This window comes from Salvelinus fontinalis, chromosome 30, assembly GCF_029448725.1.
Source record: "Salvelinus fontinalis isolate EN_2023a chromosome 30, ASM2944872v1, whole genome shotgun sequence".
NCBI classification, from domain to species: Eukaryota; Metazoa; Chordata; class Actinopteri; order Salmoniformes; family Salmonidae; genus Salvelinus; species Salvelinus fontinalis.
In genome coordinates this window covers 34,773,438-35,061,795 of record NC_074694.1, presented here as the reverse complement: position 1 = coordinate 35,061,795, position 288,358 = coordinate 34,773,438, and the positions used below count along the sequence as shown (strand labels likewise).

The window sequence follows — 288,358 nt, the reverse complement described above, 5'->3', positions numbered from 1 at the left end:
CATTGCTCTTTTTATGCAGAGTAAAGGAAAACTCATGTCTGAACTATCAGATCCAAAGTGGATGTGTGACTTTGCTGTGTTGTGTGACATAACCGACCATCTCGCCCAGCTGAATCAGAAGCTGCAGGGACGCAAACAAGTCATCACGCAGATGTCCGACACGATCACGGCTTTCCAGCGTAAATTGGACTTATGGATGTGGCAAGTGAAACAGGACAATCTTGTTCACTTTCCTGTTTGTCAGAGCATGTCAGCCTCATTTCCCGAGACTTTTTCATGTGCTCAGTTGGCTACCAAACTGAGCTGGTTAAAGACTGAGTTTGATCGGCGCTTCTCTGACTTCAGAGCACAACAGTCTGGCTTTGACATCTTTGCCAATCCTTTCACCACCGATGTCTGCACTGCACCCCAACACCTTCAGATGGAGCTAATTGAGCTTCAAAGCGACAGTGGCCTGAGAGCAAAGTTTCAGGATGCTACAATCCAGGACTTTTACCGTCTGCTGCCTCCTGGTTTGATGCCACAGCTTCGACTTCATGCTGCCCGTGTTCTGTCCATGTTTGGGAGCACCTATCTGTGCGAACAGTTTTTTTCCATAATGAATCTGAACAAAAACAAGCACAGATCACGCCTCACGGATGACAACCTCCATGCTGTTCTACGCATTGCCTCAGCACAGGACCTAAAACCAGACATTGACACACTGGTAACGGGAAAACGGTGTCAGACATCTGGTCAGAAAACACACAGGCAAGCATTTTTTTTTTAAACTTAATTAAAATATAATAAAATGTAATTCAACCAAGAAGAAGAACAGTTAAACTGTGTGCAATTTAATGATTGTGCTTGCATTTTGTTTTGTGTTTATCATTTTCAGAACATGATCAATCGATAGTAGAGAGAGAATCCACTTGGTGTGTTCAAGGACAGGCAGCATCTCCTCATCAAAGACTAACCGAAAAACTTGACCAATATAGTTGTGAACTGAGTCAACCTTTATTTTGGTATTTTTAGTTGATTACATATTATTTATGTGTAGCTGCTGTAGTAATTATTTAATGTTTGCAGGTTTATGTGTGTATGCAGACAAATTGTTGTCATCAAACCATCAGTTGGGTGCACGGCTGTGTGCAGCCTTTTTTTGTAAAATGCTACATGTGTCATACATGTTCTTTGCAGCTAAGTTTTATGTTATTTTTCTTTATTCACTTGGACAGTTTGATCCTTCATTAATGGAGTTATGTGGGTTTTCATAAGCTGACAAAATTTAAAAGGATTTATGTTAGAGCTACAAGCAAACATATATTTTCTATGCAACTGTAATTGTCACTTGAATAAGTTATAATAAATAATGAGTTATTTAACATTAAGGAGGAGTTACATTTATTTTACATTACATTCGATTACATTTATAAGTTTCATCTGGCCCTTTGAGGACAGCCATTATGCTGATGTGGCCCTCGGTGAAAATGAGTTTGACACCCCTGCTCTAGACCATCTTTACTCCACACTCAAAGAGCTCTCCTTCGCCCTCCATTTGGCAAATCTGACCATAATTCTCTCCTCCTGATTCCTGCTTACAAGCAAAAACTAAAGCAGGAAGTACCAGTGACTCGTTCAATACTGAAGTGGTGAGATGACGGAGCTACAGGACTGTTTTGCGAGCACAGACTGGAATATGTTCCAGGATTCATCCAATGGCATTGAGGAGTATACCCCATCAGTCACTGGCTTCATCAATAAGTGCATCGATGATGTCATCCCCACAGTAACCGTACGTACATATCCCAACTGGAAGCCTTGGATTACAGGCAACATCCACAGTGAGCTAAAGGGTAGAGCTGCCGCTGTCAAGGAGCGTGACTCTAATCCGGACGCTTATAAGAAATCCTGCTATGCCCTCTGACGAAACCATCAAACATGCAAAGCGTAAATACAGGACTAAGATTGAATCCCACTACACCGGCTTTGACGCTCGTCGGATGTGGCACAACTTGTTTCAAGCAGACCACCATAGTCTATGTGCCCAAGAACACCAAGGTAAACTGCCAAAATGATTACCGACACGTAGCATTCACGCCTGTAGCCATGAAGGGCTTTGAAAGGCTGTTCATGGCTGACATCATCACCATCACCCTAGAAACCCTAGGTCCACAGATGATGCAATCTCTATTGCAGTCCACACTGCCCTTTCCCACCTGGACAAAAGGAACACCTACGTGAGAATGCCTTTAATTGACTACAGCTCAGCGTTCAACACCATAGTGCCCTCAAAACTCATCCCTAAGCTGGGACTAAACACCTCCCTCTGCAACTGGATTCTGGACTTCCTGACGGGCTGCCCCCAGGTGGTAAGGGTAGGTAACAACACACCTGCCACGCTCCTGATCCTCAACAAGTGGGTCCATCAGGGGTGCATGCTTAGTCCCCTCCTGTACTCCCTGTTCACCCACGACTGGAAAAGGAGGGCCGAGCACGCCCCCATCAACGGGGCTGTAGAGGAGCAGGTTGAGAGTTACAAGTTCCTTGGTGTCCACATCACCAACAAACTATCATGATCCAAACACACCAAGACAGTTGTGAAGAGGGCACAACAATGCCTATTCCTTAGGAGACAGAAAAGATTTGACATGGGTCCTCAGATCCTCAAAAAGTTCTACAGCTGCAACAAAGAGAGCATCCTGACTGGTTTTATCACCGCTTGGTATGGCAACTGCTCGGCCTCCGACCACAAGGTGCTACAGAGGGGAGCCCAATACATCACTGGGGCCAAGCTCCTGCCATCTAGGACCTCTATACCAGGCGGTGTCAGAGGAAGGTCCCAAAAATTGCCAGACTCCAGCTACCGTAGTCATAGACTGTTCTCTCTGCTACCACATGGCAAGCAGTACCGGAGCACTAAGTCTAGGTCCAAGAGGCTTGATTACAGCTTCTACCCCCAAGCCATAAGACTGCTTAACAGCTAATAAAATGGCTACCCGGACTATTTGCATTGACCCCCCCCCCCCCCTTTTTTTTACTCTGCTGCTATTTGCTGCATATTCACTTTACCCCCGCACATTGACTCGGAACCGGTACCCCCTGTATATGGCCTTATTATTGTTATTGCTATTAACCTTTCTGAATCTGAAAGGTTCTTTGTACTCTAGATCCTTTTCAAGAACCATACAGGTGTCATGAGTCTCTCTCCTTTGTGAGGATCAAAAGGACCCATCAGCTAGGCAAATGTTTGAGGATAGACAGACGGAATATTCTTTGTTACACAGAGAGACGTTGCTGCCAAACCTCCAACATCCAAAAGTGGAAAATGAAACAATATTTCTAACATAAAGAATGTGGGAAATGGCCGGTGGGGATTTAAAGAACAAGCCTGTCAAAGTGTTTATTGTTTTGTGATTTCATTAAGGATGGTATACTTAAATAACTGTATCTCTGAGGGTGTACACATTCTAGTTGTCAAGTTTGCATCTTAATGTTGTATAAAATATATGATTATGTATGACAATGTTTTTGAAAAGATAGAAATGTGATTTCAGCATTATAAATGAGATAGGCTTTTCATATAAACCTGGGCCCAGTCAGTAACCACACCCACGTGAGCACAGACATTGTGTTGGTGTTTTGAAATTCCCCTAAGACAAGAGTGCTTAAAAGGACTTGCTAACGAAATTTACATTAGACCAAAATATGCAGCGTTGCTGCCGGCGTGTAAAGTGATCCTAGCTGTACCCTGAATAATGAACCATTGAGACCAGAGAACGTGAGGCTGTGGTCCACACATTGAAATGTTGAGAAACGTTGTATTCTAACGAACAATCCAGAACAAAAGAAGCCTACAACTAAGAAGGACATTGTGACCTCTGGTGGACAACCAAAGTCTTACATTGAAGCACTTCACATAGACGGATCGAGTGGTTTCAACAGATGGCCAACAGACAACAGAGAAAGCATCTTTGTGTAAATATATATTGCATTTCTAATCCGAATGAGTGGTTGTTAAGGTGCTAAGTATTCTGGTTACAGTGAACGTAGTTTCCAAATGAATGTACGATACATTGACTCTCTTTGTCTCTCCCTCTACTTACATACCCCTCACCTTCCATTGCGTAACCAAACGGTAATCAAATCAAATCAACTTCATTTATAAAGCCCTTCTTACATCAGCTGATATCTCAAAGTGCTGTACAGAAACTCAGCCTAAAACCCCAAACAGCAAGCAATGGAGGTGTAGAAGCACGGTGGCTAGGATAACTCCCTAGAAAGGCCAAAACCTAGGAAGAAGCCTAGAGAGGAACCAGGCTATGAGGGGTGGCCAGTCCTCTTCTGGCTGTGACGGGTGGAGATTATGACAGAACATGGCCAAGATGTTCAAATGTTCATAGATGACCAGCAGGGTCAAATAATAATAATCACAGTGGTTGTCGAGGGTGCAACAGGTCAGCACCTCAGGAGTAAATGGCAGTTGGCTTTTCATAGCCGATCATTCAGAGTATCTCTACTGCTCCTGCTGTCTCTAGAGAGTTGAAAACAGCAGGTCTGGGACAGGTAGCACGTCTGGTGAACAGGTCAGGGTTCCATAGCTGCAGGCAGAACAGTTGAAACTGGAATAGCACCACGGCCAGGTGGACTGGGGACAGCAAGGAGTCATCAGGCCAGGTAGTCCTGAGGCATGGTCCTAGGGCGCAGATCCTCCGAGAAAGAAAGAATTAGAGAGAGCATACTTAAATTCATACAGGATACCGGATAAGACAGGAGAAATACTCCAGATATAACAAACTGACCCTAGCCCCCCGACACATAAACTACTGCAGCATAAATACTGGAGGCTGAGACAGGAGGGGTCGGGAAACACTGTGGCCCCGTCTGCCGATACTCCCGGACAGGGCCAAACAGGCAGGATATAACCCCACCCACTTTGCCAAAGCACAGCCCCCACACCACAAGAGGGATATCTTCAACCACCAATTTACCATCCTGAGACAAGGCCGAGTATAGCCCACAAAGATCTCCGCCATGGCACAACCCAAGGGGGCCACCAACCCAGACAGGAAGATCATGTCAGTGACTCAACCCACTCAAGTGACGCACCCCTCCTAGGGACGGCATGGAAGAGCACCAGTAAGCCAGTGACTCAGCTCATGTAATAGGGTTAGAAGCAAAGACTCCCAGTGGAGAGAGGGGGAGAAGCAAAGACTCCAGTGCCTTTCCGTTCACCTTCACACTCCTGGGCCAGACTACACTCAATCGTAGGACCTACTGAAGAGATGAGTATTCAATAAAGACTGAAAGGTTGAGACCGAGTCTGCGTCTCTCACATGGGTAGGCAGACCGTTCCATAAAAATGGAGCTCTATAGGAGAAAGCCCTGCCTCCAGCTGTTTGCTTAGAAATTCTGGGGACAATTAGGAGGCCTGCGTCTTGTGACCGTAGCGTACGTGTAGGTATGTATGGCAGGACCAAATCAGAAAGATAGGTAGGAGCAAGCCCATGTAATGCTTTGTAGGGTAGCAGACGAGGAGGAGAACGAACGTTACACACTCTGTCAATTGGGTTAGCATTGGGAAGTAACTACAATGTTGTTGATCCATCCTCAGTTTTCCCCTATCACAACCATGACACTCCTCTCCAGCAACTGAGTTAGGAAGGATGCCTGTATCTTTGTAGTGACTGGGTGTATTGATTCAGCATCTAAAGTGTAATTAATACACTTAATATACTTCACCGTGCTCAAAGGGATATTGAATGTCTGCTTTTTATTCTTTACCCATCTAGCAATAGTTGCCCTTCATTGCGAGGCATTGGAAAACCTCCCTGTTCTTTGTCATTTAATCTGTTTGAAATTCACTGCTCGATTTAAGGCACTTTCAGATAATTGTATGTGTGGGGTACAGAGATGACATAGTCATTCAATAAACACTATTACTGCACACAGAGTGAGTCCAAGCAACTTATTATGTGACTTGTTAAGCAAATGTTTACTACAAAAAATTATTTAGGCTTGCCATAACAACAAAGTTGAATACTTATTGACTCAAGACATTTCAGCTTTTCCTTTGTAATTAATTTGTCAAAATTTTACTGAACATAATTCCACTTTGACATTTTTGGGTATTGTGTGCAGGCCAGTGACAAAAAAAATCTAAATTGAATAAATTTTAAATTTAGGCTTTACACAACAAAATGTGGAAAAAGTCAAGTAGTGTGAATACTTTCTGAAGGCATTGTAGAACCTTTAATGGTTCTTTGTAGAACCTTAGGAAAGGGTTCTTTATAGCACCATACAGGTTACATTTAGAACCTTATGAACATGGTTCTTTATAGAACCTTAAAAAAGGGTTCTACTGTATATAGTTCCAAAAAGGGATCTGCCAGGGTTACAAGCCAAAGAACCCTTATTTGGCACTATATATACACTACCGTTCAAAAGTTGTGTCACTTAGAAATGTCCTTGTTTTTGAAAGAAAAACATTTTTGTCCATTAAAATAATATCACATTTTTCAGAAATACAGTGTAGACATTGTTAATGTTGTAAATGACTGTTGTAGCTGGAAACGGCAGATATTTTATGGAATATCTACATAGGCGTACAGAGGCCCATTATCAGCAACCATCACTCCTGTGTTCCAATGGCACGCTGTGCTAACATAATTGCAAAAGGGTTTTCTAATGATCAATTAGCCTTTTAAAATGATAAACTTGGATTAGCTAACACAATGTGCCATTGGAACACAGGAATGATTGTTGCTGACAATGGGCCTCTGTACGCATATGTAGATATTCCATAAGAAATCTGCCATTTCCAGCTACAATAGTCATTCACAACATTAACAATGCCTACACTGTATTTCTGAACAATTTGATGTTATTTTAATGGACAATTTTTATTTATTTTTTCAAAAACAAGGACATTTCTAAGTGATCCCAAACTTTTGAACGGTTGTGTATATTGAACAATTGTGTGTATAAGCAGACTTCTTCTAGGGTTTTCTTCAAAGCACCTGTTCTTTGGCATACAAATGCACCTCCGCTTGTGAGTGCTTACAGTGCTTTGATATACCGTGAACTGTACTGCCTGAAACACAACATGACTTTTCCTTGACTTTGAAGATCAATCATGTGTAATTACTGTACTTTTGTCTGCCAAACAAAAGTACTATAAGTTAAATTCAGAATGTAATCATAACATAATTTTCACAGACAATTCAACCAATTTCTTTTTTCCTCTCTATTAAAGTCATCATACATCTTCTAAACTCAGCAAAAAAAGAAACGTCCTCACTGTCAACTGCATTTATTTTCAGCAAACTTAACATGTGTAAATATTTGTATGAACATAACAAGGTTCAACAACAGAGACATAAACTGAACAAGTTCCACAGACATGTGACTAACAGAAATTGAATAATGTGTCCCTGAACAAAGGGGGAGGTCAAAATCAAAAGTAACAGTCAGAATCTGTTGTGCCCACCAGCTGCATTAAGTACTGCAGTGCATCTCCTCCTCATGGACTGCACCAGATTTGCCAGTTCTTGCTGTGAGATGTTACCCCACTCTTCCACCAAGGCACCTGCAAGTTCCCGGACATTTCTGGGAGGAATGGCCCTAGCCCTCACCCTCCGATCCAACAGGTCCCAGATGTGCTCAATGGGTTTGAGATCAGGGCTCGTCGCTGGACATGGCAGAACACTGACAGTCTTGTATTGCAGTAAATCACGCACAGAGCGAGCAGTATGGGTGGTGGCATTGTCATGCCGGGATGACCTGCAGGAAGGGTACCACATGAGGGAGGAGGATGTCTTCCCTGTAAAGCACAGCATTGAGATTGCCTGTAATGACAACAAGCTCAGTCCAATGATGCTGTGACACACCGCCCCGAACCATGACGGACCCTCCACCTCCAAATCGATCCCGCTCCAGAGTACAGGCCTCGGTGTAATGCGCATTCCTTCGACGATAAACGCAAATCCGACCATCACCCCTGGTGAGACAAAGCAGCAACTCGTCAGTGAAGAGCACTTTTTGACAGTCCTGTCTGGACAACGACGGTGGGTTTGTGCCCATAGGCGACACTGTTGCCAGTTATGTCTGGTGAGGACCTGCCTTACAATAGGCCTACAAGCCCTCAGTTCAGCCTCTCTCAGCCTATTGCGGACAGTCTGAGCACTGATGCAGGGATTGTGCATTCCTGGTGTAACTCAGGCAGTTGTTGTTGCCATCGGGTGCCTGTCCCGCAGGTGTGATGTTCAGGTGTGATGTTCAGATGTACCGATCCTGTGCAGGTGTTGTTACACGTGGCCTGCACTGCGAGGACGATCAGCTGTCCGTCCTCTCAGATTACCCTGCACACACATACAGTATACTGTAATTATCTAAACAATACTGGATATAAGTGTGCCTGTAAGTCCGTCATCACATTACTACTGGATGTGTTGGTTTCGGTGTCATTTTCAGTGTAATGATGCCAAGGTAGGTATCTGCTCTGTCCAACTTCTCCAGAACCAGGAGCCTGGCAGAGCTGTGGGTGGAAGTGGACCCAGACTGGCATGGGCACTGGGAACTGGCAGGGTGTCTTCTGAATCTTCCTCCACCTAAGTCCCTACACCTGCCCACCTCGGCTGGCTCTGTGGGGGCTCCTCTCCCTCCATTTCACTTTCTATTTAACTGCTTCTGGAGCATGTCCTGCTCACGTGACAAGCTCTGTATCCCATCATGGGAAATCCAATACTGTCTGGTTCCTTCCCTGGTTTGACATTGGAATCACCGTAATAGGATTTTGAGTATACTGAATAAAACATTCAATGTGAATGTAATTGTATTTCGGTTACATGGGAAGGATATGGGGTATTTATTCTGGAATAGAATACACACTTAGTATTATTTTGTAATTGTAATATGTAAATGATAAATGTGTTTGCCAGTTACAATGTAATTAATGTGTCTTTTTGTAAATTATTGAAATGAATAAGTCAATATTTGAATTGAGAACATTGTCAGATTTATGTCTATTGTAAAGGGAAGGATTTGAAATGTATTGACTCTGTTCTAGCTTACTGTCACGTTCTGACCTTAGTTCCTTTTTTATGTCTTTATTTTGGTTTGGTCAGGGCGTGAGTTGGGGTGGGCATTCTATGTTGTTTTTCTATGTTTGTATTTCTGTGTTTGGCCTGGTATGGTTCTCAGAGGCAGCTGTCGATCGTTGTCTCTGATTGAGAATCATAATTAGGTAGCCTGTTTTCCCACTATGGGTTGTGGGTAGTTGTTTTCTGTGTCTGTGTTTTTCCATACAGAACTGTTTCAGTCTCGGTCATTCTCTTTTTGTTTTGTCATTCAGTGTTCAGTTGGTTTTCATTAAAATGGACACTTACCACGCTGCACATTGGCCGATCTTTCATATTCGTCATTAGACGAGGACGAGTACCGTTACACTTACATGGTACAGTAGCAATGTCCACCTCACAATAACTTAAGCATCAGAGCTGTACTGTGTTGAAGTAGAAAAATACCAACATGGCAAAACCCACCGTCTCTGCAGATGTAGGATCTTCATTTGATCACCCTGTCTCAGGAGAATTTTCCAGCAATGCATGGCATGTAACACTTGAAGTGTATTTGAGGTTTAAAAAGGCTTGTGAAGTTTCTAATTTCCACTTAGAAATTTCAGATCAGATTTTCCCTTATGAAAAATGTATCTACCCCTACAAGAATGTCCATTAATTATAATCCACATATAATTCACATTTCCTGTTATTTTCCTGCTGTAACAAACTGGTTAAAATGAATATCCTACATCTGTATCTGAGCCCATGGGCCATTTTAATTAGCTCAACAATGATTTTACAGATGTACCTGTAATACCAAAACAATCTGCATGGAATCGCTATACAATTATAAAAGTCTTAATTGGAATGCATTTAAATTACTATTTTGAATATGAATCAGTGAGCTTTTAACCCCACGTTGAACCCTGAATCGTAACTAAGAATGTGATTAATGGGACTGATTACTGGTTTATGTGCATCCCCATATGTCAGCCCTTGCCTTGGGAAATGTACTGTAAGTGTGATGAGCGGTGTAGTGAAAGATGGAGAATCCATTAAATAGAGCCTGCTGTCGAGATAACCAGCACTATACAGTGCATTCAGAAAGTATTCAGACCCCTTGACTTTTTCCACATTTGGTTAGGTTACAGCCTTATTCTAAAATGGATTTTAAAATTCCTCATCATTCTACACACAATACCCCCCTAAACTATTTTTTAGAAATTTTTGCAAATGTATTACAAATAAAAAAACTAAATACCACATTTACATAAGAATTCAGACCCTTTACTCAGTACTTTGTTTAATCACCTTCGGCAGTGATTACAGCCTTGAGTCTTCTTGGGTATGACGCTACAAACTTGGCACACCTGTATTTGGGGAGTTTCTCCCATTCTTCTCTGCAGATCCTATCAAGCTCTGTCGGGTTGGATGGGGAGCGTTGCTGTACAGCTATTTTCAGGTCTCTCCAGAGATGTTCGATTGGGTTCAAGTCAGGCTCTGCTTGGACCACTCAAGGACATTCAGAGACTTGTCCCGAAGCCACTCGTGTTGTGTTGGCTGTGTGCATAGGGTCATTGTCCTGTTGGAAGATAAACCTACACCCCAGTCTGAGGTCCTGAGCGCTCTGCAGCAGGTTTTCATCAAGGATCTCTCTATCTATACGTTGTTCCGTACACCTTTCCTTTGATCCTGACTACTCTCCATGTCCCTGCCGCTGAAAAACATCCCCACAGCAAGATGTTGCCACCGCCATCCTTCACTGTAGGGTTGGTGCCAGGTTTCCTCCAGACGTGACGCTTGGGATCAAGGCCAAAGAGTTCGATCTTGGTTTCATCAGACCAGAGAATCTTGTTTCCCATGGTCTGAGAGTCCTTTAGGTGCCTTTTGGCAAACTCCAAGCTGGCTGTCATGTGCCTTTTACTGAGGAGTGGCTTCCGTCTGGCCACTCTACCATAGAGGCCTGATTGGTGGAATGCTGCAGAGATGGTTATCCTTCTGGAAGGTTATCCGATCTCCACAGAGGAACTCTGAAGCTCTGTCAGAGTTACCATCGGGTTCTTGGTCCCCTCCCTAAAAAGGCCCTTCTCCCCCGATAGCTCAGTTTGGCCAATCAATTTAATTTACCACAGGTGGACTCCAAATCAAGTTGTAGAAACATCAAGGATGATCAATGGAAACAGGTTGCACCTGAGCTCAATTTCGAGTCTCATAGCAAAAGGTCTGAATACTTATGTAAATAAGGTATCTTTTTTTTCTTTTTTTATACATTTCTAAAAACCCGTTTTTGCTTTGACATTATGGGGTATTGTGTGTAGATTGATGAGGGGGAAAAATACTTTCCTCTATTTTAGAATAAGCCTGTAACGTAGCTAAATTTGGAAAAAGTCAAGGGGTCTGAATACTTTCCGAATTCTCCATTGTGAGTGAGTAGTTGAGAGGGATCTGAGGGCTTACAGGCTGGGAGGAGATACAGAGATTAGCAGAGCATCAGGACAGTATAATGGTAGATAAGGCCTCAGTATGGTGGAGAGGAGAGGGCATTGTTGCTGGTCCTGGATAAAACTGATGGAACTACACAGAGGAAGGAGTCTGACGGGGCAGAACTGAGAGAGTGGCACAGCAAGACCTGCACGACAAAGCAGTTTATCCCTTTTACAGTTTGCAATGCTGTTTGAGGGAAAGTTGAAACTATAAACTAAAATATAAACTGTCCAGATTCATGATCAAGCAGTCGAACACGAGCGAACCTCTCATAAGTCAAACTATTCAATATGTATCAAATTAATTCTCCATCATTTAGCCATAATAAAGATGGATGCTTCTTTATAGCAACTGACATACATTTCACATGACAGACGGTCTTCTTTTCCACTTAATCTTAGTTAAAAGCCTTAACACTTTACATTTTCTGTCTCAATAATACCCCCGCTTGATTTGGTGTTTATTGCTAATAATAGCTGGGTTGTATTATTGCCAGTACTCACAGCAAATGTAGAAATCACACTGGTGTCTCAAATGCTTCCTTCCACATGCTTCACCGGGTTCTGTAAAGAACAAAAAGCACATGGGGTGTTACTAAACGAATCAATAAATCATCCTATTTTATGGCACTGTTAGCATACTACCTCCATATGGCATCATCAATATTGTACACAGTGTTTGGATGGGTAAAGCAGGGAGAATGCACAGAGAAAACCCGTTGGGGCTGACTAGGGGGAATCGCCAGGGATGGGGTGGATTTGACTACACTGGCCAAGGTACACAGGTAAGAACTCCCAAATGTTTTGCTTTGTGCACAGAAGGTAACCAACGGGAACACATGCCACTGGGCACAGACGTCAGTTCAACATCTATTCCACTTTGGTTCAACGTCATTTCATTGGAATGACATGAAAAGAACATTGATTCAACCAGTGTGTGCCCAGTGGGATGCCTGTGTCACAATCCATTTGATTTTCTTGCAAGGATACGTAACAATCCTTTGTTTTAATTCTTCCTACGTCGAGACCGAAGAATGACCTGCTCCTTGGCAAGCCGGATTTCATCTTCATTGTTCAGTCAAGGGGGAAAAAAAGTTCTTAGCCTATGATATTTTTCATGAGATATTCCTCCAGGACAGAATCCACCCAGACAAGTGCCTTCTTTGATCAAGCCTGAAACCACCAGCCTCCCCTGAATAGACAGCCAGGGATAGTTTACTGAATCTCGCCTTGGATATCTTGAATGGGAGCAACAGGTCTCGTAGCCCAGAGTGCAGCAGACGAGTGCTTGTTAGCATATGGTGGCTTGGATGGTCCAACAGTTTGAGTAGGCTCCAGCTAGTCAGCGCAGCGAAACTCAAGGCCATCTGACACAGTGGCCTCAGTGCAACAGATCTCTGCCTGCTAGACGTGATGCTGTCTGACAGCTGAGTCAGGGAGCAGAGCTGGAACACATGGAAACCACAGCTGAGATGACAATAACACACACAGTACTTACTGGTTATAGATTGCGTGTATACAGAGATCAGTATATATTTCCCGTCTTAAGTCCTATCATGTACATGTACTGTATGAGTAGCGTACTATATTCCTTGAACATGATGAAACGTAGCTTAATAATAAGATAGAATAAACACAAAACATCTGAGGTGAACACATGACCAGCCTGATAATCCTCATTTCCTGATACAGTACACTCACATGACCAATCATTCAATACTAATCCTGGTTATGTCTCCGCTCTCATGGCAGCTGGTTTTCCAAAAGCCAGCATATTCGACGGACGAGGAAAGGGAAATGGCATCCTTAATTAAATACATCTGCGATGGCATATATGCAGGCTATTTCAAAAGGTGGATAAATAATTGGGAGCACTGGAATTCAAACACATTAGTCACCCCCAGTACCATTCACCCGTCTCCCTCTTGGCTCGGAGTGAGAGACCAGCTCTAATTCAGGGTTGGGGCTATAATCAGAATCAAACGTATTGTTTCCAAACGGTATTTTCCAGCATTAGCTGCATAACACATCATTTAAAAAAATCGACGTAATTGAATCCGCTCCCCCTGTTTGTTATTGTCGCCGTTGTTGCTTTGATTCCTTTTTTAATCCAAAACATGAATGAGAATCAACCAAAACATTCAACATCTGCGCTGCCGGGGATGCTTTAAATTAAACACCAAAGTGTGGATGAGGACAAATTATGAAATTGCAAGACATCTTAAGTATATGAGACTTCTCCCTTCTTTTAAGTCTAACAAAATGAGGATGCATGTGCTGACTGCCAGCCTTCTGACATTGCTCAATTCAATTCATTAGCATTTCATATGTCCAATATTAACCATATTACATTATACCTTCATTCAAACTAGGGCATTGATGCTAAATCAGATAATAGATACGGTTCAGTCCAGGCAGGGGAGTTGTGCACCCGCAAAATATGAGGGGGCACAAAGTTTGTGAGGATTGTTGGGGGGTGGTCTGGAGGGGGGGGGGGGGCTAGAAAATTGGACAATTTTGCAACTGAAAAAGCCTTTTCCTGCACTCAAAAGCCATAATCATTATGCTTAATTCTATGTAAAAAAACAATATGTCTACTTTCAAGCTGTGTCCTGCTGATAGGGGGTTATAGAAACTACATTTTCTCCAGGCATCTCTGCTAAAATCTGGGTGAAGTATTGAAAGGAATCATATGAAATTGTATTGGTCACATACACATATAGCAAATGTTATTGCGGGTGTAGCGACATGCTTGTGTTCCTAACTCCAACAGTGCAGTAGTATCTAACAATTCACAGCAATACACATTAATCCAAAAAGCGCTCCATTATTAAAGTGGCCCATGTTTGTGTTTATAGGGTAGCAGACTCTAAATTGCAGGGTTGCGTAACCGGGTAGAAAACGGCTAGTGGTGGCTATTTAACAGTCTAATGGCCTTGAGATAGAAGCTGTTTTTCAGTCTCTCGGTCCCAGCTTTGATGCACCTGTACTGACCTCGCCTTCTGGATAATTGTCACGTTCCTGACCTGTTTTCTGTTGTTTTGTATGTGTTTAATAGTGGGTTGAACAGGCTGTGGCTCGTGCGGTTGATTTCCTTGAATGTCTTTTTGGCCAGGGTTTTAGGGGTGACAAGCCAAATTCCTCCTGAGGTTGAAGAGGTGCTGTAGCACCTTATTCACCACATTGTCTGTGTGTGTGGACCATTTCAGATCATTACTGATGTGTACGCCGAGGAACTTGAAGTTTTCTACCTTCTCCACTGCGGTCCCGTCAATGTGGATAGGGGCATGTTCCCTCTGCTGTTTCCTGAAGTCCACGATCAGCTTCTTTGTTTTGTTGACGTTGAATGAGAGGTTATTTTCCTGGCACCACTCTCCCAGGGCCCTCACCTCCTCCCTGTAGGCTGTCTCGTCATTGTTGGTAATCAGGCCTACTACTGTTGTGTCGTCTGCAAACTCGATGATTGAGTTGGAGGCGTGCGAGGACACACAGTCATGGGTGAACAGGGAATACAGGAGGGGGCTGAGTACGCACCCTTGTGCGGCCACTGCGTTGAGGAAGTGAAGTGGAGGTGTTGTTTCCTACCTTCACCACTTGGGGGCGGCTCGTCAGGAAGTCCAGGACCCAGTTGCAGAGGGCGGGGTTCAGACCCAGGGCCCCCGAGCGTAATGATGAGCTTGAAGGGTACTATGGTTTTGAATGCTGAGCTATAGTAAATGAACAGCATTCTTACATAGCTATTTCTCTTGTCCAGATGGGATAGGGCAGTGTGCAATGCGATGGCGATTGCATCGTCTGTGGACCTATTGGGGCGGTAAGCAAATTGAAGTGGGTCTAGGGTGTCAGGTAAGGTGGAGGTGATATAATCCTTAACCAGCCTCTCAAAGCATTTCATGATGACAGAAGTGAGAGCTACGGGGCGATAGTCATTTAGTTCAGTTACCTTTGCTTTCTTGGATACAGGAACAATAGTGGACATCTTGAAGCAAGTGGGGACAGCAGACTGGAATAGGGAGAGATTGAATATGTCCAGAAACACTCCGGCCAGCTGGTCTGCACATGCTCTGAGGACAAGGCTAGGGATGCCATCTGGGCCTGGCAGCTTTGCGAGGTTTGATACGCTTAATGTCTTACTCATGTCGGCCACGGAGAAGGAGAGCCCACAGTCCTTGGTAGCGGGACGCGTCATTGGCACTGTGTTATCCTTAAAGTGGGCGAATAAGGTGTTTAATCAAGGTGTCCGCAATGTGGTTTGTTTCCTTTTGTAGTCTGTGACTGTCTGTAGGCCCTGCCACATACAGTGGGGCAAAAAAGTATTTATTCAGCCACCAATTGTGCAAGTTCTCCCACTTAAAAAGATGAGAGAGGCCTGTAATTTTCATCATAGGTACACTTCAACTATGACAGACAAAATGAGAAAAAAAATCCAGAAAATCACATTGTAGGATTTTTAATGAATTTATTTGCAAATTATGGTGGAAAATAAGTATTTGTTCACCTACAAACAAGCAAGATTTCTGGCTCTCACAGACCTGTAACTTCTTCTTTAAGAGGCTCCTCTGTCCTCCACTCGTTACCTGTATTAATGGCACCTGTTTGAACTTGTTATCAGTATAAAAGGCACCTGTCCACAACCTCAAACAGTCACACTCCAAACTCCACTATGGCCAAGACCAAAGAGCAGTCAAACGAGTGCTCATGAGTTACCGCCGCTCTGATATCGAAAAGTTATTTCCGGCTGTATGTAATATACACACAAAATACTGCAAAGTTGCTTAGGAGCTAGAAGCAGAGGTTCCATATCTTTCAGCGCCATCTTACTTTGTGAGTCTTATTCAGTATATTTAGTTATTGATTGCTTTTCTAAATTCCACCAACCTTGCCAGCAGGCATGCCATCTAAGATAGAGTAGCTAGCATGTCAAACTAACTAGCTACCAAAAAACTTGAAATGGCTTCTTGGTAGCAAGTTATGAGGTTGGGAGATTGGGAACCGATCATAAAACTGCTAGGTGGTTAATAGTATTACAGAAAGAAAAATCAAACAAATAAATATACAGTATATCCAATACCAGTCAGTGGTGTAAAGTACTACTTAAGTAGATTTTTGGGGTATCTGTTCTTTACTTTGTTTATATTTTTTTTACTTTTTCTTCACTACTTTCCTAAAGAAAATCATGCACTTTTTACTCAATACATTTTCCCTGACACCCAAAAGTACTTGTTACATTTTAAAATGTGTAGCGGGACAGGAAAACTTATCAAGAGAACATCCCTGGTTATCCCTACTGCCTCTGATCTGGCGGACTCACCAAACACAAATGCTTCGATTGTAAATTATGTCTGAGTGTTAGAGTGTGCCCCTGGCTAGCCGTCAATAAAAACAGAGAAAATGTTGCCGTCTGGTTTCCTTAATATAAGGAATTTGAAATTATTTTTATTTTTACTTTTGATACTTTTAGCAGTTCCATTTACTTTTGATACCTAAGTACATTTAAAACCAAATACTTTTAGACTTCTATTAAAGTAGCATTTTACTGGGTGACACATTTACTTGAGTCATTTTCTATGAAGGTATCTTTACTTTACTCAAATAAGACAATTGAGTATTTTATCCACCACTGAAAATATGTTATTTGAAAACCAATACACAAAAACTACCTTTCTGTCAAAAAAAACAACTCTATAGCCAGTCAGTCTTTTTATTTTTTTTATTTTTTTTATTTAACCTTTATTTAACCAGGTAGGCAAATTGAGAACACGTTCTCATTTACAATTGCGACCTGGCCAAGATAAAGCAAAGCAGTTCGACACATACAACAACACATAGTTACACATGGAGTAAAAACAAACATATAGTCAATAATACAGTGAAAAAAAATAAGTCTATATACAATGTGAGCAAGTGAGGTGAGATAAGGGAGGTGAAGGCAAACAGATATATGTATAAATAAATAAAATATAAAAAGGCCATGGAGGCGAAGTGAGTACAACACAGCAAGTAAAATAAAAACTAAAAAACACTGGAATGGTTGGTTTGCATTGGAAGAAAGTGCAAAGTAGAGACAGAAATAATGGGGTGCAAAGGAGCAAAATAAATTAATAAATAAATACAGTAGGTAAAGAGGTAGTTGTTTGGGCTAAATTGTAGATGGGTTATGTACAGGTGCAGTAATCTATGAGCTGCTCTGACAGCTGGTGCTTAAAGCTAGTGAGGGAGATAGGTGTTTCCAGTTTCAGAGATTTTTGTAGTTCGTTCCAGTCATTGGCAGCAGAGAACTGGAAGGAGAGGCGTCCAAAGGAAGAATTGGTTTTGGGGGTGACTAGAGAGATATACCTGCTGGAGCGCGTGCTACAGGTAGGTGCTGCTATGGTGACCAGCGAGCTGAGATAAGGGGGGACTTTACCTAGCAGGGTCTTGTAGATGACCTGGAACCAGTGGGTTTGGCGACGAGTATGAAGCGAGGGCCAGCCAACGAGAGTGTACAGGTCGCAGTGGTGGGTAGTATATGGGGCTTTGGTGACAAAACGGATGGCACTGTGATAGACTGCATCCAATTTATTGAGTAGGGTTTTGGAGGCTATTTTGTAAATGACATCACCGAAGTCGAGGATTGGTAGGATGGTCAGTTTTACAAGGGTATGTTTGGCAGCATGAGTAAAGGATGCTTTGTTGCGGAATAGGAAGCCAATTCTAGATTTGACTTTGGATTGGAGATGTTTGATGTGGGTCTGGAAGGAGAGTTTACAGTCTAACCAGACACCTAGGTATTTGTAGTTGTCCACATATTCTAAGTCAGAGCCGTCCAAAGTAGTGATGTTGGACAGGCGGGCAGGAGCAGGCAGCGATCGGTTGAAGAGCATGCATTTGGTTTTACTTGTATTTAAGAGCAGTTGGAGGCCACGGAAGGAGAGTTGTATGGCATTGAAGCTCGCCTGGAGGGTTGTTAACACAGTGTCAAAAGAAGGGCCAGAAGTATACAGAATAGTGTCGTCTGCGTAGAGGTGGATCAGAGAATCACCAGCAGCAAGAGCGACATCATTGATGTAAACAGAGAAGAGGGTCGGTCCAAGAATTGAACCCTGTGGCACCCCCATAGAGACTGCCAGAGGCCCGGACAACAGACCCTCCGATTTGACACACTGAACTCTATCAGAGAAGTAGTTGGTGAACCAGGCGAGGCAATCATTAGAGAAACCAAGGCTGTCGAGTCTGCCAATGAGGATGTGGTGATTGACAGAGTCAAAAGCCTTGGCCAGGTCAATGAATACGGCTGCACAGTATTGTTTCCTATCGATGGCGGTTACGATATCGTTTATGACCTTGAGCGTGGCTGAGGTGCACCCATGACCAGCTCTGAAACCAGATTGCATAGCGGAGAAGGTGTGGTGTGATTCGAAATGGTCGGTAATCTGTTTGTTGACTTGGCTTTCGAAGACCTTAGAAAGGCAGGGTAGGATAGATATAGGTCTGTAGCAGTTAGGGTCAAGGGTGTCCCCCCCTTTGAAGAGGGGGATAACCGCAGCTGCTTTCCAATCTTTGGGGATCTCAGACGACACGAAAGAGAGGTTGAAGAGGCTGGTAATAGGGGTGGCAACAATTTCAGCAGATAGTTTTAGAAAGAAAGGGTCCAGATTATCTAGCCCGGCTGATTTGTAAGGGTCCAGATTTTGCAGCTCATTAAGAACATCAGCTGACTGTATTTGGGAGAAAGAGAAATGGGGAAGGCTTGGGCGAGTAGCAGAGGGGAGGGCAGTGCTGTTGTCCGGGGTAGGGGTAGCCAGGTGGAAAGCATGGCCAGCCGTAGAAAAATGCTTATTGAAATTCTCAATTATAGTGGATTTGTCGGTGGTGACAGTGTTTCCTATCTTCAGAGCGGTTGGAAGCTGGGAGGAGGTGTTCTTATTCTCCATGGACTTTACGGTGTCCCAGAACTTTTTTGAATTTGTGTTGCAGGAAGCAAATTTCTGCTTGAAAAAGCTAGCCTTGGCTGTTCTAACTGCCTGTGTATATTGGTTTCTGGCTTCCCTGAAAAGTTGCATATCACGGGGGCTGTTCGATGCTAATGCAGAACGCCATAGGATGTTTTTCTGATGGTTAAGGGCAGTCAGGTCAGGAGAGAACCAAGGGCTATATCTGTTCCTGGTTCTAAATTTCTTGAATGGGGCATGCTTATTCAAGATGGTGAGGAAGGCATTTTTAAAAAATGACCAGGCATCCTCTACTGACGGGATGAGATCAATATCCTTCCAGGATATCCCGGCCAGGTCGATTAGGAAGGCCTGCTCGCTGAAGTGTTTCAGGGAGCGTTTGACAGTGATGAGTGGAGGTCGTTTGACCGCTGACCCATTACGGATGCAGGCAATGAGGCAGTGATCGCTGAGATCTTGGTTGAAAACAGCAGAGGTGTATTTGGAGGGCAAGTTTGTTAGGATGATATCTATTAGGGTACCCGTGTTTACGGAATTGGGGTGGTACCTGGTAGGTTCATTGATAATTTGTGTGAGATTGAGGGCATCAAGCTTAGATTGTAGGGTGGCTGGGGTGTTGAGCATGTTCAAATTTAGGTCGCCTAGCAGCACGAGCTCTGAAGATAGATGGGGGGCAATCAGTTCACATATAGTGTCCAGAGCACAGCTGGGGGCAGAGGGTGGTCTATAGCAGGCGGCAACGGTGAGAGACTTGTTTTTAGAGAGGTGGATTTTTAAAAGTAGAAGTTCAAATTGTTTGGGAACAGACCTGGATAGTATAACAGAACTCTGCAGGCAGTCTTTGCAGTAGATTGCAACACCGCCCCCTTTGGCCGTTCTATCTTGTCTGAAAATATTGTAATTGGGGATAAAAATGTCTGAATTTTTGGTGGTCTTTCTAAGCCAGGATTCAGACACGGCTAAAACATCCGGGTTGGTAGAGTGTGCTAAAGCAGTGAACAAAACAAACTTAGGGAGGAGGCTTCTAATGTTAACATGCATGAAGCCAAGGCTATTACGGTTACAGAAGTCATCAAAAGAGAGCGCCTGGGGAATAGGAGTGGAGCCAGGTACTGCAGGGCCTGGATTCACCTCTACATCACCAGAGGAACAGAGGAGAAGTAGGATAATGGTACGGCTAAAAGCTATGAGAATTGGTCGCCTAGAGCTACTAGAGCAGAGAGTAAAAGGAAGTTTCTGGGGGCGATAAAATAGTTTAAAGGAATAATGTACAGACAAAGGTATGGTAGGATGTGAATACAGTGGAGGTAAACCTAGGTATTGAGTGATGATGAGAGAGATCTTGTCTCTAGAAACATCATTGAAACCAGGTGATGTCATCGCATATGTGGGTGGTGGAACTGATAGGTTGGATATGGTATAGAGAGCAGGGCTAGAATCTCTACAGTGAAATAAGCCAATAAACACTAACCAGAACAGCAATGGACAAGGCATATTTACATTAAGGAGAGGCATGCTTAATCGAGTGATCAGTAAGGGTCCAGTGAGTAGAGGTTGGCTGGGGTCGTGGCGATCCAGACAGCTGGCCGGGTATATGGCTATCGGTAGCAGCATAGGATGGAGGTCTGTTTGTAGATACCTCGTGCGTTTCCGTCGGTAGGTTCCGTGTAGTGGGGTTTTGTTCAGATAGCAGCCGATAGGACAGCTAACGATTAGCGGGCCTCAGGTGAGCGTTCAGGTAACGTCGGGACGGATTTGCCGGTTGGATAAATCCTTCGGGCAGATAACGTCGGCAGTCAGTCGTGAAGGCCCGGTGGGGTTCCGTATCTGCAGCAGCAACAAAAGAAACGGGTCCGGATGGTGATGGAACTCCTCAGCTGGCTAGCTCCAGCATGATTTGAGTTTGCTCCGGGGTCGACGTAAGCCAATAGTCACACGGTATGCAGCTAGCTAGCTGCGAAATCAAGGTGCAAGTGTCCAGAGCCTGCGGTTGGAATCCGGGGAAACTGGGAGAAAAAAAGTCCCGGAATGCTCCGGTCCGAGTCGCGTTGCACAAAAGTGCCGGTAGATTATCGAGCTAAAGGAATAGCTGATGACCGCAAAACGTGGGCAGCTGAAACACCAACGCTAGCTAGCAAACCGGCTAATTTCGGGGCAGCTACAGATTAGCTTCTGGCTAGCTATAGTTTTCACTATGCCTGGTACTGGCCAAACTTCCCCTACTTCTGGCCTGCTATACACCAGACACCACTATATAAGCTGGGATAGATTTCACTGGGCTTTGAAAGCTACTCAAGATGAAGCCAGTAGGGTAAAAAAAATTATAATAATAATAATCTGATCAGCAAAGGCATGGCTGAGTTCCAGCAGGGAACTGTGTGCCTGTTTCAATAGACACACAACACACAGTCAGGGAGGACCTGGCTCCGCAACACACAACACCACAATCTTCCTGCCTCACAGACATAAGGTAGTTATCAGACCATATTAATTTAATGAATATAAAAAAAGCCAATATATTCCACAAGTTTGTTGAAATATAATTTCAATATTGACACAAATTACATTATAATCTGACAGGAAAGGTAGAAAAAAAGACTTAATTCCCTGGGAGAAATATTGAGCATGTCGATTCAGACAGGAGGTGTGTTGCTCAGAGAGGATGACATTCTGTACCTCTTGTAAACATCACCTTCTATAAGTGAGCACCATGTTCTGTAAAAATTCAAGCCTATGAAAAGAGAAACTATCCTGAACAAAAATATAAACCCAAAGTGTTGATCCCCATGTTTCATGAGCAGAAATAAAAGATCCCAGAAATGATTAATATGCACAAAAGGTTTCTCTCAAAATGTGTACAAATTTGTTTGCATGCCTGTTAGTGAGCATTTCTCCTTTGCCAAAATAATCCATCCACCTGACAGGTGTGACATATCAAGAAGCAATTAAACAGCACGATCATTACAGAGGTGCACCTTGTGCTGGGTACAATAAAATGCCAATCTAAAATGTGCAGTTGTGTCACACAAACAATGCCACAGATGTTTTTCAGGGAATGTTCAATTAGCATGCTGTCTGCAGGAATGTCCACCAGAGCTGTTGACATAATTTCTCTACCATAAGTCGAGGTGACTTTCAATGTCTTTTTAGAGAATTACGCTGTACATCCAACCGGCCTCACAACCACGTGTAACCACGCCAGCCAAGAACCTCCACATCTGGCTTCTTCACCTGCGGGATCGTCTGAGACCAGCCTCCTGGACAGCTAATGAAACTGTATGTTTGCATAACCGAAGAATTTCTGCACAAACTGTCAGAAAGCGTCTCGGATAAGCTCATGTGTGCTCGTTGTCCTCACCAGGGTCTTGACCTGACTGCAGTTTGGCGTCGTAACCGACTTCAGTGGGCAAATACTCACTGGCATGCTGGAGAAGTGTGCTCTTCACAGATTAATTCTGGTCTCAACTGCACTGGTTTGCTGATGTCAACATTGTGAACAGAGTGCCCATGGTGGCGGTGGGGTTATGGTATGGGCAAGCATAAGCTACAGACAATGAACACGATTGCATTTTATCGATGGAAATTTGAATGCAAAGCGATACCGTGACAAGATCCTGAGGCCCATCTCCAAAAAGAAATTCTGGTTGGTTTTTCTTTGGATTTTCTCCTCCATTATTTTAACATTTCTCCAAACGTCAAAGTGTTTTCTTTCCAATGGTACCAATTATATGCATATCCTGGCTTCAGGGCCTGAGCAACAGGTAGTTTACTTTGGGCATTGATTTTCATTGCGGAAATTGATTATCAGGCGGAAATTGAGAAAAAAGGGGCCTAGCTCTAAGTTAAAAGTGAATCATGTAGGCTAATCGTATAAAACAATTATAAAATTACAAAATCAAAGGCACCTAGGACATTGGAGCTCTGAGTGACAGTTAAGGGTGCTCAGGCTGGCTATAGGTATTGGGTGGCTGCCTAGGGGGTTGTGGGCTCACTTCTCCTTTGCCCAGGCTTTGACCAGAGGTCCATTCTGGTAGTCAACCAGGAAGCATGCAACCGAGTACATCTGTTTGATACTAGCTATGATTGAGAGCAGGATGACGGTGTCGAAGAGTTCTTCTCCTTCACCCTCCTGATACCTCTCTCTCTCAATCGGGCGATTGACTGGGTCTGACGCACATCTAAGGCTGGCATCTGGGTCCTCCTTGAGAGGAAAGCTGGTCATGTACTTCACACTGCCTCCACTTCTTCCTCTGACATCCAGCGACACTTGACACCAAGCAAAGCGTAGAGGAAGTTGGCCCATGTGAGGATGATCCGACTCACAGTGGACTGGTTAATGTTAAATCTGTGATCCAAATCCCTCTGCTTCAAGCCCAAAGAGAGGTGTGTCATGAAGAGGAAGGATTCATCTATGTGCTGCAGGACTGTCTGTTGAAGAGAGTAAAAAAAGACATAAGCATAATGTACATGAACATCCAATAACAAAAAAAGTTTAGCCCTTAGAGAAGTGGTATTCAAAGTCTGGGTCGGAACAAAAAATGAAGATGACAGATTATTGTATGTGACAAAACACAATCGTTTTAGGGAAAGATAAATTGATAAGACAGATGAAAATGTGACGAATTGAAGGTTTTTTGTTGATGTAAAAATTGAAATTTATCGATTTTAAGATTTGGAGAGGGGAAATTCTGGCCCAAAAAAATGGGTTCCCCAGAAATTCTGGCAAAACAAATGGCGTCCCCGCTGTAAAGGTTTGAATACCACTGCCTCAGAGGGAAGAGAAATCATGCCTCAATAACAATTCCAGGAACCATTCACAGTATTATCTCTCCTTAACCCAGGAGTTAATACTGTATGATTAGTCCAGTTGGCTTTGAATGAAAGATGGAACCAGGCTACTGACATTGATATTGCTCAGTAGGGAACTGTAACATTTGCACTACAATGTATAGACTGATGCTGCGGTGTGCCTTTTAAAAAGATAGCCACTTTGACAAAAACAGTTTAAATACGATTGTATTTACCTTTGCATTGCTTGTGAATGTGACCTTTGCCGCTGCTCTTGCTACACTAATAATCTTGTGTGTGTCAGGTTCGATGAGCATTCAGAAGGCCATTAGGTGGGCATGAGTTGCAAACCTATGTGAAAGTTGCAACATAATGTGTTCAGAAATGAATTAGAAATAACATAATATTGCATGATATAACCCTTATTGTGTGCATATCGTACAGAGTTATGGATGGAGAAAGCGAGACAGAGATTCTGTTGATTTATGTTCCCTTTTGTGCTTAAGCTATTTGCAGATTGTTACAACACTGTACATATCCATAATATAATGTGAAAGGTCTCACTTCTTTTGAAACTTGTGTTACTTTCTACTTTTGTTTATTATCTATTTCACTTGCTTTGGCAATGTAAACACGTTTCCCATGCCAATTAAGCCCTTGAAATGCAGAGAGAGAGAGTGAGAGCGAGAGAGCGAGAGAGCGAGGCCAATGATGGAAAAAATACAGAATTGTCATACTTGAGAAAAAGTAAAGACACCTTTACAAGTAAAAGTCCAAATTTAAAGCATAAATCATTTGAAATTCCTTTATATTAAGCAAATCAGACAGTACCATTTTCTATTTATTTTTTTTGCGGATATCCAAGGGCACACTCCAACACCATTTACAAGCGAAGCATTTGTGTTCAGTGAGTCCGCCAGATCAGAGGCATTGGGGATGATGAGGGATGTTCTCTTGTGCTTGAATTGGACCATTTTCATTTCCTGCTAAGCAATCAAAATGTAACTAGTACTTTCGGGTGTCAGGGAAAATGTACGGAGTAAAAATAACATTATTTTCTTTAGAAAAATGGTGTAGTAAAAGTTGTCAAAAATATAAGTAGTAAAGTAAAGTACAGATACCCCAAAAAAACTCCTTAAGTAGTCCTTACAATATCTTTACTTAAGTACTTACACCACTGAGAAAAACAAGCCGACAGCAGGGCCTGAGTGTGTTCCCTTCTGGTCTTTTCCCCAGAGTAGTCCACAGAGACAACAGTTTTAATATTAGTGTAATACACATACATACACACACAAAACCCAAGGAACCTGCATCAGGTCGCTAACGAAACTACAGCTGCCATGCTCATTGCAAAATTGTATGAAGTATTATATTAACTTACCTTGTGTAGAACCGAAAGTGTCGTTGTCGGAGGCTGCAAATCTCTCCAAACAGAAATGCTTGCGGACAGACAACTCTTCCACCTGTGTCCCCGGTCGCTGTATCTCCTCGCGGAGATCTTCGTTTTGCCCAAGGGCCGACGCGTCGGAGGCTGAACAGTAGTCATGATCATCACCATCTGCAACGTCCTCTGTCTCGGATGGTCGCTCTCTCCTCTGCCATACTGCAGGACGTGGTGCTTTGATGGAGTAGCCGTTCCACTGGAGGTCCTGGATGTCAGGAAACTCGGCCTCAGTGATTTACTGGGCCATATGCACTACCCTCTGTAGCGCCTCACGGTCGGATGCCGAGCCACACTAGGTGGTGGTGCAACCGGTCAGGACAATCATATCAGATCCGACAAGACCTGTGAAATGATTTAGAATTCTGGATCCGGACCCGGTCAGTTCCCAGATCGGGTCTTGGGTATTCGGGTACAGGTGAATCAGTGAAGGCTTCCACTCCCTATCCTACTGTAAGTTGGTGTAACGAACGTCGTCGGGAGAGGGAGAAGAGGACCAAGATGCAGCGTGGTAAGTGTTCATATTATTTAATTAAAATGTGAAACACTTGACAAAACAACAAACACGACAAACAAACAGTCCTGAAAGGTGAAACAAACACTAAACAGGAAACAACCACCCACAAACACAGGTGGGAACAGGCTACCTAAGTATGATTCTCAATCAGAGACAACGATAGACAGCTGCCTCTGATTGAGAACCATACCAGGCCAAACACACAGAAATACAAAACAAGGACAACATAGAACACCAGACATAGAATGGCCACCCAAACTCACGCCCTGACCAACCAAAATAGAGACCTCTATAAAAAGGATCTCTACGGTCAGGGCGTGACAGTTGGTGTGGGTTTTTCCTTTATTTTGTCTTTTCTGATGCAAATCTAGTGGGCATCCATGGTGGGTGTCTTTTGGACTCGTTTCTAGTTTCATTGACAACTTTCAGCGGGCACCCCCATTGGGTGTCTTTCAGAACCTGTTTGAAACCCTTTTTGTTTTGTTTTGGTTGTCGAAGTGACTCCGTTATTAGTTCCCTTTTCTGTTGAGCGACAACATCTTGGTTTGTCTTACGGCAACGTAACAAAAATAATGAGTGAGAAAGTTAGGCATCAATATCATACCCCGTACCCAATGCTAACCTCCCCGGTTATTAGATAATGGTGAGATAATGGTGAGAGAACACCCTGTCGTTCTCAACTAACATCAAGGCGGTGGCCCGTTCCTGTAGGTTCAGGCTCTACAACATTCGCAGAGTACGACCCTGCCTCACACAGGAAGCGGCGCAGGTCCTAATCCAGGCACTTGTCATCTCCCGTCTGGATTACTGCAACTCGCTGTTGGCTGGGCTCCCTGCCTGTGCCATTAAACCCCTACAACTCCGCAGCCCGTCTGGTGTTCAACCTTCCCAAGTTCTCTCACGTCACCCCGCTCCTCCGCTCTCTCCACTGGCTTCCAGTTGAAGCTCGCATCCACTACAAGACCATGGTGCTTGCCTACGGAGCTGTGAGGGGAACGGCACCTCCGTACCTTCAGGCTCTGATCAGGCCCTACACCCAAACAAGGGCACTCCACCTCTGGCCTGCTCGCCTCCCTACCTCTGAGGAAGTACAGTTCCCGCTCAGCCCAGTCAAAACTGTTCGCTGCTCTGGCACTCCAATGGTGGAACAAACTCCCTCACGACGCCAGGTCAGCGGAGTCAATCACCACCTTCCGGAGACACCTGAAACCCCACCTCTTTAAGGAATAACTAGGATAGGATAAAGTAATCCTTCTAACCCCCCCCCCCCCCCCTTAAAAGATTTAGATGCACTATTGTAAAGTGGCTGTTCCACTGGATATAAGGTGAATGCACCAATTTATAAGTCGCTCTGGATAAGAGCGTCTGCTAAATGACTTAAATGTAAATGTAGGTTAGCATGTCTTGGGGGTATGACCTCTGTGCCTGTGTAACTTTTTGTCAATCATAATTATTCACGAGTCATTCAGTATTATCCGTAATCATGGTAGCATCCACATTAATGTAGTGTTCATAAGCATATTCTATCCTTATTTACAATAAAAGTGACTCCAAAAGCACACAATACATTATGTACCATTCATTTCTATTGGGCACAACATAATCTGAAACACAACCATAACAAACTGCAAATGCTTCCAACACGTCTGTAGTCACAAGCTTGATGGGGTCATTGCATGCAAGGAGTATGGCATACAATGATTACTTTAATACATATATAAGTGAATTTATCCAAATACTTATGCCACCTTCAATTGGGGGGACTACAGTCGTGGCCAAAAGTTTTGAGAATGACACAAATATTAATTTTCACAAAGTTTGCTGCTTCAGTATCTTTAGATATTTTTATCAGATGTTACTATGCATACTGAAGTATAATTACAAGCATTTCATAAGTGTCAAAGGCTTTTATTGACAATTACATGGTTGATGCAAAGAGTAAATATTTGCAGTGTTGACCTTAATTTTTCAAGACCTCTGCAATCCACCCTGGCATGCTGTCAATAAACCTCTGGGCCACATCCTGACTGATGGCAGCCCATTCTTGCATAATCAATGCTTGGAGTTTGTCAGAATTTGTGTTTTTTTTGTTTGTCCACCCGCCTCTTGAGGATTGACCACAAGTTCTCAATGGGATTTAGGTCTGGGGAGTTTCCTGGCCATGGAACCAAAATATCAATGTTTTGTTCCCCGAGCTACTTAGTTATCACTTTTGCCTTATGGCAAGGTGCTCCATCAGGCTGGAAAAGGCATTGTTCGTCACCAAACTGTTCCTGGATGGTTGGGAGAAGTTGCTCTCGGAGGATGTGTTGGTAACATTCTTTATTCATGGCTGTGTTCTTAGGCAAAATTGTGAGTGAGCCCACTCCCTTGGCTGAGAAGCAACCCCACACATGAATGGCCTCAGGATACTTTACTGTTGGCATGACACAGGACTGATGGTAGAGCTCACCTTTTCTTCTCCGGACAAGCTTTTTTCCTGATGCCCCAAACAATCGGAAAGGGGATTCATCAGAGAAAATGACTTTACCCCTGTCCTCAGCAGTCCAATCGCTGTACCTTTTGCAGAATATCAGTCTGTCCCTGATGTTTTTCCTGGAGAGAAGTGGCTTCTTTGCTGCCCTTCTTGACACCAGCTCATCCTCCAAAAGTCTTCGCCTCACTGTGCATGCAGATGCACTCACACCTGCCTGCTGCCATTCCTGAGTAAGCTCTGTACTGGTGGTGCCCCAATCCCGCAGCTCAATCAACTTTAGGAGATGGTCCTGGCGCTTGCTGGACTTTCTTGGGTGCCCTGAAGCCTTCTTCAAAACAATTGAACCGCTCTCCTTGAAGTTCTTGATGATCCGATAAATGGTTGATTTAGGCGCAATCTTACTGGCAGCAAACCAAAGCTTGCACAAAAAGGGCTTCACAGGCCCTTTTTGTGCAAGGCAATGATGATGGCACATGTTTCCTTGCAGGTAACCATGGTTGGCAGAGGAAGAACAATGATTCGAAGCACCACCCTCCTTTTGAAGCTTCCAGTCTGTTATTTGAACTCAATCAGCATGACAGAGTGATCCCAGCCTTGTCCTCGTCAACACTCACGCCTGTGTTAACGAGATAATCACTGACATGATGTCAGCTGGTCCTTTTGTGGCAGGGCTGAAATGCGGGGGGATTCAGTTCATTTGCATGGCAAAGAGAGACTTTGCAATTATTTGTAATTCATCTGATCACTCTTCATAACATTCTGGAGTATATGTAAATTGCCATCATACAAACTGAGGCAGCAGACTTTGTGAAAATTAATATTTGTGTCACTCTCAAAACGTTTGGCCACGACTGTAGATACATAAAGTGCTTTCATTGCTAAACGGTAATACTAATATGTCAAATAAAAGGTGACATTCTGTACTTTCGCTTCATATAAAACATTTGATCTCAAATTCAAAGTGCTGGAGTATAGAGCCAAATTCAAAGTTTTAGCTTCACTATCCAAATAAAGTAACAATGTCAATACTGGCCAACATACCTGGTTATTTACATAGATTTTCCTATATTTCTTTCTATAATGGGTATCAAACTTGAATGCTTGCTTCCAAGTGTCTAGCAAGTCGATGCGGTTGTTCTGTGCTCAACTTTCATGCCACAAAGAGAGAATAACGGAACCTTAGATCTGCCATGGAACCCGTCCCTCCTCTGGGACACAATCTTGTGACTGTCCGATCTCATTCTTGTCAGCACAGCTCTAAGAGTACCAGAATGTGACCTGGCCCTGTGCTTTTTGGGGAATAACAAGCATCAGCTTTACAGTGCAGAGCCCCATGTTACATCTTCAAACGACAGAAAGGGGTGAACTAACTTATAGTATGACTTTTGGTTCTCTAAAAAAGTATGACAAGGGAATTAGAGACCCAATTTGAAGAGCACAACTACTGTATGTTCAAATGAGAGAATTAACAACACTGAACAAACATATATTTTTATTTTATTTGATTTCAGCTTTATTTAACCAAGTAGACCAGTTGAGAACAAGTTCTCATTTACAACTGGCCAAGATAAAGCAAAGCAGTGCGACAAATACAACACAGAGTTACACATGGGATAAACAAACGTACAGTCAATAACACAATAGAAAAATCTGTATACAGTGTGTGCAAATGAAGTAAGGAGGTAAGGCAATAAATAGGCCATAGTGGCGAAGTAATTACAATTTAGCAATTAACACTGGAGTGATAGATGTGTAGATGAGGATGTGAAAGTAGAAATAATGGTGTGCAAAAGAGCAGAAAAACAAAAACAAATATGGGGATGAGGTAGTTGGTTGGATGGGCTATTTGCAGCGATCGGTAAGCTGCTCTGACAGCTGATGCTTATAGATATAGCAACATGCAACAATGTCTAAGATTTTACTGAGTTACAGTTAATATAAGGAAATCAGTCAATTTAAATAAATTCACTAGGTCCTAATCTGTGGATTTCACATTGTTGTGGCACTGTTGGGGTTGTTCTGTTGTCACTTCTCAAGGGTTATGCTATTGTTCTGTGTTGGCCTGTGATGTTATGCATTTCGTAGACTCTGCACCCTAACACAAGGTCATTGTGTTCTGGAACTGTTGCTTGTATAAAATAACTGTTGTGTAAACAATATGATTGTATTATCGCCTCCCACTATATAAGGGACATGGAACCATTTACTCTTGGAACTAATTTTCCACAACATTTGGTGCCGTGACCCGGATGAGAGCGACTTGACTTTTTGACCCGTTTCGCTAGTCTTGAACCCAGACATCCCTCTAGCCACAAAGGTAAGAGACCTTTTTTTTTTAATCTCTGTGAGGGACTGTCTGTTTTCCAGCTGAGTCTTAATGGTTAATGGTGCAAGATCTCTTGTCCTCCTCATCCACAACATTTTGGGGTTCAATTTGTCAGAACTATTTTCCTATAATACTGAATCTGTCTGGTGTCTCCAATAGTGGGAATCGGTTTGCCCACATGTTAGGATCGGTTTACCTACAATCAAGTGATAGCAGGAATCAGATAGCCTGCCAGTAGGAATCGGATAGCCTACATCTGGGAAAAGTACTTTATAGCAGGAATCAGAATAATGAAGTTATTAGTAATGAAGTTGATAAAAGTAACTGTAATTTTTTTGGGTATCCTCCACTGAAAATAGGAGCCATAACAGCAGCAGTGTTACACCGCTACCCTACTCGAGTTGACTGGACCAAAACTACATCCTGTGTTTTGACTGAGGGGTACGATGCCCACGGTTTTTGAGCAGAATGAGAGACATGTTTTTCAAACACTCTGGAATGACGTCTGATGTGGAGGGGGTTAACGGCCCCCTGGTATCAGCGTACGTGTGTGGGTTACCTAAGACGGTCTCTGGTACTTCAGGTTGGCAGGCAAAAACCCTACTGGAAATTACACTCCTAGCTCAGCATTGCATAGAAACTATTAAACATAATTCTACCAAAACTGACAGTCACTTACAGGCAGCTCAGCTACAGTTTTACATGGCAGGAGCTGGGGGCCGCGGTCGCAGCAGAGGATGGGGTCGCAGCCGTGGGGGTGGTAACAACGGAGCAGCTAGGGAGATAGAGAGAGGGATAGGAATAGATATAAAGGCAGCTTCTATTGTCACGACCCCAACCACTGAAGAAGTGAATACCCCAAAATACTAGAAAGCAAAAATAGTACATTTTGAAGAAAAAAAACATGCCCTGTTGTATAGGACCAGTAAACGTTGAAGATGATTATATATGTGTTCATCCACTCAACCATTTACTGGGAAGAGACTTGCTGACAACACTAAATGCTAAAATGTATTGTACCCCCTTTTTCGCTGATATTCCTAACAATTAAATTATAAACCAATTTGTGAGTTGGCAAATTTAACCACTTTCCGAGACGGAGGGGGACACTGGCTCTGTTTCTCAGTCGATTCTGTCTCAAGTTCCAGACTCATAATGGACAGAGCACTCCAATGACAGTGGACTGGTAGGCAGTGCCAGCCCAGTTATAATAAATGTTGATCCTAGAAAGACACTCTAGTCTCGAGAGCTACCTTAACCTTTTCACATGTGAGTTCCAAATATCAAATTCAAATTCAAGCTGCTTTATTGGCATGAAAAACATTGTGTCAATATTGCCAAAGCAACAATGTATATAATATACATTGAAATAAAATTATAAACAATGACAAATAATAATATAGAATGGCAGTAAATAATATATAATAATATCTCTAACGGTCGCCCCAGCGTGAGTTGTTTGATGCACGTGATGTCAAAATGCACTCACTGTTCGAAAATGTGATTATTACGCAATAGGACAGTTAACACGCGCTGCCTGCTAATTATCTATAGGGTTTGTTTCAACTTGTCTATTTCAAATGATGTTGTAACAACAGTTTGAATTGAGGTGTGTTCCGACTCCTCATTAATTCACATAGAAGTAGCCCATTTCAGTGTTGCGGACAATTTATGTTTGAGGCATTAATGAGCCGGACAAACTTCCCTCTTCGAGGAGAGCCCTTCCCGATTTTTTCCGCAGATCAAGTATGCAGATATTTGCGTAGTCTTGCACGAACTGGTAAATTTTCTGGCTGCCGCTCGCATTGTTGCATTGTTGTTTTCCTTACAAATAATAACTTTGGACATGTATAAGTTCCTATCAAAGTAAGTGCCTTGTTTTCTCTATACCATGTTGTTGTTTCTACTGTAGAATACAGTATGTATGTATGTATGGAGCATAATGCATTTACAGTTTTATTCACGTTTCCAGGTACTGGTGACAAATAATGAATTCCGATTATTGCATATATTGTAATGGACATCTATGATGTGTGTAAAATACTTTTTTGAAGGTTGTACTGATTGTAATGAGCTAATGCAAAGCTATTTGCCAGCTGTGTGTGGCACCATATTTGTTGACATTATACAATGCATTCTGGGTGTCTCATGAACCTCTGTCAAACCAAAGCTGTTATAATGAGGTGAAGGAATGGTTCACTCATCTTTCGAATAAACTTCCGGAAGTGAATGATCATAGACGACACACCCTCTTCGACAAACATACTGCAAACAGACCAAACTCATCTTGTCTCCTCTAATTATCTTTGGTTGACACGAAAAAAACAAACGTGGCGGCGTGCACAAACTACCCATCGTCGGATTACTTTTGATTTCTAGAAAATGTTTTACACAATCATGTCAATCAATGTTGAGCTCATCCGTGATGTGATGAATTATAAATAGTTATTGCTATTAGCAAATTCATATTGTGGTTTCTGTCAGCTGAGAGTTCTCTAAATATGACAGCTTGTGTTATGTCAATCTTTCCTCAGTCAGCACTAGGACTAATGTAGCCTTCATTTTACGGTTTGGATGATTGTGTTATTCTGTCGATACTTCTGTGAATGTCTGAACATTGCATCCAAAAATAAACTGGTCACATTCAGGACATAACTTTGTAAGGACTGTGTTTGTGCTAAATGTTTCTGTGAAACAGAAATTGAGCGTACGCTGCAGAGACCACTATAGAATGATCACACCTGTTTGTTGGTATGTGTGAAAAGGTTCAAAAGTAGAATGAGTAGAAAGCAAAAAGTGAATTTTCTATGGAAATTGGTAATAACTATAAACAGTAACATTGTTAGGGTAGACTATAATACAAACAATGCTTTCCAATAAGGAGAAAGTAAAAGGAGAAAATGGCATCCCGGTGAAGAGAAATTATCATGTTTGTTTTGTTTGTTTTTAAACCTTACAACAAGGTTAAAAGCTGAATATATTTGGAGAGTGATGTGCGTATTAGCAGTAGTGATTGAGAGGGCTTTCCTATTGGGAAGACTAGAAGGGTCTTAGTTGAAGGAAACATATATGGAGACAAGTGAAAGTAACAAAGAAAGTGATTTTAAAAAATCAAGTGGACAGATTCATAGTACTCATGGTCTATCAGTTGATTGGTATATAACATTTAATGAATGTTGACAGTATGGTGAATGGTAATGTTGTATGTTATTAGTAGCTTTCAGATAGCACTCTACTAATGCAATATCTTAGTAGGTTGACAGCATTTGGTTGCCAATGTTTGGTTTTATTATGTGCCTAAGCGAACAGAGCGATTGATCCTTGGGACTGATATTAAATCAGAGGCCGCCATCTGGTGTTTGGGTTAAAGATAAGCTTCCTGTGAACCCATGGATAAGCCGCCATTAAAAGTGAGTGAACACAAACAGGCTGTATGGAACACAGTGGGAAAATGTGGAACAGAGGTATGAATAATTGAATAGGATACGGTTTTGTTAATCTGATATGACAATTTACAAGTATTATTTCTCAATTCGAATGAGGTTGAATAACACCAGTGATTTAAGTAAGAAGGTAATGTCATCCAAAACAATCATTTGTTTCCATTACGTGGAACACTGTCCAAAAAAGTAGATCCAAATAAATGTTTTTAGTACCAGGACTGTGAGAAAAAAAGAAGCTGATAAGCCAGCTCCAACTTTTTGAAGGCCCTAGCAGATGTGTTTAACAACAGGTTTCATATTTTGACTAGTTGATGTCCTGGGGACAGAAAGTACAGAACACAAGCCATACATCAATGCAACAGGTCTAGATGATAAGATAACAAGAAAGAGACTCTGGGATTGTTCATTTTAGATGGTGCCTAAATTAAGTAATGCCTGGCCATTTGTTTGTTTTTGCCCTACGTTTTATCACACACACACCTGCGAAGAAAGCACAAAGGGAGGGGGTGGGTGCGCTACTCACAGGGAAACCTGTCTCTAGTCTATTTGACTATTCCTTCAATTCCCTTATGGAGTTGTGAGGGTTGTAAGTCAAAATGTCTTTGTTATTCTGCTTCGTTCATTTTTATTTAACCGGCTGTGTTGTTTTTTGGGGGGATGCAAGAATCACGGTGTAAGTCATGTCAAAAGGGAGAATAGTAAGTGCGGTAAGTGCTTGTAGGACAGAATGGTACGCACCAAAATGTGTTACGATTGCCGCACAAATCTGTGCCCAATGTCTAATTTGCAAAGAACACAACGCAGGAAAGAAAGTACTGACCTCTTTGTCAACCAGTCCTCTGGGGCCCTTCGGTAAATATGCAAATTGAGTTTGCTCACATGCCTTCCTGTAAAATAAATAATATATGTTGGTAATAGTTGACAGCTACTCTAAATGGATTGAATTCTTCCTCACATCTAATGAGGAAGCAAACAAAGACTGTGGCTAAATGCCTTTTTATATGATATTATTACACAATTATTGTACCGCAAAAGTCTAGATAGCGATAGGGGGACACATTTCAACTCAAAGACAATGAAAGAGCTGTGTGATATGATGCAAGTTAAAAGAACGCTACATTGGCATTCTGAAAAAGAAACTGGCAAAAAAGATGTGCTCAAACAGGACTTACCTGGGTGCATGCGCTACCCATCGCCTTCTTTTCAATGCGTTCCACCCCAGTCCGGAAAACTGGCCTCAGTCCACATGAGGTACTGATGGCCCGTCCCATGAGGACCCCCGTGTCACCACCAGCTGCAGTCCCAGATCTGCAGCTGTTGGATGACACTATGATGAAGTACTGTATAGCTCTAGTAACTGTATTCAAGCTGTTCACTCACAGGTCTCTGCTGCCAAAACTCCCCCAGACAAGTGTCCCCATCACGATCTCCAGCCCTGAGATTGGGTCAATGGTCAGGAGGCACGACAAAGGTAAAAAACCTTTGAAACCCAGGTGGAAAGGACCACATCAGACAGCCCTCAAGCAAAGTGCTTAGGGACTCCTGCATCCACACATCCCAGTGTAAGAAAGTAGCAGAGACAGAAGATGTTACTCCTGTTACAATCCAGTAGGGGCACTCTTCTGGGTGGCTTTGGGCATCTTCTGGGTGGTAGCAGACTTCGAGCCAGAGTAGGGTGAACGTGCTAGTAACCTCTCCCCGATCTCTGCGCTCCAACGAGGCCCGGCTTCCACAGGGGGAAGCCCAGAAGTATATGACCCTGCCGACCTGAACCTGGACGCTGATGACCCAGCGGACCTGAAGAGAAGAAAAAGAGTACATGAACATCATAGGGTTTTCCCCAGGTCAAACACTTTCTTACAATTAGCTAGTAATGTTTCTGTACTACAGAATGTATCCGATTGTTGGGTTTGTGGACTGTTCGCAGACAGTGCTGAGACAATAACATCGTTAGCTATACCCCTTAAAGCTGATGAAATATAGATCTGGACCAAAGCAGGTAACCTTACAGACCGAGAGCTTAAATAGGTGGAGGATGAGGTGTTTTATTTGAGAAGGTTTGATTTGAATAATCCCACCTCTCTGCACAAGCAATCCATCACCCTGGCTGACTCTCTCCCTCAGGGTATTTGTGTTATATAGAAAATGGAACCGGTCACCAGTTGGGGTAAAGTCACTGTAAATATAACCTTTCTGTCTACAATAACTTTACCCTACACTTCCTGTTGAGAAATGGAACATGCCACCCTAACATGTCCTTGGGAATACATTATAGACTAAAGAATACCACTGTGTGTATGCAAAACCGACTTCCTCAGTAAGTGGAACTACATGTACAGTACCAGTCAAAAGTTTAGACACACCTACTCATTCAAGGGTTTTTCTTTATTTTTTTTACTATTTTCTACATTGTAGAATACGAGCGAAGACAGGTAGTCACCTGGAATGCATTTCAATTAACAGGTGTGCCTTGTTAAAAGTTCATTTGTGGAACATCTTTCCTTCTTAATGCGTTTGAGCCAATCAGTTGTGTTGTGACAAGGTAGGGGTGGTATACAGAAGATAGCCCTATTTGGTAAAAGACCAAGTCCATATTATGGCAAGAACAGCTCAAATAAGCGAAGGGAAACGACAGTCCATCATTAATTTAAGACACGAAGGTCAGTCAATTTGGAAAATTTCAAAAACTTTGCAAGTTCCTTCAAGTGCAGTCGTAAAAACCATCAAGTGCTGTGATGAAACTGGCTCTCATGAGGACTGCCACAGGAATAGAAGACCCAGAGGTACCTCTGCTGCAGAGGATAAGTTCATTAGAGTTACCAGCCTCAGAAATTGACCACTGATAATACTTATTTTCCACCATAATTTGCAAATAAATTCATTACAAATCCTACAATGTGATTTTCTGGAATTTATTTTCTCATTTTGTCTGTCATAGTTGAAGTGTACCTATGATGAAAATTACAGGCCTCTCTGATCTTTTTAAGTGGGAGAACTTGCACAATTGGTGGCTGACTAAATACTTTTTTGCCCCACTGTACATCTCCTCTGGTGCCATTTGTGACTCATTTCAGGAAACTAGGCGTATGTCACATGTCACTACTGTACTTCACAGGAGAGGCATTTGAACACTAGCTAGGTATGACATTGAACCTAGTTGGTTAGCTTTAGCTACCTGCAGATTCATGCATGTTGGCTAGCTATGACAATCAGTTTGTATTGCTAGTAGTATGGGTTGGAATTTTTACCACGTTCAAAAGAACTGGGAACTCACAAATCTTCTGACATCAGTGCGTTCAAGAAAACTGGGAACTTAGGGGGAAAAAAATAGCTTCAACTGGAATAAAGCGTTTTCAACGGTCATCCAACTCGGGAACTCTGGCCTCTTTCTAGAGCCCCAACTTTCCGAATTGAAGATCACTGACTTCATGATTTGACCTCGTAAGTTCCAAGTTGTCTTGAAAGCACAATTGTTTACATGTCTTAACAAAAGACTCCACTTCGCCATCAAGTTAGCCAGGTGTGTCTGGGGGTGATCTACAGTCATCTATTGTATTTAATGAACATGTGGACATGTCTAGACAATAATGACCCATCCACTTAGTTTGATATGGCTGGAAAGTGGTTTTAGAGTTTATTTCACAGTGGCTTCTTCCTTGCTGAGCGGCCTTTCAGGTTATGTCGATATAGGACTCGTTTTACTGTGGATATAGATACTTTTGTACCTGTTACCTCCAGCATCTTCACAAGGTCCTTTGCTGTTGTTCTGGGATTGATTTGCACTTTTCGCACCACAGTACGTTCATCTCTAGGAGACAGAACGAGTCTCCTTCCTGAGCGGTATGACGGCTGCGTGGTCCCATGGTGTTTATACTTGCGTACTATTGTTTTTACAGATGAACATGGTACCTTCATGCGTTTGGAAATTGCTCCCAAGGATGAACCAGACTGTAAACAATTGTTGGAAAAATGTATTGTGTCATGCACAAAGTAGATGTCCTAACCGACTTGCCAAAACTATAGTTTGTTAACAAGAAATGTGTGGAGTGGTTGAAAAATGAGTTTTAATGACTCCAACCTAGGTGTATGTAAACTTTTGACTTCAACTGTATACAGTACCAGTCAAAAGTTTGGACACACCTACTCATTCAATGGTTTATATTTATTTTTACTCTTTTCTATATTGTAAAATAATATTGAAGACATAAAAACTATGAAACAACACATATGGAACCATGTAGTAGCCAAAAAAGAAGTTGTTGAAGTGTACCTATGATGAAAATTACAGGCCTCTCATCTTTTTAAGTGGGAGAACTTGCACAATTGGTGGCTGACTAAATACTTTTTTACTTTTTTTAAAAATGCCCCACTGTATGCCATTTTACAGTCCTCCGACCAATTGTGGCATTGTGTGTTTTTTCAAGTTATTTATTTTGTTCATAATGTTTCTCCCACCGTCTCTTATGAATGTAAAAAAAAAAGTCTTCTAGACATCAGGACAGCGATTACTCACCCTATACTGGGAGAAAAAAAATCTTTAATGAGTCAGACGCAAAGGATTTACTCCAGACACCTGACAAGGCCCTCATCCCCGTCATTCGCAGGAGAAAGAGAGAGATATTGGGGATGTAGGTCTGGGTGCCTTGTTAGGATCCAATGGCGAGTGGGTAATCTGCCTTTGCCATCCATCCTATTAGCCAACGTACAATCACTGGATAATAAAATAGATGAACTGCCGGCACGTATATCCTACCAACGGGACATTAAAACATGTCATATCTTAACGAACGAGCCAGGACACCGAGTCGTGACTGAACGACGACATGAATAACATACAGCTGGCGGGTTTTACACTTTTTTGGCAGGATAGAACAGAACTATGGTAAGACAAGGGGTGGCGGTCTATGTATATTTGTAAACAACATCTGGTGCACGAAATCTAAGGGTGTCTCGAGGTTTTGCTCACCTTAGGTAGAGTAACTCATGATAACCTGTAGACCACACTATTTACCAAAAGAGTTTTCATCTAGATTCCTTGTAGCTGTCTATTTACCACCACAAACTGATGCTGGCACTAAGACCACACTCAATGAGCTGTATACGGTATTAAGCAAACAGGAAGACGCTCATTGAGAGGCAGTGCTCCTAGTGGCCGGGGACTTTAATGCAGGGGAAATTAAATAAAATAACTTCTACTAGCATGTTAAATGTCCAACCAGAGGGAAAACACTTTAGACCACCTTTACTCCACACACAGAGACGCGTACAAAGCTCTCCCTCGCCCTCCGTTTGGCAAATCTGACCATAATTCTATCTTCCTGATTCCTACGTACATACAAAAATTAAAGCAGGAAGCACCAGTGACTTGGTCAATAAAGAAGTGGTTAGATGCTAAGCTACAGGACTGTTTTGCTAGCACAGACTGGAATATGTTCCAGGATTATTCCGATGGCATTGAGGAGTACACATCAGTTACTGGCTTCATCAATAAGTGCATCGATAACATCGTACTCACAGTGACTGTACGTACATACCCCAACCAGAAGCCATGGATTACAGACAACATCCGTACTGAACTAAAGGGTAAAGCTGCCTCTTTCAAGGAGCGGGACTCAAACCCGGAAGCTTATAAGAAATCCCACTATGCCCTCCAAAGAGTCAATACAGGACTAAGATTGAATCATACTACCCTGGCTCCGACGCTCGTCGAATGTGGCAGGGCTTGCAAACTATTACAGAGTACAAAGGGAAGCACAGCCGCTAGCTGCCCAGGGACACGAGCCTACCAGACGAGCTAAATTACTTTTATGCTCGCTTCGAGGCAAGTAACAATGAAACATGCATGTGATCATCAGCTGTTCCGAACAACTGTGTGATCACACTCTCCATAGCCGACGTGAGTAAGACCTTTAAACAGGTCAACATTTACAAGGCCGCAGGGCCAGACGGATTACCAGGACGTGTACTCCGAGCATGTGCTGACCAGCTGGCAAGTGTCTTCACTGACATTTTAAACCTGGCCCTGACCGAGTCTGTAACACCAACATGTTTCAAGCAGACCACCATAGTCCCTGTGCCCAAGAACACTAAGGTAACCTGCCTAAATGACTACCAACCCGTAGTGCTCATGTCTGTAGCCATGAAGTGCTTTGAAAGGCTGATCATGGCTCACATCAACACCATTATCCCAGAAAACCTAGACCCACTCCAATTTGCATACCGCCCCAACAGATCCACAGATGATGCAATCTCTATTGCATTCCACACTGCCCTTTCCCACCTGAACAAAATGAACACATATGTGAGAGTGCCCTCAAAGCTCAACACTAAGGTAAGGACCCTGGGATTAAACAGCTCCCCCTGCAACTAGATCCTGGTCTTCCTGATGGGCCGCCCCCAGGTGACAAGGGTAGGTAACAACACATGCGCCACACTGATCCTCAAGATGGGGGTCCCTCAAGGGTGCGTGCTCAGTCCCTCCCTGTACTCCCTGTTCACTCATGACTGCATGGCCATGTACAACTCCAACACCATTGTTAAGTTTTTCAATGGCACAACAGTGGTAGGCCAGATCACCGAGACCACTTATAGGGGGGAGGGAGGTCAGAGACCTGGCCGTTTAGTGCCAGGACATCAAACTCTCCCTCAATGTGATCAAGACAAAGGAGATGATTGTGAACTACAGGAAAAGGAGGACCGAGTACGCCATTCTCATCGACGGCGCTGTAGTGGAGCAGGTTGAGAGCTTCAAGTTCCTTGGTGTCCACATCACCAACTAACTATCATGGTCCAAACACACCAAGACAGTCGTGAAGAGGGCACGACAAAGCCTATTCCCCCTCAGGAGACTGAAAAGATTTGACATGGGTCCTCAGATCCTCAAAAAGTTCTACAGCTGCACCAAAGAGCATCCTGATTGTTTGACTCACTGCCTGGTACGGCAACTGCTCGGCCTCCGACCGCAAGGCACTACAGAGGGTAGTGCATACGGCCCAGTACATCACTGGGGCCAAGCTTCCTGCCATCCAGGACCTCTATACCAGGCGGTGTCAGAGGAAGTTCCTAAAAAATTGTCAAAGACTCCAGCCGCCCCTACTGTTTTCTCTGTTACCGCACGGCAGATGGTACCGGAGCGCCAAGTCTAGGTCCAAAAGACTTCTTAACAACTTGTACCCCCAAGCCATAAGAATCCCGAACTGCTAATTAAATGGCTACCCAGACTATTTGCAATCCCCCCTTATTTTATGCTGCTGCTACTCTCTGTATATTATCTATGCATAGTCACTTTAATTCTACCTACATGTACATATTAACTCAATTGACTCTGTACCATTACCCCCCTGTATATAGCCTCGCTATTGTTATTTTACTGCTGCTTTTGAATTATTTGTTACTGTTATTTAAAAATGTTTACTTATCTATTTTTTACTTAACACTTATTTCTTGTTAAAACTGCATTGTTGGTTAAGGGCTTGTAAGTAAGCATTTCACTGTACGTTGTGTTGTGTTCCGCGCCTGTGACAAATAAGATTTGATTTGATATGCTAACTGGTAAAGCGCCTAGGCTATGCAAAAGCCATCATACGAAGCATCAGGAAGTGCTTACGTTCCGGTTGGGGGTGACGTAAGGTCCAGGGCCCGACACCGATGGAACAGGGGGTGCCTAAGCCAGCTCATCGAGCTGTCACGCCCTAGCTGGCTCGAGAAGTTTCTTGCCCCAGGTTGGCTCGGAAGGTGCCCATCCCACGTCAGGCCTCAGCCGGATCGTCAGGTTTTTATGCCCAGCCGGCTCATCAGGCTGATACGCCTCCGCCAGATCGTCGGGCTCCCACGCCTCAGCGGGATCGACAGATCTTAATGCCTCAGCCGGATCGTCAGGCTCTCACACCTCTGCCAGTTTGTCTGGGGTTCACACCCAGCCGGGCTTGTCCAGCGCCCGTGCCTCGGCCAGCCCGTCAGGCTCGCCCAGGTGGGACGTCGGGTGGCGCCGCTAGAGGGGGGGGGACTGTCGCGCTGGCTCCCGCTTTTCCCCCCGGCGCTCAAGGGTGCCAGGCTCCCCAGCATTACACACTCCTGCCATCATCATTATGCACATCTGCCTTCCCCCCGTCACACGCATCAGCGATTATTGGACTCACCTGGACTCAATCACCTCTGTCATTACCTTCCCTATATCTGTCTGTTTCCCCGCTCTGTTCCCAGCTTCTGCATTAATGTTCATATGTCCTGACGCTATTTCTGTCCTATTAGATGTTTGACTCCCCGTACCTACTTTTCATCCCCGGCGTCGGTCCTTACACATGTAGATTTACAAGATTGGCTGTATGAGTGTTTACATCATATTTACAGTTTTTATTGTTTCTAGCCTTCTTCTGCATCTGTCTGTACCTTTCAATGGAAAAGACATTTTGTGCCTTCTTCTCTAGATTTCTTATATAAAGTGCAGCCAGGGACCGAATACCAGCCTGGTTTTGATTCCATCTCTTCGTATTTCCACTTTTCAGTGTAGGGAATCACTTGGGAAATTGTGGATTTTAGTTATTTTTTTTAAATGACATTATTTTGACAGAAATTATAAAATAGTTTGACAACAATGTTTGTAAGCTTTTAAATTCTATCAATCTCAACCGTTTATCTTTTCCAGTGATGAAGTCCAAAAAGTCCCTTTCTGAGCACTTCTACAATGGGCAAATATGTATGGAAGGTTTCATTCCAATCAAAATGGCTGCTGTCAAAAAGTGATTGAACTCAAACGGACAGCAGTGGCCGCAGGCAGAGGATACGCTACCGGTTCCCACCAACTTCTCTGCCCGATCGCAATGGGAGAAGTATGGCTTCAGCATGTTTACATGACACAGCCTGTTTTTCTTTGGGTGTTTTTTGCTCTGGTGTGGCGATGAGGTAATCTGGACTACTAACGTTTTATGGTGTAAGGGTCTGAAAAGGGATCTTGCAACGGTGATCCCAGAACGGTCAACAAAACCAGGACTTGATCACTCACATCGAAAGTGTGACTACTGGCCTTTCGATTTGTACCAGACTTTCCTTTCTGTTTGAACCTTCTCCATGTTGTCACTGGCAAACTCACAGGCACTGTGCAATCTGTATCGAAAAGCGCTTACGCGCTTCAAGAGATTTGTCTTTAGATTTTGAGGTGTTGTCCTGCAACAACCTCTCTCTTAGCAAGCTCAATGGACCTCTGACATAATATCCAAACACAAGCTCATTTGGACTGAAACCGAGAGACTCCTGAACAACCTGTGCTGCAAACAGCACTAGAGGCACCCCTTCATCCCAATCTCTCTCAAACTCAAAGCAAAAAGCTTTCAACGTAGACTTCAAAGTCTGATGAAATCTCGAGCGCCTTGAGACTGGGTGATATGCACTAAAGGGGCAATGGGTGACACACAACTGCTGTAGCATTTACTTGAAGATCTTTGAAATTAAATGTTAATCTTGGTTAAAATCTGTGGAAGCCCAAACGTTGAAAATAATTTCACAGGGGCCTTAACAATACTGGGAGCAATGAGGTTCCTCAATGGAATGAACTCAAGGAAACGTGTGGCAGCACACATTGTCGGGTTCACCTAGGGGTCATGAAAAGGGTTGTACCAAAATGTTTGATGTATTAGAATAATTGATTATGCTTATGTTTTATTAATAGAAGGGGAGGGGTTAGAAGACCCCTCGCTCCTTACATTTATAGGGTCCTAGATATACAGATGAACAATATACAGTATATATTCATTAAATAGTTTTAGAATTGTTCCACAGTTGTGTGCTCTTTCTCTCTCTCTCTTATAAAGAAGACCCCTCTTAGAGGTGTGACTAAGACAGAACTCTGCAGGGGAGTGTGGGAGATAAGAGACTACTCAGACATTCCACAATAAATCAATTTTGGGGAGGGGACATTTATTGCCTAGCTTTTATAACACTGAAACTCTATGTTTGTACAGCTGTGGATGCAGGGTTTTGGTCTCAGGAGGAAAAAGGTAATGACGCAGTCAGTGACATCACTAAGGCGGGACTTCAGTTTAATAAAACAACTGAAGACCTTTTGTTTGATGCAGAACTTACTCGGAAACATGCGTGCTATGATCCTGTTTGTCAACTTCTGTCTGCAATTGCATTAATAAAGGTTTTTGAATGATTGAATGAAAGATATTGTAAAAATGCTAATATCACCAATTAACCAATTATTGACAAGGAAGGACATAAGGAACGAACCCTAACAACATGATGGTTACTACTCTTTCCTTTGAGCAAAGGACCAACACAGTTCACCTGAACCCTGCTGAAAGATTAGCCAAAAGCAGGTACTGGCTGCAAAGGTGCAACCAGGCACAGATTGGTTCGGTTTACCCATCAGCTGGCAAATGTGACAGGTTTAACAGAAAGCCATAACATTCTGTTTCAGACAAGGACAGAAGTTACGGAAGATACTGTCACACGTCTTGTTGACCCCAAGATTGGCCAGCCATGCTTCCATTATGAGCCAACCTCAGTATCTCTTGTCAGAGTGTAACTGGAACAACAATTGTAGGTACACTGGGCCTACCATCTTTCCCAGAATTGGCGTGGGAACACAATTTCCTCATCAGAACATCATCTCTGTCAAAGTAACCCACACAAACTTAATCAAACTCCTACTCTTGATGTATCTCAGGGAGAGGGAAGCATATTTTCTCTGTTCAGCAATCAGCTGTTTCCTAGACATCGAAGTGTTCACTGTAGGGACCCTTTCCTCTTTCAGAGGTCGTAGAGTACCAACTCGCTCACCGAATTCAGGACCACATAGAAATGTCTCAGACAGATCAAACTTGGTGGGATAACTGACATCCTCCTCAAAATTAGACTTGCTCTCGGCAATCTTCTTAGACACAGCATGTGTAACAGCACACGCTGGGAAAACGCTAGAGTATTTCTCCGAAAACCAATCAGGTTCCTCTACTCGAGGCACCTTACAAATTACAGGATTTGGCACAACCTTCCCACCAGCCAAACCGTTGCCCAAAATGAATGAGACTCACTTCACAGGTAGGCTAGGCCTCACTCCCACAACCAGACTTGAGTTCAACATTATAAAAAAGGAACTTCCATGCAGCCCATCTCCAATCCTGTCATCTATAGTGTCAAACAAAGGCAAACCACCCTCCAAAATGAAGGACTGGGCTGCCTTGTGTCCCGCAGTATCTTCACAGGCCTCCTAACAGCATCACAACTCTGCAGAGACACGAACCCATCTTACTTTTCTTTCATACAAACTGATACAAAATCTCATTTAGGAGATAAACCAGTCCCAACCAGAGATTTAATGGTCTGGAGAGCTCCCACAAGAAAAAAACGTCTATTTCTCTCTCAGATTTTTCTGTTTCAATTTAGGACATGAGAGACAATATGCCCATTCTCATGGCAGTAACGACAAACTGGCAGATAGAAATAACCAGTTTTCTGCCCATCCCTGTCTTTGGGCACTGGGGGAAAAGACTGAAACCTTGTAGTGGAAGGTGACTCTGGATTGTTTTTTTTTGTGTAGGGATTATGTGGATTGTTTGTTGGTGCCTTGCATGTGACAGTAGTTTTGTGTGTCAAACACACTCATCTGCAAGGACTGCAGCTTTCTCAAGAGTGAGATCCTTGTGCTCATTAATATAGGTAGCAAACCTTTCGTGAAGGCAATTCTTTAACCCTTTGAGTAATGTGAGTCTTTAAATCCTCAATGAACTTGACCTCTTGAGAAGCACACCAGAGATCAAAAAGACATGCTTGTTCCCTTGCGAATTCAGCATGACTTTATGACTCTGTCTTTCGCAATTTACGTTACTGTTGTCTGTATGCCTCTGGGACCAACTCGTAAGCCTGAAGAATAGCAGCTTTAACAGTGTCATAATCTGAACTCTGGTCAAGAGATAAAGCGGCGTACACTTTGAGCTTTTTCACAAGAATACTTTGTAAGAGCAGGGACCAGATATTGCAGCAATCAGCTCCAACAGAGTAAAAAATACAAGCCGGATGATGGTCTGACTGGATACAGAGTGTTTCCAGATCTAACCCTTTTAATCGAATGGCATGCTCCAACTCCAGTTCCCTTTTGTTGTACTCAAACTCTGATGCTCCAATTTTGCATGTAGTTCTACTGTTATGGCTGTCCCCGCTGACAGAAGGTGGGGACCAAAACGCAGTGGTTAGTGTTCATTCTTTTAATGAAAATCAACAAAACACTTCAAAATACAAAAAACGTGACAAAACCAAAACCGTCCTGTGTGGCAACAAAACCTCCACAGGAACAAACACCCACAAAAACACCAGTGAAACCCTGGCTGCCTTAGTATGACTCTCAATCAAGGACAACGATTCACAGCTGTCTCTGATTGAGAATCATACCAGGCCGAACACAAAATGCCAACATAGAAAATCAAACCTAGACCAACCCACCCAACTCACGCCCTGACCAACTAAAACAAATACATAACAAAGGAAAACAGGTCAGGAACGTGACATCTACCTCCCACAGTTGCACGTCTATGGGGTTTACTCTACTACCCGTAACACCGTTTTCATCATCCTCTCTCTCCGGGAGGATTTCCTTCTCCACCATAACAGTATCGCGGAACTCTGACTACTGCTTTTGAATGGGCAGATGTCATACTGATGTCATAATGCTTTACAACAGGGGTGTCAAACTCATTCCACAGAGGGCCTAGTGTCTGCAGGTTTTTGGTTTTTCCTTTCAATAAAGCCCTAGACAACCAGGTGTGGGGAGTTCCTAACTAATTAGTGATGTTAATTCATCAATCAAGTACAAGGGAGGAGCGAAAACCCGCAGACACTCGGCCCCCCGTGGAATGAGTTTGACACCTGTGCTTTACAATGACAATCAGATTTGCCTTTGTACATTTATCTAGTATCTCCTTCGTATATTAATCTAGTTTTACGCAAGTGCTTCCAAATTAAAGTCCATGTTTTTTTCTTTTTTTTTCTTATGCAACTTTCAAACATATTTCACCCAATTGTATAACCCCCCACGTTGGTTGTCAGTGACAGAAACTCTACAACAAAAGTGTTGTTTGAAAAATCAAGTACCTGGCTAACAAAAGAGTCACATTGACAAGCAAACCCGAAACAGAAGGGGTTTCTGAAAGACACTAATGGGGGTGCCCACTGAAAGTTGACAAAGCAACAAGAAAAGGGTCCCAAAGGACACCCACCATGGATGCTCACTATATTTTCTTCAGAAAAGACCAACTAAAGGAAAAACCCACACCAACCTAGGATAGGGTGTAACAAATATGGACCAAATTAAACAAGGAAAAATGCCAGATTCAGGCTTTGTTTGGCTACCTAAAGTGGAAGCGCTAATGTGCGGTGGAAGCGCTAATGTGCGATGGAAGCGCTAACGTGCGGTGGAAGCGCTAACGTGCGGTGGAAGCGCTAACGTGCGGTGGAAGCGCTAACGTGCGGTGGAAGCGCTAACGTGCGGTGGAAGCGCTAACGTGCGGTGGAAGCGCTAACGTGCGGTGGAAGCGCTAACGTGCGGTGGAAGCGCTAACGTCTCTTCTCCAACTGATGCACTGGGCCAGCAGGTCTTAAATACCAGCTAGGCCAGCACAGGTGAAACACATCCTGACTAACAAGGTGGCTCCAATCAGTGTGCGCCACCGCTAATCAGGACCTATGTGTCCAAAACCAACCTCGAAATGCAGAGAAAAACCAACATATTATTTTCTTATTTACAATAAAAGTGACTCAAAAATGACCCAAACCACTGGGCACACCACATAATTGATTCCAACCTATTTTCACACACTCAAAAAGACACCCAAAAGTTTGTTGAATTCCCAATGTGTTATCACTATGCTTTCAACCATCTAAAAGCACAACCAAATTCCAGTGGAAAATCAATGTCTTATTTTTGTTTGTCACCTAAATGTGTTATCACTGCACTTTCAACCATTAAAAAGTTCAAATGGGAATACAAAGTCAGATATTTTCTTCATTTATTTATTCAAGAACTTAATGTGTTATACCTGTGCTTTATCTAATAGCACAACTAAATTACCTGGATCGCAATTGAGATTTTTAAAGTACATGAACCAATTGATCAATACCATTTGAGATTTTGTGCAGATTATTTTACACGCTTTCTATGATTACAAAAGAATACATTTATTGTTACAGTAACCTCAAAATGTGGTCATGGATGTGTTACTCATTTTAAGATATAATAAATACTGGTACATTAGTTTGTAAGCCTTAACATTAGGATATTTACTGTCTTACAGAAGTAAAATTTTATCATGTTTAGATGACAATGCAACCAAATATAAACTTTTAAAGGAGACGTATCTACTGCTTGGATAGTTCCATCTGAGCCACTGACAATCCTATTCTTAAACTTTTATTTTTGATTGAGATAGAGATGTGAATCCAACATATAATTTCTTAACTTGTTGACAAGTTAATAGGCTATTTACCGTATTGCAAAAGTGATATTGAATTATTTTTAGCTGTAAAAGCAACCAAATGTCAACTATCTTCTGCTTGGATAGCTCCATCTGTGCCATTGAGTCTGGCTTTAATTCCAGTTTGTCTACAAATGAATAATTTATATGTTGGATTCACAAAAATGTAAGTTTAAGAAAAGGACTAAATCAATTCAAACTTAATGAAATGCACTTTAAATACATTTTGCTTTGATTTCATCCGATTCTTTCACTTTGATTTTTGGTTGTGATGTAGAGGTGAATCCAACATATTTATTATTAACTTGTAGATCCCATTTGAAATCAATCAAAGCTTGAAACCTTAGGCCCCATACGTATTGCTTATGTTAAGTTGAATCCTGGGCTGAATTTAAACTATTTAAATCCTTCAGAATGTATTCACACACCTTGCCTTTTTCCACATTTTGTTGTGTTACAGCCTGAATTTAAAATGGATTAAATGTAGATATTTTTGTCACTGGCCTACACACAATACCTCATAATGTCAAAGTGGAATTATGTTTTTCAACATTTTTACAAATTAATAAAAAATGAAATGCTGAAATATCTTGAGTCAATATGTATTAAACCCATTAAACCCAAGCCTAAATAAATTCTGGAGTAAAAATGTGCTAAACATGTCACATAATTAGTTGCATGGACTCACTCTGTGTGCAATAATAGTGTTTAACTAGATTTTTTAATACAACTTAATCTATGTACGCCACACATACAATTATCTGTAAGGTCCCTCAGTGAAGCAGTACATTTCAAAGACAGTTTTTACTTAAATCTGTTAGAAAATCTATTGCAAGGGCTGAAAATGATTGTCTAGCAATGATCAACAACCAATTTGACAGAACTTGAAGAATTTTGAAAATAATGGGAAAATGTTGCACAATCCTGGTGTGGAAAGCTCTTACATGGTGACAACATCACTCACGCTAAGTGTGTGAGCATTGCAAAATAAATGTACTCATACAGTACCAGTCAAGTTTCGACGACCAACTCATTCAAGAGTGTTTCTTTATTTGAACTATTTTCTACAATGTAGAATAGTAGTGAAGACATCAAAACTATTCAATAACACATATGGAATCATGTAGTAACCAAAAAAGTAGCCACCCTTTGCCTCTGACAGCTTTTGGCATTCTCTCAACCAGCTTCACCTGGAATGCTGTTCCAACAGTCTGGAAGGAGTTCCAATATATGCTGAGCACTTGTTGGCTGATTTTCCTTCACTCTGCAGTCCAACTCATCCTGAACCATCTCAATTGGGTGGAGGTTGGGTGATTGTGGAGGTCAGGTCATCTGAAAAAAGCCCTCCATCACTATCGTTCTTGGTCTAATAGCCCTTTTACAGCCTGAAGGTGTGTTGGGTCATTTTCCTGTTGACAAACAAATGATAGTCACACTAAGTGCAAACCAGATGGGATGCCGTATCGCTGCAGAACGCTGTGGTAGCCATGCTGTCACACCTGCTACCGTTCTCCGTCTCTGGCGCCCGAGGACCCCAGGCTGCCTTTCATTACGCACACCTGTCACCATCATTACGCGCATCAGTGTTCATTGGACTCACCTGGACTCCTTCAAGTTTTGATTGCCTTCCCTGTTTCAGTCTGTTTCATACCCGTGTCAGCATTATTGTTGTTTACGTTTCCCCTGTCCAGTCACTGTCAATATTCTGTTCCTGTCCATTGGTTATTAAATGTTCACTATAGAATGCTGACACCACTATACAAAGCATCAGGGAGGTTTTTGTTTTGTTAGTGACATTGGGTCCGGTTGCCGCCGCCGATGGAACCGGGGATGCCTCAGCTGGCTCGTCGGGCTTCCACGCCTTAGCTGGCTCGAGAGGTTTCCTTGCCCCAGTTGGGTCGGCAGGCTCCAATCCCATGTCATACCTCAGCCGGCTCGTCGGCCTCCCACTCCTCAACGGGATCGTCAGGCTCCCACGCCTCAGCCGGCTCACTATGCTCCCACGCCTCTGCCGGCTCGTCGGGCTTCTACGTCCCAGCCGGCTTGTCCAGCGCACATGCCTCAGCCGAACCGCCAGGCTCGCCCAGGTGGGACGCCATGTGGCACCCCTAGAGAGGGGAGGGGGGGGGGGGGGGGGGGTACTGTCACATCAGGCTGCCTTTCATTACACACACCTGTCACCCTCATTATGCACATCAGCGCTCATTGGACTCACCTGGACTCCTTCACATTTTGCTTGATTTCCCTATATCTGTCTGTTTCCTGTTTCATCCCTGTGTCAGCATTATTGTCGTTTACATTGCCCCTGTACAGATGCTGTCCGTATTCTGTTCCTGTCAGTTGGTTATTAATTGTTCACTCCCAGTACCTGCTTCTCGTCTCCAGCGTCTGTCCTTAAACATGCTGGTTAAGTGTGACTTGAATTCTAAATAAATCACAGATAGTGTCACCAGCAAAGCACCCCCACACCATCACACCTCCTCATCCATGCTTCACGGTGGGAACCACACATGTGGAGATCATCCGTTCACCTGCTCTGCGTCTCACAAAGACACGGCAGTTGGAACCAAAAATAATAATAACTGGGACTCATCAGACCAAAGAACAGATTACCACCAGTCTAATGTCCATTGCTCGTGTTTCTTGGCCCAAGCAAGTCTCTTCTTATTGGTGTCCTTTAGCAGTGGTTTCCTTGCAGCAATTCAACCATGAAGGCCTGATTCACACAGTCTCCTCTGAACAGTTGATGTTGAGATGTGTCTGTTAAGAATTTATTTGGGCTGCAATTTCTGAGGCTGGTAACTAATGAATGTATCCTGTGTAGCAGTGTTAACTCTGGGTCTTCCTTTCCTGTGGCTGTCCTCATGAGAGACATAATATGGACTTGGTATTTTACCAAATAGGGCTATTTTCTTTATTTCACCCAATTTTTTATCTAAATCCAATGACGTGAATAGTTTTTTTGATTTCACGTTGAATTCACGTTTTTTTTATAAATCAATCAAATGTAAATCGAAACTAGACGTTGAACTGACGTCTGTGCCCAGTGGGCTGTGAGTCAAGACATGCCTTCTGAAAGGGGATCAACAACTATTTTTTTTAAATAATCTACAGATACTGATGAAATAAATGGTGCAGCTCTCACAGCTATCATCTCTGAAAAGTGTGACAATGTTCCAGCAGTAACCAAAGAGAAGAAATCACAGAGAGAAATACAAACGTGGTCTGTTTGACTCTGCCAAGAAAGACTACTTGACAATAACCGCAAGATGAGCTTTAAAGGTATTTCAGAGGCCAAGGGAACACGAAGCTTGTCTACTGAAGTAGCCCTCTCATCTTCTCCTGTCTCTCAGGGGGCTTGGCCGTAGAACCAGCCCAGCTGTAGTGCCTCTATGACTTGCAACCTCTGATGATCAATCACCTGTCTCTGGAGTCTGTTCACTTCCATAACTGCAGGATGTCACATTGTCCAAGGGCAATCATGAAGTGACACATTTCGCCGTGCCTATATGCACATTTGAATGATGATGGGGCAGTGATGAGTTCATCATTGAACTCACACCTGTCATTGTGTGTAACTTATGCGATTTCATAGCCTATACTTGTCATTCTACAGAAGTGGTGTAAATTGGGGATTAGGACTTTTAAAAAATTGTATCCTAATATTCCTCAACTTTAAGCACACGTCTTCCAACATACAGTATGATAGAGGTAACTGCCAAAATAAAGGAAATAATTGAGTAAATGTTAAAAAGTTTGATTTGATGTGTGTGTGTGTGGTGTGTGTGTGTGTGTGTTCAACCCAATTGAACACTTGTGGGAGTTCCTGGAATTAAAATGGATTTTTTGGGGTTTTGTATCATTTGATTTACACAACATGCCTACCACTTTGAAGATGCAAAATATTTTTTTGTTGTGAAACAAACAAGAAATAATACAAAAAAACTGAATTCTGATAGGCTAATGGACATCATTTGAGGTGTACCTGTGGATGTATTTCTAGGCCTACCTTCAAACTCAGTGCCTCTTTGCTTGACATCATGGGAAAATCCAAAGGAATCAGGCAAGACCTCAGAAAAATAATTGTAGACCTCCACAAGTCTGGTTCATCCTTGGGAGCAATTTCCAAATGCTTGAAGGTACCACGTTTATCTGCACAAACAATAGTACACAAGTATAAACACCATGGGACCACGCACCGGTCATACCGCTCAGGAAGGAGACGCGTTCTGTCTCCTAGAGATTAATGTATTTTGGTGCAAAAAGTGCAAATCAATTCCAGAACAACAGCAAAGGACCTTGTGAAGATCCTGGAGGAAACAGGTAGAAAAGTATCTATATTCAGAGTAAAACGAGTCCTATATCGACATAACCTGAAAAGCTGCTCAGCAAGGAAGAAGCCACTGCTCCAAAACCACCATAAAAATGCCAGACTACGGTTTGCACATGGGGACAAAGATCGTACTTTTTGGAGAAATGTCCTCTGGTCTGAAAACAAAAATAGAACTGTTTGGCCATAATGACCATCATTATGTTTGGAGGAAAAAAGGGGGAGGCTTGCAAGCCGACAAACACCATCCCAACTGTGAATCATGGGGGTGGCAGCATCATGTTGTGGGGGTGCTTTGCTGCAGGAGGGACTGGTGCACTTCACAAAATAGATGGCATCATGAGGTGGGAAATGTATGTGGATATATTGAAGCAACATCTCAAGACATCAGTCAGGAAGTTAAAGCTTGGTCGCAAATTGGTCTTCCAAATGGACAATGACCCCAATCATACTTCCAAAGTTGTGGCAAAATGGCTTAAGGACAACAAAGTCAAGGTATTGGAGTGGCCATCACAAAGCCCTGACCTCAATCCCATTAAAAAAATGTGGGCAGAACTGAAAAAGCGTGTGCGAGCAAGGAGGCCTACAAATCTGACTCAGTTACACCAGCTCTGTCAGGAGGAATGGGCCAAAATTCACCAAACTTATTGTGGGAAGCATGTGGAAGGCTACCCGAAACGTTTGACCCAAGTTCAACAATTTAAAAGCAATGCTACCAAATACTAATTGAGTGTATGTAAACTTCTGACCCACTGGGAATGTGATGAAAGAAATAAAAGCTGAAATAAATCACTCTCTATTATTCTGACATTTCACATTCTTAAAATAAAGTGGTGATCCTAACTGACCTAAGACAGGGACATTTTACTGGGATTAAATGTCAGGAATTGTGAAAAACTGAGTTTAAATGTATTTGGCTAAGGTGTATGTAAACTTCAGACTTCAACTGTAGCTCCGTGGTCCTGGAATTCTCTCCTGAACATTTGATGATCTAGTTTTGTTGGTGGAGTTTAAACACTTGATCGATGTAGATATCATAGAAATGTCATATAATTGTCTTTAGGACAGCTGTTTTTAGTCAAGACTTTTGTGTTTCTAACGTAATGTGTAATTGTTGTACTGTAAGTGTGTTTATAGTTTTGTTTAATTTTGTGTTCGTAAGTTGTTTTGTCTGAAACATTGTTCCCCCTTCTGCTATTGGACCAGGTCTCTCTTGGAAAATAGATGCTATATCAATGAGAACAAACTATATAAATAAAGGTAAAATAAAAAAAATAAAAAATAAAGTGGTCCTATGGACAGATACTCCATTCTCCGCTGTGGAGTTTTGCAGCTCCTTCAGGGTTATCTTTGGTCTCTTTGTTGCCTTTCTGATTAATGCCCTCCTTGCCTGGTCCGTGAGTTTTGGTGGGCGACCCTCTCTTGAAGAAAAAGAAACGCACACCTATTTAGGCGAGGTGCTGGCTAACGGAGTAGGAAACTTGAAAATAAAGGAGAGCCGCACACTCTAGGAGCTCAGATGCAAAAATGTAATATCCAACGTTTCGACAGCCAAACTGTCTTCATCAGGGTATAATCACAAACACTGCGGGATGACTCGTTTATATAGTGTCAAAAGACACACAGGTGTCTGTAATCATTTGTCCCTGACCTGTTTGGAGAGCTACTTGGTCTTCATGGTGCCACTTGCTTGGTGCTGTTGCAGACTCTGGGGCCTTTCAGAACAGGTGTATATATCCTGAGATCATGTGACAGATCATGTGACACTTAGATTGCACACAGGTGGAATTTATTTAACTAATTATGTGACTTCTGAAGGTAATTGGTTTCACCAGATCTTATTTAGGGGCTTCATAGCAAAGGGGGTGAATACATGTGTACAAACCATTTTTCTGTTTTTGAATTTTTTGAAACAAGTTATTTTTTAATTTCACATCACCATTTTGGGCTATTTTGTCCATTACATGAATAGACAAAATTACTATAGTATTACTATAGTATGTCCATTACATGAAATTGAAATAAAAATCTATTTAAATTACAGGTTGTAATGCAACAAAAATAGAAACAAACTTTCACAAGGCACTGTAGGTGCTAATTTAGCCATGTTCAACAATAAACTGCACTCTGGCTATCTGACCATAGTCTTTTTTTTTAACAAGAACTGATTTCGATATCTCTTCTGTGCTTTGCTCATTGAGTGTCAGAGGTTAGCAATGGGCCAAAACATGGAAGTGCTGTTTAAGAGGGCAGAGAGGGGGTAGATCTGTTTTGACAGAGAGACAGATCCCCTCCAGGACTGACTCACAGACACCTGGCATGAGTCAGTGGAACTATGCCTAACGTGAGTCTTTGACAACACACCGTCTCCTCAGTATGTCACTCCCATGCTGTACCTCAGGAAGAAACACAATATGAGCAAGATCAAAACAGTCCTGCAACAGAAATGTACATTCTGAGATCACATCTCAACCAGGAAGAAAAACTATGGAAAAGTCTTGTATGTTTGTTTGTATTGTCTTTCATACATCTTATTCAGTCAATGTCCATTTTTGTCCCTGTCTTCATAAAATGACATATCCACAATGTGAAATCAAAGTGAAAAGCAAGATTACTGTAGCAGTAAAGAATTGCAGTGGTGGCGGTTGTGTAGGAAGGCCTAATGTTTTGGGGGAACATAAGTGATATAAATGACTTTTCACATCCCACGGCAAGGCAATCCATTCTAGGGGAACAGGTATCGGGGCTGTGGATTATTAATCATTGCTCTACATCAGCTGGCACATCAGTTCATTCCAGTTTGACTCAAGCCTCTTTTTCAGGCACCGAGTGCTTTCAACTCGTCCGAATCCACTAGGCTTCTTCTCTCAAAGCGCCTCCTTTCATATGTTGACAGATCCTTGTCATGTCAACCCATCTCTGCACAAATACTGTAGATGAGATGCGGTGGTTTTCTAACACCTGACTGACACGCAACTGCTTTCCAACATTTTCCACAGGATCAGTGAAAGCGAACAGAAAAAGAAAACATATCAAAGAGCAAAAAATAATTATTCTAAAAAGGCTGTTTGAGGATAGAAAGACGAGTATATGGCCTCCCGCAAACATCAGTTCTAAAAGTCCTAATTAAGGGTGAATTCTACCATCTTGGTAGTTTGGGGATGTTTTTTTCCCATCTTTGTATTCCTGGGGACCAGAGTGTTCAAGGCTGTCTTTTAGCACCCTGCTGAACCTTAAAGAGCACCAACGCTTCAACAGTCTGACTTGATCTGACTTGAAAGATGCTCAATATGTCCCATACCCCCAGGGGTGGATATTTCACCACCGTATCATGAGCAAAGCAGAAGTGGCGGACTTCATTTGGTCAAAAGGCTTAATCAATAAGACACATTCCATCATTATGCTACCCCTTCTACATCATTAATTAAACTGAAAAAACCTAACACTAGATTGGATTAGACTTCAATTAAACAGCCCCATTAAGGAAATACACTTAATACATGGCTAGTTCCTATGAAACCCTCTTTATGCCTGCAGATTTAACTATCTCCTCTCAAGGTACTAGTTAAGGTATCGGTATAATCGGTAGTCTATTTTAAGAAGGTCAGTATCATACAGCTATGCACATTATGAATTGAACCACATGTAGAAAATGCAATGTATTGAGCAGCTATATAAACGTTACATTAATACATGCATGTAGAAAATGTCGCTGAAGAGAATGAACACCATAACAGATTAATATTACCTGTAATCAAGGTCTCAGTTTTAAGGCTATGCTAATAAATAATCTCTGAAATTAGATAGATAAAAGATCATATCGCTTTGTAACAACTTGAATACCCAAATGACTGAATTTGCAATGGTTTATTTGTGTGAGTAATGTAAGTGAAAGGAAGTGAAGTTGGCGGTTTGTGGGCTGTGTGTCACTGGTATTTCATAATTGTCGCTGTTTCCTCACCCCATCAGTTGGCTCCTGTTGATGCACCTCATAAGATGCCTGCAAAAATTCTCAGAGGAGTGGAGTCAGTCCAGAGAACACAACTGATATAATACATTATTTTGGCCCGTTTGACTCCATTTCATGTGTGTCTGGAGAATGAAAATGAGATAAGAAAATATGTTAAAGGATTGTCTTATTTGTTCCACGAGGGAGAGATCTCTATCACAAAAAGTACAATACTGTACTGTGAAAACATTGGGCCTATAGTGGGTATTTACAACAGTGACATTTACAAAAATTCCACCTGTTATTTTCCAGAGGGTATAAAACATGAAAGGGAGAATAAAATGTAAAATAAATATTTGGGCATGAGGGATGAGATCTTAAGATAAATTGTAATAGGTTCTTGCCCTTAGCATCTCACATAACACGTGGGCATACCATTTTGATACTTCCCTGGCGTTCGAGGGTGCCAGGCTACCCGTCTTTACATGCACCTGTCACCACCATTACACGCAGCAGCGCTCATTGGACTCATCTGGACTCCTTCACGTGGTTGATTGCCCCTCTATATCTGTCTGTTCCTCGGTGGTGTTCCCTGTGTCCGCATGAATTGTTGTTATGTGTCCCTGTTCTGTTTCATGTCAGTTATTAAACCTTCACTCCCTGTACCTGCTTCTCATCTCCTGCGTTGATCCTTTCAGAATGAGGACACCATTGCAAGAAGCATCAGGGAGTTTTGGGGGGTTTTGTTTTGTTGGTGACGTCGGACCCGGGGGCCGCCGCCGATGGTACCGGGGGTGCCTTAGCTGGTTCGTAGGGCTGTCATGCCCTAGCTGGCTCGAGAGGTTTCCTTGCCCCGGTTGGCTTGGCAGGTTCCCATCCCACGTCATGCAGCGCTCATTGGACTCACCTGGACTCCTTCTCGTGGTTGATTGCCCCTGTATATCTGTCTGTTCCTCGGTGGTTTTCCCTGTGTCCCTGTGTTAATTGTTCTGTTTCATGACCGTCAGTTATTAAACCTTCCTTCCCTGTAACTGCTTCTCATCTCCTGCGTCGATCCTTTCAACATCAAAAATCCGTTCAGCCCTAAAACAGGAAAAAAATAAGTGAAACGGGAGTAAATGGAAAGTGCACACACCTGTCGCTGTGCTGGGCTAATTGGCATTATTTTCTTTGGCATTAAGGAAAACATGTGGAAGCAAAATGGCTCAGGGGCCCTTTAGACCTCAGAAAGTTTTTTTTCTTTACTTAAGACTTGTAAAAAGCTACATCAGGCGGTTTCCTCCAAAACAGACTCGAGGTTAATGTAATCCAGTGTTCTCAGACGAATTAAGAGATGCCAGAAGTAATAAAAGTTTTTAGCACTAACGAACCTCTGCTGGAGGAATTTTCCAGTGATATCTTAACAGAGAGTACAGTCGAGAAATTATAGTTTGTTCAAGAAAGTGAATTGCAAGCTGCATAGTATCAAGAGACTCCTACTTTGTTGAATTGTATATACAATATTCATGGAACACTGAGGCCAGAAGTTGAATCAATATTCAACTATGATGGAAAACATGAACATCTAGTGGATGAGATATTTATCATAATGCCGTATCTCATCAAATAAAAGATGCTAAGATGAGCCAAGCAGTCCTTGTGTCCAATTTATAGTAGTAACCACTACATATTCTGTTCTCTGAAGGCACTGCTAGCCCAGCCATTTTGAGTGAGAGTGGTGCAATAACAAAAAGAGGTAAGAGAAATGATCGCAATGTACAACTTTGTTTGACAGCATAGAAGACGGAAAATGAATACTAGAGGCAGAAATTCAATTAAAGTCCACAGGCAGTGGTCGTAGGCCACCATATGTACTACATTTCATCTGATCTGGGAAAGGTTTAGCTGTGTGCTACGTGACAATAGAAGCATAAGGATAGGTATTTCCACACTATTGTTGTTAGAAAATATGATAGAGTCTACTTTGTTAAACCACCAAATAAAATGTTGTTTCATGTATGTGTTATGACGAAATTAATTTCACAAGTTAGATTGTGCGTCTTATTTTTGCATTCCTCTGTAGATTCTGTTCCACTCTAAAATCCCCCTTCATTGGTGTTTCAAGAGGTGTGTGGTTTATTCTGTCTGTATTGTTGATATGCTATCGTTTCTGCACCATTATGGGATGATAGTCATGAAATTAGCTTTCATACTGGTTTCTCAGCTGATCTGAGTTGATCTGTGGTTCACCCCTACACTTAAGTCATTTAGCAGATGCTCTCATCCAGAGCGATATACAGTAGTGAATACATACATATTCATACTTCTTTTTTCTCGCATACTGGTCCCCCGCGGGAAACAAACCCACAACCCTGGCGTTGCAAGTGCCAACCTCCACCAACTGAGCCACACGGGACCTACTATGTATGCTTTACTGAAAAGTAAACAAAGAGCAAAAAATGTGGTCCCCGTAGCAAAAAATATTTTATGGATTAGATTAGCATAAAATGCTACAGCAATCCCTCCAGAATGCAACACTCAACGCCAAAATGTGGCAATGCCCCACTACCTGACATATGAGCTTCTGCACTGAATGTACGCTCGGATTTGAATATCAACCCTATCCAAACACAGTGTAAAATGGGCAGGTAGTTCTGCTAGGTGTTTGAGGGGCAGCAAATATCAAATATCAAACCCAAAGGCAAAAGGATGGACACAGGGGTAAAATGTATTGTTTATTTGGAACTGATAAAATGACTTATATCCTCAGTAATCTGATAAAGAAAATACGAAGGTAACCCTCAGCTGAGTGAGAAAGGTCAGAGCGTGTCTGTCTGCACAGGCCACTGTCTGTCTGCACAGGCCACTGTCTGTCTGCACAGGCCACTGTCTGTCTGCACAGTATTCTGATTCTGCCAGGCCAAATGGGCCTGGAATATGCTAGGTAAATGGCACTGGCAAAATTTGAGAATCAAAGTGATTGACACAGGAATTGCGTAATACAGCTAAAGTGCCCCCTGAGATGGACAATTTGCAAAAGTAGTACTGAGCAAAGAGAGAGGCATGTGGTACATGAAGGAAGGGGTCTGTGGGATATGGGGTCTCCTCCCCTTCTGCTCAGCACATCCCATGCAGCTCTCAAATATACAGGGTCAGGGTGATATTTTCACTGTGCAGACACACAACAGGTGTCCCAAAAATACCAAGTACATCATTGCTCTGGTCTTTGGGGTGGCCGGGGGGGAGAAATGAAGCTCCCAGTCTGATAACGTTAACCATTTATGGGCCGTTTGAACATTACCCAGAGATATCCCCCTTCTCAGCGTGATATCAAAATTGTATACGGGGTTACTTATTAAATGGTTGTAAGAGACTGGTGCAATTACAGCTTCAGAGGAGCCCGCTGTGCCAGACGATGTTTCTCTGGAAATACAGTCCCTGCTCAGTGCTAACCAACAAAGGCAACAGGACTAATTTCATATCGGTTAATGGAACTCAATTTGAATTGCTTAATGCTAAACCTACAATTTTTAAATGTAAAATGACACTTGAAAGGAACTTGCAGTTAAGGAAAAGGGAAGAAGTTGAAGTGTTTGAAAAGACAGGGGATTGTATAAATGTGAAAATACACTCTTCTCCATCACACACTATTTAGTGAGCGCAACTCTAAAAATATTCTGATCAGACCTAAACAGCAATAGGGGCACTTTAACAAAATGCCAATGTTTGACTCTACCAAGGGCTGGTTTTACTTGAAGTCTTCAAAGCTCAACAGTGTATATGAATCTGTTCTTGGGTTGTCCTTCTTTCTGGTCCAAAAATAAAATGACTCAAGAACCACCAGCCACCTGCAGTGGTGCGGATCATTTCTCCACTGTTGGGATTGTGAACATCAGTAATCCCCAGGCGAAGCATCAAGTTAAGATTTTGATTGGATAATACTGACTGGTTTCCTGGATGTTTTTAGAATGTGAATAATATCTGGAACTGACGGGATTGTTGTGCAATATTGAACCTGGGATCTCATGCAAAGTATCCACTCACCTTGCCTCAAGAGCAGCATCAACATCAGAACATTTAGCAAATCTACATGGCGTAGAACTGACCACATTCCAGAAAAAAATGTGTTTATTCTTCAACCACGACCAAATGCTTCCTCTTGGGAACATTAATTGGTGTGAGGCCAGGCCATGTACTGAGCATTCAATGTATCCCCTTTAAGGCAAGGCACCACAGGCTGAAATTACATTTTTCCTTCTACCTGTCAATTTAGAGATTTGTTGGTATTTTTGTCCATTAATATTAGTATTTTTTTTAAGTAAACATAAAAATGTCAAAAACTTGATGAAATGTATATTTTTCATCAACATTTTAATGAATAATAAAATGGATATACATAATAATTGCGAAGCTCACTACATTAAATGATGGATAATTTAAAAGCCCATTTCATAGAGAATGTTACAAACTGCACAATTTTTTTGTAACTTACTTTGAAGAGATAGATGGTGATTGGGTCTAAATACTGTAGGCATTTGGCGTTTGGTAGTCTAAATTCAGTGTACATTAATTTCCATTTCCGAAAGTCAGACTCTTCTCACACGTCAACTCATTTTTCTCAGCTTCAGAAGCATCTCCATTCGCCAAATTAGGTGTGGTTATCCTTAGAAATATTCTCCAGACTTACCCAGAGGGAATTGTTTATATACTGTGAGGGAAAATGTATGTTTATGTATCGATGTATCAATGCTACTTTCTAATAACTAATTAGAAAGGTTCATGCAGGTGACTGACTGATCGTGTATAGAGGTATCCTCACTATCACTGTTCCTCAACTTGGCAGTACGCCCAGAATATCAATTTCAAGGTCTCAACTTGGAGAGAGAGAGAGAGCCTCGTGAGCTATTAGTCAGTCACATGTGCGAGCCACCGGTAGTGATTAATTAATTATGCTAAATCATGCAAATATAACTTGTCTGTGTATAGCCATTGTGGCAGTCAGCAGGGAGAGGTGAGGGGAATGGTAATTGAGGAGAGATATGTTGCAGGTTGCTGGCTCCACTCCCAAGCCTTATATGGACTTCCTGCCCCAACAAGGCAAGACTGATTCGTTAAGCCAGGGAGTGCTTGGGGATAAAGGAGAAAGCAGCCTGCACAAAGGGGCAGAGGAGGAGCGAAATCGAGAGAGTGGTGAAGAGCGAGAGAAGCGAGAGAAGCGAGAGAAGCGAGAGAAGCGAGAGAAGCGAGAGAAGCGAGAGAAGCGAGAGAAGCGAGAGAAGCGAGAGAAGCGAGAGAAGCGAGAGAAGCGAGAGAAGCGAGAGAAGCGAGAGAAGCGAGAGAAGCGAGAGAAGCGAGAGAAGCGAGAGAAGCGAGAGAAGCGAGAGAAGCGAGAGCAATATCTGTGTGGTGACCTGGACTGTCCGATTACCCCCCTTGTGTACCGGATTGGCTGAGGACCCAAGTGTGAGGAGTACCCCTGGAAAAGGGAACGGACAATGAGAACAGCTTGTGGACTGTGAGGTGATTGGTGCGATCCCCCCTCTTACCCAGTATACCAAAAAAAACGAATAAACCCATTTGCATTCTATTTGTGCTACTGGTGCCTGTTTGTTATTGAACTTGGTGACGTGGAAACTCCACACCCTTGATCTTGCTACACCGTATATAAGACAACTGCTGGAACTGCCCCAACAGGTCTTCTGATAGACCTGTACGGTGTGCAGTTTGTTGTAACCTCTCCATCTTGCTGATAATAAAGAGTGATTCATTTTAAGATTGGCTTCAGGTGTCCCTGGTGTTGAATTTCCACCACAATCTGGCGTCACGGACTGGATCAGTGACTCCACCTGTGGAGCATCCCAATGAAGATCTGCGAGGGAGACACCGGTGCCGCAATCCATAGGGGGAAAGGAAATTCCAGTCTGATCAAAGTTGACGTAGACCCACCCAGATCAGACTTTTACTGAGAGCTGCCCGGTGGAAGATACCTGATCTGCGAACCTCTGAGAGACATGTCTACTGAATTTCAGTAAGTCCATTTAAATGAATCAGTATAAAATAAAAATGATAAAACCAATAAAACAGAACATAAAGATGTAGAAGAAGGGTACCACTAGTCTTAGGAGAGGAGAGAGGCCCCACTGACAATTTTTGTAGGCATTTATATGAGAAGTCTCTATGTGGCTAGAGTGAGGGCAGGAGAGGCCCCACTGACAATTGTCTGAAGGCATTTATAAGAGAAGTGTCTACGTGGTCGGGGAACCACTGAGAGGGAACCACATAAGGTGCCATTCTATAATGTATGGGAAGCGGCAAGACTATAGAGTCTATAGAGACCATAACATTTATGACTACATAAACTATTGATACTATGGATAATGAGGGACTGTAGGTGCTGAGGGACTATAGATGCTGTCGGGACCTTAGGGACTATGGATTCTATTGTCATTCCTCTTGAATTTGCAGACGTGTTCCTGTGCGTTTTGTTGCTGTGCGTTTTGTTGCCAGCCTTACTTTGCTAGCTGACAACTTTACGGTATTTTCTTTTTACTTTTTAATTACCGTTTATAGTTTTAGTTTTTCCATCACAACTTTTTTCCCTCATTTAACTTTTTCACTCCGGACGCTTTATCTGGACATGGTTCGTCAGCACTTTCAACAGCCGAAGCTAAGTAGTAACAATAACATGATGTCTTTTAATTGCAGTCGCTGTACTCATAATATACAGGAGAACGATTGCCTTACGGCGAGGATAGCTGTGCTACAAGCCCAGCTTCAGACGCAATCGTTAGGCAAGGGTAATTTCAGTGTAGGAAAGGAAGAAACAGCGTCTGTGCCACCAGTAAGTACAGATACTAACGTTAGTATAAATCTCCCCGCACAGTCCCCGCAGCCGGACAACTTTCTCATGGCTTCTGGAGGGAAATGCTGTAGGAATGCTCAACTGGTGTCGCTCATTCAGCCGAAAGAAACTTTCAAACGGTTTTCCCCGTTAAGTAGCGAGTCGGAGTCTGAGGCCGAGTTTTCTCTTGTCTCTACTCCTCCCGTTACATTTACGGGGTCTGGGGTCTGAGACGCCGAAGGCTCCCACCATTAGCTCTGACAAATTGAAAACCCTAGTCATTGGCGACTCCATTACCCACAGTATTAGACTTAAAACGAATCACCCAGCGATCATACACTGTTTACCAGGGGGCAGGGCTACCGACGTTAAGGCTAATCTGAAGATGGTGCTGGCTAAAGCTAAAACTGGCGAGTGTAGAGAGTATAGAGATATTGTTATCCACGTCGGCACCAACGATGTTAGGATGAAACAGTCAGAGGTCACCAAGCGCAACATAGCTTCAGCATGTAAATCAGCTAGAAAGATGTGTCGGCATCGAGTAATTGTCTCTGGTCCCCTCCCAGTTAGGGGGAGTGACGAGCTCTACAGCAGAGTCTCACAACTCAATCGCTGGTTGAAAACTGTTTTCTGCCCCTCCCAAAAGATATAATTTGTAGATAATTGGCCCTCTTTCTGGGACTCATCCACAAACAGGACCAAGCCTGACCTGCTGAGGAGTGACGGACTCCATCCTAGCTGGAGGGGTGCTCTCATCTTATCTACCAACATAGACAGGGCTCTAACTCCACAATGAAATAGGGTGCAGGCCAGGCAGCAGGCTGTTAGCCAACCTGCCAGCTTAGTGGAGTCTGCCACGAGCATAGTCAGTGTAGTCAGCTCAGCCATCCCCATTGAGACTGTGTCTGTGCCTCGACCTAGGTTGGGCAAAACTAAACATGGCGGTGTTCGCCTTAGCAATCTCATTAGGATAAAGACCTTCTCCATTCCTGCCATTATTGAAAGAGATCGTGATACCTCACATCTCAAAATAGGGTTACTTAATGTTAGATCCCTCACTTCAAAGGCAGTTATAGTCAATGAACTAATCACTGATCACAATCTTGATGTGATTGGCCTGACTGAAACATGGCTCAAGCCTGATGAATTTACTGTGTTAAATGAGGCCTCACCTCCTGGTTACACTAGTAACCATATCCCCCATGCATCCCGCAAAGGCGGAGGTGTTGCTAACATTTACGATAGCAAATTTCAATTTACAAAAAAGAAAATGACGTTTTCGTCTTTTGAGCTTCTAGTCATGAAATCTATGCAGCCTACTCAATCACTTTTTATAGCTACTGTTTACAGGCCTCCTGGGCCATATACAGCGTTCCTCACTGAGTTCCCTGAATTCCTATCGGACCTTGAAGTCATAGCAGATAATATTCTAATTTTTGGTGATTTTAATATTCATATGGAAAAGTCCACAGACCCACTCCAAAAGGCTTTCGGAGCCATCATCGACTCAGTGGGTTTTGTCCAACATGTCTCTGGACCTACTCACTGCCACAGTCATACTCTGGACCTAGTTTTGTCCCATGGAATAAATGTTGTGGATCTTAATGTTTTTCCTCATAATCCTGGACTATCGGACCACCATTTTATTACGTTTGAAATCGCAACAAATAATCTGCTCAGACTCCAACAAAGGAGCATCAAAAGTCATGCTATAAATTCTCAGACAACACAAAAATTCCTTGATGCCCTTCCAGACTCCTTCTGCCTACCCAAGGACGTCACAGGACAAAAATCAGTTAACCACCTAACTGAGGAACTCAATTTAACCTTGCGCAATACCCTAGATGCAGTTGCACACCGAAAAACGAAAAACATTTGTCATAAGAAATTAGCTCCCTGGTATACAGAAAATACCCGAGCTCTGAAGCAAGCTTCCAGAAAATTGGAACGGAAATGGCGCCACACCAAACTGGAAGTCTTCCGACTAGCTTGGAAAGACAGTACCGTGCAGTATCGAAGAGCCCTCCCTGCTGCTCGATCATCCTACTTTTCCAACTTAATTGAGGAAAATAAGAACAATCCAACATTTCTTTTTGATACTGTTGCAAAGCTAACTAAAAAGCAGCATTCCCCAAGAGAGGATGGCTTTCACTTCAGCAGTAATAAATTCATGAACTTCTTTGAGGAAAAGATCATGATCATTAGAAAGCAAATTACGGACTCCTCTTTAAATCTGCGTATTCCTCCAGGGCTTAGCTGTCCTGGATCTGCTCAGCTCTGCCAGGGCCTGGGATCGGGAGAGACACTTAAGTGTTTTAGTACTATATCTCTTGACACAATGATGAAAATAATCATGGCCTCTAAACCTTCAAGCTGCATACTGGATCCTATTCCTACTAAACTACTGAAAGAGCTGCTTCCTGTGCTTGGCCCTCCTATGTTGAACATAATAAACGGCTCTCTATCCACCGGATGTGTACCAAACTCACAAAAAGTGGCAGTAATAAAGCCTCTTGAAAAAGCCAAACCTTGACCCGGAAAATATAAAAAACTATCGGCCTATATCGAATCTTCCATTCCTCTCAAAAATTGTAGAAAAAGCTGTTGCGCAGCAACTGACTGCCTTCCTGAAGACAAACAATGTATACGAAATGCTTCAGTCTGATTTTAGACCCCATCATAGCACTGAGACTGCACTTGTGGTGGTAAATGACCTTTTAATGGCGTCAGACCGAGGCTCTGCATCTGTCCTCGTGCTACTAGACCTTAGTGCTGCCTTTGACACCATCGATCACCACATTCTTTTGGAGAGACTGGAAACCCAAATTGGTCTACACGGACAAGTTCTGGCCTGGTTTAGATCTTATCTGTCGGAAAGATATCAGTTTGTCTCTGTGAATGGTTTGTCCTCTGACACATCAACTGTACATTTCGGTGTTCCTCAAGGTTCCGTTTTAGGACCACTATTGTTTTCACTATATATTTTACCTCTTGGGGATGTTATTCGAAAACATAATGTTAACTTTCACTGCTATGCGGATGACACACAGCTGTACATTTCAATGAAACATGGTGAATCCCCAAAATTGCCCTCGCTAGAAGCCTGTGTTTCAGACATAAGGAAGTGGATGGCTGAAAACTTTCTACTTTTAAACTCGTACAAAACAGAGATGCTTGTTCTAGGTCCCAAGAAACAAAGAGATCTTCTGTTAAATCTGACAATTAATCTTGATGGTTGTAAAGTCGTCTCAAATAAAACTGTGAAGGACCTCGGCTTTACTCTTGACCCCGATCTCTCTTTTGACGAACATATCAAGACTGTTTCAAGGACAGCTTTTTCCATCTACGTAACATTGCAAAAATCAGAAATTTTCTGTCCAAAAATGATGCAGAAAAATGTATCCATGCATTTGTTACTTCTAGGTTAGACTACTGCAATGCTCTACTTTCCGGCTACCCGAATAAAGCACTAAATAAACTTCAGTTAGTGCTAAATACGGCTGCTAAAATCCTGACTAGAACCAAGAAATTTGATCATATTACTCCAGTGCTAGCTTCCCTACACTGGTTTCCTGTTAAGGCAAGGGCTGATTTCAAGGTTTTACTGTTAACCTATAAAGCGTTACATGGGCTTGCTCCTACCTATCTTTCCGAGTTGGTCCTGCCGTACATACCTACACGTACGCTACGGTCACAAGACGCAGGCCTCCTAATTGTCCCTAGAATTTCTAAGCAAACAGCTGGAGGCAGGGCTTTCTCCTATAGAGCTCCATTTTTATGGAATGGTCTGCCTACCCATGTGAGAGATGCAGACTCGATCTCAACCTTTAAGTCTTTATTGAAGACTCATCTCTTCAGTAGGACATATGATTGAGTGTAGTCTGGCCCAGGAGTGTGAAGGTGAACGGAAAGGCTCTGGAGCAACGAACCGCCCTTGCTGTCTCTGCCTGGCCGGTTCCCCTCCACTGGGATTCTCTACCTCTAACCCTATTACAGGGGCTGAGTCACTGGCTTACTGGTGCTCTTTCATGCCATCCCTAGGAGGGGTGCGTCACTTGAGTGGGTTGAGTTACTGACGTGATCTTCTTGTCTGGGTTGGCGCCCCCCCTTGGTTTGTGCTGTGGTGGAGATCTTTGTGGGCTATACTCGGCTTTGTCTCAGTATTGTAAGTTGGTGGTTCAAGATATCCCTCTAGTGGTGCGGGGGCTGTGCTTTGGCAAAGTGGGTGGGGTTATATCCTTCCTGTTTGGCCCTGTCTGGGGGTATCATCGGATGGGGCCACAGTGTATCCTGACCGCTCCTGTCTCAGCCTCCAGTATTTATGCTGCAGTAGTTTGTGTCGGGGGGCTAGGGCCAGTTGGTTATATCTGGAGTACTTCTCCTGTCTTATCCAGTGTCCTGTGTGAATTTAAGAATGCTCTCTCTAATTCTCTCCTTCTCTCTTTCTTTCTCTCTCGGAGGACCTGAGCCCTAGGACCATACGTCAGGACTACTGGGCATGATGACTCCTTGCTGTCCCCAGTCCACCTGGCCTTGCTGCTGTTCCAGTTTCAACTGTTCTGTCTGCAGTTATGGAACCCCTACCTGTCCCAGACCTGCTGTTTTCAACTCTTAATGATCGGCTATGAAAAGCCAACTGACATTTATTCCTGATTATTATTTGACCATGCTTGTCATTTATGAACATTTTGAACATCTTGGCCATGTTCTGTTATAATCTCCACCCGGCACAGCCAGAAGAAGACTGGCCACCCCTCATAGCCTGGTTCCTCTCTAGGTTTCTTCCTAGGTTTTGGCCTTTCTAGGGAGTTTTTCCTAGCCACCGTGCTTCTACACCTGCATTGCTTGCTGTTTGGGGTTTTAGGCTGGGTTTCTGTACAGCACTTCGAGATATTAGTTGATGTACGAAGGGCTATATAAATAAACTGATTGATTGATATTGTGACTATAGATGATCAGGGACTATTGAAACTGTAGAGACTATGGTAACTATGGAGGAACTGCAAAAGACACATATGTATGCAAAGGAGGTAACGACGAGTGATATGGGAGATTACTGAGTGTGTGAATGTGGATGAGAGTATCGTGTGCTTGACTAATTAACTGAACAAGGGTTAAGACCCGGTGTGAGTGTGGGATGACGTGTTGAGCTGGATGTTTTTTCTAAAGATTTCAACAAAGGATTTGAGTATGGGACAGGGGAATAGTAAGAGTAGGATGGAGCATCCATGCTGAGAACCAAAAGGGCCGTCTAGTGTAATGGTAAAAAAAAAATGATAGGGGGGTACTGAACCAAACACTGGACAAAATGGACAGATGGACATTTCCCTGTTGATGGGACACTGAGCACAGAAAGACTGGAGTCTTTGAGAGGCCAACTTGAAAGTAAAGAAAGAAAACACAAGAAGGTTAAAGTGAAGTGGGACGATTTCAGAAAGTGGGAGCGAGAAGCAGAAAATGCAAAGGATAACGCTGTAAGAGGACTGATGGTAAAGCAAATGGAACTGGAGAAGAAAGAGGACGATGAAAAAAAGAAAAAGAAGAAGCCTGGCTGGCCTTTCTCTGAGGGGAACCCTTGCCTGGGGCCCCCCCTTGTATCCGCCACTGCCAAATCCTCCACCAGCACATGGAGATGGTGGCCTCCCACCCCCTCTTAACCCAGGACGGGTTGTGCCTGTGCCAGGTGAAGGAGTCGTGGGATTAGGAGCTGTTGAAGGCGCTGCAGGTGCTGGAGCTATAGACAGAAAGCTAACAGCAAAAACAAGGACCAAAGCGAACGAGCAGAGAGGAACAGAGGGGAGGGAGAGTGAAGAAGAGGAGCTAGAAGAGCTCACAACAGAACTGGAGAAACGTAAGAGAAAAAAGGAAAGTAGAGAAACAGAAAGCAAATTAAGCAGTAGCAAGCAGTAGAGAAACAAGAAGAAAATGAAGGAGTGCAAGCAGGAGGAATATAGAAGAAAGTAGCCAAGACAAAGATAAAAGGAGCAGAAGCAAGGACAGCAATGGAGGACCAGCAGAAGGATAGAAAGAAAACCTCCAAAAAGAAGCTTGAGGGAACGTTGCCAAAAACTCGCTACCCCAACCCCAAAACAAATGGAGAAACTGTAGAATGTTGACGAAATAAAAGCAATAGTGGACAATGTTACTGACCCAGCAAAGGATGCTGGGAGGTTTGAGGAAGAGGTAAAAGCAATCATCTCCAAGTACAACCCCACCACCAGAGAAATTGAAGAAATACTACAGTACTGCTTGAAATTTTAATGGAAGGACTATAAACACATGTGGGACCGCAATGTACCAGTTGATGATCGTGGGCACCAGCTGGATGCAGTTTTTACCACAATAAAGGCTGCTTTCCTCAAACGCACAGACTGGCAGAAAATCCATTCCACCAAACAGGGAACTGATGAGAAATTGAGTGACTACATGGAAAGAATGGAGACAGTCTTCCTCCAACACTCAGGTCTGACGCCTGACAAAGACTCATATAGTAGCCTATTGTGCAATGCTGTGGTGGCAGGCCTGAGACAAGATCTGAAGACAGCTTTAACTACAACTTGTATTGCATGGGAAACTAAACTGTCTGACGTAAAGCCATGCATGTACAGTATATCACCCATGCAGAAAGACAGTTGAAGGAAAATGAAATGAAGGGCAGAAAGACACTGAAGAAGGCACAGCTGATGTACTACTCTGGAGGAGGAAGAGGACATTGGGAAAATGGTAGCAACCAAGGAAACCAAGGAGGTAGAGGGAGAGGTAGAGGCCGAGGGGCCCCAAGACTGGAGCTGCTGCAACTGTGGGAAGGTAGGGCATCTTTCAACACACGGCCCAGTAGGAGAAGCCCAGGGAGAGTGGCTGTCCCCACCTGCAGGTGAACAACCCATTTGGAAGAGGTGGTGGAAGAGAGGGCTACCAACCATAGGATGAGGCGGAAACAGAAGAAAAACAAATGAAGAAAACAATGATGAGGAACCAGAAGAATCCTGTCAAATGCTAAAATTGACCACCTTGTCAACCCAAAACCAACCTTACTGATATTTTAGTTAATAAACAAAAAATTAACTTTTTGGTGGACACAGGCTCAGTATTGAAAATGTCTGCCCTGTCTGTCTCCCCCTCAAAGAAAACAATGCACACAGGGGGAGATTTGACGAGTAAAATGAATTTCTGTTGCCTGTACTGAAGAAGGATTATTATTGGAATCGAGAGAAAATTGAATCTTCCCATGCCTGATGAACTGTTACTATGCTTGGCACCTGAATGATCACCATGTTGAGGGACAGCTGAGAGAGCAATCCCTCTTTTCCCCGTTGCATGGTAACTGGAAAGTGTCTGAATACTCACATTGTACTGCTGCTGTTCCCTCATGTGAAGAGGACCCTCAATACCAACAGAGATGGTCAAAAAGAGAAAGAGAGAACCATGAATGGGATATTCAGAGGAGAAGACTTCGTATCAGCTGGAGTGTTGTTGACCGATACTCAGATGAGTTTGTATGAAGTCCCTGACTCTGTTCCCCATTGTAGCTTGTCAAAAGCTCCAGGAAAACAATGGAAATATGTGGGTATTTGGATGAAGAAAGTGATGGAAGCAACTGATTGGGTGGCCTGGGAAGGGGAAGGACAGTGGTCAGCCTCTACAGCAACTTTATATTCCCCATACTGGGCTACTCCAAGAAAATAACCAATTCCCGTTGAAACCATGTCTGTGGTTTTACACGATAATTCACACATTGATTGGCTAAAAGATATCACTGAAGAACTGTGGGCTAAATCAAAGACCGACATTGGACGCATGAAAGGAGCTGCACCTGTTGTGGTAATTCCAAAAAGCACCGACAGACCTTCCAAAGCTCAGTACCCTCTTAGCAAGGAAGCTGGAAAGGGTATCATTCCCATTCATAGTGCTTTAGTTGAAAGAGGCGCTCTGGTTCCCTCCTCGAATTCACCTTGTAACACACCAATTTCACCTGTCAGGAAACCATCTGGTGATTATCGTTTTGTGCAAGACCTTAAGACTAGTAAACGATGCTGTACATGCCCTGGTGCCTAACACTGTTACCATTTTATTCAAGGTGCCTCCAGGTAGTTGTTGTTTTTCAGTAATTGATTTAGCTAATGCTTTCTTTAGGATACCTGTGGCTGAAGAGTCACAGGATTGGTTCTCATTTACGTTTTGTTGCTCTGGGAGGGAGTACTTTGGTTCAGTATGTTGACGATTTGTTGGTTTGCTCAAAATCAGAGAAGATGTCATTGTTGATTTTTTTGGGCAGAAAATGGTCAAAGTTTCTGAGTAAAATGCAATTATGCCGGAGCTCTGTTAAATATTTGGGTCATGACATTACTTCTGGGGGTCACGCCCTCTCCAAAGACAGATTGGTGGCAATTAAAGCTTTGCCTAAAACTGTTACCAAGCAGCACATGATGTCTCTGTTAACATTTCCACTGATAGCAGGTATGCGTTCGTTGTTGTGCATGATTTTGGAACATTGTGGAAGAATATTTTTTTTATTTTGTTTTACCTCGTCTGGAAAACAGATTGCGCACAGTAACCTTGTTTTGTCTCTCTTACAGTCTGTCCCTCCTCTGTTTCTATAGTCAAATACTTTCTTCCTCTAATGTCAACATTCCTCTGGGGAACGCTAAAGCTAACCGTGCAGCTAAATTAGCTGCTTCCTCTTCTGTTTCCCCCCTCTTACAAATGGCAGCAATTCCAGCTCCCACCAACCCTTTCTCTGTTGATGACACGGTTGCTTTACAGGCAACGGTTGATAAGTCAGAGAGACGCAAGTGGGCTGGGTGTTGTCGTAAAGATGCATCGTGTGTATGGTTGGATGAGAGGAGCAGACCAGCCATGCCCCGTTGTACATTCCATTTCCTTGCTAAATTGTCACATGGTCAGAATCATGAGTGCAAAGCAGGGAGGGTGGATCTTGTGAATAAATATCGGTGTAGAGTAGGTTTTACTGTGTTTTCAGAAAATGTCTGATTGGCATGACAAATAATATTGGACGCGGCATTTCAGTATGCACAGCGTCCCATCCAAGGCCTGAAGGACCATTTGAGGACCAATTATGGAGGACCAATGATGGACTTCATTGAGTTGACCCCTTGAGAGGGGAACAAGTATTGTTTGGTGATTGTTGATATGTTTTCTAAATGGATTGATGCTTTCCCTTGCAGGAGAGCCACAGTGGTTGCTGTGGTGAAAGAACTCGGGAGAGAAATCATACCCAGGTGGAGTCTGTCATCAAAAATCTCTTCTGACAATTGTTGGCATTTTGTGAATGAGATTGTCCCTGTCAGAGGCTTTGCAGATTGATTTGAGAACACATTGTGCCTATCATTTTCATCTGGGCGGACGATAGAGAGGGCGAACCAATGTCTGAAAATTAAATGAGTTAAATTGATTGGCGCAACAAGCCTGACGTGTGAAAGTGCTTCCATTGGCACTGATGAGTATGAAAGGCAGAGCCCATACAGTCACTAGTCTAGCCATACTAGCCATACAATGCAAATGACAAATGCACCTTTCGCTCAGAACAGGTTGTACCCGCAAGGACTGGAGGAAGACATGGTTGAGTATTGTGTCACCCTTAACAGTGTTCTCAAGAATCTCTTTCCTCAGGTGAAAGCGTCTTTGTCCGAACTTGGCAGGTGGAGCTGAGCACTGTTTGAGCCCAGCTGTTTTCGTGGAAGTCAAAGACTTCAGGAGAAAGAGTTGGAAGGACCCCCGTTGGAGAGGCTCGACACCAAGTTCTTCTGACTACCCCCACCCCAGTAAAGGTGGCTGAGAGAGATACCTGGATCCACGTGTCGCACTGCAGACGAGTTCCTGATCCAGGAGAAGATGGGGCTTGGCCAATTCCGGCGGTGTAGTGTGGGGCCCTCCTCTGCATTAGCACAGGAGTTCTAATTAGAACAGCAGGTCGTCCTCTTGTTGGAAACCTGACAGAGGGTGAGATAAGTCCCGAGCCAAAGAGGCCAACGCCGGTCCAGAGTAGTGGCCCAGAAGTAGATGATCATCGGAGAAGGAGAGCCCTGTCGTGCCCTCATAACCATGAGGGAAATCTGATCTTCTCTAGAGCAGAAATGGTTGCTAATCTTGCATCTGGACAAAAAGAGTGTTGGGTGTGTGGGTTGGGGCCAGTTAAGGTAGAAGCAGGTTTACTACTTGTGGGAGTTCTCTTAGTTAATCTGACTATACAAATGGACTTAACATTCCTGGAAGAAATGCCACGTGACCCTGACCCCATCACGTTTTCTGCATTATATAACCACATAGGCCCACCGTTGTTTGCTAGGCCAGATAATACTTTGCTCCCACCCATCTCAGTAGGAGGAGTGATGACAGCACCTTGGTGTATTAGAGGAGAAGGAAGTAATCATTTGGGTGAACTACAATGTAATTGTACAATGTATTACAACGGGTCCAATACATGTAAGTTAACTGTTAACAATGCCGACAATTAGGAACCTGCTAATGTTACTTATGGTATTTCAGTCTATAATGTTCTTATCCCTTTAAGAGGAGGCCCAAATGGCACCTATTGGTTGTGTGGAAAAATGGCTTACTATAGCCTGCCCCTGAACTGGGGAGGTAGTTGTACTGTTGGGTTTGTAGTGACAGCTATGACAACCGTTCCAAACAATGATAAGAGTCTGAAGGCTCTGTTTAGAGACTACAAACCTTCTGGAATGAGGAGAGATAAGAAGTCTCTGGCTGACATCACTCACACCAGGTTCTTTGGTGTGTTTTTTCCCAGGGTTTGGAGTTGCATGTGCCCTAGATCAAATGTGTGACATCTCTAAACACATGGAGGAAATTGGCAATGCTACTCGAAATGCCCTGGAACAATTGAATGATGCGTAAATTGGCTCTGCAAAACAGAGAGGCTCTTGACTATATTTTGGCAGGTCAAGGGGGCACTTGTACAATAATTAGAGATGAATGTTGCACTTTTGTCTCAGATCGGTACTCTGTCACCAATCTCGCCGAATACATTGCCACTGTGGCTAAAAACAATTCCCCACAGCCCGAGTGGATGCTTGCAACTTGGTTGAAATCTGTGTTTGGGAGTTGGGGATCCCAGATTGCACAATGGGCTGGGGCATGTGTTTTTTGCTTAGTCTGTCTAATTGTATTACTAACATGTTGTAAGGTTATTTGTGCCTCCCTAGCTGAGAAGGTTTCGCACACCATTATGTTTAATGCTCCCCAAGAGGATGGGGAGACTGATGAGCTGCCGACAACGGCTGAGCTTCCGTTTCCCCCTGTAGATAAGGACGAGGTGTGAGAATTGGGGGTTGTTTATGTTTGCCACGTTTAGAAGGCCCAAGCGGATTTTTTTAGAATGTTTTGACTAGTCTCAGGAACAGTTGGTGCAGAACAGATGTCGCTGCAACCCGATGGCGGTAGGAACTACCTAATCAATGCTTAAACATTGAGATATTTAATCAACCCTGAGTTTACAGATCCCTTGTATAAGTGCATTTTAGATTGTAAAACCCAGAGTAAAGGGCTTGTAAGGATGGAGTGTCTGGTGCAACGTGTTGATTTATTTATTTCACTTGATCGCAAGTGCGAGGCACCGGTAGTGATGAATTAATTGTGCTAAATCATGCAAATATAACTTGTCTGTGCATAGCAGTATATATGACAACTGCTGGGACTGCCCCAACAGAGCTTCTGATAGACCTGTACAGTGTGCGGAGTTTGTTGTAACCTCTCCATCTTGCAGATAATAGTGATTCATTTTAAGATTGGCTTCAGGTGTCCCTGGTGTTGTATTTCCACCACAATGTTTTAAATGTTTTATTCTAGATAACATTTTCTTCTGAAAAATGCACACAATTTTTTTTACGTACATGTCTTTAGTATTTTACAGATGGATACGTAGATGTTTTATCTTTCTATAATCTGCTCTGGACAAATCCAGTCCAGGAGCCACTGGGCACAGACATCAGCTACATTTTGGTTGAGTTCAACTAATGTGAATTCAACAAAACATTTCACCATGTCATTGGATTTAGCTTAAAAAAGTGGGGTGAAAAAAGACAAAATGCCCTCATGTTGATGACTTATTGCAAATCCAATCAGTTTTCCACATTGATTCAATGTCATCACATACATTGTTTGATATGCAAAATCACACATATTTAATGAGACAAATCCTCTTTTGCATATTTCAATCAAATATTTCTGAAAAAGTGTCATGCAAAAAAGTCTTGTGGTATGATTAATACAGCTTCCTAATAAAAAGCCTGTTCTGATGGCTGAAAAATTATTTGAAGAAATAAGGCATCTGCGTGGTATAGATCTGTTCACAGCAGACAGAGCACGATAAAACCCTTATTTTACCCACCAGAGATGTGAGAGGCATTTAAACATGTCTCTGTTGACCGGCACTGCTGCGTCCTCCTCCCTCCATCCCTCACCAACTCTTCTTATTAGGAAGCTGTCTTTTGTGTTATAGTAGTTACCATACTAAATGACCCATAGCACTAGGGAGGTCAGAACCAGTGAATGCATGTGTCTCACAGTATTGTACAGGGCAATAATGAGGTAGTTATTTCTTTACTGGTACAGTACTCTCATTCAAATGTTCAGAATGTCAATTCTATTAATGGTATAACTAGGCCTATACCAATATATCTTGGAAGATTCTTCCTCATATGGCTCAAGTCCAACCCATAATAAAATCGCATCGCAAACATGCTGAATGGGTGACGTGTCCCGTGAGTATGCAGGCCATGGAAGACCTGGGACATGTTCAGCATCCAGGAATTGTGCACAGATCCTCGCGACACGGGGCCATGCTGAAACATGAGGTGTTGGCGGTGGATGAATGGCACAACAATGGGCCTCAGGATCTCACCTCGGTATCTCTGTGTTTTAAAATTCCCATCGATAAAGTGCAATTGTGTTTGATGTCTGTAGCTTATGCCTGTCCATATCATGACCCCACCGCCACCAACGTTGACATCAGCCACGCCATACACGTGCTCTGTGCTTGTGATGCCGGTTCGACGTACTGCCAAATGATCTAAAAGGACGTTGGAGGTGGCTTATGTTAGATCAATTAACGTCAATTCTCTGGCAACAGCTCTGATGGACATTCCTGCAGTCAGCATGCCAATTGCACGCTCCCTCAACTTGAGACATCTGTGGCATTGTGTTGTGTAACAAAACTACACATTTTAGTGGCTTTTTACTGTTCCCAACACAAGGTGCACCTGTGTAATGATAATACAGTTTAATCAGCTTCTTGATATGCCACACCTGTCAGGTGGATGGATTATCATGGCAAAGGAGACATGTTCACTAACAGGGATGTAAACACATGTGTGCACAACATTTTTGAGAAATAAGCATTTTTCCAGAGAATGACACCAAGTTCTTATGAGGACGAGACATGTAACGAGTGCGCTGAGAGTCGGGAAGCAAGTTCAGGGAGTGAGTGTTTTAATAAATAAATGAAACAATAAACACGGAACACAAACAACGCAACGACATGAAAACAGAGTCAATAACACCTGAGGAAAGAACCAAGGGGAGTGACAGTTCTAGGGAAGACAATCAAGGAGGTCATGGAGACCAGGTGAGTGTCATGAGGCGCATGTGCGCGAGACAATGGTAACAGGTGTGCGGGATAATCAGCAGCCTGATGACTTAGAGGCCGGAGAGGGAGTATACGTGACAGTATCCCCTCTCCGATGCGTGGCAACAGCAGCAGGACGCTGTCAAAGGGGACGAACCCGGGGATCAGGCGCGGACCGGTAACCCCTGCTGATGCGCGAGAACCTTTCACGCCAGCTGTGGCACAGGAACCTGTGGAGTCAGCTGGAGCACGGGAACCTGACAGATAGTTTGAGGCAGGGGAGCTTGACGAGCCGGCTGAGGCAGGGGAGTTGGTTGAGGCATGAGAGCCTGTAGCAGTTCCCGGACCCAACGTCCTTATTTTGATACAAAAATCTAATTTAAAAATCACTCCACGACACTTCCCTTAGGTGAGGTGTTATTCTGTAACGAGTGCGCTGAGAGTCGGGAAGCAAGTTCAGGGAGTGAGTGTTTTAATAAATAAATGAAACAATAAACACGGAACACAAAGAACGCACCAACATGAAAACAGAGTCACCAACATGAAAACAGAGTCAATGAGGAAAGAACCAAGGGGAGTGACAGTTCTAGGGAAGACAATCAAGGAGGTGATGGAGACCAGGTGAGTGTCATTAGGCGCAGGTGCGTGAGACGATGGTGACAGGTGTGCGGTATAACCAGCAGCCTGATGACCTAGAGGCCGGAGAGGGAGTATACGTGACAAGCCAACGTTTCCTGACTAAACTCAGCAAAAAAAGAAACGACCTCTCACTGTGTCTATTTTCAGCAAACTTAACATGTGTAAATATTTGTATGAACATAACAAGATTCAACAACTGAGACATAAACTGAACAAGTTCCACAGACATGTGACTAACAGAAATTGAATAATGTGTCCCTGAACAAAGGGGAGGTCAAAATCATAAGTAACAGTCAGTATCTGGTGTGGCCACCAGCTGCATTAAGTACTGCAGTGTATCGCCTCCTCATGGACTGTACCAGATTTGCCAGTTCTTGCTGTGAGATGTTACCCCACTCCACCAAGGCACTTGCAAGTTCCCTGACATTTCTGGGGGGAATGGCCCTAGCCCTCACCCTCCGATCCAACAGGTCCCAGACGTGCTCAATGGGATTGAGATCCGGGCTCTTCGCTGGCCATGGCAGAACACTGATATTCCTGTCTCGCACAGAACGAGCAGTATGGCTGGTGGCATTGTCATGCTGGAGGGTCATGTCAGTAATGAGCCTGCAGGAAGGGTACCACATGAGGGAGGAGGATGTCTTCCCTGTAACGCACAGTGTTGAGATTGCTTGCAATGACAACAAGCTCAGTCCGATTGATGCAGTGACACACCGCCCCAGACCATGACAGACCCTCCACCTCCAAATCGATCCCACTCCAGAGTGCAGGCCTCGGTGTACCGCTCATTCCTTCAACGATAAACGCGAATCCGACCATCACCCCTGGTGAGACAAAACCGTGACTCGTCAGTGAAGAGCACTTTTTGCCAGTCCTGTCTGGTCCAGCAACGGTGGGTTTGAGCCCATAGGCTTGTTGCCGGTGATGTCTGGTGAGGACCTGCCTCACAACAGGCCTACAAGCCCTCAGTCCAGCCTCTCTCAGCCTATTACGGACAGTCTGAGCACTGATGGAGGGATTGTGCGTTCTCGGTGTTGTTGTTGCCATCCTGTACCTGTCCCGCAGAAGTGATGTTCGGATGTACCGATCCTGTGCAGGTTTTGTTACATGTGGTCTGCCACTGCGAGGATGATCAGCTGTCCGTCCTGTCTCCCTGTATCGCCGTCTTAGGCGTTTCACAGTACGGACATTGCAATTTATTGCCGTGGCCACGTCTACTGTCCTCATGCCTCCTTGCAGCATGCCTAAGGCACGTTCACGCAGATGAGCAGGGACCCTGGGCCTCTTTCTTTTGGTGTTTTTCAGAGTCAGTAGAAAGGCCTCTTTAGTGTCCTAAGTTTTCATAACTGTGACCTTAATTGCCTACCGTCTGTAATCTGTTAGTGTCTTAACGACCGTTCCACAGGTACATGTTCATGGTTCATTGAACAAGCATGGGAAACAGTGTTTAAACCCTTTACAATGAAGATCTATGAAGTTATTTGGATTTTTACGAATTATCTTTGAAAGACAGGATCCTGAAAAAGGGACGTTTCTTTTTTTTCTACGTTTTCGTAGTTTTCTAATAACAAAACAAAACACTTTTTTACATTCTTTTTTTATTGTTGATGCATTTTCAGTCTAAATTGCAATCAATCAACTGAAAGTAACTCAGTGGTGAAGAACAGACAATTGACAGTTGTTTCATGGTCATTTATATAAACAATATAGCCATTGATTCTAGAATATAATAATAATAAGTCCATCAATTTAACAACTAATCTATCTATCAATAATGATAAATATTGTTATCAACTTGTCACGATCGTCTTGCTGTGAGAGATTGGACCAAGGCGCAGCGTGTGCAAAATACATCCTCTTTTATTAAAGAAGAGAGAAAACAAACAAGAAACGAACAACTATACACGAACTAACAAAAATAACAAACTGACGACCGTGAAGCTATAAAGACATATAGTGCTGACACAAACACTACACATAGACAATTACCCACAAACAGCTAAAGCCTATGGCTGCCTTAAATATGGCTCCCAATCAGAGACAACAATAACCAGCTGTCTCTGATTGAGAACCAATTCAGGCAACCATAGACTTTCCTAGACACCTATACTAAACACTAACCCATCTACTCTACTTAACCCCCTAAACCATACAACACCCTAGACAATACAAAAACACACAAAGACAACCCACCTCAACTCACGCCCTGACCAACTAAATAAATAAAAGAAAAAGGAACAATAGGTCAGGAACGTGACACAACTCTTACTGAGATCGACTCAAGTCCCTGTGAGTGCGACTCAACTCCTGCGGACTAAACTCGTACTGTGACAGACTCAACTCCTTGTGAGATCGACTCAGCTCTTACTGAGATTGACTAGACTCCTACTGAAATCAGCCTGACACAATTCCTGCTGACTCAACTCCCACTGTGAGCGTCCTAATATGGACACCGTACCACTTTTTAAAAAGAGCATTTGTGATGTGAATTAGATGCTAGCTCATTCACAGTCTAAAGATGTAGCCACAAGACATTTTGCCATTTGGATTGATTCTATGATAGAATGTTGGGACTGGTTGCTAATGAGGTTGGACTGGTGCCTGATGCTTCAAAGCCACTGATGAAGTTATTAGGTCATGTCGGAAGACATAATGCAGAATGACATGTAGGGTGCAGGAGGGCCGTCTGCCAGTTAAGGTGATGGACCTCTCTTCTCTGAGACACTGTGGGGCTCTCAGCTTGCTGTCACATGGTACAGTAGCTGCCACATGATTATTGGTTTGATCGTAAACTATCTCAAATCAGGATCACGTTGAAATACATAGATTTTGCGGGTTGGGAGATTACACTCCTTTTGGAAGTTGCATTGCTGGTTCCAGACTTGGTTGCACTGGTGCCAGATGTATGGCTAGTTGGCTTCAAAGTCACTGATGAAGTTATTAGGTCATGTAAGAAGACATGTCAGGTGCAGGATAATGGAGGTTGACATGTCGTTGACATGTCAGGTGCAGGATAATGGAGGTTGACATGTCGTTGACATGTCAGGTGCAGGATTTCCATCTGCCAGTCAAGGAGCTCTCCACAGACAACTGAGACACTGTAGACCACTCAAAGTTTGCTGTCTTATTCTACAGTAGCTGACATGACTACTGGTGTGATCCTCCTACCTCAACTATCTCAACCAGCCACAATGGTTTAGCCCACATATCAAGTGTTGAGAACGCCAGATTTTTCAGTTTTAACTCAAGTTGTCAAAGTTTGCCACTGCTGTTCTTATAACAACTAAATAACAACAAAAAGAGGAGTGCTGGTAAAAAGAAAATACTGCTGTGCCTTGATCCTGACCTGTCACCCGCTGATGTTTCCCAGGGCAAGCATTTCAATATTCTATCAATACCACCTTGTAATTATTCATTGTGTATAGGTGTTTAGTTTGCATTATCACAAAAGGTGTTACATTGATGATTAAATACTGGAGCCTGATCAATCACAGAAACGTAAGATCCCTCTCAGGGGGGAGGCTGGCTAACTCAAAAGCAAGTGAGATGTTGCAAAGTTCAACAGACTATAGGGCTTTAAAAATGAGTAAGCTTAACAAATTTCCCCAACATCTACCCCCAATGAATCATTCCTCAGATATGTGCTACCTTTGAACCAACACCAGCCCCGTGTCTCGTATTCTCTCATCTCTTCTGTACTGCAGTAATGCTGTAGGTACTGTGTTTCACAGCAGAGCTACAGACCTCTTCATTGCAGGGTTGTTAACCTCCGATTGTTTCTTGTTTCACCCACACTGTTATTTTCTACCTACTGCAGATTGTTTACTATTGACGACAAATTGCTATTGAATTCGGCAAACAAAGCTACAGTAAAGTGTGTGCTTCAGCATTAAAGGTCAAATAAAATTGTTTTGGATAAAATATCTGTTGGGCTCCGCTGTTCAGCATGCTATTCATTGATCACACCGCTGCTTTCCTTCGAAAGACATGCTCGGGGAAAACATCATTGTGCCTAAAGTTTTCATGCTGAGACGTGGGAGGCCATGTTAATGATATGAGAGTGTCAGTAGTTAAAGTATCACCCAAGAAGCAACCATACCATGAGTGAATTGATTCATCCTCTCTGAAGCATCATGGTGCTCTCAAAAACAAGACGGCAGACAGACAAACTCACATTTGCAAGCATGCACACACATCTGTGGGCCATGCCATTATGTTGTCCTGCAGGTGGGATTTCAGATACAGAGCTGTTCTGCCCTTAACGATTTACTGTCAAAGTTGGATAAAACCAAAGTTGTGTTTGTTATTGATGTCTGTCAAGAATGCCACATTAATTTACTCTGGGTTTCCAAATGCTGAGCAGAATGCCTGTTGTCATTATTGACAGGTGAGCAAACCCTGAAAAGCACCTGTATATCAAGACTTCATTTTTAATGACTATCAAATGTGCATAATATTGCTAAAAAAGTCATTTGGAATGGAAGTTCCACTGTAAGTAGCTTATTATTATCATCATCATCACATACAATATAAGTGTTATACTATTTCCGCAAATGCATTAGAGTAAAGACATCTTACTATTAGCTTTTATGAGAACAGATAATAAAATTAACATTCAAATATACAGTTGAAGTCAGAAGTTTACATACACCTTAGCCAAATACATTAAAACTTAATTTTTCACAATTTCTGACATTTACTCCTAGTAAAAATTCCCTGTCTTAGGTCAGTTAGGATCACAACTTTATTTGAAGAATGTGAAATGTCAGAATAGTAGTAGAGAGAATGATTTATTTAAGCTTTTATTTCTTTCATCACATTCCAAGTGGGTCAGAAGTTTACATACACTCAATTAGTATTTGGTAGAATTGCCTTTAAATTGTTTAACTTGGGTCAAACACTTCAAGTAGCTTTCCACAAGCTTCCCACAATAAGTTGGGTGAATTTTGGCCCATTCCTACTGACAGAGCTGGTGTAACGGAGTCAGGTTTGTATGCCTCCTTGCTCGCACACGCTTTTTCAGTTCTGCCCACAAATTTTCGATAGGAGTGAGGTCAGGGCTTTGTGATGGTCACTCTAATACCTTGACTTTGTTGTCCTTAAGCCATTTTGCCACAACTTTGGAAGTATGCTTGGGGTCATTGTCCATTTGGAAACCCATTTGCGAATAAGCTTTAACTTCCTGACTGATATCTTGAGATTTTGCTTCAATATATCCACATAATTTTATTTCCTCATGATGCCATCTATTTTGTGAAGTGCACCAGTCCCTCCTGCAGCAAAGCACCACCACAACATGATGCTGCCACCCCGTGCTTCATGGTTGGGATGCTGTTCTTTGGATTGAAAGCCTCCCCCTTTTTCCTCCAAACATAACAATGGTCATTATGGCCAAACAGTTATATTTTTGTTTCAAAAAGTACGGTCTTTGTCCCCATGTGAGGTTGCAAACCGTAGTCCGGCATTTTTATGGCGGTTTTGGAGCAGTGGCTTCTTCCTTGCTGAGCAGCCTTTCAGGTTATGTCGATATAGGACTTGTTTTACTGTGGATATATACTTTTGTACCCGTTTTCTCCAACATCTTCACAAGGTCCTTTGCTGTTGTTCAGGGATTGATTTGCACTTTTCGCACCAAAGTACATTCATCTCTAGGAGACAGAACAAGTCTCCTTCCTGAGCGGTATGACGGCTGCGTGGTCCCATGGTGTTTATACTTGCGTACTATTGTTTGTACAGATGAACGTGGTACCTTCAGGCGTTTGGAAATTGCTCCCAATGATGAACCAGAATTGTGGAGGTCTACAATTATTTTTCTGAGGTCTTGGCTGATTTATTTTGATTTTCCCATGATGTCAAGCAAAGAGGCACTGAGTTTGAAGGTAGGCCTTGAAATACATCCACAGGTACACCTCAAATGATGTCAATTAGCCTATCAGAAGCTTCTAAAGCCATGACATTCTTTTCGGGAATTTTCCAAGCTGTTTAGAGGCACAGTCAACTTAGTATATGTACACTTCTGACCCACTGGAATTGTGATACATTGAGTTATAAGTGAAATAATCTGTCTGTAAACAATTGTTTGAAAAATTATGTCCTAACCGACTTGCCAAAACGATATTTTGTTAACAAATACATTTGGGGAGTGGTTGAAAAACTAGTTTTAATGACTCCAACCTAATTGTATGTAAACTTCCAACTTCAACTGTACATTACCCATGGCTAACAGAGAGGTATTCATATTCCATCCAAATGGGTATTATTTACACTGGCAATCGATTGTCGGCAATCGTGTAACATTTACACAAATTACATCCATAATCATTGTAATCATAATCTCATCCCCGCACCCAAACTGGAAACCGCATGTCCTGAGGCCGCATTCATTGTAGCTGATGACTTTAATAAAGGGAATATGGGGCCTCCCGAGTGACACAGTGGTCTGTGATTGAGGCGTCACTACAAACCCAGTTTCGATTCCAGGCTGTGTCACACCCGGCTGTGACCAGGAGACGCATGAGACGGTACACAATTGGCCCAGCATTGTCCGGGTTAGGGGGTTTGGTCGGCAGGGATTTCCTTGTCCCAGCCTGCTCTAGCAACTCCTTGTGGCGGGCCAGGCACATGCAAGCTGACTGCAATCGCCAGCCTGTTGGTGTTTCCTCCGACACATTGGTGTGGCTGGCTTCTGGGTTAACTTCTACTTGGTCACAATCCCGGATCCGGGAGCACCCTCATCAGTAAAAAAGCTGACTAGCATAGCCTAGCATAGCGCCACAAGTAAATACTAGCATCTAAAAATCATGAAATCACAAGTCCAAGACACCAGATGAAAGATACACATCTTGTGAATCCAGCCATCATTTCCGATTTTTAAAATGTTTTACAGGGAAAACACAATATGTATTTCTATTAGCTAACCACGATAGCAAAAGACCCAACCGTATATTTTCACAATTTTTTTACTGCATAGGTAGCTATCACAAATTCGACCAAATAAAGATATAAATAGTCACTAACCAAGAAACAACTTCATCAGATGACAGTCTGATAACATATTTATTGTATAGCATATGTTTTGTTCGAAAAATGTGCATATTTCAGGTATAAATCATAGTTTTACATTGCAGTAGTCTCACCAAAGCAGCTAGAATAACTACAGAAACCAACGTGAAATACCTAAATACTCATCATAAAACATTTATGAAAAATACACGGTGTACAGCAAATGAAAGACAAACATCTTGTGAATCCAGTCAATATTTCAGATTTTTTAAGTGTTTTACAGCGAAAACACAATATAGCATTATATTAGCTTACTACAATAGCCTACCACACAGCCGCATTCATTCAAGGCACGTTAGCGATAGCGAATAAACCAGCAAAAGATATTAATTTTTTCACTAACCTTCTCAAACTTCATCAGATGACAGTACTATAACATCATATTACACAATACATATATGGCTTGTTCGAAAATGTGCATATTTAGCGGTACAATTCGTGGTTGAACAATGTGAATACTAGCCAAACAGCACAAAATAATCCGGATATATTTCTGACACTCACGTCATCTAATCAAATAACTAATCATATACTTTACTAAAAAATACAGGTTGGACAGCAAATGAAAGATACACTGGTTCTTAATGCAACCACTGTGTTAGATTTTTTTTAAATAACCTTATTACGACATACAGCTTACGTTATAGCGAGACAGCGCCCGAAATCTGGGCGGAATATAGTCTAAACATTTTCGACAGAAATACGAAATAATATCATAAATAGTTCCTACTATTTGATGAGCTTCCATCAGAATCTTGTACAAGGTGTCCTTTTTCCAGAATAATCGTTGTTTGGTTGTAGAATGTCGTCTTCATCTGTCGATTTAGCTAACAAAGATGGCCATGCGGCATGGAAGTGCCCAACTCCCAATAACGCATTACAAAGGAAATACCGAAAATCGCAATATACTGATATAAACTGATATAACTCGGTTTAAAATAACTACATTATGATGTTTTTAACACATATATCAAATAAAATCAGAGCCGGATATATCTAACTTCTAAAACTAAAGCTTTTCTGAACCCAATGCTAAAGTCCCTCCTGCGTCAGGCCAAACGGTGGAAAGACCAGACCTTCCGTTCCAAGACGTCTTGTTCGGCCTCAGATCTAGCTAGACACCCCATTCCAACTCTCACTGCCTACTGACATCTAGGGGAAGGCGTATGCAGTGCATGTAGACCCATAGATTCCATGCAAATTAATAAACTGACCCTGGAACAGAGCCCTCGATTTCAGATTTCTCACTTCCTGACAGGAAGTTTGCTGCAAAAGGAGTTCTGTTTTACTCACAGATATAATTCAAACGGTTTTAGAAACTAGAGAGTGTTTTCTATCCAATAGTAATAATAATATGCATATTGTACGAGCAAGAATTGAGTATGAGGCAGTTTAATTTGGGAACGATTTTTTACAAAGTGAAAACAGCCCCCCCCCCCTCCTATTTAAGCAAGCAGTGTGTCACGAAGCAGTGCGGCTTGGCAGGGTCGTGTTTTGGAGGACGCATGTTTTTTTGAGAACACATGGCTCTTGACCTTCGCCTCTCCCGAGTCCGTAGGGGAGTTGCAGTGATGAGACAAGACTGTAACTACCAATTTGTATATCACAAAATTGGGGATAAATCAATCACAGAAAAAGGGGTTAAAGTACAAAAAATATACAATAAAGGAAATATTAAGAAAACACTTGACCATTGTTACTCTCCCTTCCGGGACGGCTATAAGGCTCTCCCCCGCTCTCCCATAGGCAAATCAGACCACGCCTCCATCCTGCACCTACCCGCCCATAGGCAGAAACTTAAGCAGGAAGCACCCATGGTAAGAACTGCTGAACATTGGTCTGACCAATCGGAATCTATGCTTTAAGACTGTTTTGATCACGTGGACTGGGAAATGTCCCTTGTCGCCTCTGAGAATAGTATTGACGTATACACTAACTTGGTGAAAGGGTTCATCAAGAAGTGCATAGAGGATGTTGCTCCTACTGTGACGATTAGAACCAAAAACTGTGGATAGATGGTGGCCTTTGCACATAACTGCTTAACTGAAAGCTCAAACCGCAGCATTTAACCACAGCAAGGTGACTGGAAACATGGACGTGTACAAACAGACCAGCTATGACCTCCGTAAGGCAATCAAAGAGGCAAAACGACAGTACAGGGACAAAGTGGAGTCACAATTCAACTGCTCATTAGGGACTCCAGACAATCACGGATTATAAAGGGAAAGCTGGAGTGTTTACGGACATGTTCAATCTCTCCCCATCCCAGTCTGTTGTGTCCACTTGCTTCAAGATGTCCACCAATATTTCTGTACCCAAGAAAGTGACGGCAAGTAAACTAAATTTCTCATCATGAAGTGCTTTGAGAGGCTAGTTAAGAATCATATCACTTCCACTTTACCCGACACACTAGACCCACTACAATTTGCATACCGCCCCAACAGATCCATGAACGACGCAATCGCCATTGCACTGCGCGCTGCCCAATACCACCTGCACAAGAGGAATACCCATGTAAGAATTCTGTTCATCGACTACAACTCAGCCTTCCAAGTTCAACACTAAGCTCAGGGCCTTGGGACTGAACCGTTCCCTGTGAAACTGGGTCCTAGACTTCCTGATGGGCCAACCTCAGGTGGTGACGATAGGTAACAACACCTACGCCATGCTGATGCTCAACACGCGGGCCCCAGAAGGGCACTGTTCACCCATGACAGCGTGGCCACGCACGTCTCCGACTCAATCATCCAGTTTGCTGACGACACAACAGAGGCAAGCCTGATTATCAACAACGATGAGACAACCTACAGGGAGGAGGTGAGAGCCCTAGTAGAGTGGTGCCTGGAAAATAACCTCTGCCTCAACAAAACGAAGGAGCTGATCGTGGACTACAGGAGACAGCAGAGAGAGAGCACACCCCCATACACAGACGGGGCAGCAATGGAGAGGGTCAAAGCTTCAGGTTCCTTGGCTTGCACATCACTGAGGACCTGACATTGTCCCTTCACACCGACCTCAGGAGACTAAAGAAATGTGGCTTGGCCCCAAAGATCCTCACGCACTTCTACAGATGTACCATCGAGAGCATTCTCAGCCTGTTCACCCCGCTACCATCTAGAAGGCGGAGACAGTACAGGTGCATAGAAGCTGGGACAGAGAGACTGATAAACAGCTTCTATCTCCAGGCTTCTATCTTTGCACTCAGAACAGCCTCAATTTGTCAGGGCATAGACTCAAGGTGTTGAAAGCATTCCACAAGAATACTGGCCCATGTTGACTACCATACCAGGTTTAATGGCACTTAAATTTTTTGTCCTGCCCATTCATCCTTTTAATGTCACACATACAGTGCATTCAGAAAGTATGCAGACCCCTTGACTTTTTCCACATTTTGGATTAAATCGTTTTTTTCTTTCATCAATCTACACACAATTCCCCATAATGACAAAGGAAAAACTGTTTTTTAGAAATGTTGCAAATAAAAAATTGAATAATCACATTTACATAAGTATTCAGACCCTTTACTCAGTACTTTGTTGAAACACCTTTGGCAGCGATTACAGCCTTGAGTCTTCTTGGGTATGACTCTACAAAGCTTGGCACACCTGTATTTGGGGAGTTTCTCCAATTCTTCTCTGCAGATCCTCTCAAGCTCTGTCAGGTTGGATGTGGAGCATCGCTGCCTTGTCTTGGGGGTGTGCTTAGGGTCGTTGTCCTGTTGGAAGGTGAACCTTTTCCCCAGTCTGAGATCCTGAGCCCTCTGGAGTAGGTTTTCATTAAGGATCTCTCTGTACTTTGCTCCATTCATCTTTCCCTTGATCCTGACTAGTCACCCAGTCCCTGCTGCTGAAAAACATCCCCAACATCATGATGCTGCCACCACCATCCTTCACCGTAGGGTTGGTGCCAGGTTTCCTTCAGACCTGACGCTCGGCATTCAGGCCAAAGAGTTCAATCTTGGTTTCATCAGACTAGAAAATCTTGTTTCTCATGGTCTGAGAGTCCTTTAGGTGCCTTTTGGCAAACTCCAAGCGGGCTGTCATGTGGCTTTTACTGAGAAGTGGCTTCCGTCTGGCCACTCTACCATAAAGGCCTGATTGGTGGAGTCCTACAGAGATGGATATCCTTCTGGAAGGTTCTCCCATCTCCACAAAGAAACTCTGGAGTTATGTCAAATTGACCATCGGGTTCTTGGTCACCAAGGCCCTTATCCCCCGATTGCTCAGTTTGGCCGGGCTGCCAGCTCTAGTAAGAGTCTTGGTGATTCAAAACTTCTTCCATTTAAGAATGGAGGCCACTGTGTCTTTGGGGACCTTCAATGCTGTAGAAATGTTTTGGTACCCTTCCCCAGATCAGTGCCTCGACACAATCCTGTCTCGGAGCTCTACGGACAATACCTTTAACCTCATGGTTTGGTTTTTGCTCTGACATGCACTGTCAACCGTGGGACCTTATATAGACAGGTGTGTGTGTGCCTTTCCAAATCATGTCCAATCAATTTAATTTACCGCAGGTGGACTCCAATCAAGTTGTAGAAACATCTCAAGGATGATCCATGGAAACAGGATGCACCTGAGCTCAATTTCGAGTCTCATAGCAAAGGGTCTGAATACTTATGTAAATAAGTTATCTGTTTTTTATGTTTAATAAATTTGCAAACATTTCTAAAAAACAGTTTTCGCTTCGTCTGTATGGGGTATTGTGTGTAGATTGAGGAGGATTTTTTTTTAAATTTAATCGATTTTAGAATAAGGCTGAAAAAGTCTAGGGGTCTGAATACTTTTCGAATGCACTGTACACAATCCAATACCTTTTAATATATTTTTTCATCTCCTTCATCTACACTGACTGAAGTGGATTAACAAGTGACATCAATAGGGATCATAGCTTTCACCTGGATTGACCTGGTCAGTCTAATGTTTTGTAACACTCAATGTATATACTGTATTATAAACCGGTTAGTTTGGATACTGGATGCTGATTGGCTAAAACCGCATTTAGCCGTGTGTATGTGAGACTGTATACCATGACTATGACGTTTAGCCTTTTCACCTTGATATCATTGCGCCTTTTCACCTTGATATCATTGCGCCTTTTCACCTTGATTAAATTGCTACAGTAACAATAGTTTGCCAATGTAGAAAATCAGCATTTAGATGAACTTGAGAGAAACCGAAACGAAAAGAACATTGTGAAACAAACAAAGTGGGCTCTTACCTACTTTACTGACTGGTGTGCAGAAAAAGGGATACATTGTGCGTTTGGGAATACAACAAAAATGGAGCTAAACGTCATTCAACGGTGACTTTTATGGTTCAGTGAGAAGCATGAATGGCGAAGAATATGGGATTAGCAGCTACGCTGGATTCAGTATATAGCTTCGTTATTGTTATGTAAATGTATTTATTTTACTTTTTGATTGATAATTTTTTTTTTTACTTTAGTTCATTTAGTGAAATATTTTATTAACTCAATTTCTTGAACTGCATTGTTGGTTAAGGGCTTGTAAGTAAACTATCTATACCTGTTGTATTCGGCGCATGTGCCAAATAAATTTTTATTTATTTATCCATGAACTCTAAGTTATTTATCCAGGAACTCTGTGTTATTTATCCAGGAACTCTGCGTTATTTATCCAGGAACTCTGCGTTATTTATCCAGGAACTCTGCGTTATTTATCCAGGAACTCTAAGTTATTTATCCAGGAACTCTGCGCATGAAGGTCCGTAAGAACAACCCTTAGCCATGGTAAATTGGCCATATACCACAACCCATTGGGCCTTGTTGCTTAATTCTAGTCATGGCTAATTCTATATAGCTACTTTCGTACACACCTTTTCTATTCATATACTGTCTATACACACCATTCACATAAATTAATACTGTATATTTATTTATATTCCGGACTCTGGCATTGCTCGTTCTGATATTGCTCTTCCTGATATGTTTTCATTTGACATTTTTTCTCTTTTTGGGGGATTGTGTGTGTATTGTACTGCTATATATTACTGCATTGTTGGAGCTAGAACCATAAGCATTCACTGCAACTGCGATAACATATGCAAAACTGTTTACGTGATCAATAAAAATTGATTTGATTTGAATTCCCATTCACTTAGTTTAAACACACCTACTGATTTTTTCTTTCATTTTCCTATGTTCTACATTGTAGAATAATAGTGAAGACATCAAAACTATGAAATAATATATATGGAATCATGTAGTAACCAAAACAAGTGTTAAACAAATCAACATATATTTTAAATTCTTCAAAGTAGCCACCCTTTGCCTTGATGACAGCTTTGCACACTCTTGGCATTCTCTCAACCACCTTCACCTGGAATGCTTTTCCTTCACTCTGCCGTCCAACTCAATTGGGGTGAGGCCGGGTGATTGTGGATGCCTGGTCATCTGATGCAGCACTCCAGTCCTCTCCTTCTTGGTCAAATAGCCCTTACACAGCTTGGAGGTGTGTTGGGTAATTTTCCTGTTGAAAAACAAATAATAGTCCCACTAAGCGCAAACCAGATGGGATGGCGTATCGCTGCAGAATGCTGTGGTAGCCATTCTGGTTAAGTGTGCCTTGAATTCTAAATAAATCACTGACAGTGTCACCAGCAAAGCACCCCCACACCATCACACCTCATCCTCCATGCTTCACGGTGGGAACTACACATGCAGGGATCATCCGTTCAACTATTCTGCGTTTCACAAAGACACGGCGTTTGGACTCATCAGACCAAAGGACAGATTTCACCAGTCTAATGTTCATTGCTCGTGTTTCTTGGCCCGAGCAAATCTCTTCTCCTTATTGGTGTCCTTTAGTAGTGGTTTCTTTGTAGCAATTCGACCACAGAGGCCTGATTCGCGCAGTCTCCTCTGAACAGCTGATGTTGAGATGTGTCTGTTGATGTGTCTGTTGAGATGTGTCTGAACTCTGTGAAGCATTTATTTGGGCTGCAATCTCTGAGGCTGGTAACTGTAATTAACTTATCCTCTGCAGCACCGGTAACTCTGGATCTTCCCTTCCTGTGGTGATCCTCATGAGAACCAGTTTCAACAGAGCGCTTGATGGTTTTAGCGTCTGCACTTGAATAAACTTTAAAGGTTCTTGAAATTTTCCGGAATGACTGACCTTCGTGATATAAAATTAATTATGGACTGTCAGTTCTCTTTGCTTATTTGAGTTGTTCTTGTCATAATATGGACTTGGTCTTTAACCAAAAAGGGCAATATTCTGTATACCACCCTTACTTACCTTGTCACAACACAACTGATTGGCTCAAACGCATTAAGAAGGAAAGAAATTCCACAAATGAACTTTTAACAAGGCACACCTGTTAATTGAAATGCATTCCAAGTGACTACCTCATGAAGCAGGTTGAGAGAATGCCAAGAGTGTGTAAAGCTGTCGTCAAGGCAAAGGGTGGCTACTTTGAATAATCTCAAATACATGTTCAAATCAAATCAAATTTATTTTATATAGCCCTTCGTACATCAGCTAATATCTCGAAGTGCTGTACAGAAACCCAGCCTAAAACCCCAAACAGCAAGCAATGCAGGTGTAGAAGCACGGCGGCTAGGAAAAACTCCCTAGAAAGGCCAAAACCTAGGAAGAAACCTAGAGCGGAACCAGGCTGTGAGGGGTGGCCAGTCCTCTTCTAGCTGTGCCGGGTGGAGATTATAACAGAACATGGCCAAGATGTTAAAACGTTCATAAATGACCAGCATGGTCAAATAATAATCAGGAGTAAATGTCAGTTGGCTTTTCATAGCCGATCATTAAGAGTATCTCTACCGCTCCTGCGGTCTCTAGAGAGTTGAAAACAGCAGGTCTGGGACAGGTAGCACGTCCGGTGGACAGGTCAGGGTTCCATAGCCGCAGGCAGAACAGTTGAAACTGAAACAGCAGCAAGGCCAGATGGACTGGGGACAGCAAGGAGTCATCATGCCTGGTAGTCCTGACGCATGGTCCTAGGGCTCAGGTCCTCCGAGAGAGAGAAAGAAAGAGAGAAGGAGAGAATTAGAGAGAGCATACTTAAATTCACACAGGACACCGGATAAGTCAGGAGAAGTACTCCAGATATAACCAACTGACCCTAGCCCCCCGACACATAAACTACTGCAGCATAAATACTGGAGGCTGAGACAGGAGGGGTCAGGAGACACTGTGGCCCCATCCGATGATACCCCCGGACAGGGCCAAACAGGAAGGATATAGGACATGTTGATTTGCTTAACACTTTTTTCGTGTTATTTCATAGTTGTGATGTCTTCACTATTATTCTACATTGTATAAAATAATGAAAATAAAGAAAAACCCTGGAATGAGTAGGTGTGTCCAAACTTTTGACTGGTACTGTATATCAATAATAGTATTTTTGAAACCATCAAGTACCCATTTGTTATTTAAAATAAGACAGACTGTTACTACAAACGATACGGAGCCAAAATGTGACAACATTTCCAAAACAAAAGAGATAACAGATATGATTAGAAGTGACAACACTAAGTTAAAGGGTATCTCTGCTATTTATTCACATCACTGACAGTGTGACTGTGACTGCAATATTTACTAACAGCCTTTGCTGACAACAAAACCAAAAAGTATTTGACCACTCACTGTTTGTTTCATAAGCTACAAATAAATCATATGTGGTATGATTGTGTGCACCCCTTATCATTTCCATCTATATTGATTCATTCATTCCTGGTTTTACATCTGATCCCATAGATTTTCTTCAAATAGCTCTTCCTTCTGGGGCGACAGACAGAAACTGTTGCTTCTTTAATGTAGACCTGTAGAGCAGCCAATTAGCTAAGTAGTCCTTAGTTAAGTTAAGTTTGATGACAGCCTTGCCCTGAAGCCTTGCCCCGAAGCCCTCCTCATGCTCATCCTGAACAGATGGTCAGAATTACTCAAAATACTCAAATGATCGCCGACTCTGATATCTTAACACTTCCATGCACGCTGTGGGGCTCTTGGCTCCAGATGTTGCTTACAGGAATTCATCATGGACGCTCTCTGAGCCTTGACACGCCATCATGTCTGTAATGAAGACGAGAGATCAAACTTCTGATGGGATTTTCTCTCATCAGACAGCATGGTTTCCATCTTCATCTATGTTTTTGCTTCGGTTTCATCTGACTTCATCTAAGTCTGAGACGGAGCGGATGGGCAAAATGGTGCTGTAGAGCAGTATTCCACATTTCAGTATCTGAGCACTGGCTCAGTCGGTTTGCACCCTGGGAACTCTGAAAGAGAAATCTGCACACAGAGTGTGAATGAAAGTGTTAGATGTCTGTTGGAAATTATATGATATAAAAGGTAAGTGTCACCGTCTCAAGGACGGAAAATTAACGATCATCCGTTTTCCATTTGTCACACCTCATAACAAAACGAATTAAATGACAGAGAGAAACCTGAAGGTAAAAAATATTTAGCTTTTCCTGCCTGAAGACACAGATGAAAAGCTATTGAGTCTTGGGGATATGCAGTGAGGTGATTCAACTAATAACGCGTACATTTCTTCTTTGTTGGACAGCAGCAAGAGACTGGGAATATGAATCTGAACAATATGTGAGGCATATTCATTTGGCCGGGGTCAAATGAGGAGGTGGTTGAATTTAGAAAATCTGTCTTGGGGGTCATCATTGCAATCTGAAACCTTTCTTTGGCACCTGTTGGTTTGATGTATTAACTCGTTTAATTCGAGCATCTGAGAGACCACCCACATAATCTGTTCATCTGATATAGCTGATATTTATGCACATGATATTAGGCGTACAACAGAGTCTGTGATACTCATCTTCATACCAATCCCATCACCAGATGCCTACAATGCCTATTTGCCATTAGCAAATCAAATAATGCCTTCTCCTTGTACAGACAAGGCAAGGACCAGCAGCTGAAACAACAGGGGAAACATCATTAGGAAAAAGACTCCATGACCCAATCAGGAATAAACTATAATGTTGTGTTTAGGAAGACAGCAATATTCTTTGGGGCTCTACATGATGTGTTATCCTCAAATAGTGTGACATATTGCCGGTGGCCTGATTGTTAGCTGGAATGCACTACTCTTCATCAAGCCAATCCATTGTGTCTGTGACAGCCGTGGACCGGGGCCCATGTTGCACAAACAACGCAGATGATTGCATTTTCCTTTTAGGGCTGCATGCGTCTATTAATGTGAACATGCTCACATGTTCACCGTGTAGCCTATCAGCGGCCTAATCATCTCGTATTTCGCATTTTCACTTTACAATTCTTTCACTAAATCATACAACTTAAGTTATTGGATTTACTTCATTAGTTCTGTTCCATTACATCATAATTTGAGCATTGGTTCACAAACTAATAGCAAAGTCTAAATCAACAAGTTCATAATTAAAACCTTAGTACATTAAAGGGTGGTGATGAAAAATGGTTTTATCTAGTCTCTTTTTAGAATAACTGCTGAGAAGTTAGCAGTTAGAATATGGGGGGATTTAGGGACAGATTCGATATCAATCGGCAGGGAAATGCAGCATTAATTTACATACTATTGCCTGTGTTTACATGCATAAATGTGTGACAGCTGTAAACATGCATACCTGTGAGCAATATTCCCTCGAGACTGCCGAGCAGCTCCCACGGGCAGTGTTGCCAACTCCTCAGTAAGGAAAGTAGCTATTGGCTGTCCTAAAAGTCGCTAGAAGTCGCTAAATGACGTCATCACCAAATTTCACATAATTGGCCATGCGCATGTAATTGTGATGGACGCTGTAGGAGAGAGGAATAACGTCGTGGGAAAGACAAAAAAGAGAGTAAAAAACACCCTAAATATGTTTAGAAATACAGATGAACTTTCTTCTGTTGATTCTTGTTTTTTTAATGTCACAAATCCAACCCTCCTCCTTTATCCGGGCTTGGGACGGCAAAAGTGACCCAAAAGAGACACTCTGGCGGAGTTACTTATTTTTTTATTACATTTTTTTGTTTTTTAGTTTAGTTTTCTTAATTTGGTTTGTTTTTTAACCTTATGGTCCACTTAGGAGCCTACACAGTAAAACATGACATTTTTTAACCATAACATTTGAAAAAAATTGTTGTATACAATCTACATTAACAATCTAAATGGACCAAAAAGAGACAATAGAAAAAACTGTCAATGGCAATGTGAGAAAATTATGGTAACTAGTCTGGCCCTAATTCAGGTTAATTGATTTTTTTCTAGACCCCCCCTCCACACACACACAGGCTGTGCTGGCTCACAGAAAGAGTGGGTCATCATCATTTTGGTCAAGGCTCTCTATGGCAGGTTCAGCAACTGAGGGAGCCGACTTAAATGAGTAAGCAGCTGATGTGCCAAAAAGCTACAAAACATTATCAGGCAGCTGGTGCTCATCGCAACCCTCACCAGACAGCTTCAGTCCATATCGAATGTACAGGATGGAGTTGAGGGTCTGCAAGGACATCCGATTTCTAAGTTTGCTTTTTACAACACTCATCTGGCTGAATACTCTCTCAACTTCAGCATTCGAGTGTGGCGAAGACAACACAGACACAGCAGCCATGGCAAGTTCTTGAAACGGGTTGATATCAGCTGCATCCCTGAACTTCCAAATCTCACTCCAAAAGCTCAGTGTGTTTTTGTCTCATTCCATTTACTAAGATGGATGGCACGCCATTGCTGGACAATCTTGTCTATCTCTGCAGGGGAGTAAACAAAGAGCTTGGCTATTTTTTCTATTTCTCCAGGGCTCTTATTGTGCTTTAGAGTTTCCTCCACATTGAAAACTGACATGTACTGCAATGCTTCGATGTTGTCCGGCAGTCTCACCCTCAACTCATTAGTGAGGGAGATGGTGAAGGCTACACACCGCTTTCGCACATTGTTTTCATCCTCAGGCGCAAGGTGGAGCTCAGCTGCCTTTGACTCAAAAAGGTAACCAAGGTACGGTTTGGGACTGATGTATCCATCTATTGGCCCTTTGAGTACTGTTAGTAAAACGTTTACTGTTGACAGGAGAACAAGAGGAGACAATAGGACGAGGTGGATATTTTATAATAAGGCCGTTTAATTACATGTAAAGATATCTTAGTAAAATCTTGCAGCAAGGCTCTTTCAGTCTGACTCCTAGTGAATCGTCCGGAAAAGAGGGAGTTTCCAGAATTGTTCAGTACTATATAGACAACAAGCAAAGTAGGTAGATCTGCGAGTCCGGCCTTCCGATTGGTCGATCTGGGTCTTGGGTAGTCCTGATCAGGCCTGGTGTCCACGTTCCATTGGTTCCTGAGAGTTCTTTGTCCTGAGGTCCAACCATGGGTTGGGTGTGTCTGTGTGATTGTCACGGGGGAGGGGAATTGTGGGTGCCGTGTATATGTCCTATGTGTCCAGCATATGTCCAAGAGAAAGAGGGGGTGTGTATGTTGTGTCAACTTATAGGTAATGTTGAGAAGTTGTTAAAACAAGTTACCAATATCTAATACAATTTCTTACAGTACATGAACATTTGCCAGTGGATTCAGCACCCTGCTGCTCACAACCTTGATCAGGCTAACCAAGCTGTCAAGTAGCTTAAGAGGATCTACTTGCTCTCCCTCAAAAGCCTTGATGGCCAACTGTACCTCACCCAGCACTGACTTCACAAAAGTCAGATACAATATGATTTGAGGAACACTGTACATGGAGTATAAAACCTCAGCCATGTAGCAGTGCTCACTGGACTTGGTGACTGAAATGCAGCCTAAGCTCCTCCCACTGGTCCAAAATGCGTGAAACCGCGGGTTCAATGGAGAGCCAACGTGTGGCACACACCTTGGTTATCTGTAAAGGTTTCTCCCCACAGTTGATGGTCTCATATATGGCCTTGTAGGCCTCCCTGCGCTTTGGAGACACTGAAAACCAGTTATAAGTCTCTCGTACCAAATACTCCCCACTACGGGGGAGGGTGTCATTGCAAGCATGACTTACAGCAAGCTGCAGAGAGTGGCACACACAGCGAATAAGAACCAGATATTTGAGGCCATACTCCTCCTTCAGCACTTTATGGACCCCATTGTTAATCCCGTCATAACAGAGACATTGTCAGTCCCTATCCCCAGGAGTTTCTCTTTTTTAAGACAACACTTCTCGAGGAAAGCCACAACAGCACGGGCTATAGATTTGGCTATAGATCTCCCTCCAACTCAACAAGCCCCAGAAATGTTGATACAATTGTCTGCTTGGTGTCACTAAAGTACCTTATTACAACCCCCAGGTACTTAGAAACACTTACATCCGTGGACTCATCGAGGAGGAGGCTGAAACGCTGGTCACCCACATCTGCGACCAACTTTTTCAGAAAGTATGGTGGTAGATCACCATTAATAATTTCTGTGCACTTTGTCCTGTGCATTTTGAAGTGGGTAGCAGCAGTGAAGTTTGAGAAAGTAGCTCTACATGCTTCTCCAATGTGATCACATACCAGAATGGAACAGTGTTCAGCGATAGCTAATTCCATGGTGGCCTCAGCCTTTTTTGCAGAGTCAATTTTTTTAACGATAAATGGCAGCTTGTTTTGGGTGGAACTGTTATAAGGCTTTGCCTTTTGAGTATGTTTTTGAGTTGTCATGTGTTTTTTTACATCACTAAGTTTGGCGTAGAAATTAGCCTTACAATACAGACAGTATGCCCGTGTATCATCTCCAATAAACGGCTTCAACCAGTCTTTGAATTCAGGGTTTGATTCCCACTCCTTTCTGTATTTTTGAGTGTACAGTTTAGACTGAGACTTGTTAAGCTAGCCAGCTAGATGTTTAGCTTATGTCACAGAGAGGCACACACACAGTGGACTTGGTGAGTAAGTGACTGAGGCTGTGTGAGTCAAATGCAGTGATTTATTTTTGTGCAGTGATTTATTTTTGACAAAGAACATTTTACATTTACATCCCGCACAGAATGCAAGCCAGGGAGGGATCAGCCAGCGGCGGCTTCCCACATGAGCGATTAATTTGCAGTCTGGACAAGGAGGATTGAACATCTCCTGCTCTGACTGCAGCTGGGAGGGACTGCTGCGTGAGGACTGGGCCGCCTGCGAGTGCTTTGGGACGGGGGTGGGGCCCACGGAGTCTCAGAGTCTCCAAAGGTCTCCAATAACACCAGAAAAAGTCGCTAGATTTGTCGCTAGTCGCTTTTTTTGAAAATGTGTCGCTAGAGGGGTCTGAATACTCGCTAAATATAGCGGCTAAGTTGGCAACACAGACCACGGGACTGTCGCACAGAATAAATACTGAATCATCCCACGGAGAGATGCACGAGATTGAACTTCACTCAACTTTCTAGAGATGTCCCTGTTAGTTAACGCTATCAATGTTTCCCTTTACTGTGGCAATTATGATCGAAACAACGCAATATTAGCCACTTTCAATGCAACATATCAAACGAAAACGAACTATGCAAGAGATGTTGTTCTAGGCAGAACGCATCCGAGTTGGATTCTATTGCATTGACAGCCCCTACTCCACACAGACCGGTGCGGCATAACCAATCAGAGCTGCAATTGGCCAATATGCAAATAGATCATTGCCATATGTATCTATGCCATTTACTATGATCTGGACTGTTTACAGCTGTGGTCGTGAGTAGATGTGCTTGTTTTGAGATCAAAGCGAGAGCTTCAGGTAGCCACGTGTGCACATTTTGTTCATATCTGTCACGACGTCCGCCGAAGTTGGTCCCTCTCCTTGTTCGGGCGGCGGTCGAGGTCACCGGCTGTCTAGTCGCCACCGATCCATGTTTCATTTTCGTTTGGTTTTGTCTTCATTATACACACCTGATTTCTATTCCATGAATTATGTTCCTTATTTAACCCTCTGACTTCCCTCTCTGTTTTGTGCGTTATTGTTTGTCATGTGGGTTTGTGTTCTTGTGTTTTGGATTTTTGTGTTTTCCGTGTTGGAATATTCTTCTTCATTTTTGAGTAAACTGTCGGACTATACTCATCACTGTGTCCTGCCTGTTTCCACCTTTCTCCATTCACCAACACCCTCACTCACGTTCCTGACCTGTTTTCTGTTGTTTGGTATGTGTTTAATTGGTCAGGGCGTGAGTTTTGGGTGGGTAGTCTATGTTATGTGTTTTCTAGGTTGGGTTAATGGGTTGCCTGGTATGGCTCTCAATTAGAGGCAGGTGTTTGGCGTTTCCTCTAATTGAGAGTCATATTAAGGTAGGTTGTTTCACATTGTTTGTTGTGGGTGGTTGTCTTCCGTGTCAGTACATGTTACCACACGGGACTGTTTCGGTTTGTCTGTTCCTGTTCGTGTGTTCTTAGTTGCATGTAAGTTCGTAAGTTTAGGTCTGTTTAGTTCGTTTTGTTATTTTGTTTTTCTAAAGTGTTATTTTGTGTTTCGTCGTTTGTCTAATAAATCATTATGTCCACATACCTCGCTGCGTGTTGGTCTGATCCATGCTCCTCCTCATCCGAGGAGGAGGAATATGACGACGATCGTTACACTCACAATATCCTTTGCTAGTTAGTGAGTTATTAGCCCAGTTGTAGATAATTTTTTGTCAGCAGTAGGGGAGTGATTGCTTCCTACAAGAGCAAGTCAGGTAAAGAGCTTTGTTTAGACAGGCTGGAATAAGGTAAGTAGCCAATAGGCAGAGGGTAGCATAATTTGTCGGATTTTCTGTAATAATGCTATAGGAATAATAATTTATTCCTATTCCTTGCATCAAACACCACAACACCATTTTTAGTCACATCCATGTCTGAAGGACAAGTGGATAAACAAGTTCATGTCAAGCCCTACATGTTTTTTTTCAAAAGTCTCATGGAATGTAGGCCTACATTGAACACCACATATTGGCTGTGACTGTAGGCTGGATGATAGAACAGCTATTTCTATGTTAAAATGTTGTGGGATGCATTTTCTCCATTGTTTTTGATGGTAAGACACTGGTAGGCCTACATTATGATCAAATAGCCACAGTAGTCTACTTGGCCACTGTTAAAACTGTAACTTAAAGCGGGTACAGTTCACAGTAAACGCGCACTGGACCTTGCACAGAATTTTCACAACGTTCAAGTTTGCGCTCAGCAGACCTAAAATGTGCTTAGTTCCGAGAAAAATTAGAGGGAACATTGTCTGTGAGGGGAGTTTACCAGTTAGGTTATTCTTCCTAATCATATTTTGAGTCATAGCAATAGTTCAATATTTCTGGCTCTTTCTCCAGGGGGCCTTTTTGAACAGATACATCATTCTCTCAGAGAGGCTGGGTCTACAGCCGTGACAAGACCTCCGGATGACAACCAGCAGAGCGTAACAGACTAAAGCACCAAATCTATCATCCTAATCAGCTTGTAAAGAAACCCAAGATTAGACCATGAAAATGCAACACCCCACACAACACAACCCCCACAGCCCCTCAGTGTCCTAAAATGATTTATAACCTGACAATACTGTATTTCAGATATCTCATATGTAGATTTAGACCTGCCAGTTTGGGGGCATTGTTACAGTAAGGTTAGTTTGGATGGGGGTGTACAATGCGTCAGAGGTGATATGCCTCTGGTGGTTGGTGGAAAGGAGTTTACTGTACCTGCCACGGTTGTGACAGTCAGGATGCTACCCTTAGCTCCGTTGTCCTCACCTGACTGAGTGGCCCCCACAGAGGGTATTGATGGAGCCCTCTGTGCAGCCAAGGAGATGCAGCACAGAGAGAGAGTCATCGGAACAAAACAGTCTGTCCAAAGAGAGAAGACGGTCTTTGGCCACCAATAAAACGGTCTCTCTCGCACGCTTTCTTTCTCTCTGTATTTCAGTTTCTCCTTCCCTGTCTCTCTCATGATCGGTGCCTTTCAAAAATCTATTTACAGTGTCTCGCTCTTCACTTTGGTAAACACTGGATCACCCTCTTGACGATTGTAACTTATTTTATTATGGGTCGTAAAAGTGTGAAAAGTCAGCCAAAGGAGAGCGTTCCTGTTCATGTAAACAGCCTTGCAACTTAAGGCCATTAGTGTCTTGGTATTACAGCTTCTGTTTTAATTGCTGAAGGTATGGTTGCACTAATCATTACCCTTGTAGATGAGGGGCAATTCTCTTTTTCAAACTCTTCTGAGGCAGAGACTAATTAGTGCTTCTGTGTGGGAAAGGAGCAGAGCAGAGCTTGGGAGCTGTTTTCGAATTCTCCTGCCTGCCTCTCTCTCTCTCTAGTGGGTAAACATCTAGACTCCAGATATTTTGTGCTGTAAATCTTCATTTATTATTAAGCGTCACAGAGTTGAAACTTCAGCACCTATTGAGTTTAGTTAATTGAGAAGGAGGTGATTTTATTCAGACAAAGCTATGGTTTTGCATAACTATACATTCGTCTGCTATGTTTGAGGTTACAAATATACACTAGATATCCAAAAGTATGTTGACTCCCCTTCAAATTAGTGGATTCAGCTATTTCAGCCACAGGTGTAAAAATCAAGCACACAGCCATGCAATCTCCATCGACAAACATTGGCAGTAGAATGGCCTCACTGAAGAACTCAGTGACTTTCAACGTGACTCTGTCATAGGATACCACCTTTAAACAAGTCAGTTCATTAAATGTAGAGCTGCTCCGGTAAGTAAGTGCTGTTATTGTGAAGTGAAACCTTGAGGAGCAACAACGGCTCTGTCACGTTCCTGACCTATTTCTGTTAGTTTGTTGTATGTGTTAGTTGGTCAGGACGTGAGTTTGGGTGGGCATTCTATGTTGTCTGTTTCTATGTTGGTTTAGGGTTGCCTGATATGGCTCTTAATTAGAGGCAGGTGTTTGGCGTTCCTCTAATTGAGAGTCATATTTAGGTAGGTTGTTTCACAGTGTTCGTTGTGGGTGGTTGTCTCCTGTGTCAGTGTTTGTCGCACCATACGGGACTGTTCGGTATGTTTGTACATCGTCATTTTTGTGTAGTCTATTTTTCCCTGTTTGTGCGTTCTTCGTGTTTTATTGTAAGTTCGTATGTCTAGGTTTGTCTACACATTCGTTTTGTTATTTTGTTAGTTAATTCAAGTCTAGTTCGTTTTCTGTCTTAGTTGTTTTGTCGTGTCTTAATTAAATCATGTCATTTCACAACGCTGCGCCTTGGTTCAATCACTACTCCTCCTTTTCGGTTGAAGAGGAGGAGGACCACCCTTACAGGCTCAGCCTCAAAGTGGGAGGCTACACAAGCTCACAGAATGGGACCACCGAGTGCTGAAGCGTGTAGTGTGTAAAGATCGTCTGTCCTCGGTTGCAACACTCCAAACTTCCTCTGGTGGCTTCCTCTGGTGGCAACCGTCAGCACAAGAACTGTTCATCGGAAGCTTCATGAAATGGGTTTCCATGGCTGAGCAGCCACACACAAGCCTAAGATTACCACGCGTAATGCCAAGCTTCGGCTGGAGTGGTGTAAAGCTCGCTGTCATTGGACTCTGGAGCAGTTGAAACGGGTTCTCTGGAGTGATGATTCACACTTCACCCTCTGGCAGTCTGACGGACGAGTCTGGGTTTGGCGGATGTCAGCAGATTGCTACCTGCTCCAATACATAATGCCTACTGTAAAGTTTGGTGGAGGAGGAATAATAGTCTGGGGCTGTTTTTCATGGTTCAGGCCCCTTAGTTCCAGTGAAGGGAAATCTTAAAGCTACAGCAAACAATGACATTCTAGATGATTCTGTGCTTCCAACTTTGTGGCAACAGTTTGGGGAAAGCCCTTTCCTGTTTCAGCATGACAATGCCCCCGTGCACAAAGCGAGGTCCATAAAGAAATTGTGTGTTGAGATCAGTGTGGAAGAACTTGACTGGCCTGCAAAGAGCCCTGACCTCAACCCCATCAAACACCTTTGGTCTAATTGCCCAACATCAGCGCCCGACCTCACTAATTCTCTTGTGGCTGAATGGAAGCAAGTCCCCGCAGCAATGTTCCAGCATCTAGTGGAATGCCTTCCCAGAAGAGTGGAGGCTGTTATATCAGCAAAGGGGGGGACCAACTCCATATTAATGCCCAGGATTTTGAAATGAGATGTTCGACGAGCATGTGTCCACATACCTTTGTCATGTACTGTATGTGTGTTTGAGACTACCACCTCTTCCTTCATTTGGCCATACAGTTGCCATTGTGTCCATAGTGACCGTAGATGTTTCCAGAGTGGTGGGTTTCCTGATTTCCACAGTTGTCTTTGGCCCTGGTAATGACCTTTGTTCTCTGAGGCGAAATTTGAACCTCATCTGTCACTCCCTGCAGGACGTGCCTACTAGAAAATGAATTGAAAATGCCACATGTAAGAATGGTTTATTGATGTTTTATCATCTTTACAATGACATTCAGCTCCATAAGTATCTGGGGAAATTCCAAGTGCCATTTATTTTTAAAATGTCATGATCAGTAATTTTTTCCATCAGGGAATAGAATGTTATTACACTGAACAAAAATATAAATGCAACATGTAAAGTGTTGGTCCAGTGTTTCATGAGCTGAAATGAAGGGTCCCAGAAATGTTCCATAAGCACAAAACATTTATTTCTCTTAAATGTTGGGTACACATTTGTTTACATCCCTGTTAGTGAACATTTCTCCATTGACAAGATAATCCATCCACCTGACGTGTGGCATATCAAGAAGCAGATGAAACAGCATGATAAGTACACAGGTGCAGCTTGTGCTGGGGGCAATAAAAGGCCACTCTAAAACGTACCGTTTTGTCACACAACACAATGCCAAAGATGTTTCAAGTTTTGAGGGAGCGTGCAATTGCCATGCTGACTGCAGGAATGTCCAACAGAGCTGTTGCCAAAGAATTGAATGTTCATGTCTCTACCATAAGCTGCCTCCAACGTCGCTTTAGAGAATTTGTCAGTACGTCCAACCGGCCTCACAACCGCATACCACGTGTATGGCGTTGTGTTGGCGAGTGGTTTGCTGATGTCAACGTTGTGAACAGAGTGCCCCATGGTGGCGGTGGAGTTATGGTATGGGCAGGCAATAGCTACAGACAACGAACACAATCGCATTTTATCGATGGCAATTTGAATGCAAAGAAATACCGTGATGAGATCCTGAGGACATTGTCATTCAATTCATCCGTCGCCATCCCCTCATGTTTCAACATGATAATGCACGGCCTCATGTCACAAGGATCTGTACACCTACACAAATTATTAATGATACAAAAGAAATTAGCAAGACCTCCTCTAATTACCTGGCTCCATCTGCACCTTTGTTTAAGAAACTCAATATCATGTCTATTTACGACATTAATGTAAGCCAATTTTGCACTTTCATCTACAAATACTCGTACCTCCTAGAAAGTTTACCTAAACACTTCAATTGATTCTCCCAGGTTAATTCTGAAATCCATCTATATAACACAAGACACTGAGATAACCTTCTCCTTCCCCACAGCCGCACCTCACATAGTCAATTTTCTGTCAGATACAGAGGTACAATACTCTGGAATTCTTATCTTCACATTGCCAAAACATCATCAATAACTTCAAGCAAAGACTGGGAGTCAGCCTGATGAACCAAACTATTCCGTAATCTCCTTCTCATAGCCTGACTCTCACACACTCACATGCACACAGACATTAAACTTATTTTTATTTTGCGATCACTGATCAATTCATTTATACAGTTATACATTTAATGAACCTTTTTTATTTTTGTACTTATGTATTGTATATTTTTTTTGTGGTGTGGTTTTCATATAAGCACTTGGGCTTCCAACCACACCTGCACACCATATTTAAAAAAAACATTATCTGTATTTTTGTCTATGACTTTCTATGATGCAAATATATAAAACGTTCAAAGAAACATTTCCTGAAGCTGAAAATGTCCCAGTTCCTCCATTGCCTGCATACTCACCAGACATGTCACCCGTTGAGCATGTTTGGGATGCTCTGGATTGACATGTATGGCAGCGGGTTCCAGTTCCCGCCAATATCCAGCAACTTTGTACATCCATTGAAGGGGAGTGGGACAACATTCCACAGGCCACAATCAACAGCCTGATCAACTCTATGCGAAGGAGATGTGTCACGCGATATGACTGGTTTTCTGGTCCATGCCCCTATTTTTTTTAAAAGGTATGTGTGACCCACAGATCCATATCTGTACAGCACTCTGTGACATCAGCTGATGTAAGAAGGGCTTTATAAATACATTTGATTTGATTTGTATTCCCAGTCATGTCAAATCCATAGATTAGGGCATAATTATTTTTTTTAAATTGACTGATTTCCTTATATATGAACTGTTGACTTAGTAAAATCGTAGAAATTGTTGCATGTTGCATTTATGTTTTTGTTCAGTATAATTTTGAGAGGCATAAAGTAGCTGACTGCTCAGAGGCCCTTCTTCTGAATTATGTTATTAACCTCTGTCATTATAGGACCCCCGTTTCACTGGGATCTCTGGATGAGGAGGGAGGTGGCACTGGACACACACTCCCCTAAGCATTTACCAAAAGGTGTCTTATTTTGGTACTGTCTGGAACATAAGCAGTGGTGGAAAAAGTACAAAATTGTCATACTTGAGTAAAAGTAAAGATACCTTCATAGAAAATTACTCAAGTAAAAGTGAAAGACACCCAGTAAAATACTACTTGAGTAAAAGTCTACAAGTATTTGGTTTTAAATATACTTGTATTAAAAGTACATGTAATTGCTAAAATATACTTAAGTATTGAGAGTAAAAGTATAAATCATTTCAAATTCCCTATATTAAGCAAACCTGAAGGCATAATTTTCTTGTTTTTTTATTTACGGATAGCCAGGGGCACACTCCAAAACTCAGACATACTTTACAAATGAAGCGTTTGTGTTTAGTGAGTCCACCAGATAAGAGGCAATAGGGATGACCAGGGATGTTCTCTTGATAAGTGCATGAATTTGACCATTTTCCTGTCCTTCTGTAACGATCGTTGTTGGAAGGATGGTCGGACTAAGATGCAGAGTGGGGTAGGTTAATCATTTTTATTTCTGATAACCGGCACAAAACAAGAAAAAAGATACAAACGAACCGTACAGTAGATTTTCTGAACCAATCATAGACGTCCATGTTCGGTTCAAATTTGGTCCAGTCCGGACCGGCCTATATATGGCCCAAACATAGACATTTGGGACAAATAGACGTCCACACAGCACAATACAGTACAGTAGAGCACAGCAGAGTACAATGCATTACAGTACAGAAAAGCAGAATATGGTACAGTAGAGTACAGTAGAGCACAGTAAATACAATACAGTAAAGAAAAGTATTGTATCCTACTAAACTGTACCGTACTCTACGTAATGCAACTCTACTGTACTGTACTGAATTAAACTATACTGCACTGTACTCTACTGTACTGAATTAAACTATACTGCACTTTACTCTACTATACTCTACTGAATTAAACTATAATGTACTGTGTGTACTCTACTCTACTTAATTACACTATACTGCACTGTACTCTACTGTACTGAATTAAACCACACTGCACTCTACTGTACTCTACTCTACTGAATTAAACCATACTGCACTACTCTACTGTACTCTACTCTAATGAATTAAACTATACTGCACTGTACTCTACTCTACTGAATTAAACTATAGTGCACGGTACTCTACTGTACTCTACTCTACTGAATTAAACTCTAATATACTGTATGTACTCTACTGAATTAAACTCTAATGTACTGTATGTACTCTACTGAATTAAACTCTAATTTACTGTATGCACTCTACTCTACTGAATTAAACTCTAATAGAGCACGGCAGAGTATGTACTCTACTTAATTAAATTATAATATACTGTATGTACTCTACTCTACTGAATTAAAATCTAATGTGCTGTATGTACTCTACTCTACTGAATTAAACTCTAATGTACTGCATGTACTCTACTCTACTTAATGAAACTCTAATGTACTGGATGTACTCTACTGAATAAAACTCTACTGTCCTGTACCGTATCATACCGTACCATACTCTACTGCTTTGCACGTGTTTGTTATACAGTCAGTGTATTCATCTAAGGTAGATAAACAACATATCATAGTCATAGCAAGAGTAAAAATATCTGTAACCGTTACTGAGAATGTTATTGTAGTTAAAGTGTTCTGTTAGTTTATGCTGTAGGTTTGAAACATGATGTAGGTTTGAAACATGCTGTATGTTTTAAAGCTTTTGTAAAAGGTAACGTAAGTGCATGCGGAGGGAGCAGGCCACAGGGGAGTACCATCACCGACCTCTGGGTCCTGGGCTTCCAAGTGTCTGCTCGTTCTGCAGATCCAACACCAGTTCCAGCACCAGACCCAGTCACAGCACCAGAACACTGGAAGAGGCGTGGCGGAGGGAACAAACAACAGAACTTCCCCCAGCACGAGCAGACCATAGGGGAGTTCCACCACGGAGCCCCAGGTCAAGGACTCCCTTCTGTGCCTGCTTGCTCCTCAGGTTGTCCTTCTTCCCCTCTGCAGATCCAGCAACAGACCCAGCACTAGCATCTACCCAGTGACTGGTTTCCAGCACAAGCCCCAGCACCAGACCACAAGATGAGGCGCGGAGGAGGGATCACAGATAAGGCCTTCACCCGGAGCGAGCAGGCCACAGGGAAGTACCACCATTGATCTCTGGGTCTAAGGCTCCATTGTGTATCTGCTTGCTCCTCAGGTTGTCCTTCCTCCCTTCTCAGACCCAGATCCCAATGAGCACCTGCAGCAGCCCTAGTTACCAGCACCAACCCCTGGTTTCAAGCCCTGGTCTCTGCTGGACACAGCACCGACCAACCACAACTGCCACTTCCATCGAGCAACTGCCAGCCCAGACCCCTTCCCCTCCTATAACACAAAGACAGACACATTGTGGACTGACTGACGGACTGATTGACTGACGGACTGATTGACTGACGGACTGAATGACAGATTCAATGGATTGCTTATTGTCGGAATTATTTATTATTTGGAATTTTTAAATGAATGATGTGTTGAATTTAAACGTATTTAATATTTTACCTATAATTTAAAAAACAATGAAAGTGCATGTGAAAGATGGCGTAATAATAAATATTCTGTTGCAATCTTTAGTTGGCTCCTCTTACCTATATTAAGAGCCTTGGAAATGATTGTGATATAATGCTTACTTCATTGAGAATGTACAGGTAACTGCCAAAATAAAGGAAACGACAACATAAGGTGTCTTAATAGGGCATTGGACCACCACGAGCAAGAACAGCTTCAATGTACCTTGGCATAAATTCTACTTGTATTTATTTATTTTATTTATTTAACTAGGCAAGTCAGTTAAGAACAAATTCTTATTTACAACGACAGCCTGCCAAAAGGCAAAGGCCTCCTGCGGAGACGGGGGCTAATAAAAATTAATTAAATTAAAATATAGGACAAAAAACACATCACGACAAGAGAGTCAACACAACACTACATAAACAGAGACCTAAGACAACAACCTACCATGGCAGCAACACATGATAACACAGCATAGTAGCAACACAACATGACAACAACATGGTATCAACACAGCATGGCAGCAGCAGCACAACATGGTGGCAGCACCAAACGGGGTATAAACATTATTGGACACAGACAACAGCACAAAGGGCAAGAAGGTAGAGACAACAATACATCACGCAAAGCAGACGTCAACTGTCAGTAAGAGTGTCCATGATTGAGTCTTTGAATGAAGAGATTGAGATAAAACTGTCCAGTTTGAGTGTTTGTTGCAGCTCGTTTCAGTCGCTCGCTGCAGCGAACTGAGAAGACGAGCGACCCAGGGATGTGTGTGCTTTGGGGACTTTTAACAGAATGTGACTGGCAGAACGGGTGTTGTATGTGGAGGATGAAGGCTGCAGTAGATACCTCAGATCGGGGGGAGTGAGGCCTAACAGGGTTTTATAAATAAGCATCAACCAGTGGGTCTTGCGACAGGTATACAGAGATGACCAGTTTACAGAGGAGTATAGAGTGCAGTGATGTGTCCTATAAGGAGCATTGGTGGCAAATCTGATGGCCGAATGGTAAAGAACATCTAGGCACTCGAGAGCACCCTTACCTTAGGCTTTATTTTCCAGGTCTTTAACCTTTTTCCAGATCTTCTTGGGGTTAGACCCACAGAGAGAGAACTGCTCCTTAAAGTAACTAACTTTGGCCTTCCAGGTAGCCTGAGTGCATTTGCCTGAACGAGAGCCAGTCTTGAAGTGGAGTAACTCTGCAAGATCACAGTCGAACCAGGGGCTGACCCTGTTTTAATTCTCATTTTCTTTATGGGGGCGTGTTTGCTAACAATATCAATTAAAATATAAAAAAAGAAGGTCCGTATTCGACAGAGGGGATCAAGCTGATTCTATACCAATTTACAGAGGCCAGGTCATGAAGGAAGGCTTGCTCATAAAATAAAATGTGCAAGCATCTATAACAAATCAGGACAGGTCGTTTCACTGAGCAGCCATTACGAACACAGGCTGTAAAACAGTGATCACTAAGGTCATTACGGAAAACACCAGACTGATACCTATTATTTGTGAGGATAACATTGAGGAGAGTAGCCTTTTTGGGGTGTTTGGAGTCATACCTTGTGGGATTGGTAATAATCTGAGAAAGATTGAGGGCATCCCATTGCTTTAGGACTTGGTCAGGTGGTTTAAGCACGTGCCAGTTTAGGTCACCGAGCAGGACACATTCAGACTTAGTGTAAGGGGCCAGGAGAGAGTTTAGGGCAGGTAAGGTAAAGGCCGGTGCTGATGGAGGACAATAGCACCCAGCAACAGTCAACAAAGAGCTATTTGAAAGTTTAACGCTTAAAACCAGCAAATCAAATTGTTTGGGGATGGACTTGGTGGAGACAACCGAGCACTGAAGGTGTTCCTTGATAAAGATTGCCACTCCACCACCTTTGGAAGATCTGTCTTACCGAAAAATGTTATAACCAGAAAGGTTAACATCAGTATTCAAAACACTCTTCCTTAACCACGTCTCAGTAATGACCAACACATCTGGATTGGAGCTGTGAACCCACACTTTCATTTGATCCATTTTATTTATTAATAAGCTTCTAGTGTTAACGTGCAGAAAACCCAGGCTTTTACACTAGTAGAAATCAGTGAAACAGATATCAGAGCACAAGTCAGAATTGGGGCTAGCAACTGTAGATGGGTCAGGGTGTACATGCACATTTACAGATATCATCAACTGTAATACAATCAAGGCACGACAGAGTACAGGGAGAGCTCTGCAGTGTTGATTTATGACATTTGAATGTGCAATAGATGGCAACAAGATCATATTACACAGCAATTTCATCAGATAACATGAATACAAAGCCGACGAGAGGTGGTTAGAATAGGATGGGAGGCCAAAAGTCTGTGTAACCAATAGAGAGTCAGAGTCCCGAGTGTGGGAACAAACATAGTCTGTCCCACTGTTGGGTAAACAAGAAAGTTCAGTTAACAAAGCATGCAGGAGTCATGAGGCAAATAGCAAAATGCACAAGAAAAAAAATAGAACGACTTGGGGCTGTGTGCTGTGTGCTGGAGGCGAACAAAATCTCAGGGAGTGGGGTGGGGGTACCTGTACCAGACAGGGGGAGACAACCAGGGCAGACTGTGAACAGAGAGGGGGGAGTGTGGTGAGAGTACTTGTACCAGACAGGGGGAGACAACCAGGGCAGACAGTGAACAGAGAGGGGGGAGTGTGGTGAGAGTACTTGTACCAGACAGGGAGAGACAACCAGGGCAGACAGTGAACAGAGAGGGGGGAGTGTGGTGAGAGTACTTGTACCAGACAAGGGGAGACGGACCACGGCAGACAGTGAACAGAGAGGGGGGAGTGTGGTGAGAGTACTTGTACCAGACAGGGGGAGACAACCAGGGCAGACAGTGAACAGAGAGGGGGGAGTGTGGTGGGGGTACCTGTACCAGACAGGGAGAGACAACCAGGGCAGACTGTGAACAGAGAGGGGGGAGTGTGGTGAGAGTACTTGTACTAGACAGGGAGAGACAACCAGGGCAGACTGTGAACAGAGAGGGGGGAGTGTGGTGAGAGTACTTGTACCAGACAAGGGGAGACGGACCAGGGCAGACAGTGAACAGAGAGGGGGGAGTGTGGTGAGAGTACTTGTACCAGACAGGGAGAGACAACCAGAGCAGACTGTGAACAGAGAGGGGGGAGTGTGGTGAGAGTACTTGTACCAGACAGGGAGAGACAACCAGAGCAGACTGTGAACAGAGAGGGGGGAGTGTGGTGAGAGTACTTGTACCAGACAGGGAGAGACAACCAGGGCAGACAGTGAACAGAGAGGGGAGAGTGTGGTGAGAGTACTTGTACCAGACAGGGAGAGACAACCAGAGCAGACTGTGAACAGAGAGGGGAGAGTGTGGTGAGAGTACTTGTACCAGACAGGGAGAGACAACCAGGGCAGACAGTGAACAGAGAGGGGGGAGTGTGGTGAGAGTACTTGTACCAGACAGGGAGAGACAACCAGAGCAGACTGTGAACAGAGAGGGGGGAGTGTGGTGAGAGTACTTGTACCAGACAGGGGGAGACAACCAAGGCAGACTGTGAACAGAGAGGGGGGAGTGTGGTGGGAGGACTTGTACCAGACAGGGGGAGACAGACCAGGGCAGACAGTGAACAGAGAGGGGGGAGTGTGGTGGGTGTAACTGTACCAGACAGGGGGAGACAACCAGGGCAGACTGTGAACAGAGAGGGGGGAGTGTGGTGGGGGTAACTGTACCAGACAGGGGGAGACAACCAGGGCAGACAGTGAACAGATCGCCAGGTGGAATCCAAGCAGCAGTGCAGCAGGTAACGGGAGTAGGGATACGACACCATTCTTCCACAATACATTTTATAATTTGGTGTTTTGTTGATGGCTGGTGGAAAACGCTGTCTCAGGCGCTGCTCCAGAATCTCCCATAAGTGTTCAATTGAGTAGAGATCTGGTAACTGAAACGGCCATGGCATATGGTTTACATTGTTTTCACGCTCGTCAAATCTTTCAGTGGCCACTAGTGCCTGTGCATGGTAGCCAACATAATGCCCAAAATAATGGCCTGCCCAGCATTTTTATACATGACCCTAAGCATGATGGGATGTTAATTACTTAATTACATCAGGACCCACACCTTTGTGGAAGCCAGCTTCCTCGTTTACTCAATTGTTTAAATTATTTTGTCAGTTACCTGTACAAGCAGTCGAAATTTGGCCATAGAATTAATGACCGAAAAATACGTATTTTTTACGCCCGGAATATAGATATTTTTTAAGTTCGGGAAAATATGTCTCTCGGCGTCCAGAAAATATGTATTTTCGAAGTCTGGAAAACACGTATTTTCACCTTTCATTCAGCACCTAAAAATGCACCTGACGTCAACATCTGGAGAATACGTTGAAAATACATATTTTTTGCTTACTGGGACTGGCTCACTGTTTTCCATCTGTGGCTGAACACTACTGGGTGTTCACGTTCTAATCATCTTCAAAAATATTTCAATTTCATTCATCGCCTCTCGCTTCCGATTCAGTGTCTTGAAAATGTGATCGCACACATTTATTTGAGAACAATGTTGACTGATCCTATGCCAACAATCATTCCCCTTTTGTCTGGCAACCGATTCATCACCCAATGAATGTACTGTAACAAAACAAACGACACAACACATTGAAATGCCCAATTACACACACAACAAACAAACACATATGGATGCACACACACACACACAGCAGCAGCATCTCGGAAGCAAAGTCCACAGCCTATCTTTGGGGGAAAACTAGTAAACGTCTACTCCATTCTTCCTGTCACATTTTCCCTGGCGCTGTGGTTTCCCCGCAAGGCCTCGCTCTCTTTCTGACAGTTCACTTGATTTTGGAAGTTCAACATGAACATCTCTGACAGAATTAGAACGTTATCCTTATTTCTCGTGACAAATCACCTCATCAGTGAGGTAAATGCCGTACCTTGCTTTTCATCCCGTCTCAACAGAACAGACTGAAGGAAGCAGCCACCGCCTCGTGCTCTCTCTGTCTCCAAACAAGGAGATTTGGGGGGGAACACGAGTTCAGTGGGGCAATCATTTACAAGAGCTTGAATGTAATATTTTGAAATGCAGAATGTAACAAATAACTTCATTTCACATCATAATTCATATCTGCTAGTACAGTTGGGTAGAGGTACATGAAAGGGGTCAGGTTATGATATATATTCAATATACTTTGTTCTGGAGTCAGACAACAACATGTAGGCCTGCTGTCATTTCATGGGAACTAAAGTAGGGTTATTTCCTGGCCTAGGATGATATGCATATTTTCAGTTTAGCGGTGAAGCACAAAACCCATGAAACAATATGACAAAATGGAATTTCCTTTTCACATATCTTTGATATAGCATCATGCATACTGTATATACATGCATACCGTATATAGTCAAGCATGCTGTGCTTGACTATAAACCAGAGGGTCATAAAATGTGATAAACGTTCTGATAGCCATGATATGCTTTACATGTCAGATACAGTGTTTGAATTGGCTTCTAAAAGCGATATGGTGAGAGGTCAATCAGACTAAACACAAACAGAAACACAAATCAGACGACACGTAGGAGATGAAGAGGTTGTAGAATTCAGCGATATCAGTCCAAGACAAATAGCAGCCTGACAGTTTGGCATTGCTGATTTGCTAAGTCCAGACATTAATGAATCACTTTGTCCTCATAGCTGGGTGATTAAAGTGATGAAAGGAGAACAAAGGCAAAGCACTGTTACGTCCGCCTCACCTCTCAATACGGACTGATTGACGACCACCGCTTTGATGGATTGGAGAGGTCAGAGAAAAGCGGCAGGATCGATAAATATTAAAGTTGATGGCTTGTTTTTCCTCAGGCCAAGTCCTGTACAATAGGAAAGTCTAGGTATGATTCCATCTCACAGTGTTAGATTGGTTCTCTGTCGAGAGGACCAAACCTGAGTCTCCATCAAATGAATACCAGTAGTTGTTATTGAGTGATAGCGAAAGACTATATCTCCCTAGATCTCAATATCACTTCATATTTTATCCCAATCAAATCATTTGAATGTCCAAATATCTGCTCAAGGAGCCATTTGAATACTTTGGGGCTATATCTGTGTTGTTTGTGTCGGGGGAACACGAGGATTGCCTTTGACCTTATTGTGGATTCTGACTGTTTGACATTTGAGAGGGGAACTCAAGGGGTGTGCCAGGGTCCACAGAACTTTTTTTTCACTCAGCGACACACTGAATTAGAGCTGTGTTACCGGCTGACATGCATTTTCCATGGCTCCTGTGATTGTGACGGTACAGTGGAGCAGAAACAAAAGCCCTCACGGGATGACGGATGGACAGTTCTGGAGCACGTTACTGGCAGAGGGCCAAGCACGCCTGACCCATAGCATCATGTCATATCACACATGTTCAGGCACATTTACATATCACGTAAACAAATGACTGTCTACAACATAGCCTTTATAAGCTACACAATCAGGAAGTTGCATAGATACGTCTCTAAGGGTGCCTGAGGGCCTGATCACCTGTCCTTTTGCTTTTCTATAGAAAAGTGTCCTTTCAGATTGGTAGCATTTTTGTAATTAATACATTTTTATTTTACTTCTAGTCTCTTTTCTCTCCTGTTCTGTAAATAATTGCCAATCAGACTAGCTAATTTCTCATTTTAGAATCTTGGGAAATTCCTCCTTCCCCGGTTCCTCTTCCCGCACGCGAGCGCCAACTGCTCTCGTTCTCCTGCTGTTGCACATGCAGAAACTATTGGTGGCTAGCGGTGGTATGAGTAGTAGCACTGGCACACTGGATACAGTCAATATGGGGAAGGAAAAACCCTGAGTATTCCCGTACCAGGATCAGGGAACACCACACAGGAAGGTATGACCACTCTGACATGTTTGCCAAGGTAGCCCCATTACCACCAGACAAAATGGCAATAGGCACAGTATCTGTATCAGCTGGGAATGACAAACAACTCTTACGCAAAAGAAAAGGGCATTGTCATCATTTTCACAATTTCACAGTATTATTCCAACCTCATAGTGTGGAAATATATATACAATGCATGACTGTTCTATTCTACACTGTAGTTCCTGGTCTGATCCTCTTGGCAATGAGCGACCGTTCTCCTGTTTGCATGATTAACATGCCAGGGTCGCTTAGCCAGTGGCGGTGCCAGTCCCTGGCTCACTGCTGTCTCATCACATTGTTCCTTCCTGGTGGAGGGAGGCTGAGGATGAAGCTAAGGCTGTTGACAACTAAACTGTTAAGATAGAAAGACTCAGAACACCATCATTGTGTAGTAAAACCATGAAAAGTAGTGCACCTAAGCTGAGATCTAGTGTTTGGAGGTTGTTTGAATGTAAACCCTATGTAAGTGTCATGATATACTCAATGTATTTCAAAGCAGAATGGAAGTATTCTAAAACAACCGAAGGGGTTCGTCAATCTGAATACGTGTGTTTATGAAAGAGTGTTGTGAAAGGTGTTGGTGTTTCAGTGCATGTCGAGTAAAAGTCTCATATAATCAAATGTTTTTTAACTGCATATGATTTATAGCATACATTTTGATTGAGAAGGTGGATGTGAACCTGGATCTCCTGCTTATCAAAACACTGCCATAGTCCACTCAACCAGTCTTCAGGACTAAACTGTTGTGCTGAACCACCCTTGTTACACTCAGCACATGGGGCTCCATTCAGATTTGAGATAAGCAGACTTAATATGGACTATATAAAAAATGTACTATAGTAAAAAAAATATATATATGTCCATGTTAAATCAACTTATCTCATGTCTAAATAAGGCCGAGGGAGAATGTTATTTTGTGAAAATGAACATTTGTTTTTTTCATACCTTCACATCAGAAGACAAATGTTTAGATTAAAGGCTAAATGTGAACATCAAACATTGTTCTGCTGTACTGTTCAGAAATCCCACAATCTGAAGCATGGAGGTGGAGAGAGGGCATTCGTGGCAGGTGTGCCCTCTAACAAACTCTATGGTCAAGTGTAAAAACAGGCAATTTTGCTGTTGAAGCCTTTATATTCGTGTCCTTCACGACAGATGAAACGCTCCAAAACAATCCAAAAAAGTACGTGTCAATGAAAATGTGAGTCCAAAATGTTATCACATTGAAGAAGGAAATAGAAAAGGAATTCTCTCAATTTGAACATTTGTTTTGTGTAGCATTTTCGGCCGCTAATGCTAATATTCCAAGTAAAACAGCCATTTTGATTAATTGATCAGTTATTTTGATGCTGTATTTGCATAGCTTAATCACATACATGCGTTCTGCATATTGGTATTGATTTGTTTAGTACTTGTATTCATATTGCAATTTATTAATATTATAGCATTTAAAATGTAGTTATACATTCATGTACTATCATTATTGTTAATTATTTGCTATTTCTGTCTCCCTGCAGAAAAACATGCGGACATACTACGTTACTCACCGGCTGGCCAATCCTAACCAAAGCCAATCAAGACCAGGATCACTAGACTAATGTCAACTGAACTGTCAACTGTTAGGCATATCATCTAACTCAACTGTGCTGTGATTCAATTCAATTCATCTGAACAACCTTCCATGACATGTACCATCACCATCTGAATGTAAAGACTCAGGTCAGGACATTAGTATAACGGATGATTGGTGGACCGCATTGAGCCATTGGGCTGTTTTGTATGTGTGCTAGCAGTCGTTGCCTTTTTTTCTTCTCATGAAAGTGAAATATGGCACATTTCTGTTGATTTTGAAGAATAACATGATAAATACCTTACAGATCTTTGAACGGTTTGTTTCAATATAAAATATGAAAGACCTCATTTGCGAAGAAAAGATAAAGCATTTCAAGCTTCAATTATGTCTTGAAACATTTTTTTTTTACCCATGAATCATCATTTTGGAAACTTATAAGAGTGTTTGGAAACTTGAGAAGAAGGGATCTAATTCTGCATTAGACAGGACTTGAAACACACTAATAGTCTTTTCAGACTTTAATTACTGCTCCCAGGCTCTGGCAAGGTGGTGCACAACTCTTGATTAAGTGGCGTTACAACTATTGGAGGCTGTTGAGGGAGGACGGCTCATAACAATGGTTGGAATGGTATCAAACACATGAATGTGAAATATATTTTTAATAACCAAAAATATTGTATTTTCACCGTTTCAAGCCAGTGTACAAAACTGAAAGTAAAAGAAAAATGAAACTAAAGAACATGAAGAATATACATTTTGCACATAGAACAGATCTACCGCTTTTTAGACTTGCTTGAAAATGAGTATGACAGATCTATAACTCCTATTTCTATATGAATTTGGTCAGGTCACCAAAAAAGTCACATATTGCAGCTTTAACTAAATGTAATCCTAACAATGGTCCTTTGGAGGAAGTATTGTTGACATATATTTGACATTTGTAACTAAAAGTATAATTGAGAAATAATTATGCAAAGTCAGCATATTTTGAATTATTTTCACATTTTCTCTGATAATGCTTACAAATTGGATCATAACTTTAAAACTAGCAGAGATCCCACTCGGGAACTTCGATATGCCCATAGAGTATATTATGTTCAATATATAGAAAAATGTGCCAAATCAAACATTTTAGATTTTGAATATTCATGTGTATGTATTTCAATATTCATAAATTAATGTCAATATTTTGAGGGGGGGATATCAAAATACTAATATTACAGAGAAAGCGTACAGCTTCATATGAAAACATTTGTAGCAGATGGAACATGGACTCTTAAAGGAGGTCTGGGTAAAGCCAAAATGTCATAAATATGCCAACTTTGATTCATTATTTCTCAATTCTGCTTTTAGAGACAAATGTCGAATATATAAAATGTCAAATGTAATTTTCCACACTGAGGTCGAAATAACACTGACATTGTGAACATTTTGATAATGCCCTTTTAGTGTAAGAGCTTTAGGGAAAAAAACTGAACCAATTAAACATACAGCGATGATAAAATATAGATATACTGCATTGGGGCTTTAACAATTCTTCCTCCAAAGGACCATTCCATGGATAGTGAAAATCATGATATTCTTTGGTCATGGTTTCGTATGGGAATCACATTTATAAGAAAGTGTCTGGTGTTGACCGATCTGGACACCCCTACCAGAAGTCCATAATGACTTTAGGCACGTTCCTCTGGCCAGAAGTTGCTGACACATGCCAGATCTTACAACTCCTGGATAGATATTTTAAGTATCAGTTTAACCACATCACATGTTATAGCAATCTGTCAGTCGATGACGTGGCACGCAACCATTGGTTGATGCATGCAACGTATGAGCAGGGAAACATTACCCTTATCTGGAAGGGAGGACTGCTCAAGGCTGACCTCTGACCTCTATTGCCTCTGACACCAGCCAATAGAAGGCATCATTCTTCTATCCCAGCATCATGCTCTCTCCAGGTCTTCAACACATGAATAACACCACAACCTTCTGGGACATTTTATGGCACACAGTAGATCATTTGTCATATCATGTCTTTTATTGGGATAATGGATAACAGAAACAGGGGAGTCATTTGAGTTGAAGTACTCCAGGGGTCTACATGATTATTCAATAAGATATAGCTCGGTTTGTACAAATGTATGCGTCAAAAGTCTCCTACGTGTGTGTCAAAAGTGCATCTGCTGGGAAAGGATTTGACTGTAAAACTGAAGTGCATGTGCGTAAATACATTTCTCTCTAACCTGCTGTTCAACTGAAGGCTAACAACCTAGCTAGCCGATTGTAACGGGCTAATGTGATGCTACATTAGCCGTTACATGTTAGCTTATACAAGACTCCGCCATAGATTTTCAACTAACCTGCCCTTGGCAATACTGTGTCCAGTTGCAGGTGGTTCTACAAAAGACAGAGAAAACTCAAAGATATGAAATCCATGTTCAGTATCAAGTGAGAAATGTCTCTTGCCTCTTGCCTTGTGTAGATCTTAGATTTGGTCGCACTGTGTGACACGCTGTCCTCTACTTCTACACGTGGCCGCACATCGAAATTACAAGTTCCTGCAAAGATGCTGGGAAATTCTAGATGTGCGGCAGCTAACGTGTCAAGGAACCTCCTCGCATGGTAAAAAACATGTTTCATTTATTTTCTGGTTTGTCTAGTACAGTATGTGCCGGTAATGCACCATCCATAACTTTGGATGGCTACCGCTGATAAACCTGACAGAAGAAGAAGAGGTGGTGGTGACAGTAGCTAACAAGCTAGGACACCAGTAGTCAGTGTCCTTTGCCAGCATGCAGGAACCAATGAAATGCTTGAGGGGGAATGCCCACATGCAGGAACGTCACGAATTGCGAACAGTAATCACACATTCTTGAAATGTATCAGTAATACAAAAAAATATGTTTCTAGCGAAGCGAGATGTTTTACTCTGCCCAATATCTGTCCATAAAAATAAGCCAAGAAGGAAGGACTTTTTGTATGGAGGTCAATAAGAGTGTGTCGCATTTGGTCAACAAAAAATTGTAATTGCTCATTTCTTACGTGAGGCTTATTTGATTGAGAAGATGTTTCGTAATGATTAGGTTGTTACGAATGCACTGATCTAAGTGGAGGCACGTGGCATTTTGGCAACTTAGAAAAAAACGACTTTACATCTGAGTTGTGTCTGTTGTCATAGAGATAGATAGAGGACTCATCATGGATATAACCTGTTTTAGCATGGACAATGCCACTGAGGGCTTCCACCATTTTAAAGTAGTCAACTGGGTGGGGATGTACTATTTTAAAATGGAGATAGCGTGGGCAGTGTCATTGAGGCAATCACAGAGCTACAATGGCACAGGAGTCCTCTATCTACCTTTATGACCTGTTGTTCACGTATCTGCCCTCTCATTGACTAGAATGGTCCCACCTGATATTGCCTCCTCCCGCCTGCCTTCCATCTTTGAGGACATGTATTTTAATTGTTAGTGGTCACCCAAATATCTTGTCCATATAATAGACCATCTTTGATGAAAGTTCATCTACCTGCCATTGTGTTGAAAGGCAACTTCTGGATTTTCAATTGGTGGCCATGTTGGTTTTCGACAGTTAACGTTGGAGAAACCCATAAGTTGCCTTTCAAAACAATGGCGTGTAGATTGGGGGAGAGAAAATCTGTCCAAAACATTGACTGTATGGTATGACTTTAATTGGACCTTTTATGCCATTACTTGATGCTGAACTACCAAGAATCATAATTGAAAGTGTGCCTAGTTAGCTTTTTTTTGAGTAGGCTAATACAACAATACTCCAGCAGTTCAGTTCACATAGTGAAATCACCCCCACTACCTTTCCAGACACAGACAAACACAGAGCCAGTAATTGGACTGTTGCATTTGTTTCCCCATGAAGATTCAAGGTCTCGCCACAAAACTAAAAAAACACAACATAAAACACATTTAAGAAATTAAATTCCTGAGCATGTTTGTCAACACATTTTGAAGGCAAGGCGAGGGAGTTGGGATATTGTACAAAGTCACTGGCGGTACAATGTTCCCCTGGAGACCCGCGCCTGAGAGGAAAGCAGGCAGCGGACGGCCTCCATAATTCTGAAACTTTCAATTAAATCAGACAGAATCATTACATGAGAGCTGTCAGGAGGTGATACGTATTTGTCAAATGTCATTCTTGGGGGCTCAGAGGGCACACTGAGTGAATTAAAACGCTTTGGCTTTAAAGAGCAGGGGAATAATAAAATATTACCCCCACAGCGAATTTCTAAACTATATCATATGCATTCCTTGTTGTCCATTTAGCCAGGCTTGCAGTAGATGGAATCATTCCCCAACAGTACAGATATTTCCCCGTCTTACTTACAGAGACAGCATTAGGATTTTAATAATGTGCATTCTTAAGGCCTGTTTGTGCTCACAGTTAGGTTGTGAATAGGCCAATAAGACTACACATCACCATCCATCTGCATTTAAAAACCTCTTAAGTGTATTACATGTTCCACTGGCACTGACTAAACTAATCAACTATCTTGGGTCTGATTGATACTGTATGTTTACTCTGGTTTCAGTGTTCTGGCGCCACCAAGTGGATACACCCTACAGAGCACTTTCAAAACACAGAAATCATCCCCACATGATGTATTATAAAATCAAGTCAAATCCAATTGTATTGGTCACATGTTATTGCGGGTGTAGCGAAATGCTTGTGTTCCTAGCTCCAACAGTGCAGTAGTATCTAACAATTCACAAGTCTGAAAGTAAAAGAATGGAATTAATAAAATATATCAATATTAGGACGAGCAACGTTAGATTGACTAAAATACAGTAGAATACATTCTATACATATGAAATTAGTAAAACAGTCTGTAAACATTATCAAAGTGACAAGTGTTCCATTATTAAAGTGGCCAGTGATTCCAAGTGTATGTATATAGGGCAGCAGACCCTAAGGTGCAGGGTTGAGTAACCGGGTGGAAGCCGGCTAGTGATGGCTATTTAACAGTCTGATGGCCTTGAGATAGAAGCTGTTTTTCAGTCTCTCGGTCCCAGCTTTGATGAACCTGTACTGACCTTGCCTTCTGAATGATTGAGGGGTGAACAGGCCGTGGCTCAGGTGGTTGATGTCCTTGATGATCTTTTTGGCCTTCCTGTGACATCGGGTGCTGTAGCTGTCCTGGAGGGCAGGCAGTGTGACCCTGGTGATGCGTTGGGCAGACCGCACCACCCTCTGGAGAGCCCTGCGGTTTGGGCGGTGTAGTTGCCGTGCCAGGCGGTGATACAGCCCACAGGATGCTCTCAATTGTGCATCTGTAAAAGTTTGAGGGTCTTAGGGGCCAAGCAAATGTCTTTGTCAGTGATGTGTAGGCCGAAGATCTTGAAGCTTTTCACCTTCTCCACTGCGGTCCCGTCGATGTGGATAGGGGAGTGCTCCCTCTGCTGTCTCCTGAAGTCCATGATCATCTCCTTTGTTTAGTTGACGTTGAGGGGGAGGTTATTTTCTTGGCACCACTCCACCAATCGTCTCGTTATTGTTGGTAATCAGACCTACTACTGTTGTGTCGTCTGCAAACTCGATGATTGAGTTGGAGGCGTGCGTGGCCACGCAGTCATGGGTGAACAGGGAGTACAGGACGGGGCTGAGCACGCACCCTTGTGGGGCCCATGTGTTGAGGATCAGCGTAGTAGAGGTGTTGTTTCCTACCTCCACCACCTGGGGGCGGCCCGTAAGGAGGTCCAGGACCCAGTTGTACAGGGCTGGGTTCAGAGCCATGAATATTTGTGCAAAATATAATTTCCAGACAGAATATTAAAGTTATGTCTGTATCCGGTGGATAGTTATCAGAACTGTTTTACAGAAGAAGAAAAAAATGTCCAATCTGGTCTCTGAATACAGACATAATTTAGAATTACTGAAAGATAAGTATTCTAATGGCACTATTTATGTGCTTCAGTGACTTTGTATACCCAAATTTGTGTATCAGGAATGCACTAGGCTATAATTAACATTGCAATAGCGCTTCAGAAAGCATCTCGTCTGAATGGTGGAAGCCATTAACTGTCAGTTAAACTGTGGTTTGTCTCCCTAAAAGCGTCTCATTTCTTCTGACTGAATGGGAGTACTTCGCTGTAATCGTCCTAGTCTGGGGCGGGAAAGAAAACCCCAACAACTTGAAGACGAGTCCTGTGACGCAATGTCATTCAAGGCAGCCTACAGCAACGTTAAACATCTTGAAGGGGAATTTCAGAACAGCTGACTTCATGCTAAAAACGGATATTACAGCGCTGAAAAAAGCTAGTACTAACAATACATTTAATTAACAGATTCAAAAATATGACATGGCGATTGTATATTAAGCTTACTCGTGTGTTGCATCAAGGTCCAAATGAAACTGGTACGATGAAATATTCACCTTAATCTCCGCTCCTCATAAATAGCTAAACCCCAACCAGCAGGCAGGTAGCACCTGCAGACGGTGACTATATAAGGCCAGACAGTTCGCCAGCCACAAGTTGGGTTCACAAGTCTGGCTAACCATTAACCTCCACAGCTCTCTGGTACTGTATCTGGTGACGCATTTCACAGACTGACCCACTTGTGAGAATCATGTCTTCATATGACTTTGAGCCTATGCATGCATTGAAAAAAGATCACCCAGTCATGTCTGTGCTGTCTGTGTTCTGTCACAATCCGGATTCCATGGCTTCCAAGCAAAATGCGTCTTGGACTTAAAACATCTCTGCCCAGTGAATGGAGAGAGAGAGTGATCGTATCATTGCTCTGGGGTTGCGTGCCGTGGCATGGCTGTGGTGACATAAAGCAGGGTGCGTGTCACTGTCACTTCTCTCCTCCCAGCGACATGTCAGGGCCAAGACCCGGATTCTGTTGCTCCTCACCCCCTCAGTGGTAAGACCCTGGCTGTCTGGAGGAAACATGGTCACCTCTGACCCTTAACATGCTGCGAGAAGACTATTCAACCTTCAGGAGCACCAACTCCTCCAGCGGTAACCTACTTCTGTCACATTCACACTTCTCTGTTGTATACTGTTCATTCGTGTAATTTCATTTAATGTCTTTTTTTGATGGTGCTGAAACCAGAGAATTGCTATATTGTATTATATGGTAGCTATAGAGACAAGGTAATAGCAGTAAATAAAATAAAAAATGGCATTGAGCTAGAGACAGAAGCCAAACCCGAGGCTCTAGTCAACAATTCCCTCCTTTTCGGCACCTTCGTTATACTGTAAGCTACAGTTTATTCTTTATTCAGTCTGCACATGAAGGAAAATGGAAGTGGGGAGAACATACATGGATTCAAAGACCACAACAAAAGGATAAAAGAACCCGAATTTCATTGGGAATTTTATTAGTAATAATAATAATAATCTGCCAAATATACAGCCATTGTTGAATCTCTCTACTTATTATACATTCTCATATAAGTCATTTACAAAAAGTAGTAATTAGTCATCAATTTCGATCCGATCAGATATGAGAGAGAAACAGCAGATACACGTCATCATTTCCCCTGCATATCATGTTACTGTATACGTCAGAACTGAAGAACAGATCAGCCTTCCCCCGGGATGGACAGACAGCAGAACCAACGGGAGGAGGAGATACAACATTCGGACACCACTGATGGTATACTCTACTATACTGGTGCTCCTGAAGGAAGAAGCATGAGACCAGCCAAGGCTCAATGAAACCCAGGACCCGTATTTACAAAGTGTCTCAGAGTAGGAGTGTTGATCTAGGTTCAGGTCCCACATAATCTTATTAATTATGCCAAATGTAGGCAGAACTGATCCTATGTCAGGGCTGCGTTTAGTAGGTTTTGGAACGTTCAATTGAACGGAAACGGTGCTGTACTGAACGACCAGTTAAAACGGAGAGGGGTTGGGTTGTGGAATGCTGTCAACATGGCCACTGCTCTTTAAATACGTCACTCATTGCTACAAGCCACACCTCACCACACCCACCAAACGGGAGCAAGCGTACCGGTCTTTTTAAAAGCGTAAAAGAATGTTTTGGAGAAATGTGTCGTTTAGTACAAACCGTTCCGCAAACGTTCAAGCGAACTGAATACGCCTCTGCACTCATACTCTGAGAATATGGCTGCGTTTAAACAGGCAGCCCAATTCAGATGTTTTTCCACCAACTGGTCTTTTGACTAATCACGTCAGATATTTTTCAGGACTGATCTGATTGGTTAAAAGACCAATTTGTAAATACAATTCTGAGTTGTGCTAACTGTCTATACGCAGCCTTTGTAAATAAGGGTTCAGAACAATAATTACAACAAGCTGGAAAATAAGTTGTTGATTCACTAACCAAATCAATCTGATTACTTAGCTACAGTTTGTTGAAAAAAAATCTGAGAGAAATTGAGTTTGTCCTGTATATAGAATAATGATAACTCACTTCTGATTAGCTCAAGTCGAAAGACAAAATCCAGTCTTGCCAAATGCCACATGAGTGTTTCAATATACCAACTTAAACATTTCAGTCAGGTATTATATAAAACAACTGTGGATAAACGAAACAACATTCCCACAATGGGAAAGTCATTGGTTAGTTCACAGCAAAGGAACAGATTTTATACATTAGCTATATTCATTTGTTTTTCAGTGCATTATTTGTTGTTTTTTTTAAGAATAGCAGACTTCAGCAAACACAAAACAATTTTTGTTAACTTCTTGCCCACTAACTATATGAAGACACCGTTTACCCAGAAAATAGAACCGAGAGATTTCAATTCATTGTAGAACAAGTCGTAATTTGACTTCACCCAGACGAAACGTAAAGTCCTTGTATAGAGTCCTATCGACCCGTTGTGGCTCTAATGTATTACAACTTCCAGAAGAGCGGCAGAGGGTGTCAATAGTAAACAACCATCTTAGAGGTACCTTATTCAGTAACGATTGACATTACTGTACCTCCAGAAACAGACCACTTATAGCACATCTATAAAACACAACGTTATGAAATGTTTAAAAAGCCGAAAGTGCTTATAGATGGGTTATGAGTTACTTAAATTAAGATAGTGTCACTGTAATGGAAATCATTACCACCCGTTGTTTACCTACAATTTGGAACATTTTACCTAAAATAAACAATGCCCTGTTGCAAAATGCTGAAGCTGGTCGCTCAACTGCTGGAACAATAAAATGAAGACATTTTGAGTAAATGTAAAGCTGCCAGAATGATGAACGTTTTGAAATGAATATATGGAATAGAAAGAAATAAGGCAGTAAAAATAACAGTCAACATATCTTCAAAAGACTGTAAACATCTCTCATAAAAGGTTGTTCCTCCTTACCATTTAAAATATGTACTAAATCGTCAAGTTCTTTTGACTGATAAGACTATCATCCAAAAATCATTTGTCTTTTGGTATTAGTTTAAAAATCAACCATAAAAATGTAGCACGGTCAGCGCATCTGTGAAAATATCTGCATATCTTCTGTTAAAAGAATACATCAAACATTCTATAGCTATCAGGGTTAAGAAGAAGGAAATGACAACATCTCTCCACTTGAACGATTGACAATATCTTGATACAGATCACACTGCGGAAGCATTGTCGGGGTAGAGACAACACCACGAGGATCTAATCTACCTCCAGGTCTTCAAGTTTAGAACTCTATCCAGACCTTGCTCCCTCTCCAAAAAAAATCTAATTAAGACCAGTACTTTGGCATTCTATTCCTCTGAACATGAATCGCTAGATAAAACAAAACTCAAAATCTCTCTCTGGTCTGTTTGTTAATTCATTGTCATCACAGCAGCGTATTGCATTTCTTCACAATTGAACAGACCATGACACACAGCGTAGTGGGCAGAGGGAGGACAACCTACGTTATACAGATCGTCTTCAGCTCTCGTCGGGAAAGACGCACGTAACAGAAACGGTAGTAGCATCTGTCGACAGACTTGTGTGGGATGTGATGACTTACGAGGAACTCTTTTTGTGCTATGCTGATTTTTGTGTCACTAATCGTTTGGACAAATCATGATTTCACAGGTGCTCGGATCTTTCGATTTTCGGGAAGGGGACATTTGGCCCATAGGCTTGCCTGAAACTTGCAGAGTGCTTCTGTTTGGGAGGGTGGGGGGGGGGGGGGGGGGTGGGGGGGGGGGGGGACTTCACAAGTCGCGTTAGTATCTCTTAACATCTCCCCCGAGAACTTAACAGAGCATCTGACATAATTAAACAAGACTTTAGTTCTTGTTTTCCGAGATTAATATAATCTTAAAAGTCAATCATGAAAAAGTACCACTGCAAGGATACAGGTTAAGAAGAACAGGTAAGGCAATTTGGAAGCAAAACATATAGCCAGATAGAGAACAGCAATGCTAAAAGTACTTACCCTTTACTGAGTATAACTTAAAAATTGATAAATACAAATCATTCTGGGACAATTTAAAAGACAAAAGGATCTGAAATTAAACAAAAAGACACTTTAGGCACATTATATAAAACCTACAACATATCATATGCAAGCCAACAAAACGAGGGATAATCATTTGAGTATTGATTACAGTAGTTTACCTGAGTTAGATACCTGTTAACAGTGGTTAGAAATCAAGAAGCACATACGTCGGACAAAGAGTTATGGAGAAAGGACTTCATTGATATAGTGCATATAGTGCAGTGAATCACGGGGCAAGGGGGCGATGGACTGGGACTGTAAAACACAGATTAGGTACACTTGACCAATGAGAGACAAACCACTGGCGAGAGAAGGTTATTGGTGGAGGATCTGCTGCAGCACCTCCAGCAAGTGTTTCAGTCCGTAGACGTAGCCTTGGTCCTGGCTCTCGCTGGGGAAGACGTGAGCAAAGTCAATCATCCTCACCTCCACTTCGCTGGCCCTCTGCTCTGGCTGCGGCTCACCCCGACCTCCCTCCCCTTCCAGTTGGGCTTTGACACCGTTGCCGTTGGGCTGCTCCGACGACACCGGACCTGGGCACTTCCACGTGCTGTTGTGCGCCTGGGGGTTGGGGTCTGGCGTGGCGTTGCCATGGTGACCCCGGGTGCAGCCCTTCTTGTGCATGGCGTACATGGTGGACAGGCTGTAGTCGAGCGGCACGGCCGCGCAGACGTTGTTGTTGTGTTCCAGTACGTCCTCGTTGGGCTCGCAGCAGGCGGCAGACGTGGGCTTCTCTGGGAGGCCCCTGGGGATGTGGCCCTCCGGGTTGGGAGGAGGCAGGCCCTCGTATACAAACAACAAGGAGCTAGCATAGAAGGTTAACTGGATCTGGCCCTCGAACCATCTCAGGATGTTCTGGACCTTGAGGATACTGGCAGTGATGGCGTCTTTTCTCAGACTCGTCCCATTATAGAAGAATTTTGATAAACCTGGGAGAGGAGAGGAACGGGAGAGGTAATTATTGTTGTTGTTGAGGAATACAATGTTTTCTGATAAGAAATGACGGTGATGATTTAATCTGTTTAGGAAACCGCGTCGGGCATCGTCTAATTGAGAGAAACCCTGTGGAAATAGACAGAAGGGTAGACATGTTGTTTATTTTGTGCCGGGGTTATTATTGTTTCAGGAGCTCACCGTCTTTGACGGTGTCCTTGAGGAGGCCTCGTCCGTAATGTTGGTCATATGAGTCATAGCCGTCAGAGTTCACCTTGTACACCTGGAGGGTTCGAAAGACAGAAAGGAAGAATGACATTTATTTAATCTAGGCAAGTCAGTTAAGAACAAATTCAAATTTTACAATAACGGCCTACCCCGGCCAAACCCTCCCCTAAACCGGACAATGCTGGGCCAAATTGTGCCCAGCGTATGGGACGCCCAATCACGGCCGGTTGTGATACAGCCCGGGATCGAACCAGGGTCTGCAGTGACTCCTCTAGCACTGGGATGCAGTGCCTTAGACCGATGCGCCACTCGGGCGGCCAAGAAACAGTTAGACGCAGCACATAGGCCTATTGTTTGTTCTCATATGGAAGCAGTAACAAGCAATGCTTAACTTCAAAAAGGAGATGACCCGTCTCCATATAACAAACTCAAAGTGATTACAATCATGGGTGGAATACTCCCTCTGGTGGTGAAATTATTTTTACACACAATTTGCTCAAAACATTTCGAATATGATGCACATATGTGACATAATATGATACAGATTTTTCCCGGTGATATTAATAGCAATGCGAGTAGAAATCAGAAGTCTGTGAGGACTCCGAGATAATTCCATTCCCACGCTGAGAGGGGCAAAACTGTTATCTACACCAGAGGGATTCCTCCCTCCATCACTGCAATCCAGAACATCATTATCAGTAATTAGTCTTATCGCTCTGGGGTGATCAGCAGATTTTTCCATGCTCCGTGCCAGAAAGCCTTTGACCCTGGGGCAAACACAGGGCATGTCAGTGGACGACCCTCGCGCTGAAAGGTCTGTGTTCTTACAAAGCCTACACTATGACGAATCTCATTCACGTACTAGTCTACCTGATTACCTGAGCTGTAAGATGGATGAGAAGACAACCTGGTATGGCAGAGCTGGCCAGTGCAGGTCCCTAGGTCATGTGGAGGGAAATATTCCAGAAGTGAAAAATACACCGGTGGTCCTCAACATCCATTTCCCAAAGCAGAGTGCGACAGGCACAAATACGCATTCATTTGCTGATTGACATTTGAGTTAAAGAGTTTGTATTTGAAAAGAGACTAAATTGTAGCACGTTCCCTGTTTACTCCACAGCGTGGGACTAAAGGAGATGAACAGTTATGTTATCATGACCCTCGAGACCTGTGAGGAACACCCAAAGGAGGGGAGGGCATAATGGTGATTGGGGTAAAGGAAAGGTCCTAGTCAACAGATCTGAGATCAGACAGATAGAAGCTCCATCCTGTTTTACTGATAACTAGAGGCTTCCTATTACTGACCTCCCAAGAGGCTGCTGTTCGGTAACCAAAAGACAAACTCAAAATGTTGTCGCGCACAGAAAAAGGGAACAAATGAGTCACTGACAAACACAAAACAGGTGGGGTTTTGAAGGGGTTCTAAAAGGCATCAATGTGGGTGACTACTGGGTGCTGGCCAAGCAACTCCAGTAGGGTCTTAAAAAACACCCACCATGGACGCCCACTGGATTTGCCTGAGAAAAGACAAACAAAAAAAAATAAAAAATGAGGATAGGAAGTACCAATGGAAAACTGCCAGGTAAAGGCTTTGTTCGGCTCTCTAAGGTGGAAGAGCTAACGTGAGGTGTAGTTCTCCCAACATCTCCTCTCCAACTGATGCACTGGGCCAGCTGGTCTTAAATACCAGCTGCGCAGGTGAAACACATCCTGGCTAACGAGGTGCTAGGTTACACACGTGAAAACGGAGAGAAAAACCCTCGCCTGTAACACTACAAATACTGAACACGGCTTAAATTTTTACAACAACTAGTACTACAGAATTAGTTACACAGGCAAGATAATAGACCAGCAAAGTGGGGCGTTTAACTGATTAGACTATTTGCCATGCATTCAAATACCTTTTGTCTGTGTGTACTTTTCAGGTATGTACAGTGCATTCGGAAAGTATTCAGACCACTTTCCTTTTTCCACATTTTGTTACGTTACTGCCTTATTCTAAAATGGATTAAATCAATATGCACACACAGTAACCAGTGATTAAAGCAAAACGTTTTTCATTTTTATTAAGTGAAATATCATATTTACATAAGTACTCAGTACTTTGTTGAAGCACCTTTGGCAGCGATTACAGCCTCAAGTTTTCTTGGGTATGATGCTACAAGCTTGGCATTTAGGGAGTTTCTCCCATTCTTCTCCGCAGATCCTCTCAAACTCTGTCAGATTGGATGGGGAATGTCACCGCACAGCTATGTTCAGGTCTCTCCAGAGATGTACGATCGTGTTCAAGTCCGGGCTCTGGCTAGGCCACTCAAGGACATTCAGAAACTTGTCCCGAAGCAGGAGCAGGCTTTCATCAAGGATCTCTCAGTATATTGCTCCGTTCATCTTTCCCTCCATCCTGACTAGTCTCCCAGTCCCTGCCGCTGAAAAACATCCCACAGCATGATGCTGCCATCCCCATGCTTCACCGTAGGGATGGTGCCAGGTTTCCTCCAGACATGACGCTTGGCATTCAAAGTAATCAATATTGGTTTCATCAGACTAGAGGATCTTGTTTCTCATGGTATGACAGTCCTTTAGGTGCCTTTTGTCAAACTCCAAGCGGGCTGTCATGTGCCTTTTACTGAGGAGTGGCTTCCATCTGGACACTCTACCATAAAGGCCTGATTGGTGGAGTGCTGCAGAGATGGTTGTCCATCTGGAAGGTTCTCCCATCTCCACAGAGGAAATCTGGAGCTCTGTCAGAGTGACCATCGGGTTCTTGGTCACCTCCCTGACCAAGGCCTTTCTCTCCTGATTGCTCAGTTTAGCCTGGCAGCCAGCTCTAGGAAGAGTCTTGGTGGTACCACAATTCTTCCATTTAAGAATGATGGAGGCCACTGTGTTCTTGGTGACCTTCAATGCTGCAGACATGTTTTGGTACCCTTCCCCAGATCTGTGCCTTGACTCAATCCTGTCTCGGAGATCTAAGGACAATTCCTTCGACATCCTGGCTTGGTTTTTGCTCTGACACGCAGTCAACTGTGGGACCTTATATAGACAGGTGTGTACCTTTCCAAATCATGTCCAATCAATTAAATTTACCCCAGACTGACCAGTGAAGTTGTAGAAACATCTCAAGGATGATCAATGGAAACAGGATGAACCTGAGCTCAGTTTTGAGTCTCATAGCAAAGGGTCTGAATAGTTATGCAAATAAGGTATTTCAGTTCATTTACTTTTAATACATTTGCTAAAATTTCTAAAAACCTTTTTTCATATTGTCATTACAGGATATTGTGTCTAGATTGAGAATATTTGTATCTATTTAATCAATTTTAGAATAAGGCTGTAACGTAACAAAATGTGGAAAAAGGAAAGTGGTCTGAATCCTTCCGTATGCAGTGTAAATATGGTGACGTGTAAGGCCATGTTCAGTTCAGTGAATTGGTCAATAAAACTATATAGCACGTGGTAGTATTTTGCAGTCCAGCTGTATTGAAATCTTGCGAATGGCATGACTGTTTAACAAAGTTTGAGGAAAGACACGCGTTGAGTTTTCCATATACCAAGGCAACACTGAAAGCTGCTCTATACTTAATCCATGATGTTAATGTAAAATCATAACAATCCTGTTGTTGAGGGGGCCAATCAACTATATTACTATAGGCTGGATTTGGTCATTGGGGTAGAGATGAGGACTCTCCTGTAAGTCGTTATGGAATGGAAGAATAGTGGTATGTTGGTTTTAGCCCTGTGTGATTGATTGGTCAGTGACGACCAACCCTGTGTTCAAACAGAGAGACCTCAGAATGGACCCGGATGAGAAATGTAACTCTTCACATAAACATTAACCTAAACATGTGTGAGGTGTGAAGCCAGTCAGACAGTAACTGGGAAGTAGGGCATTGGAACAGGTGATGTTGGACTAATGAGATTAATCTACAGTGTATTCGGAAGGTATTCAGACCGCTTCACGTTTTCCACATTTTGTTACATTACAGCCTTATTCTAAAATGTATTAAATGAAACATTTTCCTCATCAATCTACACACAATACCCCATAATGACAAAGCGAAAAAAACAGGTGTAGAAATTTTTGCAAATGTATTAAAAATAAATTAACAGAAATATCTTATTTACATAAGTATTCAGACCCTTTACTGTGAGACTCGAAATTCAGCTCAGCTGTATCCTGTTTCCAATGATGATCCTTGAGATTTCTACAACTTGGAGTCCACATGTGGTAAATTAAATTGATTGGACATGTTTTGGAAAAGCACCCACCTGTCTATATAAGGTCCAACAGTTGACAGTGCATGTCAGAGCAAAAACCAAGCCATGAGGTCAAAGGAATTTCCATGCTGTGAGGATGTTTTTCAGCGGGAGGGACAGGGAGACTAGTCAGGATGGAGGGAAAGATGAACGGAGCAAAGTACAGAGAGATCCTTGATGAAAACCTGCTCCAGAGCGCTCAGGACCTGTGTGCTTAGGGACAACGAACCTAAGCACACAGACAAGAAAACGCAGGAGTGACTTCGGGATAAGTCTCTGAATGTCCTAGTGGACCAGCCAGAGCCCGGGCTTGAATACGATCGAACATTTCTGGAGAGACCCGAAAGAAAGCTGTGCGGAGATGCTCACCATCCAACCTGACAGAGCTGGAGAGGATCTGCAGAGAAGAATGGGAGAAACTCCCCAAATACAGGTGTGCCAAGCTATTAGCGTCATACCCAAGAAGACTCGAGGCGGTAATCGCTGCCAAAGGTACATCAAAGTACTGACTAAAGGGTCTGAATACTTATGTAAATGTGGTATGTTTTTTTTTTGTGTGCAAACATTTCTAAAACCCTGTTTTTGCGTAGATTGATGACGGAAATTAAGGCTCTAACGTAACAAAATGTGGAAAAAGTCAAGGGACCTGAATACTTTCCGAAGTTATCCTACATTTAACATTTACATTTAAGTCATTTAGCAGACGCTCTTATCCAGAGCCTATTAGTCTCTTTTTTTATTTACTTTTTAAAAAATATATATTTGTTACGTTTACAATTTCAGATTACTTCATACAGTTAGTTACCTCAAATTATTGGCAACCTTGATATAGATGAGCAAAAAATACAAAAATAAATACAAATATTGAGCTATATTGTATGCTAAAACAATGGGGAAATTATACACTGCTCACAAACTGTCCACTAAGTAAGCAACACTGATTGACAATAAATTTCACATGCTGTTGTACAAATGGAATAGACAAAAGGTGGAAATTATACGCAATTAACAAGACACCCCCAAAAAAGGAGTGATTCTGCAGGTGGTGACCACAGACCACTTCTCAGTTCCTATGCTTTCTGGCTGATGTTTTGGTCACTTTTGAATGCTGGCGGTGCTCTCACTCTAGTGGTAGCATGACACCCTCATGGAGTCTGTTTCTGACCGTTTGAGCAGACACATGCACATTTGTGGCCTGCTGGAGGTCATTTTGCAGGGCTCTGGCAGTGCACCTCCTTGCACAAAGGCAGAGGTAGCGGTCCTGCTGCTGGGTTGTTGCCCTCCTACGGCCTCCTCCACGTCTCCTGATGTACTGGCCTGTCTCCTGGTAGCGCCTCCATGCTCTGGACACTACGCTGACAGACACAGCAAACCTTTTTGCCACAGCTCGCATTGATGTGCCATCCTGGATGAACTGCACTACCTGAGCCACTTGTGTGGGTTGTAGACTCCGTCTCATGCTACCACTAGAGTGAGAGCACCGCCAGCATTCAAAAGTGACCAAAACATCAGCCAGAAAGCATAGGAACTGAGAAGTGGTCTGTGGTCACCACCTGCAGAATCACTCCTTTTTTGGGGGTGTCTTGCTAATTGCCTATAATTTCCACCTTTTGTCTATTCCATTTGCACAACAGCATGTGAAATTTATTGTCAATCAGTGTTGCTTCCTAAGTGGACAGTTTGATTTCATAGAAGTGTGATTGACTTGGAGTTACATTGTGTTGTTTAAGTGTTCCCTTTATTTTTTTGAGCAGTGTATTATTTTAGACTATGCCTTGCAGGGGCATAAATATCATACCCTCCCTCCAAAAAAAAGCTAGCCTGCCATTATTGTTAATGGTTAGCATGTCTTAGGGTATGATGTTTGTGCCTCTCCATTTCTCACTAATCATTATTCACGATTCATTGAAGATTATCAGCAATCATGGTAGCATCCACCTCAATCCAGCAGCATACCACCCTGCATACCACTGCTGGCTTGCTTCTGAAGCTAAGCAGGGTTGGTCCTGGTCAGTCCCTGGATGGGAGACCAGATGCTGCTGGAAGTGGTGTTGGAGGGCCAGTAGGAGGCACTCTTTCCTCTGGTCTAAAAAATATCCCAATGCCCCAGGGCAGTGATTGGGGACACTGCCCTGTGTAGGGTGCCGTCTTTCGGATGGGACGTTAAACGGGTGTCCTGACTCTCTGAGGTCATTAAAGATCCCATGGCACTTATCGTAAGAGTAGGGGTGTTAACCCCGGTGTCCTGGCTAAATTCCCAATCTGGCCCTCAAACCATCATGGTCACCTAATAATCCCCAGTTTACAATTGGCTCATTCATCCCCCTCCTCTCCCCTGTAACTATTCCCCAGGTCGTTGCTGCAAATGAGAACGTGTTCTCAGTCAACTTACCTGGTAAAATAACGGTAAAATAAAAATAAAAATAAAAAATGTATAAGTGTTCAGAAACATATCATATTCGTATTTAGAATAAAAGTTACTCCAAAATGACAAGTAAAATATTACTTGTTAAACAATGTTACGGATACAAGTGTTCTGTGTGTATCCTGTGTGTATTTATTTTCTCTCCTTCTCCCCTACTCACAGGTGACAATAATCATTCCCCAATCAGTCATCAATCAGTCGCTAATCGGAAGACACCTGCTCCTTTTCCCTTACCCAATCACAGTCCCTTTCCCTTGGTTTAAAACCCCTGTCAGTTGTTGTCTCCCCAGCTCAATCTCTTTGTAACATGCCTTCTGTCTGTAGATCGCTTGTGTGTTTTGCAGCTACATGTCACTTTGTCCCCGCCTGTGAGTATTGTGTTTGTTATGGTGTTTGTTTGATAGTGGGAAAAGGGGGTAACCAGACAAGTCGCCCTTGGGCTACACTACCCGTAGTTAAACATTGGTAAAAACACTAGTTAGAACTGGGCGGACCACCCCCTGTATTTTTGGTTAGTTAGTTAGCTGTTGGTGAAGTAGGCTAGTCTAGCTTAGGGGTGTTTTTGAATTATTTCATTCCTTGGGTCCCGCTCAGCCCCTTTTCCTGCCCCCCCATTTACCGTGTGTTTATAAATAAACATTTAGTGTTTGACGGTAATTAAGTTGTCTGTTATTTGTTCTCACTGTTATGTTTTCACTATAATTTGCATGAGTTGTGTTACGGGTCCCATTACCATCCCCCCTAGACGGTCGGGCCAAAGGGATTTATGCCAGCAGCATACCACCCTGCATACCACTACTGGCTTGCTTCTGAAGCTAAGCAGGGTTGGTCCTGGTCAGGCCCTGGATGGGAGACCAGATGCTGCTGGAAGTGGTGTTGGAGGGCCAGTAGGAGGCACTCTTTCCTCTGGTCTAAAACTAGTTCCCAATGCCCCAGGGCAGTGATTGGGGACACTGCCCTGTGTAGGGTGCCGTCTTTCGGATGGGACGTTAAACGGGTGTCCTGACTCTCTGAGGTCATTAAAGATCCCATGGCACTTATCGTAAGAGTAGGGGTGTTAACCCCGGTGTCCTGGCTAAATTCCCAATCTGGCCCTCAAACCATCATGGTCACCTAATAATCCCCAGTTTACAATTGGCTCATTCATCCCCCTCCTCTCCCCTGTAACTATTCCCCAGGTCGTTGCTGCAAATGAGAACGTGTTCTCAGTCAACTTACCTGGTAAAATAACGGTTAAATAAAATAAATTCGTAACAAACAATCTCTTTATCCGTGCAATTGTATAAGTATTCAGAGACTTGTCCCAAATCCACTCCTGCATTGTCGTGGCTGTGTGCTTAGGGTTGTTGTCCTGTTGGAAGGTGAACCTTCACCCCATTTTGAGGTTCTGAGCGCTCTGGAGCAGGTTTTCATCAAGGATCTCTCTGTACTTTGCTCTGTTCATCTTTCCCTCCATCCTGACTAGTCTCCAAGTCCCTGCCGTTGAAAAACATCCCCACCTCATGATGCTGCCACCACCACCATGCTTCACCGTAGGGATGGTGCCAGGTTTCCTCCAGACGTGATGCTTCAAGCCAAAGAAATCAATATTGGTTTCGTCAGACTAGAGAATCTTGTTTCTCATGGTCTGAGAATCCTTTAGGTGTCTTTTGGCAAACTCCAAGCGGGCTGCCGTGTGCATTTTATTGAGGTCGGTCAGAACCAGGGCAAAGAAACCCCACTCAAAAGGTACATGGACAAGTATGGTAGCAGATTCTCAGCAGGACCAAGCCAGCCATACAGAATGGAGGCAAATCAGATATTTAAAAATAAATAACAAAAGCAGCATCAACAGTCAAGCAAGCAATTTACAAGTCGAAAGGGGAGGTCTGGCCTCTGGAGAAGGAATGAAATACACTTTGAAAGGGAAAACGTATGTAACATACTTTTTGTAGTTTTACAAAGTGAACCAAATCCTGCAGCCATGAATTGTGCGATGATGGGTGAACGTTTCCCACTCAAGGTCTATGCGTCTCTTGGATAGGACACTAGCAAAAGCGATTGCATCCCGCATTGCCCGGGCACCATTAAACCAGTAGGTGGTAGACCAAAAAGGGCGAGCAGAGGGCACACTTCTACATTGACTCTAAACATAAGGCATTGTTGCAAAAACACTTGACCTAAACACAACAATCTTTGAATCGTCCTTCTAGCTCTGGTTCGGCTGCCCGGGCAGGTTTATCAACACCTGGTAAAAGCCCTTGGAGGGATTATTGACATTGCGTTCCTGTGATTACAATGTTAACGGAAAACAACTAGTCTGATTACGGAGATGAGGTCATCGGGTATTGATTCTACTTGTTCAATACTAGTGAGTGTACAAAACAACAGTGTACAAAACAGTAGGAAGACCTTCCTAGTATTGAGTTGCACTCCCCTTTGGCCCTCAGAACAGCCTCAATTTGTCGGGGGATGGACTCTACCGGGTGTTTAAATGTTCCACAGGGATGCTGGCCCATGTCGACTCCAATGCTTCCGACACTTGTGTCAAGTTGACTGGATGTCCTTTGGGCGGTGGGCCATTCTTGATAGACATGGGGAAACTGAGTGTGAAAAAGCCAGCAGCGTTGCAGTTCGCCTGGCACCTACTACCATACCCCGTTCAAAGGCACTTAAATCGTTCGTAATGCCCATTCACCCTCTGAATGGCACACAAACACAATCCATGTCTCCATTGTGTCAAGGCTTAAAAGTCCTCCTTTAACCAGTCTCCCGCCCCCTTCATCTACACAAGTGGATTTAACAGATGACATCAATAGGGGATCATAGCTGTCACCTGGATTCACTTAGTCAGTTCCTAATCTTTAGTACACTCAGCGTACTGAGTTGAGGTCTGGCAAAAGTTTTTTCCTTGAACTTGATTTTTCTGACCATGACAACCTTGACATAACAAACTATTAATATAATGAAGACAGTGAATATCAGTGCTCTAAATCTACCCTTCATATTGAAATAACCTCATATCCTGCCCTTCACTCTGCCTTTACTTTCTCAAAATGGTTACTAATGCCAAGTAACCACATACGATGAGCATTTTAGTCATTTCAATAAACTTCCTTTCAATAAAACTTTCTGTCGCTGACCTGTCGCTGACTTTTCCTAAATATCTGTATTGTACAGTCTAGCAGTACTTTGAGATCCAACAGAATAAAAACAAACTTTCTGAGCATTTCTACCTCAAAGCGCCATGATGATCAAGTTGACCATATCAGTGCAATTGGAAAGTATTCAGACTTCTTCACTTGTTCCACATTTTGCTACGTTACAGCCTTATTCTAAAATGGATTTTATTTTGTAAATCCCCCTCAAACTGTGGGAGCTTATATAGATACTGTAGGTGTGTGCCTTTCCAAATCATGTCCAATCAATTGAATGTACACAGGTGGACTCCAAATCAATTTCGAGTCATAGCAAAGGGTCTGAATACGTAGGTAAATAAAAGTATGATTTTTTTATTTTCTATAAATTTGCAAAAATGTCAAAAAACTGTTTTCGTTTTGTCATTATGAGGTATTGTGATGTCATTATGGGATATTGTATGTAGATTAAGGAGATTTTTTATTTAATCCATTTAAGAATAAGGCTGTAACAAGAGAATGGGTCTGAATACTTTCCGAATGCATTGTAAGCCTATTTAACACTACCAATAGCCACCAATGCCTAATTTAACTAATATTAATCTATTTAATATACAGTTGAAGTCGGAAATTTACATACCTTAGCCAAATACATTTCAACTCAGTTTTTCACAATTCCTGACATTTAATCCGAGTAAAAATTCCCTGTCTTAGGTCAGTTAGGATCACCACTTTATTTTAAGAATGTGAAATGTCAGAATAATAGTAGAGTGATTTCATCTTTTATTTCTTTCATCACATTCCCAGTGGGTCAGAAGTTTACATACACTCAATTAGTATTTGGTAGCATTGCATTTAAATTGTTGAACTTGGGTCAAACGTTTCGGGTAGCCTTCCACAAGCTTCCCACAATAAGTTGGGTGAATTTTGGCCCATTCCTCCTGACAGAGCTGGTGTAGCTGAGTCAGGTTTGTAGGCCTCCTTGCTCGCACACACTTTTTCAGTTCTGCCCACAAATTCTCTTTAGGATTGAGGTCAGGGCTTTGCGATGGCCACTCCAATACCTTGACTTTGTTGTCCTTAAACCATTTTGCCACAACTTTGGAATTATGCTTGGGGGTCATTGTCCAGTTGTGACCAAGCTTTAACTTCCTGACTGATGTCTTGAGATGTTGCTTCAATATATCCACATAATTTTCTTTTCTCTTAATGCCATCTATTTTGTGAAGTGCACCAGTCCCTCCTGCAGCAAAGCGCCCCCACAACATGATTCTGCCACCCCCATGCTTCACGGTTGGGATGGTGTTCTTTGACTTGCAAGCCTCCCCCTTTTTCCTCCAAACATAACGATGGTCATTATGGCCAAACAGTTCTATTTTTGTTTCATCAGACCAGAGGATATTTCTCCAAAAAGTACAATCATTGTACCAACGTGCAGTTGCAAACCATAGTCTGGCTTTTTTATGGCGGTTTTGGAGTTGTGGCTTCTTCCTTGCTGAGCGGCATTTCAGGTTATGTCGACATAGGACTGTTTTACTGTGGATATAGATACTTTTGTACCTGTTTCCTCCAGCATCTTCACAAGGTCCTTTGCTGTTGTTCAGGGATTGACTTACACTTTTTCACCAAAGTACGTTCATCTCTAGGAGACAGAACATGTCCCCTTCCTGAGCGTTATGACGGCTGCGTGGTCCCATGGTGTTTATACTTGAGTACTATTGTTTGTACAGATGAACGTAATACATTCAGGCGTTTAGAAATTGCTCCCAAGGATGAACCAGAATTGTGAAGGTCTACATTTTCTGAGGTCTTGGCTGATTTCTTTTGATTTTCCTATGATGTCAAGCAAAGAGGCACAGAGTTTGAATGTAGGCCTTAAAATACATCCACAGGTACACCTCCAATTGACTCAAATTATGTCAATTAGCCTATCAGAAGCTTATAAAGCCATGACATCATTTTCTGGAATTTCCCAAGCTGTTTAAAGGCACAGTCAAATCAGTGTATGTAAACTTCTGACCCACTGGAATTGTGATACAGTGAATTATAAGTGAAATAATCTGTCTGTAAACAATTGTTGGAAAACATTACTTGTGTCATGCACAAAGTAGATGTCCTAACCGACTTGCCAAAACTATAGTTTAACAAGAAATTTGTGGAGTGATTGAAAAATGAGTTAATGACTAAGTGTATGTAAACTTCCGACTTCAACTGTACACCATCACAAAGAAACCCATTATAATTTTGTTTAGGTGGGTCTTAAGTGGGCTCCCGAGTGGCACAGCGGTCTAAGGCACTGCATCTCAGTGCTAGTGGCGTCACTACTGACACCTTGGTTCGAATCCAGGCTGTATCACAACCGGTCGTGATTGGGAGTCCCATAGGGCGGCACACAATTGGCCCAGTGTCGTCCGGGTTTGGCCAGTGTAGGCCATCATTGTAAATAAGAATTTGTTCTTAACGGACTTGCCTAGTCAAATAACGATGAAATAAAAATAAACAATTTATTAAGACACATTATGATGTTAAGAAAATGTATTTCAAAAGAACAGAATAGCATATTTTGAGTATAATTATGTTCTCTTATTACGTCTGTAGCCTAGGCTATATTGCTGTGCCGTGCCAATGAAATCAACTAGTTTATTTAGCAGCCAAGACACGTTTAAATTCCCCTGTCCTTATGACAATCAACACATATTTTACAATTACAATATAATAGAAAAAAATATCCTGAATATTTTCCCCAGACAAGCTATTGCTGAGTGTCGCTAGTATTCACATGTTGAAAACATGGTGATTCTACAAAAAAAGTGATATTCTGAAAGAGCCCAACTCCTTATTTTTTTAGTTGTTTGGCAAATGTACACTACCAATCAAAAGTGGGCTAATTGATCATTCGAAAACCCTGTAAGAAAACCCTGAGCCTGTAATCGAACCCACAAATTCTGATGCTCCAGATACTCAACTAGTCTAAAGAAGCCCAGTTTTATTGCTTCTTTAAATTAGAACAACAGTTTTCAGCTACGCTAAAATAATTGCAAAAGGGTTTTCTAATGATCAATTAGCCTTTTAAAATGACAAACTTAGATTAGCTAACACAACATGCCATTGGAACACAGGAGTGATGATTTCTGATAATGGGCCTCTGTACACCTATGTCGATATTCCATAAAAAAATCAGCCGTTTCCAGCTACAATAGTCATGTACAACATTAACAATGTCTACACTGTATTTCTGATCAATTTCATGTTATTTAAAATGGACAAAAAAAGTGCTTTTCTTTCCAAAACAAGAACATTTCTAGTGACCCCAAACTTTTGAACGGTAGTGTAGGTGTTCGAAAATTTAGTATCTGCTCTTTCCGGTGGTATATAGGAATCAAAACTCTTGGACTGCATGTGGCTCTGTAGGAGGATTGGAAAAATCTATTTTTTTGGAGAGAAATATTTTTAAGCATGCGCTCCTTCACAAACTGTGCAGTTCATCAGTCAACTTCAGAACGGAATAGGCATTTACTGCAATTTCAGGTACAAACTCAATAAAACAAGGAATACATTTCAGGCTTTTCAAAAACATTGCTCTGCTATTAAGATCTTTTACTGTACGAGAACTTCGCTTGAAGAGACAATCATGTTTACATCGGAGAGGGGTTACTCTTGGCCGAGTCTCACCCGCAACCTCCACAGGTGGCATAGAGGACGGGAGAATCTCAGCTTTACACTTCAGTAATAAGTAGTCGCAAGTATTTTTTCGATGCCGCTCAATAATTGCAGCGTAAAAACAGCCTAAGGTACTGCCTCCAAGGTCTCATATAGCCCCTCTCATTAACATGGCAGTAGCAGTTAAGAGAGGCCTTTTCAACCCAATGGGAGGGGCTCATAGTGAGGCTGAATAGGGAGACTCACCCTCATTCCGAGAACCAGGAAGCCAATCTCCTCCATTAGCGGGTACTTCTTGATCTGCTGGTCCCGCTTCTCGTAGGAGGCGTAGGGGTCGTAGCTCTTCTGGCCTATCTTCACGTCCATAATACAGGGCTTCTGGAACCGCCGAGTGACATCCTCAAGTTTCAGGTACAGCTCTGTGATGCCATCAGAGGGCGGCGCAGAAATAAGGCGTGGGAGAGACATTTTGAAATAAATTAACACATTTGGCCACTAGACTGATAGACGAGGCTTTGTTTCACCACTACAGTGTCATGTTCTAGTAGCAAAGCAGAACACTGTCATGATTGTTTACATTTAACAGCTGGAGAGCTCCGCTGTGAAACCATCAGAATGACAGAAGTCTTTTTGAATGAAGTGCTGACCTAGGATCAGTTTAGCCCTTTAGATTGTAATGACTAACATTTTATGGGCAGGGAGGACCTGTTTCTAGATTAACACTTCTCCCCTGAGTTTATTTGGGAATACAGGCCCTGGTACATGTTGAAATAATATCCCAGGTAGGTTTAAGGATTTTTCTATGTGCTGGTGTTTACCGTTAGGAGATTCAGGAGAGGACCAGGTGCCAAAGTATTTGGGGAGGTGATGCTGAAGGACCAACAGACACGGATCACAGCAGTCCTCGGCGTAGACCTGTCAGAAGCAAAGGACGGTTAGGACATACTTCATACTGGTTGAAGAATCATATCAGCTCCGTTGAGGGAACTATTCACAATCTCTGTGGGAATGTCTGTCTTTATTGATGGGGATGTTATTTTACCAACATGTCGCATGGAGAACAAATATTAAGAGTCATGCGATAGTACAAAACAAACATTATTTTCCTTCCCTTTCATCGTTCACTAGTCAAATGATGGTGTTGAAAGTAGCCAAGTTTGTAATACGTGAGTCCTCTATAAGAGAGTATTTCCAAAGCAACCATTTCATCCTGTGTACATCTAGTCCACTTCCACAATAGTAGAGTAAGCGGTGCCAGTGGGATATCTCTGATAATGCTTTGGCTAAATGTTGTTACAGTGGACATGCTGAGGCAAACACCTTTCTTAAGCCCTTAAATAAACAGATAGCCCTCTGGTTTATACGTGGGGAGTGTGCTGACCTTGCCCATTGATTGAGCTAGTAGAGATGTTGTGGACTACATTACTGTGCCCAGTATTGCCATAACAAAGGCCCCCAGAGCCACTGTAAAGGGGACAGACGGCTAGGCTTCCTTAAGAACTATTCTGGGCGATTGAACGATAGAACGGTTTAGGAGTAATCGCTCACTTTTTGTTAACTCCTTTAATCTGCAAGTCAACTTGAACATAAACTTTGTTCAAACTGACATGGGGGAATTGAAAGTGATGCAGAACAGCAATTTCATAGAGCGCACACTGTACAGTGAAAATGATTGTACCTTCAGACAATAACATACATATCTATTTGTTTTTTGCATCAAATGGTGGATGGTTACCATGCTGTAGAACTGCATCTCTCTAGGACCTCGGGGAGGGGGCTGTAGCTGTTTGAGTACTGTGCCATCAGGATGTTGCAATATGCCTGTTGGGAAAAAAAGGTGTGGGCCATTCCGACACTTAGCAAAGATCTAGTACTGGTTGCAGCATAAAGGTCAAAGTCAGAATATCTCAAAAAGACATCCTTCCAGCTAAATAATCAATGATCAGACATGACTGGATTGGAGAATGTGACCGAGAGCGCCCTGGCTTTCACAATTGTGCAACCATTTTAGAACTGTAGCTTCTTCAAGAGAGAAAGAATGGAGGCCTTTATAAAGTATTCAGACTGGGCCAAACAGTTTGCCAGTCATACCCAGCTGAGAAGTGCAAAGGTTAACTTGTATTTAACGTGAAGTCATAAAAAACGCCCGGGCACCAGTATCATATATAGTAAGACACTTTGCACGCACTCTGAGTCTTGGCTCCAATATTAGATAGAATGGAGTAGGGAAAGAATGGACCGCAATCCACTCAACTAAATGTTACTGCCTCAAGCACAGATTGAACCTTACAACTAAAATCAGTTGAAATAGTGAAATTGAAAACTGAGAAGCACCGGCATGTTCCTGTACGTTACGTCATATACAGTAGGCTATGCTGATTAGAATATGCACCGGTTGGTTGTGGGATTGGGGATTACAGCTAGCGATACTGTCTATGACAGAGAATTTACCCTGGCCTGGCCTTCCCACTGGTAGGAAATGAACACTCCAAGCGTCAGCGTTTAATCAACTCAGAGGTTAAACGTGTGTCAAGAGTCTTGACCTAAATACGAGTCCGACACCCAAGCCCTGGCTGAGGGTAGGATTCAACTGAAAGGCTCTTAGCAGAGAGACAACGACGATTACGTCCTACTGACACTGGCGCTCTGTCACTGTCTCCAAGGACAGAAATAATACATTGGCCCTTTCAGCTAAGGGAGTGTTACTTCAAACATTGAATTTGTAAGCCTAATTCATGATTTGGGCTATAGCCACTGGTAAGTTGCTTGGTGAGTTTGTAGGCTACAACTAAGTGGATGATCAAGCGTGATAGTGGTGATTGAAATCCAGTTTGGCTTCTGTTGCTTGATAACAATAGGAGAGCAGATACTACAGGCTTCAACTAAAGTACACAAAAGGCTACAAGCAGGTGCTCTATTCTGTTATTGACTGACATTATGAAACCTATCACCATGGCTTGTTTGCTCCATAGCGTTGTCCTGGTGATAAAGAATCCTGGGGGGGGGGGGGGGAGTTTAGCCAACTTCTGTCAGCTTTTCTGAGGTATTGTCATTGAACAAAAAGGGAGCTATTCTACCATGCAGACCAAGATTGCACAATTAAATGTAACTCAGTAGTGGATAAACAACATGCATCGTGGCGGCGAAAGGAGAACATATTTGATAAGTCCAGTCACTGACCTACTTTATCAACGCCATACTTATGACCGGCCACCTGATGGGAGAGTGGCACACATCCGTTCAGGTGCGCCGCCTGCGATCCTCCCTGAGCGGTCTTCTCTTTCACTGAGCCGGAGAGGCAAGTTCCCAGGTTCAGCATGGGACTATTGATTTCCAGTCTTCCCAAAGCTAAAGATGAGTCCACTATCTGACGTTGAGTTGACATTAGCAATTCAATGGTTTTCAAAAAATAAAATAAAAATAGTCAATCTATAATTCACATGTTGATATTATGTAATCAGAGCGACCCCAGCACGATTTCGAACACCGAGGGATGTCTTCATCGAATTCGTCAAATGGGCTCGCGTTAATAAGCCCCAAGTCTAACCTATTATTTACAATGTAGCGAGGCTCCAAAAGCACTGCTACAATGATTTTCATATCTTCGTCGGCAACATTAATACACTCTGGCCACATCCCACTTCCTCACAAGGGAGACGTACACACTCCTCTCACAAAAAAATGTTCTGATGACACAAGACCGATATCCGCATGCAATCTCGAAAAATGTTTGTCTCTTCGAAACTACCTCGAGCGCGACCGTATCTTTGGCTATTTGGGATGCATACACAAACAAGCCCCGTTGTTGTCTGCTTACATTTACACGTCCCACAATGCTAAATTACAGGCTGCTAGCGGTGACATCACATCTGACACACAGGCTCCTCAACGCGAAATTGTTTCTCAATCAAAAATAAGCACGGGAAACAATGTAATGACGGACACACTATCGATATCTTTAAATAGTTGCAATGACGTTTACATTCGAACAGTACCCAATGTGGGCGGCTATCAACATGTCATCTTGCTGGCTACCTACCTAACCTACACTTGCGACACTGCCCCTACTGTCGCAATTCTGTCTACTTCTGGCAACAGCTTCAGTGCAGTGGCTTTTCCATCACTGTCGAAAAACAATGCCTAAAAATTATAATGTAGACTACGCCTACTTTCTAGATGAGTAAGGTAAAACCATGATTTGATTTAATGTTTTACATTTGCATGAGGTTTATCATCACTGTGCACAAAGGAATTTAATGTAGTTGATGACTTTATCATTCTGAAACTTCAAGTTGTATTCGTCGTATGTACGGATATACGCATGATATACACTCATGGTAAACTAAATGCTTACATGCCGGTTTCTTCTCGGCAATGCAAAAACAAAAGGAAATAATAAAAAATATGAAAACGAACATAAAGTAAAAGGAGTCATGGTACGTTATCACTAGTTTTCTTTCCAGCGCTTTGATTGACGTCACATCCTATAAATAAGACTCAAGAACAAATCACACTGGCCCTATAGTGGTAATTATAGGCGTTATCTGTTGTAAAATCTTCGTCATTGAGCCACATCTTGTAAACATGGTTGGTTTCTAAACAAGTTAATTGCATTCGAGATTTCCACTCAGCAATCATAACTTTGGAGATAATTAGTATACTGTTTATAGACCCACCCATAATGCATAAAAGTCATTTAATTTAATCATAATGTTTAGATTATGTAAGGATTTTAATCAAGTAGGCTGAACAATCCCATCATGGAACAACACAAAATAGCCCCCCCCCCCCCCATGAAACATGAAAACAACAAGAAAAGAACAATGTGGTGTCTTGTCCACCAGATGGCAGAGGAGGCCAGGGCAATCTGTATCAATATGGAAGAAACGCTACATCAATCTCCCAGCCCCCCATTTCTCTCTCCCCCTACCTTTTTGCCTTTTCTCTCTCCCGTTCCCCCTCCTTTTCTCCTCTGTCTTCCCTTCCCTCTGTATCCCTCGTTTTGTGTCAACGGTGCCAATTGGAATAAAGGTATTTAAAGGTGTGTGTGTATGAATGCGTACGTGCGTGCGTCTGTCGACTTGTGTGTGTGTCATCACAGTTATGTGTGCCTGTCATCCTGCTCTTCTAGATCAATGGAACACAGTTGCGTAGCAACCTGGTGATGGAAGGACAAAGAGTAACATAGATTAGATAAAGACCGAGGAAGGGAGACAGAGGGACTCAGAGGTAGGGAGGGAGGGAGACCTTCACAGTGGTCTCTGGAAAAGTAGGGAAAAAGGTTGTGAGAGGGGTAGTAGGCGACAAATGTGTTTGTATGTGTGTGTCAGGGTTGGGGTCAATGCCATTTAAATTCCAGTCAATTCAGAAAGTGAACCAAATTCCAATTTTACATTTTCTTAATTTAAAAGCATTTAAGAGAAATGGGATTTCAGTATACTTCCTAAAATGACTGGAATTTAAATGGAATTGAACCCAACCCTGGTGTGTATATGAGAGCAGCCCAGAACTTGGTGCGAACTCGTGATGCTCAGAGCCAGAGCGTCAGACCACTGCGCTTTGGCAGTTCACAATGCTCTAGCAAGCCGTGAGAATACTTGATGATACTTAATGGCGGGGCCACACACCCCAAAACTCTGAGGAGTCACAAAGTAGGTGACGGTGGCTTGGGGGTGGAGAATTTGCATAAATTATGCTTAATTCTATGTCAAATATGTGTCAACTTTTCTGCATATCTAAGCATACCTCTTGAGCTGTCTGTATCCTTCTGACTGGTGCTTCTTTTTTAAAGACACTACATACACTCTGCATCTCTGCTAAAGGCTGGGTTAAAGATGGAAAGGAATGTGAGTCTTATTCAGTTCATTTAGTAATTGCTTGCTTTTCTAAAGTCTCCCAACCTTGCCAGCAGGCATGCCAGGGAAGATACACTATATGACCAAGTATATGGACACCTGCTCGTTGAATATCTCATTCCAAAATTATGGGACATTAATATGGAGTTGGTCCCCCCTTTGCTGCTATAACAGCCTCCACTCTTCTAGGAAGGCTTTCCACTAGATGTTGGAACATGGCTGCGGGGACTTCCTTCTATTCAGCCACATAAGCATCCGTCGGCACTGATGTTGGGCGATTAGGCCTGGCTAAAGGTGTTCAATGGGGTTTAGGTCAGGGCTCTTTGCATGCCAGTCAAGTTCTTCCACAGAATGAATGCCTAAACTGTTAACCTTTGAGTTGTTTCTGTTTTAACACTGTAGCCACTCAGAATTAACAATGCAACCATGCAAAATGAATGCATCAAAAATAGATGTTCATTAATGATATGTCACATTTCCAGATCTTTTTTTATGAGAGATGGGGTACATTCTGTGTGTCTTATGTTTTTGGGGTGTCCACACAGCCTTGTAGGTAGAGTGTGAGAGGAAATGATGGTTATGTGCATAGAGATATGGTTGCTATGACAACATCTATTAGTCAGAAGGTCACTAAGTGTCCATTCTCTCTCCTCCATAAAGTTTAACAGCCTCTCAGTTCCCTGGTGTTATTGTAACACTAGACACCACACACACATAAACACACACACTCATACATACTCACACACTATCTCTCCCTCACACAGAGATACAGGTGTGTGTGTGTGTGTGTGTGTGTGTGTGTGTGTGTGTGTGTGTGTGTGTGTGTGTGTGTGTGTGTGTGTGTGTGTGTGTGTGTGTGTGTGTGTGTGTGTGTGTGTGTGTGTGTGTGAGAGAGAGAGAGAGTATGCTTTCAGCCACTTTGCTTGGAACAGATAAAGATAATTAAATGAGCAGCTAAACAGAGTGCTGCTGGCGTCACCATGGTAGCACTTTGATCTGCTACGTCTCTGTGATAGTATCATCAACTCATCGGTCTACACACACACACACACACACACACAGAAATAGGGCACTTCCTGTAGATATACTCTTCCCAATAGCCCAGACAGCCCTTCTTCCTGAAGTTTGCACTTGTTCACTTCCCCCTCGCTGAAGTGTGCAATTATTGAACCGGTGGAAGAAATATGGTGTGGACTCCATCTATTCTACAGTCTACAACAATCCAATGCTTTTACGTTTTTAAGTCCTTGAGGGGGAATGAATGAATGCACACTTCAGATAACAGGCGGTAGGTGTTGGATTTGGGCTATAGTGTTTAATTGGCACTGACCTCTAACCTCTAAGCCCTGACTTCCAACACTCACCCCCACACCCACACATACACACGCACACAGTGCCTTAAGAAATAATTCATACCTCTTGACTTATTCCACATTTTGTTGTGTTACAGCCTGATTTAAAAAAAAATCTCAGCCATCTACACAAAGTACCCCATAATGACAAAGTAAAAAACATGTTTTTAGAAATTTTAGCTAATTTAGTATTCACACCCCTGAGTCAATACTTTGTAGAAGCACCTTTTGCAGCAACTACAGCTGTGAGTCTAACTGAGTAAGTCTCTAAGAGCTTTCCACACCTGGATTGTGCAACATTTGCCCATGATTCTTTTCAAAATTCTTGAAGCTCTGTCAAGTTGGTTGTTGATGATTGCTAGACAAACATTTTCAGGTCTTGCCATAGATTTCCAAGTAGATTTAAGTCAAAACTGTAACTCGGCCACTCAGGAACGTTCATTGTCTTCTTGTCTCCCCATTTGAAGAGGGGGATGACCGCGGCCGCTTTGCAATCTTTAGGAATCTCAGACGATATGAAAGAGAGGTTGAACAGACTAGTAATATGGGTTGCAACAATGGCGGATAATTTTAGGAAGAGAGGGTCCAGATTGTCTAGCCCAGCTGATTTGTAGGGATCCAGATTTTGCAGCTCTATCAGAACAGCAGCTGTCTGGATTTGGGTGAAGGAGAAGCGGTGGGGGGCTTGGGCCAGTTGCTACAGGTGGGTGCAGAGCTGTTGGCCGTGGTTGGGGTAGCCAGGTGGAAAGCATGGCCAGCCGTAGAGAAATGCTTATTAAAATTCTCGATTATCGTGGATTTATCGGTGGTAACAGTGTTTCCTCACCTCAGTGCAGTGGGCAGCTGGGAGGAGGTGCTCTTATTCTCCATGGACTTTACAGTATCCCAAAACCTTTTGGAATTAGTGCTGCAGGATGTAAATTTCTGTTTGAAAAAGCTAGCCTTTGCTTTCCTAACTGACTGTGTATTTTGGTTCCTGACTTCCTGAAAAGTTGCATATTGCGAGGACTATTTGATGCTAGTGCAGTATGCCACAGGATGTTTTTGTGCTAGTCAAGTGCAGTCAAGTCTGGAGTGAACCAAAGGCTATATCTGTTCTTGGTTCTACATTTTTGGAATGGGTTCATGCTTATTTAAGATGGAGGGGATGTCACGTTCCTGACCTTATTTCCTTTGTTCAGTCTTGTTTAGTTGGTCAGGACGTGAGCTGGGTGGGCATTCTATGTTATGTGTTTCTATGTTGGGTTTATTGTTTGGCCTAATATGGTTCTCAATCAGGGGCAGGTGTTTGTCATAGTCTCTGATTGGGAACCATATTAAGGTTGACTTTTTTCACTGTTTGTTTGTGGGTGATTGTTCCTGTTCATTGCGTTCTTTGTTGTCTGTATGTTCACATGTTCTGGTCTGTAGCGTCGTTAGTTTAATTTTCTGTTTATTGTTTTGTTCGTGTTGTTAAGTGTTTCCAATAAATATGGAAACATACCACGCTGCGCTTTGGTCCGCCTCTCTTCCACCTAACGACGAGCGTTACAGGGGAAAGCACTTTCACTACTAACGGGATGAGGTCAATATCCTTCCAGGATACCCAGGCCAGGTCGATTAGAAAGGCCTGCTCGCAGAAATGTTTTAGGGAGTGTTTGACAGTGATGAGGGGTGGTCGTTTGACCGCGGACCCATAACGGACACATGAGGCAGTGATCGCTGAGATCCTGGTTGAAAACAGCAGAGGTGTATTTAGAGGGCAAGTTGGTCAGGATGATATCTATGAGGGTGCCCACGTTTACGGATTTGGGGTTGTACCTGGTAGGTTCCTTGATAATTTGTGTGAGATTGAGGGCATCTAGCTTAGATTGTAGGACGGCCGGGGTTTTAAGCATATCCCAGTTTAGGTCACCTAACAGTACGCACTCTGACGATAGATGGGGGGCAATCAATATACATATGGTGTCCAGGGCACAGCTGGGAACTGAGGGGGCTCTATAACAAGCGACGATAGTGAGGGACTTATTTCTGGAGAGATGCATTTTTAAAAGGAGTAGCTCGACCTGTTTAGGCATAGACCTGGATAGTATGACAGAACTCTGCAGGCTATCTCTACAGCAGATTGCAACCCCGCCCCCTTTAGCAGTTTCTATCGTGACGTAAAATGTTGTAATTGGGGATGGAAATTTCTGAATTTTCGGTGGCCTTCCTAAGCCAGGATTCAGACATGGCTAGGACATCAGGGTTAGCGGAGTGTGCTAAAGCAGTGAATAAAGCAAACTTAGGGAGGAGGCGTCTGATGTTAACATGCATGAACCCAATGCTTTTACGGTTACAGAAGTCAACAAATGAGAGTGCCTGGGGACACACAGGGCCTGGGTTAGCCTCTACATCACCAGAGGAACAGAGGAGGAGTAGGCTGAGGGTACGGCTAAAGGCTATAAGAACTGGTCGTCTAGTGCATTTGGGAACAGAGAATAAAAGGAGCAGAATTCTGGGCGTGGTAGGATAGATTCAGGGCATAATGTACAGACAAGGATATGGTAGGTTGCGAGTACAGTGGAGGTAAACCTTGGCATTGAGTGACGATGAGAGAGGTTGCATCTCTGGAGGCGCGGTCTCAGCATGTGTGCGGGGTGGGACAGAGGAGCTATCTGAGGCATGTTGAGCGGGACTAGGGGCTCCGCAGTAAAATAAAACAATGAGAGCTACCCTAAACAACAGTATTCAAGGCATATTGACATTAGAGGGAGGCATAAAGCAATCACAGGTGTTGATTGGGAGAGCTAAGACAACAACGGTGTCACATCAATTGAGGCTGGAGAGACGAAGCAGGTACGGGGAGTAACATTTAATAAATAACGGACATTGAACGAGACAGGAACAGCATCAGCAAACAGAATACAAAGACAAAAAACAATCAATGCAGCAGTGGGGACAAGAGCTGGGGAACTGACAAATATAGGGGAGGAAATAAACAGGTGATAAGTGAGTCCAATAACGCTGATGCGCGTGACGAGGGAAGGCAGGTGTGCGTGATGGATGGCAGGAGTGCAAGGCAATCTGGCGCCCTCAAGCACCAGGAGGAGGGAAGAGCGAGAGCAGACGTGATAAACGGGTTAAGACAACAACGGGTAAACAGCTAAGACAATAACAATGGGTAAATGCCGTGAATGGGCAGAGAGGGTCAGTTAGCTACACACAGGGTCTGAGTTCGAGGCGGGGGCCGACAGATAAACAAAATTAAGTACCATGTTAATGAACAGTCCAGCAGGCATCAGCTGTGAAGCCAAGTGATCATAGGGTCCAATGAGCAGCAATAGGTGAAACAGGGAGCCGTTCGGTAGTCGTTACTACGCTAGGCAAGCGGGAGACACGCTGTTCAGGAAGTTAGCGGGCCGGGGCTAGCAGAAGGGTCTTCACCGACATCCACAACACAGAGGCCGGTTGAGAGCACATCGGCCAAATTACATCAGCAGACCAGTCGTGATGGATCGGCGGGGCTCCGTGTCGACAATGGGTCCAGGCCAATTGGCAAGAGAGGTTTTGTAGTTGATGTACTTCGCTTGCTAGCCGGGAGATGGGCCTAGTTCGAGGCTAGCTCGAGGCTAGCTGGTGCTTGCTTCTGGACAAGGGCGTCAGCCACAATAGCCACTCGGTAGCAGCAAGCAAGCTGCGATGATCCGGTGTAATGGTCCAGAGCTTGCGGCAGGAATCCGGTGATGTAGTGGTAAAAAAGCAGTGCAATATTCTCAGGGCTGATATCGCGCTGTGCAGACTGGCAGGTATTATCCTTGCTATCCGGGCTAAAGCGGCTGGTGTCTGAGCTAAAGGTAAAGACCGCTAGCAGTGGCTAACAATGACTAAAACGCTAGTATCTAATTAGCTGGCTAGCTTCTGATGGAGGTTCCAGTTATAAGGTCTAAAAAATAGCAGATCCATACCACATTGGGTGAGGCGGGTTGCAGGAAGGTATATTTAATTCGTAAATGAAAAAAAGATTGAAATATATTGAAATGTATACAAAATAAATGAAAAAACTCAATATGTACATGGGACAAAGACAAACACATCTGACTGCTACGCCATCTTGGAACACTATGCTTGAAAATATGTAGATGTAAGAGGTGCGTAACTGGCTGCAGGGAAGTCAGGCGCAGGAGAGCAGACATGGGTAACAACCGGAGCAGTTTATTTAGGCAAAACAAACTGCACCCAGAAACAACAAAATACTGGTTGAAATAACATGTCGCCAACCAGTCAGAAAAGCAGATACACTTTACAACAAACAATTCCACACACAGACATGGGGGAACAGAGGGTTATATGCACGTCACGTAATGAGGGAATGTAAACCAGGTGTGTGGGAAAACAAGACAAAACAAATGGAAAATGAAAGGTGGATCGGCGATGGCTAGAAGACCGGTGACGTCGACTTCGACGGAAGTCGTGACAGTTCCCCCCCTTGACGCGCGGTCCAGCAGCGCTCCAACACCGACCTTGGGGACGACCTGGAGGGCGAGGCGCAGGGCGATCCGGACGGAGACGGTGCAACTCCTGCATTCTTGAAGGGTCCAACACGTCCTCCACCGGAACCCAGCATCTCTCCTCCGGACCGTACCCCTCCCACTCCCCGAGGTACTGAAGGCCCCTCACCCGACACCTTGAATCCAGTATGGAGCGAACGGCGTACGCCGGGACACCCTCGATGTCCAGAGGGGGCGGAGGAACCTCCCGCACCTCAGACTCCTGGAGCGGACCAGCCACCACCGGCCTGAGGAGAGACACATGGAACGAGGGGTTAATACGGTAATCGAGGAGAGCTGTAACCTGTAACACACCTCGTTCAGTCTCATCAGGACTTTAAACGGCCCCACAAACCATGGACCCAGTTTCCGGCAGGGCAGGCGGAGGGGCAGGTTTTGGGTCAGCCAGACCCGGTCCCCTGGTGCGAACACCGGGGCCTCACTGCGGTGACGGTCTGCGCTGGCTTTCTGGCGCAGCACCGCGCGCTGAAGGTGAACATGGGCGGCGTCCCATGTCTCCTCTGCGCGCCGGAACCAGTCGTCCACCGCAGGAGCCTCGGTCTGACTCTGATGCCAAGGAGCCAGAACCAGTTGATACCCCAGTACGCACTGGAAGGGGGAGAGGTTAGTGGAGGAGTGGCAGAGTGAGTTTTGGGCCATCTCTGCCCAGGGTATGAACGCCGCACACTCCCCCGGCCGGTCCTGGCAATTTGACAGCAGAAACCTACCCACATCCTGGTTCACTCTCTCCACCTGCCCGTTACTCGCGGGGTTAAAACCTGAGGTGAGGCTGACCGAGACCCCCAGACGTTCCATGAACGCTCTCCAGACCCTGGACGTGAACTGGGGACCCCGATCAGAAACTATGTCCTCAGGCACCCCGTAGTGCCGGAAGACGTGTGTGAACAGGGCCTCCGCAGTCTGTAGGGCCGTAGGGAGACCGGGCAAAGGGAGGAGACGGCAGAAAACCGATCCACAAAGACCAGGATCGTGGTGTTGCCCTGTGAGGGAGGAAGATTCGTCAGGAAGACCACTGATAGGTGCGACCACGGCCGTTGTGGAACGGGTAAGGGTTGTAATTTCCCTCTGGGCAGGTGCCTGGGAGCCTTGCACAGGGCGCACACCGAGCAGGTAGGAAACATAAACCCTCACGTCCTTGGCCAAGGTGGGCCTCCAGTACTTCCCACTAAGGCAGCGCACCGTCCGACCGATGCCGATGCCAGTGACCAGAGGAGGGTGACGTATGGGCCCAATAGATCAAACGGTCGAGGACAGCAGACAGAACGTACAGGAGCCCAGCTGGACACTGAGGGGGAGTGGGCTCTGTGCGTAACGCCCGCTCGATGTCCGCGTCCAGCTCCCACACCACCGGTGCCACCAGGCAAGAGGCCGGAAGTATGGGAGTGTGATCCATGAACCGCTCCTCTGTGTCATACATCCGGGACAGTGCGTCTGCCTTAGCGTTCTGGGAACCTGGTCTGTAGGATAGAGTGAAAACAAAACGGGTAAAGAACATAGCCCATCTTGCCTGGCGAGGGTTCAGTCTCCTCGCCGCCCGGATGTACTCCAGATTGCGGTTGTCAGTCCAGATTAGAAAAAGGTGTTTAGCCCCCTCAAGTTAATGTCTTCACGCCTTCAGAGCCTTGACAACAGCCAACAGCTCCCGGTCCCCCACATCATAGTTTCGCTCCGCCGGGCTGAGCTTCTTCGAAAAGAAATCACAGGTGTGGAGCTTTGGTGGCGTGCCCGAGCGCTGAGAGAGCACGGCTCCTATCCCAGCCTCGGACGCGTCCATCTCCACTGTGAACACCAAAGAGGGATCCGGATGAGCCAGCACAGGAGCCGAGGTGAACAGAGCCTTCAGGTGACCAAACGCCCTGTCCGCCTCAGCCGACCACTGCAGCCGCACCGGTCCCCCCTTCAGCAGTGAGGTAATGGGAGCTGCTACCTGACCAAAACCCCGGATAAACCTCCGGTAGTAGTTGGCAAACCCTAGAAACCGCTGCACTTCCTTTACCGTGGTGGGAGTCAGCCAATTACGCACGGCTGAAATGCGGTCACTCTCCATCTCCACCCCTGACGTGGAAATGCAGTACCCTAGGAAGGAGACGAACTGTTGGAAGAACAGACATTTCTCAGCCTTGACGTACAGGTCATGCTCCAACAGTCAACCAAGCACCCTGTGCAACAGGGACACATGCTCGGCGCGTGTAGTGGAGTATATCAGAATGTCGTCGATATACACCACTACACCTTGCCCGTGCAGGTCCCGTAAAATCTCGTCAACAAAGGCCTGGAAGACTGATGGAGCATTCATCAACCCGTACGGCATGACGAGGTAGTCATAGTGCCCTGATGTGGTACTAAATGCTGTCTTCCACTCGTCCCCCTCCCGCAACAGGTTGTAAGCGCTCCTGAGATCAAATCTTGTGAAGAAGCGTGCCCCGTGCATTGACTCGATCGCACTGGCGATGAGAGGCAGCTGATAGCTGTAACTCACAGTGATCTGATTGATACCTCGATAGTCAATACACGGGCGCAGACCCCCATCCTTCTTTTTCACAAAAAAAGAAACTCGAGGAGGCAGGTGAAGTGGAGGGCAGAATGTATCCCTGCCCCAGGGATTCGGAGACATGTTTCCATAGCCACCGTCTCTTCCTGTGACAGAGGATACACGTGACTCCTGGGAAGTGCTGCATCTACCAGGAGATTTATCGCACAATCCCCCCGTCGATGAGGTGGTAATTTAGTCGTCCTCTTCTTACAGAAGGCGAGAGCCAAATCGGCATATTCTAAGGGAATGCGCACGGTGGAGACCTGGTCTGGACTTTGGTCTGCACCGATGGAAACCCCCACACACCTCCCTGAGCACTCTCGTGACCACCCCTTGAGAGCCCTCTGTTGCCACGAAATAGTGGGGTCATGACAGGCCAACCAGGGTAAGCCCAGCACCATGGGAAACACAGGAGAATCAATAAGGAAGAGACTGATTCTCTCCTTATGACCCTCCTGTGTAACCATGTCTAGTGGAGCGGTGGCTTCGCTAATCAGCCTTGACCCTAATGGTTGACTATCTAGGGCGTGCATAGGGAAGGACATATCCACAGGAACAAGGGGGATCCCTAAACTATGGGCAAATGAACGGTCAATAAAATTCTCAGCTGTGCCTGAATCTACTAGCGCCTTATGCTGGGAATGAGGGGAAAACTCAGGAAATGAAATAAACACATACATGTGAGCAACAGGGGGCTCTGGGTGAGCCTGGTGCCGACTCACCTGGGGTGACACGATAGTGCCCTGCCTGCTGCCATGACTCCCTGAGGAACCCCCCCCCCCCAGCACCGACTAGCAGTGTGCCCTCTGCGGCCACAGATGGTGCAGGGAATGGCCCCTCCTCCGGTCGCCCTAAGTGCAGCACCTCCCAGCTCCATTGGCGTCGGAACGGAGGTGTTGCGGGATGGAACTGACAGGCCCCGATCTGGATGTCCACAGGCAGTCAGCAGGTTGTCCAGCCGGATGGACAGTTCCACCAGCTGGTCCAATGTGAGGGTGGTGTCTCGGCAGGCCAACTCCCGACGGACGGACGTCCTCACGCAGACTGCACCGGTAGTGATCGATCAGGGCCCTGTCTTTCCATCCCACGCTGGCAGCCAGGGTCCGGAAGTCCAAGGTGAAATCCTGCACGCTCCTCGTCCCCTGCCTCAGGTGGAACAGACGTTCACTCGCCGCTCGACCCTCAGGCGGGTGGTCGAACACTGCCCGAAAGCGGCGGGTGAACTCTGCGTAATGGTCCAACGCCGCGTCTCCTTCACCCCATACGGCGTTGGCCCACTCCAGGGATTTGCCTGAGAGGCAGGAGACGAGGGCGGACACGCTCTCATGCCCCGAAGGAGCCGGGTAAACGGTCGCCAGGTAGAGCTCCAGCTGGAGTAGAAACCCCTGGCATCCGGCAGCCGTCCCATCATACTCCCTCAGGAGTGCGAGTCGAATTCCACTGGAACCGGGTGAAGGAGGGGTGGACAGTGGGACCTGCTGTAGTAGGGCTGGTGGAGGTGCTGGAAAACCTCCTCCTCTCTCCCAACGATCCATCGTCTGCAGCACGCAATCCATGGCGGTGCCCAGACGTTGCAACATGGTCGCGTGCTGCTGAACTCGCTCCTCCACTGCAACAGGGAGGGCGTCTGCTCCTGCTGACTCCATTCTTCGGGTGAGTGATTCTGTAAGGGTCCTGTAGCTGGTGTAGAGAGTCAGGCGCAGGACAGCAGATATAAGTAATCAACGTATTTTACTCAAAAAGACAAACTTACAAAGTAACATCACGAGCCCACAAAGACGGACCGAATTACAATAAACAATCACTCACAAACACAACATGGGGAACAGAGGGTTAAATAATAAACAAGTAATTGGTTGAGTGAAACCAGGTGTGTAAGACAAAGACAGAACAAATGGAAAATGAAAAGTGGATCGGCGGTGGCTAGAAAGCCAGTGACGTCGACCGCCGAACGCCGCCTGAACAAGGGGAGGGACCGACTTCGGCGGAAGTCGTGACAGGTGCCTTATTGCAAACAGGATGTATATTTTGGTATGTTTGTAACGGCAGTCTAGCTCTTCCTCCTCCTTGGACGAGGTGAGGCGAGAAGGATCGGAGGACCAATGTACAGCGTGGTAAGTTTCCATGATTTAATAACAAGAAAACTAGACAAAATACAAAACAACAAACGTACTAACCGTCACAGTCCCGTGTGGCACAAACACTGACACAGAAAACAACCACCCACAAATCCCCAACACAAATCAATCCACCTATTTATGATTCTCAATCAGGGACAACGATTGACAGCTGCCTCTGATTGAGAACCATATTAGGCTGAACACAGAAACAGACAAGCTAGACACACAACATAGAATGCCCACCCAGCTCACGTCCTGACCAACACTAAAACAAGCACAACACATAAGAACTCTGGTCAGGACGTTACAATGTTTTTATTCTTCTTTTCACTCTGTCAATTAGGTTTGTATTGTGGAGTAACTACAGAATTGTTGATCCATCCACAGTTTTCTCCTATGACAGCCATTGACCTCTGTAACTGTTTTCAAGTCAAGCTGCAGCAGCAGCTGAAAAGATGAGCTCCTACAAATATTGAAATTTAAATGTTTTTTTAGAGTAAAGTACATCGAAAAAAATCAAAAGAAAACTGCAAACTGAATAGGAGACCAAACAAGCAGCAAACAAAGAAGAAAGGCTTTTGAAAAAGTAACAATTTTTTCATAAAATTATATCGTTTTCTTAGCTAGCTAAGTTGTATACCTGTTGCTAGGCAGTTGCTAGGGACATTCCTGGAAGAAGCTAGCTAGCTAACAAGGAGTGTCTAGTTGGCAGAAGAGAAGAAGGGACAAAGAAGGGACAAAGTGGGACAAAATAAGGACAGAAGAAAAGGGAAAGGGGGAAAAAGGGACATTAAGGTGAAGCAGTCCTCTAAAGACACAAAAGACAATAATACAAGAAACAACACTTCTATTGCCTCTCCCTCTACGATACGCACTTCCGGGTTGGAGCGAGTAGTTGCATTCCGCTTTGCTCCACAGGTAGTATAACATTTCATTTCATTACAGTACAACAGTTTGATTTGTTTGATCTTAGCTGGCTACATAGCTGTCTTTGTATCCAAGATAATTGTGTAGTCTAGAGTAATTGTCGAGGTTACCTAGCCAGTTAGAGGTTACCTAGCCAGCTACACTTTCAAACAAAGTCAACAACGCAGCCACTGCTAGCTAGCCTATTTCACCAGCCAGCAGTACTATATCATTTTAGTCAATAAGATTTTTTGCAACGTAAGCTTAACTTTCTGAACATTCGAGACGTGTAGTCCACTTGTCATTCCAATCTCCTTTGCATTAGCGTAGCCTCTTCTGTAGCCTGTCAACTATGTGTCTGTCTATCCCTGTTCTCTCCTCTCTGCACAGACCATACAAACGCTTCACACCGCGTGGCCGCTGCTACTCTAACCTGGTGGTCCCAGCGCGCACGACCCACGTGGAGTTCCAGGTCTCAGGCAGCCTCTGGAACTGCCGATCTGCGGCCAACAAGGCAGAGTTCATCTCAGCCTATGCTTCCCTCCAGTCCCTCGACTTCTTGGCACTGACGGAAACATGGATTACCACTGATAACACTGCTACTCCTACTGCTCTCTCCTCGTCTGCCCACGTGTTCTCACACACCCCGAGAGCTTCTGGTCAGCGTGGTGGTGGCACTGGGATCCTCATCTCTCCCAAGTGGACATTCTCTCTTTCTCCCCTGACCCATCTGTCTATCGCCTCCTTTGAATTCCATGCTGTCACAGTTACCAGCCCTTTCAAGCTTAACATCCTTATCATTTATCGCCCTCCAGGTTCCCTTGGAGAGTTCATCAATGAGCTTGACGCCCTGATAAGTTCCTTTCCTGAGGATGGCTCACCTCTCACAGTTCTGGGTGACTTTAACCTCCCCATGTCTACCTTTGACTCATTCCTCTCTGCCTCCTTCTTTCCACTCCTCTCCTCTTTTGACCTCACCCTCTCACCTTCCCCCCCTACTCACAAGGCAGGCAATACGCTTGACCTTATCTTTACTAGATGCTGTTCTTCCACTAATCTCATTGCAACTCCCCTCCAAGTCTCCGACCACTACCTTGTATCCTTTTCCCTCTCGCTCTCATCCAACACTTCCCACACTGCCCCTACTCGGATGGTATCGCGCCGTCCCAACCTTCGCTCTCTCTCCCCCGCTACTCTCTCCTCTTCCATCCTATCATCTCTTCCCTCTGCTCAAACCTTCTCCAACCTATCTCCTGATTCTGCCTCCTCAACCCTCCTCTCCTCCCTTTCTGCATCCTTTGACTCTCTATGTCCCCTATCCTCCAGGCCGGCTCGGTCCTCCCCTCCTGCTCCGTGGCTCGACGACTCATTGCGAGCTCACAGAACAGGGCTCCGGGCAGCCGAGCGGAAATGGAGGAAAACTCGCCTCCCTGCGGACCTGGCATCCTTTCACTCCCTCCTCTCTACATTCTCCTCTTCTGTCTCTGCTGCTAAAGCCAATTTCTACCACTCTAAATTCCAAGCATCTGCCTCTAACCCTAGGAAGCTCTTTGCCACCTTCTCCTCCCTCCTGAATCCTCCCCCCCTCCTGCCCCCTCCTCCCTCTCTGCTGATGACTTCGTCAACCATTTTGAAAAGAAGGTCGACGACATCCGATCCTCGTTTGCTAAGTCAAACGACACCGCTGGTTCTGCTCACACTGCCCTACCCTGTGCTTTGACCTCTTTCTCCCCTCTCTCTCCAGATGAAGTCTCGCGTCTTGTGACGGCCGGCCGCCCAACAACCTGCCCGCTTGACCCTATCCCCTCCTCTCTTCTCCAGACCATTTCCGGAGACCTTCTCCCTTACCTCATCTCGCTCATCAACTCATCCTTGACCGCTAGCTACGTCCCTTCCGTCTTCAAGAGAGCGAGAGTTGCACCCCTTCTGAAAAAACCTACACTCGATCCCTCCGATGTCAACAACTACAGACCAGTATCCCTTCTTTCTTTTCTCTCCAAAACTCTTGAACGTGCCGTCCTTGGCCAGCTCTCCTGCTATCTCTCTCAGAATGACCTTCTTGATCCAAATCAGTCAGGTTTCAAGACTAGTCATTCAACTGAGACTGCTCTTCTCTGTGTCACGGAGGCGCTCCGCACTGCTAAAGCTAACTCTCTCTCCTCTGCTCTCATCCTTCTAGACCTATCGGCTGCCTTTGATACTGTGAACCATCAGATCCTCCTCTCCACCCTCTCCGAGCTGGGCATCTCCGGCGCGGCCCACGCTTGGATTGCGTCCTACCTGACAGGTCGCTCCTACCAGGTGGCGTGGCGAGAATCTGTCTCCGCACCACGTGCTCTCACCACTGGTGTCCCCCAGGGCTCTGTTCTAGGCCCTCTCCTATTCTCGCTATACACCAAGTCACTTGGCTCTGTCATATCCTCACATGGTCTCTCCTATCATTGCTATGCAGACGACACACAATTAATCTTCTCCTTTCCCCCCTCTGATAACCAGGTGGTGAATCGCATCTCTGCATGTCTGGCAGACATATCAGTGTGGATGACGGATCACCACCTCAAGCTGAACCTCGGCAAGACGGAGCTGCTCTTCCTCCCGGGGAAGGACTGCCCGTTCCATGATCTCGCCATCACGGTTGACAACTCCATTGTGTCCTCCTCCCAGAGTGCTAAGAACCTTGGCGTGATCCTGGACAACACCCTGTCGTTCTCAACTAACATCAAGGCGGTGACCCGTTCCTGTAGGTTCATGCTCTACAACATTCGCAGAGTACGACCCTGCCTCACGCAGGAAGCGGCGCAGGTCCTAATCCAGGCACTTGTCATCTCCCGTCTGGATTACTGCAACTCGCTGTTGGCTGGGCTCCCTGCCTGTGCCATTAAACCACTACAACTCATCCAGAACGCCGCAGCCTGTCTGGTGTTCAACTTTCCCAAGTTCTCTCACATCACCCCGCTCCTCCGCTCTCTCCACTGGCTTCCAGTTGAAGCTCGCATCCGCTACAAGACCATGGTGCTTGCCTACGGAGCTGTGAGGGGAACGGCACCTCCGTACCTTCAGGCTCTGATCAGGCCCTACACCCAAACAAGGGCACTGCGTTCATCCACCTCTGGCCTGCTCGCCTCCCTACCTCTGAGGAAGTACAGTTCCCGCTCAGCCCAGTCAAAACTGTTCGCTGCTCTGGCACCCCAATGGTGGAACAAACTCCCTCACGACGCCAGGTCAGCGGAGTCAATCACCACCTTCCGGAGACACCTGAAACCCCACCTCTTTAAGGAATACCTAGGATAGGATAAAGTAATCCTTCTAACCCCCCCCCCCCTTAAAAGAGTTAGATGCACTATTGTAAAGTGGTTGTTCCACTGGATATCATAAGGTGAATGCACCAATTTGTAAGTCGCTCTGGATAAGAGCGTCTGCTAAATTACTTAAATGTAAATGTAAATGTAAGTCACCATTGGCCACGGTTTCCTTTCTCTCCGTCAACTGAGTTAGGAAGGATACCTGTATCCTTGTAATGACTCGGTGTATTGATGCACCATCCAAGGTCTAATTAATAACTTCACCATGCTCATAGATATGTTAAATGTCTGATATTCAATGTCTACCAATAGGTGCCCTTCTTTGCGAGGCATTGGAAAACCTCCCAGGTCTATGCGGTTTAATCTATGTTGGAAATTCACTGATACACTGAGGGACCTTACAGATAATTGTATATGTGGGTGTAACGTCCTGACCAGAATTATTATGTGTTTTGCTTGTTTAGTGTTGGTCAGGACGTGAGCTGGGTGGGAATTCTATGTTGTGTGTCTAGTTTGTCTGTTTCTATGTCCAGCCTAATAGGGTTCTCAATCAGAGGCAGATGGTAATCGTTGTCCCTGATTGAGAATCATATATAGGAGGCTTGTTTTGTGTTGGGATTTTGTGGGTGTTTGTTTCCTGTCTCTGTGGTTGTCTGCACCAGATAGGTCTGTCTCGGTTTTTGCACATTTTGTTATTTTGTATGTTGTTTGTAGTGTTTCACTTGTTCTTTTATTAAACATGTTGAACACTAGCCGCGCTGCACTTTGGTCCTCTCCTTCACCTATGGAAGAAATCCGTTACAGAAACACTCACCAAACCCGGACCAAGCAGCGTGGCAACGGGCAGCAGCGGTACCAGGAGGAATGGTCATGGGAGGAAATCATGAACGGAAAAGGACCCTGGGCAAAGGTTGGAGAGAATCGCCGCTCTCGGGAGGAGAAAGAGGCAGCCACAGCCCAGGAGCGGTGGATTGAGGAGGCAGCACGTAAGAGGCTGGAAGCCCGAGAGGCTCACCCAAAAATTTCTTGGGGGGGGAAGGGGCTAAAGGGGAGTGTGGCGAAGCCGGGCTGGATACCTGAGCCAACTCTCTGGGCTTACCGTGGAGTGAGAGGGCGTCGTACTGGTCAGACACCGTGTTATGCGGTAAAGCGCACGGTGTCCCCAGTACGCGTGCTTAGCCCAGTGCGGGCTATTCCACCTTGCCGCACTGGTAGGGCTAGGTTGGGCATCGAGCCGGGTGCCATGAAGCCGGCCCAACATATCTGGCCTCCAGTACGTCTCCTCGGGCCGGCGTACATGGCTCCAGCCTTACAGGTGGTGTCCCCGGTTCGCCTGCATAGCCCAGTGCGGGCTATTCCACCTCGCCACACTGGCAGGGCTACGGGGACCATTCAACTTGGTAAGGTTGGAGAGGCTCGGTGCTCAAGAGCGCGTGTCCTCCTTCACGGTCCGGTATATCCGGCGCCACCTTCCCGCCCCAGCCCAGTACCACCAGTGCCTACACCACGCACCAGGTTTCCAGTGCATCTCCAGAGCCCTGTTCCTCCTCCCCGCACTCGCCCTGAGGTGCGTGCCCTCAGCCCGGTACTTCCAGTTCCGGCACCACGCATCAGGCCTATAGTGCGTCTCAGCCGGCCAGAGTCTGTCGTCTGCCCAGCGGTGCCTGAACTGCCCGTCTGCCCAGCGGTGCCTGAACTGCCCGTCTGCCCAGCGGCGCCTGAACTGCCCGTCTGCCCAACGCCGTCTGAACTGTCCGTCTGCCCAACGCCGTCAGAGCCGGCCGTCTGCCAAGCGCCATCGGAGCCATCCGTCTCCCCAGCGCCATCTGAGCCATCCGTCTCCCCAGCGCCATCTGAGCCATCCGTCTCCCCAGCGCCATCTGAGCCATCCGTCTCCCCAGCGCCATCTGAGCCATCCGTTTCCCCAGCGCCGTCTGAGCCATCCGTCTCCCCAGCGCCATCTGAGCCATCCGTCTCCCCAGCGCCGTCTGAGCCATCCATCTGTCCCGAGCCGTTAGAGCCGCCCGTCTGTCCCGAGCCGTCAGAGCCGTTCGTCAGTCAGGAGCCGCTAGAGCCATTCGTCAGTCAGGATCTGCCAGGGCCGCCAACCAGACAGGATCTGCCAGAGCCGCCAACCAGACAGGATCTGCCAGAGCCGCCAACCAGACAGGATCTGCCGGAGCCGTCAGTCAGCCATGAGCGTCCAGAGCCGTCAGACAGTCATGAGCTGCCCTACGGTCATGAGCTGCCCTACGGTCATGAGCTGCCCTACGGTCATGAGCTGCCCTACGGTCATGAGCTGCCCTACAGTCATGAGCTGCCTTACAGTCATGAGCTGCCCTACAGTCATGAACTGCCCTACAGTCATGAGCTGCCCTACAGTCATGAGCTGCCCTACAGTCATGAGCTGCCCTACAGTCATGAGCTGCCCTACAGTCCGGAGCTGCCCTACAGTCCGGAGCTGCCACTCAGTCCGGAGCTATCTCTCTGTCCTGAGCTATCTCTCTGTCCTGAGCTATCTCTCTGTCCTGAGCTATCTCTCTGTCCTGAGCTATCTCTCTGTCCTGAGCTACCTCTCTGTCCTGAGCTACCTCCAAAATCATGTGGGGGCCTTGGGGAGGATTCTTAGGCTAAGGTCGTGGGCGAGGGTCGCCACTCAAAGGACGCTAAGGAGGGGGACAAAGACAGTGGTGGAGTGGTGTCCTCGTCCACCGCCGGAGCCGCCACCGCGGACAGATGCCCACCCAGACCCTCCTCTTGAGTTGTAGGGGTGCGTTCGGAGTCCGCACCTCAGGAGGGGGGTACTGTAACGTCCTGACCAGAGTTATTATGTGTTTTGCTTGTTTAGTGTTGGTCAGGACGTGAGCTGGTTGGGAATTCTATGCTGTGTGTCTAGTTTGTCTGTTTCTATGTCCAGCCTAATAGGGTTCTCAATCAGAGGCAGATGGTAATCGTTGTCCCTGATTGAGAATCATATATAGGAGGCTTGTTTTGTGTTGGGATTTTGTGGGTGTTTGTTTCCTGTCTCTGTGGTTGTCTGCACCAGATAGGTCTGTCTCGGTTTTTGCACATTTTGTTATTTTGTATGTTGTTTGTAGTGTTTCACTTGTTCTTTTATTAAACATGTTGAACACTAGCCGCGCTGCACTTTGGTCCTCTCCTTCACCTATGGGAGAAAGCCGTTACAGTGGGGTTGTTATTCAAAAATCATGTTGAACACTATTATTGCACAGAGTGAGTCCATGCAATTTATTATGTGACTTGTTAAGCACATTTTTACTCCTGGACTTGTTTACGCTTGCCATAAGAAAAGGGCTGATATTTCAGCTTTTAATTTTTTATTAATTAGTAAACATTTCGAAAACATCATTCCACTTTGAAATTATGAGATACTGTGTGTAAGTGAGTTGTAAAACAACACAATTTCTTATCCATTTTAAATTCAGGCTGTAACAGAACAAAATGTGGAAAAAGTCAAGGGGTGTGAATACTTTCTGAAGGCTCTGCATACAGTATATATACAGTCAGGTCCAAAATTATTGGCACCCTTGATAAAGATAAGGAAAAAATACTATCAAATAAAAAATAGAAATACTGAGCTATATTGTATGCAATTAACCATTAATGTGTGCTTGGGGTTATTGTCTAGTTGGAAGATCCACTTGTGGCCAAGTTTCAACCTCCTGGCAGGGGCACCCAGGTTTTTGGCTAAAATGACCTGGTACTGGGTAATGTTCTAAAAGCTTGGCCTAAAATAGTGTATGAGATCATACAACATATTTTTCTATGACTCTTATGTGTATGCAACCAATATTTTTTGGTCTGATGTGTTTAATAAGGAGCATCCAGATGCTGCACTTGACTTCTTCCAATTATTAATAAACATGCACCTGTTAAGAAACGGACTGTTAGAACTGTTAAGGCTCCATGTATTGGTGAGGAATTGAAAGAGATGGGGCTAAGGGAGTGGCTAATAAGTCCAGCTGCACATCTGACTGGCTGACTTACTGAAATTGAGAAATTATGTAACTAAACTCAACAAAAAGAAGAAGAAACTGTATTATAAAGCCAAGATCAATAATACATAATTATACATTAATCTACTATGTTTGAGGCTATCAATATACACTATATATACAAAAGTATATAATTAGTGGATTCAGCTATTACAACCACACCTGTTGCTGACGTGTATAAAATCGAGCACACCGACATGCAATCTCCATAGACAAACATTGGCAGTAGAATAGCCTTACTGAAGAGGTCAGTGACTTTCAACATGGCACCGTCATAGGATGCCACCTTTCCAACAAGTCAGTGTGTCAAATTTCTGCCCTGTTATTGTGAAGTGGAAACATCTAGGAGCAACAATGGCTCAGCCGTGAAGTGGTAGAGCACACAAGCTCACAGAATGGTAACGCCGAGTGCTGAAGCACGTAGTGCGTTAAAAAAAGTCTGTCCTCAGGTGCAACACTCACTACCGAGTTCTAAACTGCCTCTGTAAGCAACATCAACACAATAACTGTTTGTCGGGAGCTTCATGAAATGAGTTACCATGGCTGAGCAGCCACACAAGCCTAAGATCACCATGTGCAATGCCAAGCGTTGGCCGGAGTGGTGTAGTGCTCTGGAGCAGTGAAAATGTGTTCTTTGGAGGGATGAACCACGCTTTACCATCTGGCAGTCCGACGGACAAATCTGGGTTTGGCGGATGCCAGGAGAACGCTACCTGCCCCAGTGCATAGTGCCAACTGTAAAGTTTGGTGGAGGAGGAATAATGGTCTGGGACTGTTTTTCATGGTTCGGGCTAGGCCCCTTAGTACCAGTGTAGGGAAATATTAACGCTACAGCATACAATGACACTCTAGACGATTCTGTGCTTCCAACTTTGTGGCAACAGTTTGGGGAAGGCCCTTTCCTGTTTCAGCATGACAAGGCCCCTGTGCACAAAGCGAGGTCCATACAGAAATGGTGTGTCGATTGGTGTGAAAGAACTTGAATGGCCTGCACAGAGCCCTGACCTCAACCCCATCGAAAACCTTTTGGATAAATTGGAACGTTGACTGCGAGCCAGGCCTAATTTCCCAACATCAGTGCCCGACCTCACTAATTCTCTTGTGGCTGAATGGAAGAAAGTCCCTGCAGCAATGTTCCAACATCTAGTGGAAAGCCTTCCCAGAAGAGTGGAGGCTGTTATAGCAGCAAACGGGGGACCAACTCCATATTAATGCTCATGATTTTGGAATGCGATGTACGATGAGCAGGTGTCCACAAGTGTATGAAGAATGATGGCAAAAAAACGTATTTAAATTAAATTATGGGCAGAAAGACATTCAACTCCATCTTTCATCGAATCAGATGGTCTATTCATCACAAAACCATTTGATGTTGCCAATTATTTTAATTATTACTTCATAGGCAAATTAGGTACACTTAGGCAGGGAATGCCAACAACTAACAGTGAGCCATCGTATTCATGCATAGAAAAAACTAATAATGAAAGAAAAGCATTGGAAGTTTGAATTTTGTAAAGTTAGTGTAGTAGAGGTGTACTTTTTTTTATTATCAATCAATAATGACAAACCTCCTGGCATTGACAACTTAGATGGAAAGCTACTGAGAATGATAGCTGACTCTATAGCCACTCCTATCTGTAGTATCTTTAATCTGAGCCTAGAGGAAAGTCTTTGTCCTCAGGCCTGGAGGGAAGCCAAATTCATTCCACTACCCAAGAGTGGTAAAGCGGCATTTACTGGTTCCAACAGCAGAACTATCAGCTTGCTGCCAGCTCTTAGCAGACTGTTGGAAAAAATTGCGTTTGACCAAATACAATGCTATTTCTCTAAACAAATAACAACATACTTTCAGCATGCTTGTAGAGAAGGGCACTCGACATGTACTACACTGACACAAATGACTGATGAGTGGTTGAAATAAATGGATAATAAGAAGATAGTGGGAGCTGTACTGTTAGATTTCAGTGCAGCCTTTGATATTATTGACCATAACCTGTTGTTGAGAAACGTATGTGTTATGGCTCTTTAACCTCTGCCATATCGTGGATTCAGAGCTATCTATCTTATAGAACTCAAAGCGTTTTCTTTAATGGAAGCTTCTCTAACGTCAAGCATGTAAAGTGCTGTGTGCTGCAGGGCAGCTCTCTAGCCCATCTACTCGTTTCTATTTCTACCAATGAGCTGCCACTGGCATTAAACAAAGCATGTGTGTCGATGTATGCTGATGATTCAACCCTATACGTGTCAGCAACCACAGCTAATGAAGCCACTGAAACCCTTAACAAAGAGTTGCAGTCAGTTTTGGAATGGGTGGCCAGTAATAAACTAGTCCTAAATCTCTAAATCTAAGAGCATTGTATTTGATACAGATCATTCCCTAAGTTCTGGACCTCAGCTGAATCTGGTAATGAATGGTGTGGCTGTTGAACAAGTTGAGACTAAATTACTTGGCGTTACCTTAGATTGTAAACTGTCATGGTCAAAACATATAGATTCAATGATTGTAAAGATGGGGAGAGGTCTGTCAATAATAAAGAGATGCTCTGCTTTTTTGACACCACAACTAAAAATACAACATGCCATGAAAAGGCACGGGGACGAAGCCCAAAACAAACGCGTAAACAAAAACACAGGGATGTAACCCAAACAAAAGAGCGAGAATAAACCTCTAATAAATACAAGGGACGAGGCCCAACACTTGTTGTTTGTATGTACTGACATGTACTGTATGCGCAACTGATAGATGCATATGGATTAGTTTGCATGTTCACAGGAAATTGACAAGAATAGTCTTCACATATAACTTTCCACCAGACATGAAATCATTATAGCTAAATACTTTCCATTCTTTAATTACAAGCTATCAAGGTAATCCGCTTCAGTAATTCAAGAATCACATGAACTCCTGCTGTCATGTTAAATCAACATGCGTCTGAGTCAAGCTGAGATTCACCATATCAAAGGAATATCTCTGTGACTGAGTGGCAGAGGTAAACCTGTGGTTGATGCTAGGATAATATTTTGAAACATACAGTATCACAGTCCTGCATTTGTGTGAATCATCAGCTCTTTCAAGCCAGCAAAACACGGTGTCATGTTTTAGTGTTAAGAGTCTGAAGCAAAGCATCTATTTACGTTCTCTGGCTTACAAGGCTATAGTTGAGGTTAGGTAGGCTGTGGTGTCACACACACACACACACACACACACAACACACACACACACACACACACACACACACACACACACACACACACACACACACACACACACACACACACACACACACACACACACACACTACATGTTAATGTTTTTAAATGTATGTAAATAAAAAAATATGATGTTTTGTCTGTAATGTATTTTTCGTTATGTGTCGGACCCCAGGAAGACTCGCTGTCGCTGTTGGTGTCAGCTAATGGGGATCCTAATAAATCAAATCAAATGTACCTGCATGCGCCTAAGTGGCCTGAGGAAGGTTATAATGAACTATAGATCTATAATCTTTCCGTTAGGATACACCAACACACACGCACATACACAGGTCTCTCTGCTCTGCTGTCAGTCTCTATCTGTTGGTCAGGTGATCAATACTAATATCTGTAGAAGGTTGTAATGAACTATAGATCTATACCTAACATACTGTCTGTGTGTGTGTGTGTGTGTGTGTGTGTGTGTGTGTGTGTGTGTGTGTGTGTGTGTGTGTGTGTGTGTGTGTGTGTGTGTGTGTGTGTGTGTGTGTGTGTGTGTGTGTGTGTGTGTGTGTGTGTGTGTGTGTGGTTGCGCATGTAGGTGTACGCGTTAATGTTATTTGCGTCTAGAACTTGCAGTCATTCGATAATGTTGCCGATAGTATCATTATAAATGAGAGTTTGGCAGAAGAAGGGTGACCTCCACTACCACACACACACACTCAACACACACAGGTGCACACATAGCTGTTTGCACTATTGGCAAGTGGAATGAGTGAATATATGAGCAACACAAAAACTCATTACAACACGATTAGAAGCAAACCTCAAATTTAATCTCATTTACAGAGGGCTGTTTGCCTGTCAGACACACACACACAGGGGCGGACTGGGATCAGAAATCGGCCCATTATTTTCCTTGAGGCCCCCATTATTAGCCAGATAAATATAGTTTTGCCCACTGAGCTAAAAATGGGCCAGCTCATCTGGCATTTGCCCAAAATGCCAGATGGCCAGTCCACCCTTGCACAAACACACACACAACACACACCTCCCTCTCTGTCTCTCACTCTCTTTCTCTCTTGCTCTCTCTCCATCTCTTTGTGACCACCCATTGAGTCTCATTGAGAGTGGGTGTATCTGTCTGACCCATATAGACCTGTGCACCGCTAAACACCTGCATATGGCATTTACACACAGACACACACACACACACACACACATACTGGCACTCACTCTGTATGCTGACAGCTGAGGTTTTATTTTTGGCTGTATTTTCTCTCTGCCGGCAATTCACATAAACACACACACGCACATACACACAGACACACACACAATAACACATACACAAACAGTGTGCCCTGACCTTCTCTCTGCTGAGTGGGCAAAGAGTCAGGGGTCACTGCTCACTGTCAGCCTGTCAGAGAGAAGGAGGGAGGGAGGGGATGGAGGGAGAGGAAGAGGGGTGGAGGAAGGGAAGGAGGGAGCGGCAGGGCCAGGGAGAGAGGGGAAGGAGAGGTAGAGAATGTTAAGCCAGTGCAAAGCCAGTGTTGATGCTGAAATGTAGGAGCTTATAAAAGGCTGTGGCCACATAGACATTTAATTACCTGTCAAAAGCGCTTTTCCACTTCCTGTCCCACAAGCTTACCGGGAGTTCTCGTATCAAAATGGCCGTAGGGTGATGGCGTGCATACAGCATCAATAGGAACACATAATTAGATACTTCCAAGCACAATCAGTCATCGTGTGTGTGCAGCTGTGCATGCAGCTCAAAAGAGTGGGCAGCAGCTGGGGTATGGTACCCAGAGAGACCGTTCTGATGGACAAGATTCAGCTGGGACTCCCTCTCTGGAACAGATAGGCCTACACAGATTAATCTGAAATGCACACCTCACTGTAATAAACAAGTTGGAGATACAGTTGGAGGTGTGTGTGTGTGTGTGTGTGTGTGTGTGTGTGTGTGTGTGTGTGTGTGTGTGTGTGTGTGTGTGTGTGTGTGTGTGTGTGTGTGTGTGTGTGTGTGTGTGTGTGTGTGTGTGTGTGTGTGTGTGTGTGTGTGTGTGTGTGTGTGTGTGTGTGTGTGTGTGATGGGGAGAAAAATAAGAGAGAGCGAGATAATTGACGGCAGGAGCAGAAGGGAGAATGCCGCTTGTGCGTGACGTGCAAACACCACTGTTGTTTTTCTCCAGCAGTTTTCTGTCTCGAGCCATGAATGTTCTCTCTGTTCAGAAGTCTCTCTTGATCAATCAGTGATTACTTCATGACTGACGATTAATCACCTTAGATTCTCTGCAAATACTTTATCACACCGACAGTCATTATCATAGCAAATTGGGTAATGACTCGGATGTTGCCGCCGTATTCCGTGAGTCCTCTCCGGTATTCAGACAGTGAGCGCGCGCTGTCCAAGGTGCCGCAGCAGAGCGGCCCCGCCCATCCTCTCCTCCTCTTCTACCCCCTTCATCATCCACGTGATGCACGGAGCAGCAGACTGCACCTTCGCCTCCTCGGTAGAGAGAGAGAGAGAGATGCGTTTGGTTCCACTGGTCTGTTTGATCGAGAAGAGGCTGTGATTGTTTCGGTAGGCCTATCTAACAGGTATTTACCGGGAAAGATTTGGCTGCACTCAGCATCTCCCCTCACAACGCGGTGATTGTTATCAGATGACAAGGAGAAAATCGATGAGTAGCCACAACACCGACCAGAAGATGTGTGTAAGGTAGGCTGAGACGTTTTTATCTCGGTGTGTGTGTGTATTGTATTAGGTCTTTGCTGTAGGCTATATATACCTATTTTATTTGAGTGGCCTAATATGGGCGTTTTCTTGCAGCAGTGTTTTTGGTGTATGGATTCTTACACACAGGTGAGGTAGATGGAAACTCGGAGTAGCGGGTGAGTTCGAGCTCACAGGAGGAGAGGAATAGCCTACGCACGCACACAAACACACACACACACGGAGACTCTTAGGAGGGGGAGAGGAGTTAGGAATGGCCTTTGATCGATAATCGATATTTAAACCTGCTCTCATCTCACCGCGTCTTTCAATACTGTGATTTGGAACCCTAATCTCAACCACATCACTAGAGAGACAGACGCCGGAGAGGTGTGAGGCGCCTTTTCCCCTTCGTGCGAAAAGGGGGATAATTCGATAAACAAGGTGCATTTGAGTCATCCTCCGCATCGCACGAGAAACCGTTCTTTGTGGCGCTTCCGAGTCCCTTGCGGAGGCACGAGGTGGGCATGTTGGAATGTCTTCTGCCGTCAGTGAGGTAAAACGTAAAGAACGTTGTAGACATTAAGGTAATGAGTCGAGCTAAAATTATACCCTTCTACCTGACTGACAATAAGTTCCATACAACACATGAAATGCATCTGAATATTCTGTATCTTTCTGAAAAGACTCACTGGTATATCACATGGTGGTGGTGATAGGAGAACTGTCTGGAAAGACTCTGTGTGTGTGAGAGAGAGAGAGAGAGAGAGAGAGAGAGAGAGAGAGAGAGAGAGAGAGAGAGAGAGAGTGAGTGTGTGTGTTTCCATGTATGTATCTGACCCAGGGTGATAGTGCTGTCTCTTCCCTCTGTAGGTCACCGGAAAGAAAAGAGTGATGGCGCGACAGTGAGGGACACACTCACAGTGCTCAACCCACAAGCCCCGCTGATAGCGACAAGAAAGGGGGGAGATGCTCTGATAGTCTCTCTCTGTTACGGTGTGTGACAGTGTATGACCATATTCTCCCTCTCTCTCTGAGGGGAACAGGCACTAACGAAGACAGCGATATGGTTCTCACACTACACCCCTCATTTCTCTAACACACACACACACACCATTGAAGGAAGACAGCGGAGGAGGAACGAGGAGAGACAGAGACGAGAAGATAGAAGACTAACATTGGGAACACTTGGACGAATATAAGGAGCCACCTCCCTCACTTGACTGGCAGACAGAGGAACACCTATGGAGGGTGTAGGGTGCTACTAACGGGGCTAAGTAGACTGTAGGGTGCTAGGAAGGGCCCTAGGAAGACTGTAGGGTGCTACAAAGGGCCCTAAGAAGACTAAGGGTGCTCTCAAGGATGTTTGCGCCATGAGCTGTAGAGTAGTTCGTGCTGCCCAGCTCTAGCCTTTGTGTCTGCGTGTGTGTGCGTTGTGTGTATGTGTTTGCGCGTGTGTGTGATGGCGGTGTGTGTGTGGGCCGCGGCCCCCCTGCTGTGTGTCTGGCTGTGCCTCTGTAGCCTTGGGGGATCCAGAGGGGAGGTGCTAGAGTTTGGGGGGGTGTCGGGACAGTGGGGGCGGTTCCCGGTGTGGAACGCGTGCTGCGAGAGCATCCTGACGTTCAACGTTAGAACTCACAGTGAGGACGGACTGCTGCTTTACCTTGACGACGAAGGATTCTGCGACTTCCTGGAACTATTGTTGCTACGTGGGAAACTCCGCCTACGATTCTCCATCTTCTGTGCCGAGCCGGCTGAGGTGAGTTCCGGGGTCGCCGTGAGCGACGGAAACTGGCATGTGGTTCGTGTGAAACGGGACTGGAGGAACACAAGTCTTGAGGTGGATGGAAGGATGGAGGGATGGGCGGAGGTGAAGAGCAAACGGAGAGACATGACAGTGTTTAGCCACACCTTTATGGGCGGGGTTTCCCCAGAGCTCCACGCCTCCCCTCTCCGCCTCACTTCCCCTGGCGTCAGAGACCACGCCCCCTTTTCTGGCTGGCTCACTGCGGTGACCATCAATGGATCGGCGGTTGTAATGGAAGGATCGGAGGGCGTTACCGTGGGGGGAGACGGGTGTGGGCCGGACCACGTGTGTCAGAATGGAGGGTTGTGTTCTGTCGTCGAGCAGAAGAACGTTTGCGACTGTACCGACACCGGCTACAAAGGCAACGACTGCAGCGAAGGTAAGGCCTTACCCAAACCCTACCTTGAAACATTGTGATTTCATCTCGCACACACATTTAAAAACACACACACAGGGCCGGCTCTAGCCTTTTGGGGGCCCTAAGCGATATTTGGTTGGGTGGTGCCCTACCAAGTGGAAAACAAAATAATTGTGTCCCCCTCTTGATGCGAAATTTTTGGCCGTTTTAAAGCAAGTTTTTTACGTTGTACACATTTTATCATGGGACGGAGAGAACATTTAGCAATTCTATAACACATTTCATGCAATTCTACTTATTTTGCCATGGGGCAGAGAGACATTTTTGCAGTTTGAAAGAGAATTTTCTGCAATTCTACACATTTTGCCATGACTTATGCGATGTAAATGATACCTGAGTGAGAGTGACTAACAAACTCAATGGGGGCCCCCTGGAGGTCAGGGTCCCTGGGCAAGTGCCTGACGTGCCTGATCGGTATTCAGACATGATTCCTACAAGTTTAGATAACTGGCTAGACTAACTTACCAATCTAAAAATTGTTAGCTGACATGGATAAAAATTGCTGATGCACAACCAAATTTCCAACCTTGTGTATTCTACTATTCTAACTCTCAATAGTAAGTTGAGACCCCGACGGAGGCCTTAAGCGACCGCTTATGTCGCTTATGCCATGAGCCAGCCCTGCGCACACATACACACAGACCTCCCCCACACACAGGTTTAAACTACTGGTGTCCTCTGTTATTTGTAGTGTATAGTGTAGAACATTGAAACGCATATCTTTAATATGACTGTTACATAGTGAATCACAGCACCAGCCATTCTCCCTGTCCTATACAGTGGTGGTTAGTAGATCCTATTGGTGATGGGTTGATCCTAGTGGTGGTTAGTAGATCCTAGTGGTGGTCAGTAGATCCTAGTGGTGGTTAGTAGATCCTAGTGGTGGTTAGTAGATCCTAGTGGTGGTCAGTAGATCCTAGTGGTGGTCAGTAGATTCTAGTGGTGGTCAGTAGATCCTAGTGGTGGTTAGTCGATCCTAGTGGTGGTCAGTAGATCCTGATGGTCAGAAGATCCTAGTGGTGGTCAGTAGATCCTATTGGTGGTGGGTTGATCCTAGTGGTGGTCAGTAGATCCTAGTGGTGATGGGTTGATCCTAGTGGTGGTCAGTAGATCCTAGTGGTGGTCAGTAGATCCTAGTGGTAGTCAGTAGATCCTAGTGGTGATGGGTTGGTCCTAGTGGTGGTCAGTAGATCCTAGTGGTGGTCAGTAGATCCTAGTGGTGGTGGGTTGATCCTTGTGGTGGTCAGTAGATCCTAGTGGTGGTTAGTAGATCCTAGTGGTGATGGGTTGATCCTAGTGGTGGTCAGTAAATCCTAGTGGTGGTTGTAGATCCTAGTGGTGGTGGGTTTATCCTTGTGGTGGTCAGTAGATCCTAGTGGTGGTGGGTTTATCCTTGTGGTGGTCAGTAGATCCTAGTGGTGGTTAGTAGATCCTAGTGGTGGTCAGCAGATCCTAGTGGTGATGGGTGGATCCTAGTGGTGGTCAGTAGATCCTAGTGGTGGTCAGTAGATCCTAGTGGTAGTCAGTAGAGCCTAGTGGTGGTGGGTTGATCCTAGTTGTGGTCAGTAGATCCTAGTGGTGGTCAGTAGATCCTAGTGGTGGTGGGTTGATCCTATCGGTGGTCAGTAGATCTTAGTGGTGGTGAGTTGATCCTAGTGGTGGTCAGTAGATCCTAGTGGTGGTCAGTAGATCCTAGTGGTGATGGGTTGATCCTAGTGGTGGTCAGTAGATCCTAGTGGTGATGGGTTGATCCTAGTGGTGGTCAGTAGATCCTAGTGGTGGTCAGTAGATTCTAGTGGTGGTCAGTAAATCCTAGTGGTGGTGGGTTGATCCTAGTGGTGGTCAGTAGATCCTAGTGGTGGTCAGTAGATCCTAGTGGTGATGGGTTGATCCTAGTGGTGGTCAGTAGATCCTAGTGGTGGGTTGATCCTAGTGGTGGTCAGTAGATCCTAGTGGTGGTCAGTAGAGCCTAGTGGTGGTGGGTTGATCCTAGTGGTGGTCAGTAGATCCTAGTGGTGGTTGGTAGATCCTAGTGGTGGTCAGTAGATCCTAGTGGTGGTTAGTAGATCCTAGTGGTAGTCAGTAGATCCTAGTGGTGGTCAGTAGATCCTAGTGGTAGTCAGTAGATCCTATTGGTGGTCAGTAGATCCTAGTGGTGGTCGGTAGATCCTAGTGGTGGTCAGTAGAGCCTAGTGGTGGTAGGTAGATCCTAGTGGTGGTCAGTAGATCCTATTGGTGGTTAGTAGATCCTAGTGGTGGTTACTAGATCCTAATGGTAGTCAGTAGATCCTAGTGGTAGTCAGTAGATCCTAGTGGTGGTCAGTAGATCCTAGTGGTAGTCAGTAGATCCTAGTGGTGGTCAGAAGATCCTAGTGGTGGTCGGTAGATCCTAGTGGTGGTGGGTTGATCCTAGTGGTGGTCAGTAGATCCTACTCATTGTCAGTAGATCCTAGTGGTGGTCAGTAGATTCTAGTGGTGGTTAGTAGATCCTAGTGGTGGTTAGTAGATCCTAGTGGTGGTCAGTAGATCCTTGTGGTGGTTAGTAGATCCTAGTGGTGGTCAGTAGATCCTAGTGGTGGTCAGTAGATCCTAATGGTGGTCAGTAGATCCTTGTGGTGGTTAGTAGATCCTAGTGGTGGTCAGTAGATCCTAGTGGTGGTGGGTTGATCCTACTCGTTGTCAGTAGATCCTAGTGGTGGTCAGTAGATTCTAGTGATGGTCAGTAGATCCTTGTGGTGGTCAGTAGATCCTAGTGGTGGTCAGTAGATCCTTGTGGTGGTAGGTAGATCCTAGTGGTGGTCAGTAGATCCTATTGGTGGTTAGTAGATCCTAGTGGTGGTTAGTAGATCCTAGTGGTAGTCAGTAGATCCTAGTGGTAGTCAGTAGATCCTAGTGGTGGTCAGTAGATCCTAGTGGTAGTCAGTAGATCCTAGTGGTGATCATTAGATCCCGGTGGTCAGAAGATCCTAGTGGTGGTCGGTAGATCCTAGTGGTGGTGGGTTGATCCTAGTGGTGGTCAGTAGATCCTACTCGTTGTCAGTAGATCCTAGTGGTGGTCAGTAGATTCTAGTGGTGGTTAGTAGATCCTAGTGGTGGTTAGTAGATCCTAGTGGTGGTCAGTAGATCCTTGTGGTGGTTAGTAGATCCTAGTGGTGGTCAGTAGATCCTAGTGGTGGTCAGTAGATCCTAGTGGTGGTCAGTAGATCCTTGTGGTGGTTAGTAGATCCTAGTGGTGGTCAGTAGATCCTAGTGGTGGTGGGTTGATCCTACTCGTTGTCAGTAGATCCTAGTGGTGGTCAGTAGATTCTAGTGGTGGTCAGTAGATCCTTGTGGTGGTCAGTAGATCCTAGTGGTGGTCAGTAGATCCTTGTGGTGGTGAGTTGCGTTCAGAAACAAGCCTGTTTGTGTTTATCAGCTCCCTGTGTGTTTGTGTTTGTGTGTGTGTGTGTGTGTGTGTGTGTGCGCGCGCGTGCGTCTTTAGTCTGAGATCTAGGCCCCTCCTTTGTCTCCATAGCAACCCTGTCCCCTTTCTGCTGAACAAGTTACCATGGAGACAGCAGGGCTCTGAAAGAGAGACTCAGTTACATATGCTGCCCTATGCCTCCATCCCTCTACCCATTTACCTATCACACCCTCAATGTATCCCTCTTCACAGTTGAATCCTTCTCTAATAGGGTGGTCAATCGATCAAAAAATAGTTGATTAATTTGGATTAATTGGTTGGTAAATCTCGGTTGGAAACGTAGTATGTTGTCATAAGAGCGTGAAATATGTGGCGAGTGTAGTGTGTTGATTAGTGTGTTGGGTGTTGGAAAGAAGGCAAGTGACATATGTTGGCACGACAATTGTTTTGACAATACTGCAGCGCGGAGCACATTTTCGAACACCGGGACTGAAGGTGAAATTGATGTCACATTGCTTAAACCTATCCAATTATTTCAGATCGACGGGTAGGGACTGTACCAGGCCTTTAATTAGTCCAACTATTAGCTTTCCCTTTCACTAATTAAAGGCACAGTGCAGTCAAAAACGTGTCTTTCCTGTGATATCTATATTTCCACAGTATGAGGTTGGAATAATATTGTGAAAGTGTGAAAATTATGATCTTTGAAAAGACCACCTGAAATGTCATCTCGTTTTGGTGGGATGGAGTTTTGACCTGCCTGGTGACATCACCAGTTAATAGTTCTAAACCCCTCTGCCAATAACAGCTAGTTTTCAGTTTTCCCTTCCCCCCACTCCCAGACAGTCGGAGCAAAATTATTGCTTGAGAAAATACGCTTTACTAAGAAGCTATTTCTTTTCCCTTTGACCATATTAATTGAAAACAATCACAGTAAGGTACTTAAATGTTACCCAGAAATGATTCAATTTTGAGATAAAAATGGCTGCATTGGAAAGAGGAAAGGGACATTTGGTTCCGAAGACGCACACACACTCCAGTACTGACCCCAGCATGTTTCCCCCCTGCACTGCTGTTTTCTATCATCAGTTACCCGTTATCCATTGATCTATTCATTTACTGCAATGGTCAATGTGTGTGTGTGTCTGAGTGTGAGCGTGAGTGTGAGTATGTGTGTGTGTGTGTGTGTGTGTGTGTGTGTGTGTGTGTGTGTGTGTGTGTGTGTGTGTGTGTGTGTGTGTGTGTGTGTGTGTGTGTGTGTGTGTGTGTGTGAGAGAGAAAATGTGCGTGTATTCTGTGCTCTGGTACAGGAGGCTGTAAGGTAAGTTCTGGGTGAATAAATGTTCCAGATTCCAAACACACAGGTAGGAGCGTCCGCTTTCATCCACCCTAGACACTGTGTGTGTGCGCGTGCCTGTGTGCGTGCGTGCGCTTGGTTTGGGGCAATTCAGTCGATTCCGTGTATTGAAATTCAAGTAATGTATTGAAAATCGACTATTGTGGAAGATTTTTCAATTAACTGAATTTCGATTAACTTCCCGAATTGAATAAATTGGCCGCAACCCCGACGTGTGTGTGTGTGTGTGTGTGTGTGTGTGTGTGTGTGTGTGTGTGTGTGTGTGTGTGTGTGTGTGTGTGTGTGTGTGTGTGTGTGTGTGTGTGTGTGTGTGTGTGTGTGTGTGTGTGTGTGTGTGTGTTGTGGGGAAGAATGTAAGGCTATCAGTGCCACATGGTATCATGGTGATGTCTGGGTGGATCTGCATGTGTGTAACCAAGGTAATGGTGTGGGTGTGCATCTGTGTACCAGTGGTAACAGACGGCTGTGCATGGCGTGTTAATGAATGTCTGTCTCTCTCTCTCCTTCGTCTGGACGCTCCCAGAACACTACAACCCAGGTGGGTCTCTCTCACTCGCTTTCTCTCATCCCCCTCTCTTCTTCTTTACACCTATCCCATTCCTTCTTCCATGTCTGATTTGGGCACCGAAAGGTGTGTGGGTTGTGTGTGTGTGGGTTGTGTGTGTGTAGGTTGTGTGTGTGCTGTATGTGGGTTGCAGTCAGACGGTAAGTAGACTCCCTTCATGGACAAATAAGTAGATCCATTCATGGACATATACCGGAGGTTTCTAGTGGCTCTCCACTCAAAGATAGAAACGGGCAGTGTAATAATAAGGTTTGATAAGAGGTTAGAGACTGACAGAGTAATAATAATAATACATTTGATTTGATACCCTAGGACAATTACAAGATACCCTAGGACAATTACAATATACCCTAGGACAATTACAAGATACCCTAGGACAATTACAAGATACCCTAGGACAATTACAAGATACCCTAGGACAATTACAAGATACCCTAGGACAATTACAATATACCCTAGGACAATTACAAGATACCCTAGGACAATTACAAGATACCCTAGGACAATTACAATATACCCTAGGACAATTACAATATACCCTAGGACAATTACAAGATACCCTAGGACAATTACAAGATACCCTAGGACAATTACAAGATACCCTAGGACAATTACAAGATACCCTAGGACAATTACAAGATACCCTAGGACAATTACAAGATACCCTAGGACAATTACAAGATACCCTAGGACAATTACAAGATACCCTAGGACAATTACAAGATACCCTAGGACAATTACAAGATACCCTAGGACAATTACAAGATACCCTAGGACAATTGCAAGATACCCTAGGACAATTACAATATACCCTAGGACAATTACAAGATACCCTAGGACAATTACAAGATACCCTAGGACAATTACAAGATACCCTAGGACAATTACAAGATACCCTAGGACAATTACAAGATACCCTAGGACAATTACAAGATACCCTAGGACAATTACAAGATACCCTAGGACAATTACAAGATACCCTAGGACAATTACAAGATACCCTAGGACAATTACAAGATACCCTAGGACAATTACAATATACCCTAGGACAATTACAAGATACCCTAGGACAATTACAAGATACCCTAGGACAATTACAAGATACCCTAGGACAATTACAAGATACCCTAGGACAATTACAAGATACCCTAGGACAATTACAAGATACCCTAGAACAATTACAAAGTATAAATGTGATAAAATAGCAAATATAAACATGATATTACTAATGTCAAAGTGCAAAAAAGCAGCATGGCACCAAAGAATAAACAAACAATTCAGGGGATGAAAAGAAAGGTCATCGGAAGGCAGATGAAATAACGAGGCTGACTAACTCAGCACCCCCTTCGCGAATGATAGATACAATATTTTTGTTTTTTTAAACGGATAAGAGAGCAAGACCAGTGTACATAGTGTGTGTGTGTGTGCGTGCGTGCGTGCGTGCGTGTGTGTGTGTGTGTATGATTCCGCAGTTATTTGATATATGTAGAAGCTACACACACATATACACCAACATGAGCAGACAACAAGTTTAAACATGGTGTGTGTCTTAGACGTGTGGGTGGCAGGGTTTGTTGTAGAACCCCCTCTACCAGCTGTTGGTGCTCCACACAGATCAAGAGTGCGTTCAAAAAGACTTTCATTTGCAGTGAACTCTCAGCTTGTAACAGTTACAGTTGAACGATTTGAATGAACGTACCCACATTTTACAGGAATGCCTCACTAGGTAAGGATAACTCTGGTAGTGTCTGCAATTTATTTTTCTACAATTTCCAAATTGTGATTTATGTCTACAATTTAAGTATCTACAAACTGAGGATCACTGTGCTATTCTAACTATATACAGTATTTAATAGAAAGACTACATTTTAATCTTATGTTCACCGCACACTAGCATCACTGTGAGCAAATGTTAGCAACGGTCGCTATCATGATTGTGTGTGAGTGTGTGTCTACGTGTGTATGTTTGAGCGGGTGTGTGTGGGCACGTGTGTGTATGTATGTGTGTGCGTGTGTGGACAAAATCACGTCATGCTCCTCTGCTGTGCTGACTGTGCTCTTGTCTTCTTTTAAGGTCTGGCTCACCTGATGATCGGCGACCAAGGTACGACCTATTACATCACTATGACATCACTTCCCGTTCCTGCTGCCCCCCATCATCTCCCCACCTCCCCACCCCCACCACACCCCTCACCCCAAACCTCATCATTGCCGGACCCTAGACGCTGATCCAAGGTCAGGTTTGATTTTTGTCTATATTGGGTTATTTTGGGTATATTAGGATATGGAGAGGCTTAACTGATCCCAGATGTGTGGTTAAGGTGAGGATATGGGTTTAGTGTTTTAGGATATGAACTGATCCTAGATCAAGGTCGGGTTCCGTGGATGGTTTGCTGTGTGTGCGTGTGCGCATGTGTGTGTGTTAGTGATGCGTGGGTTGACTCATAACCCACAGTCCCCCTGGTTATATCTGCAGGTTTAGAGTCTTGAAATATTGTATGGATGAAGGGCGGGTTGAATAAAGAGAAAATAATACATTGAAATGTCATAAATGTATAAATCTTGTCCAGTTCATATCTATAGGCTACATTCAGGTTTTTATTTCATTGTTTTGATTTGCCTTTAGTGCGTAACCTAAGCCTAAGCTTTAGGGCCTAACAGTACACTCGCCAAATACACAGCAATTGCCTAATGGTTTCTGGAACTTGGGCAGAAAAAGTTAACGTCGATCCACTGAGGCGAATAGGACAATGTCGGAGTTGAATTCAATAAGAGAAAAGCTGCGAAATGTAGAGTTGAAAAGAAATAGGAGGGTCAGAACAGTAGCATGATGTCTGGGGAAGATTTGGTGAAGTGGTAGAAGAGGATGATTGCAGTGGGTTAAATGGAATAGTAACTGAAATCTGGACACTGACTGTAGTTCTATAACCTCTCACATAGCCTAATGTAATATTAACTCCTGCAGAATTATGCATTTCTTGCAGTAAAATGATACACCAAATGTACATTTTGACTCGGGAACAGGAGTGGAGAAATATGATTTCTTTCAGCATCTTGAGAGAATGACTGCACGGTTAGGGACCGTCTGTAAAAGTGCTATCGTTATCAGCATCATAAAAGCTGGTAGTATTTCAACCATAAAACATGCATCCAAACCAAACTGAATTCTTATTAGGAACATGTTGGGTAGTTTTCACAGCTTTTAATTTCCTTAAAACCGGTCAAAGGGAAAATCGTTCAATTTTCTTTGTTATTGAATTTTCTCCCCGGTCTCTAAATGTCTTTGCTGCATGAGAGAAGCAGAGATGAAAGAAAAAATGTTACCGATGTCAACTAGATTCAAGGCTTCATTCTATCGATTTATGACATTATTCAGGTGAGCGAAGGTTTCTTTTGTATTCTAGGGCAACAAGTAATGACAGAAGAGAAGCTGCATGTATTTAATTACAAACAAGTTGACTAACAAATAGCCACTGCAAATAAAATGTCTTATATTAAAAGCAGGAACATAGGCTTATCTAAAAGGCCTGTCAGAGAATTGCTCCGCCATCTCTGTACAGCGCATTTTCTATTTTTTTGTGGCTTAGGGTCGGGTTCGGACCTCAGATTTTCCCATATAGTCGGGCGGTTGCGGACGGGTTATTAGCAATTGCGGGAGGGTGCGAATGAACAAACAGTTTACCCGCGCATCACTAATGTGTGTGTGTTGTTGCGGCTTGTGTGTCTGTTGCAGGTTTTTGGTGCCTCATCCTAACCCCTCCCTGCAGCAATCCCTTCCCCTCCCATTGCCTGCCTCCTGCACATGGGAACTCCCCTCTTATTGGCCAGTTCTCTGTTCATGTCATTTTTTAACAGTGTATTCAAATTAACAAAAGTGTATAAAAGCAGTGCTGTCAAACACACCACTGTAGCTCTGTCCTATCTGTAAAGGCACATGCCAACTACACAAACACACCGCTGTAGCTCCTCCCTATCTGTAAAGGCACATGACAACTACACAAACACACCGCTGTAGCTCCTCCCTATCTGTAAAGGCACATGACAACTACACAAACACACCGCTGTAGCTCTGTCCTATCTGTAAAGGCACATGACAACTACACAAACACACCACTCTAGCTCTGTCCTATCTGTAACGGCACATGACAACTACACAAACACACCGCTGTAGCTCTGTCCTATCTGTAAAGGCACATGACAACTACACAAACACACCGCTGTAGCTCTGTCCTATCTGTAACGGCACATGACAACTACACAAACACACCGCTGTAGCTCCTCCCTATCTGTAAAGGCACATGACAACTACACAAACACACCGCTGTAGCTCTGTCCTATCTGTAACGGCACATGACAACTACACAAACACACCGCTGTAGCTCTGTCCTATCTGTAACGGCACATGACAACTACACAAACACACCGCTGTAGCTCTGTCCTATCTGTAAAGGCACATGACAACTACACAAACACACCGCTGTAGCTCTGTCCTATCTGTAACGGCACATGACAACTACACAAACACACCGCTGTAGCTCCTCCCTATCTGTAAAGGCACATGACAACTACACAAACACACCGCTGTAGCTCTGTCCTATCTGTAACGGCACATGACAACTACACAAACACACCGCTGTAGCTCTGTCCTATCTGTAAAGGCACATGACAACTACACAAACACACCGCTGTAGCTCTGTCCTATCTGTAACGGCACATGACAACTACACAAACACACCGCTGTAGCTCTGTCCTATCTGTAAAGGCACATGACAACTACACAAACACACCGCTGTAGCTCTGTCCTATCTGTAAAGGCACATGACAACTACACAAACACACCGCTGTAGCTCCTCCCTATCTGTAAAGGCACATGACAACTACACAAACACACCGCTGTAGCTCTGTCCTATCTGTAAAGGCACATGACAACTACACAAACACACCGCTGTAGCTCTGTCCTATCTGTAACGGCACATGACAACTACACAAACACACCGCTGTAGCTCTGTCCTATCTGTAAAGGCACATGACAACTACACAAACACACCACTACTACTTTTATCACTTATACTACTATTACCACTGCTCACCTTAGTGGTACTGTACTGTACTGCAACACACCACTTCAGACTCAGAGGTAAATCAACCACAGTTTGGAATGCATCGGTGACAGAATTGAGTAGTTTGTATCTTACATTCTAAACCTTCATACAGCATACTGTAGTTGGTGGTGGGAGTGCTACTTACCACTGCTACATGCAGTGTGGTACGCATAGAGATATATATAATACAATACGGTGTAATGGTGTTCTTAAAAACTCGTATTCTGCTCCGTTGGGAGTATTTTGGTCTTGTTTGACGCCAGTGCTGCTTTTCTATCTTTTCAAAATGGTTCCCCTTTGCTTTCTTAGTTTCACACAAACAACTTACTCTCTCCCTCCTTCCCTCTTCCCTCTTTCCCTTTCTCTCTTCAATATCTGACTGTAGGAAAGATCAGAGGTATACGATTCCTTCTTGCTTATTGCTATGTATGGCTATGAGCTCGAATGTATGGCGGTGAGCTATACTGAATGGCCACACACTGTAATAATGTAAGATGCTGTATGTGTGTAGAATTGGAATGTTTCTCTGTCCGTGTAGCTGCTGTACATGCAGGTGGTGTGTGTTCGTGTACGTGTGCGTGTGTGTGTGTGTGTGTGTGTGTGTGTGTGTGTGTGTGCGTGCGTGTGTGTGCGTGCGTGCACGCAGAAATGTAAAAGCAGTCAGAGGGGCTGAAGTGGTCGTCGGCTCAGAGTAAAGAAGCTTTCTGAAGCTGACTATCTGAAATGTGTTTCTCTGAAGAAGCGGGGAAGGGGGGGGGTTGTCTGTGGGTGTGAGAGAGGGGAGGGCTAGATAAAAAGCAAGAGAAGAAGTGAGAGAGGAAGGGAGAGAGAGAGAGAGAGAGAGAGAGAGAGAGAGAGAGAGAGAGAGAGAGAGAGAGAGAGAGAGAGAGAGAGAGAGAGAGAAATGTTAAGTCCTTAGATGTCTAGGGTCTGTATCTCCAAAGTGCCAGTCAGTCAGTCCTGCTCCAGTCAAACTCACTCTGACATCAGTGTGTGCGTGCATGCATTCGGGCATGTGACTGGTGTCTGTCTCATGGGTCCCAAGGAAATGAAGTGTTTTGGATGTTGTTTAGAAGACTACTCTCGTGTCACGACGCACAACTCAAGTGTGTAATTACATTCAGCAATCTAGACAGCATATCAAACACAAGCAAGACACAGACACACAGTCTAATTAGCGATTTGATGTTATTTTTGAATAAACATTGCGAACATTGGCTAAGCAGGAGGCAGACATGCAGTCAAAGTAGTAGTGGCTAGTAGCTACGATACGGCAACAACTCCAACGATTAGCTGACATCATCACACGAAATGCAATGTGTAAGGGCTGTGAAATATCCGTTACAACAGACAGAGAAGGTTTATTTCAGCTGTATGAGACAGAAATACAAACCCCATCTCCCCTCAATGAATTTCACTCCTTCATTCATTCATTACGATTACAGGAACATTGACTTTTTACAGTATGTACAGCCAATTTTATGGTATTGTACTGTTTCCTTGCACAGTACTTGCTTTGATACTGTGTTTAGATTACAGTAGGTGTACTGCAATATGAAATAGAGTAACTTACCACTAGCTGCCTGTAGGTTACTGTCATATTCATGGCAACCCCTTTACAGTGTGGCTGTGGTTACCTAGTATAGGTGTGTGTGTGTGTGTGTGTGTGTGTGTGTGTGTGTGTGTGTGTGTGTGTGTGTGTGTGTGTGTGTGTGTGTGTGTGTGTGTGTGTGTGTGTGTGTGTGTGTGTGCTACAGAGAGGACAAACCTAACCATATCATCACACAACAAGCGTTCTCTAAACATGACCTTTTAGACACACACACACACACACTCACAGACACGCACACAAATAACCTTTATCGAGTGCCTTCTTTCTGTGTGTGTTGTGTGTAAATATGCATGAGTAAGGCTGCCTGCGCATTCTCCTCACGGTATGTGTGTGCATGCATACATGCATATGTGTGTGTGTGTGTGGGGGGGGGGGGGTTATGCACTGCAGGCGCGTGAGTCGGTATGTGTTAAGAGGGAGGTGGATTGTGACTCATCACTTTTGACTCATAAAGCGTTGGCAATCAAAGGAACTCATTTTACACACACACACTCACTCACTCACACACACACACACACACACACTACTAACCCTCACCACTACCTAGACCATACACACACCAGACCGACAGAGAGAGGGCAATGGAGAAAGGGGAAAAGGAAAGAGGGGGGGGGGGTGTATAGGGAAGTGTTTCAGAGGAGCAGAAAGAATAATGCAAGTGGAAGATGAGAGGGAAGGTCAGAGATAGAAAATAAATGGGCAGAGCCCTGATGTACCTGAGAAAGACAGAACAGACTTCTGATACGAAGGGGGAGACGAGAGGGGAGAGAGAGAGAGAGAGAGAGAGAGAGAGAGAGAGGGGATAGACAAGGTACAGTATTTATCTGGGCAGAGATAGTCTACACCAGTCTATACACCATAGAATAACAGGCTTGGCTGTCCTAGTTGGCTGTCCTCCCAAACACACACAGACACAAACACAAACATGCACTGCACTTATGCTGCATCCACATAGGCAACTCATGGCGGCAAGACGAAACTGGATGTCATTGTTTTCAGTTAAACATCGACAGCGAATTCAACCGAGGCAGGTGGAAACAAGAAAACAATAAACGTGTGACTGATGTTTTACTGTCAGGTTAAGTTTAGTAGAGCTTTCAGGTTGATAAGAAAACAGGCTTTCTGATCTTTTCCCAGTCAATGAATCTGTGCATGGAATTTAGAAATACTGTGTTATACCGTTCATCTGTCATCTGGCTATAGTTACTACCTACTGGCAGCTTCATCTTCCATGTGGTTTCCCTTACTTCCTTTGTGCTAGCTAAATAGATAGTTACTGGGCATAATCAGCCACCAAAGGTAAAGTTCGGTTTCATGGCTGACATAGCTAGCCCCCAACTAACTCACAACTTTATTGTAATCTAGAATATTAGCAAGGTTCAATTTGGGCCAAGTGCCTAACCAATAGACTTTATTCAAACAGGGGATTGCATTTTTCTAAACAACAACATTGTTGCCTATGCGGGTGCAGCGTCCTTCATTGCACTTGTCAGTTGTAACTAGGCCAGCTGAAGGAGCCAGGCCATTAATTATAAACCCATTCTGTTATTGATGCCCATTCCGAAGCTGTTTCTGACTTTATCATCATTTCTTAATGACCTGCGTTAAGGGGTTTGTGTGTGTGTGTGTGTGTGTGTGTGTGTGTGTGTGTGTGTGTGTGTGTGTGTGTGTGTGTGTGTGTGTGTGTGTGTGTGTGTGTGTGTGTGTGTGTGTGTGTGTGTGTGTGTGCGTGCGTGCGTGCGTGCGTGCGTGTGCGTGCGTGCGTGTGTGAGTCTTGGGATAAAACTGATCTTATCTAGTTTAAGACAAAATACTGGGCTCTAACTGGAGAGATTGTCATGGCAACATAAAGAGAGAGAGAGGTAGGGGGGGTTTGAGACTAGGGGTAAAGAGAAAGGCTATAGGTAACAGAGACCAGTCTGTAGGTGTTAAATAGTGCTAGAAACTAGTGTGCACTATATATTTTAAGGGTTTTAGTTTCAGGGTGGCAGATAGCCTAGCGGTTAGAGTGTTGGGCCAGTAACCGAAAGGTCGCTGGTTTGAATAACCGAGCCGACAAGGTGAAAAATCTTTTGATGTGCTCTTGAGCAAGGCATTTAACCCTAATTTGCTCCAAGGACGTCGTACTACTATGGCTGACTCTGTAAAACAACAAATTTCATTGCATATATCCGGTGTATGTGACAATAATATATATATACACTACCGGTCAAAGGTTTTAGAACACCTACTCATTCACTATTTTCTACATTGTAGAATAATAGTGAAGACATCAAAACTACGAAATAAAACATATGGAATCATGTAGTAACCAAAAAAGTGTTCATCAAAATATATTTGAGATTCTTCAAATAGCCACCCTTTGCCTTAATGACAGCTTTGCACACTCTTAGCATTCTCTCAACCATCTTCAACTGCAATGCTTTTCCAACAGTCTTGAAGGAGTTCCCACATATGCTGAGCACTTGTTGGCTGCTTTTCCTTCAGTCTGTGGCCTGACTCTTCCCAAACCATCTCAATTTGGTTGAGGTCGGGTGATTGTGGAGGCCAGGTCATCTGATGCAGCACTCCATCACTCTCCTTCTTGGTCAAATAGCCCTTACACAGCCTGGAGGTGTGTTGGGTCATTGTCCTGTTGAAAAACAAATGTTTGTCCCACTAAGCCCAAACCAGATGGGATGACTTATCGCTGAAGAATGCTGTGGTAGCCATGCTGTTTAAATGTGCATTGCATTCTAAATAAATCACAGACAGTGTCACCAGCAAAGTACACACACACCATAACACCTCCTCCTCCTCCTCCTCCTCCTCCTCCATACTTTACGGTGGGAAACACACATGCAGAGATCATCTGTTCGCCCACACCGTGTATTACAAAGACACGGCAGTTGGAACCAAAAATCTCACATTTTGGACTCCAGACCAAAGAACAAATTTCCACCGGTCTAATGTCCATTGCTCGTGTTTCTTGGCCCAAGCAAGTCTCTTATTCTTGTTGGTGTCCTCTAGTAATGGTTTATTTGCAGAAATTCTACCACGAAGGCCTGATTCACACAGTCTCCTCTGAACAGTTGATGTTGATGTGTCTGTTACTTGAACTCTGTGAAGATTTATTTGGGCTGCAATTTCTGAGGCTGGTAACTCTAATGAACTTATCCTCTGCAGCAGAGGTAACTCTGGGTCTTCTATTCCTGTGGTGGGCCTCATGAGAGCCAGTTTCATCGTAGGGCTTGATGGTTTTTGCGACTGCACTTCAAGAAACTTTCAAAGTTCTTGAAATGTTTCATATTGACTGACCTTCATGTCTTAAAATAAGGATGGACTGTCGTTTCTCTTTGCTTATTTGAGCTGTTCTTGTCATAATATGGACTTGGTCTTTTACCAAATAGGGCTATCTTCTGTATAAAACCCCTAACTTGTCACAACACAACTGATTGGCTCAAACGCATTAAGAAGGAAAGAAATTCCACAAATTAACTTTTAATTAGGCACACCTGTTAATTGAAATGAATTCCAGGTGACTACCTCATGAAGCTGGTTGAGAGAATGCCAAGAGTGTGCAAAGCTGTTATTAAGGCAAAGAGTGGCTATTTGAAGAATCTCAAATATAAAATCTATTTACATTTTTGGTTACTACATGATTCCAAATGTGTTATTTCATAGTTTTGATGTCTTCACTATTATTCTACAATGTAGAAAATAGTAAAAATAAAGAAAACTCCTTGAATGAGTAGGTGTTCTAAAACTTTTGACTGGTAGTGTATATATTTTTTTTTAAGAGGCGATTTGCCTGGCTACCCATCCACATCGCTCCGGCTAACTGATGTTTCGTCCCCACGATGAGTCTGGATTTGCCGCCCTCTCTAACGATTTGTAGAATATGAACACAGTTTTACCATTCTGATTGGTCCCAGAAACCGATGGGTTGGACCTGCCTTCATGATGATGCCATCAACTTTGATACTCTGATTAGTTATATACTGTATATTAGAGACCATCCAATCGCTGATGAATTTGTTTTCCACAATGCCCCTCATTTTGAAGTCAAACAAATGACTTCTAGGATGACTGTTTCAGACTGAATGTATGTAGCTATTGATAGAGCAGTGGAAATAAATTCAGGGTGATTCGTCAGGCAACTAGGCCCTATGGTGTGTGTGTTAAGGGGATAGGATATAAGTGTAAAGGGTTTAGGGTGTAACTGGGCTGTATGTACCAGACTGAAGGTTAATATCTGGAGTCTGCATGTATTACCATACATTAGCATCACAGGCGGCTGGTGGCACATTATTAATTGGGGAGGACAGGCTCATTGTAATGGCTGGAATGGAATAAATGGAATGGTATCGAACACATGGTTTCCTTGTGTTTGATACCATTCCATTCAGTCATTATTATGAGCCGTCCTCGCCTCACTAGCCTCCTGTGGTTAGCATACATTCGAGAGCTGGACATCCATTTGTATGTGTGGGCGAGTGTCTCAACAAATGCGTGTGCTAGTATGTACACATGGTGTATGTACGACGTGTGGACTTGCATGTGTGTGTGCAGGCTGGAAGGAGCTGAATAGAATAAGTGCACGGTTAGCTGAAAGGAGGTGCGGGGTGTTATCTCCACGGCTACAGGACTACTACTGTGGATTTAGATACACCAGCATATGTCTCTCTCTCTCGCTCTCTCAGGTAGTGTTGTCAGCCTGCTGTTTCTCTATCCGCCATTTTGATTCAGTACAGCTGTCCCTGATAATGTACTGTTCACTCAATCACCCTCTCTCGCAAACCCACGCACGCACACACGCACGCACGCACGCACGCACGCACGCACACACACACACACACACACACACCGCTGTAGCCCTATTGCACAGGGTTACCATGGAAATGGCAAATGACTATGTGAGAGGCTGAGAAGGAGAGAAGAGCCACTACATCAACTGCAGTGGGTGTGTGTGTTTGTGTATGTGTGTGTACGTGTGTGATAGAATAGTGAACTGGCCCACAGATCGATGTAGAGATGTTTTATGCCCTGCTGTCTGATCTAATGACATGACTGTAAATAAGAGCCAAAATGGCAGAATGGTTGCCTGAAATCGAATGGCATGACTGTAAATTAGATCTAGAATGGTGGTGGAAGGGTGTGTGTTTTCTTCATTGTGAGAAGTTGTCTCCTCTCACACTCAGCCCTGTCATTTGTGTGTGCGTACGTGTGTTTCCTGCTCACTCTCGCTCTCCCTCCACGGTAAAGACTCGCTGCAGGCTCTGAGTTGGTAATAGCTTTCCTGACTCAAATACACCAATATTTATACACACACACACACACACACACACACACACACACACACACACACACACACACACACACACACACACACACACTCTGGGAGGGAGGTAATTATACCCAGAACACGGTCACACCCATGATGACATGCTGGCAAAGACATTTCTGTTCCCACTTACATCCTGGCACACATACTGGCATACAATTGATTCTATTATGCTAAATTATAATCTATATAAGAATGTTAAATTATATTCGATATAAGAATGTTAAATTATATTCGATATAAGGATGTTCAATTATATTCTTATCGCTACATTTTATTGTATTGTATTACATTGTAGATCGTTACATTCTATTGTAGTCAGTGGTGACGTGTAGAGGATGCTGCCAGTGCCAGAGGCTCAGGGGGTTGCCTTAGATACTGCTGGAAGGAGGACAGGAGAGGAGGGAGGTGTGAGAGATAACAGAGAGAGTGATGGAGGAAGCGGGGAAGGATGACTCGGTGAGGGGAATTGGTGTGAAAGGAAGATAGATAATGTTGCCTCACTCATCTCTTCCCGGTGTGTCTGTGTGTGGTTGTGTGGGATGTGTGTCTGCCTGCATGAGTGTGTATGCAATGAGATAGTCTAGTGTCCTTGAGGGTCAGTAAAGGTGGACATGGTAAGTAGCTATATTGGCTTGAAGCTGTCTGAGCTGTGGTTGGCTGTTCTGTCTGTCTGCGCTACTGGGCTGGCATGGCTAGTTGCTGATAGGTGCTTAAGAACACATCACTTCACAGCATTCCTCTGTTAACAAGATGACAGATTTCATTTTTTATTTATATATATTTTTAGTTAACCTTTATTTAACTAGGAAAGTCTGTTAAGAACAAATTCTTATTTTCAATGACCCCGGCCAAACCCTCCCCTAACCCGGAAGACGCTGGGCCAATTGTGCGCCGCCCTATGGGACTCCCGAACACGGCCGGTATACAGCCTGGGATCGAACCAGGGTCTGCAGTGATGCCTCTAGCACTGTGATGCAGTGCCTTAGACCGCTGCGCCACTCGGGAGGCCAAATGACTGTTGAATACATAATGACTGCTGAATTCATCCGAAAGTGAAGTATCACGACAGATCCATATGGTTCAATGTCAACTCACTCATGAACGATGCAGTCAACTCATTCCAGACTACTGGGTGAGCAACCAAAAAGTTAGATGTAGAAATGCCTCCCGGTTATTAGGTTTCCGTTTGTCACTAACATTGCTGTTCACACATTCAAAATGGGGCTCTTGATATCATATTATAAATATTATTACACATTAAAAACAAACATGGAATGTTTTCTGTTTCTCTTTCTTTCCACTTCTCTCCCAATCCCTCCCTCCCTCCCTCGCACCCTCTCCCCTCCAGCCCGTGAGGACTACTTAGCAACATTTAAGGGATCAGAGTATTTCTGCTATGACCTGTCTCCCAGCCCCATCCAGTCCTCCAGCGATGAGATCACCCTGAGCTTTAAGACCCTGCAGAGGAACGGCCTGATGCTCCATACAGGAAAGTCGGCTGACTACGTCAACCTGGCCTTAAAGAACGGAGCCGTGTCACTGGTCATCAACCTGGGTTCCGGGGCTTTCGAGGCCCTGGTGGAGCCGGTTAACGGGAAGTTTAACGATAACGCATGGCACGATGTCAAGGTCACGCGCAACCTGAGACAGGTAACCTGGCAACAGCAGGGGAGGGGGATGTGGGAAGGAAGCGGGAGAGGGGAATGGAGAGGGGGTTATAGAGAAAGAGAGGAAGAGAAAGGGATAAAGAGGGTGAGAGGGAAAGACAGGCTGAGAGAAAGAGGGTGTGTGTGTGTGAGAGATCGAGAGATCGAGAGAGAGAAAGAGTGAAAGAGGGCATATCTTCGCTAAACTCACTGTATGTATGTACAGTATGCATGCATGTGTGTGTGTGTGTGTGTGTGTGTGTGTGTGTGTGTGTGTGTGTGTGTGTGTGTGTGTGTGTGTGTGTGTGTGTGTGTGTGTGTGTGTGTGTGTGTGTGTGTGTGTGTGTGCGCTTGCGTGTATCTTTAGCGCCAAGGCTGGGGGTACTATGGTGCTGCTAACTGTAGTCTTCTGCTGTTTGCCTGTGTGTGTACCAACTACTAACTACTAACTGTACTTACTAACCTGCTAGTAATACTAACTAACCTTCATCCATGGAATGTGTCATACTACTAACCTGTTGCCTTCTCCACTCCTCTCTAACCTCCACTGGCCTTCTACCTTTTCTTTTCTGGAAGTTGTTCTGTTCACACTTTTTGCTTTCCTTTCTCCCCGTCTCCCACAAAGCACTCAGGCATTGGACACGCTATGGTAAACAAACTCCATTGTTCGGTAGATACCATTCTAATCGTTTCTTCGTTTGGGTTTGTCTATTTTCTTTTTCTGAGCCGTAGAACAACTAAAACTATACTAGAACAGGATGACGGCGGTTGGTACTCTACGCTTATCACTCCCCTCCTAGCCACACAATTTTTTTATACCTTTCCTTTGACCTTTTTCCAACATTCACCCCATCTCCCTGTGGTTGATATGTAGGCGTGTCCTGATTGGCTCATCCCTCACTTGCACGCGACTGGCCGCTCCCCATGCATGGTACAACATCATGGTGCCTCTCTGATTGGTCCATTAGACACAGAGAAAGGCCAACCACCCCCCTTTTTTTTTATCCTAATCTCTCTCCATTCCTCCTCTGAATGCTGTCCATCCTGCTGCTGAGCCCAGGCTCTTCTGTTGTCATTCGTTTTCTCGTTCCTGTCTTCCTCCTGCTGTTGACTGCATGCAGAGAGAGGAGGCTGCATGTGTGTGGAATGACATGACTAACCCATCTAACGCTCTGCGTGTCCGTGTGTGAGTCAGTATGTGTGTCACGTCATTCAGACCTGCTGATCTGACTAACTCCCCACTCCACACACTCACATACGCACCCACAATCTAACCCATCACCCCTACCCGCTCACACACTGTAACCCCCAACACCATCATCACTACTAACATCTTGTTTCTCACTAAACTCAACACAACTAACCCCAATGACACCATTTACTAACACACTACAAACTACTATTCTACTAACCTGGAACTGACTACTAACTACTAGCTAACACACTAACAGCTGCACGCTAACTAACACACTAACTGACTGTGGCTGCTGAGCCTCTGTTGAGGCCTTACGAACACTTGCCTGATTTACCTGGTTAGCTACTGATGCTAATGCTATATAGTCAGGGTAATCCTTGTTAGCTACTGATACTAGTGCTATATAGTCAGGGTAATCATTGTTAGTTACTGATGCTAGTGCTATATAGCCAGGGTAGTCCTGGTTAGCTACTGATGCTAATGCTACCTATAGCCACGGTAATCCTGGTTAGATACTAATGCTCGCTATAGCCTGAGCTAGCTACAGTACACATGTTACTCTAAACTACCCGGTGGGTTAGCCGTTGTTGCTAATCAACAACAAGCTTGTTTGCGTTTTATAGAACCAATGTTCATCATTTGGTTGTACTCACGGCAGATCAATTACAATTGGTTGTGGCAAAAAGGTCAAGAGGTGTTGTGGAATCACTGACAAAGAAGACTGAGTGCTGCTTTTCTTTAGCATCAACGTTGCCATAAGAAGTTAAAACTCGCCACATATCTTATTACTGCTTGAATTGGAGCCTGAAAATGATTGAAAATAGCATTTATTGGGTGACTAGATTCCCTAATGCACAATAGGGGACATTGATTTGGGGCAAATTCCGCCATCCCGTTGAGCTCAATCCACCCACTAGGGTTGGGTGGTATCCAGATTTTCATACCGTTATTCAGTTTCTGTATCATATCGGAGTATTTGCTAGTACCGTAAGTGCACACACTATACACACTTTTTTATTTACAATTTAGTGCAACGGGGATCTTGATCCAGGAGTGGATTGAATGCTTCTAATCTGGGTACCAGTCTTTTTAGCTAACATTCCACTCCTTGCCACTCCATGTCATTGCCAAAGATACTGGCCTTTCGGCAATCTCAACGTTCAATATGTAGCTGGATTAACGGCGGAGTTGCTCATTGGTTGTTTGAAATAACATGAATATTTTCCATGACAACATGCCGAGCCTCAAAAATAAAAATAAAAATTATAACAAAATCAAAAACAAACATTTAGCTGTTAGCTAGGCAAGTTGTTGTATTTTGAGGCTCAAAATCAAAGCAAATAGGTTTTGTGGTTGGAATTTCAGTAGCCTATATATTTAGTTTGAGGATTTAGACTACTTTTGACAGAATAGTTTCATCTGGACAAACAGAAAATGGTTGCTTAGCAACCGTATACCAACGTGTTCCATGGAGAATAAAGTGACCAATATTTGGATAATCATTGTGATTGGAGGATAGCTGTGAGAGCTATCAATTAGGATCAGGATCAACTCCTCTATTCTCCTTGAGCTCATTAATGATAGAATGTTCATATTTGAGAATTGCAGAAAGGCCAGTCTCTTTGGCAATGGCAAGGAGTGGAATGTTAGCTAAAGAGACTGGTAGTCAGGCTAGAATGTCCTGCTGTGACCAAGAAGCTTGTTCTTGACATCTAGCCACTTAGCTAGCAAGTTAGCAAACCAAATGCAAAGCTGGATACCTGAGCTGAACATAATTTATTTGACACATCTTAGTTTTCTTAAAGGTATATTTAGAGTTTTAAGCACCGGTGTAGCACACACTCCTGCAGCCACTGCAAGGCTGGGGTACCTCCAACGGTATTGAAAATCGTACCGTCGATATTTCCAATTACCCCGGTATATGGTATAAAGGGTTATTGCTTAAGCCTAACACCTACTCTCTTGCCTTGTGCTCGTGGTGATATTTAGGCAGAACAGCGAAGTCATGCTTTTTGCGTTATTCAGAGTGGAGATACAGAATTGAGGCAATGAATCTACAAGAAACACTTCCCCCCCCAATTCGTCAACCCACCATTGTCTGTGGATGAAATGGGGAGTTCCACATTTCCTCCATGCAATGCTCCACGCAAGAAGTATAAATTGCCTATTAGTCAGCTAATTTTAACTAGGGGGCAAGCAATGCTAAGCTAATACCATAGCTGGCAAAATAATGAACATAGATAGCTAGCATGTACCTAAATATTGGAACTGACTGTTAAGATGCATTTTGCCATGAGGAACTAAATGTATGGGTGAAGGTCACCCCCAGGGCAGAATTGATATGCATAGCATCTTGTCCATGATGCCCTGAGGGCAAATGACTTCAAGCACAAATTAGTAATATGCTTTTAGGGCAGTTTTATGTAATAATCGAGTCCAGGACTCTACGATTTCCATGACGTGGACCTTCACTCAGACTTGGCCATTGTTGACTTGAACTTGGACTCTGACTCAAAGACTTGTGACTTTGTCAGGTAAAGTCCCTCCCTATCATTACATGTATATCCAGTACAACATCTTAGCTACAACAGCAAATGTTAGGTAGCTACAGTATTAGCAAAATATTTAAAATGATAAACTTCTCTTGAAAGTTTTTTGGACCACAGCCTGTAGCACTAACAAGGGAATTGTAACTCGACTACAGCTTGAGTATAAAGGACACAGACTTGGACTCAGATTTGCATTTGTTCTACCTCCATGACAGATCTGCCCTGAGAACGGAATTGGTTCCATAATACTCTAACGAGCCCAAACCACCTCATGACACAGACAGGAAACATGTCCCTTCACAGCTAAACCAATGACATCACAGAATAAACACAGTTAGACCAATCAAATCACACAAACCAAACACAGCTAGACCAATGAAATCACAGACCAGTCCCAAACAACTGACCAACCAATCCACTGACCAACCAACCACAGCCAAGACCAGACCAGACCACCTCCCCAGACCCTACCAAGCCAGAAAGGGGCAGACTAATTCGGCTGGCTAGCGCGTAGCGCTGCATTTGGTGTGAGTATAGCGTGTCCTTTCCCTGTGCTTTGTTGCATAGGTGACCATCTCTGTGGACGGCATTCTGACCACTACGGGCTACACCCAGGAAGACTACACCATGTTGGGCTCAGACGATTTCTTCTATGTGGGAGGAAGTCCCAGTACTGCCGACCTCCCTGGATCTCCTGTTAGCAACAACTTCATGGGCTGCCTCAAAGAGGTGGGGAGCACACACGTACACACTAACACACTTGTACACATCTACACATCATACACATGAATACACACATCTACATATGCAAATATCATTCATATACAGAGCTAGGCCTACAGGCTAATCTACACACTCATGATCTCATACTGTATACAGTAGTAAGGGACAGCGAGATACACACACATTTGGCTGCGACACACAAACACACACACACATTTGGCAGAGGCACACACACTCACCCTCCCTTGTGCAGGCTGCAGCATCAGAGAGAATCAGAGATGAGTGTTGCTGAGGGAGCAGATGCAGCGCTAAGCGCTAACATGCTAATTAGCTCTGCCACCGAGACCCTCTATCCATCCGCTCTGCTCCAAAAAAGGGCCAACAGCACACACACACGTACACACATAAACACGGACATATGCACAAAAATGCATTTGCACACACACAAGTAAACAGACACATAAAAACTCACAAACAAACTGATAGATGATGTGCCAACAGAGTGGCATCAGTATTATTAGCGGGGGGGTGGGGGGGGGGGGGGGCGACACCTAAAATCCCCACAGTTCACCACAACGAAAGTAAAACAAGGAAAAAGCTCCCTAGTGAGGACATTTCCCACATCCTCATGAGGAAAAAGGATATTATGGTTATTGTTAGAATTCGGGTTAAGGTAAGGGTAAGGGGTTAGGAGTTAAGGTTAGGGTTAAGGTTAGGGAAAATAAGATTTTGAATGGAAATCGTAGGTCCCCACGAGGATAGAAGAACATAACGTGTGCGTGTGGTTGATTGGAACTGATGTGTTGTAGGCAGGCTGCTGTCAGAGACACATTTACATATCTAATGTGATCATATGCTAATCCATGGGAAATAATTAAGATGTACGACTGAACACACTCGCATGACTGATCATCAGCCCTGTACAACATTTCATGCACACCAACACCAACACCCAAACCCATGCACATACACACACGTATATACACACAAACACATTCTTTCTCTCCCTCACACACACACACACACACACACACACACACACACACACACACACACACACACACACACACACACACACACACACACACACACACACATACACACACACACACACACACACATAAAAGGGTATTTCAGTGATGCGTTTAGCTGAGTCCTGCACAGTTCACAGACAAAGGTCTGATGTATGAAAGCAGAATGTGTGTGTGTGTGAGTGACATTGCAGCCATGAAAATGCTGCTCACACACTTGGAGACAAAGATGGAGAGAGAAAGCGGTTCTATATTGAACCCTAATGAACTGAAGCCTTTTGCACTGCACCTCATAAGTTCTTCCTCTCCTCGTCTCCTCTCCTCTCCTCGTCTCCTCTCTTTTATCTAGACTGGTATGACAACACAAGTTTGGAGGAAGCAACATGAGAGGGCTACCTGAGGTTTCGCTTCTTCTGTCCAACTAGCTCTGAACATTGTGACTGAAGGAAAAGAGACAAGGAGAGGGATATACCAGACTATTGATTGCTCTCTTCCCTTAACTTCTTACCCATGACCCTTGCCCTGACCCCTCAACCCTGACCTCTAGGTGGTGTATAAGAACAATGATGTACGGTTGGAGCTGTCTCGGCTGGCTAAGCAGGGAGATGCTAAGATGAAGGTAAGACACCATAGTTCCTTATTCCCTGGTCTAAAATCACATCCTAAACCTTCAGTAGTCTATTGCCGCACAGCTCTATTCCTCGCTGTTTCACTTTATTTTGTTGCGTCTATTTGATGTAAAATTTGTTGCATTTTAAATGCACTTCCCCATCCATCAGGTGAGCGGTATGGTGGCGTTTAAGTGTGAGAGTGTGGCGACCCTCGATCCTGTGACCTTTGACACCCCGGAGTCGTTTGTGGCATTAAGCAAGTGGAGCGCCAAGAAGGCGGGGTCAATCTCCTTTGACTTCAGAACGACAGAACCCAACGGACTGATGCTCTTCAGCCACGGGAAACCACGGCAGCAGCAGCGCAAAGACCCCCGCACACCCCCCACCCTAAAGGTAAGGACACACACACTTTAACCACACACCGACCCTGGCAACTAACGCACCGTAAAGGTAATGACACACACACACATTCATATCATATTGATCTTTATACTGTTGTTGGTGTTGATGTTTATATTGTACTGTTTTTTTCTATTGTTGCCGTTACTGTTGCAGGTGGATTTCTTTGCCATCGAGATGCTGGATGGTCACCTGTACCTGCTGCTGGACATGGGTTCAGGAACCACCAAGACCAAGGCCATCGACAGGAAGGTCAACGATGGGGAGTGGTACCACGTCGACTTCCAGAGGGACGGGCGCTCAGGTATCTGATTTATTTATTTTATGGAACCAGGTCTAGGTGCCGTTTATCATGTTTTGTGTTATGTTTATTTCATCCCTATATCTACCTATACTTACATTATATATAGAAAAGTATGTGGACACCCTTTTCAAAATGTGTTGTTTCGGGCTATTTCAGCCACACCCGTTGCTGACAGGTGTATAGAAATCGAGCGCACAGCCATGCAATTTCCATAGACAAACATGGGCAAACTGTGACTTTCAACGTGGATCACAAGATGCAACCTTTCCAACAAGACAGTTTGTCAAATTTCTGCCCTGCTAGAGCTGCCCCGGTCAAGTGCTGTTATTGTGAAGTGGAAACATCTAGGAGCAACAGCGGCTCAACTGCGAAGTGGTAGGCCGCACAAACTAACAGAATGGGACCGGCGAGTGCTGAAACGCGCCGCGCTTAAGAAAATTCTGTCCTCAGTTGCAACACTCACTACCGAGTTCCAAACTGCCTTTGGAAGCAACATCAGCACAATAACTGTTCTTCGGGAGCTTCATGAAATAGGTTTCCATGGCCGAGCTGCCGCACACAAGCCTAAGATCACCATGCACAATACCAAACGTCAGCTGGAGTGGTGTAAAGCTCGCCGCCATTGGACTCTGGAGCAGTGGAAACGGGTTCTCTGGAGTGATGAATCACACTTCACCATCTGGCAGTCCGACGGACGAATCTTGGTTTGGTGGATGCCAGGAGAACGCTACCTGCCACAATGCATAGTGCCAACTGTCAAGTTTGGTGGAAGAGGAATAATGGTCTGGGGCTGTTTTTCATGTTTCGGGCTAGGACCCTTAGTTCCAGTGAAGGGAAATCTTAACGCTACAGCATACAATGACATTCTAGATGATTCTGTGCTTCCAACTTTGTGGCAACAGTTTAGGGAAGGCCCTTTCCTGTTTCAGCATGACAATGCCTCCGTGCACAAATCGAGGTCCATACAGCAATGGTTTGTCGAGATCGGTGTGTAGAAGAACTTGACTGGCCTGCACAGAGCCCTGACCTCAACCCCACCGAACACATTTGGGATTAATTGGAACGCCGACTGTGAGCCAGGTCTAATCGCCCGACATCAGTGCCCGACCTCACTAATGCTCTTGTGGCTGAATGGAAGCAGGTCCCCGCAGCAATGTTCCAACATCTAGTGGAAAGCCTTCCCAGAAGAGTGGAGACTGTTATAGCAGCAAATGGGGGCCCAACTCCATTTTAATACCCATGATTTTGGAATGAGATGTTCATGTAGTGTACCTGTTTAGCACCTGATTTGTCCTCATTGATTATATCTTGCTGCCAAGTGATTGTGTGGGTGGGAATTAGTCTGCCTGGGAACATAGACCATTTTTAACCGTATCTTACTCTTTTTGTTTATGACAATGACAGAAAAAGAGAAGGGAAATAAATGGACTAAACTTATTCTTGGATTTCTCTCTTTTATTCGATTGTGTGTTGGAATTATCCCCAGGTCACTACCCAGCAAGCACATTTCATGGGTGTTGCGGGAACATACGTTTTTTGTGTCTGATTTGTTCTGGGAACGAATGCATACGTTTCCTGATCGGTAAATCCGTTTTTTAAACGTTCTGAGAACAGAAGTGAACATTTAGCCTGTTCTGGGAACATTCATTTTTAGGTTGCAAGGAGGTTCTGAGAACGTTTTACTCTGGTTCCTTGAAAGTTTTCCTGGGAGGTTTTATTAACTCCCTGAGAATGGAAATTATAGGCTAGTTGGAGGTTTTTGAATAACTTCCTTAAAACTTTCACTGAATGTTTCAATAAGATTTTTAATAAAACTGCTAACTCCAAGCATAGATAGGACACATGGAAATTCCTTTCCTTAGGCATTAATCATGTAAACACATTTATTTTTTATTTTGATACGGCATCAGTGAGATTCAAACCAATAATCTTCTGTTCTTTATAGATGGAATTAGTTCATTGCGCCACCAGGATGGAGCTAGCATGCCATGTTTTTTCACGCATACAAAACTTTTCATGTTATTCTATTCAAACATACCCCATTTCAAAGGAAACAAGCACTCATTAAGATCAGTTGTGGACAATTCTCTGAAATAATTTTCTTGTGGTTTTTATGGAATGTTTTCTTAACCTTCTCAGAACAATTTGAGAACGTGACATTTAAAAGAACCACGAGGAAACCTGTAGGAAACCTGCTGACGTACTGAAATTCCCACAAAAGAACATTGTTTCTTAACGTTCTCGGAACTATTTGAGAACATTCCCAATGTCTAACCAGTCCAACATTTTAAATTAAAATGTATCCATGTTTGAACTTTTAGGAAACATTAAAGTGCCTCGTCACTTTAACCCTACCTATATGTACATCGCTACCTCATTTATCGACTGGGATGTAATGCAATACTCATTATTGTTATTCGTTATTCACTGTGTTTTTTTTCCTTGTGTCACTATTTCTGTTATTTTACTTAAATTATCTTTAACTCTGCATTGTTGAAAAAGGACCCGTAAGTAAGCATTTCACTGTTAGTCTACATCTGTTCCCAGAAAGTTGTGGGAAGGTTGTATGCAAAATAATCATTGGACAACCACGCTCTCACCAAGCTCTAAGAAACATATGGTTTTCAGAACGTTATGTGCTAGCTGGGTAGTAAGTGGCATCATAACCTTTTTGGTATTTGCCATTACACAAGGCAAGTAAATTTAAGAACAATCCTTTATTTACAATGACGGTCTGGCAAGTGGCGAGGGGCAGAGGGGAAAGGTCTCTTAACATTTACATTTGAGCCATTTACCAGACTCACAACTTACAGTCAGTGCACCCTAATCATTGACCTCCCTTCACCCTAACCTGTGTGTGTGTGTGTGTGTGTGTGTGTGTGTGTGTGTGTGTGTGTGTGTGTGTGTGTGTGTGTGTGTGTGTGTGTGTGTGTGTGTGTGTGTGTGTGTGTGTGTGTGTGTGTGTGTGTGTGTGTGTGTGTGTAGGTACTATCTCTGTGAACTCACAGCGTACAGCGTATACGGCTCCAGGGGACAGTGAGATTCTAGACCTGGATGATACTCTGTACCTCGGAGGATTACCAGAGGACCGCCAAGGACTCATCTTCCCTACTGAGGTGTGTATGTGTGTGTGTTCGCACACTTGAGTGTATCATGTGTGTGTGTGTGTGTGTGTGTAATCTGTCTGTCTCTCCTCCTCTATGTAGGTGTGGACAGCGTTATTGAACTATGGCTATGTCGGCTGTGTGAGAGACCTGTTTGTGGACGGTCAGAGTAAGGACATCCGTCGTCTGGCTGAGGTTCAGAGGGCTGTAGGGGTTAAACCCTCTTGCTCCAGAGAGCCTCCTAAACAGTGTCTGTCCAACCCCTGCCAACACAGCGCCACCTGCAGGTACTACTGTACTACTTCATCGCCACTTACTCAAGTCAAGTCTACTGTCTACTGTACTATTTTGCCGTCTGCCTGACTGTTTCTAAAGGACTGCCTGCACGTTTAACTGAGTTTTAGACAGAAAGAACACATTATCTAGACATATTTACCGAATGTATAAAAAAAATTATAACAAAAAAGTTTTATTGTCACATACACCGGATAGGTGCAGTGAAATGTGTTGTTTTACATGGTAGTATGCAACCCTGGAGCAAATGAGGGTAATTAGGGTTAAGTGCCCTGCTCGACAGATTTTACACCTTGTCGGCTCAAGTATTCGAACCAGCGACCTTTCGCTTACTGGCCCAACCGCTAGGCTACCTGCTGCCCCGTTGTCAATAAAGCACCTTGAATTTATATATTTAATTTAGCAGACAGTTTTGTCCATATCGACTTACAGTCATGTGTGCATATATTTTACGTATGGATGGCCCTGGAAATCAAAACAACCGTGGCGTTGAAAGTGCCATGCTCGACCAACTCGACCCTTCGCTAAACCCCCGCCCCAGAACTTTGGCCAACCAATCACAGCGCTCCATTGGATAACAACTGTCGCTAACCAAGCTCGAGTACGGCGCCTAGGACAAGCTTTAGTGAAGGGTGAATTGAGGAATTCCAGTGTATGTAGTCTGTAGACTGATCTACTCTGGCATGACCCTTGACTTGACCCTTGACCTTTAACCCTAACCTCTGATCTCTGCAGGGAGGGCTGGAACAGATACGTGTGTGACTGCTCTGGGACCGGATACCTGGGACGGGCCTGTGAGAGAGGTGAGCGGATGGGGAGAGACGGAGAGAGGGGGTAGGAGGTGGTGTTGTTTAGTCTCTGGTTTATTGTCTACTGCATTGTCAACTGTATAGTTACTTCCCCTGAACAGCCATACTGAACCAATAAAACATATACAAAGAGACAGACCGAGAGAGATGGAAGAAGGTAGAGTGAGTGAGTGAGTGATGGATGAAGTGAATCCCTTAGAGACTTATTGGAAAGATGAAGTGAGAGACAGATGGAGAAAAGAAAGATGAGTCAGAGAGGGAGGAGAGCGAGCATGTTGTCATGGTGAAGCAGCTGATTCTGTTACCATGGTAATTCATTTTCTTGCCAATGTCTAACAAACACACACACCTCAGATCTATCCATAATAGGGAGATTAAATTGAAAAGAGAGAGAGAGAGAGAGAGGGAGAGAGCGAGGGAGGGAGAGAGAGAGAGAGAGAGAGAGAGAGAGAGAGAGAGAGAGAGAGAGAGAGAGAGAGAGAGAGAGAGAGAGACTCAGTAACTGGTGGTTCTGTGGATTAAAGGATGGACAGATGGAGAAACAGATGGAGAGAGTGATTTGCCATGTTTACTCCTACCTGCGGTTCTACCTCTTTCTTTCTCTCTATCCCTCTCGCTCACTCTCTCCATTTCCCTCACTCTCTCTCATCTCTCTCTCTCTCTCTCTGTTCCCAATATTCTCACAGATCTGTTTGTTTCTTCAGTTTTATTCCAGAGCAGTCGTCACAAGGACTCGTTCAGACATACTGCCTTCATTATCATCCCTCCTTCTCCATCTCCTTCTTTCTACCCACCTCCTCAGTCAGGTGCTCTGCTGAAGTGTCATTTTAGCGTTTCAATTAGTCAGCTGTTTAGAAATTACTCAGGTGTGTGTGTATGTGCACTTGTATGTGTTAGTTAGTTATGTTTTCGTGATGTAACAGGCTAACCTCCAGTTAATGAGGATTCATTTGCATTTTAGCCAAAAGCTTTTCTCCCGCTCTTCCACTCTTTTCCTCTCTCGCCTTCTCCCTATCGCTCCTTTGCTCTATCCTTCCTCGCTTTACTGAACACTCCTCTGTTCCCTCTGAAATTCACTCCCTTATTCACATTCACACACACACACAAACACACACTGAGCTCATTAGTATTCATGAGGCCTCTCTCTTCCTGTTCTCTTGTTTTCGCCTCCAACGGTCTTCCACGGAAACAGAGATAGGAGGAGTGAGAGAGCGATGAACGAAGGATCAGAGAGAGGTAGAAACAGAGAAAAAGGATAGAACCATCTCTCTCAGCCGTCTCACGGAAAAAAAGCAGCTTTCAATTTGATTTATTTTCTGGCATTTAAATCAAACTGGAGACACTGGTTTGATTTGGTCTCATCTGGACTGGTCTGGACTAGTCTGGACTTGTCTTTTCTTGTCACTGGCAGATATTCATGTCTTCTTCTGGTTCCCTCCTTTCTTCCCTCTTTTCTTCCCTCCCTCCCTCTCTCCCTCCTCTAGATGCGACCATCCTGTCCTATGATGGTAGTAAGTTTATGAAGGTCCAGTTGCCCGTAGCGATGCACACCGAGGCGGAGGACGTGTCGCTACGGTTTCGCTCCCAGCGGGCCTACGGTGTTCTCATGGCAACAACATCCCGGAACTCAGCCGACACGCTCCGACTGGAGCTGGATGGGGGCCGTGTCCGTCTCACTGTCAACCTAGGTACAAACACACATACACTGTCAACCTGGGTACAAACACACCTACACTGTCAACCTAGGTACAAACACACATACACTGTCAACCTAGGTACAAACACACATACACTGTCAACCTAGGTACACACACATACACTGTCAACCTAGGTGCACACACATACACTGTCAACCTAGGTACACACACACACCTACACTGTCAACCTAGGTACACACACATACACTGTCAACCTAGGTACAAACACACACATATACTGTCAACCTAAGTACACACACACATACTGTCAACCTAGGTAAACACACACATACTGTCAACCTAGGTACAAACACACATACACTGTCAACCTAGGTAAAAACACACATACTGTCAACCTAGGTACAAACACACATACACTGTCAACCTAGGTACACACACACATACACTGTCAACCTAGGTACAAACACACATACACTGTCAACCTGGGTACAAACACACCTACACTGTCAACCTAGGTACAAACACACATACACTGTCAACCTAGGTACAAACACACATACACTGTCAACCTAGGTACACACACATACACTGTCAACCTAGGTACACACACATACACTGTCAACCTAGGTACACACACACACCTACACTGTCAACCTAGGTACACACACATACACTGTCAACCTAGGTACAAACACACACACATACTGTCAACCTAGGTAAACACACACATACTGTCAACCTAGGTACAAACACACATACACTGTCAACCTAGGTAAAAACACACATACTGTCAACCTAGGTACAAACACACATACACTGTCAACCTAGGTACACACACACATACACTGTCAACCTAGGTACAAACACACATACACTGTCAACCTAGGTACACACACACATACTGTCAACCTAGGTACACACACACACATACTGTCAACCTAAGTACACACACACATACTGTCAACCTAGGTACACACACACACATACTGTCAACCTAGGTACACACACACATACTGTCAACCTAGGTGCACACACACACATACTGTCAACCTAGGTACACACACACACATACTGTCAACCTAAGTACACACACACATACTGTCAACCTAGGTACACACACACATACTGTCAACCTAGGTACAAGCACACCTACACTGTCAACCTAGGTACAAACACACCTACACTGTCAACCTAGGTACAAACACACACATACACTGTCAACCTAGGTACAAACACACACTGTCAACCTAGATACACACACATATACTGTCAACCTAGGTACAAACACACATACACTGTCAACCTAGGTACACACACACATACTGTCAACCTAGGTACAAACACACATACACTGTCAACCTAGGTACAAACACACATACACTGTCAACCTAGGTAAAAACACACATACTGTCAACCTAGGTACACACACACATTCACTGTCAACCTAGGTACACACACACATTCACTGTCAACCTAGGTACACACACATATACTGTCAACCTAGGTACACACACACATACTGTTAACCTCAGTATACACATACACACACTTTTAATCAAAGCACATACACACATATTGTTAGCCTAGATGCACACAGACACTGTCAACCTAAGTACACACACATAACCTGAGAACAGGGTGCACATATACATTTACACCAAAATCTGATATTACACAAACACTCACATCCACACTATTGTGCTGTACTGTACTGTCTGTCTGTCTGTGTATTGTTGAACAGAGGGTTGGTCCTCACGGTCCGAGGCTGCGTTCCCTGCTTACTCCCAGATGACCACTGCACCCCTAAGATCACACACACACACATGCAGGGGTGTGTGTTGGTCTCTGGCTGTAGCATCTGCGTCTCTGCTGTGGTTGACAACACCCGACACACTGAGGTATTAGGGGAACCATGACCTCTGACCTCCCATTAGCCTCTGCTCCACCAGGGGCGAGATTTGGTACTCTGTTGCTAGGTGATGGGAATATAGGGCCACGCCGACCTCAGTGTCCTGATGTTATGGATGTCATGGTCACTGAGGCCATCACTCTGACCAGAGTAGCCAATGACACACTGTTTATACTGAAACCTCTCACTCTCCTTCAGCCAATTACAGAGCAAGCCAATTCAGAGATCAACTAATCTTATCTGCTGGATTCACTGTGCTGTTATGCCATTTGCTCAGAGCAGATTGCAGAACGCCATATCCTCTGCTCTGATTGGCCCGTAATCCCCTCCCAGCTTGCCCCCAGGAGGTGGGGAGAGTGTGTGTTCTCAGTGAGGTGTGTAGCGTGTGTTGGTGTGTTGGTCCCCAGCGCGTGGTATTGTGTGTTTGTGCAGCGTTAACCCTCTGCTCTGCTCTCCCTCCAGACTGTATCAGGATTAACTGTACCGCCAGTAAGTCACACCCCATCTCACACTACCTCTCAGTACGGGTGTGTTAGTGAGCGCGTGTGTTTGAATGCGTGTGTGTGCGTGTGTGTGTTCGTGGCTGTGGGACTGTATGCTTCTTCTAGAATCCAGAGTTACTAAGGCAGCCATTTTAGAGAAAAGGCAAGAGAGAAGAGCGAGAGAGGAAAGAGGGGGGTGGGGGGTGTTAGTGAAGGAGGCAAGGGGGGAACAGGAAAAAGAGGTACAGAGGGAAGACAGATGAGCCAAGGGAAAAGAGTGCGTGAGAGAGAGATGTACAGAGGAGTGTGAAGGTGTGGAGTTCCATCACGGGGATTGACTGGAAGCTTCTTAGGGCTTCTGGGTAATTATGTCTCCTTCACGCTGGAAACAAAAGACTCTATCCCCCCATCCTTTTACATCCCTCCATCCATCCCTTCCTCTCTCCCTCTGTCTGAGGGCTTGGTTTGTCTGGATGTTGTTTTCGTGACTTGAGCTCTGTGTGTGTGTGTGTGTGTGTGTGTGTGTGTGTGTGTGTGTGTGTGTGTGTGTGTGTGTGTGTGTGTGTGTGTGTGTGTGTGTGTGTGTGTGTGTGTGTGTGTGTGTGTGTGTGTGTGTGTGTGTGTGTGTGTGTGTGTGTGTGCGTGTGTGTGTGTCCTTTCACCACGGAAGACGACTCTATGACGGTATCCTGGTACTCTCAAAGGGAGAAGGTGTTGCCATAGGAACAATACTAGCCGACTTTCTTATCTCCATCTGCAGTATGTAACATAATGCTTTTTATAAGCACATAAACCTTCAAATGGATTAGGATTTTCTAATGATCCTGAGTTATCAGCCATTTTGAGTCTAAAATACTGCCATAGAAAGAACTTAATATTCTGAGTTGATTATAAAACATAACAAGAGTTCATACCATTCAATAACTCAATGATAATGTCACCATTGAGTCTATGGGCAAGCAAAAGGACAATCAATTATATTACATACATTTGATTTGTATAAGTTCCGCAATTAGCCTCTCTTCCATGACCATATTTCATGGTCCTGTGAGTGTGTGTGAGTGAGTGTGTGTCCTGGCTGTTCTCGAGTTGACATGGATCACTGCCTCATACTCACATAAGCCCATTCACCCCATCTCATACACACACGCACACGCACACGCACACACACACACACACACACACACACACACACACACACACACACACACACACACACACACACACACACACACACACACACACACAGGCAGTGATCCATGGTAACAGGATGAGATGCTCATGCCCAGAGCACAGCTGAGACTCCTCAGGGGAGCCCTCTGTCCTCTCCTGAAAACTAATCACACCTAACACACCTCACACACACACTCACACATGCATGTACACACAGAGAGAGACCTCACACATGCAGCAATATGCTATGTGTATGTGTGTGTGTTTGTGTCTGTGTGTGTCATGGTGCTGACATTTCCCACAGCAGAATCTGTCAGGCTGTTTACCTCTCGCCTTATCATCACTCCTATATGTCAACCCCCCCCCCCCCCCCCCCCCCCCCCCACACACACACACACTGGTCTAGCCTGGCAAGTTTTCACTATTTGAGAGAGAGAGAGAGAAGAAAGACTGACAGGGGGAGACAGAAAATGAGGAGAGATGTACAGAGACAGAGAATGAGAGGGGGGATGAAAGGACTGACAGAGAGAGAGAGAAACAGAGAGAGAGATGGACAGTGAGACAAAGAGGGAGAGAAGAGGGAAGGGAAAAATAGAGCGATGGATGGAGAATTTTCCTCCTGCTGTATGCCAGCTCTCCATCAAGCCCTTCTAGCTACAGGGCTGAATATCTAGTGCCACCATGTGGCTGAAACGGTAGGACTCAATGGCAGGAGACATGGGTGTGTGTGCCTACCTACCTGTGTGCCTGTGGGTGTGTGAAAGTATGTCTAAGGTGTTTGTCTGTGTACAGGTATGTGTGTGTATTAACTAATTGGAATGTGTGTAGGTAAGGGTCCAGAGACCATCTTTGCGGGGGTGGGGCTGAATGATAATGAGTGGCACACGGTCAGAGTGGTGCGTCGTGGGAAAAGCCTCAAACTCACCGTCGACGACCTGCAACCTGTAGAAGGTAACCATAGCATCCCCCCAACACTGTCAACCCTGACTTTTCAGCCCTAACCTTAACCACTGTCCTCAAACCCATAACCTGCAGACCTGGCTCAAATACATACAAACACTTGAAGTGCCTTGTATTTAGCTTACCTGGTCCAATGTAACCAATGGAATATTCCCAAAAGTGCAAACTCCACTCACCCGAGACTCTGGTCAAGCTAAATCAAGCGCACCTCAAGTGTTTGAATGTATTTGACCCTGGTCTGCTAATCTCTCCCCTGACCCCTGACCTCTAACCCCTCCAGGTCAGATGGCAGGCGACCACACCCAGCTGGAGTTCCACAACGTGGAGACAGGCATTGTGACGGAGAAGCGCTTCATGCCCGCTGTGCCCTCCAACTTCATAGGGCACCTGCAGGGCCTCACCCTCAACGGGATGCCTTACATAGACCTCTGTAAGGACAGAGTACACACCTACACACGCCTTACACCAGGGGTGTCAAACATACAGCCCGCAGGCCGGTGGTTTGAGTAAGAAATAATCATAAATATATATGTGTACAAATACAAAACATTAAGGACACCTGGTCTTTCCATGACATAAACTGACCAGGTGAATCCAGGTGATAGATGAAAGCTATGATTGCTTATTGATGTCACTTGTTAAATCCACTTCAATCCATGTAGATGAAGGGTAGGAGACAGGTTAAAGAAGGATTTTTAAACCTAAAGACAATTAAGACGTGGATTGTGTATGTGTGCCGTTCAGGGGGTGAATGGGCAAGACAAAAAATGTAAGTACATTTGAACAGGGTATGGTAGTAGGTGCCAGGAGCACCAGTTTGGGTCAAGAACTGCAACGCTGTAGAGTTTTTCACACTCAACCGTTTCCCTTAATGGCCATGTGGTATTAAGTATTCACCCCCTTGCCATTTTTCCTATTTTGTTGCCTTACAACCTGTAATTAAAATGTATTTTTGGGGGGGTTGTATCATTTGATTTACACAACATCCCTACCACTTTGAAGATGCAAAATATTTTTTATAGTGAAACAAGAAATAAGACAAAAAAACAGAAAACTTGAGCGTGCATAACTATTCACCCCCCCGTTCCCCCCAAAGTCAATACTTTGTAGAGCCACCTTTTGCAGCAATTACAGCTGAAAGTCTCTTGGGGTATGTCTCTATAAGCTTGGCACATCTAGCCACTGGGATTTTTGCCCATTGTACAGCAATTTTTAAGTCATACCACAGATTCTCAATTGGATTGAGGTCTGGGCTTTGACTAGGCCATTCCAAGACATTTAAATGTTTCCCCTTAAACCACTCGAGTGTTGCTTTAGCAGTATGCTTAGGGTCATTGTCCTGCTGGTAGGTGAACCTCCGTCCCAGTCTCAAATCTCTGGAAGACAGAAACAGTTTTTCCTCTAGAATTTCCCTGTATTTAGCGCCATCCATCATTCCTTCAAATCTGACCAGTTTCCCAGTCCCTGCTGATGAAAAACATCCTCACGGTGAAACATGGTGGTGGCAGCATCATGCTGTGAGGATGGTGTCCTCGGGTGATGAGAGGGGTTGGGTTTGCGCCAGACATAGCATTTTCCTTGATGGCCAAAAAGCGCAATTTTAGTCTCATCTGACCAGAGTACCTTCTTCCATATGTTTGGGGAGTCTCCCACATGCCTTTTGGCGAACACCAAACATGTTTGCTTATTTTTTTCTTTAAGCAACGGCTTTTTTTTCTGGACGCTCTTCCGTAAAGCCCAGCTCTGAGGAGTGTACAGCTTAAAGTGGCCCTATGGACAGATACGGCAATCTCCGCTGTGGAGCTTTGCAGCTCCTTCAGGGTTATCTTTGGTCTCTTTGTTGCCTTTGATTAATGCCCTCCTTACCTGGTCCGTGAGTTTTGGTGGGCGGCCCTCTCTTGGCAGGTTTGTTAGGGTGCCATATTCTTTCCATTTTTTAATAATGGATTTAATGGTGCTCCGTGGGATGTTCAAAGTTCCGTATATTTTTTTATAACCCAACCCTGATCCGTACTTCTCCACAACTTTGTCCCTGACCTGTTTGGGGAGCTCCTTGGTGTTCATGGTGCCACTTGCTTAGTGATGCCTCTTGCTTAGTGGTGTTGCAGTCTCTGGGGCCTTTCAGAGCAGGTGTGTATATATATATATACTGAGATCATGTGACAGATCATGTGACACTTAGATTGCACACAGGAGGACTTTGTTTAATTAATTATGTGACTTCAGAAGGAAATTGGTTGCACCATATCTTATTTAGGGACTTCATAGCAAAGGGGTTGAATACATATGTACACACCGCTTTTCAGTTTTAAATCTTTTAAAGAAAAATGTAACAAGTTATTTTTTTCATTTCAATTCACCAATTTGGACTATTTTGTGTATGTCCATTACATGAAATCCAAATAAAAATCAATTTAAATCACAGGTTGTAATGCAACAAAATAGGAGAAATGCCAAGGGGGATGAATACTTTTGCAAGGCACTGTATAATCTCCACCAGCACAGCCAGAAGAGGACTGGCCACCCCTCAGAGCCTGGTTCCTCTCTATGTTTCATCCTAGGTTCCTACCTTTCTAGGGAGTTTTTCCTAGCCACTGTACTTCTACATCTGCATTGCTCTTTGGGGTTTTAGGCTGGGTTTCTATATAAGCACTTTGTGACATCTGCTGATGTAAAAAGGGCTTTATAAAATACATTTGATTGATTGATTGATATCCCATGTGTATCAAGAATGGTCCAACCCCAAAGGACCTCCAGCCAACTTGAGTCAACATGGGCCAGCATCCCTGTAGAACGCTTTCAACACCTTGTAGAGTTCATGCCCCGACAAATTGAGGCTGTTCTGAAGGCAAAAGGGGGGAGGGTTGCAACTGACTATTAGGAAGGTGTTCTTAATGTTTTATACACTCAGTGGGGGAAAACAACTCAAATACTTTACAATGACTAAAACCAAATCGAAACTGTGTAGGAAGGATAATGGGCCTATTATATATTCATACTGTTTATTGACTGCGTCCAGCTTGCTAATAATCACCAAAATGAAAGCTAGACAGTCAGGGAGCATCAGAAATTCCCAAAACGATGGACAGAGGACTATTTTCTGAACATGTTCACAGCGAGGAAATATAGCCATTTTTTTGTGCGGCCCTCCGGACCTTGTTGAAGGCTGAATGCGGCCCCCGGGTCAAAATGAGTTTGACACCCCTGCTTTACACACACCTCACCCTCAACGGCATGCCCCAGACCTCTGTAAGAACAGAGCATTCAACTACCAACACTACTTATACCCACACACCTTCAACATACACAACTGCACTTACGCTGAATGACACGCCATACATAGGCCGCTGTAAAACCAGAGTACAGACACATCTTACATGCACCTCAAGCTGGTAAGCATTCCCTATAGACCTCTGTAAGGATAGAGAACACACGCCTACACACACCTCACACACACATACAGTGCCATCGGAAAGTATTCAGACCCCTTGACTTTTTCCACATTTTGTTACGTTACAGCCTTATTGTAAAATTGATTAAACTCATTGTTTTCCTCATCAATCTACACACAATACCCCACAGTGACAAAGAAAACTGTTTTTTATAAATTTTAACAGATGTATTAATATAAAAAAACAGAAATACCTTATTTACATAAGTATTCAGACCCTTTGCTAGTATACTCAAAATTAAGCTCAGGTGCATCCTGTTTCCATTGATCATCCTTGAGATGTTTCTACAACTTCACTGGAGTCCGCCTGTGGTAAATTCAATTGATTCGACATGATTTGGAAAGGCACACACCTGTCTATATAAGGTCCCAGAGTTGACAGTCCATGTCAGAGCAAAAACCAAGCCATGAGGTCAAAGGAATTGTCCGTAGAGCTCCGAGACAGGATTGTGTCGAGGCATAGATCTGGGGAAGGCTACCAAAACATGTCTGCAGCATTGAAGGTCCCCAAGAACACAGTGGCCTCCATCATTCTTAAATGGAAGAAGTTTGGAACCACCAAGACTCTTCCTAGAGCTGGCCACCCGGCCAAACTGAGCAATCGGGCGAGATAGGGTTTATTTAGGGAGGTGACCAAGAACCTGATGGTCACTCTGACAGCGCTCCAGAGTTCTTTTGTGGAGATGGGAGAACCTTCCAGAAGGACATCCATCTCTGCAGCACTCCACCAATCAGGCCTTTATGGTAGAGTGACCAGACGGAGGCCACTCCTCAGTAAAAGGCACATGACAGCCCGCTTGGAGTTTGCCAAAAGGCACCTAAAGGACTTTCAGACCATGAGAAACAAGATTCTCTGGACTGATGAAACCAAGATTGAACTCTTTGACCTGAATGCCAAGTGTCACATCTGGAGGAAACCCTCCACGATCCCTACGGTGAAGGATGGTGGTGGCAGCATCATGCGGTGGGGATGATTTTCAGCGGCAGGGACTGAGAGACTAGTAAGGATAAATAAATGATAAATAGAGCAAAGTACAGAGAGATCCTTGATGAAAACTTGCTCCAGAGAACTCAGGACCTCAGACTGGGGTGACGGTTTACCTTCCAACAGGACAATAACCCTAAGCACACAGCCAAGACAATGCATGAGTGGCTTCAGGACACATCTCTGAATATCCTTGAGTGGCCCAGCCAGAGCCCGGACTTGAACCTTATCTAACATCTCTGGAGAGACCTAAAAATAGCTGTGCAGCGACGCTCCCCATCCAACCTGACAGAGCTTGAGTGGATCTGCAGAAAATAATGGGAGACACTCTCCAAATACAGGTGTGCCAAGCTTGTAGCGTCATACCCAAGAAGACTCGAGGCTGTAATCGCTGCCAAAGGTGCTACAACAAAGTACTCACTAAAGTTTTGCAAAAATTTCTAAAAACCTGTTTTTACTTTGTCATTATGGGGTATTGAGGGTAGATTTATAAGGGGGGGAAAAGATGTAATGAATTTTAGAATAAAGCTGTAACGTAACAAAATGTGGGAAAAGTCAAGGAGTCTGATTACTTTCCGAATGCACTATACTTGAATCAATGTGTAGACATACCTACACAGACCTCACCCTCAACGGCATCCCCTACGTAGACCTCTGGAAGGACAGAGCACACACCTACACACACAACTTATACCCACACACAAACCTTGCACATACAGTGCCTTCAGAAAGTATTCACACCCCTTGACTTTTTCCACATTTTGTTGTGTTAGGAAGTGGGATTACAATGGATTTAATTATCAACGATTTACTCAAAATACTCTGTAATGTCAAAGTGTATAAAAAATGTGAACATTAGTAAAAAATATGTATATATAAAAAAAAAAAAGTAAAACACAAAGATATCTTGATTAGATAAGTATTCAACCCCTCGAGTCAATACAGAATGACCTTTGGTGATTACAGAGTCTTTCTGGGCAAGTCTGGATTGTACACCATTTGCACATTATTATTTTCTAAATTCTTCAAGCTCTGTCAAATTGTTGTTGATCATTGCTAGACAACCACTTGTAGATCTTGCCATAGATTTTCAAGGCCATTTAAGTCAAAACTGTAACTCGGCCACTCAGGAACATTCACAGTCTTTTTGGTAAGCGACTCCAGTGTAGATTTGGCCTTGTGTTTTAGGTTACTGTCCTGCTGAAAGGTGATTTAATCTCCCAGTATCTGACTGAACCAGGTTTTCCTCTAGGATATTACCTGGGCTTAGCTCCATTCCTTTTTTATCCTGAAAAACTCCCCAGTCCTTAATGATTACAACCATACCCATAACATGATGCTGCCACCACTATGCTTGAAAATATGGAGAGTGGTACTCAGTATTGTGTTGTATTGGATTTGCCCCAAACATAAGACTTTGTATTCAGGACAAAAAGTTAATTTCTTTGCCACATTTTTTGCAACATTACTTTAGTGCCTTGTTGCAAACAGGATGCATGTTTTGGAATATTTGTATTCTGTACAGGCTTCATTCTTTACACTCTGTCAGTTAAGTTAGTATTGATCCATCCTCAGTTTTCTCCTATCACAGCCATTAAACTCTGTATCTGTATTAAACTCACCATTAGCCTCATGGTGAAATCCCTGATTGGTTTCTTTCCTATCTGGCAAATGAGGTAGGAAGGACGTCTGTATCTTTGTAGTGACTGGGTAATTAATAACTTCACCATGCCCAAAGGGATAGTTAATGTCTGCTTTTCCCCCCCTATCTAACCATAGGGTCCCTTCTTTGCAAGGCATTGGAAAACCTCCCTGGGGTTGAATCTGTTTGAAATTCACTGCTCGACTGAGGGACCTTACAATTATCTATTCATTTGTAAACATTTCAAAAACATAATTGTACTTTAACATTATGGGGTATTGTGTGTGGGCCAGTGACAACAAAAATCTAAATTTGATCCATTTTCAATTCAGGCTGTAACAACAAAATGTGGAAAAAGTCAAGGGGTGTGAATACTTTCTGAATGCACTGTACACAACTCCACACGACTCATGCTGAATGACACGCCTTATATAGACCACTGTAAGACCAGAGTACACGCACACATCTCATCCTTGGTCATCTTGATCCTAGGTAAGAATGGTGACATCGACTATTGCGAACTGAACGCTGTGATTGGTTATAAGAGCATTGTGGCGGACCCGGTGACGTTCAGGTCGCGGTCGAGCTACGTGACCCTGCCCACGCTCCAGGCCTACTACTCCATGCACCTGTTCCTCCAGTTCAAAACCACCTCCCCTGACGGACTCGTACTCTACAACAGAGGGGACGGAAACGACTTTATAGTGGTGGAGCTGGTCAAAGGGTACGGCATAATTACTTACTTAACTACCTATTGATACTGTAGTCTGTCTACTACTGATACCGTACAACAGAGGATAGCTAACTACCTAACTACCTATAGCTACTATTTACATTTCTGATACTGTACAACAGAGGAGATTGAAATCGTTTGGTGAAGGGACATGTCAGAGTGGGACAATTATCGACTACTCATGGATATACAGTTCATATTCTAATATTCTAATCCTAATCACCCTCCCCAGCTACCTCCACTATGTGTCTGACCTGGGGAACGGGGCACACCTGATCAAAGGGAACTCCAACTCTCCTCTGAATGACAACCACTGGCACAATGTGCTCATATCCAGAGACACCAACAACCTGCACACTGTTAAGATAGACACCAAGGTCACTACACAGACCACTATGGGGGCCAAGAACCTGGATCTCAAAGGTAACACACACACACACACACCGCACACACACACACTGTACATACCATACTACCCTTCTACTACTATGGAATCTCTCTGCCTCAGCCCTTGTTCCCTAACAGCAGAGGCCAGTACTGTCAGCTAAGAGAGAGACAGATATTGTTGCACGGAGCTGTCACTCAAGTTATGCTGTGTTCCTATAGGTGACCTGTACGTAGGGGGGGTGGCTAAGGAGATGTATAGGGACCTTCCCAAGCTCGTCCACTCCCGGGAAGGCTTCCAGGGTTGCTTAGCAACCGTTGACCTTAACGGCCGACTACCCGACCTGCTGGCTGATGCTCTAGCTACCACCGGACAAGTGGAGAGGGGCTGTGAAGGTACACACACACACACAGGTACACACACACACACACACACACACACAAAACATGAGTACCTACACAACAAAAAGTATAGAGAGACACACACAAACCAGGGCTTTCTCCTTACCATTGCATATCATAGCTTTTTTTTTAACTCATTCCTTCACTATTGTTCCAGCTAACAGCTGTTTTTATTACGTTGGAGATTATCCCCCTTGTTTTGGCATCTGGCTTTCTCTTCCCTCTTTCTCTCTCTCTTTTGCTCTCTCCGTTTTTTGTTAGTTTTTTTTTACAGGCATTTCTATGCTTTGTTTTTACTAACCATCTAACATATTTTGCTTGTCGTTGTTTTGTTTTTGTTTTCGGCTGACGAAAGTTGCATTGATGAAAGCTGACTTGCAAGGTAGATCGCTCTGTGTGTGCGTGTATGTGTCTGTGTGCGCTTGTGAGCGACTGGGTTCGAACCTGGGGTCTCCTGCGCACCACACGTCTGTGTTAGCCTACTAAGCTAAAGTTTAGGCGTTAGCTCAGCTAACGTATGTGCTCAGGTCTCAGGCAAGGGTACACATTACGCAAGCGACCTCGGTTACACTTGTGGGTGCATGTGTGTGGTGTGTTCTGGCGTAACCTGTCCAGGTCACCATAGTGACATCATTCCCTCAGTGACACCATTACTGTTTCATTTAGACCACACACCCTGCACCTCCTTCACTTGGAAGCATGATTCTAACCCCGCCCCCTGCTTCTAACCCCACCCTCTTCTGTTTGACCTCTCCCTCCCTGTATCTAACCTAGGGCTGGTCAACCTCATGGACAGCTACAGGATGTCCAGTGAATTGGATTTCCAATTCAACAATCCAAAAGTGCTATTCATTTTCAATGAGGATCAACTCTTAATGGAATGATTCACAAAAATTTTGGAATTAATATATTTTTTCTTGTCGATTTAACCAGAGCATTTTTAAGGGCTTATTCTGATTATTTTCTTACTTTCAACAGCCTCTGGTTGACATTAGCCTTCATCGTTTAGAAGTTAAAGGATTTGTCTTTCCAGGTCCCAGTACTACCTGTCAGGAAGACTCTTGCGCCAATCAGGGCGTGTGTTTGCAGCAGTGGGAGGGATTTAGCTGTGATTGCAGTATGACATCATTCGGAGGACCGCTCTGCAATGACGGTGAGTCACTTTTTTTCTATTCCTATGACCTATTTCCTGTTTACTATATCCTGTTTCTGCTCATTTGACAACAAGTCATGTAAATCTGTTGTCCACAGCGGGGACCACGTATATCTTTGGTCGTGATGGGGGTGTGATTGTGTACACCTGGCCTCCTAACGAGCGCCCCAGTACACGGGCTGACCGGCTCGCGCTGGGCTTCAGCACACAGCAGAAACACGCTACCCTGCTACGGGTCGACAGCGCCTCGGGACTTGGGGACTACCTACAGCTACAGATAGTAAGGATTACATTGTTTAACACTGGCCTCTACAAAATCCCTGTGGAACTGCGCTCTGTCGTCCTCAAATCAGCACTCTGCTACACTACCAACTATAAATCCCTTTCTCCCTTCCTATCCTCTCCTCTTTCTCTATCCCTTTCTATCCCTCGATCTCTCTCTCTCTCTGTGCCTGTTTTTCACTCCTTAGGATAAAGGAAATATTAGAGTAGTGTTTAACGTGGGAACAGATGACATCAACATTGAAGAGACTGCTAAATCCGTTAATGATGGGAAATACCACATAGTTCGGTTTACCCGCAGCGGAGGCAACGCAACCCTGCAGCTGGACGACCTGCCAATCATAGAGCGTTACCCCTCAGGTAAGGACCGACCACAGCCTACACCCGCTTGTCACAGCCAATCACACTACAGGGCTTCGCTTTACTTCCTGAATAACAGGAAGTGACTATATACCGTAACTATTTCTTTCAGTTTTAATATAAGGATGTTGTAATGTTGCTGTTACTGATGTTATTACTCCATCATGGCTACGTTACTATTAGGACTTTTGTACTGACTTGCTGAAGATCAAATGTCTATGTTATGGTGTAATTTTCCTGTTAAAACATTAAAAAAAAGAAATATGTAGTAACTTCCCCTGTTGCTTTGACTCCAGGGAGTATATCCCGACATGACTGGTAATTTATGTTGCTATGTTAAATAGTGTGATACATAAATGAACCATGTAAACATTTAATACAGGTAGTAGTTGTGTTTTATTAAAAAACTAAATAATAGCCATTGGGGCATTTGGCCAAACAGCAACACAATAAACATTTCATTTTCTGAGTAAACTAGACTGAGAAAAAAAAACAAAGAGAAAAAATGATTGTATTTTTATTTATTTTTTGCATTGGGTTTTTAAACATTTGTTGTTGTTTTTATATAAAAGTAGTAATCATATTTCCGAGAGTCATTTAGTTAGATGTTAGCTAAACGGCTAAACACTAGACAGAGACGGGTATGAGGGTTGATATGTTAGCTTTAACAATGATTATCGTTATTATTCTGTTGTTTTATCAAACTCTCTAAACTCCTGTCTGTCAGATGATAATTAACTGTTTAAATGTCTCTTTAAATCAAAGCCCATGAACAGAAAGTCAATGTCCGCTCGCTGGTTGCTGCCCCTGATCGTAACTCTTATTGAAATTAAGACACAGCAACAATGTTCGGACCGACTAACAGGACCTTGGTCAGGACTTTGACTTTCTCTTCATGGCTGTTCATTTTGTTGTCCAGCTCCTGTGCCAGGTGTTGATGTGCGTAATTACTGTGTTTTCATCTTTAAATTAAAGGCAACATTGATAACGAGCGCCTGGCCATCGCTAGACAGAGAATCCCCTATCGACTCGGTCGAGTAGTTGACGATTGGCTATTCGACAAAGGTAAAAACATCATTAAAATTACTTAAAACTTTTAGCTTAAAAGTCAACCTGAAGCAAGTTGAAACTGTGACCATCAACTAACATCTAAAATTATAAATTCATAACTAAGTTTAAACATTATAGAAGCTGTTAGAGTGTAATATTGTCAGACTGTGTAAACTGTAGTGTAACTGTACTGTTCTGTAATACACTACTTCACTGTAAACTGTAGCTAGAGAGAAAGGTTGATAATACCAGGTTAAAGGGACAATGGGAAGATTAATCTGAATAAATGTGAAACTAGTACAGATAAAAAGGGCTTTATTAAGATTCTGTCATAATGCTGTTTCTCCAATTGTAAACATTTAAAGGCTTCACTTTAGAGTAACTCCTCGTAATAAAGCATTTATAATGGATTAGTAAATAGTTTATTCATCATTTATTAATCATTACTCCATTCATAAGATGTTTAGTATAGGTCCTTATAAACCATTAGTTAATCATTAGATTAGACTTGTTGCGTGGCCTGATGAAAAGTGTAGAATATTTGTACTTTCTAAATAGTTTATAAATGTTTTGAGGGACCAGTGTAATTTCTCACAAAAAGCGGGACATGCCATTGGTAGACATTCCAACAGTACCTGATGCTCCTTAAAGGTCCAATGCAGTCATTTTTATCTCAATATAAAATCATTTCTGGTTAACAATTAAGTACCTTACTATGATTGTTTTCAATTAAAATGGTCAAAAATAAACAAAAATAGCTTTTCAGCAAAAAGCAATTTCTCAAACAAGAATTTAGCTACGACTGTCTGGGAGTGGTCTGAGTGGGGAGGGGAAAACTGATAACAGTAAGGTACATTGTTACCCAGAAATGATTTTAGGCGGTATTGAGATACAAAATGTCTGCATTGGACCTGTAAATGCTTCCAGTGCTTCAGTCTTTTAACCACAGACTATGTTAACGGATGGCTTTGTTTGGCTGCACCTTAACTGGGCTTTTAAAGGTAGTAACTCTTTAAACGTAATTGAATAGTTTCCTTACCTCGTAAGCAGTCTATGGACTGCTCTTTATCTTTCACGGAATCATTCTGCCGTTTAACCGGAATCTACTGCGACGGCATGGAATGTATAGGATAACGAGCAGCGGTAGTTCTGGTGTTTGGGTTTTCGTCACTGGTTATTTGGCCGTACCAGGATTGGGTGAAAGCGGTGCTTACAATTTGACTGCGTCATGCATGTGGGGGAATTAGCGGGTGGGCCGTTGGCTGAGTGTTTCCTTTTGCGAGGGTGGCGATTTGTAACATGTATGGACCCACGCAGCTGACCAAATTATAAGATTACACTGCTCTAAGGAGTGACTGCAATCCACTTTGGTTTTGATAGAAAAGTCACTGCCAAGAAATGCTTATGTTACCATTTTCGGGAGACAAAAAACATTATGTTACTCAACATAGTTACACATTACTCTGAAGTTACACATTACAATTGTGTGACTTTTGGAATAAAATGTTCTATATATCTTCTTGAACATCCTCTTTATTTAATGCTTGTTGTTTAACCACTGATATGTCCCGGGGGCCATTTTGAGACCTTCAGGAGCATCAAGCACTGCTGGAACCAATAGCATGTCCATCTTTTTGTGAGAAAGTACACTGGCCACTCAAAACGTTTATAAAGTATCTATAAAGTATAAATAGCCCACACTTAAGACGAGGCCATGCAAAGAGTTAACTAACGATTAGTTGATTAACGAAGAGTTAACTAACAAAGGTTTTATAAGGACATATATTAAACATCTTCCGAATGATCTTATGAATCATTATTAAATACTTTAAAAGTTGTTTAGAAATGTGTGAATAACTAGGTTACTAAAATGTGCAAATGTGGGAGTAATGATCAATAAATGATGAATAAACGATTTACTAATCCGTTATAAATGCTTTGTTACGAGGAGTTATTCTAAAGTGATACCACATATCAATGTTGAACATCATGTAGTCAAAGTAAAGTTCATAATCAGATATTACTTGTAAGACTTGAGATGTTAAATGCACTGTTTTTTTATTAACCTCTTAAACTTCAGCAGAGCTCCTTTAAATACCTGAAGTCCCTTTAACAGTGACCAGAGACAGAGCTATGACCTGTGCATGCTTCATATAGCTTCATATGGCTTTATAATGCTTCATCCGGCTTCTTAGGGCTTCATAAGGCTGTAATAACCATATTTGAGGGAAATCAATCGATATGTCCGATCAACATGACTTGCTCTTGATGCGTCTCCAAGAGCAACCATCTCTCAGCTCATCTCATGTCCTCTCTCTTCATCCTACTCTTCCTTTCATCCTCCTTCATCGTCTTCTTTTCCTCCTCCGCTCTTCCTCCAGCCCCCCATTTCCACAGTACATCTCAGCCTTTGGTCATGTCCCACATCATACTTACAACACGCTAACATTACGATTAACGTGCATATTATCATCCCACCGACGACTCATATGTATGCGCGTGTGTGTCTGTGTGTTTGTGTGTGTGTGTGTGTCCCCAGGCCGCCAGCTGACCATCTTCAACAGCCAGACGACGGTGATGGTGGGAAGAGGAAAGGAAGCAGGTCAGTTCCAGGGTCAGATGGCCGGTCTCTACTACAACGGACTGAAGATACTCAACATGGCCGCCGAAGGACACGCCCACATCCGCCTGGAGGGCAGCACGCGATTGGTTGGGGACATGCCCTCCTCCATCACGCCCCAATCCAGCGCTGCCGCCGGGGCAAACCGATCAGACCCCGCCGCCAATGCCGGCGACATCACCACGACAACCGCCACAAACAGGAAGCAAGGAGGAGGAACTACGCAGCAGGTAGGAAACTAACTATGACACAAAGGCATAAACAGGCTAATTGAGCAATTCATAACCTCACAGATATAGATACTATAAACTGTATCTGCTATCACCAGTCAGGAGGTTATGGTGAACAGGCTCTCTTTGTTTGTGTGTGGAGAGGGATTCTGGGTTATGAAATAGTCTGTCGCACTCTGAAAAATAATAATTTCCAATGATGCGAGTTGCCATGGAGATAGTGAACCCTCTTAGGTATTCTCTCTCTCTCTCTTACTCTCACGCTCTCATGCTCCATAGTGTATAGCTCCTTTGTGTAAACCTCAGACATAAATAATGGAATGCAGAGCTGTGAGCAGAGCCTCAGGCATCAATAATAGATCTAGATGGATGGAGGGTTTGAGTGATGGAGTGAGACACAGTGTTCCTTTCTACACCTCACGTGTGTGTGTGTAGTTGGTGGTGTAACTGGTTTGCAGAGAGCATTGCAAATGAGTCAGTATCCCAAGATGGGAACTAGGTCAGACAGAATGTATGCTCGATATGCTGCAGTGTGTGTGTGCATGCGTGTGTGTGTGTGTGTGTTGCAGTGAGTGTGTGTTTAATAAGAAACACTGATCTCCTGCTGGGGTTACCTAGCAACCAAGCTGTATTCAACAAGTGTTCATGGACACACAAACATATAGAGATAACATGTAGGCTGTACTTAGTTACAGTCAGTTGCAGCAGAGGGAGGAGCAGTGAAACCACTTAAGGGTGGATCAGAGCAAGCAATCGATTCTGTGACTGTGCGCGTGACGTGTGTGTACATGTGACGTGTGTGTGTGTGTGCTCGTGGCGTGTGTGTGTGTTTGATGTGTTTCTTCCTGCTGCCCTGAGTTTAATGAGACTCTCTCCTAGGAAGTCAGAATTATTAATAATGTAAAAGAGTGTGTGTGCTTCAGGGCTCTGTGTTTTGCTACAGTCTGCTCTGACTCACTTTGCTCAGTTTAGTTTGGGTGTTATCGGTGTGTGTGTGTGTGTTTTTGTGTGTGTGTGCGTGCGTGCGTGCGTGTGTGCGTGCGTGCGTGTGTCTGTGTGTCCATGTATGTTATATGGGTAGAAGCAACTGTAGCAATCTGTCCCTCCCTTCCTCCCTCCCTCCCTCCCTCCCTCCCTCCCTCCCTCCCTCCCTCCCTCCCTCCCTCCCTCCCTCCCTCCCTCCCTCCCTCTCCATCTCTCTCTCTCAGCAGTGGTAGGTAGTTAGTGTATCAGTACATATGCAGAATAGCTCCTCTTCTCTCCTCTTCTCTCCGTGCTGACAGAGCTGCAGCCAACAGAGTGTGTGTGTGTGTGTTGAAGTAGAACAATGGCTGCACGGTGGAAGCAGTAGAGCAGTGTGTGTACACCGTGTGTGTGTGTGTGTTATGTGTGAGCTAGGCAGTCAGGCAGGCATGGACGCTCGCTGGCATTGTTCGGCTGCTCAGGTACTGATTTGACTACTTCAGCATGATACCATCTTCGCCTTCATCTCTCCATCTCTCCCCTTTCTCTCTCCCGCTTTCTTTCGTTATCTGTCTCGTTCCTTTTCGATGTTCTCTTCCCCTCTTTCTTTATCTCTCGCTCTCTACCTTTCTTCATCTGTGCTGGAAGGTGGCATGCATCGCTGCTAGACAAAGAGAGGGAGAGATAAGGCTGTAGAGGAGAGACGGAAGACGGACAGAAAAAGAGATGAGGCTATAGGAAGAGGTTGGCATGCATTGTTCAGGAGTGTGTGTGCATCAGTGGAACAGACTTGGCTCACTTTTAATTGGCAACTTAAAGGGCTGTGGTTTGATTGGCAGGTCTGTAGTTTGATTGACATGTGAGTAGATGTCAGCTGAGGAGACAGTTCCGTTTGGAGTCGAGAATGAGTTGGAGTCATTAGAATCCGTCTGGAATAGAATTTGGAGGGGTTACAGTTAAAGGTGTCGAAAAGGCATTCATCTAAAGATACACATCTGCTTACAGTCGCTCTCGACCAATCACGCTCAGGCAATTGGGATCATGGGCACCGTATAAGCGGACAGCGTAATGTTTACTTTTCTCCCGGGATTTTTAATTGTCTAATTAGCAAAAGTGAAATCTATCACATCGTTGCAAGAAGTACCTGGCTGATGTAGTCATTAATGAGAGGTTAGCTTCTATAGTGCCTTTTACAATATTCTATAGTGCCTTTTACTAGACTTCTATAGTGCATTTTACTAGACTTCTATGGTGCCTTTTACTAGACTTCTATGGTGCCTTTACTAGACTTCTATAGTGTCTTTTACTAGACTTCTATGGTGCCTTTTACTAGACTTCTATGGTGGCTTTTACTAGACTTCTATGGTGTCTTTTACTAGACTTCTATAGTGTCTTTTACTAGACTTCTATAGTGTCTTTTACTAGACTTCTATGGTGTCTTTTACTAGACTTCTATAGTGTCTTTTACTAGACTTCTATGGTGCCTTTTACTAGACTTCTATGGTGTCTTTTACTAGACTTCTATGGTGTCTTTTACTAGACTTCTATGGTGTCTTTTACTAGACTTCTATGGTGTCTTTTACTAGACTTCTATGGTGTCTTTTACTAGACTTCTATGGTGTCTTTTACTAGACTTCTATAGTGTCTTTTACTAGACTTCTATAGTGTCTTTTACTAGACTTCTATGGTGTCTTTTACTAGACTTCTATAGTGTCTTTTACTAGACTTCTATGGTGCCTTTTACTAGACTTCTATGGTGTCTTTTACTAGACTTCTATGGTGTCTTTTACTAGACTTCTATAGTGTCTTTTACTAGACTTCTATAGTGTCTTTTACTAGACTTCTATGGTGCTTTATTTCTGTTATCTTGGGATGCATTACGCTAAATGTATTTGCATAGATTTTTTGTGAGGGTGTTTGTGGGTTCTAGTCCCGTTCTATGTTGGGTTCTAGACTGGTTCTAGATTTGGTTCTGCTGTTCTCTCCAGTCCCCATACTGAGGTTAGTTATGACTACTGCAATGCATCACTCTCCCATTTTAATACACCGCGGACTCTCAGTGTGGGTTTAAAACACGCACTCACACTCTCGCTCCCACACAAACACACACGCTTATGCACACACACACACACATTTCTCAGCTGTAAAGTCGAAGCAGGCAATGTTTAACAAACTCATGAATATGCACACTCGATTAGCATGATGTTAGCTTAAGCTGCAACACTTTGATGTCTCCTTCCTTCGCTCCTCGTGCTTTTCCTTGTCCTACCCTTTGTCCCTCTCTCCCTCCATGACTCTTTCTCCATCTCTTTCTCTTCTTCCATCTGTCTCTCTCCCAACACAGCTCTTTCTTTTTCTCTCCCTACCTCTATTACTTACATCTCTCTCTCTCTCTCTAGGAAAGAACACAGAACGCTAGTCTTCTGTCATATACAGGGTCCAGATTAACGCCCTGATAATCTCTCTCTTTCTGTCTGGTGGTGAGTGCCAGTGTTTCAGGTCTCTCAGTGAAACACGCCCTTCATTTTAACGGCCTGAACTTAGAGTTGCCATGGCAACAGGCGGGAGAGTAGGAGAAGAGAGAGGGCGCTGCCAAAGAGAGAAATGGTGGAAGAGGAGAGGAAGTGGAGAGGTATTGTTCAGCTGAGAGAGAGTGAGGAAGGAGGGGGGTTGGCCAAAGGAGCATCTTCCCAACTTGTGTTGCTCAGAGAGCAGGGCATGGACATGAAGGGTTCATAGCATGAAGGGTTACTGCACTGTACTGTACACTGTTGGTTAGTTACTTTATTATAGTTAACTTGTGTGTACACACAGTCCTCAGAGATCAGCAATCAGCACATTGGTGGACCACTATACATAGAGGGAAGAGGAAGGAGAGAGGGGAGGAAGAAAGTGTGAAGGAATGTGGGAGAAGATAGAGATAAGGAGGAAGGGGAGAGCCAAAGAAGGAGAGAGGAGGAGGAGGATATGTGATCCCTTGTGATTAGATCCCAGCTCGTAACCAACACCTCTCTCCTCCTCTTCTCTCTCTCTATCTCACTTCTGTTCTCTCGCTTTCTCTCCGCCTCTCTATTCACAATTTGGCAGTCTGGAAGTTTGCCAGGACTCAGGGAAAAAAACATAGATTTCTGAAAATCAAAAATGTGTTTGACTTCAAGTTGAGAGTTTTATTGTGTTCTTTTTGCAGAATGAGAGGAGCTCTCTGAAAATACTTCACATGTCAATAACATGTACATGAAAGGCTCCAGTGATCGATAAGTATTACAAAAAACAATAGCGTGTGTTTAATGATATATTGTCTCTCTCCAGTCGACAGACGACCTGCTGGTGGCATCAGCTGAGTGTCCCAGTGATGACGAAGACATTGACCCATGTGACCCCAGCTCTGGTAATTCATACCATATAGAGTACATACGACTACTGTACTACCACACTACTATCCTCACACACTGACAGTATGGCTAGTAGACTGGAGAAACATTTATTACCCTCACACACTAACAGTATGGCTAGTAGACTGGAGAAACATTTACTACCCTCACACACTAACAGTATGGCTAGTAGACTGGAGAAACATTTACTACCCTCACACACTAACAGTATGGCTAGTAGACTGGAGAAACATTTACCTCCCTCACACACTAACAGTATGGCTAGTAGACTGGAGAAACATTTACTACCCTCACACACTAACAGTATGGTTACTAGACTGGATAAACATTTACTACCCTCACACACTAACAGTATGGCTAGTAGACTGGAGAAACATTTACTACCCTCACACACTAACATTATGACTAGTAGACTGGAGAAACATTTACTACCCTCACACACTAACATTATGACTAGTAGACTGGAGAAACATTTACTACCCTCACACACTAACATTATGGCTAGTAGACTGGAGAAACATTTACTACCCTCACACACTAACATTATGACTAGTAGACTGGAGAAACATGAATTACCTTCACACACTAACATTATGGCTAGTAGAATGGAGAAACATTTACTACCCTCACACACTAACAGTATGGCTAGTAGACTGGAGAAACATTTACTACCCTCACACACTAACATTATGGCTAGTAGACTGGAGAAACATTTATTACCCTCACACACTAACAGTATGGCTAGTAGACTGGAGAAACATTTACTACCCTCACACACTAACAGTATGGCTAGTAGACTGGAGAAACATTTACCTCCCTCACACACTAACAGTATGGCTAGTAGACTGGTTAAACATGTACTACCCTCACACACTAACAGTATGGCTAGTAGACTGGAGAAACATTTACTATCCTCACACACTAACAGTATGGCTAGTAGACTGGAGAAACATTTACTACCCTCACACACTAACAGTATGGCTAGTAGACTGGAGAAACATTTATTACCCTCACACACTAACAGTATGGCTAGTAGACTGGAGAAACATTTACTACCCTCACACACTAACAGTATGGCTAGTACACTGGAGAAACATTTACTACCCTCACACACTAACAGTATGGCTAGTAGACCGGAGAAACATTTACTACCCTCACACACTAACATTGTGGCTAGTAGACTGGAGAAACATTTACTACCCTCACACACTAACAGTATGGCTAGTAGACTGGAGAAACATTTACTACCCTCACACACTAACATTATGGCTAGTAGACTGGAGAAACATTTACTACCCTCACACACTAACAGTATGGCTAGTAGACTGGAGAAACATTTACTACCCTCACACACTAACATTATGGCTAGTAGACTGGAGAAACATTTACTACCCTCACACACTAACAGTATGGCTAGTAGACTGGAGAAACATTTAGGTTTAATGTGCAGCAGGTTTATCCTGAGATCACACACTTGCATAATTGCTGCAAGTGAAACTATAGAGCACTGTTCTGTATCATTTTCCATGAATAATACTAATAATACATGGAATTTATGTAGCGCTTTTCAAGAATCCAAAGCAAAAACAACTTCAGACTAAACAGAAAGATGGATGGCAACTAACATAGAGAAAAATGTTGGACTTTACATACAACTCTCACTGTCCCCCTCTCCCTTTCCCTCTCCCGTCATCCTCCCTCCAGCAGCACACCCCCCTCTCCCAGAGGTCAAGCCGTTCCCGGGGACATCAGAGGTAGTGAGGGAGTCCAGCAGCACCACGGGCATGGTGGTGGGCATCGTGGCGGCCGCCGCCCTCTGCATCCTCATCCTGCTCTACGCCATGTACAAGTACCGCAACCGCGACGAGGGCTCGTACCACGTGGACGAGAGCCGCAACTACATCAGTAACTCCGCCACACAGCCTAACGGCAGCACCAAGGACAAGCCGCTGGGCATCGCCAAGATCTCCAAGAACAAGAAGAACAAAGACAAGGAGTACTACGTGTGAGGAGGGGAGGGACACCCTTATGACATTTACATATACACATCTACTCTTATACAGACATATGCACACATACAGGAGGACATGCCCTGAGACGCACACACACACACACACACACACACACACACACACACACACACACACACACACACACGCACACACACACACACACACACACACACACACACACACACACACAGAAACGAAACACACAGAGACAAAGAGACTGCCATGAGGGCAGAGACCCATACTGTACAGTAATAGTAACCACTAACCACAGCCTCTCTGTGTGAGGCCTGTGTTCGACCAGAATAACCGTAATGACACGCAGAGTAATCACCAGGTAGACTCCTAGTACAGGACCAGTAAAGAGAAGTTATTTTCAAGGACCAGCCCCCTGTCTCTCCCTGCTATAAACTGTCCTGTAGACTCAGAGAGAGGGGGGGGCAGACTGGGAAAGAACACTAAAAAACAAACGCTAGTGTTCTGTCGTACTGAGTCAAAATCAGTATATCCAAATTAACACCCTGATAAACTCCCAGTTCCAGTTTTGTGTAAGGCTGGTGTTGTCCAATGGGGGGGGGACCAGATTACCTGAACCTTGCCCCTAACCCTAGCCCACCAGTCAGCAGAATGGACGTTCCCACGCCAATAAGCCCGGAAGAGTCACACCCACCAGGGTTGCCATGGTTGCTCTGTTTGCCCGACTCGCTGGGGAGGGACGGAGTAGGGCGTGTACGTGGACTAAGGAGCTGTGTGTGTTTGAAATGTTGCTGGGACATTTATTTTCCAACGTTACACAACGTACGTCACAACGTTGGATCAACCCATCCAGACTATGAAAACGAGAGACTTTGACTCTGGAGAGGAGACCAGAGACACCAGAACTACCTACCTACCTACCTACACAAAACAACACAACGCACACACACACACTCACACACACCTCCTACAACACCACCAGAGCTTCATCCCTGACCGGTGGCAACGATATCTGCGATAATGATGATATTATTATGACAATGCTGAAGTCGACGACGAAGGAAAAGAAGAATGATGATGAACATGTGGGCAGTTTAGACTCTTTGGGGAAATTGTTGCACGTTGAATTATCTTACTCCATGTGTTTCTAACAGAGCAGAGACGACAGGGGTTACTCCTGAACCCAGCACAGCCATAACCTACCACCTGGCTCACCGAAGCCTACCACATGATCCACCACCCGAGGGCCAATTATTACAGGGCTTAATAGTGACAGACAGACAACACATAACAGGATAAGCTAACTTCCGAACTAACATCATATAGCAATCATCAATAAGAAGACAGGACAAATGCTGTACACACAACAACGTTCCATCGTCTCCAACACACAGCAGATACAACTGACTAAAAGAGTGTGACCAGGCTCCAGGGTCTCTGAGAGCCAGGGTGGTGTGTTTGTTTTGGGTTGTGGTTTAGTGAGTAACCCTGGTGTAAAGGCTGGGTATGTCCTCCTGCCATAGGCCCAGCCCTGTTTTAAAGCCTGTCCTATAGACAACTATACGTGCTCTGATGATCGTTTTATATTACAAAAAAAAAATGTCTGTAAAATAATCAAAAACAGAATACTAAGTGTTATCATGTGTTTCTATAATGATAGAGCTGTTCATGATGCCATTGGCTAATAGAATTTGAGTTGCTTTACTTTCATTGGCCCTCCCTCTCCGAGCATCCTGTGTGTTCACATTGGTTGATTGTCCCTCTCGTTGTCCATGTGATCAATTCGAGCCAGGCAGGAGTGGGGGGGGATGGGGGCGGGCTCTGTGGAGAAGGTTAAAGGTGTGACTGTGATGTCATTCAGTGCATGTAAGACTGTGTATGTCTCAAATGGCAGATGTTTAAAGTAGTGCCCTATTAGTGCTAACCCTAAACCTACATGGCTCTGATCAAAAGTAGTGCACAGGAAATAGGGTGCCATTTGAGACACATAGCCACTGCAAGAACAGAGTAGATAGAAATTCACTGTCCAGAACAGCCAGTAGTCTCCATTGTGACTAATCTGGACATTGTATTTCTAGCTTTTGTCGGCAAGCACGCTCCCCCAGGTCATCCAAGCAATATTGCCAACCAATCACATGCATGGGAATCAGACTGGGGGCGGGACATAAAGCATTAAAGACATAGTAGTAATAAAACCTAAACATTAGACAGAAAAATGTAACTAATTGATTCCTTCTCTTTATCTATCCCTTTATCCCTATTTCTCTCTGTTCCTCTCTCCCTCTAGTCGACGCTTCTCTCCCTCGCTCTCTCTTTCTCCCTTTCTCCTCTCTCTGTTTCTATCTGAAGTGAAGGAGGAGCATTGAACTGTGGTATTCTTCATCTAAGTGTTCATTTAGCCTTTTGATTTTATATATATACACAATTTTTCTACAGTATTTTACTTTTATTTTTATTGTTACAGTTCTTTGAAGAACATAAAGTGGAACTTTATTATGAAAAATAGTTTTGAAGATCAAACGAGTCAATAAAATATTACCCAAGTGAAGTTACCTTGACTTTTATTATATTCTATTCTCTTCTATTCAAAAATATGACATAAGTGAAGTTATTTAGCAAATTTCCTACACAACAGTATTCCTTTATCCCTCCCTCTATCCCATTCTCTCTCCCTCTTTTTGGTTCCAGGTAGAACCCTTTTGGGTTCCATGTAATGTTCTACATGGAACCCAAAATAGTACTCCCTGGAACCAAAAAGGGTTACTACCGAATAACCATTTTAAGAGGGTTGTGTTAGAGAACGTTATGTCCACATTGTTCCCCTCAGACACACACATACAAACAAACAGACTAAACACACTCCCTGGTCGCAGTAGATATCCACAAGATCCTCTGGAGTTAGGGGAAGGGGACAAAGGTCAGGGGTTAGGGATCCAGGGGATTGGTGGATAAGTGAACAGTTTATCCAACCCCATCTCCCAAGGTCTATATTACACTGTGGCCACCATCACACACACACACACACACACACACACACACACACACCACTACAGGAAGAAACAGCAGCCTCTTTCAATCTCTCTGTCTCTCTTTAACACACTCTCTCGCACACTGTCTCTCTTACTCTCAAACTCATGCACACACACTGCTGACCAGAGAGAGACGGAGAAAGGAAAGGAGAGATGAGTTTCTGGGAAGAGAGGAGTGAGGGCACTGCTGAAGCACCTGTGTGCATGTGAACATTGGTGGAGGAGATGTGTTGCTGATTGAACATGGAGATCAGGGCAGGGACATGACGGGTTCAAAGTTACCACACTGTAGTGACTGTTGGTTACTTACTGTGTTATAGTTTATAATATTTTCCACATTTCTGTTATGCTACAGCCTTATTCTAAAATGGATTACATTTATTTGTATTTATTGTTATTGTTATTGTTATTTATTTATTGTATTTATTTACATCTACACACAATACCCTGTAATGACAAATCAAAAACAAGTGTGTGTCCAGCTTGCTAATAATCACCAAAATGAAAGCTAGACAGTCAGGGACCATCGAAAATTCCCAAAACGATGGACAGAAGACTATTTTCTGAAAATGTTCACAGCGAGGAAATATAGCACATTTTTTGTGCGGCCCTCCCGACCTTGTTGTCACGTTGGTATAAAGGGATCGGGAGACAGGCGCAGGAATGCGTAATAGGGTTTTTTATTGACCCAAATGACAGCGTGCCATGTAAAGGCCCGGGGACGAAGACCAAACAAACACGCATAGAGCGAGGAGTACCTCTAATAAATTCACGGGACGAGACCCGAACACACACAAGCGCACAATGATTATCACACGGGACGAGACCCTTAATCATCTGCGCAATACAAGTGGCACGAAAGGCAAAACAACACAGCACAGGTACTCACATGACCAACGGACATTGGAACAATAATCGACAGGACAATGGTGAACAAAGGGCACACTTATACAATTACTAATCAAATGGGAATAGAGACCAGGTGTGCATAATGACAGTTCCGGAGGGATCTGTGACACTTGTTGAAGGCTGAATGCGGCCCCCGGGTCAAAATGAGTTTGACACCCCTGCTTTACACACACCTCACCCTCAACGGCATGCCCCAGACCTCTGTAAGAACAGAGCATTCAACTACCAACACTACTTATACCCACACACCTTCAACATACACAACTGCACTTACGCTGAATGACACGCCATACATAGGCCGCTGTATAACCAGAGTACAGACACACCTTACATGCACCTCAAGCTGGTAAGCATTCCCTATAGACCTCTGTAAGGATAGAGAACACACGCCTACACACACCTCACACACATAAGTTTTCAGACCTTTTGCTATGAGACTTTTACGCTTCTGCCACTCTCTGTTCATCATATATGCATAGTCACTTTAAAGATACCTACATGTACATACTACCTGTTTCCATTGATCATCCTTGAGATGTTTCTACAACTTGATTGGAGGCCACCTGTGGTAAATTAATTTGATTGGACATGATTTGGAAAGGCACACACCTGTCTATATAAGTTGACAGTGCATGTCAGAGCAAAAACCAAGCCATGAGGTCGAAGGAATTGTTCGTAGTGCTCCGAAGCAGGATTGTGTCGAGGCATAGATCTGGGGAAGGATACCAAAACATGTCTGCAGCATTGAAGGTCCCCAAGAACACAGTGGCCTCCATCATTCTTAAATGGAAGAAGTTTAGATCCACCAAGACTCTTTCTAGAGCTGGCCGCCAGGCCAAACTGAGCAATCGGGGGAGAAGGACCTTGGTCATGGAGGTGAACAAGAACCAAATTGTCACTCTGACAGAGTTCCAAATTTCCTATGTGGAGATGGGAGAACATTCCAGAAGGACATCCATCTCTGCAGTACTCCACCAATCAGGTCTTTATGGTAGTAGCCAGATGGAAGACACTCCTCAGTAAAAGCCACATGACAGCCTGATTGGAGTTTGCCAAAAGGCACCTAAAGGACTCTCAGACCATGAGAAACAAGATTCTGTGGTCTGATGAAACCAAGATTGAACTCTTTGGCCTGAATGCCAAGCATCACGTCTGGAGGAAACCTAGCACCATCCCTACGGTGAAGGATGGTGGTGGCAGCATCATGCTGTAGGGATGTTTTTCAGCAGCAGGGACTGCGAGACTAGTCAGGATCGAGGGAAAGATGGAGCAAAATACAGAGAGATCCTTGATGAAAATCTGCTCCAGACCGATTAGGACCTGACTGGAGCGAAGGTTCACCTTCCAACAGGACAACAACCCTAAGCACACAGCCAAGACAATGCATGTACATACTACCAGGAGTGGCTTCGGGACAAGTCTCTGAACGTCCTTGAGTGGCCCAGTCAGAGCCCGGACTTGAACCTGATCGAACATCTCTGGAGAAACCTGAAAATAGCTGTGCTGCAACGCTCCCCATCCAACCTGACAGAGCTTGAGAGGATCTGCAGAGAAGAACAGGAGAAACTCCCCAAATACAGGTGTGCCAAGTTTGTAGCGTCATACCCAAGAAGACTGAGGCTGTAATCGCTGCCAAAGGTGCTTCAACAAAGTTCTGAGTAAAGGGTCTGAATACTTATGTATATATTTCCATTTTTTATTTTTAATACATTTGCAAGCATTTCTAAAATACTGTATTTGCTTCGTCATTATGGGTTACTTTATGTAGATTGATGACGAAGAAAAAACAACAATTTAATCCATTTTAGAATAAGGCTGTAATGTAACAAAATGTAGAAAAAGTCAAGGGGTCTGAATACTTACCGAATGCACTGTATGTACACACTTGTCAGACATCAGCACATAGGTGAACCACAATACAAAGAGGAAAGTAGGAGGGTAAGAGAAAGGAGAGATGGGGAGGAAGAAAGATGGAATGAATGAGGGAAAAGCTAGGAAAAAGGAGAGAGGAGATAGATAAGTGTATTACTCCCTTGTGATTAGATCACAGCTCGTAACTAACACCTCCTCCTCTCTCTCTCACTTTCTTTCTCACATCCTTTCTCTAGCTCTCTATGCAGTAACAGTGTGTGTGTGTGTGTGTGTGTGTGTGTGTGTGTGTGTGTGTGTGTGTGTGTGTGTGTGTGTGTGTGTGTGTGTGTGTGTGTGTGTGTGTGTGTGTGTGTGTGTGTGTGTGTGTGTGTGTGTGTGTGTGTGTGTGTGTGTGTGTGTGTGTGTGTGTCATGTTCACGCATGCAGAAAATCTGAAAATCAATATATGCTTGCCTTCAAGTTGAGAGTTTTATTGTGTTTGCAGAATGAGAGGAGCTTTCTGAAAATACATAACATTTACATTAAGTTACAAAACCCATAACTAGCCTACGGATATTGTTGTACTCTCTTTGTCTAGGGGTCCTAGGCCTAGTTACATGGTCTGTAACCTGTATGGATTTGTGCATTTATGTGAGAAATCAGCATTTGAGGACCGTGTTAGATGCACAGGAGACAACAATTTACTGAGTTCAGGGCCAGCTCCGTCTTGACCTCTTGATCGGCCAGTCCAAGAGGATTATAATCCCGTGTAGCTCAGGTAGAGCATGGTGCTTGGTGGAGCATGGTGCTTGTAACTCCAGCGTCGTGGGTTCAATTCCCACAGGGGACCAGTATGAGAAAAAAAAAGTTGGAAAATGTAAGCAGTCACAACTGTAACTTGCTCTGGATAAGAGAATGTGCTAAATTACTAAAAATTTAAATTATTAGTTGTTCACATGGTGTTGAAAATAAACATACAAAACAGAAAACTACAAATAGGCATGCCCAAACTAAAGACTCAAAACCAAATAAAAGGCCTCATGGCAAACAAAACCCCCAACCTCACGGCTTGCAAGCTGGAACAATGACTGACAAATTCAGGCCTGGTTCAGATCACATAAAGAATTTGCGATTAGTAAAATATTTGTTATTGATTTCAAAGAAAAGGAAAGTAGACAATGAATGTAGAGTGTTCCAGCAAGAGTGGACATCGAAATATTTATTTAGTGAGGTATCGGGGAAAGCTGTGTGCTTAGTGTGCAAAGAGAGCATCGCTGTCTTGAAAGACTACAACTTGTCCCGACACTTCCAGATGAAGCATGCAGAGAAAGATAGGAATATGTCTTCTGAGCAGAGGGGAAGTGCATCGAAAGAGTTGCTTCCTCTGCATTCGGCAAACAATGGAATTGCGAGAGCTAGCTATGTACTGTCCCACAAAATGTCTAAACATAGCAAGCCATTCGCTGAGGGCGAATTCATTAACTAATGTTTAATTGACTCTGCAGCAATACTTTGCCCCGACAAGAAAGAGCAGTTTGAAAATGTTTCCCTGTCCTAACGAACATTGACACGGAGTGTTGAGGACATCGCAGAGAATATGGAAGAACAGTTGAAAGACAAGGTAAAGGGTTTCACCTATTTCTCCTTGGCCCAGGATGAGAGCAGTGATGCACGTGACACGGCGCAGTTGTTGATATTCTTACGAGGCATAACCCCAGACTTTGAAATTACAGAGGAGCTTGCTTCAGTGCAGTCAATGAAGAGCACAACCACAGGGAAAGATTTATTGGAGGAGGTTAATAAGTGTGTGGCATAGCCCGCAATATCTAACAGGTACCGTACACATCAAGTGCATTCGGAAAGTATTCAGACCCCTCCCCTTTTTCCACATTTTGTTAAGTTACAGCCTTTTTCGAAAATTGATCAAATAAGACATTTCCTCATCATCTACACACAACACGCCATAATGACAAAGTGAACACAGGTTTTTAGAAATGGTTGCTAATTTATATTATAACAATTATAATAATAACTTATTTACATAAGCATTCAGATCCTTTGCTATGAGACTCAAAATTGAGCTCAGGTGCATCCTGTTCCATTGATCATCCTTGATGTTTCTGCAACTTGATTGGAGTCCACCTGTGGTAAATTCAACTGATTAGACAGGATTTGGAAAGGCACACACCTGTCTATATAAGGTCCCACAGTTGACAGTGCATGTCAGAGCAAAAACTAAGCCATGAGGTCAAAGGAATTGTCTGTAGAGCTCCAAGACAGGATTGTGTCTGCAGCATTGAATCATCCAGTGATGATCCATGGCACGAAGCCTCCAGTGATGATCCATGGCACGAAGCCTCCAGTGAGAATCCATGGCGCGAAGCCTCCAGTGATGATCCATGGTAAGAAGCCTCCAGTGATGATCCATGGCACGAAGCCTCCAGTGAGGAGTTATGGCACGAGGCCTCCAGCGACGCCCTCCAGTCCGGAGCAGCCAGAGTCTCCCTCCCCTCCGGAGCAGCCAGAGTCTCCCTCCTGTCCGGAGCAGCCAGAGTCTCCCTCCTGTCCGGAGCAGCCAGAGTCTCCCTCCTGTCCGGAGCAGCCAGAGTCTCCCTCCTGTCCGGAGCAGCCAGAGTCTCCCTCCTGTCCGGAGCAGCCAGAGTCTCCCTCCTGTCCGGAGCAGCCAGAGTCTCCCTCCTGTCCGGAGCAGCCAGAGTCTCCCTCCTGTCCGGAGCAGCCAGAGTCTCCCTTCCCTCCTGTCCGGAGCAGCCAGAGTCTCCCTTCCCTCCTGTCCGGAGCAGCCAGAGTCTCCCTTCCCTCCTGTCCGGAGCCGCCAGAGTCTCCCTCCTGTCCGGAGCCGCCAGAGTCTCCCTCCTGTCCGGAGCCGCCAGAGTCTCCCTCCTGTCCGGAGCCGCCAGAGTCTCCCTCCCCTCCTGTCCGGAGCCGCCATAGTCTCCCTCCCCTCCTGTCCGGAGCCGCCAGAGTCTCCCTCCCCTCCAGTCCGGAGCCGCCAGAGTCTCCCTCCCCTCCAGTCCGGAGCCGCCAGAGTCTCCCTCCCCTCCAGTCCGGAGCCGCCAGTCTCCCTGCCCTCCTGTCCGGAGCCGCCAGAGTCTCCCTGCCCTCCTGTCCGGAGCCGCCAGAGTCTCCCTTCCCTCCTGTCCGGAGCCGCCAGAGTCTCCCTTCCCTCCTGTCCGGAGCCGCCAGAGTCTCCCTCCCCTCCTGTCCGGAGCCGCCAGAGTCTCCCTCCCCTCCTGACCGGAGCCGCCAGAGTCTCCCTCCTGTCCGGAGCAGCCAGAGTCTCCCTCCTGTCCGGAGCAGCCAGAGTCTCCCTCCTGTCCGGAGCAGCCAGAGTCTCCCTCCTGTCCGGAGCAGCCAGAGTCTCCCTCCTGTCCGGAGCAGCCAGAGTCTCCCTCCTGTCCGGAGCAGCCAGAGTCTCCCTCCTGTCCGGAGCAGCCAGAGTCTCCCTTCCCTCCTGTCCGGAGCCGCCAGAGTCTCCCTCCTGTCCGGAGCCGCCAGTCTCCCTCCTGTCCGGAGCCGCCAGAGTCTCCCTCCCCTCCTGTCCGGAGCCGCCAGAGTCTCCCTCCCCTCCTGTCCGGAGCCGCCAGAGTCTCCCTCCCCTCCTGTCCGGAGCCGCCAGAGTCTCCCTCCCCTCCAGTCCGGAGCCGCCAGAGTCTCCCTCCCCTCCAGTCCGGAGCCGCCAGAGTCTCCCTCCCCTCCTGTCCGGAGCCGCCAGAGTCTCCCTGCCCTCCTGTCCGGAGCCGCCAGAGTCTCCCTGCCCTCCTGTCCGGAGCCGCCAGAGTCTCCCTTCCCTCCTGTCCGGAGCCGCCAGAGTCTCCCTCCCCTCCTGTCCGGAGCCGCCAGAGTCTCCCTCCCCTCCTGTCCGGAGCAGCCAGAGTCTCCCTCCCCTCCTGTCCGGAGCCGCCAGAGTCTCCCTCCTGTCCGGAGCCGCCAGAGTCTCCCTCCTGTCCGGAGCCGCCAGAGTCTCCCTCCTGTCCGGAGCCGCCAGAGTCTCCCTCCCCTCCTGTCCGGAGCCGCCAGAGTCTCCCTCCTGTCCGGAGCCGCCAGAGTCTCCCTCCTGTCCGTAGCCGCCAGAGTCTCCCTCCTGTCCGGAGCCGCCAGAGTCGCCCTCCTGTCCGGGGCCCACCTCTGGCTTGGCCCACTTAGGTGGCGCATCTAGGTCTACGTCCCGCACCAGAGCCGCCACCGCGGTGAGATGCCCACCCAGACCCTCCCCTATGGGTTTAGGTTTTGCGGCCAGAGTCCGCACCTTTGGGTGGGGTACTGTCACGCCCTGACCTTAGTTCCTTTTTTTATGTCTCTATTTTGGTTTGGTCAGGGCGTGAGCTGGGGTGGGCATTCTATGTTTTTTTTTCTATGTTTTCTATTTCTATGTGTTTGGCCTGGTATGGTTCCCAATCAGAGGCAGCTGTCTATTGTTGTCTCTGATTGTGAACCATACTTAGGTAACCTTTTCCCACCTGGTGTTTGTGGGTAGTTGTTTCCTGTTGTGTGTCTGCACCAGCCAGAACAGTTTCGGTCGTTATTCTTTGTTATTTTTGTTATTTCAGTGTTCATTTAATAAATATGGACACGTACCACGCTGCACCTTGGTCCTCTCCTTCCAACAGCCGTTACAGCCGTTATACACAATGCATTCGGAAAGTGTTCAGACCCCTTGACTTTCTCCATTTTGTTACGTTACAGCCTTATTCTATAATGGATTAAATCATTTTTTCCCATCATCAATCTACACACAATGCACCATAATGACAAAGCAAAAACAGGTTTTTAGATATTTTTTCATTTATAAAAAAATGTACACATTTTCATAAGTATTCACACCCTTTGGCAGCGATTACAGCCTCGAGTCTTCTTGGGTATGATGCTATAAGATTTCAGAGCACTCTCGTCTGAGTGTGACAGAGCGCAGAATAACTGATGAATTTACAGAACGCTCAACACCCTTTTTTTCACACACTGTTGCTGGTATTTTGGCCCATTCCTCCATGTAGATCTCCTCTAGAGCAGTGATGTTTTGGGGCTGTTGCTGGGCAACACGGACTTTCAACTCCCTCCAAAGATTTTCTATGGGGTTGAGATCTGGAGACTGGCTAGGCCACTCCAGGACATTGAAATACTTATTTTCCACCATATTTTGCAAATAAATTCATAAAAAATCCTACAATGTGATTTTCTGGATTTTTTTTCTCATTTTGTCTGTCATAGTTGAAGTGTACCTATGATAAATTACAGGCCTCTCATCTTTTTAAGTGGGAGAACTTGCACAATTGCTGGCTGACTAAATACTTTTTTTGCCCCACTGTATGTGTGGAGGCCCGGAGATGCGAAACGTGTTTATGTTAATTAAAGGTATTTTAACATGAGAAGGCAGTCTTTTGTATGACCGCCACAGCGCTATGCCTGGCACCTACTATCATACCCACTTCAAAGGCACTTACTGTAAATCTTTTGTCTTGCCCATTCACCCTCTGAATGGCACACATACACAATACATGTCTCAATTATCACAAGGCTTAAAAATCCTTCTTTAACCTGTCTCCTCCCCTTCATCTACACTGATTGAAGTGGCTTTATCAGGTTACATCAATAAGGGATCATAACTTTCACCTGGATTCACCTGGTCAGTCTATGTCATGGAAAGAGCAGGTGTTCTTCATGTTTTATACACTCAGTGTATACTGTATATACATCAGGACATGTACATAGTGAACTCATACACATTGTATAAATGAAAATAGAATACAGTATTTCAGAACGGGACCTACCACTTGCATGTCAACATCAGACTGGGAAGAATTTACGTTTGCGACCCCCCCCCCCCCCCCCCATCTGCAAAACGTAATCAACCGATAGGAATACATAAACATCAAATACATATTTATCCAGTGTCAAGTGGAAACATGTTACACCAACCATGTTACACCAGCACAACATCAGTATTAGGGTAGAATAGTTGAACACGCATGCACAGGCACAGAGATTACATTTAGATCAATATCTAGCCTAATAGAAAGAAACATGGCATAACCCTCAACCTTTGCACAGCGACCAGACCGTACAAATGTACCGAGCTAGGAATCCAATATTGCGTCACGCCTATAATTTTGTGAGATTGAAATGCATCTACGGTCATAATCATAACCAATGTCAATTATGTTACATAGCTAGCTAGTAAAATGATAACAAGTTAGCAGGTGCCAGGCTAACTAGCTAGCCAACTCCAGTCATGTGCTAACGTTTTCTGGTAAACCTAGCTTTAGGTGGCTGTTTGTAATGTAGGTTGCTGTTTAGTAGCTATATCTATGACTACAAAGAGAAGAGGTTTTACAATCGAGGTACAATAGATATCTGATTGTAAAACCACTTCTATTTTTAGCCATAGATATTGTAACGACCCGGTATTGTGTTCTGTGTTTGTGGGTGTGTTATTGTTCTCATGGCTACTAGCAGGGGTTGAATATGTCAGGACAGATGGAAAGGTTGGGGGGGTATGATGGGTAATACCGCGGGATTTGGAAACGCATAAATAGGGATTACTGTCTCATTGTTCTCTCTCTTCTGTTCGTGCCTTGATCTGTTCCTATGAGAGTGACTCTTGACCCGACAGGGTAACATTGTGTACGTTCTGCATTTAGCGGCGTGGGTTGTGGCCGGAACAATAGCCCAGTTTATGAATAAACCTGTGTTCTGACCTGCACACCTAGAGTCCGTCTCTTTTCCCTTTATGACCCAGCCGGGTCATTACATTGGTGTCAGAAGTGCTTTCGAACTACGGGATCGTGACTAGGCGAGTTAGCTGTTCAGTATAGGCCGGGTTGGCTTTAGCGTGACTCGCATCTACGGTCATGTCGCTTGGGGCGAGGCGGAAAATTAAGGAAGAGTCGGACAAAGTGTCCGTTGTGGGCTCGGGGGTACCCGGTCGGGAGGGTCAGGCGGCGACTGCCGTAGGGAAGCTGGAGAGCCACATGGCGGGAGTTAAATTGTCAGTCAGCAAGATGGCAGAACTGGCGGGTTTTCCTTCGCATCGCTCGAGAGCTGACGTCACGGCGACGGGGATATCGACGTCACCGGGTGCGGAAATGGCTGGGCCTGCTAAGGTAAACAGAGATGGCGGCGACCTATTGCCATTAGCCACGGTAGCGGCTAAACTACCAAAGTTCAATGGACAAGGTAAATGGGAAGTTTTTTTCACTCAATTCGAGTTGTTGGCTAGAGCCGGGAGGTGGTCTGACGAGACGAAAGCGTTACAGCTTGCCCTGAGCCTGGCGGAGGAGGCGTCGGAATGCCTGCTAACGCTAGCCCCGGGCGATAGGGGCGACTACGGTGCGCTAGTGGAGGCATTGGGGGGCCGTTTCGGCAGCGACGCGCAGCCCAACATGCTGCGTATTGAACTGTGTAACAAAAAGAGACTTCAGGGGGAATCATTAAAGGCGTTGGCAAGTGGTATTCTGAGCCTGACCAGGCGGGCTTATGCAACTATGCCGATTGGGGTGCAAGACGAGCTGGCACGGGACAGTTTTATTAGAGCGCTCTCTTCCACCGAACTGGGTAAGCATGTTCAGATGGCGGACCCACCATCTCTGCAGGCTGCAGTGGAGATAGCCAGGAAGAGGGAGCTGATCTGGGGTGAGGGAGTGAGAGTGGAAGTCACCAGTCAACCAGAGGTGAGAGCAGCGGTGGCTGGGGTGCCAGGGGTCACAAAGCCAGAGTGGGTTGACGAGTTGGGCGGGCTGGTCAAGACTGCTTCGCTTGTCATGGAGAGGGGCTCAAGGCAACGTCGCAGTGTCAGCTCAACTCCTATTGTCTGCTGGGGTTGTGGCCAACCTGGCCACATTCAGCGGGAGTGTAGCAGATTCCCCCGTCACCAGGGAAACGACAACGGGTTCTCGCGCAGGGGGCAGCGCGGATCCACCCCCCCGCCCCCGAACCCACTGTAAGCAAAGGAGGTACCCAGCAGCGCAGACAAGAGGGTGGGGTCCTGCTCCCCCAGGGTGTAGCTGCCGCCGTGTTTCCTAGTCCGGTAGTTGTGGTGGGACGTACCACCGTTGGGGACTTCTGCAATGTCGTCGTCAAGGTAGAGGGGGTGGAATGTTTGGCCCTGGTCGACACGGGCTCTACAGTAACCCTGGTGAGACCAGACATACTACCTGTTGGGGTGCGGGTGGAGCCGACCCATGTCCAGCTACGGACTGTCACGGGGGAGCTAGCCCCCATGTTAGGGAAGTGTCAGCTATCTGTGACTGTGGGGGGGAGAACTGTGGGGTGTCCGGTGTGGGTAGCAGCGGTGCAGGACCCCTGTATACTGGGAATGGACTTTTTGAAAAACTGTGGGGCTCAGTTGGACTTAGCGTCAGGTACTTTGAGGCTGTCGGGGGGGCCCACAGTGGGAATGTCGCCGTCGGGAGGGCCAGCAGGGGGCAGGGCTGTTCCTCCGTCTTCCTCCAAGCTTGCAGAAACTCCACCGGTCATCCCGGCTGCTCCCTTGGTCGTTGTGCCATCCCAGCAGCTGTCTCCGGCGGCGACGGCCTTCACTCCCCATCATGGTGCAAGCACAGGCAGCCCAGTAGCCCAAAACACACTGGCCCCTTCAACCCATCAGCCCGACGGGGGGAAGGAGGAAGCTATCGACGCCGTCGAGGCTGTGTGGCTGAAGAACTGTCAGGGTCTGGATGAGGGACAACAGAGACAGTTAAAGCAGCTGCTGTTGGACTTTAAAGATAGCTTCGCTTGGGGGGAAGATGAGGTAGGACAAACGCACCTAGTTCAGCACGAAATAGACACTGGGGACGCCCGACCCATTAAAATTCGGCCCCGTCGTATTCCCCTTGCCAGGAGGGAAGCAGCAGACACAGCTATTGTTGACATGTTGCGGGCTGATTTCATTGAGCCATCAGATAGCCCATGGTCCGCGCCGGTCGTCATGGTGCCTAAGAAAGGGGGTAAACTTAGGTTTTGTGTTGACTACAGGGGCCTAAATTCTGTCACCACTAAAGACTCTTATCCCCTACCGAGGATTGATGAGTCGCTAGACCACGTGAGAGGGTCCTCGTGGTTCTCCTCCCTTGATCTGCGCAGTGGCTACTGGCAGGTGCCCCTCTCGCCAGGGGCACGTGAAAAAACGGCCTTCTCCACAGATAGGGGCCATTGGCAGTTCAAGGTGCTGTGCTTCGGGCTCTGTAATGCTCCTGCCACCTTTGAGAGGCTCATGGACAGAGTGCTGGCGGGGGTTCCGAGAGACGAGTGTGTTGTGTACCTAGACGACATATTGGTGCACGGCACATCGTTTGAGGGGGCACTGGGGGCAATTAGGCGAGTGTTGGAGAGAATCTCGGGGGCGGGGCTAAAATTACATCCGGGAAAGTGCCATTTCATGCAAAGGGAGGTGGCGTTCCTGGGGCATCAGCTGGGTGGTGAGGGCATCAGCACGATGCCAGACAAAGTAGAGGCTGTGAGGGGGTGGCCAGTTCCAGGGGGAAAAAAAGAGGTTAAGAGCTTCCTGGGACTGGCATCCTACTATCGTAGGTTTGTGAAGGGGTTTGCGGGGATAGCGGCTCCTTTGAACCAGCTACTCAAGGAGGACACTGTTTTTCAGTGGACCGAAGAGCACCAGCGGGCGTTTGAGGCCCTCAAACGGGCCCTGATGGAGGCCCCTGTCCTGGCCTCACCAGACCCGAACCGTTCGTTCATCCTGGACACCGACGCAAGCAATGAGGGGTTGGGGGCTGTGCTGGCTCAGCGGGGTCCTGATGGGGAACACGTAGTAGCTTATTACAGCAGGACTTTTGATAAGGCTGAAAAACGCTACTGCGTGACAAGGAGAGAGCTTTTGGCTGTCGTGGCAGCAGTACGCCATTTCAAGTACTACCTGGGGGGCCTGCCGTTTGTGGTCCGAACGGATCACTCCGCCCTGCAGTGGCTTCTCTCCTTCAAAGAGCCAGAGGGTCAGATTGCCCGCTGGCTGGAGGAGCTACAACCCTACGACTTCCAGGTGGAGCACAGAGCCGGCCTTCGCCACAGCAATGCAGACGCCTTGTCCCGCCGCCCGTGTGCTGAGGATGGCTGTGGGTACTGCGCCAAACGGGTGGAGCGAGAGAGAGAACTGTGCAGGGAGGAGGGAGTCACCGCCACGGTGAGTCAGCTGAGTGTGACAGAGTGCCGGGAGCTTGAGGCTGTGGACGTTGGGGAGTGGAGGCGTCGCCAGGAGGAGGACGCAGAGCTGCGTCCTGTGCTGCGGTGGGTGGAAGAGAGAAGACGACCGCCGTGGGGGGAAGTAGCCCCTCTATCACCAGTCACCAAAGGACTGTGGGCTAAATTCACAGTCCTTAGAGTGGCTGAGGGAGTGCTCCAGAGGGGGTGGAAAAAGCCAGCGACTGGAGAAATTACGTGGCAGGTAGTGGTGCCCAAAAGGCTGCAGGGGAGCGTGTTACAGCAGCTTCATGGGGGAGTAGGCGCAGGGCATTTTGGGGTCTCCAAAACGTTAAAGCGCATGCGTAAAGGCTTCTATTGGGCAAGGCACAGGAGGGATGTTGAGGACTTTTGTAGGCAGTGCGACGAGTGTGCTGCTAAAAAAGGACCTCCAGGTCAGTCACACGCCCTCCTACAACAATTCCCAGTAGGGGAGCCCATGGAGAGACTGGGGGTAGACATAGTAGGGCCGTTTCCAACCACAGACAGCGGTAACAGGTGGATTCTAACCGCCATGGACTACTTCACCAAGTGGCCGGAGGCTTACGCTCTCCCAGACCAGGAGGCGGGGACAATAGCTGATGCGTTGGTGGGGGGAATAATCAGTCGGTTTGGGGTGCCACAGTCTATTCACAGCGACCAGGGAAGAAACTTCGAGTCACGGGTGTTCTCAGAGTTGTGTAGACGGTTGGGCGCGGAGAAGACGCGCACTACTCCGCTTCACCCGCAGAGCGATGGGTTGGTGGAAAGATTTAACAGAACATTAGCACAGCAGCTGGCCATCGTTACCTCAAAACACCAGAGAGATTGGGACACCCACTTACCGTTTATTCTTATGGCGTGTAGGTCGGCTGTTCAAGAATCGACTGCGTGCTCCCCAGCACTACTAATGTTAGGTCGTGAGTTGCGCACCCCAGCCGAACTAACGTTTGGCCACCCTCCTGATAATGACGACGGGGTTTTGCCTGGCCCGAACTATGTGTGTCGTCTGCAGAACCGGTTAGAAGCGGCTCACACCTTCGCAAGAGAGCAACTCGAAAACGCAGGGGTGCGCCAAAAGCGCCACTACGACTCGCGCGCTAGGGGGAGGCACTTTGGAGCGGGAGAATGTGTGTGGCTTCACAACCCCACGCGCAAGAAGGGGCGGTGCCCAAAGCTGGACAGTGCATGGGTGGGGCCGTGTCTGGTGATAGAGAGAGTGGGGGAGGTGACGTACCGGGTGGAGGTTCCCCCACGGAGCAGGAAGGTGGTGGTCCACCGGGATCGATTGGCACCCTACAGAGGGAGGAAAACGGTAGGGAATGGGAGTGAGGGCTCTGATGTGAGCCCACGGGAACAGTCTAACGAGGAGACTCTAGCACAACCTGAGCCTGGGGAGGGGGCTGCTTCTTCGGAGGGCGCTGGAAATGACATTGGGGCAGAGGAGCGTTCTGGGGGGCCACCGCTGAGAGTCACGGGGAGGCCCAAGAGACTGATGCGACCTCCGGGTCGTTTTAAGGATTTTGTTGTGTAACCCTAGGGGCTAGGGTTTAGAAAGGGGGGGGCTATGTAACGACCCGGTATTGTGTTCTGTGTTTGTGGGTGTGTTATTGTTCTCATGGCTACTAGCAGGGGTTGAATATGTCAGGACAGATGGAAAGGTTGGGGGGGTATGATGGGTAATACCGCGGGATTTGGAAACGCATAAATAGGGATTACTGTCTCATTGTTCTCTCTCTTCTGTTCGTGCCTTGATCTGTTCCTATGAGAGTGACTCTTGACCCGACAGGGTAACATTGTGTACGTTCTGCATTTAGCGGCGTGGGTTGTGGCCGGAACAATAGCCCAGTTTATGAATAAACCTGTGTTCTGACCTGCACACCTAGAGTCCGTCTCTTTTCCCTTTATGACCCAGCCGGGTCATTACAATATGTTTACCTGTAGTTGTTTAGCTAACTTAGCTAGCTAGCTACCTAAGTTAGCAAACAGAAACATAGTTTGATTTCACCCCACTGTAACACAGTAGTATGTTAGCCAGCAATACACAATATGGGTTTCAGTAGATAAACTGAAGTTACCTAGCTAGCTAGGTGGCTTGCAGGAAAAAGGACTTTCTTAGCTAGCCACCGTATTTGTCATCTGCCCTTTTACAGTAGTGCTGGACTCAGCTGTAGCTGAGCTTCTAGCTAAATACAACTCTTTGTTTCAAATCCTTTTCGCTTTATTCTGATTGAAACATATGGTTGAATGTCACCATGTAGTTAACAGAACATCAAAAAATTCTTCATTGTCGAATTTGTGTTGATCAGAGGTGTCACGTTCATCATAATGATTGGACCAAGGCGCGGCGTGGTATGTTTCCATCCTTTTATTTTGAATTGAAAAGTCAAAGGGAAAAAACAATGAAGCGAACAAACGAAACGTGAAGCTCAAAATAGTGCTCACAGGCAACTATACCTAGACAAGATCCCACAAAGCACAATGGGGAAATGGCTACCTAAATATGATCCCCAATCAGAGACAACGATTAACAGCTGCCTCTGATTGGGAACCATACCAGGCCAACATAGACATATAATTCCCCTAGATAACCCACCCTTAATCACACCCCGAACCTAACCAACATAGAGAATAAACAGCTCTCTATGGTCAGGGCGTGACAAGAGGAATCACTTGAAGCCATTGTGGTCTGGTCAGTCCTTTTAGATTTGCCCAAAGGATTGTGACTTTAGTGTCTGCCTCCCTTCCAAAAAAGCCTGCCTTGTGGGAGGGACAGGCTAGAGCACAAAGCACCGTCCCACATGAATTGTAGTATTTGGAGACTGGAAAAAATTTGTTTGCTTGTATATTTAGCAATGAATCATAGCTGAAAGAGGTCCAATGGCTCTATCGAACAAGGACCACCATATCTACAAGCACTAAAGAATATAGTGTGATCAGTATAACATAGAGCCTTCGAGACGTTATACTGTTATAAAGCTGGACTCATTTATTTTCCGATCTCAGCCCCTCTCCCCATCAGTACACCAGAAGCAATCATAGGGTGTATCATTCAGCGTTCGAAGCCCTGACGTTCCTCCTGGGCAAATATGTGTGAAACACAAGGTCACTGATCTAGAAATGCCTCGGACATGATGAAAAAAAGCCCAGAATCCCCCAGGGTGAAATTCTCCTTTAACTGGCCTCATGGTAATGGCCGGAGTTGTTGCATGGTTTTCTATGTGTTTGATGGCATTCCATTCGCGCCGTCCAGCCATTATTATGAGCCAGCCTACTCAGAATTGTTTTTAAAAAAAGGACAAATATGTATGGTGGTGAAAAATTGTGGGGGAAAAATGTGAATACACCATTTTCCAACATTTTTCACCAATTGGTAGTTACAGTCTTGCCATCGCTGCAACTCCAGTACGGACTCGGGAGAGGCGAGGGTCGAGAGCCATGCATCACGACGAGTCGCTATAGGACAAGGACATTCCAGTTGGCTAAACCCTGCCCTAACCTGGACGACGCTGGGCCAATTGTACACCACCTCATGGGTCTCCGGTTCTTGGCCGGCTGCGACACAGCCTGGGATCGAACCCGGGACTGTAGTGACGCCTCTAGTAGTGCGATGCAGTGCCTTAGACCGCTGCACCACTCGGGACTTATTCTATTTTCTATTATCTATATTAATATTATTATCACTGCATTGTTGGTAAAGATCTCTCATGGTATTTCACTGTAGTGTTTTACACCTGTTGTATCCTGTGCACACGGCGAATAAACTTTGAAACTTGAAACACTGACACTGACACTCTCACACACACACACACACACACACACACACACACACACACACACACACACACACACACACACACACACACACACACACACACACACACACACACACACACACACACACACACACACACACACACACACACACACACACACACACACACACACACACACCCCTCCAGCTCCAGAACAACACAGGTGCATGGAGGGGAAAAGAGGAGGAAGAGATAGAGGAGAGAGGTATGTAGGGAGAAGAGAATGGGGGAGTAGAGGAGGACAAAACACAGTGTTTTTGTGTGTGTGTGTGTGTGTGTGTGTGTGTGTGTGTGTGCTTGTAGGGCAGTAGGGTGAGAGAATGTTTTGTCCACATTGCTCCCTTCAGACACAAATATGACACATCAGACTAAACTAAACACACACACATACAAACACACAGACTAAACACACTCACTGGTCCCAGCCAGGTCCTCTTTCAGCCCCTAACTCCTATCCTCAACACATTACAGCTCCTACTCCCTAACCCCTAGCAGCTTATACAATGGAGTAAGTGATTGGAAAGGTATACATGATTTAATCCAGCCTATCAGAGAGCAGGGTTACTGTATTACAGTGAGAGTTACTGTATTTCCATATTGATTGACCTATTTAATTTAGATATCCACAAGATCCTCTGGAGTTAGGGGAAGGGGACAAAGGTCAGGGGTTAGGGATCCAGGGGATTGGTGGATAAGTGAACAGTTTATCCAACCCAGTCTCCCAAGGTCTATATTACACTGTGACCACCATCACACACATACACACACACACACACACACACACACACACACACACACACACACACACACACACACACACACACACACACACACACACACACACACACACACACACACACACACACACACTACAGGTAGCTGGTGGCACCACAATTGGGGAGGCCAGGCTTATAGTAATGGCTGGAACGGAATTAATGGAACAGTATCAAACACATCAAACATACGGGTTCTACAGCATGTGTTTTAATGCCATTCCATTTTTTCCATTTCAGCCATTATTATGAGCTGTCCTCCCCTCCTCAGCCTCCTGTGACACACACATACACACTCCTACAGAGACTCCCAGCGGAGACATTCTCTCTCACACACCCTCAGCAGCAGTTCACACACCCACACATGCAGGAAGAAACGCCAGCCTCTTTCAATCTCTCTCTCTCTCTCTCTCTCTCTCTCTCTCTCTCTCTCTCTCTCTCTCTCTCTCTCTCTCTCTCTCTTGTACACACACACACTCTCTCTCTCTCTCTCTTGTACACACACTCTCTCTCTCGCTCTCTCCCTCTCTCTCTCTCTTGTACACACACTCTCTCTCTCGCTCTCTCCCTCTCTCTCTCTTGTACACACACTCTCTCTCTCGCTCTCTCTCTCTCTCTTGTACACACACACTCTCTCTCAAACTCATGCACACGCACTGCTGAGCAGGGAGAGACGGAAAAAGGAAAGGCGGGATGAGTTTGTGGGCACTGCTGAAGCACCTGTGTACATGTAAACATTTACGGCGGAGAGGAGATAGGGATCTGAAAAGAGGAGACAAGAAGACAGGGGAAGAGAAATAACCGGAGAGGAGGAAAGAGAAGAGGTGCTGGGACGAGAAAAAGACAGGAGAGTTGAATCCATTCTGGACACTTTCGAACAGAGAAGAGAGGTGGATGAGGGAGATGATGATGATGAAGATGAAGAAGATTATGAAGATGCTGCTGTGTGTGTTGGGCTGTGTGTGTGTGTCTCAGGCAGAGGTAGCAATGGTAAACTCTGGGGAAAAATGTACCTACCTCTGTATGGGTAACACCATCACACATATGCCCACACACATCCCCAAGAACACCACCGACCTGTGAGTACACACACACCAAGATGTACGAGAGGTGGAGGTGATCCAGTTTTGGCTGTTGATGTTGCTGATGGAAATTCTATTGATTTGAATTATTGTCTGTTTGATTGTATTAACAGCTGCTGATGTGGATGTTGTTGTTGTCATTATTGCTATTGTTGTCTCTTTGTGTTGTCATGATGTCGTTGGTTAGTGTTATGGTGTGGGGACGGAGGGGCGGGGGGAGGTGATAGTAGTAGACTGTGGTAAACTCTGGCCTCATGTTTTTATAGTTGAAACATTTCTGAAGGAACCTCAAGGCTATCACCACAAATGGGCAACAGTGTGTGTCTCCTACAGAGACTTCCAGCAGAGACATTCTCTAATGTAATAGTAATACAGTATATGCCACTTAGAATTGAACCCACTATCCTGGCGTTGCAAGTGTCATGCTCTACCAACTGAGCTGCTCTCTCTCTCTCTCTCTCTCTCTCTCTCTCTCTCTCTCTCTCTCTCTCTCTCTCTCTCTCTCTCTCTCTCTCTCTCTCTCACACACACAAACACACACACACACACACACACACACACACACACACACACACACACGTATGTGTAAATACAGGTCTTAAGACTAAGGCTGGGATTCAATCTGGTCAATAACAGCCAAAGTGGATGTGACAGAGATATCAGGTCCCAATAACAGACAGACACACACATACACATACACACACACACACACAGCAGGCTGCTGTATCGTTCCCAGCAATAATGTGAACTCTTTGTGTGTGTTCTGTTCTCAGGTCAAGGCCAGGGAAATGTTTTCATCGTTTGGCTAGTTAGTGAATGAGGTACGACCTACAATCGAATTGGTTGTTGTGTTTTACAGGGAGTTCAAACAGACGCACATCAGAGTGTTTCCCCGAGAAGCCTTTACCAACCTACAGCAGCTCACTGCCATGTAAGTGTGTGTGCGTGTGAAAGTGCGTGTCGGTGTGTCGGTGTGTGTGTTTAGTCCGACTATGTGTTTAGACTCTGATGTGGAACACGATGAGTAGAAACACTGTAGATATAGATCCCCCAAACAGAGGAGAGGAAGTCAGGAATACCTTATATTGGGCCGATGTTACGGAAAATGTGATTTGTCATTTCATCTTCTGCCTTCGGTTTGTCTCCTTAGGAACGACTACAGCCAGGCTACTTAAAGTAACTGTCCAGTGAAAATCGTATTTTTAAAAGTTAATATTCTGTTAACTCATACCCAAATAATGTTGTTGACTTCGCCACCAAAAACGGAACGTTTAAAAAAAGGCTAGTTATGTTGTCATCCTCCCGAGGAGGATGAGCTGGCCAATCAGCGGTCTACTCGCATTAATATTTTTAATGACCGGTATACGCCCACACCAATCTGTTGTTTAGGTACGCCCACACCATTCAAACACAGAAAATATGCTTTTTAACATACTTAATTACTTTGGATGTATTTTTTGGAAGGAAAACTACTTCAATCTTAATTGTAATTAATTATAGCTCACATTTCATAGAAATCTGGAAACATTGGACAGTTACTTTAAAAACAAGTGTGCTATAGATAAATCAACCAGTCTCACTGCTATACTCCTCTGTCCATTTCTATCTTTTCCAATCTTTCTTCCTTTGTCTCCCTTACTCCCTCTCTCCTTTTCTCTGACCATTTCTCTCTCCCCATTTCTCTCTCTTTCTCTCTCTCTCTCCAACACTCTCTCAGTGTGCTAACAGAGAATGGTATGTTAGAGAGCATCGGGGCTTTTGCATTTGCTAACCTCTCCAGACTAACTGAGATGTAAGTATTAGTCCTACAGTACCATAATACAACATTTATACACCCCTCAACACAACATTCATACCCCGCTCATACACCATTCAAACAGCATCAATGCACCATTCATAAACAACTCAAACACCATTCTCACACCATTTCATGCATCATGTGTGTATTTCAAACGTTGCATGTCTGCTCCAGAACCATCACCAAGTCAAAACACCTGGTCATCATCCATCATCAGGCTTTCATGGGACTTCCGAAACTCAGTCACCTGTAAGTTCCATATCCCCTAAGCCCTCAGCCCTTATCCCTTATGCCTAACATTAACCCCTAAACTCTAACCCTAATCCCTAAGCCCTAAACCTAGCCCTAACCACTACCCCTACTTCAACAGGCTTTCATGGGACAGCCCAAACTAATATACCTGTAAGTACCAGTAAACCTTAAACCTTAAACCCTAAGAACTAATCCTAAATCAGTTGGCTTTGATGGGACTGCCCTGTTTTTCAGGACGATCTGCAACACTGGACTGAGGGTTCTCCCTAACTTCTCCCGGATCCACTCCACTGCCCTGACGTTTCTGCTGTATGTCACCATGCTCTCTTACTGTACAGTTCGTGTGTGTATTCAGTATTCAGTAGTTCACATGTTACTGTATTTTGTGGGAAACATGAGCTGCTTCTCTTACAGATGTAGGATCTTAATTTGATCACTCTTTTGTACATTTGAATACACAGTAGGAAATGCAAACTTGTAGTGTATTAAAGGTTTCAAATGGCATTAATTATAATCCACATAATAATTGTACATTTCCTATTGCTGCAGGATCATTTTCCTGCTGTAGCAAACTGGCACAAATTAAGATTTGTACATCTTTAGCTGTAGGAGTTTGGTTATTAGTTTGGTTATTTTCTTTGTGTGTGTGTGTATGTGTACTCTGTATGTGTGTGTGTGTGTGTGTGTGTGTGTGTGTGTGTGTGTGTGTGTGTGTGTGTGTGTGTGTGTGTGTGTGTGTGTGTGTGTGTGTGTGTGTGTGTGTGTGTGTGTGTGTGTGTGTGTGTGTGTGTGTGTGTGTGGTGCAGGGACCTGCAGGACAATGTGAACATAGTGATCATCCCCAGCAACGCTTTCCTCGGCCTCACCACTAATACCATCGATGAACTGTGAGCAGTAACAAACACACACCGAGTACACTACCCACACACACATGCACACACACACACACACACACACACACACACACACACACACACACACACACACACACACACACACACACACACACACACACACACACACACACACACACACACACACACACACACACACACACACACGCAGACAAGGGATTGGTGGATAAGTGAACAGTTTATCAACCCCGTCTCCCAAGGTCTATATTACACTGTGACCACCATCACACACACACACATACACACTACAGGTGGCTGGTGGCACCATGGTTTGGGAGGCCAGGCTTATAGTAACGGCTGGAACGGAATTAATGGAACGGTATCACACATATCAAACACATGGGTTCCATGTGTGTTAATACCATGACATTTTTTCCATTTCAGCCACACACACAGAGTACACACACACAGAGTACACATACACAGAGTAGCCACACATCTCCCTGGAAATATGACATCTTCATGAAATGACTTTATAAATGTGCATCGTTCTTCTTACAGACGATTGACCAAGAACGGCATCAGTGAGGTGGAGAGTCACGCCTTTAATGGAACCAAGATACACAAACTGTGAGTCCACACACCCACACACATACACACAGACATACACACACACATACACACACATACATACATACTATAATGGTTTCTCTTTCTCTCTTGCTCAGGTTTCTCATGGGCAACCTGCAACTTTCTCATATGCATAATAATTCCTTCAAAGGAGCAGAGGGGCCTGGGTTCCTGTAAGCATGGCTCCACAACAACACGTCAGTGACAACATCAGCCGTCAGTTGTTTTTGTGTCAAAGTGTTGTTGTTGTCTGTGTGTATTTAGAGACATCTCTCGTACAGCGCTGAGTTCCCTGCCAGAGTCAGTGCTGGGTGAAGTTGAGCATCTGTCCGCTGTTTCGGTGTTCTCACTCAGAGCGCTGCCTCCCCTGTCCCTATTCACAAAGCTACGACAGGCTAACCTCACTTACCCGTCTCACTGCTGCGCCTTCCATAAACCCCAGATGAACAGGTACACACACAAACACACACTCCAAGATAGAATATATCTGTGTATATTATGTCACATATAAATTAGTGTGTGTGTGTATTTTTGCATTCTTGCGTGCATTTGTCAGGACCTTCCGGAGGAACTCTGCGTGCTTTAAACCCGGGGCTCAGAACAACCTCCACTTCTTTATGGACTTCTGTTTAAATTGGACATCTGTGGCCTGTAGTCCCGCCCCCGATGCCTTCAACCCCTGTGAAGACATCATGGGCTCCACCCCTCTACGGGTCCTCATCTGGATCATCTCTGTGCTCGCACTGTTAGGCAACACCATCGTGCTGCTTGTGTTGCTAGGTTAGTAAAAAAAAAAAAAATGTTTTATGTTTATTAGAAAATCTCAAGCCATATTTATCACAATAACTGTTTTTATCACAATAATTTTATCACTATACAAATGTGTGAATGATGACAAATTTTGTAATGAAAGCAGTTTGTAACGTCCTGACCATAGTGCTTATGTGTTTTGCTTGTTTTAGTGTTGGTCAGGATGTGAGCTGGGTGGGCATTCTATGTTGTGTGTCTAGTTTGTCTGTTTCTGTGTTCAGCCTAATGTGGTTCTCAATTAGAGGCAGCTGTCAATCGTTGTCCCTGATTGAGAATAATATATAGGTGGCTTGTTTTGTTTTCGGGATTTGTGGGTGGTTGTTTTGTGTGTCAGTGTTTGTGCCACACGGGACTGTGACGGTTAGTACGTGTGTTGTTTTGTATTTTGTCTAGTTTTCATGTTATTAAATTATGGAAACTTACCACGCTGCACATTGGTCCTCCGATCCTTCTCGCCTCTCCTCGTCTGAGGAAGAGCTAGACGGCCGTTACACAGTTATCATATTAAAATACGTTCTTGTGATAAAAGTTATATACTAAACTTCCCCCTCCCCATTCTCGGTTGCTAGGCAGCCGAGCGAAGATGACGGTGCCACGCTTCCTGATGTGCCACCTGTCCTTTGCCGACTTGTGTATGGGCGTATACCTGGTGGTCATAGCAACAGTGGACGTGCGTACGAGAGGTCTGTACTACAACCATGCTATCAGCTGGCAGACCGGGGCGGGCTGTGACATCGCCGGGTTCTTCACTGTGGGTATACTGTAGACCTAGGAGGGTGTGTGTGTGTGTGCGCCCTAGCCTTCGTATACTGAAGTGATCTGAACGCTTGGAACTGATGCTCTTACAGAAGCGCTATACTGTATGTGCAGGTGTTTGCCAGTGAGCTGTCTGTGTTTACTCTGACGGCCATCACCCTGGAGCGCTGCCACACCATCACCCACGCCCTCAGACTGGACCGCAAGCTCCACCTCCGACACGCCTGTGCTGTCATGGCTACCGGCTGGGCCTTCTCCTGTCTGGTGGCTCTGCTACCCACAGTAGGGGTAAGCAGCTACAGCAAGGTGAGGGATGTGTGACGCTACCTGTTTTTCTACACGTATTATATTGCACAGCTTCTATGCTAATTTGGGTATTGTGTGTGTGTGTGTGTGTGTGTGCCTGCATGCGTCGATGTGTGTGTGTTTCAGGTGAGTATCTGCCTGCCCATGGATGTGGAGTCGCTGCCGTCTCAGGTGTTTGTCATGTTCCTCCTGCTGCTGAACGTGGTGGCCTTCCTGTGCGTGTGTGTGTGCTACCTGAGCATCTACCTGTCCGTCCGTAACTCCTCCTCCCCCCCAGCCAGTGCTGAAACCCGCATGGCTCAGCGGATGGCCATCCTCATCTTCACTGACTTCCTGTGCATGGCGCCTATTTCCTTCTTCGCCCTCTCTGCCGCGCTCAAACTACCCCTCATCACCGTCTCCGACTCCAAGCTGCTATTGGTCCTCTTCTACCCAATAAACTCATGCGCCAACCCCTTCCTGTACGGATTATGCACCCGGACATTCCGCCGGGACTTCTTCCTGCTGGCAGCGCGATATGGCCTGTTTACGACCAAAGCCCAGATCTACAGGACAGAGAGTTTCTCCGTCCAGCAGGCTGCATGGATCCAAATGTCGCCCAAAGCCTCCCACGGGACGCTGTGTTAACTGGTTCACAACAGCCAAGCCACCGGACCCCTACTGAAACCCTGACCTTTAACCCCTCACCCCTGAACCCAAGACCAGGCATGGGACACTGTGGCTGGTTTTAACAACAACAGCTTCTCTGAGAGGGATGGGACCCTGATGCCTCATAGTACGCATACACACGTACGCACTCATACACACATGCACACAGACACACACAGGACTGCAGGAGGTGTGTGCAGTAACAGGTAGCTGTTTAATAGTAGCAGATGGCTGTTTAGCAGTACTTTAGTTAGTTTGTGTTTGACTCCACAAATTCACCTGATCGTATCAACATACTGAACCCTCTCTCTACTCTCTACCTCCTCCCTCTCTCTCTTTCCCCTCCCCCTGTCTTCTCAATATAGAGTAAATACAGTTCAAGATTTGTTAACTGTTTTTAAGAGATATGTAAAGTTTGTTTGTTGCTTCCAGACCTGGGTCTAAATACAGATACAAAGAGGTGCTTTGGGTTTTTGAGATGTGCCTAATGTAGCTTAGAAAGTTTGCATTCCATTGAGCAGGGCAAACCACACCAGCAGCAGAAGTGTTTTAAAATACTTTAAATTGTTTACTTAACCCAGGTCTGGTTCTTTCATGAGTTCTGTTTATTGGTTGTAGAAAAAAAGTTGTTCATATGAGTTGTGCATCTACTGTTGTTGATAAATCTCAATCTGATTGTGCATTTTACCAAGAGTGAGAATGTTACTGAGACTTGGAGTTAAGGTATAGTGTGTACTGGCTGCACATAGAGAAGCCAAAACGAACACAGGCACACTCTCACACACACACACATTTTTGAGCAGTTTCTTGTGTTATCAGAAACATTCTGTCCTTCAGCACATCCAGTCTGTTCAAGGACAATGACCAATCCCCCAACCCTTCTGTGTGTGTGTGTGGGAGGAAAGGTTACACAGCTGCACTCAGCCCATTCATCAGGAGGAGGGAAATGGCTGGTGGATAGTTTATCAAACACACACACTCCAAAAGATGTTATTTCAAGGTTGCAGGTGCGAGGCAGGTCCATAGGTCCACCTCAATGTGGAAACACTCTCATGCCCAGTCCCAAATTAACCCCTGGCCTAGCCCCTGTGCCTAGCTCCTACCACTTACCATGTACTGTTTTGAGCCCCCGACATGAAGATTAGCAACGTCATCGTGATTCGACCTTGTTTTTTTCCGAGTTCCCAGTTGTCTTGAAAGCATCATAAATCCAGAGAATCCCAGACTTTGATGACAGTTTGATGACATAATTTGCCCTTGAAGGACCACCACACCACCTTCCTGTTCAAATGAGCACAGCACAACAAGGTGAGTCCAAAAATGTATTGTATGCTGATGCATAAATTATGTAATATGCAAGGGAGATATGTATGGCGCCAGAGGAGATGGCTGCTGTTTTACGGGCTCTTAACCAATTGTGCTATTTGTAACGTATTTTGTACATAATGTTTCTGCCACTGTCTCTTATGACCGAAAAGAGCTTCTGGATATCAGTACAGTGATTACCCACCTCGTATTGGAAGAAAATGTTTTCTTTAACGAGTCGGACGCAAAGGATTTACTTCAGACACCCGACAAGGCCAACATCCCCGTCATTCGCATGAGAAAGAGATGGAGATATCGGGGATGTAGGTCGGGTGCTTTGTAAGGATCCGATGGCGAGTGGGTAATCTGCCTCTACCATCAGTCCTACTAGCCAACGTACAATCATTGGATAACAAAATAGATGAGCTACGATCACAAATATTCTACCAACGGGTCATTAAAAACTGTAATATCATATGTTTCACTGAGTCGTGACTGAACGACGACATAGATAAAATACAGCTGGCGGGGTTTACGCTGCATCGGCAAGATAGAACAGCTGCCTCCGGTAAGACAAGGGGTGGCGGTCTTTGTATATTTGTAAACATCAACTGGTGCATGAAATCTAATATTAAAGAAGTCTTGAGGTTTTGCTCGCCTGAGGTAGAGTATCTCATGATAAGCTGTAGATCACACTATTAACCAAGAGAATTTTCATCTATATATTTCATAACTGTCTATTTACCAACACAAATCGATGCTGGCACTAAGTCCGCACTCAATGAGCTGTATAAGGCCAGAAGCAAACAGGAAAACACTCATCCAGAGGCGGCACTCCTAGTGGCCGGGGACTTTAATGCAGGGAAACTTAAATCCGTTTTACCTCATTTCTATCAGCATGTTAAAAGTGCAACGAGAGGGGGAAAAACTCTAGAACACCTTTACTCCACACACAGAGATGCGTACAAAGTTCTCCCTCGCCCTCCATTTGACCATAATTATATCCTCCTGATTCCTGCTTACAAGCAAAAACTAAAGCAGGAAGCACAAGTGACTCGGTCAATAAAGAAGTGGTCAGATGACGCAGATGCTAAACCACAGGATTATTTTGATAGCACAGACTGGAATATGTTCTTCCGATGGCATTGAGGAGTACACCACATCAGTCACTGGCTTCATCAATAAGTGCATCGATGATGTTGTCCCCACTGTGACAGTACGTACACACCCCAACCAGAAGCCATGGGCTACAGGCAACATCCACACTGAGCTAAAGGCTAGAGCTGCCTTATTCAAGGAGCGAGACTCTAACCCGGAAGCTGATAAGACATCCCGCTATGCCCTCAGATGAAACATCAAACAGGTAAAACGTCAATAGAGGACTAAGATTGAATCGTACTACACTGGCTTTGACGCTCGCCGGATGTGGCTGGGCATGCAAACTATTACAGACTACAAAGGGAAACACGGCCGCAAGTTGCCCAGTAACACGAGCCTACCAAATGAGCTAAATTACTTTTATGCTCACTTCAAGGCAAACAACATTGAAGCATGCATGAGAGCATCAGCTATTCTGGACCACTGTGTGATCACGCTCTCCGTAGCCGATGTGAGTAAGACTTTTAAACAGGTCAACATTCACAAGGCTGCAGGGCCAGACGGATTACCAGGACGTGTACTCTGAGCATGCGCTGACCAACTGGCAAGTGTCTGACCAACTGGCAAGTGTCTTCACTGACATTTTCAACGTGTCCCTGACTGAGTCTGTACTACCAACATGTTATAAGCAGACCACCATAGTCCATGTGCCCAAGAACACTAAGGTAACCTGCCTAAATGACTACCGACCCGTAGCACTCACGTCTGTAGCCATGAAGTGCTTTAAAAGGTTAGTCATGGCTCACATCAACACCATTATCCCAGAAACCCTAGATCCACTCCAATTTGCATACCGCCCCAACAGATCCACAGACGATGCAATCTCTATTGCACTCCACACTGCCCTTTCCCACCTGTACAAAAGGAACACCTACCAATGATATTCATTGACTTCAGCTCAGCTTTCAACACCATAATGCCCTTAAAACTCATCACTAAGCTAAGGACCCTGGAACTAAACACCTCCCTCTGCAACTGGATCCTGGACTTCCTGACGGGCCGCCCCCAGGTGGTAAGGGTAGGTAACAACACATCTGCCATGCTGATCCTCAACACGGGGGCCCCTCAGGGGTGTTTATTACTTAGTCCCCTCCTGTACTCCCTGTTCACACATGACTGCTCGGCCTCCGACCGCAAGGGACTACAGGGGGTAGTGCATACAGCCCAGTACATCACAGGGGCCAAGCTTCCTGACATCCAGGACCCTTATACCAGGCGGTGTCAGAGGAAGGCCCTAAACATTGTCAAAGACTCCAGCCACCCTAGTCATATACTGTTCTCTCTGCTACCACATGGCAAGCGGTACTGGAGTGCCAAGTCTAGGTCCAAAAGGCTTCTACCCCCAAGCCATAAGATTCCTGAACAGCTAATCAAATGGTTATTTGCATTGTCTCCCCTATTCTCTGGTTATTATCTATTCATAGTCACTTTAACTCTACCTACATGTACATATGATCTCCATTACCTCGACTAACCTGTGCCCAGGCACATTGACTCTGTACCGGTACCCGCTGTTATTTTACTGCTGCTCTTTAATTATATATTTTTTTAATTATTATTTCTTACTTATCTATTTTTGACCTAACATTTATAACACCTAACACTTATTTTTCTTAAAACTGCATTGTTGGTTAAAGGCTTGTAGGTAAGCAATTCACTGTAAGGTTTACACCTGTTGTATTCGGCGCATGTGACAAATAATATTTGATTTGATATACTGTCTGTAGATAAGAAAGTAATAGGAAGTGTACGTTGTGTAGTAAGCTATTAGTAGCCCATGTGCCTCACCCTAATAATTTGGTGACTTTTCCCCTCATAATTTTGCCTACTGTTCTGACTGGGTGGTGCACATGTAGCATATGGCCTGTTTTAGAGAAATGTAATCATCTAATATTGTAAGAGCTTTCATTGTCTGCTCATATGCCCCTTTTGTTTATCCTACGGTTCTGACTTGGTGTACAGTGTAAGAACGGACCATTTTCTGAATTCTATCGCTGTACATTTCAAAAGTGCTGAACAAATAGTTATATTGACTATGTCCGTCCTACCTAGCTCATTAATGTCTTAATCAAAATGATGGATTACCTCTTATCCGCTCGCCATTCCCTTATGCCACATTTTGTACATCTCAATTGTCAGTAGAAACCACATTTGTTTAAGCAAGTCAGCCATATCAGCTATGTTTTTTTTAAAGGCAGTAAATGAGGCTGAATGAACTGTTTTGCTGGCAGACAAGGCTCTGCTGATAGCCAGGTGTAGCAGTGGTAAGGTGATGGGACTGCTGTTGGGACTCTGCTGTTGGGACAGCTTTATGTAGGCCCTAACAGTTTGTGGGCACCGTTTGTCATCATTATAGTGCAATTCATTAATTGTTTAGTGTTGTGTTGTGTTGTGTAGGGGCTTTGCTGGCATGCATTTAAACAAAAAAAATGGATTTTGCCCCACCAAGATTTACATGCTAAAATCACCACTGCTCTCATCCTAACTGTTTTACCGAGACCAACCAGAAATGTTTCCTTCGCCAAATAGTCTGAGATTTTCATGAAACAGCCACACATTGTCTCTCGTTTCTGCATCAAGAGTAGGCTACACCTAAATTGCTTGGTCGGTGCAGCGGACTGCAGGGGTGTAGTGCTGCTGGAGCAAACCTAAGCGCCACTTTTCACAATGGCGCTTGTTTAGTAAAGTTGTTTAGTTGTTTAGTAAAGTTGTTTAGTAAAGATTTTAGGATGGTTAGCTGAACAGTCCCCAAAAATGATAATGTTGCCAAAACTCCAGAGAGCGCACACACTAGGCAGAATGTGCTTTGATTTAAACAAAATACAGGAAAGCTATATAGTTTTTTTTGACACCATCTGCTCTAATTTGCTCACGAAACGGTCATTCAAGAATATTAATATGCAAAAAATCATGAATAATCCCATGAAAAACTGATTTAGATCAAATGATTGGAATGCAGATGCAGTTTGGACATTTCACTGGTAAAACCAGAAGAATTATCACTCACAACTGACAGTGATGGTGCCATGGTCTATTTTGAAGTTAGGTGTGCCTAACATGGTGTGCTGCCAAATCATCCTGTTGTCCCGCATTTGGGCATTTTAAATGTGGTCATCCTAACCCTGACGCTACACTTAGACATGAGCAGTACTGCTGACACATAACATTGTTAGTAGAGTACTGCGTTTCTCAGCCATTTCTGTGCCAGTGACTAGCGAGACTTGGTCCTCCTCTTTTTTAACCAGCTCATGTTTAAACAAATACAATATGTAAAAATACACTGGAGATACGACTCACCACTACAACTGTGCCTCTGCTTTAGCCATTTTGTTTGCCTCCTTTCCATTTCCTGTTGTGTTGTCTATCCCAGCATATTTTCTGCTGTCTCTCTGTGCTTCTTTTGGTCTCTGTCTGTATGTCTGTCTGCCTGTCTGCTTAAGCCTTATACTTTATAAAAGCCAAGCTAACGACTTAGGCTATATTGCAAATTAGTGCCTGTCATGTGTTCCCCCGAATCAACAAGTACCCTAAGTGTTAATTACTATTACAGGGCTCCAGACTAACATGTTCCCCTGGTGTCACTGACTTTTACAGTTGGTGGCACAGGCACCAGCCAAGAATTGGTCAGACCATTCACCCAAGTCATGAGTAATTCATCTTATAAATTCATTCACAGTGCTTTATTAAGAAGTGTAATAAATAGACTTCTGAGGTATTCAAGAAATAAGTTGTTTCATCTAACACATCCAAGCAGGAATGCATGACTCAATATATTTTGTACAACCTAATCCAGTGATTGTGGGTGAATTTTGGGTTGACAATTAGACTATAGCTGCTATATTTTACTGTCAAAATAGGACTCCAGAATTTCCAGATTTTGTTTTATACTATAGAGATAAATTACATACACATTTATGTTCACTAACTAATATCCTAGGCTAATTAAGTTGGGGTTCAACGCCCAAGGAACACATTAACTAGATCGCTAACTCTAAATATACTACCACTGTTAGTAGCCGTGTATTCATCCAACAGTAAATGTAATGTCCTAAAAAAAACGTTGCAGTTGTAGGCTACTACCCATTAGACCTATAGGCCTATGCCCTCGCAATGGCCAGTGTGCATTTAGCGCATGTGTCAATCTATATCTCAAAGCCTTATCAAATATCTTGGTTGTAAAATAGTTGGTATTAAGCTGAATATTGAGAGTTGAGAAATAAAACCTATAGAATGCTTGCCTGTTTTGCATGTTATTTTGGCATTAATACATGTCACATATCAGTTTGCAAATGTAAAAAAAAAAATACAAACATTGTCTCTTTTTTGCTTTCTTGAGTAAGGCAGCTCCAAAATGCAGGTGTTTCAGCCTAGCTCAGTGCTTTCAGTTGATGGTGGGGCAGACAGCAGAAAATATGTGTGTAAGGGTTGGTAATGTTCTCTAGTTGCGCTGTGATTGGCTTAGTGTTCTGTCACTCATGTGGACACTATATCACTGCCAAATCTAAGGGTGGAGCTCAAAAATTCAAGCCATAGAGTTACATTAGAAGTGCCCATCCAAGAAGGCTCCAGGTCATTGGCCACAGATAAAATGACGTCAAACCACATTATATCGTTTTTTTTTATGTCATTTTTTATTTTTCACCCCCAATTTCGTGGTATCCAATTGGTAGTAGTTACAGTCTTGTCTCATCGTTGCAACTCCCGTACGGACTTGGAAGAGGCGAAGGTCAAGAGCCATGCGTCCTCTGAAACACAACCCAACCAAGGCGCACTGCTTCTTGACACAATGCCCATCCAACCCGGAAGCCAGCCGCACCAATGTGTCAGAGGAAACACAGTACACCTGGCCACCATGTCAGCGTGCACTGCACCCGGCCCGCCACAGGAGTCGCTAGTGATAAGACAAGGATATCCCTGCCGGCCAAACCCTCCCTAACCCGGACGACGCTGGGCCAATTGTGCACCGCCTCCATGGGTCTCCCGGTCGCGACAGAGCCTGGACTCAAACCCAGAATCTTTAGTGGCACTTAGTGGCCTTAGACCACTGGGAGGCCTATCTACAGTAGCTTTGATTGGACTCTGTCATGTCAACATCATACTTTCAAAATCTTAGCTAGCAGTCATCATCATGAATCAAATTGACAATTTACTGGCAAATACTTTTTAATCCTTGTCATATGAAGACAAATAATGAAGAGAAATTATAAACATGAAACACCTCGGACCCCACTTTGAGAACCCATGCTCAAGAGGACCTGTCTATTATTGGCCACAGGAGGTCGCTGTAAGCTCAGGACTAGTGGCAGACATCCTCCGACTGTCCCTGTGTGAGTTAATGGCTCCTCCTGCTTGATATAGAGACAGAGCTGGTAGAGAGCTGTGCAAGAGGGAGCAGTCCGAAAAACATAAACTACACCTCGGGTAGATAGCTAGCGCGGTGGGTGGTTTGAGAGAGACCGGCGCACGGGGTTGTAGTCGAGGCCTGGTGTTAAAGCGCAAAGTGGACGGTCGAGGAAAGCGTTTTGTATTTTAACAACCTACTCCCCAAATGAACTCCGTCAGAGCCACCAACCGGAGACCCAGGCGAGTCTCAAGGCCGCGCCCGGTGCAGCCCGACCAGAACGAGGGCGACCGAGGTGAGAGGGACCACGGTCAGAGTACTGTAGGGACTGTAGTCGTGTCAGGGCGGCAAGGTTCCACTGTGACCCCAACCTCAGCTGTCTGAGTGTTATTTAGGAAAAGCCGAAGCTTGTAGCTTTTTGGCCCAGGCCAGGCCGCGCTTTGTTTGGCTTGAGTGTCTGTGGCTACCAGTGGGGCTAGGGGTAACGACGTTAGTGAGTGCTTTGCCTGTGTAGCTAACGTTACCTCGTTAACTAGTCAGCTAGTAAGGTGACTAGCCAAAGAACTAGCCCACACTACGCAACCATAACGACGACCATGGCGGACCCACAGTGACCACCTTTATGTATATTTTTTCTGACTTTGCCAGGACGTGTCATCATGGTCATGGCAGTAACGTTACAAGCTCACTAAGGTTAGCTATTAGCTGTAACGCTTCGGACGAAATTAATCTGCGTTGCGTTTTTGGACTGCCATTTTGGGGTGTGCTAGCCAGTTGCCATCCTCCAGCAACTAAGTTAGTTAACCTTACTAGCCAACTGGTATGAATATATCATCTGCAATTTAGACAGGTTCATTTTCTTGCTAACGTTAAGCAGTCGTCAGCTAACGGTAGATAACTGCATGGATCACATTCATCGGCTACCGTTAGTTATTTAATTGACCTAACTAGCTAGTTAGCGAACTACTAGTTAAGCCAGCTAAAAAAATGTGTCTGACTGATTGCTAACGTTCGCTGGCTAGCTGTATGTTTGTTTACACGACGGATTTACGAGCTAGTTAGCTACGTAACTAACGTTAGTTGCGTTTTGACTCTGGTTGCCCGCGGTAAAAAATCTGCGGCCAGGTTACCGGCAGGTCAACTGTTCGGGGCTGTGACTTTTAGTATCAGTGTGACGGGGCAGAGGCCGGTGTCCAGCTAGAGAAGGGAAGGGTATTGTAGAGCTCTGTCGGGCGGCAGGGACACATCTGTGGCTGTCAATCACCAACCTTTGTCTGTCAGCCACACACACAGTCCTGCAATACAACAGCCAGTCCCTGTCATTATATGCAGTCAATCAAACACAACTATGACACCCAGTCTGTGAATGTCCTGAAAGCGTTTTGAAAAAAGGCGAACTCCAATGCCAGTGATCAGCTGTCATTATTAACCTGTGTTTTGTAATCAGTCTACCAACTGCAGTACAGTAGATATATGTGTGGGTGGATGGTGTTTAAATGTCATCTGCCTGACGGTGTTTGTCGAACTGCTGAGAAAGGATGCTGCCAGTCAGTTGAACTGTGCTGAAAGAGAAGACGTGTCTTTGTGCTGTATCTGTCAGACTGTGTTCTGACTGCGTCCTCTGTGTGTCCAGCAGATGAGGAGGCTCCAGCTGCAGCAGCGGAGGCGGCTGTGGAGGAGTCCGGGCCTGCAGCTGGGAACAGCCCCTACCAGCTCAGGCGCAAGTCTCTATTGCCCAAGAGAACAGCCTCCAGTACTGCAGTGGCCTGTCCCAGCAAGACTGCTATGGAGGTCAGAGAAAGAGAGAGCACCTTTCTGTGCTTGTTCACTTTCCTTAATTGGTTTAAAAGGAAAGGACTGGTTTTTGAAACGTGGTGTAAACTCCCACTAGCACCAGTGTATATTTCAGGAGAAAGGTAGACAGTGTAGTTGAGTGAGACAGAATGTTTAAGTGTGTGTCTCAGTCATGCCACTGGGGGAGGTAGCAGTGTCTGTTGCTGATGTGTGTTATTCTGACACAGGGAGCATCCACCTCAACAACAGAATCCTTTGGCCACCGAGCCAAACGGGCCAGAGTCTCCGGCAAAAGCCACGACCCGCCAGGTAACAATGTGTGTCTAGGTGTACAAGTCAAGGATGTGACGTGTCTGCATGGCTCTTTCTACATCTGTTATGCATCATCTATTAATGCTAAGTGAAACTCTGCATGTGTGTAGCGGCTCCAGCAGAGCAGTACCTGCAGCAGAAGCTTCCAGATGAGGTGGTTCTGAAGATCTTCACATACCTCCTGGAGCAGGACCTCTGTCAAACTGCCTGCGTCTGCAAACGCTTCAGCCAGCTAGCCAACGACCCTATACTCTGGTACACACAGACACACTTCTGTGATCCTATACTGAAGGAACATAAACATGCATAACCTAACCTATATTTTCTGGCCCGTTATAGTTAACTGACATGTCACCAGAAGAAATCTGGTCACTATCGACCACTACTGGTCCATACTGTTACTTCATGCAAAACCTTTTACGCCCGGGGGGGTTGACATTTGCCCTCTCTCTGTGTGTCCAGGAAGCGTCTGTACATGGAGGTGTTTGAGTACACACGTCCCATGATGCACCCTGAGCCAGGAAAGTTCTACCAGGTCAGCCCTGAGGAACACGACCACCCCAACCCCTGGAAGGACAGCTTCCAACAACTGGTGGGTAAAGTGTGTGTAGTTAGATAAGCGTTGTGTTCATGTTATTTTAACATTGTTTTTTTTTTTTTATTGCAGTATAAAGGAGCCCATGTGAAGCCAGGCTTTGCTGAACATTTCTACAGCAACCCTGGGAGGTACAAAGGCAGGGAGAATATGCTGGTAAGACACGTGCGCACACACATACATTTTCAATATGGCTGCCCGTCAGCTCCAATTTTGCTTGATTTTACGTAACCGTGTTTATGTGTTTCCAGTACTATGACACAATAGAGGATGCATTAGGAGGGGTGCAGGAGGCTCATTTTGAAGGGCTGATCTTCGTGCACTCTGGGATCTACACTGACGAGTGGATCTACATCGAGTCCCCTATCACCATGATCGGAGCAGGTACTGTGTGTGGTCTGTCTGTGCATGTGTCTTGCTCTTTCTAGTCTGTGTATGTATGCTCTACTACTTATGGTAGAAACAGACTTTCTTTTTGTGTGTATGTAGCTCCGGGTAAGGTGTCTGATAAGGTGGTGATTGAGAACACCAGAGACTCAACGTTTGTCTTCATGGAAGGATCAGAGGACGCCTACGTAGGATACATAACTATTAGGGTACGCTGCAAACACAGACCCAGCTCTCACACACTAACGCACATGCACTATTGTGTAGACCCCATTTTACACACACACACACACACACACACACACACACCTCCCCTCTAACCTCCTGTGTTTCCTATTCAGTTTAACCCAGATGATAAGTCGGCTCAGCACCACAATGCCCACCACTGTCTGGAGATCACTGTCAACTGTTCTCCCAACATAGACCACTGTATCATCAGATCTACCTGCACAGGTAATGCAAACAGTCTGCAGTTGGGCGTGTTTGTTTCTCCTGTGAATAATGTAGTTCAGGGTTCCCTTTTTATTTATTTATACACTACCGGTCAAAAGTTTTAGAACACCTACTCATTCAAGGGTTTTGTCTTTATTAATTCTGCATTGTGGAATAATAGTGAAGACATCAACTATGAAATAACACATGGAATCATGTAGTAACCAAAAAAGTGTTAAACAAATCAAAATATATTTTATATTTGAGATTCTTCAAATAGCCACCCTTTGCGTTGATGACAGCTTTGCACAGTCTTGGCATTCTGTCAACCAGCTTCATGGGGTAGTCACCTGGAATGCATTTCAATTGACAGGTGTGCCTAGTTAAGTTAATTTGTAGAATTTAGTTTTTTCTTAATGCGTTTGAGCCAATCAGTTGTGTTGTGACATGTTAGGGGTGGTATACAGAAGATAGCCCTATTTGGTAAAAGACCCAAGTCCATATTATAGCGAGAACAGCTCAAATAAGCAAAGAGAAACAACAGTCCATCATTACTTTAAGACATGAAGGTCAGTCAATATGGAACATTTCAAGAACTTTAAAAGTTTATTCAAGTGCACTCGCAAAAACCATCAAGCGCTATGATGACACTGGCTCTCATGAGGACCGCCACAGGAATGGAAGACCCAGAGTAACCTCTGCTGCAGAGGATATGTTCATTTGAGTTACCAGCTTCAGAAATTTCAGCCCAAATAAATGCTTCACAGAGTTCAAGTAACAGACACATCTCAACATCAACTGTTCAGAGGAGACTGTGAATCAGGCCTTTGTGGTTGAATTGCTGCAAAGAAACCCCTACTAAAGGACACCAGTAATAAAAGACTTGCTTGGGCCAAGAAACACAAGCAATGGACATTTGTCCTTTGGTTTGGAGTTCAAATTGGAGATTTTTGGTTCCAACTGCCGTGTCTTTGTGAGACGCGGTGTGGGTGAACGGATGATTTCCGCATTTGTGCTTCCCACCGTAAAGCATGGAGGTGGTGGTGTGGGGGTGCTTTGCTGGTGACACTGGTGATTTATTTAGAAGGCACACTTAACCAGTATGGCTACCACAGCATTCTGCAGCCATCCCATCTGGTTTGCGTTTAGTGGGACTATCCTTTGTTTTTCAACAGGACAACGAGCCAACACAACTCCAGGCTGTGTAAAGGCTATTTGACCAAGAAGGAGAGTGATGGAATGCTGCATCAGATGACCTGGCCTCCACAACCCCCCGACCTCAACCAAATTGAGATGGTTTGGGATGAGTTGGACGGCAGAGTGAATGAAAAGCTGCCAACAAGTGCTCGGCATACATTTGATGTCGGAAGTTTACATAGACTCAGGTTTGAGTCATTAAAACTCGTTTTTCAACCACTCCACAAATTTCTTGTTAACTATGGTTTTGGCAAGTTGGTTAGGACATCTACTTTGTGCGTGACACAAGTAATTTTTCCAACAATTGTTTATAGACAGATTATTTCACTTATAATTCACTATCACAATTCCAGTGGGTCAGAAGTTTACATACACTAATTTGACTGTGCCTTTAAACAGCTTGGAAAATTCCAGAAAATTATGTCATGGCTTTAGAAGCTTCTGATAGGCTAATTGACATCATTTGAGTCAATTGGTGTACCTGTGGATGTATTTCAAGGCCTACCTTCAAACCCTGTGCCTCTTTGCTTGACATGGGAAAATCAAAAGAAATCAGCCAAGACCTCAGGGAAAAGCCTCCTCAGGCTAGACCTCCACAAGTCTGGTTCATCCTTGGGAGAAATTTCCTCACGCCTGAATGAACCACGTTCATCTGTATAAACAATAGTACGCAAGTATAAATGGGACCACGCAGCCATCATACCGCTCAGGAAGGAGACGCGTTCTGTCTCCTAGAGATGAACGTACTTTGGTGCGAAAAGTGCAAATCAATCCCAGAACAGCAGCAAAGGACCTTGTGCAGATGCTGGAGGAAACGGGTACAAAAGTATCTATATCCACAGTAAAATGAGTCCTATATCGACATAACCTGAAAGGTCGCTCAGCAAGGAAGAAGCCACTGCTCCAAAACCGCCATAAAAAAGCCAGACTACGGTTTGCAACTGCACTTGGGGACAAAGATCGTACTTTTTGGAGAAATGTCCTCTGGTCTGATGAAACAATAATAGAACTGTTTGGCCAGAATGACCATTATGTTTGGAGGGAAAAGGGGGAAGCTTGCAAGGCGAAGAACACCATCCCAACCGTGAAGCACAGGGGTGGCAGCATCATGTTATGGGGGTGCTTTGCTGCAAGAGGGACTGATGCACTCCACAAAATAGATGGCATCATGAGCACGGAAAATTATGTGGATATATTGAAGCAACATCAAGACATCAGTCAGGAAGTTAAAGCTTGGTCGCAAATGGGTCTTCCAAATGGACAATAACCCCAAGCATATTTCCAAAGTTGTGGCAAAATGGCTTAAGGAGAACAATGTCAAGGTATAGGAGTGGCCATCACAACGCCCTGACCTCAATCCCATAGAAATTGTGGGCAGAACTGAAAAAGCGCGTGCGAGCAAGGAGGCCTACAAACCTGACTCAGTTACACCAGCTCTGTCAGAAGGAATGGGCCAAAATTCACCCAACTTATTGTGGGAAGCTTGTGGAAGGCTACCATAAATGTTTGACCCAAGTTAAACAATTTAAAGGCAATACTACCAAATACTAATTGAGTGTATGTAAACTTCTGACCCACTGGGAATGTGATGAAAGAAATGAAAGCTAAAATATATCATTCTCTCTACTATTCTTCTGACATTTTCCATTCTTAAAATAAGGTGGTGATCCTAACTGACTTAAGACAGAGAATTTTTACTAAGATTAAATGTCAGGAACTGTGTGAAATTGAGTTTAAATGTATTTGGCTAAGGTGTATGTAAACTTCTGACTTCAACTGTATGTGGGAACTCCTTCAAGACTGTTGGAAAAGCATACCAGGTGAAGCTGGTTGAGAGAATGCCAAGAGTGTGCAAAGCTGTCATCAAGGTGGCTACTTTGAAGAATCTCAAATATAAAATATATTTTGATTTGTTTTTTTGGTTACTACTTGATTCCATATGTGTTATTTCATAGTTCTGATGTCTTCAATATGATTATACATTGTAGAAATTGGTAAAAATAAAGAAAAAGCCTTGAATGAGTAGGTGTTCTAAAACTTTTGACCGGTAGTGTGTATATCAACAATAAAAAATTTAAAAAAACACTTTTCTGGACATAAGACTTAACACACAACCAAATCAGCTCCAAGTGATTTTAATTGTTGGTATCCGTTCTAAAATATTCCCATGCTTAATAGTGAGATATGGGATTGTATATAAATGTAATCGAGGTTTGAAATGATGTTTTAGTCAAATATATCTGTTTGGGCTTATTGTGAGCAATTTGCAGTCTACAAATTTATTTGTAATTATTTTCTGTCCTCCTGACCAGCTGCTCAAGAAGAATTAGGCCTGTGGCTGAATCTAGTTGATGATCCCTGATGTAGGTTGTCTCCAGTGGGGCATGTTGGGTAATGTAGTTTGTCCCTATTCTAGTTGGCTCGGCTGTCTGTGTGAGCGGCCAGGGGGCGTGTCCTAGCATCAAACACTGCAACATCAGCGACTGTGAGAACGTTGGACTTTACATCACCGACCATGCGCAGGTAAATGCACACTTCATCACCGACCATGCACACACATCACTAACCACACTTTAACACCCTCTCTGACTGTGTATTCCTGCATGGTATCTATGACAATAATGATGTGATAATGTATTACAGGGTATCTATGAGGATAATGAGATCAGTAATAATGCATTGGCGGGAATCTGGGTAAAAAACCACGGCAACCCCATCATCAGACGAAACCACATCCACCACGGCCGAGATGTAGGAGTCTTCACCTTCGACCATGGAATGGTATCTCACTTTGACCTTTAACGTCAAACCTCTTACGACTGGTTTCCACAGCCACGGTCAAAATTGGCTATATCGTAAAAATGTATGAAAGCAAAAATTGGCTTTGAAAGGAAAAATCCACCCAAAAACACTTGGTATTTGTTTCATTAGTCAATTTCAAAACACAGCATTATGATGCAAAATGCATCATATGGGCAATATTTCTGAATTTTGAAAGTAACATCTTAAACTTGATTGCTGACATGCAAAACATTTTGGGACTATATCAAAAATGAACTAACGAAACAAAGGGCAAAATATAGTTTTTGGGTGGCGTTTTCCTTTAAGGTTAGGTGTAAGGTTAGCTGTGTGGTTAAGGTTAGGTTTAAAATACAATTTTAAGATGCATTTCAGAAAAATGCATGCTTTATGACTTTGTAACTGTGGAAGCTAGTGACAGCCTTTACCTCACACCCATCATTTTGGAGGTCTTTACAGTTGTGCTGTACATGGCAATGATGATAGTATCACTCTCTCTCTCCTTCTCCCCCAGGGTTATTTTGAGAGTTGTAACATCCACCGGAATCGTATAGCAGGCTTTGAAGTGAAGGCGTATGCTAACCCTACAGTGGTTCGCTGTGAGATCCACCATGGCCAAACAGGGGGCATCTATGTGCATGAGAAAGGACGGGGACAGTTCATAGAAAACAAGATCTACGCCAACAACTTCGCCGGAGTCTGGATCACCTCCAACAGTGACCCTACGATACGGTACGCACACAATCAGTGTTGTAGAGTACTTAAGTAAAAATCCTTTAAAGTACTGAAGTAGTTTTTGGGGGGTACTTTACTATTTATACTATTTATTTATAACTTTATTTTTCTCTACATTCCTAAACAAAATAATGTACTTTTTACTCCATACATTCTCACTGATACCCAAAAGTTTATTACATTTCAAATGCTTAGCAAAAATTGTCAAATTCACCCACTTATCAAGACAACATCCCTGGTCCTAATTTTTTGTATTGCTTTCAAATAGGCACATTCTTCTCCTCTCCCCTGCAACTCCTCCCCAGGTCCTTAGTGTACAAGAGAAAGTATTGCATTATGTTTTCTGTCAGTATACATGGTAAAATAATGGTTTATAAACAACTCTAAGGGGGCCCTATAAAACCCCAATTCTGTTGTATATTTTCCGAAAATATGTTTCCTGTTTTATTTTACCTGGGTTTTAGATTCGTTTTTTTTACTCTCAAAATTATAATTGTTCATAAAGAAAGAACAAAATGTTATGTTCTGAGTTCATGTCAATGATTAAATCACATCAGAAGACATACGTTTTTTTCCAGACCCCCATAAATATCAAATAGATTTGAGTGTAATTCCCCTTTAATTCCACATCTGTCCCTTATTAATTGTGCATCTAGCGAGTGAGGAATGTACCATCTGTGAAGGTTCTGTACTGCTGCCCCTGATTGTATGCAAAGTTAGCAAATAATATACACAGATTATATAAACTCAGCAACAACAAAAAAGAAGCGTCCTCTCACTGTCAACTGTGTTTATTTTCATCAAACTTAACATGTATGAATATAACAAGATTCAACAACTGAGACATAAACTGAACAAGTTCCACAGACATGTGACTAACAGGTATGGAATGTGTCCCTGAACGAAGGTGGAGTTTAAAGTAACAGTCGGTATCTGGTGTGTCCACCAGCTGCATTCTTGTGGCTGCATCCCGCTACCGGGATCGATATGACAACAGCCAGTGAAAGTGCAGGGTGCCAAATTCAAACAACAGAAATCTCATAATTAAAATTCCTCAAACATACATGTGTTTTATATCATTTTATAAGGCATCTTGTTGTTAATCCCACCAAAGTGTCCGATTTCAAATATGCTTTTCAGCGAAAGCACTACAAACGATTATGTTAGGTCACCACAAAACCACAATAAGCACAGCCATTTTTCCAGCGAAAGATAGCAGTCACAAAAAGCAGAAATAGAGAGAAAAATAATCACTAACCTTTGATTATCTTCATCAGATGACACTCATAGGACTTCATGTTACACAATACATGCATGTTTGATAAAGTTCATATTTATAACAAAAAATTTGAGTTTACATTGGCGCGTTACATTCTAGTTCCAAAAACATCAAGTGATTTTGCATAGCCACATCGTTTCAACAGAAATACTCATCATAAATGTAGATGATAATACAAGTTATACACATGGAATTATAGATATACCTCTCCTTAATCCAACCGCTGTGTCAGATTTTTTTTTAAACTTCACGGAAAAAGCAAATCATGCAATAATCTGAGACGGAGCTCAGAACAATAGCCAAATTAACCGCCATGTTGGGGTCAACAGAAACCAGAAAATACATGAGAAATGTTTCCTTACCTTTGATGAACTTCATCAGAATGCAGTCCTAGGAATCCCAGGTCCACAATAAATGCTTGATTTGTTCGATAATGTCCGTTATTTATGTCCAATTAGCTACCTTGGTTAGCACGTTTGGTAAACAATTCAAAAGTCACAAAGCACGTCCACTATAACGTGACAATGTCCAAAAGTTCCATAAGTCAGTAGAAACATGTCAAACGATGTACTGAATCAATCTTTAGAATGTTGTTAACATCTTGAATAACGTTCCAACCGGAGAATTAGATTGACTTCAGATGAGCGGTGGAACGGAGGTCCTCATGCGAATGCGCATGTGAAAGCATGGTCAGCTCGTGGCAGTGATTACTCATTCCTGTCTCCTTCGGCCCCCCTACACATTAGTCATCAGACAAAGTTCTATTGACTGTTGACATCTAGTGGAAGCCGTAGGAAATGAAAACTCATCAATATCTCGCTGTAATTTCAATGAGAGCTTGGTTGAAAATCTGCCTCAGAAAGAATTCAAACAGGAAGTGGAACTTCTCAGGTTTTTGCCTGCCATATGAGTTCTGTTATACTCAGACATAATTCAAACAGTTTTAGAAACTTCAGAGTGTTTTCTATCCAATATGAATAATAATATGCATATATTAGCAACTGGGACTGAGGAGCAGGCAGTTTACTATGGGCACCTCTGTGCACCTTTCATCCAAGCTATTCAATACTGCATAAGAAGTTAAGTTCTGCAGTGCATCTCCTCATGGACTGCGCCAGATTTGACAGTTCTTGCTATGAGATGTTACCCTACTCTTCCACCAAGGCACCTGCAAGTTCCCGGACAGTTGCCTAGCCCTCACCCTCCGATCCAACAGGTCCCAGACGTGCTCAATGGGATTGAGATCCGGGCTCTTCGCTGGCCATGGCAGAACACTGACATTCCTGTCTTGCAGGAAATCATTCACAGAACGAGCAGTATGGCTGGTGGCATTGTCATCATGTCAGGATGAGCCTGCAGGAAGGGTACCACATGAGGGGGGAGGATGTCTTCCCTGTAACGCACAGCGTTGAGATTGCCTGCAATGACAACAAGCTCAGTCCGATGATGCTGTGACACACCGCCCCAGACCATGACGCACCCTCCACCTACAAATCGATCCCACTCCAGAGTACAGGCCTCGGTGTGCTCATTCCTTCGACGATAAACGGGAATCCGACCATCATCCCTGGTGAGACAAAACGCGACTCGTCAGTGAAGAGCACTTTTTGCCAGTCCTGTCTGGTCCAGCGACGGTGGGTTTGTGCCCATAGGCGACATTGTTGATGGTGATGGCTGGTGAGGACCTGCCTTACAACAGGCCTACAAGCCCTCAGTCCAGCCTCTCTCAGCCTATTGCGGACAATATGAGCACTGATGGAGGGATTGTGCGTTCCTGGTGTAACTCGGGCAGTTGTTGTTGCCATCCTCTACCTGTCCCGAAGGTGTGACGTTCAGATGTACCGATCCTGTGCAGGTGTTACACGTGGTCTGCCACTGTGAGGACGATCAGCTGTCCGTCCTGTCTCCCTGTAGCGTTGTCTTAGGCGTCTCACAGTACTGAAGTTGCAATTTATTGCCCTGGCCACATCTGCAGTCCTCATGCCTCCTTGCAGCATGCCTAAGGCACGTTCACGCAGATGAGCAGGGACCCTGGGCATCTTTCTTTTAGTGTTTTTCAGAGTCAATAGAAAGGCCTCTTTAGTGATCTAAATTTTCATAACTGTGACCTTAATTGCCTACCGTATGTAAGCTGTTAGTGTCTTAACGACCGTTCCACAGGTCCATGTTCATTAATTGTTTATGGTTCATTGAACAAGCATGGGAAACAGTGTTTAAACCCTTTACAATTAATATCAGAAGTTATTTGGATTTTTACGAATGATCTTTGAAGGACAGGGTCCTGAAGAATGGACGTTTCTTTTTTTGCTGAGTTTACTTCTGCCAGGTAGGTCTACTTTGCAGTTAACATTTTAATTGAGAGGGTTTTGGGGATAGTATTTGTCATCAACTGGCTACACACGGAGTGATAGAGCAATGTGCACACCACACAGACTGGCAATTAATTGGTAGATGTTAGGTTTAGCTTTTTAATACAAAAGTGGATAACCAGGGGTGGGATAATGTCAATGTTGCGTTGATTAGATATTAGCTGGGAGCTTGCAGTGTCTAGTACTTGTAAGATTTGTTTGACAGTTTGCAGTCGAACACTTATAATTCAGAAAGTACATGCAATTTTTGGCGAGGTACTCATAGGTGGCCTGCAAGCTACTGGTAGTTTGCGATCTGGTAGTTTGCGACTGGTAGTTTGCGATTGTTGGAGACCCCTGCAATAACCTCTCTCTGTATTATGGGCTGTTTGTTGACGTTCCATTCTGTTATTCTCCAGGGGCAATGCAATCTTTAACGGTAACCAAGGGGGCGTGTACATATTTGGCGATGGGCGTGGCCTGATCGAGGGGAATGATATCCATGGCAACGCTCTGGCGGGAATCCAGATCAGAACCAATAGCTGCCCAATTGTACGCCACAACAAGATCCACGACGGACAGCATGGCGGCATCTACGTGGTAAAGACACACATACTGTTTAGATTTTTTCAGTCCTATAGATGTTGATTTAAACAATCTAATTGTGTGTGTGTGTTTGCAGCATGAGAAGGGCCAGGGTGTGATAGAGGAGAACGAGGTGTACAGCAACACACTGGCAGGCGTCTGGGTGACCACCGGCAGCACACCTGTCCTCCGCAGGAACCGCATCCACAGCGGCAAACAGGTAAAACACATTCCACATTATCTGTTACCGTTGTTTAAATTAAAAAAAAACTGTTTCTGTGAGAATTGGAGGCCTGTCTCATTGTGTCTAGATGATATATTCTGTAAGAAGTCAGATTTAACCCTCTTTCTCCCTCAGGTAGGGGTGTATTTCTATGACAACGGTCATGGGGTGTTGGAAGACAACGACATCTACAATCACATGTACTCTGGCGTTCAGATACGGTACGTCCTGCCTCTTCAGTCAAATGCAGAACACGCAGTGGTTATGATAACGTTTGACTAACGTTCGATGAAGGCTTCACTAATATTGTTGGTTGTTTTATAGAACTGGCAGCAACCCCAAGATCCGACGCAACAAGATCTGGGGAGGACAGAACGGAGGCATTCTGGTCTACAACTCGGGTCTGGGTTTTATCGAGGACAATGAGATCTTCGACAACGCCATGGCGGGCGTGTGGATTAAGACGGACAGCAACCCCACGCTGCGACGCAACAAGATCCACGACGGGAGAGACGGGGGCATCTGTATCTTTAACGGAGGGAGAGGTCTTCTGGAGGAGAACGATATCTTCAGGAACGCCCAGGCAGGAGTTCTGATCAGCACCAACAGCCACCCGGTGCTCCGCAAGAACCGTATCTTTGACGGCTTTGCTGCAGGTCAGCTGCCCATGTGTACACATTTACACTAACTTCACCATGCTGTACTGACTGGTCAATACTGTTACCTACTCATCCACCACCTGTGTTGATAATGTCATTTCCTGTCTCAGGCATCGAGATAACCAACCATGCCACGGCGACTCTGGAGGGAAACCAGATCTTCAACAACCGTTTCGGTGGCCTGTTCCTCGCCTCGGGGGTCAACGTCACCATGAAAGGTAGCTAGTGCTACTGTAGCGTTAAGGGTCAGAGTATGTGAGTGGAGTTGGAATGATTGGAAATCCACTCATGGATGTTAGCTCCTTGCTTTAGCTACTGTCATGCACACCGCTCCGGCGCTCCACGTCCTTTCCAAACGCCCCGCTGAATACTGCTTCGCGCTCACAGGAAAGAAAACTGCCGCTCCAAATTCGCTCCATTCATTAAAATCACAATTTAACCAACACACATTTATTTCTGTGACTACCCGAATGAACATAAAGGTGAATGAAAGAGGCACATATCATTTCAAATAGGCTACATGTCATAGTAAACACTCGAAATAGGTCAGGAGCCAGACAGGGAGCCTAAGCCGAAAATGTATTATTTAGGCTATATTATTTCAAGGCCTACAAATTAATATATTGTAAATAATTTGCGAGTGCGACACAATAGGCTGGTAGGAACAAAGCGCTCAGCATTTAAACGTTTTGTTGTATTAAATCATTTAGTCTATACATTGGACATATAGGCTGTGACTAACTTAGAATAAAGGAAAAATGCCCTTGAATTTATTTTTAGAAACAAGCGTTTGGCCAGTCTGTGGCTTCTGGCTAATCTAGACAATGTGTCAAGAAGCGATGGTGCCTGGAGAGCCAGCCAGCAGTAGAGAATATCCTCTCCACACTTGCAGAGCCACTGGGGCTGCTAAACATCCTTTTGGACATTTTTGACAGGCTGGGCAGAGTTGTTTATCTGATCAGGCCTCCCGAGTGGCACAGCATTGCATTGCTTGAGGTGTCACTACAGATCCGGGTTCGATCCCGGGCTGTGTAGCAGCCGGCCGTGACCGGGACACCCATGAGGCGACGCACAATTGACCCAGCGCCGTCCGGGTTAGGGCATCGTTTTGCCGAACCTGGATGTCCTTGACCCATCGCGCTCTAGCGACTCCTGTGGTGGGCCCGGGCGCATGTACTTTGACACTGTTGCTAGGTTTATGGTATTTCCTCCGACACATTTGTGCGGCTGGCTTCCGGGTTAAAGTGAGCAGTGTGTCAAGAAGCAGTGCGGCTTGGCAGGTTTGTTTTTTTGAGAACACATGGCTCTCGACCTTCGCCTCTCCCGAGTCTGTACTGGAGGTGCAGCGATTGGACAGGACTGTAACTACCAATTGGATACCACAAAGATGGGGTAAAAAGTAACACACAAAAAATGTCCTGATCGAAACGGAAACCTCCTTGAATCAATTATGGGCTAGTATAGATAATACAACAAAAATGAACGAAACGTTTATGAGATCGGATTTTTAGTTTCAAAATATTTTGCTACAATGACGCACTTAGTTATCTACCCACCTCGTTCCTTTCTTTTAGCAAGTGCAAGTAGTAAATACACCATCATGCTTTCGGAATATTTGTCTTTTCAGATTCCACTATGATTCTTTAGTTGTGGACACAACATCACCACACTCCCTCCCTTGATCTTGGTCCTCATCTTTATAAGTCACCTTGATTCAGCACCTGTGTGTGTTATCAGTTTCTTTATGAAAATATTTAGCGAACTCCATGACAGTAGCTAAAGCAAGGGTCTATTAGCAGCACACAAGTAGACTACAAATGCATGCTGGGCCGAGTATGCCCTGAGCTCGTGAAGTGAGCGCTATTGGAGCGGGCAAGAAGGCTGGCACTCCAGTCAAATTGGGATCGCTACCATCCGCTCACATACTCTAAGGGCTTAAAACACTGCTGTATTGCGTTATTGGACATTAGCTATCGCCGCTGACAGGCTAGGCTAATGTAATGTAGCACTTGGGCTAATGCTAATAGTATTTCAGTCTGTCAGTTCTTGAAATAGACCAGTGGTAGTCACTAATATTCCTGAAGGAGCCACTGAAACAACCTAAATATCCTACCCTTTGGAGAAGGGGGGTTGGGGGTTGGTCGCGAATTCAAACATGATATCAAATGGATTCACACATGATATTTAAGATACATGGACCATCAAGCTATTTCAATCTCTATTGTAGGACACTTGGGTATCAGAAACAAATGTGTAAAATACATTTGAGGAATCTTTTGAATATGGCCTTATTTCCATTATCTTAAAAGTTATGGCACAAGATATGTTAATAAACCATGTAATGGAAAAAAGTATAGGCTTTAATCAATTAATTTCCTCAGTCGTTCTGTGCAGATTCATCACTCTCCCTTCGAATGAGTCCTACACAGATTGTGTGTGTCATAGAGGGAAACAAGACGCGTACGTGTTCCTGAGAGTCTTGGCTTTCAGGAATGGGGTCATATTCGCTAATAGCTCCAACTGTTGAAAAGCTTTAACCACATTCGTATTACCGCAACGTTTGGCCCAGTTGCTAATAGTGGATATCGAAGGGCACTTACGTAACCACAGTTCTATGAACTAAATCAGTGGCACATTCAGCTGACTGAGGAAAACAAACTTGCGCAACACATTCATTCAGATTGTTGCCGAGAGACGCGCAATGACTGGCTTTCTTAGACTATATAAAATAGGTTCTTGGTCAGAGCAGTCTCTTCCTCTCTTCCAGATAACAAGATATTGAATAATCAGGATGCCATAGAGAAAGCTGTGAGCAGAGGACAGTGTCTCTACAAGATCTCCAGCTACACCTCCTACCCCATGCACGACTTCTACAGGTACACACACAACTAGCCAATGCATCACTTTTAGTTAGTTACACAGCGGTTACGCCAGTGATGATTTTTCTTTTACTTATGTGTGTCAAGGTGTCACACCTGCAATACGACAGACAGGAACGCCATCTGTGTGAACTGCATCAAGAAGTGTCACCAAGGACACGACGTGGAGTTTATACGGCACGATAGGTAAGTAGCGCACCAACCATTTAATACTGACCCTATTTGTGGCTTGTCATTACTGTGTCTTGACTATAGAATTCTTTCTAGAATACCAGGCTGACCACTCAATTATATATTTTCCTTGTTTTGTCCTGTATTCCACGTTAACCCTCGTCTCTGTAGGTTTTTCTGTGACTGTGGAGCGGGAACTCTTTCCAACCCCTGTACGCTGGCTGGGGAACCAACACATGACACAGACACACTCTACGACTCCGCTCCGCCCATAGAGTCCAACACGCTGCAGCACAACTGAACGCACACACCCAGACTACATAAACACACACCCTATAGTCTACACACATACCACACGCCGTCATACACCACTCGCAAACACAGAACTGTGGCCATGAGGCAGAATAGGGTGTTCTCAGCTGTGACGGTTATAGAGGAACCCTGAAGCTCAGACACTGCTGCACTGGGGGGGGGGGGGGGGGTCTCTTCTAGAGGGAGCTATGGGGCTGGTCTGGATTTGTCTGGTCTACTGTGATGAGAAATTGACTCTGAACGGCCACATGAGATTCTCACCGTTGCATCTCTGGACACCAAATGGACAGGTAGAGTGAGTAGGATATGGCTGCTCTGTTGGAGAGTGGCCAATGAGAGACTTCCTTTGCCTGTGGCCCTTCACCTCTCTGCGGTCCTGGAAATCAAACTTCCTCCCCAGACAGGAAGAGGATTATATTTAGCCCCGCCCACTGAGAAAGACACTTCTGGTCCCAAGGCATTGTAGTCCTTGTGGCAACTGTTACTAAGCAGCGGATGGCTGATACATGTACAGCTCACGGGAGAGAGACTTTGACCGAGCACTTCAGCTTTTATATTATTTTAATGCTTTCTCATGTAGTTTTGTATTTTCAAGCAAAAATCTTACTGTATTTGAATGTCTTTATATATTATGTTAATTATTATTTTTGTTAGCCCCAGGCTTGCTGCAGTAGCTCTTCATGTCCCCGTGGATCAGTTCTTTCTGTGAAAGAGAATCGCGGTTAACACTAATGAAGACCCTCTCCAGGTTATAGATATATAGGACCGGTGGAACAAGGTAGGTATGGCTGGCTGTTGTGCATCTGTGTGGATTGTTTTGTGGGTGCATGTGTATGGTTGTGTTCATATGCAGCCACTGGAGAGGGTCAGATATGAGGTATCGGGACATGACTTATTCTGCAGTCCCCCTCCCACCCGCTCCCCTCCCTGTGTATTGTGACTGTGGCTCTTCAGGCAGCCTGGATTGTAAGCATGTGTACCATAACATCTAGACTTAATATATTGTGAAGTATTAAAAACCATTATGTAGATGCTAGTATGAATTCAAAAAGGGTTTTAATTTCCTAGAAAGAAAAAAAAATAAAGGATACTGGTCATTTGTAAGAAAATAAAACTATTAGATCAGGATTGTGTGTCTGATTAACCTCTACGGTTGTTGCTAATGTGACTAGAATGACTTGACAGCCAACATATGGACAGAAAGTTTATATTCTTGTTACTCTAACTGCACTGTCCAATTTACAGTGTAAAAAATACCATGCTATCGTTTGATACATACACCTCGCTCTGATTTGTCATCCTGATGAGATGAAATGTAGGAACTGGGTTCTACAGTTTGAATCCCTGCCCGGCCATCTAGATGTGTGAAGGTTAGTGTTTTCTATGGGGAAGCTAATTATCCAGGATGTGTGTAAACTTAGTTATTACTATAGCATTTTTATGTTCTCTAGTACCAATTTAGCACATTTGGGCAAACTCCTGGCAGACTTGATGCAAAATAGTCTGAGACTGCACACACTGCTGGCAAAAAGCTAAATTACACCTTGACTCCTATCTAGATATGACCTTTCTCTTGCATTTCAAAGATGGAACAAAAAAGAAAACGGATGTTTTTTCATTTGTGTGATCTTTTACCATATGTGTTATACTCGCCTACATTAATTTCCACAAACTTTAATGTTTCCTTTCAAATGGTATCAATAATATGCATATCCTTGCTTCATGTAGTTATACCCATATGTCATTTTAGGCAGAAATTGGAAAAGGATTCTGCATCATTTTTAGCCAGTAGTTCTGGATATTACACTTAAGACAACCCTGGTACCTGGAAATTGTGTTCTGGCAGGTGCTTTCATAAAATATTCAGACCCCTAAACTTTTTCCACATTGTGACGTTAGCCTTAATTGCAAATTTTATAAAAAAATAAACACATTATTTACATACAGTGGGGCAAAAAAGTATTTAGTCAGCCACCAATTGTGCAAGTTCTCCCACTTAAAAATATGAGGCCTGTAATTTTCATCATAGGTACACTTTAACTATGACAGACAAAATGAGAGAGAAAAATCGAGGAAATCACATTGTAGGATTTTTAATGAATTTCTTTGCAAATTATGGTGGAAAATAAGTATTTGGTCAATAACAAAAGTTTCTCAATACTTTGTTATATACCCTTTGTTGGCAATGACAGAGGTCAAATGTTTTCTGTAAGTCTTCACAAGGTTTTCACACACTGTTGCTGGTATTTTGGCCCATTCCTCCATGCAGATCTCCGCTAGAGCAGTGATGTTTTGGGGCTGTTGCTGGGCAACACGGACTTTCAACTCCCTCCAAAGATTTTCTATGGGGTTGAGATCTGGAGACTGGCTAGGCCACATTTTTGCTCACCTTTCTTGTGATAATTTTGACCCCACGGGGTGAGATCTTGCGTGGAGCCCCAGATCGAGGGAGATTGTCTTCCATTTCCTAATAATTGCTCCCACAGTTGATTTCTTCAAACCAAGCTGCTTACCTATTGCAGATTCAGTCTTCCCAGCCTGGTGCAGGTCTACAATTTTGTTTCTGGTGTCCTTTGACAGCTCTTTGGTCTTGGCCATAGTGGAGTTTGGAGTGTGACTGTTTGAGGTTGTGGACAGGTGTCTTTTATACTGATAACAAGTTCAAACAGGTGCCATTTAATACAGGAGTGGAGGACAGAGGAGCCTCTTAAAGAAGTTGTTACAGGTCTGTGAGAGCCAGAAATCTTGCTTGTTTGTAGGTGACCAAATACTTATTTTCCACCATAATTTGCAAATAAATTCATTAAAAATCCTACAATGTGATTTTCTGGATTTTTTTTTCCCCCTCATTTTGTCTGTCATAGTTGAAGTGTACCTATAATGACAATTACAGGCCTCTCTCATATTTTTAAGTGGGAGAACTTGCACAATTGGTGGCTGACTAAATACTTTTTTGCCTCACTGTAAGTATTCAGATGTGATGAGACTTGAAATTGAGCTCCGGTGAATCTTGTTTCCATAACTTCATTGGACATGGAAAGGCATAGTCTATAATGGCCCACAGTTGACAGTGCATGGCAGAGCAAAAACAAAGCCGTAAGATCAAAGGAATTGTCCGTAGAGCTCCGAGACAGGATTGTGTTGAGGCACAGATCTGGGGAAGGGTACCAAAACATTTCTGCAGCATTGAAGGTCCCCAAGAACAGTGGCCTCATTCTTAAACGGAAGAAACACCAAGACTTCCTAGAGCTGGCCTCCCAGCCAAACTGAGCAACCGGGGGAGAAGGGCCTTGGTCAGGGAGGTGACCAAGAACTTGATGGTCACTGACAGAGCTCCTCTGTGGAGATGGAAGGTACTCCTATGCAGCACTCCACCACTCAGGCCTTTATGGTAGAGTGGCCAGACATGCCACTCAGTAAAAAGCACCTAAAGGACTCTGACCATGAGAAACAAGATTCTCTTGTCTGACTAAACCAAGAGTGAACTCTTTGGCCTGAATGCCGAGTCACAGTCTGGAGTTAACCTGGCACCATCCCTACGGTAAAGCATTGTGGCAGAATCATGCTGTGGGGATATTTTTCAGCGGCAGCGACTGGGAGACTAGTCAGGATCGAGGGAAAGATGAACGGAGTAATCCTTGATAGAAGCCTGCTCCAGAGCGCTCAGAACCTCAGACTGGGGCAAAGGTTCACCTTCCAACAGGACAACAACCCTAAGCACACAGCCAAGACAACGCAAGAGTGGCTTCGGGACGAGTGACCCGATCATACATCTCTGGAGCGACATGAAAATAGCTGTGCAGCGAAGCTCCCCATCCAACCTGACAGCTTGAAGATCTGCAGAGAAGAATGGGAGAAACTCCACAAATACAGGTGCCAAGCGTGTAGCGTCATACCCAAGAAGACTTGAGGCTGTAATTGCTGCCAAAGGTTCTTCAACAATGTACTGAGTTAAGGGTCTGAATACTTTTGTAATATTTCTGGGATTTTTTCATTGTCATTATGGGGTATTGTGTGTAGATTGAGGGGAATAATCAATTTAAGAATAAGGCTGTAATGTAACAAAATGTGGAAAGTCTAGGGGTCTGAATACTTTCAGAATGCTCTGCTGTGGGTGCATCTTGCTAGCAGGTTGATCCTCATGGGTGGAACTCTAATCGCTAGGGGCTGGCCCATGTGGTGGAAAATGGCACACCACAGCTTCCAGAAAGACAATTTCTAGTTTGAAAGCAACTGAGAACTAATTCTGCTCATAGATTACACATCAAAATCAAATGTTATTGGTCACATACACTTGGTTAGTGAAATCCTTGCGCTTCTAGTTCCTACAGTGCAATAATATCTAACAATTCCACAACTACCTAATATACACATCTAAAGGGGTGAATGAGAATATGGCCGAGCAGCATAAACAAGGTGCAATAGATGGTATAAAATACAGTGACATTATTTAAAGTGGCATTGTTTTACATTAATAATGGATCACTAGCCAAAGTGTCCAGTGATTGGATCTCAATGTAGTCCATGATTTCCTGTAGACCCTGCCGCATACGTCTCGTGTCTGAGCCGTTGAATTACGACTCCACCTTGTCCCTGTACCGGCACTTCGCTTGTTTGATTGCCTTGCGGAGGGAATAGCTACACTGTTTCAATTCAGCCATATTTCCAGACCTCTTTCCATGGATAAATGCGGTGGATCACTCTTTCAGTTTTGTGCAAATGCCGCCATCCAT

General features: G+C 44.2%; 5 protein-coding genes across 42 annotated transcripts in view; 4 read left to right on the top strand and 1 right to left on the bottom strand.

Annotated features, from left to right (window-relative positions):
* LOC129829112 (general transcription factor II-I repeat domain-containing protein 2B-like) overlaps nucleotides 1–1,370 on the top strand; it is a 2,616-nt gene extending 1,246 nt beyond the window's left edge. The window contains exons 1-2 of the mRNA XM_055890655.1: nucleotides 1–750; nucleotides 878–1,370. The exon at nucleotides 1–750 is cut by the window's left edge and continues 1,246 nt beyond it. Of these exons, the coding sequence (XP_055746630.1) occupies nucleotides 1–750; nucleotides 878–884 (757 nt within the window). The 3' untranslated portion in view covers nucleotides 885–1,370. The remainder of the gene's footprint in view (nucleotides 751–877) is intronic.
* A 126,532-nt stretch (nucleotides 1,371–127,902) lies between these two features.
* On the bottom strand, nucleotides 127,903–147,523 carry ipmkb (inositol polyphosphate multikinase b). The gene is made up of 6 exons (XM_055890649.1): nucleotides 146,013–147,523; nucleotides 144,568–144,653; nucleotides 143,651–143,747; nucleotides 143,079–143,251; nucleotides 129,348–129,429; nucleotides 127,903–129,142 (listed from the first exon to the last, which is right to left on the bottom strand). Exons 1-6 carry the CDS (start codon nucleotides 146,215–146,217, stop codon nucleotides 128,529–128,531), a joined length of 1,257 nt encoding a protein of 418 aa, XP_055746624.1. The 5' UTR covers nucleotides 146,218–147,523; the 3' UTR covers nucleotides 127,903–128,528.
* A 265-nt stretch (nucleotides 147,524–147,788) lies between these two features.
* Nucleotides 147,789–233,964, top strand: LOC129829107 (neurexin-1a-like). Of its 34 annotated transcripts, none has more exons than XM_055890613.1 (27): nucleotides 147,789–147,863; nucleotides 174,221–175,533; nucleotides 180,856–180,870; nucleotides 182,972–183,001; nucleotides 194,286–194,587; nucleotides 195,209–195,253; nucleotides 198,895–199,056; nucleotides 200,629–200,700; nucleotides 200,861–201,085; nucleotides 201,233–201,395; nucleotides 204,381–204,511; nucleotides 204,602–204,786; nucleotides 205,529–205,596; nucleotides 207,087–207,290; nucleotides 209,632–209,658; nucleotides 211,653–211,775; nucleotides 212,065–212,214; nucleotides 218,355–218,586; nucleotides 218,828–219,018; nucleotides 219,202–219,393; nucleotides 220,415–220,534; nucleotides 220,633–220,814; nucleotides 221,005–221,176; nucleotides 222,152–222,241; nucleotides 224,766–225,076; nucleotides 229,349–229,427; nucleotides 231,136–233,964. In XM_055890613.1, the coding sequence occupies exons 2-27, from the start codon at nucleotides 174,789–174,791 to the stop codon at nucleotides 231,438–231,440; spliced, it is 4,521 nt and encodes a 1,506-aa protein (XP_055746588.1). In that variant the 5' UTR covers nucleotides 147,789–147,863; nucleotides 174,221–174,788; the 3' UTR covers nucleotides 231,441–233,964. The 34 variants fall into 34 exon arrangements, with proteins under 34 accessions (XP_055746588.1, XP_055746612.1, XP_055746611.1 ...); XM_055890614.1 differs by lacking the exon at nucleotides 147,789–147,863 and adding an exon at nucleotides 173,030–173,353 and having other exon boundaries at nucleotides 231,139–233,964; XM_055890612.1 differs by lacking the exon at nucleotides 147,789–147,863 and adding an exon at nucleotides 173,031–173,353.
* Nucleotides 233,965–252,487: 18,523 nt separating this feature from the next.
* fshr (follicle stimulating hormone receptor) lies at nucleotides 252,488–259,801 on the top strand. Of its 3 annotated transcripts, none has more exons than XM_055890610.1 (13): nucleotides 252,488–253,057; nucleotides 253,920–253,991; nucleotides 254,778–254,852; nucleotides 255,033–255,107; nucleotides 255,345–255,419; nucleotides 255,917–255,997; nucleotides 256,526–256,594; nucleotides 256,693–256,767; nucleotides 256,859–257,044; nucleotides 257,151–257,374; nucleotides 257,974–258,155; nucleotides 258,275–258,448; nucleotides 258,593–259,801. In XM_055890610.1, the coding sequence occupies exons 1-13, from the start codon at nucleotides 252,873–252,875 to the stop codon at nucleotides 259,091–259,093; spliced, it is 1,974 nt and encodes a 657-aa protein (XP_055746585.1). In that variant the 5' UTR covers nucleotides 252,488–252,872; the 3' UTR covers nucleotides 259,094–259,801. The 3 variants fall into 3 exon arrangements, with proteins under 3 accessions (XP_055746585.1, XP_055746584.1, XP_055746586.1); XM_055890609.1 differs by having other exon boundaries at nucleotides 252,489–253,057; nucleotides 258,275–258,466; XM_055890611.1 differs by lacking the exons at nucleotides 252,488–253,057; nucleotides 253,920–253,991; nucleotides 254,778–254,852; nucleotides 255,033–255,107 and adding an exon at nucleotides 255,141–255,260 and having other exon boundaries at nucleotides 258,275–258,466.
* A 7,075-nt stretch (nucleotides 259,802–266,876) lies between these two features.
* Nucleotides 266,877–284,753, top strand: LOC129829105 (F-box only protein 11-like). Of its 3 annotated transcripts, none has more exons than XM_055890607.1 (20): nucleotides 266,877–267,213; nucleotides 268,555–268,709; nucleotides 268,940–269,021; nucleotides 269,135–269,279; nucleotides 269,487–269,616; nucleotides 269,692–269,775; nucleotides 269,871–270,003; nucleotides 270,109–270,215; nucleotides 270,348–270,459; nucleotides 274,052–274,158; nucleotides 274,279–274,416; nucleotides 274,949–275,166; nucleotides 279,216–279,396; nucleotides 279,479–279,601; nucleotides 279,740–279,825; nucleotides 279,929–280,260; nucleotides 280,374–280,481; nucleotides 283,031–283,139; nucleotides 283,230–283,328; nucleotides 283,485–284,753. In XM_055890607.1, exons 1-20 carry the CDS (start codon nucleotides 267,126–267,128, stop codon nucleotides 283,612–283,614), a joined length of 2,667 nt encoding a protein of 888 aa, XP_055746582.1. In that variant the 5' UTR covers nucleotides 266,877–267,125; the 3' UTR covers nucleotides 283,615–284,753. The 3 variants fall into 3 exon arrangements, with proteins under 3 accessions (XP_055746582.1, XP_055746581.1, XP_055746583.1); XM_055890606.1 differs by having other exon boundaries at nucleotides 268,552–268,709; XM_055890608.1 differs by lacking the exon at nucleotides 283,485–284,753 and having other exon boundaries at nucleotides 268,552–268,709; nucleotides 283,230–283,332.
* The last annotated feature ends 3,605 nt before the right edge of the window (nucleotides 284,754–288,358 follow it).

What these genes read in the sequence shown, in the direction of transcription:
- LOC129829107 (XM_055890613.1), top strand. Translation starts at nt 174,789, where the DNA reads ATGTGTTTGCGCGTGTGTGTGATGGCGGTGTGTGTGTGGGCCGCGGCC. An exon ending in CGACCTGCAACCTGTAGAAG is followed by an intron (nt 211,776 to 212,064) that starts GTAACCATAGCA and finishes TAACCCCTCCAG; the next exon opens with GTCAGATGGCAGGCGACCAC. An exon ending in ACTACCTACAGCTACAGATA is followed by an intron (nt 220,815 to 221,004) that starts GTAAGGATTACA and finishes TTCACTCCTTAG; the next exon opens with GATAAAGGAAATATTAGAGT.
- fshr (XM_055890609.1), top strand. Translation starts at nt 252,873, where the DNA reads ATGAGGGAGATGATGATGATGAAGATGAAGAAGATTATGAAGATGCTG. An exon ending in GGAACCAAGATACACAAACT is followed by an intron (nt 256,595 to 256,692) that starts GTGAGTCCACAC and finishes TCTCTTGCTCAG; the next exon opens with GTTTCTCATGGGCAACCTGC. An exon ending in CATAAACCCCAGATGAACAG is followed by an intron (nt 257,045 to 257,150) that starts GTACACACACAA and finishes TGCATTTGTCAG; the next exon opens with GACCTTCCGGAGGAACTCTG.
- LOC129829105 (XM_055890606.1), top strand. Translation starts at nt 267,126, where the DNA reads ATGAACTCCGTCAGAGCCACCAACCGGAGACCCAGGCGAGTCTCAAGG. An exon ending in CTTTGACGGCTTTGCTGCAG is followed by an intron (nt 280,261 to 280,373) that starts GTCAGCTGCCCA and finishes TTCCTGTCTCAG; the next exon opens with GCATCGAGATAACCAACCAT. An exon ending in CCCATGCACGACTTCTACAG is followed by an intron (nt 283,140 to 283,229) that starts GTACACACACAA and finishes ATGTGTGTCAAG; the next exon opens with GTGTCACACCTGCAATACGA.
- ipmkb (XM_055890649.1), bottom strand. Translation starts at nt 146,217, where the DNA reads ATGTCAACTCAACGTCAGATAGTGGACTCATCTTTAGCTTTGGGAAGA. An exon ending in CTCTCCTGAATCTCCTAACG is followed by an intron (nt 143,252 to 143,650) that starts GTAAACACCAGC and finishes ATGGCATCACAG; the next exon opens with AGCTGTACCTGAAACTTGAG. An exon ending in TCCTGGTTCTCGGAATGAGG is followed by an intron (nt 129,430 to 143,078) that starts GTGAGTCTCCCT and finishes CGAACCCTCCAG; the next exon opens with GTGTACAAGGTGAACTCTGA.